The 285,897-nt window shown below is 33.4% G+C and overlaps 6 protein-coding genes across 6 annotated transcripts; 3 read left to right on the top strand and 3 right to left on the bottom strand.

Annotated features, from left to right (window-relative positions):
* Positions 1-60,002: 60,002 nt before the first annotated feature.
* Positions 60,003-74,818, bottom strand: LOC133205383 (uncharacterized). Its single transcript, XM_061341186.1, has 3 exons — positions 73,987-74,818; positions 72,740-73,013; positions 60,003-60,300 (listed from the first exon to the last, which is right to left on the bottom strand). The coding sequence occupies exons 1-3, from the start codon at positions 73,987-73,989 to the stop codon at positions 60,290-60,292; spliced, it is 288 nt and encodes a 95-aa protein (XP_061197170.1). The 5' UTR covers positions 73,990-74,818; the 3' UTR covers positions 60,003-60,289.
* Positions 74,819-105,467: 30,649 nt separating this feature from the next.
* Positions 105,468-106,016, top strand: LOC133172419 (uncharacterized). The gene has a single exon (XM_061307299.1). The coding sequence runs from the start codon at positions 105,468-105,470 to the stop codon at positions 106,014-106,016; it is 549 nt and encodes a 182-aa protein (XP_061163283.1).
* A 112-nt stretch (positions 106,017-106,128) lies between these two features.
* On the top strand, positions 106,129-106,587 carry LOC133172418 (uncharacterized). The gene has a single exon (XM_061307298.1). It carries the CDS (start codon positions 106,129-106,131, stop codon positions 106,585-106,587), a length of 459 nt encoding a protein of 152 aa, XP_061163282.1.
* Positions 106,588-129,154: 22,567 nt separating this feature from the next.
* LOC133171957 (probable ATP-dependent RNA helicase DHX35) lies at positions 129,155-263,840 on the top strand. Its single transcript, XM_061306753.1, has 25 exons — positions 129,155-129,252; positions 131,722-131,855; positions 132,032-132,124; positions 133,594-133,671; positions 133,784-133,888; positions 137,678-137,739; positions 139,599-139,668; positions 139,903-139,962; positions 141,442-141,485; positions 141,843-141,911; positions 143,093-143,189; positions 150,600-150,631; positions 151,541-151,628; positions 152,272-152,368; positions 154,619-154,672; positions 155,414-155,512; positions 156,441-156,565; positions 157,789-157,843; positions 158,350-158,445; positions 166,269-166,363; positions 179,804-179,881; positions 180,361-180,490; positions 256,487-256,640; positions 261,323-261,434; positions 263,157-263,840. Exons 1-25 carry the CDS (start codon positions 129,219-129,221, stop codon positions 263,199-263,201), a joined length of 2,106 nt encoding a protein of 701 aa, XP_061162737.1. The 5' UTR covers positions 129,155-129,218; the 3' UTR covers positions 263,202-263,840.
* Positions 148,076-149,918, bottom strand: LOC133171956 (probable thiopurine S-methyltransferase). The gene has a single exon (XM_061306752.1). The coding sequence runs from the start codon at positions 149,890-149,892 to the stop codon at positions 149,212-149,214; it is 681 nt and encodes a 226-aa protein (XP_061162736.1). The 5' UTR covers positions 149,893-149,918; the 3' UTR covers positions 148,076-149,211.
* LOC133171953 (FMRFamide receptor-like) lies at positions 208,933-217,727 on the bottom strand. The gene is made up of 2 exons (XM_061306750.1): positions 217,583-217,727; positions 208,933-211,511 (listed from the first exon to the last, which is right to left on the bottom strand). Exon 2 carries the CDS (start codon positions 211,401-211,403, stop codon positions 210,126-210,128), a length of 1,278 nt encoding a protein of 425 aa, XP_061162734.1. The 5' UTR covers positions 211,404-211,511; positions 217,583-217,727; the 3' UTR covers positions 208,933-210,125.
* Positions 263,841-285,897: the final 22,057 nt, after the last annotated feature.

Raw genomic sequence — 285,897 nt, 5'->3', positions numbered from 1 at the left:
CTGGGACAGATAGAAGATGTACAGAATTTATTTATATATAATTAATTAAAATAATAAAGAAGGAGAAATTAAAATTCCCATATCTATAAATGTTTACGAAGTTAAACTTTTGTAATTCGTTCTATTTAGTCGCAGTCCCGAGTTGTCAACCGGTCCAACTAAGTAGAGAACCCTAGAGAACTCTAGAGAACCCTAGAGAACTCGAGGTTTATTTGATGAATTCAAATAAATTTTATATATATTTGACATGATTTTCAATTTATATGCCATATTTTATCAATAAAATCAAAAACAAGATTATTTTATGTATGTTTTCCCTCGAAAATAGTTGAAAAAACGTAACAAAATTTACGGTGAAATATTTTATACAATCCCGATCCCGATTGAATTTCAGAAGACGTTATTTATTGAAATAATTTTTTCACATAATTCTACAATTCTTTTACACACTATATTTTATTTATTAAGTCATGCAGAACTCCTAACCAATTCACTCTGTTGTAAAACATAAGATAAAATTATTTTCTTACTACTATCACAAAAAAGTATGAAAAGTCTTCAGAGATTAGTATTCTGTTACCTCTCCAATTGTCGGCATATTTTCTGATTATTTCTCTCTGCTAGACGTTCATACATAAAAGACCGTCCATAACCAAAGGGATATAGTCGATGTCAAAATTTCAACCGGCCATATTGTGTATTCTATTTATTTAGCATAAAAATCTATTCAATATGTTTTTTTCTTACCATAAGCTTTACGAGTTCTATTGACCATTGACACCTATGACGTTTTACGTGACCCTTATCTAATGAGTGGATATTTTTACTTCGAGGACCTTATATTACGGGCGTTTTATCGTCTAATTACGGCCGTTTTCAGCATTATTTCAGAATTAAACGATAATTATATGTTTCAAGAATAAAATAGTGTTTCATTTTTAAGAAATTTAGATACGTGATAAAATCCCTTTAAATGGCGAACAAATTCACTTCCTGCCTTCACTTATGTTTCATATTCTGATTCATTTTCAGTAAAATGAGGAAATAATTAGTTTATTAACAAATATTGTACATATAAAAAATGAAAAGATAAGTACGGAAAAACCGTATTGATATTTGCTTGCAGGTTCTCGTGATAGACATTTATCAGTTCTAGTATTTCTTATTTATCTGAGAAACATCTAACTCTGACAAATAACCCCTCACTTAGAAACACTGACGAAATGTTTCTAAGCAGCGATTATCTTTTAAATAATATTCAATTCTGCAAGAGTTCTTTAGCACTAACGTTTCATTAGATTGTATACAGAATGACTCACTCCCCTTTTCTTGCGTTCTGTTCTATTTGAGTGCAAACAATACTGTCTCGCTTCCCTTTGTACCTTTACTGTACGTTCTATTTGAGTGTATACATAACTGTCTCGCTTCCCTGTGTACTTTTACTGCACGTTCTTTTTAACAATGTAAATAAAACTGGCCCGCTTTCTTTATACTTACGTAATATTAGATCAAATACCTTTTCACAAAATATCTAACGACTAAGACAACAATTTTACAATTTCTCCTAAAAATATCTAAGCAATGGACTTTTGCGAGAATCACTGACTTTTACAGTTGATGGCTTACTTTGACATTTAAACCTGCCTAATGTACGGAGTTATGAAAATTATAATAGACAAGAAAACCTTAATAATGGTTATACATGTATATAGGCATGGTGTTAGGGACACTAACATGACTTACCGGTATGCAATCAACGCAAGAGATGATGGGAGGCAGAGTTACAAAATTAATTATTCGTGAAGGGTAGTATCTCCTTTCAATATCAAATGGCCCATAATTTTCGTTAAATTAACTGTTTAGCTTAATATTTCTATCGCAAAAGAGCTTCCATATATTGTCCTAGTGTAAAAGTAAGCCGTCGAAAGTAAAAGTTAGCGCTTCTCTCAAAAGCCCAATAGCACACCCTATTACCGGTAACTGGGACTGCCGATGCAACTGGGACGACAGACGGCAAAGTTGTTTTTCGCTATGACAGAGACCTGATTTTTATCGCATTTTTGACAATTTATAACATAATTCATTTACTAACGTGTGATGGTTTCCCGTCTTGACCATACCGTAAACTATTTTCCTGTAGAATATAAAACTATGGTTTCTTATTTAAACAAAATAAGAATAGAATAAATTTAAATTTCAAGCGTTGTTCGATTGTGACTATGGAATAGCAGTTTTAATTATATAAGCTCAGTTTGACCAAATTTTCTCGAACAACGCTTGAAATTTGACTATTCTGTTCTTATTTTGTCGCCTGTCGTCCCAGTTGCATCGGCAGTCCCAGTTGCCGGTAGTAGGGTGTGAATAGTAGCTTACAGAAATCTTATATATCTACTACATTAGAATACATGTATATTGTGAATAATTCATTAGAAAAAAAATTGTTAAAGGAAGCAATAAGTTATCAAATACTAAACTTAGTCGTAAAATTCATTTTGAAAAAGGTTACTTTCTCTAAATAAATTCTACCGCAGTACCAATTCTTGTGCAGGTAAACGATAATATGCCTCTTTAAGAAAGATTTTTATAGATTTTTTCCCCAAGTACATGGTACAAAACTAAACTAGTATTAATTGTAACGGGGACCGTTACAGATGTTCCCCAAACGCTCCCCAACTTCCTTTTGATGTCTTATTCCCTGTAAGCTTCATTAAATAAGGCAATCAAGTATATTGGGTTTTTTTTACGCATTACACTCGCGCGCACGGGCATGCATGTACAAAATGACCATGTCAACTTGTCTACACTTTTAATACATCTTTATATTCAAATTTCATTGAAAGATAAAAAAAATTCGGCTATATTAAGTATATCTATCATTTTACGCATTGCACGCGCGCGCACGTGCATGCATGTCCATGATGATCGTGTCATCTTGTCAACACTATTAATATATCTACATATTTTGGGTATCAAATCATTTCATCAAAAAGTATAAAAGTTACAGCTATATCAAGTATATTGGTCATTTTAGCATTGCATGCGCGCGCACGTGCATGCATATGCATGTTGACAATGTCGTCTTGTCTACATTTATAATATGTCTATATATTCTGAGTATCAAAGCATTACATCAAAAAATGTAAAAGTTCTGGCTATATCAAGTATATTGGTCATTTTACTCATTGCACGCGCACGCACGTGCATGCAAATGCATGCATGTGCGCACTGATCATGTCATCTTGTCTATACTTCTAATATATATTTATATTCTGAGTTTCAAAGCAATTCATCAAAAAATATACAAGTTAAGTCTATATCATTTGTATAGGTTATTGTAATCATTGCGCATGCGCACACGTGCATGAATGTGCATTCTGACCATGTCATCTTGTCTACACTATTAATATATCCTGATATCCTGAGTATCAAAGCATTTCATCAAAAGATATGAAAGTTATGGCTATATCAAGTATATTTGTCATTTTACTCATTGCACGCGCACGCACGTGCATGCACGTGCATGCATGTGTGCGCTGATCAAGTCTTCTTGTCTACACTTCTAATATATATTTATATTCTGAGTTTCAAAGCAATTCATCAAAAAATGTACAAGTAAAGTCTATATCAATTGTATTGGTTATTTCAATCAATGCGCATGCGCGCACGTGCATGCATGTACATTCTGACCATGTCATCTTGTCTACACTATTAATATATCCTTATATTCTGAGTATCAAAGTATTTCATCAAAAGATATGAAAGTTATGGCTATATCAAGTATATTGGTCATTTTACTCATTGCACGCGCACGCACGTGCATGCACGTGCGCGCAAAATGACCTTCGTTCCGCAAATCTACATAACATTCCTACTAACCCTAAAAAGGTTTCAACTCAATCGGATGTATAGTTTCGGAGATCACTCACGGACAAAAAAGTACCCAGGAAGAAAAATAATAATAATAATAATAATAATAATAAGAAACAGAGTAAAAACAATATGTTCCCAAACTTCGTTTGGGGAACATAATGAACAAGAGGCACATGGGCCACATCGCTCACCGGAGCACACTGGCTAGGAAGAAGCAGAAATCAGTTCAGTTTTGCAAAGTTTTAAGGAGGGAGGCAAACTAAAATTTACACTACCTCAGGATGCTTCTATATCAATATTACTAATCATGGCTTTGCTTTTTTTAAACAGAAGATTTAGATTTTTTTCCCCTATGTATTCCTATGTAAAGCTCAGATTGCTCATTGTGACCCCACCCTACCCACCGTAAATTTGAACAAATTTTAATCTACACTACCTGAAGATGCTTCTATAATATGACTATTCATGGCTTTGCTGTTCTTGAGCAAAAGATTTTTTTCAAGATGATTCCTATATATTTTTATGCAAAACGTTGACTCTCTTTTGTGTCCGAACCCCTGGGTGTCATAATTTGAACAAACTTGATTCTACAATACCTAAGGTTGCTTCTGTATAAATATGACTAATAATGGCTTATTTGTTCTTGAGAAGAAGATTTTGAAGATATTTCCTACGTAATGGTATGATCTGGTTCTTACATGCACTAAAACACATTAAAAATAGAATGAAAATTGAAAACATTTTTTTTTTTTACCAGATAAGTTTCTTAAAATTGATTTTTTTTTTATTAATTAAAAACAGAGAAAGATACATGTAACTCTTACCAAAATTCAAGGTCATAAATTAGGACACACACTTACATGCTAATAGTAATAAATGGGAATCTTATCTAAATATACTGAGTATTCAACACCTACCATCTGTTATGTATTATTTCATTGAATATTTTGCTATTAGGATGGAATATCTTAATTCCTTATTGCTGATTCTTCGTCCAACTTCTACAGCTACCCTCTGAATGCCTGACTTTCCCAAAGCTTTGCCTTATATACCCTAGGCTAGTCTATTCCAAAGGTTGTCAGGTCATTCCACTATTTGAAGTCTTCAATGCGTTTTACTCAAATGCCCCTTAACCATCACTCCTATATATTCCTATGTAAACCTTGACCCACTGTTGTGGCCCCGCCCTACCCCAAGTTGTCCTGATTTGAACAAACTTGAATCTACACTACCTGAGGATATTTCTGTATTAATATGTCTAATAATGGCTTAGCTGTTCTTGAGAAGAAGATTTTTAAAGACAATACTTATATATTCCTATGTAATACTTTGACCCCCTCTTGTGGCCCCGCCCTACCTCTGGGGGTTATGATATGAACAACTTTGAATCTAGAATATGTAATGAAGCTTTCCCATAAGTTTCATCTTTTCTTGCCCAGTGGTTCTTGAGAAGAAGATTTTTAAAAGATGCCACCAAATTTTCACGAATTCTTAATTATCTCCCCTTGAAAGAGGGCGCGGTACTTTCTGTGAACAAACTTTAATCCCCTTCATCCAAGGATGCTTTGTGACAAGTATGATTGAAATTGGAACAGTTGTTCTTGAGAAGAAGTCGAAAATGTGAAAAGTTTACAGACGACGGGCGACAGACGCCGGACACTGTTTGATAGAAAGGCTCACTTGAACCTTCGGCTCAGATGAGCTAAAAATGATTGTACACTGACCAATTGCTTAATAAGTTACATGTATAACAATTTTTACTGTAAGAATTGAGTCAAATAATAGGTACTCCGTCATTTTATGATTACCATGGTAATGATCACCATTGAACTGGTTTACGTACTGAACAGGTATGAACATTTTCTAAGCATTTTTGTGAAAACATGTCAATATGGTTGCCAGCCAGTAATAATCAGGTAGATAGCAAAGCCCCTCCCACTTCAACAATGTTTATAAATAGTATCAGAATTTGCAACTTTTACTCTTTCATGAATATATAAATACAAAATGAACACCCATCTTGAACACTTCTTAAGATTGTTGAGAAGTGCAATGTCCTGAAACGAAGAATATACTATTATATTAATAATTTTTTAATGATGTTCTACATTTAAGTGAAACCTCAAATAATGTTGTCTTCAGGAGTATTTTCAGTTTCTAGAAAGAATGAAAGTAAAGTTACCTATTTCTCCAAGGGGGATTTCAACGATACCATCACCATGACAATGTAATCCTGTACTGCATGGGCAATCGTAAACAATGTCATCTGGTTTTGTGGTTAAGTGGGCGTACCTCATAAGACAGACTTAACAAAATGACTCTTAATAACTTTTATGAAGACTATATATGTATATTTCATTAATATCTTATTAATGAGAACTTGCCCTAGATCTTTATTATATACTTGAGAACGAATAAAACGTACCCGATCGATCAGTACCCATTGGAGCGCAATGTCCTAGATGACTCTGTGTATGTATATCCAAAAACCTTTTTCCACGTGGAGGGTTGTTGTTCATACAACATTCGTCATCATTACAATCTGACCCTCTATTGCACATTCTTGTTGCAAATGCAAGTATCTGAAAGAAAAAACAACAACAAAAGATGCTGAAGGGATAATACTGCCATCTATTACACTCGGACTTTGTGCAATCATTTATATATCTTTAGATATAGATTTGGAAGTGAGTATTTTTTTTTACACTTATATAAAAAAGAAGACAAGCATATCATTTTTCTTAAAACCTGGGATGTTATTTCAATATTTTGAAATTGGCCTACTTGCATAATTACAAGATATTTGCTTTATTGAAACCATTTTTATATATTTTAATTTCATCTTCAACTTGGCAGTTTATCAAATAGAGCTTTTTATTATTCCCCAATACAACATATGTGGGTATGGACTTTAATATTGTTGTCTATGGTATCATTGGAAGAAATAAAAATTTCCACAAATATATATCTTGTATAAAAATGAGAGTATCTACTTACACTGGGAAAAGCTAGCATCACAACAATTAGTATAGCAGTCAATTTCTTCATTTTCCCCATTGTAATTATGTCAAAGTTCTCTATATCGGGCCTCTTATCAGTAAAATATCATATCTGTGTTACACTCTATCTCTGTACGGTTATAAGAGCACGGATATATCATGAGATGTTCCCTCATTAGCCCCGCTCTGAGGATTCCTTATAGTGATCAGTCTGTTTTTCCAGAACCACCCGTATGGAATAGATTTTCTTTTCTTCCCTTGTTCTGATGATCTGACCTAAACTTTACTCAAAGAGTGCCCATGGGATAAGGGTTTGCATTGATTTTAAATTTTTTGACTAGCTCAAAGATTACGGTTTTTAAAAATCTGTTTTAATATCCTTGTCATGAGCATTTTTTTCAGGGGTCAAGGTCAAAGCAGGTCCTTAAAGTGAAACTATTTCTATACCTTGACCTCATCTGGCTCATAACTGACCCAAAAGTAAAGGTAAAATTGTAAGTCAAAGATACATCTTAAAGCAATTCTTTTATGTAAAATCCTTATGATCATATTTTCTCTCCCTTAAATTTTGTCCATTTAGGATCATACTTCAAGCAAATGAAGATCAAGCAAATTACCTGTGAGTAAAATTTGTGCAGTGACTTTGAACTGAATAAGTTAAAGAAATAGATGAAGAAAACAAATAGTAAGCATTACATGTAACAAATAATCTACAAAATACAATACAAAATCGAGAGCAATGCAAAACCACGGATCCTTAGAAATACCAGAGATTAGATCTGGTGCCTTGAAGGAGTAAGCATCCCCTGTCGACTGATCACTTGTCATAAGTCTCTGTATGGATCAGGTTAACGGAGATATCTGTGTGAAAAATAACTATGAAAACAATTTTCTTTCAATTGGTACATGTTTGAAACAGGTCAGCCATTTGACAGATGAAATGAATATTGTTTATTGATTAAAAAGTCAGCGACATTAATAAATGTCGAAATGAAGATTACATCGAGTTTTTTCCCCCTTTTACATCTTAATAGATGTTATAATAAATTCTTTCATGAAAGTGAGAAATATTTTTCTTTTTCTAGGTCAATTCTTTGAAATTTTGAACACATCCTTTCTAAATCGATCTAAGGTACGGGTAATAAACTACCCCCGTTTTTCAACCGATCATATGATATCTTTGTTAAATTCGAAATGTTTTCGAATGTTTTTGTTTTTACAGTAGGTAAACATTTCCTTGTAATCCTCTCGAGAAATTTTTATCTGATATGTTTTACGTTTTTGATTTCACATGTCAATGGACACCTTAGAAGGTAAGTGCATTTCTTTACACCCTATTATGCTTGATATACATGTTGTTAAATGTGGAAAGAAAACAACTTACAAAAAGTACAATTATAACAGGTACTTTTTGTCAAAATTGGTTAAACTTATATTTTATTTACATGCCAGTCTTATATCATGTAGAAATCAATAATGTGCCTAATTTTATTTGCGTTTTTGTCTAAAAAAGAATTAAATACTTCCTGAAGTTTGCTTTTAAAGGCAAACTAGAAATATCACAAATGAAATCTTCATGCTCTATAGAGTTTGTTATAAATATCTTGTCTTATATATCTTCATAGTTTTATTTTTATAGGATAAGGAATGAACAGAAGACAGAGACACCACTGATGTGAAAACTATTCACCCGGAAGTACAAAACAAGTTAATAATGAAAATAGAAACTTAACGGGTGTTAATGCTATTGTATGTAGTTTATTGTAGATGTATCATAATACTAGAGATGTATCATGAATATCAATTTCATTGACAAGTGTAATTGCATACTTCGTTATTTTAGACTTTATTGCTCGAATGAATTTGTTTAAAAAATTATTGATTTTTTTAAATTTATATATTTCGAGATGTGCTATTTTTTGATTTTCTATTTCTGTGATTCGTATTTTCTGCTTGTTTCATATCAGCACGGTATATCTTATTTCTTTGCACAAAGTACTTAGAAATTATCAAATTCTTCAATATCGATTGATACATGTAAGCAATCCCTGTGTACTCTGTACAAACATGTAGAAAATCTTTAATATGTCTTCGCTACATAACGATTTTTTTTTTGCTGATTTTTCAGAATTCTTTATAAATATACGTTTAAGATAAAATGATATCTATTGTCCTGTCAATTCAAAATGCATTTGACTTAAATTATTCTAGTATCGCTCATCTCAAAATACTTCTTAACTTGTTTTTAAGGTTATGCGTCATTATATCTTCAATATGGCAAGAATTTCAACCGATAGTGCAACAAGTTATATTGATGTAGGATTTGCCTTGGCTGCATCTACTGTTGGGGGAATAATTTTTGTTACCATTTTAACATATGGGGAATCACCCGACACTTTTATCCTCAGTTTCAACATAACTCTTGGAATAAATATTTCGGCAAGATTTTTAGGACTAATAGCAATGATATATATGGTTACATATTTAGTTTGTGGAAGGAGAGAATTGATGACACTGGCCATGGCTACAAACAAGTCTTTGGTGCGAAAAATTCGATTAGGTTTTTTGTGGTTATTTTGTATCTTAAAATGCTCAACATCCCTGACCTACAACCTTTTACACATTTATTGTTTGAAAGATGAGAACATGCCTGCAGGAGTACTTACCATTCGGAAGGTTGAAACTTTCACCTTAGTTCCTTATGTTCTTTTCCAAGCGGGGTTTATAACATACACTGGTCGTAACATTGTTCATGGTTTGAAAACTGTAAACTGTGTGACCTTCATGGTTGTTCTTTCCAACATAATCGAAGGAGCTACTTCAATGTTGCATCAAATTTCTGATGACAATATCGTTAACAAAAGCGTGAATACTTACAACTGTTCATTTGTGTCTGACCCAACAAGGAGACGGTTTGCTCACGTGGTAAGCTTCTTTCGAACACCCGCATCGCTTGAATTTTCTATTCTTGCATCCACATTGATTCTTGCTTTGCGGTCAGGAGAAAGTGAACGGACAAAAAATAAGGATCATGGAATATTGAGGACAGCTTCCAGATTTTCATGGAGAAATTTTTTTATGATGTCGACTGTAGTTTTTGTGGTGCTTAATAACCTGACAATTTTAATTCTATCAAGTATTTGGGTGGAATTTCCCCATAAAAAATTCATAGCACCGATTCACAATTATGCAATGTTAACACAGAAATCATTTGCTCTCATACACATATTCATTATACATCACTGCCTCTTCAAAGGGATAAGGTTGCAAACACAGAGAAGAATGCTGAATTTCAGTGATGTAGCTTTATTGCTAAGTGCTGCTGCAATCGTTGGTTTTATCACTCTAAGGAAAGTCATAATTTCCCCGGAGGATAATAGTTTTTTCATAAACTTTCTCTACATTTTTTACCAGACAAATTTTCTTCTTTATAGAAGGCGAATAATCGATGTAAGAGTTAATGAAACTTCCTCGTACATTTTAAAAGTAAGTTTTATAAACCTGATTGGAATCAACTTAACGTCATGGTTCACCAATTCATTTTACGGATTACTGGATATATCTCGATTCAAGCCAATAGAAATAATCAACGAAAACATGTACTACCTTTACATTATCTATCCGTTTTTGCCGTATTTCCGATTTCAGTCATCAATGGAGCTTATAGAATTCTACAGAAATGTTTGACATCAAATTAAATACTTTTCTTACAACAAATAAATTGTACACATGCATAATACTGTATGTTTTTCCAGAAATCTAAAGAAATTGTTCTTTGTTTTGATGAAATTTCCTTTAAGACGGGAATTAATACTCTTTGATGTAATTTGCATTTATACTTTTTTATTTAAATAAAGTATAAGTTTTTCTTTTTTGTTTAAAGCAACAGCTTTAATAAACATGTATAGACTTGGATATATTAGTATTCTTATTTAGATATATTTATTGTAATCCTGTATTATAACTAGAAATAGAAACTTTTAATTTGGCAAGCTATAGAGAATGTAAACCCTTTCAGTTTCAATTGTATCGGTGATCATTTATTGTACACAACTAAACCTGGTGATTACAATCACTGTAAAATTCGATTATAGAATGTCAAAGCCATCTAGATCTGCTAGAATTTCCTGCAGTAAAAATTAACTGGAAACCCCCACCTCAGCCCTCCCCCGGTTCTATTTGGGATGACATAATAGACAAATACGTTTTGGATTTTTCACATCCCTGCACCCAACAAAAAAATACTTCTAACGTGAGCTCTGTTTATCAAGAGCTTCCATATCCACGTGTACATCATCAAAATTTTATTCTGTTAAATGCAAAATTAGATATGGGTTGGTTCTGGGGAATTTCCTCCTAAATTATTATAATGACCGATCGCGGTAGTCAAATAATAGGCGCTTGCTTCGTGGTTGGGAGATACATGTACCGGGTTCGATTCTCGTTTCCCGGTGCCGCATCAAACATAAGAAGCTGAACATACTGTTCCTTCGTCAAGCGCCCCACATTGGAAGTGAAAGTCATGAATCTTTCGGATTATACCTTAATAAGAAAGATCCCGTGTCACGGTAGGCATTGGCACAATAAAAATCCCTTACTGCCCTTATTGCCGAGTAAGGGTATAAATTTTATTATTTTATTTATTAATTGGCTGGGATATAAAGACAAGCAAAACATGTTAAATCTGACTAGATTCCATGAGAGACATAATGACTAGTCATATATTAGATATCACAGCCAATACAACTTCATAAAACTAACTACATCAACATAAAATAAATCCTACAAATCATACTTATAAAAAAAAAATTCTAGCAAAAGGGTGGTGCTCAAAAGAGTACCAATACAGTAAAATGTGGTGTACAGAAGTTCACAAGTCTAAAAAAACTAAATGAAATGGGTTGTGGAGGGGTAGAGGTGGTTTTTGCAAAAATTAAATCTCTCAATCAAAATGGCGATTACAAAACAATGAAGAAATAGAGATCAATTCTGATTGGTCAGTTAGAAAAGTTGGGGTTCTAAACAGGATAACTTACAAAACAATAAGTACTTAAAAGGATAATGGAATAAGAATAAAAAGAAGGATAGTGGTTTTTGTGTTAGCTCCATTGATGAACATTTTCTGATTATCCATTTGTTCTTTCTATAAAATAGCTAATACTTCATAAAGAATTGTGACTGATCCCACAAGTGACTATATCAACACTACAGTGTATTTCTCTCTAGCTGAAATGAAATTATAGGCATGACAACCCCGCCCAACAATCCGAAAAGAAGACATCCAAAACTTGATTATTTTGGTATTTATTCTTTGAATTCATCTCTTTAAATCAAAAGAACAGTAAAAAAAAAGGGGAAACAAAATTTCCATATTTAATAGGATCAGAAATAAAGACCTTTGGAATTTTTCTTCACATAGTCCAAATATTCTATACATGTAAATAAGCGGGAGGTAATGCTTCAGCTACCTTTCCTCCTCTATATACACTGTAGGTGACTGACTGGAAAAAATTAAATATGATAAATTGATTGAATTAAATTTTAAATTTGAATTAAATGGAAAGAAACATTTAAGATTATGCAATCGATTTATTTGCTAAAAGAATGCTACATTGTACCATTCAAATAGTAAAAAATTATTTGGCATAATAAATTGTTTTACATAGAAAACTTTGTATTTCTAGGATTTCGTTATGTTGTTCTCGACGGATAGACAACAACATATATCAAAGATTACTCTGTTTAGCTATCATAAAAAATAAGTAAAAATTTGCATAGTATATTGTTATAACAAATGGTTTTTCTTTCATTGTATAGTCGCCATGAATTTTATGAGAGTAAAAAAAATCAGTATTTCATCTTATTGATTGCGTTTGTTAATATCTTACTTAATGGCTGGAAACAAGTGACTGCAGTGTTTAATGATACACATTTTGGCATTTTAAAAGCCTTTTCCTGTATGAGAAAGAAGAATTAAGGTACAGTTTGGGCTCAAGGATATGTTACTACTGGACTTTTGCGAGAAGCACTGACTTTTATAGTCGACGACTTACTTTGACATTTAAACCTGCCTTATGTACGAAGGTACGGAATTGATAATAAATAAGAAAACCTTAATAGTTGATTATAGGTATTCTGTTTGGGGCACTTACATGATTAATTGGTGTGCAATCGATGGGAGGCAGAATTACATAGCTTTATTTATTAGTTAGTATCTCCTTTCAATCTCATTTTCTGAAGGAATCAAATAAGGAAGAAAAAACATTCCGGAAGGAAAACTATAAGCAAAAGTTGGTCAATGTGGGAAAGGAGGGGGTTGAGGGTAGGGTGGTTGCCGTTCCCTTCCTAGATAACGTAATATGTGTTTTGAAATGGCCAATTATTATCGCTTAATTAACTGTTAAGCTTACTATTTATATCGCAAAAGAGCTTCCATATACTGTCCTATTGTAAAAGTCAGCACTTCTTGCAAAAGTCCATTATCGGGTACCTATCGCCATGGAATTCAGTATTCTAGCAATAATGAAATACGGTGATAACGTACAGTAATCAAGCTGAAAGTCCATTGAAACAATACAAATCGGGAGCAGAGAAAACGCAGACCTCCAAAAAACATCAGAAGTCGGATCAGGAGCATCCCCTGTCCTGCTCCTTGTTATAATCGGGCAAACGGAAAAATCCGTAGACAATTCAGTGTGTAAATAATGGTCTAACAATTGGTATGGAAAATGTCGGACAGCATTCGACTTTATGATAGATTGTGTTTGCTGACAAGGTCGACGTCATTGTATCGACCAGAAAAACTTGCGAAATGATGACTTTAAACGAGATTGTTGTTTCATCAACTTGTTTGTCAAAAGCTTGCCTCATTTTACAAACTGGTAGATATAAACCTCATATGCAGGTGATAAAGGTATATTGCTACATAAGTAAGGGAGGTTGACGATTGAAAAGTTGAAGTTTTTACGTTTATCATAATGTTTTGTTGTTAGGTCACCATTAACGTCTTTTTTCTAGTAAAATACCCAAATTTGAAACAAATGTGTCAGACTTTGTGGTATCTTTTATTTCAAGGTCACTGGGATCGAGTCGACATATGGATGGAAGTACATGTAACTATTGTTAATTGATTCATTTTAAAATTGTTGATTCGGTCCTCATCTGTGTTATTGAATACTGAGTGTTTAAAGTTTCCTAGTAAATAAATTATTGATGATAGAAGGAAAATACATGTACACATCAAATGTAAATATTTATTTCCATAGGCCTGTTGCCATAAATTGAAGCTGTTAACTTTTCTAGATATAATTGATTAGAAGACAACCAATGATCTATATTAGGCATTAAAAGATGCATAATCTGTAAGCGATATCCATGCCAGACTGGTATTGCGTCGAGTTTTGAAATACATAGTAGCTTACATCATAGAAGCTTTCCAGAACTACAAATTAGACAGGCCAGTACCACGCAAAAGAGGGGAGGGTAGCCCCCCTTTTCTGAGACTAATCGTTTGTTATAGTTTTAATATGTAAATTTTTATTTAAATGCCCCCCTTTTTTTACTAAACGGTCGGACACTTGGAAATCCCAGCATTTGAAGAAGAATGGACAGAAAAGTTTGAGAAAGGTCACACCCACCCCTCTTAGAAATAGGATTTTAGAGGAATTATTTTATTATTATTTATTTATCTATTTATTAATTTTATTATTATTATTATTTGTTTTGGTTTTGTTTCGTTTTGTTTTGTACTTTATTGTTTTGCTTGTCCAATATTTTTTTAGCACCCCCTGTTTCGTGTAAATCTATTGATATATAATTTTGTTTAAAATGAAGATTCCTGGTTGATCAGTAGAAATAAACTATAAAAGTACATCAATTATACGGAGATGAAACGCCCTAGCAGCTATACAATATCATACATGTACATGTACTTTTGAGTTTGCGCAGGATATAAATGTTGATAATAGTTCTGATAAGAGTTAAAAGCACTATTGTTAATGTAAGTTAAACGTAGAACGGACAAAATGAAGAAAATTCCAGTGGTTATGGTTATGATATTTGCCTTACTAAGTGTAGGTAACTGGTTTTACATTCATACAATTTTTCTTATACATTTTAATTCCTTGATTTAATAAACACATCCATATCCTTCCTTATCCTCCTTTTTATATTTATTGTCATTTTACTGAAAGACACGTGTAAAAAGACATGAGCAACATATGGTAGGCCTCTTCGTACATCTGATAAGTTAAATCCGTGTAAAAATACTGATGTATCTTTTAGAATTCCTTGCTTTATGATATTTTATTATCTGTATTTTTCTTTAAGATACATGCGTTTGCACAGAAAATGTGTAACACGGGATCAGAATGCAGCGATAATGAATGTTGTGTGTCCAACAACCCTCCTCGAGGCAAAAGATTCCTGGACACACACAGTCATCTTGGACACTGCGTTTCTATGGGAACACTCGGATCTAGTAAGATTTCCTTTCTAGTGTTCTTGTGTTTATGGTGGCATATTTCTGCCCCCTATATGCAAGATAAATTATGTTAACATGCGAGAAAAGTATGTCAACATGCAAGATAATTATGTCTACATGCATAATAATTATGTTGACATGCAAGTTACCAATCTTTTTAGAGAATCTAATTTTAATATTGGTAAACATACTTACTAAGGGCGGTATACAACATTGTACAAGCAAAATGCAACAGAATTATGTTGACATGCAACTTATTTATGTCAACATGCAAGATAATTATGTTAACATGCAAGATATTTATGCCAACATGCAACTTGTTTATGTCAACATGCATGATAATATAATTATATTAACATGCAAGATATTTATGCCACATGCGACTTATTTATGTCAACATGCGAGTTATATTTTAACATGCAAGATGATTATGTTTACATGTTACTAATTTATGTCAGCATGAGACTTATTTATGTCAACATGCAAGATAATAAGTTGCATGTCAACATAAATATCTTGAATGTTGACATAATAAACTCGCATGTTAACATAATTATCTTGCATGTTGATATATATATTGCATGTCTACATACCGGTAATTATCTTGCATGTTGACATAAATAAGTCGCGTGTCTACATGATTATCTCGCAAAATAGCATAAATTAGTCGCATGTCAACATACTTTTGTTGCATCTTGCTTGTATGATGTCATATAATGGCGTTAGTAAGTAGGTTTACAAACATTAAAATTAGATCGATTCTCTAAAGAGATTGGTAACTTGCATGTCAAAATAATTATTTTGCATGTAGACATAAATAAGTTAATTGCATGTCTACATAATTATGTTGTATGTTAACATAATTTATATTGAATTGGGGGGGGGGGGGCAGAAATATGCCACCGTATGTGTCACAGGGATACATCTATTCAGGGGCTATATTGTACATAATTTGTAAAATCTTTTGAAGCAACAATATTTAAAAAATGTAATGATATCATCGGTTCATTGTTGTAGTTATAGGAAATAGTAGTGTGTTTGCCTCTTAGAAAGAACGTTAACTTGCTTGAATGCCCATTCAAAGAAAATATATATACAAAAGGCTCATTTACTCGACTCAAAGGATAAGTTAGTCCAGTGCACATCTCCCAAAAAAACAGAGAGAATAAAAAGCATTAGAATTTGTACTAAATCAAAAGTCAGGCCATGAATATTGATCTCTTAAAGAATTGTACTCCTTTTTTGAGACATGTATATATACTGATATAATATGACGGTTTTTACTGTTCAATTTTTATATGCATGTCTTAGACAAAAAAAAAATTATTACATAATACTCATGTAATAATTGATAAGGTTGCCTTGTGAGGTATAACTCCCTGATGACAAAACCAACTGATGTCGTGTACGCGTGCCCATGCAGTGCAGGGTTACACTGCCAAGGTTCAGGTCTGATCGAAGTTCCTCTTGGAGAAAGAGGAAAATAAAACTATTTTTTACATGCATATCTTAAAAAGGCATGTTTTTTCCCTAAAAATCAAAGTTACATTTTAATGCTTTTCTTAATTCAGGTAAATATTCATGTACTAATGTATTAAATCTTTCTTCATATTACCAGTAGGTCAATGCACTTGAGTGTGTGGATACATGTACTATCTTGTGAGATTAAATTCATATTAATAAATAAATAATTATGGCATGTGATGTTATTTTCTTTTGTTGGATTTCAGCATAATAAAACCTCTACTAATCCTCTATAGGTCACTCGTTACTAAAATTTTATCAAAATTTTTTCACAAATATTTTATCATTAAAGCTTCATATATGACCTATTCAAAAATATGAAAAGAAAATTGTCTGTATTCTTGTTGTTAGGTATTGGAGTGGTGAATTTTCCCCACATTTTTAAAGATATATAGGTTAAAAATACATACTGTATAGACCAAAATGTCTTAAAAGTTTACTGTCAATAGTGTTAGATTGTATTGCGGAAATGCGATATATTCGAGTGTGAGGACAAAACGTGGCGCTACAATAATGTTAAGTAATATTTGAAGTATCTGCCATTCTTAATTTAAAAAAAAATCAATATTTAAATCTAATTTTCTATGTGAAATCCACCAAATGACCCTAATGCAGTGCTCGAAAGAAGTAACATCTTTACCATACCTCAAGACAATTGCATGTTAATGTGCATCGTACAATTTTTATTCGTCTTAATTTATACCTCATCTTTATTATGAACAATTTCCTGACATTTTTAGAAATATTTACGTAAAGTTTATTGTTTAGGGCTTTCAACATTCTCGTTTAAAGTTTGCACTGCAAATTCTATGGTTGCTATAAAGACCTTGACTTGCAAACATGTCGTTGGATGGTATTTCTTACCAAATGTTAGGTAATTGTCATAATCTAATTTTGACGACATGATCAATACAGGGGTCTCGTGTAGGATGTAGGTACCTGATCCATTGGAATTTCTAGATGTCAGTGATTTTGCCGAGTTCTCGATTCGTATTGTATACAGGATTTATGATATCGATCACTGTTTTTTATCGTCAAGTCTTTCAATGAATTGTAAAATATATATATATATATATATATATATATATATATATATATATATATATATATATATATATATATATATATATATATATATATATATATATATATATATATATATATATATATTCTTTAATTCTGTGTTCCATTTATCACTAAAATAAGAAATACGGAAAACGGAAACATAATATAAATCTTTTTTACTATGTCTAATCGAGATATATCCCAAGTCTATAAAAGGAATTGTTGCTGAATCATGCTTTGAAAGTGATGCAATTCAGATTTGTAAAACATCCTATTGAATATATGAGGAAATTTTATCACCTCTTGTGTAGGTTCCTTTAATGAAGTTCGTGTCGTAAAAAAATTATGGGAAAAAACTATTATCAACCGGGAATAGTGTTGTGTGTAGTTTTCGTCCGGGTAGTAAAACGAACGACGGCAGCCACACTTACCAATAATTAATTTTATAGCTATGTTACTAAAATTTAGCGCTAGCAAACTTCTTTTTATGTCCTTTTTACTAGGATAATAATAAGTATGCAAAACACAAATAATTACTGTGTTAAGCATAACTACAGTAGACATAATTAACTATTTGTTATAGTTGAGAAAAAATATTTTTTTTAGTTTAGTATCACATGAAAAGGAATAAAGGATTTATCATGCAAACCCAATTTCGGATTTAAATAGCCTAGGATATTTAGCACTCCTAAATTCATGTACAACCGAACCACTCCCTTTCATAGAATTAGATAAGATAGTGTTTGCATTAAAATGTGTGAGTGTGTGTCTGTGTGTGAAACCATACTCAACCCCCACCCAACTTACACACACACAGTAATTTTTTTTCAGTAGAAACATTACTTGATCCGTCTTTATATATTTATATATGTATGGTCTATTCTTTCTTTCGGATTGACTCACTTTCTATTTAAAAATGTATTAATTGTTATTATATTGTTACTATTTCAGTAATGAAAATTTGTCAAAGTTTCTTTTGGAGGATACAACTTAATATTAGTCTTGCCTGCTAAGTCGCTTTTTGAACCTATAATTTTTTCCCCGATATTGAAGGATTTATGAAATTTTAAATATTTGATATCTATTAAAATATCAGTGATTTCATTGTTTTATTTTTAGTTATATTTTTTTTCCTCTCTAAATTTTGTAGTGCTCTTTTTGTGATACAATTTGTACCAACTTAATTATTTCAGTAAAATTTATATATCCTGTTTGCATGTATATGTATACTCTTTTGCATAAACAAAGTGATACTTGATAATATCAAAAGTAGACATAAGGAAATTTGATTAACTTTATCATTTTTTGTATTCATGGAAAAGGAAATCACATTTAATGAAAATGAAAACCGACTAGTGTTTGACAATATAAAAAGGTCGTCAAAAAAATTAAATGAAGGCCTTCCGCTAAAAACTTTCACTCTTAACATTCGCAACTGACCTATGACGAATGATATCATGAGATGCCATAGTGTAGACTGTGATTTAAATTTTCACAAGAGTTAAAATATAAATTTTCTTTCTTTTGTTTGAATATGCATGTATGCTTGGCAATGAAAATTATTTACCTGTACTAGATATGTTTATGACTAGGAAATATGAATGCTGAAAAATAATTATAAATTCTTTACTAAAAATTGAAATAATACAGATAGATAAGATACCACAAAAATAGTTGGAAAAGGATCATTTTCATTTAAAATGGGGCGCAGACCTATAGGAACGGGATTGGTTTTAGTCTTTCCAAAAACTCAACGATTTCGTTCCGGTTAATGACTTTAGGTTAAATGCATGTATGGTCTGTCCCACTACCGGAACGTAACTACTTTTTGCAAGATATCTCAAAATATACAAATACCTTGGCCTTTAACCTAGGTTCAATTGGTAGATTGATTTTTCCCCAAACTTCCTGCATTTATACGAAGGTACACGAAGTCAACCAGTGTATTGTCACGGCGGCAAATTCAAAGGGGATTTAACATGGTAAACTCATCCATTAGCGTCTAAATTACGGTCGGGGAACCAGTTTATGAAGGAATTAGTCGTTCTTTTCCAAAGTAAAATTCCGAAAAATCTTTGAAAATCAAAGGAAGTAATTTAAAGTGTTTTTATAAATAATGTAAGTATTTCTTTGAATTAAAATATATTTCAACAGTGTATAACGAGTTTTGTCATGAACGCTAAGAAAATAGCCCGAATCTAATGCAGTACAGGTTGTCGATAACGGATGTTGACATGGTCATGATGATGCTAAAATGTGTTTTTACATTTTTATAATTTTACTGTCGTTGTTTTACTACCTACTGTACACACAAGATAGAAGTGTTTCCAAATGGTAAAAACATGCCAAAACGCGCGATATTGTATATTTGGCATTTTAACAGTGCCCCATATACGGATGAAAATCTATGTGAAAAAACGTAAAGAGGACTTTTATGGTTATAATGAAACAAACAGCTGATTAAACGATTAAGAAAAACATTTAAATAACATCAAGATTACATAAAGAAAACAACAGCTGGTAAATTTTTTAAACACTCCCTTCAATATATGTTAGTCTCTACTTTCTCTATCAACATTTCATGCAGGGATTCACAATCTACTGATCTAAAATGGATTTTTTAACATTTATGTGCAGTGTCAACACCCTGGGGAATCAATAAAGAGTTTTCTATATCATGTATATATAGCATATATTTTTTATTTTATTGAAAAATGTGTATTTTTAACAAGTTCTACTCCTAAAATATCTCTTTAGCCCAAAACTTTGTCAATTTTACAGGACCGAGTTCTAAGAGTCATTTATGTACATGTACCTAGCACAACCGGCTAGGTAGATGAATATAAAGAGTGTTTCAGCAAACATGTCCTGACTGTGCAGTTTAAATAAAAAAAACTAAGCAATACAGGAAAAAAGGCAAAAATAAAGAACATGTCATGTCTATATAATTTCATCTTTATAAAAGTTAAGATAAAACTGAATCATTTAATATATTCTTAATACAGACATTTACAAAAATTGACATCAGAGGCAGTTTTCCATTTACTGCCATGCACATTCAGTGTTCCAAATTGCTGTTGTGTTTCTCAGGCAAGTCTTTTAAATACTGAACAATCAGAGTGAAACTTTCAAGCTTAGCACACTTCATGTCCATATTCTACAAGAAATACAATTGTTTGAAATGAAAAAAAAAAAAAAACATTTGAGTAATTTTTTATATATATTAAAATACTGAGGTACAAAAAACAAGACCATCAGTACATATGACTTTTCAACGCGTTTTACAACTATTCCTCACGATTAATCAAAAGGAGGCTTTCTGACATCATAGAAAACTGCTTCCTCAATCAAAATGGAACTCGTAAATTTCCTTATATTGTATCTCGTCATCTAACAAATTATTCTGTAATAAATCATTCTAATTTCACACAAAAATACATGTACTCTGAAGTTGATATTAAAAAGATGTTGGAGGTCCTTTGACAATATGTATTCTTCGGAGGTCTTCCAACAATCTGTTGGAATTCCGTTGATAATAATCGCACTCCTTTATTAACCAAACTGTTTTATGATCTTTAATGTAATCTTATGAAGCAGAATTCACTCAAAAACGCCTACATGTACATAAGAAGAAAGTAAGCTCTTGCTGTGGTTTTCAATATTTCGATATATCGAGGACGTTTTGTCAATTAAGAAAAGATATTTTTCATTCATATATCAACTCAATATATCTCAGTGACCTAGAAATAAAGAGCACCACAGAGTCTTCCACATCTGCTTCATTCTTGGACATTTTAATAACAATGAGCGTTCATGGCCAACTAACAATTATAGTTACTAAACTATATGACAAACGGGATGACTTAAACGTTTCAATCGTCAACTTTCCCTTTTTATGTCATAATATTCCTCAAGCACCTACATATGGTGCTTATGTCTCCCAAAAGATTTGATGCTCAAGAGCATGTTCTGAGAACGATCAATTTTTAATCAGAATTGATATATATCATTCTTTGAAATAAAAAAATGATCAGAAGCAGACTTCTAACTTATAAGTTGATGTAATAGGCCTTTCAACAACTTTATTTTAAGTCAGCATTTCGAAACGTCCATGGTCGGTATAATGACCTTGTTTGTAAATACATAGAGGATATTCAATGTTTTGTAGTTGGATATGAAATTTATTTCACGAGTGGGACAGGATTTTTTTATATTTTCACGAGTGCGAAGCACGAGTGAAAATATTAAAAAATCCTGTCTCACGAGTGAAATAAATTTCATATCCAACTACAAAACATTGAATTTTCTATTTATTACATTTTCTTTGATTTTCCCTTTGCTTCTGTCTTTTCTTAACACAATGGTAATAGGCTGTGACGTCATAGTTGAGCAGTTGAGACGTCATGGCTTAGGAGTTGTGAGCAACATATTTGGGTAGAAATTGGCAGTTTTAATCTCTATCAAGATGGTTTAGTTAATCTCAATCTTATTACAGGCCAGAAATTATAATTTACTTACTTTGATATCCTTTCACACTGTGAGAGAATATCACTTTCATTGGTATCCTTTCACACTGTGAGAGAATATCACTTTTATTCAATGAATAAATCACAGTATTTCACTGTTGAAAATGTAATAAAATTGTAAATACAACCTATCATTAGGTTACTTTTTTGACTAACATTTTTAAGCTATTGTTTCTTATGCTATTTACTACGGGTTACCTGATCAAAACAGAAGGCTCACGGTACCGTGGAATGATCGGTTGACAGGGGATACTTACTTCTCCTAGACACTTGATCCTACCTCTGGTGTTTCTTGAGGTCCGTGTTTTTGCCCTATCCCGATTCAAATTCCTACTAGATTTTTTTTTTAAAATTGACCACTGTTCGTTATCATCGCCTTTTACAAACATAGAAGTGCAAATCAAAATAACGTCGCCCTAGGGAAAATGCACAGTTTCTAGAATGAATGAAAGTAATGTTAGTAGACTCAATTTGCATAGTTTGATGAAGTATCTTATTTATATGCTAACATTTTATTGAAGATACTAAAATGAAAACAGTGTGAAATCAGTTGTGTCTATTAAAATGCGAGTGACAATATTTTTGATATACAATGTACTTTATACAGGCTTAGTGACCGGGAGATGTAACATTCTTTAGCTTAAGACTGGGTGATGATCATTGATACTCTGGATTTTAATGCATTACACTGAATTCGTTACATTTTGTTTATGTTACATTATCAATAAAATTGTACTGGAAAAAATATACCTTAGAGGGTATGTTGAATGATGTTACATGTCTGCATGGCCAACAACAGCTTAAGCGTACCTACGCAACAATATTTTAATATTAGGAAGGAAGGATGGGTAAATATTCCCCGTCGATATTGAAAACGTGGCATTTAGTTAGTTACATCGTATATTCTCTGGTTTAAAATCGATGTTTTTCTTACTGTAGTTTAAATACAAACTCTCATAGACAGAATGTCAATGTAGCGGAGTCGTTAGAGCACTCGCTCTGGATCGCAAGATTGTGGATTCAGGCCCAGGCAAGTCGCAATAAAACATAAGCAGCAGCTGTTCCTTCGTCACACCCTTGACACTTCGAAGTGAAAGTTGCCGGTCTTTCAGATGAGACCTTAAAAACCGAGCCCCCGTGTCATGATAACGATCCCTCACTGCTCAATGGCCAGGAGTGCTAGTAAAGATCTAAAATTGAAACCCTTCACTGGTATATGGTGACTTCTCTAAATGAGTGAAAAATTCTCGAATGAGACAATCAATGATAAACAATGATAAACAGAAGTCTCGAAAATTTTGACTATATTTGAAATACTAGGCATGTCCGTGCTGATATAAATCATTGATAAGATTTGTGGATACAAAAAACTTGCGCATAGTTACAACATAAGTAAAGAAAATGATAATATTTGCAGTTGTATTGCAGGTTATTGTCCTAATGCTTACTTTTCTCACTGTAAACAAACAAAAACACATTCATATTTCCTGGGAAGGTTTTTTAAACTCTCAATGACAACAGAGATGCAAGTATTTCAAATGTCTCCAGTGATACATACTTAATTAGGGAAAATTAAAACAAGTGCTGCTAATATTCGCTTCATGCTTTGATGATAACAACCCTCCACGTTGCAAGAGGTTTTTGGTCATCAAAGATATTTGGTACTGATAAACTGGTACGTTTCGATTAAACTCAAGTACAAAATATAGGCGAGTCCCATTGGATTTATCGCTTACAAGATCTAAATAAGATATTAATTATGAAGTTTTCTGCATCAGGATCAAAAATATCCATAGCCTTAATGAAAGTTATACAAATCCATTTTGATAAGTCTATTTTGTGAGATACCCTTGCCTAACCACAAAACGTCGACTACCAAGTTTTGAATTTACCGGGTGGGAGTAAATACAAAATTTAGTTGTCATGTTCTAAATTTTGTATTTACTCCCACCCGATAAATTCAAAATTTAGAACATGACACAGTACTGGATATCACTGTCATGGTGATGGTTTCCTTGAAGTTCTACACTTCAAGCATTTGTTTAAAGAAGGCATATAGAAGCTTATATATAAGAAGTTAATTTCTTTCAGTCATCTTTTTGTACCTTTTTGTTACATCTTTTATGTCCAAATTTCTGTAAGCTGTTTTTAAACCAACTTTAAGCATTCTTTAGGCAACTTTTAAAGAGTTTTTGATTCATTTTCAACTATCCTTAAGTAGCCTTTACGCTGGTTAAATCTTGTTCATTTATTAGAATAATCTTGCATTAAATGACAGATTTACATATTTATGAACACATATATAATGTATAAGAGAGGGCACTTTTGCTATTACAATTTTCCTAAACGTTTTCCTACGTTAAAAAAATACAGTGCTGCTTAAAAATTATGTTTTCAAAGTTTTTTTACCTATCCTCATACATAAAATATATGAATTTATTTTATACATATTCAATTTATTTCACGTTGATTTTTGTCTTTTTTATGTAAAAATCCAGTTTTGTTACTGAAAGCATTAGTTATCGCGAAAGAGAGTCCCTTTCTTGACGAATTTATACCAACAGCATTGATCTTTTTATTACGTCTGACATCAATGCATAATGTTGTGTATAAATTGTTGTAGAGAACACAAATGGTGTAATTCTTTTTGAAAATTGAAAATTAGTAATCTTTAACCAAGAATTAAAGAAAGGTCGACGATCATAAAATGTATGGAGATAACGAACAGTTTTCAAGTTCAAAAGTCCATTAAACATTACGAATTTTGGAGCAGAGCAAACACGGACTTCTAAAACAACAGAGGTGGGATCAGGTGCCATGAATGAGTGAGCATCCCCTGCATTTAATTCTTGTTCAATCGAAAACAATTTTGGTAAATTTATGATTCCATAAAGATTCATAATTTATTTTAAAACAGATGATAATTGCTGGTTATTCTTTTATTCTACAATATTTTACTTGTATGGAGGGCTTTTAAGCGTAATTACGATTGCAGTAGATATTTTAAAATTCTCAGAGCTATTCCCCTCAAGTTATGGTAAAAACTTTAATTTCAGTGTGATTCACTTGGTGTACAACTTTCAGTGGAGGTTGGGGAATCAATCTTTAAGTCATAGAATTCAATAAAATAAGAATTATTTCTACAAAATTACAAGAAACACTCGTATATCCTAAACAACTCTTCTAAAGGTACGCGCTTTGATGAGCTTAGTGGTATTATCTTACTAAATAAACTAATCATATGTTAAGTGCTTGTTTTGTGGGGTTTTTTTTTATTTTCATAGGAAAAAACTACTTATCAAGTTTTAATATATTAATCCTCATTGTCTATAACATATTTTTATACATACTATTAAGTATGAAATAAACAGCATTCAATTTAATCTTTTCTAAACAGATTAGTATGTTTGTTTGTTTGTTTGTTGTTTAACGTCCCTCTCGAGAATTTTTCACTCATACGGAGACGCCACCACTTGCCGGTGGAGAGCTGCAAATTTTGTCCTATACTCGGCACTTAGGGCCATTGAGCAGTGAGGGATCTTTTTCGTGCCAGCACCTACTGCGACACGGGACCTCGCTTTATACGGTCTCATCCGAAGGACCAGTCTCCACGTCACACAGTGGTATTCGAACCCGCGACGTAAGGATCAACTCCTTACTTAGCGACTCTAGAGCAGACGTTCTAACCACTGCGCCACGCGGGCGACCAGATCAGTATGAGGGAATATCAATAAGTTCCTACGTACATTAATTTAATATTACTAGTTTTATCTCAATTGATATAGAAAAACTATTGTCAATAGTTACTTCCATTCATATGCCCACTTCGTATCTCAGAATTCGAAATGAAAGGCACTACAGGGTCAACAAAATCTGTTTCATCTTTGGGTGTTTTATGAACTAAAGACAATAAGGGCCAACTAATAACTAAATCCATGACAAACGAGATGAAGCCAGCTTTTATTTTATTTATATACATGTGTATAGGTATATTCCGCACCTTCATATATATATATATATATATATATATATATATATATATATATATATATATATATATATATATATATATATATATATATATATATATATATATATATATATATATATATATATATATATATATATATATATATATTACTTAACATAGTTTAGGAATACTTAATCATAACTTTAAGATGATCTTTAATCATATTTAAGCACCAGAGTAGATGATAATAAATGTATCATCTCTTTTAAAGGATGTTAGCCATCAAAATAGGTACAAAGCCTTACCTAAAGATATGAATCAATTTTAATTTCTGAAATCCACTAGTAAACGCAAAAACAGGTAGACATGTTCGGTTTTTATGATAGATTGAAACCCGAATCGAGGTGTACCATCAACAAATTTGCCTGACTGCATATCTATCAAAAATGATGTAATTTTCTAGCCAGTCAATGCACTATGAACTGAGGAATTGCGTCATTTTTCCCATATTCTGAAAATTTAAACAAAAACGGCTTATCTTTTGAGTTATTTTTCAAAATGTCGTATATAGCTCAACCTCTGATCTTAAATATATAATTGATAAATGATAGAGCTTTTTCTGAAGATTACGAAATATGTTTTATTTTATGGATGAAGGAGTGCCCTCATATTATTTTTCTTTGCTGAAAGTCAGTTAACCTGTATTCTTTAAAATTTAAGATCAATACAATTTCAGAAAGCCTGTTTTCCAATACCTGGACCTTCAGAGGAAACTTTTTGTGACTATAAAAAGAAAAATTCACACATTCTACTTAAACAAGAACACAGTTTCAATAGTTCCCTTCGTTTTTTTTTTTCGACCTTGAAAATTTTAAACTTATAGAAAGACTTTTGAAGACGTTTTATAAACTATCCATATGAAACATTTAATTGTATAGAATTTCCGGGTCGGCAAACAAACATGTGATACATGTAAGTTGTCTGTTTGGCCGTTTTTGAAATAAATTGTTTTTCCTAGAAACTTTATTTGCGTAAAGAAACTATAAAGTATCTAATGTATCAAATTATTAAAAAGTAACAACTCCTAGTCAAAACAAATGTCGATACAGTTCCATGAGCTCAATCGCAGACTGAAATCTGTAGTAAGCTAGTAAAGGGTACAACATCTTAGCAATGTATTTGAAAATACTTTCTTTTAAGTCGTAGTCAATGGACGTATCATACAATCCATAAAGAAAGTCATTGAACCAGGTAGACATATTATTACAGGCCAGAATTACTACTAATTGTTTTATGATATTAATTGTTGATAGTTCATTTCCAAAAAGCTCCATTCTCCTGCCGAATAGAATTATGGTTACTTGATACAGAACGGATAACGTGCTGAGGATTAAATTTGTTGTAAAAAGGACATCAACCTCCAGTTGATGAAACATTTGAATTGCTGCCAAAGACAATACACCCACTCCACTGAATAAAAGTACGGATTCATTAGCATTAAGTGTTATATTTTTAACATACAGTTTAAGTTTTTTGAATATCAGGTAATTCATTGCTAAAATGCACAAAAAGGCTGTTGTCTTTTGAACTATCAATAACGCGTGCCATATCCGGTTTTGAGTTCTGCTTTTTGAGTACACCATATTTAGTGGAGCACAAGCCAAAAGAGGAACGTTCATCAAAACAACTACTGTAACTAATGGTATTTTGCTCGGCTGTTGTGGAGTGTTCCATGAGGACTGTATGCCTATAAAGTTCCTCCTGTTTAAGACTCGTCCAGTATCTCGTTTCAGGCTGAAGGCAAGGGTGATTGCTAAAGCAGAAAACTGCAAAGCGATAGGAGGTCTAAATGACTTAGATGCAACTTTAAGATTATTTACCTCAATCTGACTGTAACCGGTACAGTTAAGTACTGCTGAGTCGTTTCTGTCCAATATAAGATCCTTGTTTTCGTTTACACTAAGCGTCATTAAAACTAACAAATCGGTGAAGTTCGCAAGCGCAATAAGAGATGCAACGTATTTAACTGCTGGTCTGTTTAAGAATCTGTATCTTCCCACGTATAAAAAGAAAATAAGTTGCAAAATTATAGATGTAATGCTTGAAAACAACTCTGCTGCCACAATATTTGTTAATTCCGGGGAAATTAAATTTTGGCATTTAAGATAGAATGTGACATGAATAGCAGTGAAAATAATTTTAGCAAATCCAAAAACTAATAAAAATCCAAGTTTGATTTTCATAACTGATGAGAAAAATTTTCCACTGATCCACTCTCTTTTATTACGATGAATTGACACAAAGGTAAAGACAAGAGCCATTGCTCCTAGAAATCTAACTATTAAATTAATAACGACGACAATGTTAACAGCTTCGATGTCCGATTCGTCTCTCTGTCCATACACAACAATAGGAACCACCAATATCCCCAACACAAACGACATCAGTAAGTAAGATCCCATCTCACCGTCTTTCTCTCCGCCGCCGGTGGAATCTAGATGGCAGTTGACGCCATCATTTCCCTCCGCCATTTTTTTTTCTTATGTCTCACAGAATTATATAGCTTGTTTTTCTTACTTTGTCATGAATTGTGCAAGCTTCATTACAGTCATAGGTAAAATAAAAATTTATTAAACCCTTAAAAAAAATTAGGTTTAAATGTTTTAAAAGGGATTTATTGATAAGTAATAATCATGGGGAAATTGTTTATATGACAAACATGAGGAAATTTACACGTAGAGGTTCCTGATTACATTCATCTAACAAATGAGGAACATGAATTATTTGACCTGATATGAAAAATGTATATAAGGGTGATTTAATATATAGTTTTTTAAGTCTTGAAAAATGCATGGATTTAGTACTGAAAATTTCTTCACAGAACCAAATGGAAGATGGTATACATCCACAAGTTATTGACAAACAAGTTGGTGAAAATAAGAATATTAACAGTCTCGTTTAAAATCACCATTTCGCAAGTTCTATAGTCAATACTATGCGCTTAGAAGAGTATAACTATGTGGTCAAACTAAGTGGGCTAACGAAAGAATATATTTTTCTCAATCTTAGAAATGGTCAGTCGTGAATTTATGTGTAATGTGTGAAACAATCATAGACTTAGAAAAAAAAATAAAGATATTAGGGGGAAAAAAAACAAAATATGAAAATATAGAGATGTGTTTATATGTAAATATGTTATGTTATTTTCAGTTGTTACTTTGTGTCATGCTTGGACGAAGAAAATTAGGTAAACAATATTAAATGGCCAATATCAATCTGCTAATAGATTGATTGATTGACTGTATGTTGTTTAACGTCCCTCTCGAGAATTTTTCACTCATACGGAGACGCCACCACTTGCCGGTGGAGAGCTGCAAATTTTGTCCTATACTCGGCACTTAGGGCCATTGAGCAGTGAGGGATCTTTTTCGTGCCAGCACCTACTGCGACACGGGACCTCGCTTTATACGGTCTCATCCGAAGGACCAGTCTCCACGTCCCACAGTGGGATTCGAACCCGCGACGTAAGGATCAACTCCTTACTTCGCGACTCTAGAGCAGACGCTCTAGCCACGCGGGCGACATCTGCTAATAGAAGGCGCCCCGCTTTGGAGAGGAGATATGTTACAGAGCAATAACCCTATATAATTTATTATGCATCTCAGAGAGGTATTTCTTTTTGCATTTCGTCATATTCTGAGCTATTCTGAGCTATCCTTCGCTCTATTTTATCATTTCCCCCTGGCAGCTGATAAGTTGAAACCAAACAACATTTACATAACAATAGGTAACTAGATATTACGCGGGGGGTTTGACAAACCGCTGTCTAATCACAGAGCATTAGACGGAACTAGTAACTGCACTCATGCTGTCTTAATCTGCACATCGTTTATTTATAGCCAATCACAAGGAAATCTAAATAAAGGTCTCCAACATTCTATAGTGCAAATTAAATTATAGACAAGATTTAATTGACACTACTTGCTTCCATTCAGAAGAGGTACATTAAGTCGTTGATGTAAACCTGTAATGCCAAGGTACTGTAGAAGATTAAACAAAACAAGTTAAAATCTACTAATAACAACACGTACTTTGTGTTTCCGTGTTTGATTTGACTAATCAGCTTTGAAAAGGTTGACCAATAAGCGAGGACGTTGCTTAACGCCAATGGGAATGCTCAATCCAAAGCAGAGCGAAAAGAAAAAGGTTATGAAAATGAGTTGTACATAAAGGTCTAATAAGGTTACAGGTGCGCGTTGCAGGCATTGTAACCCTGTTATTCTGAGTGTTATTCTAGCTAGTTAGCGAGAAAAAGAGTGAGCAAGCATAGATTTATAATTTGTAAGTTTATCATTTCGGTTGTCTGTTGTTCATTGTGCATAATACAGTTCTGAGAGATGAAAGTGAGTATTTAGTTTATTTATGTGAGAAAATGGGGAGTAAGAGATTCCAAATGACCATATTATGAGAACGTTTGAGAAAGAGAGGAGAATGAGTTGGTTGTCGATGATATTGTTTTAAGTTTGTTCAGTAGTTTCAACAAACTATTATAAACAATTACATTTAGCTCATTTTCATTGGTTAAACAAAACGTTCTCTTTTTATATGTAGGAATATGATACGTACATGTAGTCTCCGAAAGGACATTAAGACTCTGGAAAAAATACTTTTGATCTCATTTTAAAGTTCCTTGGTATTTTGATGTACCTAGAACAGTCTGGTAGAGATTATAAACCTAAGTAGTGTATAAGTACTGCATACTAATCAAACAAGCTACAGTATAGCATGATTACAGCAAACACGCTTATCAGGAATTCACGCTTTCAGCGAAGTGATTTTATTTCCCTGTAGTTTTAAATCGTGAAAAAAAGTCAGATGTAGAAAATTCTTCAAAATGAATCATATCATCCCTGGCAGCGTGTTTTGCCATAATATGTAACTTGACTGATAGAGTTTTAAAAAGGGGAACAGAGTTAAAGATTTTGGAGTAGGAACATGCCACTTTTAAGCTCAGTATTTATTATGTATATTAGGATACATACTAGGTTACTGTCGTCTTATCTATTTTATCTTGATGAGTGAACAGTTTAAAGGTGCTTGGACACAGATTTAAAGTTAATATTTTCTCAAATTTTCTGTATAATTTCATGACTTATATGTTGCTATAGCATTTCATGCTAAAATATAATAAAATCTAATTTCACCTCGAAGTTATTAAGACTTCGAATTTCTGGACGCATTAGATTGATACATCCTTATGCTTTCATATACTTTAATTTTATTCTTAATACTTAAGAAAAGTGGCAATTTTGTTGTGTATTAATGAAAAATATTAAAACTTTAAACCAGAAAATTCAGAGTAGAAATGTTCGAAAGCAAAACCCACTCACAGTATTGTAAGTCCATGCTCAGTGGTGTGTGCAGAGTTTAAAAATTGAACACACCCGGTGAATCGTAAACATTAACAATAACAGAGCTCGTGTCCTGTTTACAAAAACAGTTTACGTTTCACGGGTGTGTTCAATTTATTAAACTCTGTACACATCACAGAGCACGGACTGACAATACTGGTGAGTTGGTTTTGCTTTCGAACATTTCTACTCTGAATTTTCTGGATTATATATGTAATATTTTTCATTAATACGAGGGTTGTTCGGAAAGTTCGTGGACTACCGTCATAACTTTTTCACTTAACGTCATATTATATCCAAATTTGGAAGAAATATTTCAATAGTATATTTAAATGATGTGTATTAAAAATGTTTAAAATATCGCGGTTTATTTCAAAGTTATTTAGACTTAAAAAATGGGAAAATCGGATCACGGAGCAGGTCCAAATTTCGTAATTTACAATGAAGACACTAAATAATGTCTGAGGTCATATCTTCTGTAAAATGAAACAAAATCGGAAAAATTCTACACGTTCAAATTAAAAATTGTTTCGTCTCTTCTAATTCCAAATTATGACTTAATATTTTGCTTCGTTGAAAAGAAATCAGTTTCAGAAGATAGGTAGTCCTCATTGAAAAAGCCAAAAAAGATGACGTCGTAGAACGTCACGGAGCAGCAGTTATCCATACAATTTTGTGTTGTACTCTGGAAAACTCCATAAAACAAACTCTGAAAATACCGGAGGAAGGAAATATGTCAAAAACGAGCCATGTATGTGTGTGTACATGGTACAAGCGGTATTTGAATGATAGACTACTCTGCTTAGACAATGGTGATCTCGAAGAAAACGGTTTATCTGTAAAAAATCTTCTCAAAAACATTGAAAAGTTTGTAACGTCATGCTAAGAGTTTGGCGCTCCATAGATGCTGATCTTGTGAAAGCACACTTATGCAATGAAAAAAATATATCATTGACAAACAAAATAATGCTACTGGGACAATTGTTAGCAAAACAGATTTCAAGTGATAGAGAAACGTTTTAATGAGTGCACTGGTATTGGGCAATACTGTGTGAAATGTATAGGGATAGTATTTTAGAGAACCTAAAGTCGGTATGTTTTTGACGTTACAGTGTTGTTGAGTTTGCTCCGTGGTTACAAAACGTGTTAATTTTAAAATTAAATAACATGAATTCTATTAAATCACATGGAATGAAACTTCACAATTAAACAAAATAAATATTTTTACATAAGATAATGTGCTGATTTTAAATTTCTTGATGATAGTATAACGAAAATTGGCATAGTCCACGAACTTTCCGAACATTTTCCGAACATAATTATATTTTCGTGTCAAATGCTATTGCAATATATAAGTCGTGATATTATACAGAAAATATGAGAAAATATTAAGTTCAAATCTGTGTCTAAGCACCTTTAAAAGGTTTGGAGAAGTCATTTTAAAAATAAAATAGAAAAACCAACCTGGACAAGACTTCATATATATATATATATATATATATATATATATATATATATATATATATATATATATATATATATTCTTTGCCATAGGACATAGTAGGAGACTCAACTCTTACATATTTAAAATCCCCTCTGACGTTTTGTGATCGGCTGCGGCCAATCATATTTGTTTCCTTTCGAGTCAAATATTACTATCTGCAAACAAATGACGTAACAGACTATCCAATACAATTTTTTAGTGATATGAAATATAACATGGTGTACAAAACGTTTTTTTTTTTTGTATACAATATATTTCTGCGTAAGAATTTTTTGTCCCTACTATAGTGAAAGCATCCTCACATCAGGGTTCCCGAGTCCATTCGTGGCCGTATGACGCCTGGCAAACTTCATTCGGTATTTTACGAACTTTATAACTGCAGCGAGGTATATAAGGGAAATTTCAAGTCATGATAGCTTTTTCTAATCTCTCCAAACGCCTCCAGTTTTTTTTTTTATTTATTTTTTTAATTTTGGTGTCAAACAACCCGTAACATGTGCATCGAGTGTCAACTTCTTACTTTCTGGACTTTTTATTTCAACTTATGAAAACCCCAATTTGTTGGTGCTTCGATTCTCAATGAGAGAAACTGGTCCGAAAAAATCGAATGAAGTTTGTCAGGGGTCCCACAGCCCCGGATTGTCTCAGAACTCCCGATCTTGTAAGGATAGAGGGAAAGTAGCTCTTTTTTCATCTTGATTTGGTTAATTCTTTAACAGAGTAGAAATAGACATTGCCTTGAAAGGCACATAAAAAATCTTTTCTTTAATAGGACACATTCTAGTGCCCCTGTTTGCAAAAATATAGGGAAAACAATAAGTCACATTTGTACAAGTAGAGATGTTTTAACCTTTGTGCAGTCTCTTCCTGTCATACCTCATTCAACTCAAATATACATTTATGTTTCCTTATAAGTTTAATTTTGACCAAAAAAGACAAAACTATAGCAACAATTGCTATATTCCGAAATAGGCAATCAATTCAATTTCTATATTTACATAAAATGTTTTGGTGACAAAACAATAATTTATTTCTGTGTTCAATTACAATATCACGAGTTATCCCTCTTTCCACATAAACAACAGTTAATTAAAGTCCAAAATATACATGGTTGCTTTTTATACCCACACTTTCTAAAGAAATTTCGGTGTTATTGTTGTTATACCGATCTGTTTGCCCGTCCCTCCGGTTGTCTATCTTCTTCCTCAAACTAGCAGTAACCAAATCATCTTTTGGAATATGATTGGTGTGTCTTGTAGATGTGCAATAAGATTTCTTTTTCCACAAAAAAAAAACATTTTCCCCAGATTTTAAGAAGTAAGGGTATTTTACATTACCTTGCGGTATCTCATAATATAAAGAATATTTGGAATTTAAAATTAAGAAAAATTCTCACAGTCTCTATCTACTGCTTATGTCGAAGGGTGGAAAAAGTTCATGATTTATTTCCTCTCGAAACTGACATTCGAGTTTTTTAATGAGTTAAATTACAAGAATAAATGACAAAATTGCTTATTGTTATGAGAAATGAAAATCATCACATACACCTATGTATATTATACAGTTGTTTACTAAGGTTGCGGGCAACAGTTGATCTGTCGGACCGCGATGTGCAAATTGTTGCTCGAGGCCGAATTGTGGTGGTCTTGGAGGTACTGGGCACGAATTGCCCTGCTACCTCCAACCACGTGGTACACGACACGCACCTGCCGTGACGTGTACCTATCATCGCTCTCTTTTTCTGTTATCTGCTGCAGAGTGCAGACGTGTCTCTGTCAGCTCCGTTATTATTGTATTTGTAGTTATTATATAGTATATAGCGGGCACTAATAAATCGCGTATTTTATCATAGTGTTGTCTCTATTCCGCCATCACCGTACTTAGGTAATAAGTAGCATATAGTAGAGAAACGCTATAGAATCAAACAAATAGCAAATAAATAATATAATGCAAGTTGTCCCTTTATATTAATGCCGAATAAATAAGATGATAAATTTTCAACCCATTTTGTACAAAGTGGGTTGAAAAATGTGTCAAGAACCTGAACGACCTAGTGTCGGAAAATGGGAAAATAAAATGTTTCAATGAAATAAAAGATTTACTTGGTACAAATAATTTTTATGCCCCTGGATCGAAAGATCCCGGGGATATATTGTTTTTGTCCTGTCTGTCTGTCTGTTTGTCTGTCTGTTGCCAACTTTAACCTAGCCCATAACTATTGCGCTGTCAAGGGTAAGGTTTTAATATTTGACATGAGTGTTCATTATGACAAGACCTTTCCATTGGTACAGAAATTTTTCATCATGTGACCTCAACTGTGACCTTTGAAGTACATTTGAAAAACTTTAACATTGGCCATAACTATTGCACTGTAGTCTGCGTCCCACTCCAGAATTGTGTTACCATCGGGGGCATAGTGTTTCACAAACATATCTTTTTTTTTAAATTGCATGATTAACTGTCATATGTCTACATTTGTGTACATTATTTTATTTTAGAAAGTGCACTGTGCGAGTGTGTGTTTGTGTGGTGGTGAGTAGGTGTAAATTGTTCGGTATGTGTTTGTATGTATGGATATGAAAAAAGGCTTCACAATAAAGCATTAAAAAATGACAAATTTTAAATCGCTTTAAATGGTATTATCACACCCTTTTTGATACTTGTGCTTTTTGCAAGACAGAGGTGGACTATTCGTAATGAGATAAACCGCATTATGATTTGCAGATCTTTATTTCTCGATGGGTCGGACAGTATCGGTGTCCCGATTCCAAGTCTCTAAATGTTTGTTTGTTTATTGTTTAACGTGCCTCTCAAGAATTTTTCACTCATATGAAGACGCCACCACTTGCCGGTGGAGAGCTGCAAATTTTGACCTATATTCGGCACTCAGGGCCAGTGAGGGATCTTTTGCGTCCCGGCACCTTCTGCGACACGGGACCTCGGTTTATACGGTCTAATGCGAAGGACCGGTCTCCACGTCCCTCAGTGGGATTCGAACCCCCGACGTAAGGATCAACTCCTTACTTCGCGACTCTAGAGCGAACGCTCTAACCACTTCGCCACGCGGGCGACAAATGTAAACAAAATTTTGTATTTATAGACATAACTGGTAATTGACAATATTAAGCAACAGATGTCATGAGTTATTTGTTTCACATGTAGAGCTAAAAATAATAATAATTAAGTCACTCAAAGTACAGCCCATCTGGTCATATCACTATTGGCTAATTAACATAATTAAATATTTTGTAATTAAAAAATCTGAAAGATTGAAGCAATTATGACTCTCATTAATAAATAACCGATAAGTGGAGTTTGATAGTGAAAATATTCAAAGTAATTGTAAAAATGTGCAATGGTGATTTTTTTATCTGTGACAATACCCCCTTGCCCAAGTAAAACACAGTCTAAGTTTTGATACGGTACACTTGATGTCTGCCATTCCGAACCGATTTAATTTCCGTAACTTGTTGTAGATTCGGATTTTGTCTGTAATTTTGGATCTCTCTTGAAAGATATAAACTTCATTTTCAAGTTCATGAATTCGTTGCACATAAGTCTTGGATTTTGTAAAGCTGCATATTTTTTCTTTTTTAAGGACAGAATGGTATTGTCCCTTTTCTGAAGTTTTACACTGTTTTCTCTCCATTCTTCTTGGACACTAGCACTAACCGTGGCTAATTGTTTGTGAGAAGAGTTTTCAATCCGTAGAGTTTGTACTTGTTGTTGCAGCGTTGAAATAATTACCTTATCTTCAGGGGTATTGTAATTCGATGATCCAGATAAAAGCAGGTGTCTCATTGAAAGTTGATCTGACTTTTCTTGTTGGTTAATAATCACATGAACTGCGTCAGAATAGGTTATTTCCATCTCTTTTAACTTAGCACGTACTTGCTGAGGTTCCGTTTTAAGTCTCCGATGTATATTTAGGCTCTTATGGAACACTGTATTATGCAAATAATAAAACGGTAATTCGCGGAGATCAGATTTGGTTTCTAAGTATTTTCAAAATGGATTCTGTCTCTGGACCTTCGTCTACCGGAACGTATTTCTTGGTTGGTTTACTAATACATATTTGTAATCATTGTCATCTTCCGAGGGGTGTTGAGGATAATCTTGCACATTCTAGCGTAGTGATAACGATCCGATGCTTTCAATACTGTACATCTGCAACAATTCTCCATTTGAGCACGGCAACCTGGTGCATGCAAAATTCCACATCGGCCACAAACTGGGTGATACGCTGAAAGAAAAATTCCGCAGGTCTCCGTTGTGATCCAAGGCTGCGATTCATGGCGGCGTGTACGAAATAATGGTTGCTTTTCAGAAGTGGCGTTCTCGTTGACGTTACTCAAATGGTAGAGTCGCTTGGCTGTGATAGGGGGTCGTACTAGGATTCTCCACCACTTGTCACATCTCCTTAGATGCCTTTGCTCTTTGCAAGACACAGAGGTGGACTATTGGTGATGAGATAACCCGCCTTATGGTTTGCAGACTTTTATTACTCGATGGGTCGGACCAGTATCAGGGCCGATTCCAACTCTCCGGACGCTAGCAAACTTCTGTATTTATAGACATAACTGATGATTGACAAAATTAAGTAGCAGATGTCATGAGTTACTTGTTTTACAAGTAGAGCTAAAGATTACATATTTAAATAAAGAATAATCAATTCACTCAGAGCACAGTCCATCTGGTCGTATCACTCATGGCTTATTAACATAATAAAATATTTTGTGATTATAAAATCAGAGAGATTGAAGCAATTATAACAACAGATGGTTTGACATCACTTTGACACTGACGTTTTTCATACTAATTGTTAGGCCATTATTACACACTGAATTGTCGTCGGATTTTTCCGATTATTTCCGGATCATGACAAGGATCACACGGCGGGTATGACGGATCGGCAGGGGATGCTCACTCCTCCATGGCACCTGATCCCACCTCTGATGTTTTAGAGGTCCCAACGCTTGTTTGCTCTGCTCTAAATTTTGTATTGTTTAATGGACTTTCGAGCTTGATTACTGTTTGTTATTTCTATATATTTCATCGTTTTCAATATAATCACCTGCCTCCACATCGTCAGATACCAAAGCTAGCTAAGGTGATCTCGTCTTTTATTCATCCTGTGGGTATCTCCAACGATGTTAAATCACCCTTAGGTATTCAACGATGCTTCATTAACCGGGGGTATCTGGAGATGTTTCTTGTACTTCAATGTTGAATCAGTCACGATTCTATATTTGCTACTACAATTTTTATGAACATTACAATCCCCTTGATTTAATAAAGATTTACACAATGGTATTCAAAATTATACCTTTCTGCAACCATTCTTATTAATCTATACAACTTTAGTCACTTTAAATCCAATTATTGTTAAACATTGAATGAAAAATTTAAAAAAAAAAAAATTACAGTTAAATTTATTTATTTTACATATATAAACATGACTTAAGTTGTTAATTTTCAAGATTTATGATAAAGTTTGTTTGAATCTGAATGTACTACTGTCCTTAAAATAAATGATTGCTATATTAACCAGGTCTCAAAAATATATATTGAAAACAGACATATCTTAATTTCAAATTAGTATTACTTTGGAAATAAATTTGTAAAGAAGACAATGAAAATAATTAATGTGTCCATCGTTCAATTTTCATAAAATCAAAAATATTAATCGACATTATATGGGGTTTTTGTCCTATGCAACAAATATGTGGGGGGAAGAACCCACATGTAATTCTTATTCACATATGGGTTAAAAAAAACATAAAAGTTTATATGGGTTTATTTTTCCCATTGGGAGAATTTTAATTTTGTGGGGTTTTTCATGGGGGAATTCTAAGTACGTTTCCTCATGGGATTTTTATCTTTGCCTCAAATTATCTCAAAATCTGGCAGAAAATGTATTTTTTATTTCATAGAGAATTTAGAAACAAAACCCCCACCATTTAAAAAACCCAAGATGATAGCTTTAAAGGAAGAGGGTTCGCAAGTTAGGAAAAAATATCCATTTCAAAGTTGTCCGTCCCACTGTTACATACATTGTGTATCAAGTATAACATATATGTTAAACTTATAGAGAAGTTTTCGTGCATGTTAATCTACATAGAGAAGTTTTAATGTATGTTAATGTACTCAAGAGATGTTTTAACCTCGTTTTAATGTGAAAATCAAAACAATTTTGAAAATTTCTAATTACATGTATGCATATGTACAGTTTATTTGTTGTAAGTAAAATATTCAATCTGATACCAAACATTTTTTGTAGAACTATGAGAGCTCCATCTATGACTTAACTTTATCTAGAAGAAGACCAGATGTAATTTCTGCTGATGTATTCCAAAAATTATGTGAAAAATACGTAGATGCTATAGTTTAAAACAACGAAGAGAAACTATTGACAAATACTAGCATAATACTAGCAAAATCACAAACAGCGTCAATTAAAAATTATACCAGTAAACATTTAGTCAGATGAAAATACGCGCAAGGGAAGTAAATATTCAACTAAAAATAGCCAAATATGCTCTCTATGAAGAGACGCTGCCAGGATCAAACACAATTTTTTTTTTAAAATAACAACACAAACTTAAAAATTTTCTATCACATGAACCAACCTACCTATGTATTCATCTGCTAGATTAGAAAGGAGGAAATTAAGTTTCTAATAGAAAAGGAATCTGGTATGCGCAACCCGGATTATTCCAAGAGGCACATACGCAATATAAAAAATGGCCATGTAGATGTATCAATGAGATAAAATCACATATTCTTAGACGTTACTTGAATATGGGTTAATATAATAAAATGTAAATGCATTTTCCATGTCAGACAGGTAATTATGATAAATCTAAAACATTTATACCATAACAAACATGCCTTGGTACATACATGTAGACTTCGAAATTCACACGTTTACAACTTTATAATTACAAATTACTTCATAATTATGCTATTTCCAGGTTAATGGATTAGGCCTTGGTAGTTCCATTTCCATCTCGATTCTTATGCCATGCTTGCCAACAAAATGCAAAATCATTTTAAAAAATATTTAGAAGAAGTATGCACTGCGTGTATGAAGAGTTAATTTCATTTGAGCACGTATAATACGAATTCAGAATATCAAATTCAGAATTTTGAGAAACTTTTCAGTTCGAATTCAATTGAAAGTTACCAATGGGATAACTAAAGGGGAATGTTTTATTTGTTGAAATTTTCATATTAACCACTTCTCGCCATATCGTTAGGATGCAGCTATAACTATTGGTGAAGACCTTAGGTTTATAACTACCGATTTTTTTCTTTTGCAGGGATTGATTAAAATCTAATCAGTACAATTGTTCTGACCGCAGATTCTTGATCGATATGTATATATAGATTTTAACTTGTCTTTTTGATTTACTGAGATTTAATACTTTTTAATGTCCTTGTTAGCAAATACTGATTTATATCAAAGCTGTTTAATCATGTCTAATAATGGACTTTTAATGGTTGATTTTTTAATATCCCAATTTCCTTCAATTATAATTAAAAGAGGTTAATATACATAATGTTGTGATTTTAATATACTGGTTCATATCTAAAGGTTTTTTTTATAACGAATTTCCTTGTTGCAAATTACAGATTAATGTTCATTGGTTTCTAATCAATGTTTTTGAAGCTCATTTCTCAATTTAAAAAAATGAAGAAAAAGGGGAATATCTGCATTCAGATTTGACAGAAGAGACCCAAAACAAGGAAAATATAAACCATTTGAGCAATTACAATAAATCTCTCATAAAACCTTGTAGATGTTTATATTTTATCTACATGATATTCAAACAAAACTTCTACTTATATATACTTATGTTCATACCATCAAATCATTAAACATTTCATTTATCATACACTCAGTACTGCTATTTATCACAGTTTTAACACAATTTGGTTCAAGTTTGATGTCAAAAACCAAATGGCATAACTTGCATAAATTAACATAAAACTAGTACATTTGTATCGCAATATAATTTTTTTGAAACGAGATTTTTTTCTGAAAAAAAGAAAGAATTTTTTTTTATAGACGATGGAAAGATTATTTTCGAAAGGTTTATATGATTGACTTGATTTTTGTTTCCAAGAGAAAAACAGGTAAAGATAGCCTAGTGGCATTGCGTTTGATTCGTGATCGGGAGGACCGAGTTCGATTCTCGTTCGCCACGCTGCGTCAAACCATTACGTACATGTAATTATATGTAGTTACTGTTCCTTCGCCAAGCGCCCAGTAGGAGAAGGGAAAGTCACGGTCTTTCGAATGAAAACTTAAAAACCGAGATCCCTGTCACGGTAGGAGTTGGCACGAAAAAGAACATTCACTGCTCAATGGCCCTGAGTGCCAAACATAGGTCTATATTTAAAGCCTTTCACTGGCATACGTTGACGTCTCTATTTGAGTGTAAAATTCTCGAATGGGACGTCAAAAAATATTCAATCAATCCAAGAGAAAAATAGAGTACTCTATGCCCGTTTCATTTATAAGCAAGTTTATTTGTTTTATTTAATAAATAACATGAAAAAAAGGCATTTCTCAATTTCGGCTTGCCTTTCAAATCCTCAACTTCAGCGAACAAGTTAAACTTAGGTAAACGTTTTCTATAAATAAAGTAAGAAAATTAGCATGGTCAATTTCGATTTTTCGCGAAATGTGCACTTTGGTACAGTTTTGGTCTTCTCAAAATGGGCTCAATAGTGGTACATATTCTGTCAGTAACAATGTCCGTATCAGCGTAAATTTGGTGAAAATAGGTATGAATTTTACCTTCAAGTACACAAAATCACAGCCCGTCCGCAAATGCAATATCTATCTATCTATCTATCTATCTATCTATCTATCTATCTATCTATCTATCTATCTATCTATCTATCTATCTATCTATCTATCTATCTATCTATCTATCTATCTATCTATCTATCTATCTATCTATCTATCTATCTATCTATCTATCTATCTATCTATCTATCTATCTATCTATCTATCTATCTATCTATCTATCTATCTATCTATCTATCTATCTATCTATCTATCTATCTATCTATCTATCTATCTATCTATCTATCTATCTATCTATCTATCTATCTATCTATCTATCTATCTATCTATCTATCTATCTATCTATCTATCTATCTATCTATCTATCTATCTATCTATCTATCTATCTATCTATCTATCTATCTATCTATCTATCTATCTATCTATCTATCTATCTATCTATCTATCTATCTATCTATCTATCTATCTATCTATCTATCTATCTATCTATCTATCTATCTATCTATCTATCTATCTATCTATCTAACCCCCACCCCACCCCACACGCCTGTTGCAATGTTTGAATAATAATTTGACCCTGGTTGGATGTCTCAGATACTGAATAACTTTATAAATGAACAAAATTGAAGTTTTGTTATTCGATTTATAATTTTTAATAAAATTTCATGATAGCGTTGACAGTATCGTCCCTGTTCTGTGAGTACCATTTGAAGGAGTAATTTGGAATCATAATTGTTGTAATGGAGTCAAAAATTGGACAGGAAGGAATTTATACGTTAGAAAAGCTTTCGAATAGTTTATATGCCAAAATAGAATTTTGGTTCTGAAATCTGTTTGTTCTATATTTAAGGAATGAATTTAATAGGTACCAAAGTTATACGGTATAACCTGGGTTGGGGCAGTTTACGCGAAGCGGTTTATAAAAAAGTAAACTGTTCCAACCCAGGTTATACCAGTATAACTTTGGTACCTAATAAATTCATTTCTTATAATTTAATTTTCCATCATTAAGTATAGAAAATAAGACAATTTCTCCTCCAAAAAAGCCTTCACATTGTACATAGTTTAAATGTAACGGCAAACGGATTGATACGTTTGTGTCGTAGGCAACACAGGTTTTACGATATAAACCAATTTTTTATCCAATCAAATGACGCGTTACATCCAAAACTGAATTATTTCTGATTAATTTTGAATGCATGTTTTAGTTACTTATTCATTCCCAGTTACAATGGTTTGTCAAATGATCTCAACATAGATATGCAGTAATTACAAATGCAGCTTTCAGATAAATATAATCATTTCTGGGTAAATTATTCTTCAAAAGAAGATGTTTAAGTGTCTTTGCTATATCCTTATTCTTCTATATCCTTTCCCATGATGATTGATTGATTGTTTGTAGTTCTACGTCTCTTGCAAAATTATTTTAGTCATATGAGGCGCCACGGTAAGCCGTTGAAAGGCTTTACTAAACACTAAGGGTCATTGAGCACTGAGGGATCTATATTGTGCCGACGCCTGCCGTAATAGGGGGCCATGGTTTTCAATTTATCATCTGAAAGGCCCACAAATTTCACTTCAAAGTGTTGAGCGATTGGCGAGGACTCAGTTGCTACTTATTTTTTATCGACTTAGACATGTCGCAGCCGGTACTGAAACACAGAGCGAGTGCTTTACCGACTTAGCTACCATGATGTTATCCTATGGAAAGAACTTTACCCAAAAAGGAAAATGAATGTTTTGTTGCCAAAGGTAATTTGTGTTATTCACAGAAGGAGCAAATTTTTAAACAGTTAAACGACGAAAATTGAAAATTTTGGATGTCTTGCCTGAGTCTCTGACCCATGGGTCTGATGCATAGACAAGTATACTTTTAGTAATGCTTACGTTTCTGTCTTAATTGCAGAAAAAAACTTTTTTTTTAAAAAAATATTTTTTCTCTTCCCTTTCTCTTTGCTGCATAAAGTGTACTTAGTTCAAGCTTTTTTTCAATGGGAAAACCATATTGATATGGTAAAAGGAAGTGCTTATATGAGGTACAATGTACTGAATACCTTTACATCGATCGACGATTAAATTGGTGTCTTTCCCGTTTGCTATTTATTGAGATGTGCGTAATTTTATGTGCAAATTTCAAAGTCCTTGCTTCCTTAATCATATATTCTATTTTTATAATATTACTGAGCTACTATCGTTTATGATTTTATGTTGTTACAATAGTTTCTACATTATACTAATGTCTTTTAGCTTAATTACGAGTATATCCTTTATTAATTTTTTCTTCATCTTTTTGAGCATTGATAAAATAATTTTTTAATCAACATAAAGAAATAAGCACAATAACCTTTTGTGACCATCAATTATTTAGTAAAAAATAAAACCCTTACTCGTGTTGTAGTCCTTATGAACTAATACGTAGCTTTTATAATTTAAGTCTGGAAAAATATCATTCATTATTGTTTTAACACTAGATAATACCCTCGCATATTAGCAGCAAACTGAAACGGGCTGATAAATGTCAGCTGCCTGATTATTTTCTATAATTTTTTTGTTTGTTAAACTTCGAAAAAATTTTCACTCATATTGAGAGGCCACCACTTGCCGGTGGAGGGTTGCAAATTTAGACCTGTACTCGGCACTTGAGCAGTGAGGGATCTTTTCTCGTGCCAGCACCTACTGCGACACGGGACCTCGGTTTATACGTCTCTTCCGAAGGATCGGTCTCGGTGTCACACAGTGGATTGGAACGCATGAATCAACTACTTATTTCGCAAACGCTCTAATTAAACACTGCACGACGCAGGCAACCATTTTCTATAATTTAAACACATAAATTACAACACGATTTTCCAACAACGAAATATTTTATTATATTTGCTAAATTAACATTTTCTTGACTGAAAAAAAACCATATAAGTATCAAATTATGTGCTATCTTCATTTGCACGTGAATGATAGATACGTAATTTATAATAAAATGGAATCATTCCCATGGCCGATTGAAATCTATAAAATGACTGAAACGGATACAATACAAAAAACAACATCCTTGCAAAATTACTTCGTATATCAGCTTGTATGTAAGAAAGATAAAAAAGAGAATCCTTTACCCAATATAACAAGTTGAAAATAATTAGAATTATGACAATAATTCTAATTTTGTTCAACACCTGAGAACTCCCGCTGCGAATGTCAACGAATCTGAAAAATGATATAAATATTGTCTGATAAAGTATATATATTAAATTAAACCAAGTATGGAAAGTTTTTAGGAAAGAAAATTCATCCATCTGAAGGAGAAAATTCACCACTCCGGAGGCATTTACAGCAGCGGAGCACAGAAACAATGAGAGATCATTGAAATTTAAATAAATTATTCGAATATCGAAGTCGATGCTCTTGTATAAAGAGTAAAATGCAATACTTATAAAAATAAGTATTATGACTTTTGCACAAACAACACTTATAACCCATGGATAAAATATCCTCATCAGAAAGTTCCTGTAGAATGGGAAAGTAATAATATAAAAGATAAATGGTGCATTAACAGTGAAAACGAGAATTGTAGTGTACAATTTTTGTTTTCCAGAAAACGAAAATTGTCTCCGCATTTCTGTTGCTTCCTCGGAAGATAGTGGCATAGTCAAATAACTGTTGTTACCCATTTTATGAACACGAAGTATGCTGATCACTATTGTAGTCGCAAGAATGCTGAATTCCATGACGGAAGGTAAAAGTAGCATATCCGTGAGTTGAAATATCGTTTCATAATTTTTCTCCTTTATAACCGTGCAATTCCAAAGTTCACTTATATATGTTATGTTCGAATCTGTCAGAAGAGAAATACTGAGCACACTTGCTTCCAGCCAGTTTATCATGTTAGTCACAACAAGCAGGGCCATTATATATTTTAACTTTCGAGTTTCCAAGAAAATATACCGATTACACCAAGATATGAAGAGTATTTGCATGACAATGAAAAGCAAAGAAACATTTTTACTCAGTTTTGATGAAAATTGCACAACTTGATTTCCACAATGTTGATAAACATTATTGTCTATCAGGCGAAGACTGCACAATATAACACCTAGAACCCAAAGGGCAAACACTTTAGCGTTAGCAGCGGTGGATTTATATTTTTTGTTAATCCATTTGCTTTTATTTGTACAAATAGCAAGCGTTGTGTAAAGAATCGTGACCGATCCTCCCAGCTGAGTGGAAGAACTGATTGTACTGACAATGGCGTCAACACTACCCCTTTCTAGTTGAGATGAAATGATGGGCATACAGAGTCCACCTAGAAGTCCTGATGCCAAAAGGATATGTCCATAAGTCCCAGTATTACGGCCAGAATTCTGCATTATTGGATGACTGTTTTAAAACTTTATGCGATATAAAAAAAACAAACAAAATACTCTCTTAAATGTTTTGGATTTTAAACCGTTTATGATCGTCGAGAGATATTTCAAACTGTGTCGGTATTATTATTTTTGCGCTTAATATACCATTCCCTCAGCATGTTGAAAGGATATAAATACTCAATACTGACTATACTTAGCCTATGTATGCTTTCCAAATATTATCAAATAGAGATATCGCAAAGGGAACCATGAGAAAAATTTGTATTTTGTTCCGTATTACTCAGAAAAAGTTCCCTCTTAAATAAGAAATGACGAGTATGAATTCTTTTCTACTTGAAAGTTTAGGGAAGTAATTAGGATTATAGAATAGGTCTTCAATTTGCTAAAAGACAGTGGTGCATTTTATTCACTTGTCTCGAGTAGACAACTGTGGATAAAATTAATGTATTTTTTTTTTTATTTTACCTACCCCTGACATAGTAATGCAAAGAAATGTTTTATTCTATTGTTTGTTAAAATGAGCATTAATTGCAAAGTTAAAAACGAACTTTGAAATGTGTGATGTATAGTACTTGAAGTCATAATTTTCTATAGAATTCTAAAAGTTCCATTGTCGACTGAAATCGAAAGTAAGCGAAAAACGGGAAAAGCAAATATAGAATAAAATCATTATCTGTAATTAATTTTAGTTGTTTCCAGCGAGATATAACCAACAGTCCGTAAAAGGAGTCAGTGAACCATGAAGTGAAGTTTATTCCCATCAGAACCACAAAACATCCTCTAAGAGTATATGATGAAATATCGTCAATATTTGCAAATGTTATTCGTTTTCCATAAAGAAGGAAATTTGTTTGGTAAAAAATGGCCAGGCAAGTTATGACAGCCGTAAAACTTCTCACATTATCTGGAACGATAGCATGCGATACAGTAAGAACTCCAAGGTAAGCAGCAGTAGAGATTAATAGAGCTACATCATTTACGGTTATCATTCTGGTTTCAAATTGAATTTTTAATTCTAGTTTTTTAAAGATATGGAAGTTAATTGTTAACATACATAGCAATGCCAACACTGTCTGCGCACATGTGGTATTGTGTTGGATTTTTTTAATGTCCAAATTATTTTTGCATGCTACCCAATAACTTGAAACTATCAAAAGTATCAAGTTAATGAAAATGCTTAAAATCACAGTTGATACGACCAGTAACTTTCTCCAGTAACGATTAATATTCACAATTGATTCCTCACGAATTGTTTTCATGGTCCAATCATTGCCTGGTTGCAAGGCAATTATAAAAGTGGTAGCCAGAATGGAAAATTCGACAGATATGGGTAATCGAAAGAAATTGATCACGTAGGCAAATCGCTTCCCAGAAGCTTCAGATACGAAAGTGCAGTTGTAAAGTTTAACTATATCGTAAATCGCCTTGTCCTCAGAAATTTGACGCGCCAATGAAATCGTTCCCTCAATAATATTTGACAGCACAATAATAAAGATAATACATTTTACAGATTTTAAATTACGAAAAATATATCTCCCGGCATATGTCAAAAATCCCATTTGGAAAACAGCAAATGGGACCAACGTAGAACTTTCAATCACAAGAATAGTGACAATCTCTGCGGGCAGATACAGGCCTTCCAAACAGTTTATATGTAAAAGACAGTGTATTACAGATGTTGCACATTTAAGAATACAGAACAGCCACAAAAAAGCTATCCGAATGTTCAAAACGGGAGATCGATTTATACTGAGTATACAAACTCTCTTACTAAATACAAAACACACAATTGCACACACCATTGTCATGAGGCCCAAAAATCTTGCAAAAATATTTATTCCAAGAGTGACGTAGGTACTAAATATGGAGGTCTGGGGTAATTCTCCATAATAGAAAATAGGAACAAAGATTGTTCCTCCTACGATGGATGCAGCCAATAAAAATCCAACGTTTTCATATCCAGAGGTAGTACTGCTTTGGATGTTTGTCATATTTTCTTTATGATTGACCTATAAAATAAATTTTAAAATTATATTTCCTGAAATATACCGTTCAGAATGGCAAAATAGATAAATTTTTTTTTTGCAATTCTAACGGATGAGAATGAGGGTATGTTGCTCGGTTATTGTGAGCATTATAGACTTAACTACTTCAGCTCTTGAGAAGGATATTTTAAATTTGACCAAGTGGAAACAGGAGGTTAAAACACCAGAAATGCTAAGTGCGAAGGACCAAGTTTAAAAAGATCTTTTTACACTTAAAAATCGTTTATAGATCTTCGGGCGATTTAAAAATTGTCCGATCTCTCAGTGATTTCTGAAAGTCTCGGAAAGTCCGTTTCTGTGTAAATCTTAAGGGAGATAATACCACGCTTATTGTGGGCAGAAATATTAAACATATTGCTGCAGCGGCAGACGTTGATCTCTCATAGATTTAAGATGCAGTCTTCAGTAAGCTCAGCTAGTCTTTCCGCGATTTCCCTTTGATCTCGCAAACATTTCTACCTTATAGCCAGTTTACACTTATGGAGATCGATCTTTTGGCGATGGAAAAGATGTCCAGTCTGAGCACTTACGATCAGTGGTTTCTGACAGTCTCAATAGGTCTGTATGTGTGTAAATAATATAAAAAATCACAAACCACATGATTTGCGATGAAAATTTCATGGCAAGATCTGTCGAGATCACTGAGATTTTTAGGCGTTTAAAGAGCGCATACGTAAAGATTCCTCAGAGATTAATGGTTACATTGTATTCTATAATGACCTGTGAGAGTTTGCTGAGTGATTGTTTTCGACTAATCGAGATTATTGAGAGATGCATAGAGATTGTTGCAAAATCGAGGGCAGACAAGAGAGATCACAACAAAACCTAAAAAGACAACTGAAAGATCCTAAAGCGTCAAAATATTAGCTTTTCTGAACGATCTCTGAAAGATCATTTGGGTGATCTTTCTGCGCTCTTTGGGAGTTCGTTGAGAGACTGATTACTTTCGCGACAAATAAAAAACTTGTTTTTTGTGAATTTTAATTTCATAGACCGCATGGAGACGGTGTAGATCTTTGAGAGATTTTGAGGTCATGGCAATAGTTGGACAATCCCTTAAAAAGACCTAGCATAATCTAAAACGCTCAGTGATCTTGCAACGCTCGCTACACCTGTATAGAGGACTTTCAAGGTGTAAAATCATTTTTCTTTCTTAAAAAACCTCTGATAGAGCATTGTGATAACCAAGACGATCTTTCTACTCTCTTTTAGGCAATCTTCAAGCATTCTTATATTTTTTGCTTACCATTGCGAATGTTGAGAGACTGTTTTGGGTAGAATTAAATTCAGAGCGTATGAAGGCTGTGGAGGCTATTAGGAAATTACTTAGAGATCATGATGACAGGGAGACCGTTGGAAGATTGTTAAGAGATCAGGCCATTTCAAAACTTATCATCTTTCAACGATAGTCACATGTTTTTAAAGGGATTTTAAATAAACATTTAAAATTCAAGCTGTGTTGTTTTTTACCAGTACCTGTAGTATTTTTGTTCGAATCATTACAAGTACTAGAAGTGAGAAAATATATAAAAATCTTTGCTCCAATGATGGGGAAAAAATGGGTGAATCTGCATCGGCTAGTATGGTTTTATTAAAATAAATAAAACAACGTAGAATAAAGAAAGCTTTCAAAATAGTTTCCGAGATCAATTTGCATTTTCGCAAAAGAGGAAGAAAAGATACATGCACAGAATTTCGATCTGCTTTGAGCTGACTTTGGAGATTGCATATCATGATTTCATTTTGGAAATGGAAGGGTAATGATTAGTATAAGCAGCAATGTTAAGGCCTACTATAAAGAACTCAATGGAATAAAGAAGTGTGCAAATAGACACTTTTTTAAACTGAATTATTTTTGTAAAACTACCATATTATCACATGACTTTAATATTAATTGAATTAATATAGTATATCCCAGTCTGTATTGAATTTAGTTCGGTCACCTGCTTTGACTTTTACGTGATATTATGTGTAATGAATGGATGTCATAAACAAATCTCAACATCGCAAGGGCATACCCTATTTCAAACGAAATGCGATAAATTGTTTCTATGTATCTTGTACTTTTCGAAAAGTGCTGCTGCTTTAAATAAAATTGGTATTTTATTGGTTTAAGTTTCAAGTAATGGGGCTCAAGTTGAAATATGTGTGACCTTTACCGTGTATTTTATGTAGTCAATTAAGTAATTTTCTCGATATCACGAACGCAGGAGCATTTTTAAACTTATTCAAAAAATGGTAAAGATCTATTAGGTGTAAGCCCTTGGGAAAAGGCAATTTATCAAGGCACCTTGATGTGAAACATACCAACCCTGTACACAAAAACACGGTAGAATTAATCCAATACCTTCTCTTAATAATAATTATTAATCAAAGTAAAAAAAAAACCAGGAATAACAGATTTATGAATAAGAGGTGTTTCCTTCGAGATGTCAATTCCCATCTGAATCATAATAACATTTCAAATTGTATTTCATTCTTTTAAAGTGTATGATTTATTGGTTGATGTTTTACGTCCCATTCGAGAATTTTTCACTCATATAGAGACGTTACCATATACCGGTGAAGGGCTACAAATTTAGACCTTTACTCGGCACTCGGGGCCATTGAACAGTGAGGGTTCTTTATCGTTCCAACGCCTACCGTGACACGGGACCTCGATTTTTAAGGTTTCATCCTCGTGCCAACGCCTACCGTGACACGGGACCTCGGTTTTTAAGGTTTCATCCGAAGGACCCGCAACTTTCACTTCAAAGTGCCGAGCGCCTGGTGAAGGAACATTTGCTACCGATTTATTTATCGACTTAGGTCAGTCGCGGCCGAGATTCGAACACACGACCTTCCGATCACGGAGCGAGCGCTCTACCGACTGAGCTACGGCTACGGTTTTTTTTAAGTGTATGAATCAACTGTTTATCAACACTTAAACTAATATAGGTACCTTTTTTAGAATCCATTTTAAAAGAGAATTCCAAAACAATCTTCCATAAGCTGATTGTTTGACTTTTATTCTACCAAAGGTGAAATTAACAATCAATCTTTTAAATTTGTTAAAATATAAACTTTTTCAAAGTACAAACATTTTATTTCTTTGTAAATAAACAAAAAGGGTTTCTAACCTTCTAAGGTGTATGTTGATCTCAAAGAAAGAACTTGATCTGATCATCAATAACCAAATAACAGGAATAAATTCACGTCATTCAACAATACAATTATATTCACTGAATTCAAAAGGCACCAGTACAAACGTATTGACTTGACATATTCAATACCCATACTCCTTCTGCGTAATTTGAGTTGTTTGGGTGTGTTAGCAATGTTTTCTTGATTTCCATTGAAGGTAAACTAACCGGGGCAAGTATATTAAACAATTACATTTATCTCTATAATCGTCTTGTTAAATAGAATTTAATGGTGATGTTATCGTTGATTACGGCGAAAATTTGGTTAAGCTTCCTTGAATCGCTGAAAAATTGCTAACATTGCAAAATGTATTTTTCTTCTAACAAAAATAAATGTTTTTACAAACAAAACATTACCTTCATCAGAATATTAACATAATGTAAACTATTTTCTCTGTTGAGAGGTAAAGTACATTGAATGTAACATTTGTCTTATCTCCATGTTTTATTTCTTCACAGCATCTAGGACCATCAAAAGTCATTGATGTACACACTTTATAATTATTGCTTAAAGCGACAGTACGGCTCCAAAATGTGTGCTTTTTCATCCAAATTTACCCAATATGTCATTAAGAAATAAGGTATAAAGTTGATGTAAGCAGTTTGAGAAACAGAAATATTCTCTACTCAAACAAAATTAACGTAATTAGAATCTGCCGGAAAATCAAGGGGCGTACGAACTGGAGCAATCTTAGATCTGTTTATTTGTACCACGTGAATTCTAAAACGGCACGTGCCTACACTGTAGAGTTTACAGTTATAATGAATATTAGGTGAAAGCAATTTTCAAAAACACAAATTATCATAACTTTCTGATAAAATAATCTAAAATAATAATCGTAAAGATTTTAGTCTGCATTCAGGCGAATTTAACAGAATTAAAAGTACAAATGTTTACGTTTTGTGTATTGGGGTCCGAGAAAGGAAAAACCAACTAATCATACGTTATCGCGGCAAATGTCAAACAAAATATTTTTCTGCACAGTTAAAAAAAATTAGCATTTTAAATGGCAACAATGTTTATAAATCAAAAATGTATTTTTTATGTTGAGTTTACACTATTTTTTTTCTTTGAAAGCGATGGAAAAATGAGAAATGATAACTAATATCAACAAACCTGTCGAATAGAACCTTCGAGAGCCCTGCGTGAGTGTCGCCCAGTTCCCGTTTCTTCCTTATCCAGCGATTTTATTAATCCCCAAACTAAATTTTAGTCAGGAAAGTTGCTTTTTCAAGTTCTATTTTCAGTTTCTTTTTCTTTTTGGTCGACTTTGTCAATGTAGCAGGCCTACCGGGATTCCCTCTCTAACCATGCTGTTTTGTTTATGAAAACTACGCATGCGTGCATAGCATGGAATGTGGAACCCCGAACACGTTGCGATGTATATATTTACGTCCCATAAATAACTATTAATTTTAATGAAATAATCCAAATTATTTAATTGTAAAAGTTGTAATTTTCTGAAAGTTTATACATTTATGAGTAGTAAAAAAATTCCAAATCTTGTCGGAAAATTTTATCTAGTCAGTTTTTGGATGAGATGCGCCGTACTGTCACTTTAAATATCAATGTTACTGCGTTTTTAATCATGAAAAATCTTAAAAAGTTTTTGGTGATATCTTAAAATAAATGCACATTGTCACAGTAAAAATTATCTCGATAAATACCTCACTATAATGACTAAATTTGGCATTTCACAGGGGCGGATGATGTAAAGTCTTGCAAGATAGGTCCTTGTCAATGAGTCATATTTACGAATCATGCTACATAGACAGCCTGCATTTCATACAACAATAAAATTAATGATTATCTGCTTATAGGGATTCAAGTAGAACAAAACAGACTGGTGTTAAAATGATTCTATTTCTTACCAAATAGTTTTAAAAGGACAATTTGAAATAGGAAAAAACCTCCTCGAGAGAGCGCTCAATATACGAGAGATTTGTGAATTTTAATTCCATTCAAGTAAAACTCGAGGTTTACGAAAACTGAGGTTTTCCAAAATCTCAGTACTGGATGCCAAAAAAGTAATGAGTCATTGAGATGATACCTTCAAACCAACAGGCTCATGATGGGGGATAACATGAAAATGTATCTTCAAAGCATCTGAACAGGTCGTTTGCAAAGAACACGATACGGTATAGGCATTAATTGTCAGCAAAATTTACGATATATTCATCTTCTATGTTTGTTTCTTAATGTGCTTTGCAGTAAGATGCTTACTTAATTTCACAGGCATTAAAACATTATGGCGTCACTACTATGCTCTTATCATGGAATTTTCGTTGAAAATCGTTATAGATAATCTTAACTTAATTAGAACGTTTCGAATGCAACAACCACTTTTATATTACGCATGCAAATTCATTGCTTCACAATATTATTATGGTATTGTTCTCACATGTGAACATTATATGAGTTTTGACAAGAAGGATTAACGCACACTAATATTTTATCGACTTGGTATGCATACAAGTTTATTCAATGATTGTTTAACCTTTAGTAGTGAAAAAAACCTAAGTAGTATTTTAAACCTCGTCCGTTCGGTACTTATAAAGTCTTTTCATATAAATTAAGACCGTTCACAGTAGCTCAGTCTGTAGAGCGCTCGCTCCGTGATCGGAAGGTCGTGAGTTCGAATCTCGGCCGCGACTGACTTAAGCCTATAAAAAAATGAGTAGCAACTGTTCCTTCGCCAGGCGCTCGGCACTTTGAAGTGAAAGTTTGCGGGTGCTTCGGATGAGACCTTAAAAACCGAGGTCCCGTGTCACGGTAGGCGTTGGCACGATAAAGATCCCTCACTGCCCAATGGCCCTGAGTGTCGAGTAAAGGTCAAAATTTGAAGCCTTTCACCGGTATATAACGTCTCTATATGAGTGAAAAATTCTCGAATGGGACGTAAAACAACATACAATCAATCAATCATATCAATTAAGAATATTTTAACTCACTAATCACAGATTGGCGGATGTTAAATTTTAAGCAATATATAAAATATATTTCAGCTTCACCATTTAAATTTTAAGATGCCTCTTTTCTGCTAAAAATATTCAAATGTTAACAGACAGGTTTTTGTACGTCATCTCCAAACATCATAGGCGCCCCAAGCCATTGGGGGTATACAAATTTTACTCATCAATTACAACATCACAAAAACATTGCTTTGTCTCTTCCATAATGGCAATAATATCAAAAATGTACTTGCCTTCTATAGTTTATATAAAACAGTAACTTCAATGATAATTAGATCCTCATACTTTTGAGCTAAGAATGTGACAAGGAAATATTCCTTTTACTACACATTTGAAAAAGGTATCTTGGCATCGAATCCATTGCGCCTAAGCAATGGGAGTTTCTGAAAATGAATTCCGAATTCTCATGAAAATTTATTATGATTTCTTTTGTGATAATTTAAGTATTACGAAATTGTTTAGCAATGTAACAGGTTTTTTAAGGAATAGGTTATTATTGCAACTACAAATAATTTTGTGAGAAGACTTGCAATTCAACGAACTTGTTCATGTAATTCAGAAATATCTTATATAATTCACTTCTTCCTCTTATTTTTTTTTTCAAATCTATCAATACTCTCGTGACACCGAGAGGAAAGAAAAAGGGGGAATTTACGCTTAATATTTGATCGTTTGTAGGATATTGATCCAAACTTATTTTATCCTTTATACATTTTGTAAAATGAAAGTGTCACACCTTTGTGGTGGGCTTGCAACTCTCTCTCTCTCTCTTGGAGACAGGATACTTCGGGCAGTTGAGCATTTGTCTTAAACTAAGGGGATTTCATATTGAATCATAGTCTAATCTTTTTCTTTTACACATGTATAGTGCTTTGTCCAGGACTTGACAGATGATAAATGATAGAAATAACCTAGCTTAGGTGGATATTATGAAAGACTTTTAGGGAGGGTATGTAGCTGTCAGGTTAGATCATCATTGGTCAGATAACTCAATGTCAGTGGTAGGGCACCTAGTTCAGGTGTTTGGAATAGAATCCAAGTTTACACAGTCATAGTTCCTCCATTCCTGTAACCCCAAGATGTCGTACAAGATTAATACGAAACTTATTGATCCTATATATATTATTATGGAATGCTTTATGCACTGTTATTTCCTTCTGAAGTAGTCGAATCTCCCTTATAACATTCATGTAGTAACAGGAAATTTAATTCGATTTTGTAAAGAATGAAGCGCAAGGTCAGTTTCCTCCTATCAAACGTATTCAAACTTTGTACACCCTTATACATCATATGTCTGTATCATTTTTTTATGTAGGAAATAAATACTTGGAATTGTGCTGAAATTTTACACCTGTAATTATCTTAATTAAGACATATGTATGCAAAGGAATTGTGTACTTTTCAGAAAAGTTTCTTCCCCAAAAGAAAGAAATATTTCAATTAATACTGAATAACTTGTGTTAATTATTCAAGGCGATTTCTGTTGAAGTCTGCTCTCCACATTCCAATGTAATTTTTTTTTGTTTGAAAATGAAAATACACATACATGTACGAGAATTAATCATTAAGATTTCAACACGTGTTTACAGATATGCTGTCATGCCTTGTGAATGATTTCATACTTCAAGAAAGCTTTGAAATAGGCATACAATTTAAATCCCAAATTCTGTTATTGATTATGAAAACTATGGATCAAATAAGTATTAAGCCGATCGAAATGGGATTCAAACCTGCCGATTATCTTCATACTCTACGGCTCTATCCAATGCATCATTCAACTACGACTGGTACATGATCAAAAAAGTTAGTGGACTGGCGCGATAAAATTCTCATTCTGTTTCTATAATTTTTGCTTTGATATATATTGATATATCTTGATATATATATGACATAAATACGTACGCATAAATTGAAAAGCATAAAAAATGTCATCGTCATACACATGTACCTAAATATAGATATGACCTAGTCCAAATTAAATGCGTCATGACCCGGTGCAGTCCGCCGGTCAATTTTCGACGTCAGTAACGTCATCGTCGGTTTTAACATTTTTTCACAACATTTCCATTTTTTTCTTGGATACATTTCTGGTGTCGCTTCATCCACATACTAATAAAGATTTAGAACATCCCAGGTCTTAAAAGGAAAAGGTGTATTTCACTGTTAATCTTAGATCGATAAAAACTTCATTGAGATTTCCTTTTAATTTGGGGAAAATGGTAAAATCGCAAGGTAAGAGGTATCTTCTCCTTCACAAGAGAATACACATTGCTCTCCGTTGTCACTTTTCCACCAACAAATTCCAAACAAGATAAAAATTAGAATATACCGTATAACCTGGGTTGCCTACGTCACAATGACTTAGGTCAAAAACGTATCAATCCACTTGACGTTATATTTAATATACGTACAATTTGAAATCATTTAAAAGGAGAAATTGTCTTATTTTTTACACTTTATAACACATTAATGGAAAATTAAATTATAAGGAAGGAATTTAATAGCTGCCTAAGTTATACTGGTATAACCTGGGTTGGAACAGTTTACGCATTTTTATAAACCGCTTCGCGGTTTGTAAAGCGTAAACTGCCCTAACCAGATTATACCAGTATAATAATAGCAATTAAATTAATTCCTTAACTAATTCAGAATTTGAAAAAGAATAAGTCTTCGTTTGCACAAAGGCAGGGAAACATTCTATTTAGTGAGCAAGATGCCTTCACTTTAAAGTATGTCACTCGTGATATGAGTTATATCAAGGATTTTTTAGAAGTATATTTTAGATAACTACTCATATAGTATGACTCAAAATCGTAAAGAAAATTGATGGTCAGTGTGCATCTTGGTGAGCAACGTTATCATTACTTGACCTTTTTGCACTTAAATTGTGATTTTAGGATAATCACTTCTTCCTTTATCATATTTTACCAAATGTAATCATGGTCATAAATATAATCTTATTTTATGTAAAATAGTATGAATAATATCTATTATTGAAAAAAAATCTTGCAAATTAATGTGCGTAAAGTATTGTGTAACTTTTTTTTTTTTACTAAAAAATGTCATATTTGGGTTATTAAAAATCTAGATAAGCAATTTAAAAATTTCCTTGTATCAGGCTGTTTATGACTTTAGTCCTGGTCGGTTAAATGTATCGTGTAATTTAAAATAATAAAAGTAAAAGCTTGGGTCTAAGATGAAAATTTTGAGATACTGCTCAAAAAAAAAAGGCGAAAAAACAATGAAATTTTTTTCTTGATTTCTTACATATATCTTCATTTTTTGGAAAAGTCTCTCGAGTGCATGTTTAAAATTTGTTTTTAAAATATTTATTGAAACCTATATTTAATATTCTCAGCATATCATAGCGAAAAAAATTCTCCGAGTAATTATATTTAGGGCCAAAGTTCCAAGATATTAAATCAAACAAAAGTGAGATTTGAAAAATTTTCTTCTAAATATCCTTCCACCTCAAGAAACAGTCCCCCATAAATCTTGTTTCATAACAATTTTGTGAGCAGTTTTAAATTGAATGTTGTATAATTTGCATTGTTTAATTCAAATATGTCATAAAAATTTAATTGTAATATTTGGAAGTTAGAAGTTCTAATCAAACTTTTATCATAAGCCGACGAATACATACCTAAAGCTGTGAATGAAATGAAACAAGATGTGTTTGTGAAACGCTGATGCCCCCGTATGGCAGCTTATGGCGAATGTTAAAGTTTCTCAAATGCAAGTCAAACTCCAGGGTCAAGGTCAAAAGAACAGAAATGCTGTTACCCAAAGAAAAGACTTGTGTCAATTGATAGACACAAGAAATCGGAAACAGTGATATTGTCACAAGGAATACATATGTGAAAGCCATAGCTCCAACCAATCAAGGTTAAAGTTTTTGCGGACAACCAGACAAACAGACAGACGAACAGGGCAAAAATTATATACTCCCTAATCTTCGTTACGGGGGCTTAAAAATTGAAGATAACGAACATTGAAACATTTATGATACATCAATGCCAAACCTGTACATATGAGATTCTATTTGTAAGAAAGTATTCTAATTCCATCCATTATAAAGAGCATCAACTAAATAACAAAACATCAATCCAAATGAGATATTTTACTTTTGATAATTTGTATGTTCGTTAGTATACTATGTGATGTCATAATTTTCTGTAGAATTCTAAAAGTTCCATTGTTGATTGAAATCGGAAGAAAGCGAAAAACGGGAAAAGCAAATAAAGAATAAAACCATTATCTGTAGTTAATTTTAGTTGCTTCCAGGGATATATAACCAAAGGAGTCCGTGAACCATAGAGTGAAGTTGATTCCCATCAGAATTATAAGACATCCTGTAAGAGTAAATGATGACACGTTATCAATTTTTGCAAAAGGTTATTCGTTTTCCGTAAAGAAGGAAAGTGGTTTGGTAAAAGATGGCGAGACAGTAAGATTTCTCACCTTGTTTGGAACGATAAGATGCGATAAAATTGTAACTCCAAGGTAAGCAGCAGTAGAAATTAACAGAGCTACGTCATTTAAATTTACGGTTATCATTCTTGTTTGAATTGTTAACTCTAGCCTTTTAAAGATATAGAAGTTTATAGTTAATAAACAAAAATGTTAATAGTGTCTGCGCGCATGTGGTATTGTAATGAATATTTTTATGACTAAATTATTCCTGCTTGCTACCCAATAACTTGAAACTATCAAGAGTGTCAAGTTAATTAAAATGCTTAGAAGCACAGTTGATACAACCAATACATTTCTCCAGTAGTGTTCAGTATTCACAATTGATATTTCACGAATTGTTTTAATCGTCCGATCAATTCCTGGTTGTAAGGAAATTATAAAAGTGGTAGTCAGAATGGAAAATTCGAGAGCTATGGGTAATCGAAATAGATTCGCCACGTAGGCAAATTGTCTCACAGATGGTTCACATACAAAAGTGCAGTTGTAAAGTTCAAGTTTTTTTGTAAACTGTCTTGTCTTCAGAAATCTGACGCGCCATTGAAATTGCTCCGTCAATAATCTTGGAAAGCAAAACAGTGAAGGTCACACATTTTACAGATTTAAACCTGTTAAAAATATATCTCCCGGCATATGTCAAAAATCCCGTTAGGAAAACATCAAATGGGACTGAAGTAGAACATTCTATCAGAAGAATGGCAACAATCTTTGCAGGCAAATGTATGCCTTTCAAACAGTACATATGTAAAAGAGTGTGTATCATAGATGTTGCACATTTGAGAAAACAAAAAAGCCACAAAAAAGTCAACGTAATGTTCCTAACGGAGGATCGATTTACACTGAATATACAATCTCTCTTAGCAAATACAATACACACAACTGCACATATCATTGTCACGAGGCCCAGGAATCTTGCCATAATATTTATTCCAAGAATGATGTAGGAACTGAATACGGAGTTTTCAGGTAATTCTCCATAAGAGAAAATAGGAACAAAGAGTATTTCTTCAGTGATGGATGCAGCCAATGAAAATCCAATATTTTCACAGTTACAGGTTCTCCTACCTTGAATTCTTGCCATATTTTGTTTTAAGGGTAACCTGCAAATTAAATTTTAAAGAATAATCTTAGATCTTTCACTTGAAATTTAAAACAAAGTTACCAATTCAAATACTTGAGATTGTGGCTATGCTTGCCATTTTCTGGTAGTTGTTTGCCTGATACATATACTGTAAACGTGGATATTTTCACGGGATAAAATTATGCGATTTTCATGGAACAAAGTATTTGCGTAGTTTTGTTTTTGTTTTTTGTTTGTTTGTTTGTGGAAATTAAAGAATTTACAAAATGTGTTGGTTTGTTGCTTAGTATGATACCTATGTGTAACCCTTTGCACGGTGATTAAATTTTTGGGAGCTTTACTAATCGCAAAATTTGCCAGACTTTCCCCTAGGAAATTATTGACACTTCCACATTTACAGTAAACCAGTTCTTGAGAAGAAACCTATTTTAGCAAGCATTCAGATTATCATAATCAGAACAATGCAGCAACAGTGTATGCTGATGAAAATGCAGCACCTCAGATAGTTAAAAACCCATACATTCATATTTTAATCATTGTTTTCTCTATGAAAGAGACCGTTCACGGTAGCTTAGTCGGTAGAGCGCTCGCTCCGTGATCGGGAGGTCGTGAGTTCGAATCTCGGCCGCGACTGACCTAAGTCGATAAAAATGGTAAGCAACTGTTCCTTCGCCATGCGCACGGCACTTTGAAGTGAAAGTTGCGGGTCCTTCGGATGAGACCTTAAAAACCGAGGTCCTGTGTCACGGCAGGCGTTGGCACGATAAAGATCCTTCACTGCTCAATGGCCCTGAGTGCCGAGTAAAGGTCAAAATTTGAAGCCCTTCACCGGTATATGGTGACGTCTCTATATGAGTGAAAAATTCTCGAATGGGACGTAAAACAACATACAATCAATCAATCAATCTCTATGAAAGATTGTTACAAATATGTCATGGGTTAAGAAATTGATTGATTGATTGTTCTTTTACGCCGAGTCAGCAATATTTCAGCCATATTTCGGTGGGATTAGGAAATTGAAAACCCGATTAGGAAATTGAAAACGCGTCTTAATTTGTCTGAAAGGCCATTTTAAAAACAGCCAAATCATATATTAAAAGATTCTTACTAAATTTTTAGTGTTGTAGCAAAACAGTTTTGCATTTGATATGGTGCGTAGTGTAGATGTCTAATATGTAAGGTCCATTCCCAAGTATTTTTCGTTTTAATATGTATACAAAGTGTTATGCTCAAAATACTACTGCATTGTATGTGGCTTATATTGCTTAGATAGAAAATTTTATTGGGAATTCTCCGAATCAAAAGTACTTGCAATTCCGATATTGTGCAAATTTGCCACTGTTAATATTGTTTACCTTGCTTTGAAAAATCAAAAAGACTACTTACCACTTATTCGTATCTTAAGTGAGGAATTTTTAAACCAGGAAAATCTCCAGATCTATCACACTTTATGGTAGTATCTTCCTTCTTTGGAAGAAATTTCAAAAGGAAATATTGAAGATAAACTCAAAAACATACAATTTTCACTAAGGAAAAAATTGATAAAGATCAAATTATCATATCATTAATTTATACTTTGTTGTTTTATGATGAATTTGTACGTGCTTATTTTGAACTTCTTACCTTTTCAAGTGGTGATTTGAAAAAAAAAAAACATAATATAAAATCTTGAAAGAAGTAGAGGGATATGGTTTAAAAATTATTCTATTACATCGTATGAATGACAACCATCGAAGAATTGTTTTGCCTAGCATAGTTTCTTTGAATGTCAATAAATCACCTTAAATTGAATTATACAGACTGTAACAGTACCCAAGGCCAATTTGCAGTCCTGCGAAAAGGTGTAGAAAAGATGCACGGAATTTCGATCTAGTGTTTGTTGATTTTAGCCATTGCATATCATATTTATTCATAATACGCAAATTCTTTTGAAAAGAGGGGTGGTGTTATTTATAGCCTCCAAAATACTAAATTCCATGCGAAGAGGGGATAGTTACATATCCACCAGGCGAGAGAAGTTATATTGTCCATTATGTATAAGCAATTCCACTGTTTTCCGACCTATCCCTAACACTTTTTTTGCAATGATTAAGTTTGATTTTTCAATGTACAGTATTTAGCTTAATTTCATTCCCATACTTCTAAGTCGAATAAGTAAGTATAAAAGACAGATAACGGTGTTTTGACATTGAAGGTATCTGTTTTTGAAGAGTTTGAAGTATCAGATATATTTGAATTACGCTATCTCGAACACTAATATCTCGAATACTATGAATATGTTGAAGGGGTTTTGAAGTCCCGACCATTTATTCTTTAATTAACCCTCGATATCTCGATTAATCTTGGATATCTACAAATTTTATCCCATCGATTTCGAGATAACGAGGTTTGAGTACCCTGAGATGCAGCGTTAGAAAGTAAGAAACTCCACAGAGTCAATTAGGAAAGTTTCTAAATCACAAGGTGTTTTCAGTAGTCTTATTATGACAACACATCCATATAGAATGTACCCATTTTCTCTTTTCCTTCTTTTTACTTTTACATTGAATCATTTCAAAATCCTACTTATCAATACTTAATTTATAAGCTTTTCATTACACTTTTCATTATACAATTAATTACCCCTTATGAGTTCAACATGTGAAATAAGGACCCGAGACCTGGTCCACGAGGTGACCTGACCTGATCGAGGCCGCGTAGCGGCCGAGGTCAGGTCAGCGAGTGGGCCAGGCCGTGGGTCCTTATTTCACCAGGTTGAACTCATAAAGGGTAATCAATTGTTTTATTATACCGATATAAGTTAAGACAATTTTTGCAGGCTTAATTACGAAAATAATCAATTGTGTATTAGACCTACGAACTGTTATTATCAGTGTTCCATCGGGATCGGGATTCGCTAGTGAAGTTGTTTATTTTTCGCCTGCAAGTCTTGTAAGTTTTTGCACCGCCGATTTATTAAAACACTCTGTGATTGTCAGTAACATGTATTTTTATAAATTCACAAATACCATTCCCGAGTACAATGACAATCTGGTGCAGACTTTTACTGTAAAAAAGAGCCGAGTCTACATTCGTTGAATTTGACTTTGGAACGAAAGTGATAAATTTTATGACGCATCTAAAGGCCAATCGTATTCCGTATCATAAAAAAAGACTATGCATATTTTTAAAACGGCGTTTTTTTAATGGACAATCATTACTGTATGCATAGATTTTTAACTTGAATGGAATTTAGATTAACAGGTCATTTTAGCGGTCATTATTTATGATGACCGGGTCATTATACCCCACATGCAATGGTTCCTAGGTCATTATTGCTTTAAACAATACTTTTAGGAGTCATTATTGAGTAACAAGTTAATCAAATTTGAGTATTCTTAATAGAGGTATAATAATACACTTTATCATCATTAGCATTTAAAATGTAGAGTCACTTAATCTGCATCTATCTGGCCTGAAGATCTTCCCAGCAATACTAAAAATCTGTCCCACTGGTGCAGAAGTAACAGGTACATTGAGGTATATTTTTGCAAGTTTTGCAAGAATAGAAAATCTGTCTGCATTTTCCTTCCAGTATTGCAATGGATTTGTTCATCACATGGCCCAAGAAAGTACTGTGATACTTCCACACCATCACCAGAAATATGTCTCTTCCATAGATTTACTGACATATTTGACTATGTTCACAGTCTTTGTAATGACTGTTTTTAAATGTGGGCTAACTTCCTTCATTCCATCTTTGGCACCCAATTGTAGAATGTGTACAAAACATCTACCATGCTTGGGAATATCATCAATAGTATAGTCGAATTCCAAGGCTCCAAACTAGAATCTACATCCTTATCTTCACTATCTGACTCGCAGGTGTCTTCTTTCAAAGTTTTAACTTTGTCACTTGTAAATCTGCAGAGTAATCTGAAAGGCCTAAACCATATTTGTAGCATTGTCCGTTACAATGTTAGCTATCTTTTCTGCTATATTGTAGCAGGCTACTGCTTCTTCATATTCATGCCGTATGTCTTCGGAACAGTGTTGGTCTTTAAATAGCGTACGTGACATCATAATCGATTCCATGCACCAATCCAATATATAGTGACCTGTAATACCAATAAAACCCTTCATTTGTCTGTTTGACCAGAGGTTAATAGTCAAACAGGCATTCTCCACAGACTGTAACTTGTCCTTTATTTTAGTTTGGATCTTGGCTGATCATTCAAGGAAAAGTTTTGTGAAATGTTTGCGAGAAGGTAACTTGTATCTGGAATTCAATGATTTAACTAACACTTGGAATTCTGGATTTTCAGCAATTGAAAGTGGTGTCAAACTTCCTGCTGTGAATGAAATCAAAGCTTCGGTAATCTGCTACTGGTTTGGATCATTTTGAAGAAGTTTGGGTGTATGTTTCCATAGGCATTTAAGATTTTTCATCTGATAATCTTTTTGTCTCATGTAAATATCTTTGTGTTTCCTCTGAAAAGAAGATGCAATGAATTATTCATCAAATATGACATAAGTCACAGAAATTTGAAACTAACTTGATAAAGACATACTTGTATATCTAGCAAATTATTTCAGAAAGTTAAACTTACCTTCATATTACATAAATTTTACTATAGGACCAAATTTTGAGAAGGAAACTAGAATACAAAAATTCATTTTTTTTTTTTTTTTTTTTTTTTTTTTTTTTTTTTTGCAACTCGTGAAGAAGAGATTTCCCCATATATTACAAATTAATTTAAAATACAAGTTGTGTGTGTGTGTGTGTGTTTTGTTTGTTTTTTTTTGTTAGGTCATCTGAGTCACTCAGGTGACCTATTGCTATCCGTTTTTGTCTGTCGTCGTGCGCCGTGCGATGTGCGTTAACATTTGAATATTTTTAGCTTCTTCTCTGAAACTACTCAACCAATTTCAACCAAATTTGGTATATAGCATCTATAGGTGAAGGGAAACAAAAATTGTGAATTTCATGGTCCCTGCCCCCCTGGGGCCTGAGGGGTGGGGCTAAAAGCACCAAAATAAATGCAATTTTTAAAAATGCATTAATTCTTTGAAAATCTTCTTCTCTGCTCTTGGATTTTAAATAAACTAACTTAGTGCATAGTTATGACAAGCATGGTTGCCTCTTCCAAAATTGTGAATTTCATGGTCCCTGGGTCAGAGGTTCTAGTGTTAGGGCGGGGCTCTATTGATTATATAGGGAAAATGCATAAATTCTTTCAAAATTTTCTTCTCTGCTCCTGCATATTTTTCAAACAAAGGAAGTGCACGGTTATGATAAGGAAGAAAGCCTCTTCCAAAATTGTGAAATTCATGGCCCCAGGGTCAGGGTCCTGGTGAAAGGGGGGGGGGGGGGCTCTATTGATTATATAGTGAAAATGCATAATTTCTTTCAAAATATTTTTTTTACTACCGGTTATGAAGCAAAGAAACATGTGTGTAGTTATGATGAACAAGGGTGCTTATTCCAGAATTGTGAGCTTATGGCCAATGGGTCAGATGTTCTTGTGTAAGGATGGGGCTTTATTTATTTAATAATATAGTGAAAATGCATTTCTTTGAAAATCTTCTATGCTTCTTGGCATTTTCGAGGCAAACGGAGAAAAGTTTTAATATGCAAGGGTATTTTTACCAGAATTTTGAACACCTGGACCATTTAATCAAGTGTTCTGGTCCTGGCCAGTGCTCTATTAACTTGTATTCTGCTGAGCAAAGTTATTCCCCTTTGCCATTCACCTTTGATAATAAATCACTGTAAATAATGTATTTGAATGCTTAATAGAATAAGAGAATTTTGCAAGAATATTTATTGTATAATACAAAACGTACTTTTATAGTTTTAATGATCAGGTAGACTTGGAAATAATAGATGAATAAAATTGAGACAAAAATAACTTATCCTTTTTAATTGTTCTTCAAAGGCCAAGAGAGGCCAATGTGAGAAGGAATAATATGGGGTTAAAAATAGACAGTTTGTTAATAGTCTGCATGGTAATAGTAATAAATGGGGGACAGATAGATACAAGACCAATTATTTTGATGATGCAAATCATACTATTTTTCTTGCTTTTGGGCAACAAAGCTTCATTAATCAGTTTATGGATCCTCTAAATTGTTGTATTGTACTCAGGTGACCGTTAAGCCCTTGGTTTTTTTTTTTTTTTTTTTTTGCCCCGGGTACAACGACTTGTACAACTCTTGTACAAACTTAGCTCTCTGTATTCTGTACATGTAGACTTAAAATAGTTTTACTATTTCTGAATTAAGTTCTACAAAAGAAGATAATAAAGTATCTTCACGATATCTTCTTTGTATGCTGGGAAAAAGATCATAATTTTTTTTTTATTCAAGGGTAAATTGTCTTAATTACAGAATAAAATTAAAGCAAAAATGAATTTTTATTTTGAAAGTTTACAAACAGTTAAAATACGAAAGGTTATTTCAGGAGTTTTGCTTAAGCATTCATTTCGGGGGAAATGTGCTAAACCCTATCTAGATATGGAATTGATAATTAACATGATTCGATTAAGGAAATATTCGTATTATTATAAAGTGCATACCTTTTACATCGACAATTAAGTCTGTATTTCCGTAGCTACATGTATTTATGGAGGTATACACATTGCTAATATAAAGTCCCTGCTTCCCTCCTCTCATGTATTTATGTTAAAGAAAGGGGCGTATAAGGCAAGGACAATCCTCCGCTCTGAGACAATATATTTGTTAATTTTCAAAATTCACGGGAAAAAATATAGATTTTTCTAAAATTTTGTTGTCAATAATGAATGGCTTATTGATTGATAATTGTTTTTTTTTTTTTTTTTTAGAATTGAGAGTTAAGCGTATTAGTGGAAAATGGGTTTATTGGAGCCATAAAAAATGACTTTTGAATACCGGGTATAAATAGTCCAAGTTTGAATTCTACATTAATCTTTAAATGACGAAAAAGTAAATGTAATATCTCTTTTGTGTTTCCAAAATATGGAGTCTGAGCCCATTCTATATGAAAATTGAACATTTCTGATTTAAAAAAAAAAACATGTTTCAACAAATCCGCTTATTTAAAGCACACTGACAAACAGAGAAGACTTCAAAGCGGTAAAACACGTTCAGTCTGACGCATAACAGTGAGCTTTGGAGAGAGTTCGAATCATGTGTAAACCTCTTTCTTTTCACATACCTTTAAAGCAGAAGTGAAAAGTGAATTGTTTATCAATAAGTTTTTCAAAAAAGTAAAATAAAAACATAAAGGAGGTAAATATTGCCTTGAAATTATAAAAATATCTTTCCTTCAACCAAAAGGACATTTAATAGTGAATTTGTTTTATTATATGAATTTGACACTTTCTCGTTTAAACTATTTTTTGTAAACAAATGAGATGAAGGAATTGTCTTTTACGATTGTTTTTAGAACTGGTATATTTATAACAGATAATAAAAGAGGTGGGATCAGACGTCTGATAGGAGTAAGTTTTTCCCTGTCCTCAGGTCACTCCCTCCGAGAGCCCTCTGTATTAACCAGGTAAATGGAGTAATTCGAAGGCAAAATTAGCATAAAAAACCATAGTTTATCAGTTGGTATGACAAATGTCAAAGTAGAACAAATCGATAGGTTATTATTATTATTTTTTTGCAAACAAAGTCGTTTCAAGAGCTTGCAAAATGCAGAGATTTAACGAGGTTGTAAAATATTCTGTGACATCAACTTATTTGGCAGAATCCTGCCTCGGTTTAAAAATAATTGATTCACAGAGCATGTTCTTGCATATCGAATTAGTGGGAGACATGAACATCATATGAAGTGCTTGTGTGGTAAGTCATAAACAAGGTAGATAAAAAAAATTGAAGTCATTCGATTTGCCATTCCATATAGTTGCTAGTTTCTCATTTTATAGTCAGGAAAACATTTCAATGGGAAGCCTATGTGGCAGTTTCTGTGATGCAACAAAATGAAAGTCTGATTAATGTCAGATTAATGTTTATATTTATTTACTGTGTGAATATTCATGCTCAAAATTTAAGTACATAATATTTCAGGCTGTCAAATGTTTCATTATATTTATTCAATTGACATTCATTTAAGGACAGCTGACACAAACAATTTTTTTCTTTGGAGGGGATTTAATATCATGTCACAGGTGAATTTTGTGAGGAAAAGCAAAATGGTAAAAATCACCTGATTTTATTGAAGTATCAACTAATATTTTCCAAGTGTCATTTCTTTTATGCAAATACAACAAGTTCACTCTGTGCTCCTTTAAAAACTTTTTTTTTTGAAGGAAAAAAGAGGGTAAATGAATGAAGATTAAACAATTTTACCATGAGGACTCTAGTTGTGTACTTTTTGGGGGAAATATGGAAGGTATTTCATTCTCCAAGTCTAAGGAGAAAAAAATCAAAGAATTATGCACTTTTCTAAAACTATGACATGATATTAAGTCTGCTCCAAAGAAAAAAATTGTTTGTTTCATCTGTTCTTAAGTAAAAAACAAATAAGATTACGCTCTTTTGATACACTTTCTGGTTCTAATTATACGCTATTTTTATTGGCGGGTAAATGAAAATTGCGTAATTTATAATAAAATTGAATCATTCCCATGGCTGATTGAAATCTATAAAATGATTGAAACGGATACAATACAAAAAACAACATTCTTGCAAAATTACTTGGTATGTCAGCTTCTATAAAAGAAAGATAAAAGAAAGAATCCTTTACCCAATATAATAAATTGTAGACAACAAGAATTATGACGATAATTCTGATCTTATTCAATATTTTAGGACTTGCACTGCGAATTTCAACGAATCTTAAAAATGATATAAATATTGTCTGATAAAGTATATATATATTATTAAACCAAGTGTGGAAAGTTTTAAGGAAAGGATCTTCGTCATTTTGAAGAAGAAAATTAACTACTCCAGAGGCAATTACAGCAGCGGAGCACAAAATCAACGAAAGATCATTGAAATTTAAATAAATTAATCGGATGTCAATCTCAATACTCTTGTATAAAATGTAGAATGCAATAGTTATTAAAATAAATATTATAACCTTTGCACAAACAACACTTGTGACCCATGAATAAACTACTGAGATCAGAAATTCCCTATGAAATGGAAAGATCACAATATAAAAAATAAACGGAGCATTTACGCTGAAAACCAGAGCAATAGTGTAAAGTTTTTGTTTCGCAGAGAACGATAACTTTTTCTGCATTTCTGTTGCTTTTTCATATGTTTGACATAGCGACATACTCAAACAACTAACGTCCCTCACTTTATGAACAAAAGGTATGCCGATCATTATAGTTGTAGCAAGAATGCTGAATTCCATGGCGGAAGGTAAAAGTAACATATCCGTGTGTTGAAAAATGGATTCATAATTCTTGTCCTTCATAATCGTGCAATTCCAAAGTTCACTTATATATGTTATGTTCGAATCTGTCAAAAGAGAAATGCTGAGCACACTTGCTTCCAGCCAGTTTATCATATTAGTCACAACAAGCAGTGTCATAACATATTTCAGCTTTCGGGTTTCCAAGAAAATATACCGATTACACCAAGATATGAAAAGTAATTGCATAACAGTAAAAAGCAAAGAAACAGTTTTATTCAGGTTTGTTGATAACTGTGCGACTTCACTGGCACAGTGCTGGTAAACATTATTGTCTATCAGGCGAAGAATGCATAATATTACACCAAGAACCCAAAAAACAAACACTCTGGTGTTAGCAACCACGGATTTGTATTCTTTGGTAATCCATTCTCTCTTACTTCTACAAATAGCAAGCATTGCGTAAAGAATTGTGAGTGATCCTACCAACTGTATTGAAGAGGAAATTGTATTCACAATGGAGTCAACACTGCCTCTTTCTAGTTGAGATGAAATGATGGGCATAAAAAGTCCGCCTAAAAGTCCTGATCCCAAAAGAGTATGTTCATAATTCCATGCACTACGTCTAGAATTCTGCATCATCGGATATCTGTTATAAACCGAATAACTTAGGTTGTTGATTATGACGAAAAACTTGCACACTGTCTCATTTAATCAGGAATACGATGGTATCAGTTCTTTAACCGTTTATTTAATAATGTCGATGTTAAAAACTTTTTTGATATTTTTCCCCTGGATACAATGAAAGGAAATAGATACTGTTAACCATCTCGATGTTCGTTCTATAAATATTATCAAATTATAAGAGATATCCCCATAAATTTTTAAACAATTTGAGATTAGTTCCGTATAATTTTCCTTTTGAATAATTAATGACAAATATGATTTTTTTTTCCTTAAGAGTTTTAGGAAATAAAATAATGAAAGCTATTTTTTGCACAGAAGCAGTTGGGAAGTTCATTAACTTGACTCAAGTAGACAATAAGCTTTCACTTTTAAAAAAAACATGAATAAAGTGAAAACATTTTACCTTCCTTGGAAATATCACGTAATGCCAGTTCTGCAAAAAGGGGTAGAAAAGATATATGCACGGAATTTAGATCTAGTTTTCGTTGATTTTAGAGATTTCATATCATAATATATTCATAATATACACATTCTTTTGGAATGGAAAAGTGATGTTAAATATAGCAATCAAATACTTAATGCCATAAAAACAGGGGATGGCTACATATATACACTAGGTGAGACAAGTTACTTTCCATGATGTATAAGCAATTCCACTGTTTTTCTGCCCTACCACTAAAATTTTTTTTACAGTAATAAAGATGGATTTTTCAATGTACAGTATTTAGCTTCATTTCATTCCCATACTTCTGAGGCGTATAAAAGTACACTACTTACATGACTTACATAAGTATCAAAGACAGATAACTGTGTTTTGACATTGAAAATATCTGATTTTGAAGAGTTTGAAGTGTCAGATACAGTTGAACTGCTCTATCTCAAACACTTATATCTCGAATACCATGAATATGTGTAAAAGGAATTTTGGCAGTCCCACTTCTTCTTCTTTTAAGTATTTAACCCTCGATATCTCGATTTCTCGAATATCTCGAAGATTTATCTCGGTCCCATCGAATTTGATATATCGAGTTTTGAGTACCTTGAGATTGGGCGTCAGAAAGTAAGAAAGGCCACACAGTCAATTAGGAAAGTTTCTGAATCTCAAAGTAACTTCAGTAGTCTTATCTGACAACACATACATATACAATGTACCTATCTTCTCATTTTCTTCGTTTTACTTTCCAAAATCCTAACGTCGCGCTATGTTTTGTTTTTGCTAACAAACAGCTTTTTCCCAGTGTCTTTATTTGTTTAATGGCATCATCTACTGTTGCATAGGAAACAGAACACAAGTCATCAGGGATGAAATCATTTATAGAGGCTCCATCTGGATAGGACAAGTGATGAATTAGCCGAAATTCGTTTATTTCTTTTTTAGGGACAATTCCAATAGGGGAACACTGAAGATTTGTGAAAGGGGGTGAACTGAAGGGTCCAGCAATCCTACCAAGGGCACTTTCTTTCTCTAATTTACTTGAAACTATATTTTCATGTTGCTGAACCGAAAGTAAATTCTTACAAAAACGTTGTTGCCTTGGATCCTCATATTGTATCTTGAAGCCTTCCTGAAACCCCTTGCTTAGATATATTTTCAAATTGTCATCATACCCTTCAAGAAATTGTCTTAACATGGATACCTTAACTGGTGTTACTACATTTTTATTTGTTTGTGCTTGGGGGGATTGATGGCTGTTTAGCTTGGGGTGCAGTACTGGTGCCTTTTGCAGTTGATTTGTCTCCCCATGTGCAGTATAAGACTGAGTGTGTTTTTCTACACTGAAAGCAGATGTGTTTATATTGACATTGTTGGTTAGAGCATCTTCCACTTTTGTGGTATGCATAGCAGAATCCTGGGGGGTTTTACTTTTGTATGAAACCCTTTGCTGGCCATGTTTCCCACGAAAATTGAATTTGGTTTGGGGTTGACGAAAAGTGGTGGCCATTACCCAATACTCATAATGAAGTTGCCCCCAAGGAATTGACCTCACTTCAATGTCCTTCCTCACCTGCTTATCATATGTAAGCCATGTCGAACCCGAACTTCTACTAGCCAACTCTCGAACAATCTCCCCATGTTTGATAACAGCTGGAATTTGCTTTGGGTATTTTTCAGAATATACTGCCAAAAATTTTAGAAATGCTGTTGTCCACTGCTCAATTGTTTTGATAGACTTTTTTGGTTTTGATGCAACAAATTTATATTCAGAGTTTCCAGCGCTTTGTAGTCGCAATGATTTATCCGAAGTGAGATCATCCCTTGGAAGCAACTTGACAAAATCAACATATTTATTCTGCCAAATTTTGTTTTTCAATTTTAAATCTATTTGTGAAGTTGTAGGATCTGATAATAATTCACAGTCATCTGACTCGCTCTCGGATGAAGAAGAACTATCTGAATCGGAATCATCTGACGATTCATCACTATCATCAAAATCATTACCTGAAGAGCTTGGCGTTCTCGGTTTTTTATGTTTGGAACTTTTTTGACCTTTGCTCCTTTTAGTACCCCTTTTCTCCTCTTTGGAAAGGGCCTGTAGCACCTGCTCGGTCACTGCTGCTACCAATTGCGGCTGTATAGGTGGGACCTGAAGCTGCACTGCATTCTGGGAGCTACCATCTACTTCCTCATTCATCACTACCCTTTGTGTAGCTGATCCAGCTGCGGCAGGAGGAACAGTCCTATTTCTTCGCCGACCTCTCCCACCCTGATTCATCTAAAATTATTTAATAAAATGAGAGTTCAAGAACATTAATATAGTTCATAAATGGGATTTCCTTTAAGAAAACCCAAACTAAGTAGTATCATGTGCAGAATTACACAGATATATAATAACCTTGACCATAGGTATAAAAAGAGTTAACAAACTCCTAAACCAAGTGGTCATTAAAAGTATCTGCATAAACCTTTGATAGCTATACAAATTGACCACTATCATATAGGAGTATAAATGAAGAACAAATACCTAAAACCAAATGGGTCATTCCAACAGAATTTGCACATGTAAACATCAATGTAAAATAACCCCAACCATATAGGGGTATTCATGGAAAACCCAAAGGGACCAAATAAATAGGTGTTTGCACAGAATATAAAATATCCCCAACCATATAGGGGTATTAATCCAAAAAAACAAACACCTTACCCAGTGAGTTATTCCATATTATAAGTATGTGCATAACAATGAAAAACACTGATGCAAATTAACCCCAACCATATAGGGGTATAGATGGAAGACCCAATGGAAAATAAACAAATAGGTATTTGCATACACAATAAAATAAACCCCAACCATATAGGGGTATAAAGACCTGAACCTAAAAGTTCAAAGGTCAAATAATAATAATAATGTGTATTAATAAAATAAACCCCAACCATATAGGGGTATAAAGACCTGAACCTAAAAGTTCAAAGGTCAAATAATGTGTATGAATAAAATAAACCCCAACCATATAGGGGTACATAGACCTGAACCTAAAAGTTCAAAGGTCAAATAATAATGTGTATTATTGGCAACTAGTGTTACCCCGTCCTATATAGAGGTAATACACTAACAAGTATCTGCCATACACACTAAATTATTCATCATATTTATAAACAATTCAGTTTATTATATAAAGTATGCATTATTAATAAACCCCACTTTATAGGGGGTATAGCATACAATCTGAAAAATTAACTTTACCCACCATTGTGCAGAGATTTTAGAGCAGAAACAACAACAGCTTTAATGTTATTGTAATATTTGATGTTTCCTTGCTTATTTAAATGGACACCATCATCAAGGTATACACCGGACTTAGTAGAGGGGTTCCAAAATCCTGAGAGACGGAAGAATTCAGCACCATCAACTTGCTTTGTGTAATCTGATATCCTCCTATTCAGTTCATCCACCCTGCTGTTGAACCAAGGCAAATTGACCTCGTAGCGTGTGCGCCTTAGGGGAGCAATTCTGTGCAATGTTTGTAAAATTACCACGGATTTTACTGATTCTCCATACCGTAGGTCCACAATAAATTCAACTAAATGTCTAAAAATAATGTCAACAGTTTTCTCAGGTTTGCACAAGTCATTAGAAGCGGCATGAATAATGACAACATCCGGGCTGTATTCCCTTACGTAAGCGAGTCCAAGAGCGCGAATCCTCTCTAGAGAAGCGCCACCATGTCCACTGTAACAAATCTGAACCTCATCCCTATTCAAATTCAAGTTTTCGTTCACCCGGCTGTCCAAATTGTTTAAAACAAAATGTTCAAATCTCCGCACAAAGGAATGACCAATAATAAGAACTTGTTTGGTCATAACAAATTTGTTGATGTTAGAAGGGAGGTAACGAGAACAGCCATTGGTCAGTCAGTTTATAATCTTTGTCTAAAATGGTAATATTCACATCTTACTCACTATACTCGATCTTATCAATACATCCACACTGAATATACGTTGAAATAACCAAATCAATCGTTATAACACAACGAAAATACGTTAAGTCCAAACAAATATCCTCAAAATCTTCTCCCTTCTAAAATTACAGTAAGCAAAGATCACGTGATCAGAAGTAATGGATTCTGTAAGATGAGAATCTAAACTGCAGGAATGACAAAATCCGGAAAATACAAAATTAATATTTTATGATAGAGATGGTATAAATTACTTTATGCTTCACATAAATACAATTATGAAAATAAAGCACATGATTGTGAATATTTTCAAAATCCATGGATACTACGAGGGTTGTCCGTTAAAATATTGTGCACAAGTTGTCTAGAGTGAAAATAAACATCACTGCGTTCTAAAAATTTTACTACTCTTTATTACCTTTTTGTATCAATATACATAGCAAATTTCAAATAGATATATGCATAAATAAACAAATTATGAGATTTTATGTTATGTATGGTATCGCCTCACGGCGCGCGGATGATAATGTCAAAGTGTTTAAAGCAGCGTCAAGTTTCCTCTTTGCTAAAAAAAAAAAACGTTGCCCTAGGTAAATTCGGGAATTTCATTGATGCACATACTTGAATTTCCCTGACATTTTAATATTTTTTTGATCACTGTAGTCATTTAAATTTTCTTAGGGCGTCATTGCAATATCTAAATCAAACTGAATTGCTCCCCGGTGCGCCGTAACGTCATCAAACGAAGCCATTTTTCATGTGTTGTTTACCACTTTCCCATTTCAAATGCTCGGGAAACTGCCAAAAATTAAGCAAATGCCTTGAAATTTTCCAACAGACGACATAATTGATAGTATATTAAAAATAGGATAATTTTACCCCAATCTTTTTAATACTTTTATTTCGAAATAATACTTGTGTATTCTCTAATGAAACCCTGGGTTTTGATCGTGCGCCTTCGGACCGTACCCTGTGCACATTCAAACATAATAAAATCTTTAATTTTGTCTATAATTTATGAAAAAAAAAATTAACGAGGTTCGCTCCTGAGCTTTTCAGCAGATTCTTATCTTAGCCTATATTTAAAAAATCTGCATAATGTTTTAGTTCTTACAATAAATTTGGATTCTACATTGCCAATTTAACTATATTCAGTTAAAACTCCATGATTAAATTCCATACCAAAAGCATTAAGTGAGGAACTATATTTTGTGGCGGAAGGTTTTTTTTTTTAAAGAAAATGATCATTTTTTTCTCTTTCGAAGTATTTAAAGTATGTTAAGTTTGGATTCCTATTTTTACATGCAGTCTGCACACATAGTTATTTTGTGCTGTGAACTTTTTTATACTGGTCCTAAATTATCTATTAAATAAACTGTCATGAATTCTATCACCATATTAGATAAATATAGCAAATATATTGTGGAAATTAAGAAAATAATAGCCCTAATTTAGGCTTAAAATTAGCATTATTTTAGTAATATCTAAAAATTAACACCACAGACCCCCACTTTTAGTTTTCTTTTCTGAATATATACGATACTTTTAACCATTCTTCTTAAATTCAGTAAAATGTCAATACTTTCAAATGATTTTTTTGCTTGTTAAATTTTAATGCCAGAAAAATGAAAATGTATGAATGCAAAAAAGGTCAAATAATTGAACATGCGGAGTAATTCGAAAATTTCTTCGTTGTTACAAGTTTTAATGTGTCTATTTAAGATGAAATAAGACTGTGTTTGTTCACCATAATTTATTTGAACAAAAAATATTGAAGGAAAAACTTTAAAAATTGATTTATGTGTAAGAGGTATTTACAGTGCAGAAAGGTCAAACTAAATGCTCTGTAGCGCCAAAAGAAGCGCATTGACCCCCATTTTTTGTTTTGATTTTTAATAAAGCTATGTGTATAAATTCTAAAAATATACTTGATAAAAAATTCTCATTACTTTTGATGGCAGGATCCAACCTCCTTAAGATGCACTTAAATATGATGAATAAAGATTTGCGGAAAATTTCAGCTTAGTGCGCCTATTATTTTTCGATAAAAACGCTTTGTCCATGATTTTACCGGACAACCCTCGTATATTCAAAAACACAACTACAAAGATTGATTGATTGATTGTATGTTGTTTTACGTCTCGATCATTCGAGAATTTTTCACTCATATAGAGACGTCACCTTATACCGGTGAAGGGCTTCAAATTTTGACCTTTACTCGGCACTCAGGGCCATTGAGCAGTGAGGGATCTTTATCGTGCCAACGCCTGCCGTGACACGGGGCCTCGGTTTTTAAGGTCTCATCCGAAGGACCCGCAACATTCACTTCAAAGTGCCGAGCGCATGGCGAAGGAACAGTTGCTACTCATTTTTTATCGACTTAGGTCAGTCGCGGCCGAGATTCGAACTCACGACCTCCCGATCACGGAGCGAGCGCTCTACCGACTGAGCTATCGTGAACGGTCAACTACAAAGAATATGTTAGACAGTCATATTTTAAAAAGAAATGGAAATGAAATTGCGAAATTTTTAGAATTTTTTTTTAAATTTTATCCAATCCTGATCGAAATTAAACTGATCCCAACCAGAATTTTATAATAATTGGAAGTAGATAATATTTTCACAATAATACAACTTTGTTTAGGTGTAATACGGATTAAAAGTAATTGAACTTGACATTCAAATAGATTACTGAGTGGTATATACATAAAAAAGGCAATAAATCATTATTTTATTCATTTAGTTTTAATTTTTTTTCGGGGTCAGTTTAATTTTGAACGGGATTAGTCTAAATATCAAAATAATTATTTTCCCTAAGAATTTCGCAATTTCATTTCAATTTTCTTTTTAAAATATGATTGGCTAACATGTTTTCCCTAGTTGTGACTAGTTTTATGAATATTTTATCCATAGGTTTAAAAAAAAAATATTGTGTTTTATTTTCATAAATAAATTTTTATATCAAACATTAAAAATATCTATCCAAAATTCCTTTTTCCGTTAATTTCTATGGTGAAAAATTTTCTCAAATTAAAGACTTATATCTCTTTGTTTTCCCAAATAGGTTGTGTTTTATGAAAATTTACATCAATTTCAATATCAATATGAAAATTTATTCAGATATGTGTGGCAGTTGGCATTAAGCAGTGAGCAGTTGGCAGTAAGCAGTGAGCAGTTGGCAGTAAGCAGTTGGCTGTTGTTATGGAATTCCATACCATCCAGCCTTTCTCTCCATATTTTATTAGACATTAATATCATGCATTTATTAACAACAAATCTTAAACCATTAAGCATCTTCTTTGCAAATAAAACATTTTTTTTATTTTCTTTGAAAAAATGCAAAAACAAATCGTATATGATAAAAGCTTATATCTGTCTTTCAATGCTGAAACCATAGTTTAAAGGGGATGTATTTAAGATCTATTAAATAAAATTCTGGTGTAGGATTCCACCTTAACTAAAGTAAATTCATAAATTGTTTTTTACCTGTTATAAAATTATAATTTAAACAATGAGTGAGTAGAAGAATAGCTATATATGCTACATGTACGTTATAACTTTTTTTTTCTATCTCGTAAATGTGCTCTGGAATTTGAAAAAAATGTCCGTAAATAGAAATGTTCATGTGAAATGAATACATTTTATAGAGTATGAATTTTAAAATAAGTTTCATAAAAAACATTACAAATGTTTATCACAAGCACATTGTAACTTTTGAACACTGAAAGAAAATGTGTTACCATGTTGTTGCCGTAATTTTCTAGACGACTTACATGTGATCCCATTATCAGCAACATTTATAGCCCCTCATTTATCTGCATGGTTTGTAATAAATGACTTGGTTATATGTCTTACTAATTGACTAATTCATTTGATCAGCTTTGATGACATTTTTGGTATTTATGCTTATTATTATTTAATTAGTATAATGGTGTAGACAATATCATATCTGTTTCTCGTGTTACTACTTCTATAAGTAATAAAGAGTCATAATTTTTACAATGGGACCAAATTGTGAGAAGGAAGAATTCAAAAATGTGGAAGATTGTTTGGTGAATATGTTTTGTTTCCTTATTTGTTGTTTAACGTCCCTCTAGAGATTTTTTCACTCATATGGAGACGCCACCACTTGCCGGTGGAGGGCTGCAAATTTATACCTTTACTCGCTACTCAGGGCCATTAAGCAGTGACGGATCTTTTTGCGTGCCAGCACCTACTGCGACAAGGGACCTCGGTTTATACGGTCTCATCCGAAGGACCGGTCACCACGTCCCATAGTGGATTCGAACCAGCGACGTAAGGATCAGCTCCTTACTCCATGACTCTAGAGCAGACGCTCTAACCACTGCGCCAAGCAGGCGACTATGGTAAGAAGAGATTTGGTAGTAAAGCTTTTCCCCATATATTCCAAATTAACTTAAAATACAAGTTGTGGTTTCTTCTTTGGCCCCGGGCACAACGCTCTGTACAAACATACATGTAACTTTCAGTGAACTCTACATGTAGCCTGCAAATAATTTTTCTGTTTCTGGATTAACCCCTACAAAAGAAGAAAATAAAGTATCTTCATGATATATTTATTTTTTTAAATTTTAAAAAGATACGGTAATTTTATGTTCAAGGGTAAATTGTCTTAATTACAGAATAAAATAAAAACAGTAATGAATTTTGATTTTGAAAGTTTAGAAACTGTTAAAAGGCGTAAGGTTATTTAGGGAGGTTTGATTGAGCATTCATATCGGGGAGATGAGCAAAGCCCTATGTAGATATGAATTCGATAATTGGTATGATAGAATTAAGGAAATATTCATACGATATTAGGTACTTTTACATCGACAATTAAGTCTGTGTATTTCCCGTAACTCTTTATGGAAGAACACACATTGCTAATTTAAAGTTCCTGCTTCCCTCGTCTAATATATTAATGTCAAATAACTGAGATATTTTCAATAAAAATTAGCTATCCAATTCAAATTTGACTCTCCCTTGATAAAATGTGTTTAAAAACAAATATGGGGTAACGAAATAATCCTTAACGATTGTTTTAAAACTGATTTATTTGTAAGTGGTTAATTAAAAAGATGAGGATATCGAACAATTTCATTAATCAAGGTAAAAATACTAAACAATGACAGGACAGAATCATGAACCCTTGGAAAACAAGAGGTTGGAACAGGTGTCTAATAGGAATACGTTTTCCCTGTCCACAGGTCACTCCCACCGAGAGCCTCTGTATTGACCAGGTATAGAAGTAATTCGAAGGCAAAATTAGCATAAAAACAAATAATTTTATATTTGGTATGTCACATGTCAAAGTAGAACTAAACGATATATTATTTTTTGCAAACAAAGTCGTTTCAAGAGCCGTAGTGTTTCCAAAATGCTGAAATTAAAAGAAAATGTAAAAAGTTCTTTACATCAACTTATTTGGCAGAAGCCTGTCTCGGTTTAAAAATTGATTATCCAGTGCATGCTCTTGCGTATCGAATTAGTGGGAGACATGAACATCATTATGCAGTGCTAGTGTGAAATGATGTCATAAATAAGGAAAGTTTAAGATGAAAAAAATAGTCTTCCAATTTTTCATTCCGTTTAGTTGTTAGTTAATCATTTTTTAGAGAGGAAAACATCAATATGAATCCAATATGACTGAAATAGAATAAAAGTGTGATTCATGTCAGTAGTGGTTTTGGGTTTATTTAATGTGTGAATATACACGCTATTCAATTGAAACAACAAGACATAATGTTTCAAGTTCTCGAATGTTTTATTATATTTGTTCAATTAACATTTATATAAGAAAAATAATAAGATCATCCTCTTTTGATACACCTTCTATTTCAAATTATACGATATTTTTATTGGCGGGATAATAAATGTTGCGTAATTTATAATAAAATGGAATCATTCCCATGGCCGATTGAAATCTATAAAATGATTGAAACGGATACAATACAAAAAAACAACATTCTTGCAAAATTACTTGGTATGTCAGCTTCTATAAAAGAAAGGTAAAATAGAGAGTCCTTTACCCAATACAATGAATTATAAATAATAAGAACTATGATGATAATTCTGATCTTATTCAATATTTTGGGACTTGCACTGCGAATGTCAACGAATCTTAAAAATGATATAAATATTGTCTGATAAAGTATATATATATTATTAAACCAAGTGTGGAAAGTTTTAAGGAAAGGATCTTCGTCATTTTGAAGAAGAAAATTAACTGCTCCAGAGGCAATTACAGCAGCGGAGCACAAAATCAACGAAAGATCATTGAAATTTAAATAAATTAATCGGATGTCAATCTCAATACTCTTGTATAAAATGTAGAAAGCAATAGTTATGAAAATAAATATTATAACCTTTGCACAAACAACACTTGTGACCCATGAATAAAATACTGAGATCAGAAATTCCCTATGAAATGGAAAGATCACAATATAAAAAATAAACGGAGCATTTACGCTGAAAACCAGAGCAATAGTGTAAAGTTTTTGTTTCGCAGAGAACGATAATTTTTTCTGCATCTCTGTTGCTTTTTCACATGTTTGACATAGCGACATACTCAAACAACTAACGTCCCTCACTTTATGGACAAAAGGTATGCCGATCATTATAGTTGTAGCAAGAATGCTGAATTCCATGGCGGAAGGTAAAAGTAACATATCCGTGAGTTGAAATATGGTTTCATTATTATTCTCCTTATTAACCGAACAATTCCAAAGTTCATTTATATATGTTATGTTCGAATCTGTCAAAAGAGAAGTGCTGAGCACACTTGCTTCCAGCCAGTTTATCATGTTAATCACAACAAGCAATGCCATAACATATTTCAACTTCAGAGTTTCACAGAAAATATACCGATTACACCAAGATATGAAAAGTAATTGCGTGACGGTAAAAAGCAAAGAAACAGTTTTATTCAGGTTTGATGATAACTGTGCGACTAGATTGGCACAGTGCTGGTAAACATTATTGTCTATCAGGCGAAGAATGCATAATATTACACCAAGAACCCAAAGAACAAACACTCTGGTGTTAGCAAACACGGATTTGTATTCTCTGTTAATCCAGTTCCTCCTATTTCTACAAATAGCAAGCATTGCGTACAGAACTGTGAGTGATCCTACTAACTGTGTTGAAGAAGAAATTGTATTCACAATGGAGTCAACACTGCCCCTTTCTAGTTGAGATGAAATGATGGGCATAAAGACTCCACCTAAAAGTCCTGATCCCAAAAGAATATGTCCGTAATTCCAAGTGCTACGTCTAGAATTCTGCATCACTGGATTCCTGTTACATGCATATTCCATATAAATTAGTCGTTGATTATAACGAAAAACTTGCACACTGTTTCATTTAATCAGGAATACGATGGTATTAGTTCTTAAACCGTTTTTAATATCGATGTTAAAAACTTGAAAACTTTTTGATACATATCTCTAAAGTGCTAAATTACCCCAAACCCTGGATATAATGAAAGGAAATAGATCCTTTTTCCCAAGCTGATGTTTGCTTAATAGATACTATCAGATTGAGAGATTTCGTCACGTTTACCGTGAGAACAATTTGTAATTAGTTCCGTATAACTCAGAAAAAAGTTTCCTTTTAAATAATAATTGCTAATTGCAGAATTCTTACCTCCTTAAGAGTTTGGGGAAATAATATACATGTAGTCAAAGTTATTTTTCTGCACAGAGGCAGTTGTGCAATTCCTTAATTTGAATCAAGTAGGTAATAAGCTTTCACTTCAAAATATTAATAAAGTGACAATATTATGTTACATCGCCTGTAAATAATTGCTAATTGATCTGTACGGTTTTTTTTCATTCCATCATTTGCTGAGAAAACATGTATTAAACAATATTTTTAAAGAAAACGTTAACATTATTTTTTATTACGGGTTACTGCATGTGAGATAATAGATTAAAATTTTCTAGTAAATTACAATAGTTCTAGTCGACCATATATCAAGATTCTACAAAAAAAAAATTCCTAACTTATTTGTCGAATTAAATCGAAAATAAGCGAAAATCAGAAAACAGGAAAAGCAAATATAGGAAATAATCATTATCGTTGATTGTTTCCAGTCGCTTCCAGAGAGATTTTACCAATATTCTTTAATTGGAGTCCGTGAACTCTGATACGAATTCTTATCAGAATAACCAAACGTCCTTGTTAGAGTTGATAATTAAATGGCGTTTTTATCTTCCATAAGGAAGAAGGAAAGAAATTTATTTTGTAAGGACGGTGACACTAGTTATGAGAGGAGAACATTTTTTCTTATTATTTAATAACATGCCATACACAGAGACCTCAAAGGTTAGCAGCTGCACATCTTACAACTTCTACATCAGATACAGTTGATAATCTAATCTGAATTTAAACTGCAGTCTCTACAGATATAAAAGTTATAGTCAAAATACACATATTTTTATAACAGTAACTTAAGGACATATGCAACGTACCTTACTCAATGATAATTGTTCAAGATATTCTTAATGTAAAATTATAGCATTATTATATGTTCAGACAAAAAGTCAGCATGCATCGCCAGGGGTTTTGAATGGATATTAAATGATAAAAAGTCTTGTCTTATTTAAAGAAAAATATACAAATATTACTAAACATATACACTAGATGTTATTTTTCATCCAAATTTGCCTTAGAGGAGGTTCACAGCACCATATATACACATTAAATGATTACCACACAGGTCCTTCAAATATTGGAACTCTTCAACTCTAGGAAAAAAAGACAATTAAGTTCAAACTATGTTGCGTACCGGTATGTCCTTAATCCGAAGAGGCCGTCATGGTAGCTCAGTCGGTAGAGCGCTCGCTCTGTGATCGGAAGGTCGTGTGTTCCAATCACGGCCGCGACTGACCTAGGTCGATGAAAAATAGTTAGTAACTGTTCCTTCGCCAAGCGCTCGGCACTTTGAAGTGAGAGTTTCGGGTCCTTCGGATGAGACCTTAAAAACCAAGTCCCCGTGTCACGGTAGGCGTTGGCACGATAAAGAACCCTCACTGCTCAATGCTCCTGAGTGCCAAGTAAAGGTGTTAATTTGAAGCCCTTCACTGGTATATGGTGACATCTCTATATGAGAGAAAACTTCTCAAACGGAACGTAAAACAACATGCAATCAATCAACCAATAATCTGAAAAGCAGTAGCACGTCAAGTTGACAAGTGCAGGTCATCAGATCAAACGAGACGCGGAGCGTCGAGTTTGATCTGATGATCCGCGTCTGTAAACGATCACATCGTCATGTAATTGCGTTAAATCAACAGTAAAATTAAGTGATATACAGTTGGGTATATAAAGCATTTTATTTAATTTGATATCAAATACAAATACGTGTTTGTAATGTCAGAAAGATTTTAAAAAAGTAATTTTGAAGTTGACCAATCATAAGACAGAGGAATAAATAAGAGAAGTTGACGAAGAAAAATTGAAGTCATCACGTTTATCACAAAACTTAGTTATCAATTCGCCATCAATATCTTTCTCTCCTAAATCTGCAGGTCTGAAGCTATTTGTCAGACTCTGTGATGTCTTTCATTTCGAGTTCAAAGACATAAATCGAAACAGTGTTAAATATGTCAATGAATATTGTTAACTGAAAAGATTTGTCGATATATCTAAATTGAATGCCAACGCAAATGTAATACGTATAAGCAAATAGTATAGAATGAGAGTATTAAAACGTGTCATTAGTTGTCAGTCAGGCCTTCAATAAAATAGTCAAATCAGAAAAGGATTTCTACCCCTAATTTCAATGCAATTCAATTCCATAGGATAGTATACAATAGATAGACGCCCAATAAAGAAGGCTAGCATTAGATTGTTCAAGTTACAGATATGCTGCATGGCAAGACGGGTCTTTGTCTTACACCTACATATCGATATTAATATAAATGTACATTATTGATATTTGCGGAATAATTCATAGTCAGGAAACTCATCAAGAATCAAGAAAACATATAAATCTAATTTATGATTTTTCAAGGTTCATCTTTTTTCTCATACGATTCTTTATTTATAAAAAAAAAATGCAAGCAAACATGGAAAACGTGGTGGCAGACCATCCAATGAAACTACATGTATAATTTTCAGAAGAAAAACTTTTGAGGCTGCTTTAAGACTTAATCATCTCCCTTTCGGAGGACTCAAAAAGGGGCAGGCGAAAGTCATGGGAACTGCTGAATCTTAATTATTTTACACCATACATTTTCAATCACATGTGCAATGTGTAGTATAAATACCACTAAAATTCAAGTAATATATTTCATATTTAATTGTCAATAATTAGATTTTTTGTTCATTTGGATATAACAAGCATAAACTATTTAAATTCTTTTTAATGGTATGTTATTATAACACAAATATTACGTTTGTGTTTTTGCAACTGCACTTCGGCGTTATCAGCTTACTGTAATACATGAGATAGTAATCAGGCTATTTCTTAGTTTCTTTGATATATACAATTAAATAAGAATATGTTTTTACGTATGGACCTGTGCTTAAATGATCAGAGAGATTTTCAGAACAAATCTTTCCCAAAATAAGTATAAATGTTCATGTTTTTACTTGACTTGTATATAAAAAATCAAGCAACTAATACATTGCATTGGCTCATACCATCTGGACGTTATTTTGGAAAACTTTCTAAATTTCAAAGTATTCACAAGGCTAATTTGGAATAATACTTACATTAACAAATTTTCATTTTATTTCTTCATTTTTACGTTTTCATTATTTTTTCCCAAAATCCTAACTTCTCTCAAAATTTCTTTGATGGTTTAAACACAGTAACGACTACCTTTCTCATTTTTATACCCTCTCCCATATCGTTTGAAATAAATGTCCTTAGTTACATGTCTCGAAATCGGGTAACTTGTTTGAACATAATTGTTAACACTTTTGATATTCAAGTTTAGTATTATATAATAATCTAAGGATACTGTTGAGAGTATCATAGCTGTTCAGCAGGTTTTTAAACATTTCATTGTATAACAAAGAGTCATTATTTTAATTGTGGAAACATTTGAACAGGAAGGAATCAGTACATTAGAAGTGTGCTTGAAGAGATTTTGGTTCGAATGCCCCCTCCCCATATTCTTAGTTAACTGAACCTACTTATTTGGTCTCCCAGTGCAACGGCACGCTTTGAACAAGCTCAGTTCTGCATCACATTATGCACAAGTACGCGCATCTTTCAAATAAGTTTTCTTGTTTCTTGGATTAATGATTCTCTCTCTCTCTCTCTCTCTCTCTATATATATATATATATATATAACGAAAAATAAAGTGCCTTTGCAATAACTTCATTGTTTTAATTTCCTTTGCATGCAGGGGACATTTCAAAACAAAAGATTGTAGTCAATCTGTAGTCAAGGGTAATTTGTAACATTTATGAAGTAAAATAAAGCAAAACTGAAATTTAGAAAGTGTACAAACAGTTGAAACACGATTAGTGAATTTTTAGGTGTCTTGATGGATAGTTCATGCGGGCGGAAGGTGGAGCTAAACCTTATGGATATGAATATCGATATATTAGAGAGAAAAATATACGTATGATTTCAGGAACTGCATACTTTTACATCGATAATTACGTTTGTGTATTTCCGGTTTGTTATTTATCGATATGTACATATTATTTTGTGCAATCTAAAATTCTTGCTTTCCTTCACCTACAACTGTTTTATGTCAGAGTAAAGAGCCATTTTCAATGAAGAATTACATGTAGCTATTAAAGTTAAATACTAGTTATTACTGTAACTGCATTATGTAAATAAAATTTATTCCTACCCACTCAACTTTGATAGACTCATTCAATCAAATAATGACCTTCAGCAATGATGCCTCGAAATAACAATCTTTCAATCAATCAAACGAATAGCATTTGGTGTCCATTTTTTAAATGTGAATTCGATCCAATTCGTTAACTGTTTTTTTTTTTTTTAAGTGTAACTCGTTTTAAAAGCAGTGAAGAAAATTTCTTTAGACATTACTTTTATAATATCTATATATATCTCTGTATTCTGAAATTACTAATTTTCGAAAGGGTTTATAATTTTCGTTGTTTTCGTGGTATGACGGGACCCACGAATTTCTATCCCCACGAAAATGCTAAAACTTCATAGTAATAGTATCGTGTTTGTTCTTTAATCACGGAATCCTCTCGAATCATTATTTTTTCTTAATCCACGAAAATTTGACCCCTCGGAAATAAGTGATTGTACTGTATGTAAGAGAAAAATAAGGCTTATTAATGTCATCTTATCCTTCATCGAATATGTAGTGAATTAATTTTGGATTAATTAATGTCTGAATTAAGAATTTACATGTTCTATAATTTATACACATAACATACAACAAAGTGATTGCAGTCGTCAGATGTTTTATTTTATTTGCTAAATTCAACATTTGACTGAAGCAATCATAAAAAAGCATACTCTTATAATAAACTTTCGGTTTCAAATCATGTGCTATCTTCATTTTCGCTTGAATGACAGGTGCGTAATTTAGAATAAAGAGGAATCATTCCCATTGCCGATTGAAATCTATAAAAAGACTGAAATGGATACAACACAAAAAATAACAATCTTGCAAAGTTACTTTGTATGCCAGCTTCTATATAAGAGAGAAAAAAGAGGGAGTCTTTCACCCAATAGAACAGGTTGTAAATAATAAGAATTATGACAATGATTCTAATTTTGTTCAACACCTGAGGGCTTCCGCTGCGAATATCAACAAATCCTAAAAATGATATAAATATTGTCTGATAAAGTACATATATAATATTAAACCAAGTGTGGAAAGTTTCTAAGAAAGGATGTTCATCCATCTGAAGGAGAAAATTAACCACTCCGGAGGCATTCACAGCCGCGGAGCACAGAAACAATGAGAGATCATTAAAATTCAAATAAATTAATCGAATATCGAAGTCGATGCCCTTATATAAAATAAAGAATGCAATAGTTATGAGTAAAAATATGATGACTTTTGCACAAACAACACTAATAACCCAGGGATAAATTCTGGTTATCAGAAACTTTCTATGAAATGGGAAGATAATGATATAAAATATAAATGGAGTATTTATAGTGAAAACCAGAGCAGTGGTGCATAGCTTTTGTTTTCCAGAGAGCGAAAACTTTTTCTGTATCTCTGCTGCTTCCTGACGTGTTTCTGATGGCGGTATAAGGAAACAAGGCGAGTTCCCTATTTTATGGGGAAAAGGTATGCTGATCACAATTGTAGTCGCAAGAATACTGAATTCCATGACGGAGGGTAAAAGTAGCATACTGGTGAGCTGAAATATTGTTTTATCTTTCCTTTCCTCAATAACCGAACAATTCCAAAGTTCTTTTACGTATGTTATGTTCGAATCTGTCAAAAGAGAAATACTGAGCACACTTGCTTCCAGCCAGTTTATCATATTAATCACGACAAGCAGAGCCATTATATATTTCAACTTTCGGGTTTCCAAGAAAATAAACCGATTACACCAAGATATGAAAAGTATTTGCATGACAATAAACAGCAAAGAAATATTTTTACTCAGTTTCGATGATAATTGTACGAAGAAATTTCCACAGTGCTGGTAAACATTATTGTCTATCAGGCGAAGAGTACACAATATAACACCAAGAATCCAAAGGACAACCACTCTGGCGTTAGCAGCCATTGATGTGTATTTTCTGTAAATCCACGTACTCTTATTTCTCCAAATATCAATCGCTGCGTAAAGAATTGTTAAAAATCCTACCAGCTGAGTGGAAGAGGTAATTGTATTGACAATGGGGTCAACATTCTCCTTTTCTAGTTGAGATGAAATGATGGGCATAAAGAGTCCACCTAAAAGTCCTGATGCCAAAAGAATATGTCCGTAACTCCCAGTACTAGGACCAGAATTTTGCATTTTTTGAACTTATTTTGTTAATTAAAACGAGAAACTTGCATCACTCTCTTACGGGTTCATCAGGAATATGATTGTATTAGTTTTCCATTTCGTTGTGATTATCATAAGTATCTTTCACACGCTAAACATTCGATTCCCTCGGCATTATGGAAGGAAATAGATCATCAAGATTGACTTTTACCCAGGTCAATGTAGGATTTAGAAATATAATCAAGGAAAGAGATATCGTAGCTTGTAACTTAAGAACCGTAACTTAAGTTCCGCATCATTCAGAAAGTTTCCTTTTGAATAATTGATGTCATATGTGAAATCTTTTCTTTGAGGAAAAAAATCGTTTAATATTGAGGTCATCTTATTTGACCAAAGGCGTTTGTGCAGTTCATTAATTTACTCAAGCAGACAAAAAGCATTCATTTTAAAGTGTGAATAAAAGCGAGGATATTTTTTTTTACTACATTTCCCAAAAAATGTATCAGGAAGTTGGTTATTATATAAGAAAATTGCTTTAATTCCATTATTTTTCATGAAGATTGTCTACTGAAAACCAAAAAGCTAAAACATCTTTAAAATATAATATTTAAAATTACTGCATGCCAGTTATTAGAATAGTTTATGATAATCATAACTTCTTTATATTCTAAAAGTTTTATCGCGACTGAAATCTGAAATAAGCAATGAAATGTAAAAATAAAGGACATTAATCATGCTCAAAGTCCAGTGTGATAATGGCCCAAGACGTTAGTCAACATTTGATTTAACCATAGATTGAATTTGAAAACAAGGTCATTGTATCAAGCTTAGAATGTGCAAAATGTTGGGTTTCAACGAGATTGTTGATATCCTCGTATCATCAACTTATTTGTTAGTAGCCTGCCTCTTTTTCGAAATCGATCGAACGTAGAACATGCTCTTGCATATCAAATTAACTGGGAGACATGAAACTCATATGCAAGTATTGTTGAAGCAATGTATGGTATATTGCTAGATAGAGTTGGCAATAGAAAAGTTGAGGTCATCACGTTTATCATAAAATTTAGTAATTAGTGTCCTTTTCTAGTAAAACATCCAAATATGAGACGGATGAGTTAGACTCTGTAGCGTCTTTTATTTCGAGTCCAGAGGGATATATCGAATCAACGTAGGAATGAAAATTAATTCATGTATTGTTAATTGGTAAAACTTCATCGATCCATCTAAATGTTGAATTTAAGGCCACAGCAAGAGACTTCTTCTGTTTATGTAGAAGGTTTTGAATAAATTCTGCGTCATATGAATACAAAACAGATCTGCTAACTATGGGACACAATTAGTAACCATGGGAAATTTAACAGATTGTTGGAAGGCCTGGTTTCCAAAAATTGCAAAGATATTGTCAGAGGGAAACTTAACCATCTTTTTAATATAAACTTCGTTGTTTTTATTTGTAGAATTCAGAATGTTCTTTTAACAAAATAAGTTTAAAGATGACCGATGACAAGATAAGTAAATTTACGTGTTCCATTCTTATTGAAGAAACAGTTTCTATGATATCAAAAATTCTTGTTTTTAATTTATCCTGAGGAATGGTTGTATAAAGTGTTGAAAAGTCGTATGTTTTAATCATTGATTTTGGTAAAATATTAATTTTGTGATCAAAAATTTTCAAAATGTTCCTTTAAGTTCTGAAGTATCCAAATCTGCCTAACACCACTTCTCAAATATGTTGTTGTAAGGTGCTCCTTAAGTTTTTCTTTCAAAACTGTTAATATTTCCATGCGGAGTAAAGAAAGAGGCTTGGTAGAAAATTTACTAGAACCAACTATGTATTTTTGTTTGTAAGGATTTTTGTGAACTTTTAAATCCAATAGAATAACTTGAATGCAATTTTGGTTCGTGGGAATAATAAAAATCTTTAAAACTGATCACATACGGATTTAATTAATTTCATCCGAAGAAAGGGAATTCTGAGTGTAAGTTGGATTACACCTGGTAGAATTAAGTTCCTCTAAAGGCAAATGAAATATATGGAGATAACGAACAGTATTCAAGCTCAAAAGTCCATTAAACATTACTAATAGGAGCAGAGCAAACACGGACCTCCAAAACATCAGAGGTGGGATCAATTTAAGAAGGAGCTATCAATCAAAGATAATGTTGTTACTGCTTTGTCAGCGAGGACCAGTACAGATCATAAATATTAGTTACTTCTGAATTACTGAAAGCAGAAGGTGTTCATATTTTCCCATTGTCGTTTAGCACGAGACTTTAACATCCACCTTATACTTGTAGTCCATTCTGACAATGTGTCAAGGTCTTCTTTCTCCTATTTGGCTCATCGCCTTGCGTAATCTTCGACAGAATTCGTAATGTTAATGAAATTTTTGTCGCCAACTGAATTATCTGGATTCCCTAATATTAGGTCCTTAAAAACAAGTGATTTTAGGTCCTCAATGTTAAATATATTAACATCACTAGTAATAAAGTATGCAGCGGGACTATAGTTGTAAGGAGAAGAACATGAACATGAATTTGTTTAATATGTTCGATATCTAGGCACTGTAGAGTTTAATTTCCTCAATTAAAAACTTTGGCAGCAATATATATTTGATTATGCCACGTATTTGATTATGCCATTCCCAAGTACCTACAAGTCATATGATGAACAAATTTGCTTGAACCTTGCCACTTTGCTTTGAGTATAATATTTATTATCTATACATATTCTGGATAATTTTAAGCTGCAAAGATAAAGCACTGAGAAGTGAAAATTTGCATTGTAAATCAAGCTCATTGCATATGTCCTATATTTTTTAATGGTCGCCCGCGTGGCGCACTGGTTAGAGCGTCTGCTCTAGAGTCGCGAAGTAAGGAGTTGATCCTAACGTCGCGGGTTCGAATCCCAAAGTGGGACGTGGAGACCGGTCCTTCGAATGAGACCGTATAAACCGAGGTCCCGTGTCGCAGTAGGTGCTGGCACGAAAAAGATCCCTCACTGCTCAATGGCCGTAAGTGCCGATTATAGGACAAAAATTGCAGCTCTCCATCGGGACGTGGTGGCGTCTCCATATGAGTGAAAAATTCTCGAGAGGGACGTTAAACAACATACAAACAGAAAACATTTTTGAATGATCAGATTAAAATTTTTATGTCGCCTGCAGAGGAGAGCGACACTTAGGGATCATTTCACCCGACTTATGTCTGTCTAGCTATCCGTCTGTCACACCTTATTTCTCGACAATTGTAAGAGGTAAGGACTTGATATTTTGATCATGTATTGCTTGGTCCTATGATTTTTTTTAAAAGCACATGGTTACCGACCTCGTGACCTTTCAAATTGAATAATTCTTGAAGCCGATATACGGCATTTTTTTTTTACTTTTGAGAGGTAGATCTGTGCTATTTATCATGTGCACTGTTTGTCATAAGGTATAAAAAATATCAGTGTTTCAATCCACTTGACTTTGACCTACTTTTAAAAAACACTCCAAACAGTTAATTTATCTTTTGTCTTCCGAATTTTGAGACGCATAGCATCGATAACTACCACATGTATTACATGTTTACGAACTCATTTATACTGTATATCATACAGAGTGTTAACGGTATGATATACAGGTACCACACAATGTTAATACTTTGAAAATACATCGGGATCGGTACACCGAAATGGATCGTTCTTATGGTAGAGATACGTCTGACAAAGTCGCAGTTTCCAGATGGTGGTCTGGAGGTCATCCATCTCTGCCATAAGAAGTTGTGTATCAACCCGATGTACCTTTGAAAACAAAGTTGCAGTAAAGACAGATCGACTGAAATATCTTTCTAACTATGAAACTGACGGATTTTTGAATATCACGTGTAAATAAAAGATAAACATTAATATTTCTGATGATTTCAATTTAATTATGCATTATTGCTTTCAGGGTTGAAAAAAAAAACATATTTCTATTTGAACGTTACACTTTAAAAGCTATTTTTCTATTGAAGTCTTAATGAAAATTTTGCTTTTAGCTTTAATCATATCTTTAATGATGATATAGCAGGCGACACATACTTTCCTTGGAGCACTAGAGTAGTTTCAAAAGAAAGCCAATCATAACTGAATTCAGTTGTTACAATAATATACTGTATATATATTTGTGATGATTTCTTCACTTAGAATGACGAAAATTCTATAGATGCTAAAGTTTTCTTGTGCATGCCATTAGCTGAGCTTCTGTATTTCACTCATAATCAAACTTGCAAAATGCTGGTTTCAAAAAATTCATTTTACTTGTGATACTTCAGATGTTGCATGTGAATTTTTCTGACAAATTATCCGATTGAAATGTTTGAGGCAGGTTCGTTTTCAAGTGACTATCAACATGTCATAGACAAGGTTCGCATGAATGTAAAATATGAATGTAAAATACATCCATTAATCTTTTAGATACTGCATGTGATCTACATTTTACACACAAGTAACTGCTACAGTTTTTAAGGGGTGGGAGACTATATTCTTTAGTGACCATGACAACCCCGTTCATCGAAATCAAAAACAGACTAGATAAAATCCAAAGCAAGCGCGGGGAATTGAATTTCAACCACTACCGACAGAAAATATATTGTAGTTTCTACTGACTCCTACAGGATTACAGCAGGAAGAAATACTTTGTCCAAAATCCCGCATGAAGTAGATGTACGTCTCCATCCCCCCCCCCCTTTCGTAAAAACCTGAAAAATAACAATTTCATTAATTGAAGTTTATTTTATTGTGAAACCTGTTATACTATGTTATGGATATTGTTCTTCAGATGCTCTTATTTCTTTTCCGTCAAGGGTGAAAGCAATGGATATGCACATTTTACTGATAAATTGATTTTTTTTTTTTGGGGGGGGGGGGGGGGTTAGAAATTCACAGGTACTTGGATCTTGGTTTATAAATATGTATGTACCTCATTGATATGTAAAAATGTACTTTACTTTTTTACATGTATATATCAAATCAATAAGACTCATACTTATTTATAAACCAAGACCCAAGTACCTTTGTTAAAATTAGCATTTAACGCCCTATGAATAGGCCGAGTATTTGATACAAGAGACTGTATTCAGAAAAAAAAATTGAAATGTATTGATTAAAGCACAAAATTTTACAGCTTTGATTGTATTTGAATAATACTTTATTCATTAATTTTCTCTTTTCGTGTAAGAAAGTTTATTACTTAGTACAAATTGTACTTCGGGTTCGTTGCCACTATGCTCTCAGTGAGGAATTAATATATACAAATTTTACCGATAAAATTAGGAAAACCTACTACATATATGTAAAAATCTTTCGATATATAAGTATATTCACAACTTATAGTGTTATCAATGATTTACCATTATTTCAATGACCATTCACACAAAAGCTTTTTTTATGTTCATCGCCTCGGTTTTTTAACATCGGGCTCGATGCTATATGATGTTCTAGAAGCTTCCGTCAATATTAAGATCGGTGAATGAAGAAAATAACTTCCACATTTCCCTTTTTAATCGGTTATCGCACCTTATTTCTTTTATATCATTTAAATCAAGTTTTGATTGAATAATTCAGTGATGACGTTTTATGAAATAAATAAACGATAGCTTGTTGCCAGTTTCATTAAAAATTGCCAGTAACTTAGATCCGCCACCCGGAAACGCCACCGTACTCACGTTTCTGCTATTTCATGGCTGTTTATAGAAAATGAAAGTAGACTTTTAACTTACTAAAGTTAAAATCTAAATATAGTTTACGGACAACATCTTGTATCTAGTGTATTCTTAGAGGAGTTAGTAAGAACTCGGGCGCACCCAATTCGGAGTTTATTTGCAAAGTTCATTAATTTATAAGTATAGATGCTCGAAATTATGCACCTCAGTGTAGTCTACTTGTGTACCAAGTTATATTGAATTTAGACCAAAATTGTAGGAGGATCTGTTTGAAAAATTGTGTACAGACAAAAAGACAGACAGACAAATAACAAATGGACAGACGACGGATACCTTACTATCGCTTAATTTCTTCCGGTTTCTGACCAGTAGATATACAAAATAAATGGACAACAATTCTAGAAAATAAATACAAATGGTTTAATATACGATACAAATAAAAAAACTCGAATATTTAACACTTGACATTCCATACGAAATAAATAAAATAAATTTTGCTGTGATGATAAGCGAAAGATGTTATGATATTTCGGGGTTTTTTAAGCAGAATAATACATATTTCGCATTATAAAGTTTTGTTGGAATTTTCTGTCTAAAGTAACAAAACTAAGGAAGCGCTTTAGCACGGAAATGTATTATTGCCACATAATATTTTTTTTAAAGTTGCATGATAACTCCAATAATAAAGTTGACTTTTAAAACTTTAAATTTGGTAATTCAAAGTTTATTCTTGGCTTTTCCAACTTTAAAGATGGTAATTCAAACTTGAAAGTTGGTAATTCAAACTTTGATATTGGCTTTTCCAACTTTAAAGGTGGTAATTTTAACTTTAAGCGCAGCTTTTACAAATTTGAAGTTGGTAATTCCAACTTTAAAGTTGGATTCTCTAACATTAAAATATTGGTTATTCTAACTTAATCTTGACTTTTTCAAACTTTAAGTTGTTAACTTTCTACGGCTTCGTGCATTTTAGTCGTATTCTATGTAGCTGGACTCGTTTTGCTTTTTTATAATTACTATGGAAAGGAACGACTAAATAATGAAGGTATCATGATCAAGGAAGGAATGGTTTTCATTGTGCTTTCATTTGCAGATTTGATATATTTAATACAGTTGTATTTGTAGCATGAAAAAAGTGTTATTCATCCAATATATCAAACACCTTATATGGTTTCAATGATTTAAGCTCATTTCTCACACATATTAAATAATTTACACATGTATATGTCTGATCTTTTAAATATAGGTAAGGTTAAAATATTCTAAGATATTTACTGACGGAGTCCTATGAACTAATCCTTCATAAAATTATATAAAACCGAGATAAATATCAAGGCTTTTAAAGTTGGAGGTTTTATGTAAGGTCATAGAGAAGGTACAGGTGTAAATTAAGGACACAGTTAAATCACTCACTATTTGTGGCAGTGATTTTGTGGCAGTAATAAAGTTGAAAATTGTAATATTTAATAAAGCAAAAAGGCTAAGGAAAAAGATAGAAAAGCTCGAATTAAAGTTGACAAAACCAGGATAAAAATTGGAAAAAAGTCAAAATAAAAGTTGGAACAACCAACTTTAAAGTTAAAACAGAATTTTAAAGTTGGAAAAGCCAAGATTAAATTTGGAATAGAGAAGTATAAAGTTAGAAATACCCTACTTTAAAATTGGAAAAGTCAACTTTAAAGTTGGAAAGGCAAAATTAAAAATGAAATTACCAATTTTAAAGTGGCCCGAGTGGGACATTGGTTAGAGCGTCTACTCTAGAGTCTCGAAGTAAGAAGCTGATCCTTACGTCGCGGGTTCGAATCCATTGTGGAGACCGGTCCTAAAGATGAGACCCTATGAGCCGAGGTCCCGTGTCGCAGTAGGTGTTGGCAAGAATAGGATCCCTCACTGCTTAATGTCCCTGAGTGCCGAGTATATTTATAACTTTGCAGCCCTCCACCGGCAAGTGGTGGCGTCACCATATGAGTGAAAAATTCTCGAGAGGGACGTTAAACAACAAACAAACAAAACATTTTAAAGTTGGAAATGCCTACTTTAAAAAAAATGCCAACTTTAAAGTTGGAATTGCCAACTTTAAAGTTGGAATTGCCAACTTTAAAGTTGAAAAAGCCAACTTTTAAGTTGGAAAAGCTAAGAATAAAGTTGAAAAAGCCAACTTTAAAGTTAGAGAAGCCAATTTTCAAGGTGGAAAAACTAACTTTAAAGTTTGAATACCAATTTTTATTTGGAAGAGCCAACTTTAATTTGGAATTATCAACTTTTTAGTTGGAAAGGACGAGATAAAAGTTAGAATTACCAACTATAAAGGTGAATTTACCTACTTTAAAAAATATTACGTGGCACTTATACGCTTCTGTACAAACCAGAGGAGAAACAAAAAATAATTTAAAAAATACATTGGCATCTAGTATTTAAATTGCATGAATATTTAAAGTTCATTTACATTTCTTTTTACATGTTTCTTGTTTCAGAGGGGACATTCTATGATAATAATTTCGCTGCTAGCTTTTTAGAAATAGAAATATAGTTTTGCGAAAGCAGAATATGTCAAGCATTAATTTTTACAGTATTATTATATTCTTTTAGGGGGGGGGGGGTATTTTTGGGAGAAGGTTGTTTGTTTGTTTGTTTTGTTTTTGTTTTGTTTTTGTTTTGTTTGTTTTTATTTTGTTTTGCAAACATTCGGAACTCTAGTCTTTAAAAAGTGATAGACAAATGCCAATTTTAACATAGTGAGAATTCATTGTTAAAAAATATAAAGCTCCCGGAAAATTTAACCCTTTCATCTCAGCTGAAAAATATTAGGAAGATAAAAAGTATTTTAGACTAGAAAAAACATTTGAAAGGACATACTCAGATTTCTGATCATTTACAATTCTACTTCATGAACAAAATCTTAATTTATTTTTAAAATATTGTTATTAAACAAAGAATTTTATTGGAGTGAGAAAAAATATTGGCGAGAAACTTTACGCTATTTGTTGAAAATAGTTCAGATCTATTCCCATTTGCCTTCAAACTAGCTTGAAAATGTCATTTCTTAAACTTCGAGGAAAATTATTATGTATTTTTACATTTAGTCAAAATCCGCGAATTTGGTGTGAGATTTTTCTATTATCCTTCTGTTGCAAATGGAAGTGAACAATGCCCGGTCGACTGTCTCAGTTTTCACCTCAAAAATAACAACACAATATTCCATATATACAATTCAATTTTAATGAGGACGCAGAAGAAAAGATCAAGATGAGGAATTGCATAATTTAGAATATAGTGGCATAATTTCCATGGCAGATTGAAATCTATAAAATGACTGAAAAGGGTATAAAATAAAAAACACAGTTCTTATAAAATTATTTCTTGTATCATTTTCAACAGATCTTTGAAGAAAAAGTGAGTCTTTCATCCAATATAGGATATTATAGCTAATTAAAATAATTAAAATCACTTTTAGTGCAGCTAGATCGTTATGGTTGCCTCTACGAACTTCCAACGATGTTCCATATAGAATGAAAATTGTTTGATAAACAATGTATGCCACGTTGAACCAAGTGTGAAATGTTATCACGGAAAACTTAATTTGTCCAAGTGGAAATAGAAAATTAACAACACCTGATAGGCTAACAGCTGATGAGCAAATTATTAAAGCTACACCATTAAAATTCAAGTGATGTTTTTCCACTCGTATATGCAATTTTCTGTTCAAAACATAAAAAGCACTAAGAATAAGAAAAAATACAAAGATTTTTGCTCCGATAATTGAAAGTAACCATGGATGAATTGATTCAGTAAGTAAAGTTTCGTTGAAAGTAAACAAAACACCGTAAAATATAAACGGAGCATTCAAAACGACTGCAACAGTTCCGGAAATCAATTTGCATTTCCATGAAAGGGGATCAATAGATACATGTATGGAATTTTGATCTGCTCTTTGCTGATTGTGGAGATTTCCGAAAATCTTCTCATGATTTTCAGAGTCTTTCGAAAGGGAGAGGGTGATGATAAGTATAGCCGCCAAAATACTGAATTCCATAAGAACAGGAGGCAGTAACATATCCGTCACACGAAATAAGGATTCTAAGTTGTTTTCCTTTATGTATGAACAATTTGACATCAAAGCATAATATTCTGAAATATCTGAATTTGTTTTGGCAAAAATGCTAAATATATTGGCTTCTAACCACTTGGAAAGATTTGAAATCGTCAGTATCGAAATGATATACTTCATTTTCCATGAGTCGAAAAATGTGTACTGACTGCAGTAAGAAATAAAAAGCATTTGTACAAATGTAAACAAAATATTACTGTATCCTCCTACACTTGGAGGCAATAAACTATATAAATGGCCACAATTTTGATGTAGTTTATCATAAACAACATGAAGAAAACATTTGGCAAATCCGAGAATCCACAAAACAACAAGCTTTGTCTTAACCGTCGTGGATTGTCGTTTTTCTTTGATCCATTTATTTCGTCTTTTATAGATGGCGAAGAAAGTAAAAAGAATCACAGTAAACGCCAGTAACTGACAGGACAGACAAATATATCCGACAATGAGCTCGGCAGCCTTTTGTTTCCATTCACTGAAGACTATAATGGCGGCAAAGAAGCCACCAAGCAAACTTGATGCCAATAGAGGAGGTCCGATGTTCCCATTACTCTCTAGGAAGAACATTCTCAAACTGTCGCATAAGTGACATCTGCATATGAACAACTCTTTTGTGTGTCGGTTACATCGACTAAGATCTCTGTTCCTGGTAAGGTGTTATGAAATACCGGACATATTCTTCTGAAAATTGGAAAATTCATGCCAATTAATTATCGAGTAAGCGTATGATTTCAGCTGAGAGGAAGCAAATCTAAATAAAACTGTTATCTTTACCGGGATTGTTATGGGTTTTTCTTTTTCCTTTAACGAATTTTCCTTTATTATTCTTTTAAAGAATATTTGAATAATTCAGTTTAAGGTTATTAATACTCTTAAAAGAGAGATAACTCTAACTGGGATAAATATGTATTATTTCTTGATAAAATTCTCAGATAACAGAATTTCTGTCAAATTTTGCCTCGCAAGGTATGCTAAAATTGTGCTTTTTAATTTTGAATTAGATTTTTTTTCGAAATTCAAAAGCGATTAGGGGTGAGCAGAAGGATGATATAACCCTTAAAGAAACCATTAAAGAGATTTGCATCGAACACAATCAAACCCAAGCAACTGTTGTGTTAGGTTAAGTCAAAGGCAATTAAAAAATTGATATTTGACTACTTATAAATTAGTAACTATGTTCTTCACTTAGGGGTAATTGTGAGGAAGGAGAGATGGGCAATTGGTATAGTGCATTAATATTTTCTTTAAATTGTGCATTTGGAGGAAAAAATTAATTAATAAAAAATAAAAATCTGTAGTTAATGTAATTTTAAGTATCAAGAGCTTGACCCATTTTCTTTATTTGAGTAAATTTGAACCACGAGATACCTTGTTTCTGTCAGGTAGAAAACTGTGACGTCATTAATTGATCAACTGTGTAAACCGGGATCGTTACAAGGTTTCATTTCAAAAATACATTGTATTCATTAATATTGTACATCTCTAGAACTAGTTATCCTCTGATAAGTTTGTGGCGTATTTTTAAGGGTTGCTTCCTTCTTTTTCCCGTTTTTATTCATTTCTGTTTTTCTGTGTTTTTTTAATTTCAGTATAGACATTCGTATTCCTAAAATATGGTGGATGGACAGATGCAATAATTCTATTGATTTGATAATACTATTAAAAATTCTACTGAGTGTCTTTAAGCTAGAGCTTATGTGGGAAAAAATCTGATCAAAGTAGGCTCTTAAGTGAATAAGATTAAATATACTCTGAAATTTAGAGGTATTTGAAGTAGAAATTGACTCATCCTATACTCATCCCAGAAAAAATGTTAGCATATGTTGATGATCAAAAGCTTTCGCTAAAACTTTAATACAGATAAAATGAAAGACAAGTTTCAATAATGAAAAATGGAGATAACAAACAGCATTCAAGCTCAAAGTCCATTAAACAATACAAATCGGGAGCAGAGCAAATACGGACCTCCAAAAACATCAAAGGTGGGATTAGGTGCCATGGAGGTGTGAACATCCCCTGCCGATCGGTCATACCCGCCGTGTGCTCTTTGTCTTGTTCGGTAAATAACCGGGAAATCCGTCGACATTTCAGTTTGTAAATAATGGCCTAACAATTAGTATGAAAAAGTCAGTCAGCATATGACTTAATGATAGATTGTATTTGCTGACAAGGACATTGTATCGACCATAGAACTTACGAAATGATGACTTTAAACGAGACTGTTGATATTTTCGTTTCATCAACTTGTTTCTCAATAAATAACCTCCTTTCACAAATTGTTCACACGTAGGGCATGCTCTTGCGTATCGAATCAACTGAGAGATATACACTCTAAATGCGGGTGTTAAGGGTATATTGTTGCATAAGTGAGGGAAGTTAACGATTGAAAAGTTAAAATTCATCACGTTTATCATAAAGTTTTGTTGTTGGATTACCATTAACTTCTTTTTCTAGTAAAATATCCAAATACGAAACAGATGTGTAAGACTCTGTGGTATCTTTTATTTCAAGCTCACTGGGATATATCCTGTCGATATATGAATGGAAATAACTATTGTTAATTGAAAAAACGTCGTTGATATATATAAATCTCGAGTTGGTGACCATAGAAAGAGATTTCTTTTTCTCATGTATAAGAATTTAAATAAATTTTGCTTCAAATGAATACAAAAATAGGTCTGCTAACAACGGGGCGCAATTGGTACCCATGGGTTTGTTTGTTTGTTTATTGTTTAACGTCCCTCTCGAGAATTCCTCACTCATATGGAGACGCCACCACTTTCCGGTGGAGAGATACTAATTTTGACCTCTACTCGGCACTCAGGGCCATTGAACACTGAGGGATCTTTTTCTTGCCAGCACATACTGCTACACGGGACCTCGGTTTATACGGTCTCAACCGAATGACCAGTCTCCACGTTCCACAGTGGGATTCGAACCCGCGACGTAAGGATCAACTCCTTACTCCGCGACTCTAGAGCGAACGCTCTAACCAGTGCGCCACGCTGGCGACTGGTACCCATGGGAATTCCAATAGATTGTGTGAAGACCTGGTCCTCAAAAGCTACATAGATATTGCCAATCAGAAACTCAAGCATTTTTTTAATATCAACTACAGAGTAATGTGTGTGTAATCAGGATGTTTTAACAAAATAATTTTGTAAATGACCATTGACAAGATAAGTAAATTTAGTTACGAGTTCCATTTTTATTGAAAAAGCAGCTGTCAATGATGTCAAAAAGCCTGGACTTTAATTTATCATGGGGAATGGTTGTATACAGAGTTGAAAAGTCGTAAGTTTTTATGGTATTGATTTTGGTAAAATTTTGTGATTTCAAATTTTCCAAAAGTTCCTTGGAATTTTTAAGTATCCACATCTGATTTACACCACTTCTCGAATACATGTATATTGTTTTACAGTACTCCTGAAGTTTCTCCTTCACTTCTGTTAATATTTTAGTGAGGAGTAAGGAGAGAGGCTTGGTAGAACATTTACTGGAACCCGCTATGTATCTTTGTTTGCAAGGATTATTATGAAGTTTCAGAATCCAATATAAATATGGTAATTCAAATTCATTTTGGTTGTTGGGAATATTAAAATTATTCAAAACTGACATATGATTTTGAAGAATATCCTCCTTAAAAGGGGGCTATGGGTATAAGTTGGATTGCCACTTGTAGAATTAAATCCCAGTTCTTCTGAAATATTATTCAAATAATGAGCCTTACAAAGACAATGTTGTTACCTGCTTTTTCAGCTGGGACCAGTACATACTGATCGTGTAGTCTATCTAATTTTCACTTCTGAATTATTGAACACAGAAGGATAGAAGATTTTGATATTGCCCCTAAATCGCTTAATGCGAGATTTTAACATACATCTGATACATTTAATCCATTCTGACAACCTGTCAAGGTCTTCTAAATGAAACATGGTTCTTTCATGGTAAAAAAGGAAATGGGTTAACAAGACGCGCAGAATGACTACAGCTTCAGATATATAAAAATCATATTCAATTTCAGAATTTGATAATTGGAGTAAAGTTCTCATTATTGAAATTTGTCTGTAAAAATTACCCTGCTATTAAAAAATAATATGGTAATCATGGGGTTCGAACCCTAGCAATAAAAATCCTGAGAGTCATTTTTATTTGAGACTAACTCGCTGACCATTATGCTACGCAAATCCTGATGAATAGTTGTATTTAAATCATATTTGTGATATGACCCTTGACTAAATGGACCAAGTATTTCTCGGAAAGATGCGAATGCTGTGTCATAAAAGTGTATTTTTAAGGTACATGTGTATAGTGGGTCCTTGCTCCATGTTTTTGTTAACCAAAAATGTATATTTTTACGCAAATTCTGAGGATAAACTTTCAAAAATGGAGAGAAGACTCACTCATATTGAACAATCGTGTTATAGTATATGAGAAAATGATCCTTTTCTCTCTCTTGAGTGTATATATGCTATATCATAGGCAAATAATTTCAATCTTTGTGAGATTTTTACAAATTTTGGAGATTAAACATAAAGTATACTTTAATGTTAGATGAAATATCAAAAAAAAAATTGTTGTGACTGAGATTTAATTTTTCACATTCATGTTTATCGCACTATAGGCATCGCACTATTGTTCGCTCTTCTTTTCAAAATCAACTATTATTTGTAATCTTTGTCTAGATTATTTTTAAACAGTAAACAAAAGGATTTTTTTTTTAAATTTATCAATCCTGGACTCTTTGACTTTCATTCGGCCAAGGGTGAAATCACCAAAAAACTATTTTATTTTTTTAATTAATATATCCAATTTACTACAAAAAAGATAAGTAAATGTTATATTTGATAAAAAGAAAAAAGAATTCTTACCTTCAGAAGTATGTGCTAATCTCTCAGACAACTTCTTCTGATCATGAATAACCTCATGACAAGGAAATATCAAGTTTTTAATGTAAAGGAATTATCCCCACTCAATACGATCAAACAAGGCAACATAACAAAAGCATTTGTAATTTGTTATGTTTAATCTCGATGTTTCCTCTGGTGTAAGATTAGAGTTTAAGCAATATTTTGAAAAAATTTGTGAAGAATTCCATCAAAGATTGAAACATGGACTAGAATTTTCAAGAATTAATATATGGATCGAGATAATGAACAGTATTCAAGCTCAAAGTCCACTCAAACAATACAAATTGGGAGAAGAGCAAACACGGACCTCCAAAAACATCAAAGATGGGATCAGGTGCCATGGAGGAGTGAGCATCCCCTGCTGACCAGTCACACCCGTCGTGTGCTCCTTGTCATGATCGGAAAAAACGGAAAATATATAGAAAATTCAGTGTCTAAATAATGGCCTCAATTAGTATGAAAAACGTCAATGAGCATATGATTTAATGATAGGTTGTATTTGCTGACAAGGTAATTTTATCGAACATAAAACTTACTAAATAATGCCTTAAAGCGAGACTGTTGATATTCTTGTTTCACCTACTTATTTGTCAATAGCTTGCTTAGTTTTTGAAATTGTTTATACGTAGAGCATGCTCCTGCGTATCGAATCAACTGAGAGACAAAAACCCCATATGCAGGTGATAAGTGTTTATTGCTACATAATTTAGGGAAGTTGACGATTGAAAAATTGAAGTCATCACGTTTATCATAAAGCTTTTTTGTTAGGTTATCATTAAAGTCTTTTCTGTAAAATATCCAAATACGAAACAGATGTGTCAGACCCCTGTGGTATTTTTTATGGGATATATCGAGTCAACATATGAATGGAAGTAACTACTGTCAATTGATAATACATCGCCGATATATCTAAATGTCGAGTTCAAGGCCATAGGAAGTGGGGGTTTTTTTTCTTCTCGTGTAGAAGTTTTTAAATGAATCTTTTTAGCTAACTTGAATATGATGGATCAATAGAAAATGGCCATCTTGACAAAACTTTGCTTGTTTTAAAAACTGCCTGCTGCTGACAAGTTTTGTAGACTTTTACATACATATTTCTTCAGGAAAAATAATTCAATATTATTATCACCAGAATATGAATTGTTTCTTCTCTTTTGAAAGCTTAACAAGTAGCATGTTTATTTAACGTTGTGTCCTTCCTTCGTGTTTTATTTCCTTAGACCATATACATATGGGAAGTTGCTTTATGAAGCTATTTAATTGATTTACTACATATACTCGTTGAATTATCATCTGCTCGGTTTGCAAACAAAAATTCGGCCTCTTTGCGCCTGTCTGTGATTGTGAATCAGAAATTATTGAGCTGTTTTGATTTTTTCGTTTGTGGTGATCTTTTCATTGTATAATTTTTAAGTACATGTAAATCAGGGTGAGTCATAAGAAGATATGGAAATTGGAACTATTAGAGCGATATTGCCATTGAACTTTGACCTTGATATGCAATAATTTATGACTCTAAATTCTACCTTTGATTTAATAATTTATTTCCATTCTTCTATCCTATTTATCATTATTTGAGCTAGACGTTAAATGACTGACGACAAAAAAATTTTAATTTGTTAAGGTGCGTAGCTCGGTCTATTTTCAGATGTAAATACACTGCCCAAAATGGCCACCAATAAAGATCAGACAGATGATCATCCTATATCATCTCTGTGATAGGAGACCCGCCCTCCTTTACTGTAATCCATGCAAGGTGAACTTATATGAAGAATGTGTTGAAAAACACTCAGTGATGTCATTGTCATCTTCTCATGAGATTATCAAATACGGAGAGAGAGAATTTTACCTATCGTTTCCAAATTGAAAATTCTATACTGGCGAGTTGAGTTCTGTGAAATGTCAGAACTGTAATGTTGAAGTTTGCATTAAAAATCTCAGCAGAGACCATAATGGGCATATAATTATTAAAATTAACAACATTGTTGAAGAAAAGAAACGTATTGTTAAGAAGGGCACAGTTTATCTTACACAAACTATCATTCCCAAATTCGAAAACGCAGATACTGAAATAGAGTCAAAATTAAATTTAAATGTAAGATGTGACAAATTAGAAAGGTTGGTCAAGGAGCATGGAGAAGAATGGCGCAGACTGATTGAAGTAATGGTTGACAAGAACAAAAAAGATATGATAGAAATGATAGAAATTGGCATCGGAAGATTAAAAGAATATCAAAAGGAAATCAAAGAAGTACTTACAAGTCTGAAAGAAATTACTCAGCAAAATAGAAAGATCGTTCAGTCTATTAACGTCAGTGATATTACAAAATATGATAGTAATATTCAAAACTACCAGAAGATTCCTTTAAATATAGAACTTGAACTAAAGACATTTGTTTCCAATGATATAGATAAAAGTAGACTTAACCAAAAGTTTGGCGAACTAAGGAATCCCAAGATCCATACAGAACGGATCCACAGGTCAGCATTTAATACGCTCCTAGATAGAACCTTTGAAAATGAAAGCTTTCCCACTGGAATAGCACCATTACATAAGCTTGAATGTATGAATACAGAGGAGGTGTGGATAATAGGGGAGAATAAAACCATCACTCTTAACAACAAACAAGGTTTTGCACGGGTGACTGTTGCCTCTACCTGTTCGGATTATCCTAGTGATATTTTAATATCAAAAGATGGACATCTGCGATAATCATGTAGTTAATGACTTTCATTAGACTTCAGCTGGGATCAAAGCACCACATGTACAGGGATGGTCTCCATCTGGATGTGTTCCACAAAATCAGGACTGGTGACTTGTCAGTATGTGTACACTTGATGAAGAACATTATAAATTTGTCCGCTATGAAGGTAAAAGAATAAAGCAGGAGATAGGGAAAGATCAGCAAGGTAATCCAATATTTAAAGGAGGACTTAAGATGCTATTTGTGGCGGAGAACAACAACGGTGATATATGTGCTCCTGATTGCAATATAGATACTGTCACAGTGGTGAACAAAACAGGAAGACTCCGATACCGGTACAAAGGACAAGAAACAATGAAGGAAACATTTAGACCAGCCAACATAGTAACAGACTCAGCGAGTCGTATTCTGGTGAAAGATACCGGAAATAAATGCCTCCATATCCTTGATCAGGACGATTGGTTTCTGCGTATTCTAGACTTTTATGGAGCACCGAGTGTGGACTCACTTAGTAGACTGTGGGTGGGGGAGTTTAAGACTGGCACTGTAAAGATCATCAGATTTGCAGAAAACTTGTAAAAAAAAATATAATATTTGGTCAAATTTTGATAATTAAAATAACTTCATCAATTACTTTATCCCAAAAACTAATTCATATAAGAAGACTAGAGTCCCATGGGCCACAATGCTTATCTGCGTAACTTTAGTCATGCTATTATTCAGATTTTATAAAGATTTTTATATTCCCATAAAAATTGTGATAGCATATTATGGTCTAACCCTCATTCTTGGGGATCTCTGAATCCTCGCAAAATCGGAATGCTTCAATAGCAAAATGGCTAACTTGGGTTTCCAGTTCTGTAGAAGTAAATTTTTTTACCTATATTTATGCATTACGTAAAATTTGATCCCGATTTTATCCAAAACTAATCTGGGGTGCATAACTTTGAGATAAAAATGAATCCACACAGCTTGGGAACGTCTGCAAATTACTGTGATTCTTGAGATTTTTTCCCCCTTGTTTTCTTATATAATAGTGTCACGTAAAACTTCCATTCCCTATTATGATGCACCATTTGATATGAACAGTCTACACTATGTCAGGAATCACCCCCATGACATTGACCATAAAATTTGACCTAATTTTCAATTTTTTTTAACATTGCTGATAACTTTGGAATGAGAGATGAAAGTGCATTTATATTTAATATGTTGTATTGCCTGTTTTAAGATCTTTCCGAAATTAATCTGATTTTTGACCTCGTGACCTTGACCTCAAAGTTTAAATTACAGTCTTTTTTCACATTGGTAAAAACTTTTGAATGAGAGAAAATAAGGCTTTCTTATTTTGTATGTACATTACCTGTAACAAAACCTTTCAGAAAGGTATATTATCCTTGACTTCATGACCTTTACCTAGAAGTTTGAAGGACACACAAACAAGACGGTTACAATATGTCATAAATAAATGCATCCCAACCACTAAGACACCGAAAAAGGGGGACCACAATTCTTTGAATTTGCTTGTTGTATTAAAATATGATACAGATGTCAAATCAAGGATTAGGTCAGATATAGGTTACGGGTTTCCAGTTTGAAAATTTTATTCAACGTATTGTGTGTTTGATCGGAAATATTAAAAGTATTGGCTTTCCTAAAAACTTTTTGATGCAAACTTAGACCTAGCATCATCAGCATACATGTAAATTTAAGACTTGGAAATGATTTTCCACCATATGGATATATTCGATGCTTTAAAAATATAAAATGTAACAACAATGACGATCTTGAATATAAATGGATGAAGTCCGGCCCATGAGCTAACTTCTGCTAAATAAGCTAGCATCTGCTATGATTTTACTTCTCATATAAGAATCCGAGTAACGCATAGGCACAGAAATTCTGCAACTTTGCATGCCCCAAGTTTGAAAAATAGCACTTGTGAACATGTTCCATTACTAATGTTTGTAACTAGTAGAGGAGAAACAGTGGCTGTTTCCATAATCGTAGACCTGATGCCTTATTTGGATGATATAAAGTAATACTTGAGAAAGAAAGAATTACATATACGTTCCTACGGAAACAAAATAATAAATAACTTTATTCATTCTTTTTATTTCACATACATTCAAAAACTAATAGCAATTATGAGTTAATATGCAACCAAAGGATACAGAAATATCCTAGATAAATGTTTATATTGTGTGGGAATATATCATTAATTGGTTGCAATGGCAATGAAACATTAAATATTTTTAAATTCTCTTTTATTTTAATCCAAAAAAGAGCGTATGGATATTTTATAATTTTTATTTTTACTTCCCTGTATTCTTAAAATTTAAAACTTTTAAATCTATATTTAAATAAACAGCTAACCTGAATTTAAATACTGGGTAAGATATCTGATTTGATGCCAAATCTTACAGTAAAATGTTTAACATTGCTTCAAAATAATAAAATTTAACATTTCCCATTCTTAATAACCATAGCAATAATATTCTTTTCTTCATCAAACATTGATCAACATATAATATTCATCCATTTTTACAAAATGTTTTTTTAAAAAGAGAGTTTGCCATATTAAAGACATCTTTCCTCTGATGTAGCTGAATAAACTGAGCGCTCAGTTCATGAGCAGAAGATCGTGAATTTGAATGAATTCTAAATATCAAAGTCTATATATTCTTTTCCGAATTCTCGGTATAATACACAGATGTGGTTACTTAAAAATTCCAAGGAACTTTTGGAAAATTTGAAATCGCAAGATTTTATCAAAATCAACAGCTTAAAAACTTACGACTTTTCAACTTTATACACAACCATTCCCCACTATAAATTAAAGTCCAGGCTTTTTGATATCACTTTGATATCAATAAAAATGGAACTCGTAAATTTACTTACCTTGTCATTGGTCATTTGCAAAATTATTTTGTTAAAAAACATTCTGATTGTACACACAAGTACTCTGAAGTTGACATTAAAAAGATGCTTGGGTTTCTGATTGACAATATCTATGTGGTTTTTGGAGACCAGGTCTTCCAACAATCTATTGGAATTCCCATGGGTACCAATTGCGCCCCGTTATTAGCAGACCTTTTTTTGCATTCATATGAAGCAGAATTTGTCCAAAATCTTGTATGTGAAAAGAAGAAAACACTTGCTGTGGCCTTCAACTCGACATTTAGATATATCGACGACGTATTGTCAATTAACAATGGCTATTTCCATTCTTATGTCGATACGATATATCCTTGTGAGCTTGACATAAAAGATACCACAGAGTCTGACACATCTGTTTCATATTTGGATATTTTACTTGAAAAAGACGTTAATGGTAATCTAACAACCAAGCTTTATGATAAACGTGATGACTTTAACTTTTCAATCGTCAACTTCCCTTACTTATGCAGCAATATACCTTCATCACCTGCATACGGGGTATATATCTCTCAGTTGATTCGATACGCAAGAGCATGCTCTACGTATGTACAATTTCTAAAACGAGGTAAATTATTGACAAACAAGTTGATGAAACAAGAATATCAGCAGTCTCGTTTAAAGTCATAATTTCGTAAGTTCTATGGTCTATACAATGACCTTGTCAGCAAATACAATTTATCACTGAGTCAAATGCTGACTGACCTTTTTCATACAAATTGTTAGGCCATTATTTACACACTGAATTGTCAACGGATTTTTCCGTTATTTCCCGATCATGACAAGGAGCACACGGCGGGTGTGACCGGTCGGCAGGGGATGCTCACTCCTCCATGGCACCTGATCCCACCTCTGATGTTAAGAGGTCCGTGTTTGCTCTGTTCCTATTTTGTATTGTTTGATGGACTTTTGAGCCTGAATACTGTTCGTTATCTTCAGATATTTCATACAAAAAATTATACGGCTTTAAGATGAAACCTTGAAATCATCAACCTTTGTCATGATGGGCATTGACAGAATAAAGAACCTTAATGACAACTGTAGAGGTTGCTTGAAAATTTAGGGCAAAAAATGAAATATATTTCTATTTGTAAACTTTGTGGCGCTATTTATGCCTGTCATGACACAATTAATATTATTTACAATGTTACATAACACGGAGTAAATATCATTTTCAGCTAAACACTACTCAGACGAAAAGAACAAGACATAACAAGAGCCTCTTGAGCCACAACACTCACTCGAGTCATCTTGGTCCTGCTGATCTTCAAAATAAGATTTCGAGGATTTTTTTCCTCGATAATCCAATGAAATTTTGTTTACCCCATATTGTTCACCCATCATATCCAAAGAGGTCAAACTTCACCAATACGTAAGGGTGCTGATCAATATGACTTTCTCTTGTTGTTCTGGAGAAAACTTTTTAAAGACTACTTCTATAAACATGCATTATGTGAAATTTAATCCCTTATTTTAGGCCCGTCCTTACCCCAAGATTAGAAAATGATTTTACTTGACTTGGGAATGTTTCCATAAATTTATGATAAAGTATTGTCCTCAAACTCTTTGCAAAGATTTTTTTTTTAATTTGCTATAGTGCTATTTTAATTTTGAATCTATGGTTATTCCTACCCTAGCACAAGGACCATGGGTTAAATAAACATGAATCAATCTGTACTACCACTTGAATGTTTGCATATTAATATGAGTAATGTGTACCGGGTGTTTTTAAGACGGATTTTTTTTAATTTCTTTAAGTAAATATTGCATGTATTTAATCCCTTTATCTCCTACTGTGGCCCCAACCTTTCCCCAAAGGACTTGCTTTGATAAATTTGCAAATATGCATGTACTCTACATATGCTCAGTCTGTCATAATAAAATGATTTATATAACCCCATCCTATGTTCATGCATATGATTTAAAAGAATTCCTGAAAATCCTTGCATACTACTATCACTAATCAAACCCCAGTGGTTCTTGCATTGGAAAAGGTATTTTAAAAAAGTTTTTCTCAAATATTCCCATGTAAAATTTTCATCCTTTATTGTCCAGGGCGCCTAATTAAAAAAAAGACTCTTATCTGCATATGCATGCTTGCATATTAATATAACTACTACTGGTATTAATCAGAAGGATTTCAAATAAAGTAAAATTTTCTGCTGCACTTGTTCTCGTTAAAAATATTTTAAATTAAATTTTTCGCCCCAAAAAACACTAAGTTTTAATAAAATCAACCCCTTGGACCTGAAGTAGAGAAGTGAAAATTTTAAACTGTTGCCGAGGATAATCAGAAAGTTAGACAAGCAATCTTCGATCAGAAAAACTTAAATTTTTATCAAGTGAGCTAAAAATATATTTCACTCAATGGTTTTATATTTATGAAGATTATACAGTTCGTCAGATGTTTCTGTAAAATTCTATGAGTTCCATTGACGATTGAAATCTGAAATATGGCAAGAATGGATAAACCAGGTACAGAAGAATTCCACCGTGTGCAAGCGAGTTATCAGTCGATGCTTCTGCTATATCCAACAGTCCGAAAAATGAATCGGTAAACCATGATGTGATGTTGGCGAAAATTAGAACCAAGAAACTGCCCTTAAGTAGGGAAGACGAAAACTCATTAGTGCTGATTGTGGATATTCGTCTTCCGTACAAAAGAAAATTCGTCTGGTAAAAGATATCTAAAATGTTCACAACAGTAACAAGTGTCATAATGCCGAAAGGAAGGAAAAAATAAACCACAGTAACAAATGCTAGAACGGCTCCAGCACTTAGCATAAGAGCTAAATCACTGAAGTTCATCGATGTGTACTGTACACAGTTTTTTAAAGAGGTATTGATGAATGATTAAAATGTGCACAAAAACTAGAATTTTCTGAGAAAAAATTGTGTATTTATGAATTTCGTCTCCATATATTTTCTCCGGGCAAACCACCAAATAACTAGTAAGTATCAAAATGGTAAGGCTTAGGAATACACTTAATACTACTGAAGATTTCACAAAGACGTCTTTAAACCTGCAATAGTATAACCTGGAAGAAGAAGAAAAAGATGAGTTTCCATATGAGATCATATCCCAATTCCAACTGTTTCCGTCTCGTAAGGCAAGAATCAATGTAGTTGCCAAAATGGAAAATTCCAAGTATACAGGTGTTTTAAATACTGTTACGACATAGGAAAATTGTCTCCCAGATGTGTGTGATACAAAAGAGCAGTTGTAAGCTCTAACTATGTTTACAGATGGTGGAACAGATATGTGACGCGCCATGGATGCTGTTCCTTCTATAATGTTTGACAAAGCAATAACAAATGTTACACATTTTACGGCTCTTACATTGTGAAAGGTGTATCTGCTGGAATACGTGATAAATCCCACTTGAAAGAAAATGTACGGTACAACTGTGAGCGTTTGGACAATGAGAATTGTGTCCTTTTCTTTAGGCATTCCTTCCAAACAAAACCTGAGCAGAAGATATTGTGTTATAGAAGTGATACACTTAAGAATACAGAATACCCACAGAAAGCCTAACCTAATCTTTCGAACAAGTGAATGGTTTGTACTTTGTATCCAGTCTCTTCTTCCAAGTCTAAGATATATAACCATGTACGCCATTGCTGTCAATCCCAGAATTCTTGCTGAAACGTTTATTCCGGTGATTATCTGGGAGCCTAAGATCATCGTCTTGGGCAATGCTTCATACAAGAACATGGGCACAACGATCATGCCTCCTATAACAGACGCAGCCAAAGAAAATCCTATTTCTTCATAACCTGTGCTGCTCTCGGTTGGATTTCTTGCCATGAATTCGATGCAATAGCGTCACCTATAATATGTAATTAGAGCTTAAAATTTTAATTACTGAAGAAAAGAAATCTTTGTATTTATTAAAAATGCAAAATTCCCAATTATAGTGTGATCAGTTCAAATGAAAGTCTGCTGTATAGTATAAAAAACATTTACTGTTTGTTTTCCAGAGTAATAAAGTTTAATAGGCTTTGTTTCCAGAATAGGAAGTACATTTATTTTGGATAAAACTTACGTCTTAATCCTACGGTAAAGTGGGTAATGTAAGGTTGCAGTTTGAAATTATGAATGAATATCTGAAGGAATGATTTTTTTAAACGAAAAGAACTAGATTGTTTTTTTTTTAAGAATAAAAAAATTGACTGCACTTTCACTGACTTTTTTAGTTTGCATTTGCTTCTCCTATAAATAATGTACCTAAAAAGTATTGCTGACCACGAAGTTTACATGCCATTTATGATACAGCACAAATATTTCTTTGTCACTATGATAGTAGAAATGATATAAACTCAAAAAATCTACTTACCTTTTAAATGCTGGTTTGGAGCAGGAAACGTCAATGACAATTGCTCGAGGTAAGAATGTGACAAGGAAATATTGCAATTCCTAAACATTAAAAAAAGATCAGAAATGAATGCATTCGCGCCTGAGCCGTGAAAATTCTGAACAGTATAATCTCCAAGATTTCAACATGCTATTATAAGTTCATGATTTAATTTGTTACATTATTAGGGAAGTGTTCATGCGCACAGACTTGCACTACCTGTAGCTTGTACTGCAATGAAAGATATTATTTTTAGCTAACCTGAGCAAAGGACTCAATTGTGCATTTCTGATCAAAACGTGTCCATCGTCCGTCTGTCAGCCGGTTCGTCTGATGGTGTGTGTCGTTTTTCGTATGCCACTGTAATTTAAACTTTTCACATTTTCAACTTCTCCAGAATTACAGGGCCAGTTTCAACCAAACTTGCTAAAACATTCATTAGTAAAGGAAATTCAAGTTTGTTCAAATGAAGAACCATGTCGATTTACAAGGGAAGATAATTAAGAAATAGTGAAAATTTGGCGGCATCGTTTAAAAAACTTCTAGGCAATGGATATTTATATAAATGGTCAAGCTTTCCTAGGTAGTGCAATTCAAGGTTACTAGTATTGAAATCATTGTCCCTGGGTGTGGGGTGGGTCGACAAGGTCGGATCAAAATTAAACATTGGTACAAATAGAGAAAAATCTTGAAGATAATGAACAGTAATCAAAGTCAAAAGTCCAAAGGAATAATACAAATTTCGAACAGAGCAAACAAAGGTCTCTAAAAACATCAAAGGTGGGATCAGGTGCCATGGAGGAGTAAGCATCCCCTTGTGCTCCTTGTCATGATCGGGTAAACGGAAAATCCGTAGACAATTCAGTGAAAAAAAATCATCTCAAGAACAACAAATCTATGAATAGTGATATTTATATGCAATATTCTCCGGTAGTGCAGATTTAAATTTTGTTCAAATGAAGCTTCCTGGCGGAAGATTGGAGCCTCAGTAGGGGTTTCAAAGTATACATGGAAAAATGTGAAGAAAAAAAAAATTTCATGCATAGCAGTGTCATGATTCATCATATTTATACGCTATAATCCTTAGACAGGGCACATTTAAGTTTGTTCAACTCGTGTCCTCCGGAGATAGGGTGGGCGATAATAAGGAATCAGAGTTCTACAAGCAATATTGTAGAAAATACATATACTTTAAAAATTCTTTTGCAAAGTAGCATGCAAACATTCCAAAGCTGCATGGATTTATATATTTTTTTCCTTCAAATTACAGACCTTGGTTTAGGGTGGGGATGAAATAGGTATCAAATTTTGCATAATGCAAAGGTAGAAAAATCCTTGAGATAAAAATCATCTTAGGTACAGCAAGGCCTTATTGGTCATACTGAAATCGAAGCATCCTTTTGTGGGTATTTAAGTTATAGGTTATGTCATTGACCTTTTGGGCTAAGGTGGGTCCACAACATAACGGTCAAACTTTTCCGTTTTTATGAAAAAGAAAAAAAAATTAACACATTTTTCTAATGAACAGCTGGACCAATGTGACTCAAGTGGGTATTTTGGCCTTCAGGTCTCTTGTTAATAAAAACATATTTCTGTAAAATTCAGTTTTCTTAATTTAAAGAAATTTATCAACATAATAGTGTCTTTGGGAGAAAATAAAAAGGAAGGAGGAAATTATGCTTAATCTCTAAGATAAAATATGATCTTTTGCATATTACACATCAAACATGTTATCACATGAAATTAAATTTTTCATACCTACAGTTATGTAATTTCTTTCCTGGTACCGTTCACGGTAGCTCAGTAGGTAGAGCGCTCGCTCCGTGATCGGGTGGTCGTGAGTTCGAATCTCGGCCGCGACTGATCTAAGTCGATAAAAAATGGGTAGCAACTGTTCCTTCGCCATGCGCACGGCACGCTGAAGTGAAAGTTGCGGGTCCTTCGGATGAGACCTTAATAACCGAGACACCGTGTCACGACAGGCGATGGCACGATAAAGATCCCTCACTGCTCAATAGCCCTGAGTGCTGAGTAAAGGTCAAAATTTAAAGCCCTTCACCGGTATATGGTGACGTCTCTATATGAGTAAAAAATTCTCCAATGGGGCGTAAAACAATATACAATCAATCAATCAATCTTTCCTGGTAGCAAAATAGTTCCGGTGTAAAGACAAATAATGACATCGAAAAGTGACCTCCTAGCCGTAGAAAAATGTGATTTTTTATATAAAAAAAGAACTCTAGGGGTAAGTTTTCTACATGCCAAGGTACGAGTCAACGTTTAATTCCTTTGCATTTTTCTAACGAGCAATGGACGAACAGGTAATTAAGATATATAACAGCATTACATGTGTTTCTATCTATTAGGCCTATTGCGTTCTCAGCAAACGATAAAGTCTCACAATAAATACTTCGCAGTGGCTATTGGTTACAACTTTTACTCAACCCTCGTTTATCATCTGTTTCATATTTGGATATTTAGCTGATTATTACGGAAGCCGGTAGTTGCCAGGTGGAAAACATTTTATCTGGCGGTCGCCAGATAATTATCTAGCGGTCGCCAGAAAATTAAATGGCGGCCGCCGGATATTTTTTTTTTTACCTGGCACCTACCGGCTTCCGTAGAATATAGACGTTTATGGCCAACTAACAACTAAAGTATGACAAAAGGGATAGCTTCGGAATCGGATTTTCCATCGCCAGGTTTTTATATGTATATATGCAGTAATATCCCACTTCCCTTTGCATATACATGTATGGTATTTTTGCCTCCCAAATTATTCGATAAGGTAGAGCACGCTCTGAGTACGATCAACTTTTAACAGAGGCAGGATACTGAAACATGAGTTGATTTAACAGGGCTTTCAACAGTTTCAGTCAAAATCAGCATTTCGAATATTCTTGATTCATTGTTATGACCTTGTTACAAATACATTATTTCATTTTTCCAATTTTTACGTTATAAAGTTATACATTTTGTATTTTTAGAATCTTGATAACTTTAACAAATATATATCAAAAATCCATGAAGGCCATAACTTTTATAAATACGGAATATAATGAATAGTACGATACCTTTGAAACCCAGAAAAAAATATTTGTTCTTTCAGATAAAATAATTGTTCTAACAAGTTTGTTCTTTCGGATGAACAAGATACATGTAGGCATATTTGTGTGGGAAAATAAGTTCTTCATTCAGGCGAATTAAATAAATTATATATGTTCGTAGGTTAGAAGAAACTGGATTAGATTGATTTTGTTCGGAATTGTTCCGACAAACTGGGTATTTGCTTGGACAACTTAGCGAATTACATTTTTTTAAACAGATTTGATGCTTCTTCTTCTTTTAATTGACAAGATTTATCATTCCTCAATTAAGTTTATTAAAAGAGAGCATCCAGAAAATCAAAGATGGTTTATGTATTAACAGGAATCAGGAGCATGTTGGGGAGGAAAATTAGATATGGATATCTGATCGAATGTTTTTTTTAAATGATTCCATTCCTTTGTGGTTCCCGGGTTATCATGGAAATTTTACTTGCAGTATAGATTAAAACCATATTTGTTTGCCATATATACACTGGATAGTTAAAGCAATATGAGCTGCAACTTTGATGTCAGAAATTTTTGTAATTAATAATTTCATTGACAGAAAAAAAAAGAACATTTATTAACTTATGTTGTTCATATTTACGATGGAAGAACCATTTTAGAAGCTTTGATTGAAACAAAATTACATTATTGTCGTCCTGTACAATATTGATTTCTTATATAATACTATACATTCCATTGTGCAGAAACCTTTCTTCTGAAAAAAAAAAAATACTTTATTTTAATTTAATTAATCATAAAGGTTTAAATTACATACAGATTTATCATAACAACACATTTTAACAGTAAAATAAAATTTCAAAAATGCAGCTCATATTGCTTTAATAAATGCTTGTTCTGTCAGTTTTAATGAAAATTTGCAAAACGATGATATATTTAGGTTTGTCAAATAAATATTAATGCATTTACACAAAGCGTAGATTAAAGTCGATTAATGTTGTCACTTTATCATAAAAGACTTACCCTTTTAATATTCGAAAGATTTAATGAGACCAACTTATCGCTGTATCCTCATTTTACCTCAGGTGAAAATATTGGCCCACTGGCCTCTTGATTTTTAATTTATAATTTTTTATCCCCCCTCCGAAAAAAATCCTCAAAAAATCTACAAGGAGTCATTATTCTGCCGGGGGGGGGGGGGGCATTTTTCTTCACATTGGATATGCAGATTTTAAGGGTTAAGCAACTTTTCTACAGGCAAATGGTTCATTTTTCGACGCCGAATAATGTTCATCACGTTCATTATTCTACGGGGATCATTAATCTCTTTACACCGGCAGCTGAGCACCTGTCTAGTTCTGGCTGTTGAGCACTTAAATAGGTCTAGCAGTTGAGCACCTGTCTATTTCTTTTAGTTGAGCACATGTCTTGCCTTCAGAGGATCCGGTATTGGATCCTAGTTTGGTCCATCACATTTTCTTTCTCCCTGTTACATTAGACGCCTTGACGGCGATGTGACGGGTAAAAACGAAAAGAATGCCCGCGTGTAGCAGTGGTTAGAGTGTTTGCTCTGGAGTCGCGGAGTAAGGATTTGATCCTTACGTCGCGGGTTCGAATCCCACTGTGGGACGTGGAGACCGGTCCTAGCTTCGGATGAGACCGTTTAAGCCGAGGTCCCGTGTCGCAGTAGGTGCTGGCACGAAAAAGATCCCTCACTGCTCAATGGCCCTAAGTGCCGAGTATAGGTCAAAATTTGCAGCTCTCCATCGGCAAGTGGTGGCGTCTCCATATAAGTGAAAAATTCTCGAGAGGAATGTTAAATAACAATCAAACAAACTTTTTAGGAAGAAAAAATAGCTCTCAGTTTTGATCGCTCGTAGCCAGATGGCTCATTTTTAGTCAGGGCACCTGTCTAAATTTCAGGGACCTGGGTTGGGATCCTAGTCTACACAGTCAGATTTCCTCTCGCCCTGTTCTTCTCAGTTACGATATTCCTATGGGATACTTTCCCTCCTGAAATGCTGAACCAAAATATTGTTATCGCCCTCTATATCAGTCTCCTTAAATAGGAATCACCTTTAGAATATTATTAAAATGGCAATCGGACATTTTATTCAGTTTTGACCGAAATGAGACACATTTTAATGAAGATCAATTTTTATAGCACATATTACCACCTTTTTCTGGATAATTCTTTGACGGAAAACAGAATTATATTTCCTTTTTGTAATGAAGAATTAAAACGGAATTGAATTTTATTAATATTACCTATATTAATTAACAAAGGAATATTTATTACTTGTTAATTGACACCTAAACGTGAGCCACAAAACAATTTGTACATAATAATGCAGATATTAAAAAAATTGTGTTTCGAAAACCCACCATTTATTTTTCTCCAACTCTCTTTTGTATTGCTAGCTTTCTTTCGAATCGCCCCCATTTTTATAACACATAAACGTTTTTTTATTTTATTATTATTTTTTTTTTGTACATCCTATGCCTTCATCTATATATTTTTTAATGTTGGAATAGAATGATTTGAAATAATTATTTTAAAATTAAAAACACATTGCTTAACCCTAGTATAAAGATTTGTCATTATTTACACCTGATATTATTTTAATTAAGATAATTGAGGAAATGTTGTGCTTTTGCTTTTCACAAACAGGAAAGAAATATTTTATTTAATATCAAAGTACACTATATAAATAACTAGTGCTAATTGTAACGGGAACCGTTACAGATGTTCCCCAAACGGCTCCCCAATCCCTTATGATGCCCCATTCCCTACAAGCTTCAATAAATTAGACAATACTTTTGTAATATAGATGGACACTTTATTTTTAAGGGTATTTCATTGGAAAACTACTCCGATATAGCCATATGGGTATTAGCCAATCAAATTTCAGCGCATGTGCTTGCACATGATTTCTACATTTTTCACATTAATTTTCTTATAGTGTGTCCCAATACATACATTTGTGTTAAATATTAAAGAATCTCATTGAAAAATAAGAGAGATGTAACCCTTTAAGTATTAGCCAATCAGAATTCAGCATACGTGCATGCATGGCCTCGCATTCAATTTTGATAGTATCATAATGTAGGAGCTCTATGTGTCTATCCATGTCATAAATTTCATCCTGTTTTGTTGAAAACCAAGGGAGTTATAGACATTTAAAGTTTCAACCAATCAGATTGCATCACACCTGCATGCGCGTGTTTTCAAGAAATTTCTTATATAACATGTTGTAGCACCTTATAATATATACTTATATTCTAAACTTCAAAGTATTTTGTCAAAAAACAAGGAAATTATTGAGATTTTTGTATCAGCCAATCAGAGAAGAGCGCACGTGCATGCGCGTGAGTTCACGCTAATTTGACCATGTTATCTTGTCTAGACTACTAATATATCTTTATATTTTGAGTTTCAAAGCAATTCATCAAGAAATATAAAAGTTACAGCTTCATCAAGTATATCAGTCGTTTCACTCATTGCACGCGCGCGCACGTGCATGCATGTGCGCGCAAAAAGACCTTCGTTCCGAACACCTACACAACATGCCTATTAACCCTAAAAAGGTTTCATGTCAATCGGATGAGTGGTTCTATGAGAACACTCCCGGACAAAAAAGTACCGGAGAAGAAAGTAGAAAAAAAGAATAATAATAATAATAACTAGTTATAATTGTAACGGGAACCGTTACAGATGTTCCCCAAACGCTCCCCAACACCCTTTTGGTGTCTTATTTCCTGTAAGCTTCATTAAATAAGCCAATGAAGTATATTGATCGTTTTTTGCATTTCACGCGCGCACACGTGCATGCATGTGCAGGATGACCATGTCATCTCATCTATACTATTAATGCATCTTTATATTCTCAGTATCAAAACATTTCATCAAAAAATAAATAAGTTCCGGCTATATCAAGTATATTGGTCATCTTAGCATTGCATGCATGCGCACCTGCATGCATGTTCCTAATGACCATGCCATTTTGTCTACACTTATAATTTGTCTGTTTATTCTTAGTATCAAAGCTTTTCATAAAAAATATAAAAGTTATGACTATATTAAGTATATTGTCATTTAACACACTGCACGCGCGCGCATGTGCATTCATGAGCACGATGTCCATATTGTCTACACTTTTAATATATCTGTATATTCTTAATATCAAAACTTTTCATAAAAAATATAAAAATTACGGCTATATTAAGTATATTGGTCATTTAACACATTGCACGCGCACACGTGCATGCATATGCATGCACGAATGCATGCATGTGCATGATGACCATGTCATCTTGTCTACACTTTTAATATATATAAATAATTTGAGTATCAAAGCATTTCATCAAAAAGTATAAAAGTTACGAATATATCAAGTATATTTGTCATTTTACGCTCTGCGCGTGCGCACACGTGCATGCATGTGCATGTTGACCATGTCATCTTGTTTACACTTTTAATATATCCTTATATTTTGAGTATCAAAGCATTTCATCAAAAAATATAAAAGTTACAGCTATATCAAGTATATTGGTCATTTGACGCATTGCACGCGCACGCACGTGCATGCACGTGCGCGCAAAATGACCTTGATTCCGCAAATCTACATAACATGCCTATTAACCCTAAAAAGGTTTCACCTCAATCGGATGAGTAGTTGACGAGATCACTCGTGGACAAAAAAGTACCCAGGAAGAAGAAGAAGAAGAAAAATAATAATAATAATAAGAAACAGAGTAAAAACAATATGTTCCCCAACTTCGTTTGGGGAACATAATAAGAAACAGAGTAAAAACAATACGTTCCCAAACTTCGTTTGGGGAACATAACTAGTGTTAACTGTAATGGAGAACGTTGCCGGTTATTTTCAAACGGTTCCTATATACCCAAATTGTACCCAGTTTCTTACAGGCTCCATTGAACTACTCAAGATATTCCTACTAAAACTAAACTTTCCAAATAATTTCTTCAAGAGGAAACACAGTTATAGCAATGCTCCAATATGAGTATAATGGCAAAGTCCATGTTTTGCAATGGGAAACCCCAAATATCTGTCCGAACAAAACATAAAAAAAGAGGAGAACAATGACACTATGTAATAAAGATTCTGTGAAAGTCTCATTAAATTTTATTCAATGGCATTAGGGGAAGTTGCTGATAGTAGATGGGTACCCCCAATATTATAGAAAAAAAACGGCAGTATGCATCTTTTGCTATGAGAAACCCCAAATTTCTCTCCGATCAAACGTAAAACAGGAAGAGCAAGGCGATGTAGAATGGCACTATATAATAAATATTCTGTGAGAGTCTCATTAAATTTTATTCAGTGGTATAGGAGGAGTAACGGATAAGAGAGGGTATTCCACAATATTATAGAAAGAATGGCAGGGTCCATTGATTGCTATGGATAACCCTTATTATGTATCCGACCGAAACGTAAAAGAGAAGATGCTCAATGCCATGCACTATGCCATTAAGATTTCTTGAAAGTTTCATTAAATTGCATTCATTGGTGAAATATAAGAGATGGCTACGAACGAACCTGGTAAATTCAATTTTTTTTTCTAGCTGACATGTTTTATATCAGCTTTCCCATTAGTCACAATAAATATTATTTCTGTTTTCCTAACGTAGTTTGAAAAATTTTTGCACTGTTTTCCCCTTTCTTCTCTGGTGCTGTTTTGTCTGCGAGCATTCTCAGAAACTACTCATCCGACTGAGATGAAAATGATAGTCATGTTGGGTAAATGTGCGAAACAGATTTGATTTTGATCGTATGTGCAGTATTTGGTATGAATACGGTATATTACATGATTATTCCATGAGAAAACAGTTTGTTTAAGGAATCACTGTCTACTTAGTAGAATATGCCAGGGCATCAACGATAGTTGGAAACGTGGGATAATTTGCATAACGGGCGAAGCATAAATTACCCCACGTTTCCAACTATCGTTGATGTCTCTGGCATATTCTCCTAACTAGACAGTGATTCCTTATATTTCCATTTCATTGTGAAATAAAATTGTAAATTTAGATTTTAAAAATGTAGACTAATAGATTAAAATTACACGAGACCCCCCATGTCAATTTCAATACTCCCCGCCCACTGACGACACCCGCACGAGATTTACATGCATATTAGGCCACCTTAGCTCCTGACCTATTGCTTGGCGAAATTAATTTACATTCCGGTAGAATGATCAAGAAATCACCTTAGCTAACTTTCAAAGAGTTATCACAGAGAAAAAAATAGAAATGGAAATATATTATTATTATTAAAATACATGTACCCTCCGCATGAAAAGTGTGGGGGTGTATATAGTGGTTGGAGTGTCCAACCATCCGTACAAAATTTACAATATATAACTAGTTGTCTTATTGTATATTTTATTTACTGCCACCCGTTAATTTAAAAATTACAATATGACAACAGACTGACAGGTATAGTCCGCAAATTTGATGTATTGAAAATGAATCGCGCATTGTTTAATTCATTATGGCAACCATCCATTCATTGTTTAAAGTGTTGATGGTTTTCCTTTAACAAGCCCTGTTTTTGGACGACTCGCCAGTTTTTATATCTAATAGACGAAAGCTGTGGTTTTATTAAATTTTTTTAATTATTATTTTTTATTATATTTATTTATTTTTTACTAATAATTCGATCAAATGTTTTTGCAAATGGAAAATGTATTAATAAGGTAAAAGAAACAAGGTTAAAGCCTATTGGAGGATTGAATTTCAAAAATACATGTAATTTAATAATTCGATTAACCTTTCTTATGGGAATTTAGTGTAGAATGGCATTTTAGAAGTACACCTACATTTTAAAATGAACTAAGAAATAATTACTCAATATTACTAACGAGATCTAAAGTTTTGAAGCAAACAAACCACTCGACTAAGGGCATAAAAAATTATTAGAAAATTGATACTAAGTGCTGTTTTTAAGTGATAATGGTCGTGTGTGTTCCCTCCTTAAGATAATTAATTAACAAGGACTTTTGAAAATTGAACATCTCATTTCAAAAAAATGCAGGAAATATATGATAAGATAAATCTCGTAAGTCATTGTTTCTTGAGAGAAACATGTACATGTATAGTGCAATTCAAGAGGTTTTAGTGTGACCATGATTTAAAGGACTTACAATGTTTTGAAGGTCAGGCTGTGTATTTCTAGACAATACAAAACAGGAATTTAGAGAAGGAAAGTCATATCAGGAATTGTGTTTGTTTTTTTTTTAAATAAAATACAGAACAGAAAAGTCAGGAAATCACGCTTTTTGACACTGAAATTGAGTAAGCTGATTTAAACCATATATATTGACTTAGTATGAGGATTATGAATAAGATTATAAAATAGATTTTAAATGATATGATACAGGAATGAATTATCTAAACACATAATTAACATTTAAATTTGAATAACCATTATTAATAACTTCAACATTTTGCTTTAAATTTCAAGTACTATTGCAAAGTAGTCTAAAACTTTTCTTTTGAGGTTTAATAAAACTAGCTATGTGGAAAAGATCCACGCTTTCCTATAGTTACTCGAGTTTGGACAGCATTAAGTATGAAATAATTGTGAAAAGCTATGTAGGAGTATGAAAAAGGCATATATCAAAGGTCTAGCATAGTTATAAACGTGATTTCGAGGTCACCATATTTTTAGGGTAAATGACTAAATGTATTAAAAGGCTAGACTTTTTAAAAAAGCTAGTGAATGTACCTTCGCCGTCAGGATAAACTTTTTAAGATAAACACTGGTACGAAAAAATTTTTTTTTAGTGTATTGACTTGAGTTCAGTTCATAGTATGAGTCTAAATTACAGATTTGGTTATTTTCTTTATGAGTGATTAATTCTCGAAAGACGGTCTTTCATCATTATGCCCCCGTATTGATTGGTTGGAGCTATGGCTTTCATATTTCACATGTGTATTCCTTGTGACAAGACCTTTCTTTGGGTACCACCAAATTTGACCTTTTTGACCTTGACCTTGGAGTTTGACTCAGTTTTGCAAAATTTAACCAAACTTTAACCTTGGCCATAACTTTTGAACAATTAGTGCTAGGGCTTTCATACTTCACATGTGTAATCCTTGTAACAAGACCTTTCTTTGGATACCAACAATTTTGACCCTTTCACCTTGACCTTGGAGTTTGACCTACTTTTGGAAAACTTTAACCTTGGCCAAAACTTTTGAACGGTTGGTGCTAGGGCTTTCATATTTCACATATGTAATTCTTGTGACAAGACCTTTCTTTGGATACCAGCAACTTTGACCCTTTGACCTTGAGTTGGAGTTTGACCTACTTTTGGAAAACTTTAACCTTGGCCATAACTTTTGAACGATTGGTGCTTCAGCTTTCATAGTTCACTTGTGTAATTCTTAGGAGAAGGCCTTTCCTTGGGCTCCATTAATTTTGACCTTGACCTTGATGTTTGACATACTTTTGAAAAAACTTTAACCTTTTTCATATTTATTCAATGGCTGCTGCGAGGACTTTCATAGTTCACAGGTTTATTCCTCGAGACAAGACCTCACTTTTGGTACCAACATATTTGATTTGCATCTGAGAAAGTTTAACCTTTGCTATAAGTTGCCATACGGGGGCATCAGTGTTTCACAAACACATCTTGTTTCAAATGTAATGGGATTGATGCTTTTTTTTTAAATTATTATTATAGTGACTGAGATGCCTGATAAAAGATTAAAACACTATGAAGAGATTTTAAATGAGTATTCTACGTATTTCACAAACTACGTATTTCACAAACTTATTGCAAATATTTACAAAATATGATACCTGAAACAAAAATGTGAAAAATAAGATTTTCATATACATGTATATTACAGTTACTTTCTTACCAAACAAGCAAAATAAAACTATAATTTGAAGAATATGTCACATTCTCAATGGGAAACAATTTATGAGCGCAGAAAATGTCCTCGACATACATGATTAAAATTCGTTTTCTATGTCACGTAGGGTATTGTAGCGAGCATTACACAGTTTGGAATATAATGGAATCAGGTCCATAGCAGATTGAAATCTATAAAACGAATTAAATGGATACAGCACAAAAAATGCAGTTCTAATGAAGCTATTCCTCTGGTCATTTTCAATGGATCTTTGAAAAAAGAGTGAGTCTTTCATCCAGTATAAAATATTGTAGCTTATTAAAATAATTAAAATCATTCTAACTGCGGTCAGAACTTTATGGTTCCCTTCACGAATTTTCACCGATGTTCCAAATAAAATGAAGATTGTTTGATACGTAATGTAGATGACATTGAACCAACTGTGGAACGTTGTCACAAAAGGGTTTTTTTCATGAGAAAACATTAATGTTACAATACCAGATAAACTTACAAATGATGAACAGAGTATCAGAGTCATGTCATTGAAGCTTATGCGGCGGTTTTCTATTTGAATATCCAGTTTTCTGTTTAAAACATAAAAGGCATTCAGGATTAGAAAAAATATAATGATCTTCGCTCCTATAATAGAAAGTACCCATGGATGAATTGTCTTTGCTAAAATGCGTTCGTTAATTGTGAACAAAATACCGTAGTAGAGAAAGGGCGCATTCAAAATGGCTGCAACTGCACCTGTGATAAATCTATGTTTCTTGGAAAGGGACACAGATGATTCTTGTACGGGATCTCGATCAATTTCCCGATGGTCGTAGATTCCACCGAAGTAATGTTCATAAAATTCAGTTTCCTTTGACAGTGAAAGGGTGAGAATAAGAGTAGCTGCCAGAATGCTGTATTCCATTAAGAAAGGAGTTAGTAGCATGTCTGTCAACCGAAATACGGTTTCTAAGTCGTATTCTTTTATGTAAGAGCAATTCCGCATCACTGCATAGTACTCTGAAATATCCGCTGTCGTTTTGACAAAAATGCTGAATACGTTGGCTTCCAACCATTTGACAAGATTTGAAATCGTCAACATTGAAATTATATACTTTATTTTCCAAGAGTCGAAAAAGGTATATTGACTGCAAAAGGAAATAAAAAGCATCTGCAAAAATGTGAACACAATAAAGCTGTATTTTCCTAAGCTTTTGGACGTTAAGATGTCGATATGGCCACATTTTTGATTGAGGTCATCGTAAATAATTTGAAGAATACATTGGACAACTCCCAGGATCCATAAAACAACTACCTTTGTCGTGACCACTGGCGATTGACGCCTTTCTTTGATCCACGCTCTCCGACTTCTGTTGATGGAAACGCATGCGCACAGAATCATAGCAGAAGACAGCAAATGGACAAACAAACAGATATACCCAACAATAGACTCGGCTTCACGCTCCGAATCACCAAAGAAGATAATTGGGGCAAAGAAGCCACCAAGTAAACCAGATGCCATGAGAAAAGGCCCAATGTTTCCATCACTCTGTAAGGTGCGTACCATTCCGACCTTTTGCTTGATTCTCGAGCTCTTGTGCAAATATAGACCTATGTTCGACGACTCTAAAGACCTTTACCTCACGGTTTTTTTTTAAATGCCGGAAATAATCATCCAAAAAGCAGAATCACAAAATCAAAAGTATAAACATATTTTTCACATTCATCAGTTTCACACACATTAGAGAGGAAGTAATGGTTGTCTTTATCTATAAACATCATGAAAGTGCCTGGAAACGGATAATTCTATTAACTCATGAACGTCTGAAAATGACTAACCATTATTATGAGTTAAAGCTTTTTATATTTTTTTTTCTTATATGTTCCTCCAGTTTAAAACTTTGAATATAAGTATGCTTACAAACTGAAGTGCTATTTTTTTTTATAAGTGCAATTTCTTTTTTTTTTTTCAGCATTACCGAAGAAATGCTTGTTATATTGAATAAGGAAGTAAAATGTTAAGATAAAAGACGTATGGTTTTTACATAAATTCATTACTTATTTAAATTGAAAATTTAAAAAAAAAAAACCAACAACAACAACAAAAAAGGAAAATTAATATATTTCTTTCAGATGGAAATTCTATAACTACGATAGCGTCTTGATTTGTAAAGTATATGTAAAGGGATAAAAATAAAAGGCCAAATAAATAGAATGTGAGAAGCAAAAATATCAAATTAGGACTTGTTAAAGTATGATTTTTGACCTGATACCCAATGATGTTTAATAGAGGAGTATTTGCCACGTATCCGCTTGAATTATTGTTGATTTTGAATTGCATGCTTGAAATTTTCCCACAATTAGGACTAGGAGTAAAGTTTGAAAGTTTCATTTTAATTATCAAAGAGGAAGAAAACTTCACCGATTTATTTTAAGTGGTTATCTAGAATATTAGTGCATTCTCCTCGCATCATGGAAAATATACCAAGTTTTACCCAATGTAAAGTTTTAAGGCTGTGCGCAATGAATATATATATATATATATATATATATATATATATATATATATATATATATATATATATATATATATATATATATATATATATATATATATATATATATATATATATATATAATGAAAATTTTAAATTATAAGGAATGGATTTAATAGCTACTTAATTTATACGGTATAAACTGGGATGGAACAGTTTACGATTTTTTTATAAACCGCGAAGCGTATTTCTGTCCCAACCCAGTTTATACCGTATAAATTGGGTAGCCATTAAATTCATTCCTTAATTGAATTCAGAATAAAGTGCCCATGTTACATTGTGAATAAAAAGACTGCTCTGAAAATATATGTCCAATTACATCTGTAACTCATTTGTAGATGTATATATATATCATATATATTTACATTTAAAAAGTTCATCAGACGTTTTTATTGAGGGGGCACAAACATATAGTATCCATGTTTACTATAGTAATCTATATATCGGCAAAATTATTGGGGGGGGGGCACGGCCCCCCGTCCCCCCCCCCCGGTTCCTACGGCCATGTAAACATGTAAACACTGATTCCTTATATGTATAACAATCTTTGTAATTATATTTTTCAAATATCTAGTGTCGTTTGTTATTTTTAAATCTAAAGTTTAAAAAAATGACTACGTGACGGACATCATAAGTTAAATTATCATGTTCAACTTCACTTGAAATCAATTAAACGAAGAAAATGAACGTGTGCATCACAGTGCTGTGTGTTATCTCAAGGTAAAATATTAAACTCTGAAAGAGAAAAACCGAAAAAAAAAGGAAATTACACTGTATGACTTTGTTCTGGTATTTATATTTGTCAATTACAACTTTTAAAAGCATTATAGTAAAACCAGCGTTCAGTTTAATATATACGTTCTTCCTATTAAAATCTCCTAATTCATTTAACTGTTAATCAGCTGGGTTTTTTTCTTTTTAATATTTTTTTAAACATGGTGTTTACAACATATTCTATTTTATCAAAATATGTCCCATGGAACCAACGTCTTCATATTTTGCATTATTGCTGTACATGATCAATAGGTATTTTTCCCCAAACTAAGAAGATCAATTGACCACAAAATATAAGTTTACCTTTCTTTTATTTGTTTGGGATTTTAATCACCGATTTCTGTAATCAGTTCAGTGTTCTTTTTATCAATAAAAGGTCTTTCTAATTTTTTTTTTATTTATTTATTTTTAAAAATTGTATTTTTCTATTTCATATACCCTTAGTGGCGCCCCACGAATGATCGACAAACTTCGGAGTAAAGCGGAATCAACCGACCGCGCCATTTTCGCGGGTTTTGAAAACTTTGCAACGCGCATGAGCTAGTAATCGGAAGTAAACAAAAATCAGCAGTCTGACGAACGAATTGCACGTGGAAAAGTACGGTCTGAAAACTGTCAAAACCGACTGAAAATGTGGTGAAGCTACGAACAGATATTAATGTCATCGTTTGCACCAAAATTTTGGAAGCCTGGTAAATTTAAAAGTGCACTTGTCTACTTGTATTTGCCTTGGTCAAGAGCTTCTTTATTTTTTTAGGATTCACACAGGTCCGACACAATCACTACATTTAGCTACGTAGTTTGAATACCTACATAGCTTTATTTACCTACTTGAAGTAGTTTTATTTAGCTTCTTCGTCATACTTATGTCTTAAAGGAGAATTTTTGAAGAATGTACATAAAAATCACACTTTGATGCAGTGATCACCTAATGATGTTTTCAACTGTTCAACGTTGAACTGATCTGAAAACAATGCATGAAAAAAGTCACTCTTGAAGATGTCTCATTAGCGTAATTGCATTTAAAGTTCTGAAAGTTTTGGGGCTATATATATTCAACAGTTAAATTTGTGACCGAACAGTTACTTCTTGAATGAAATAAATTTGAAGAAGACCAGTTCTGGTTAACATGATAATTGATTGGTAATAATTAATTCAGCACAATGTGATGTAATCATACTTATCCATGCTTCAACGCACACAGGGTGCTGTACAGTTACTCAGTGGAAATGCATTTCAAAAGCAGTAATGTTTAACTATATCTGTGCTCTGGGTTGCTTTTTTAAAACTCCATAGTAGAAATAGTAGTAGTGCACATACTTGTGATTTTTTTGTCTAATTTAAATGAAAAGCAAACTTGTGAAAACTTGTTTTAAATAGGAAAATAAAGCTACTTCAAGTAGCTAAATAAAACTACGTAGGTAATTCAAACTACGTAGTTAAATGTAGTGATTGTACGAACTGGACCTGCTACAGACACTGATATCTGGAGATTGGTTCTGTGGTTGAGCTAGCTGGCAGCAGGCCACATTTATTATCTGTCCATGCTCTCCTTCACAAAAGCTCCACTCAAAGTTCACAACTTACACAATGGCATAATACCTAGGGTTAGCCTGTCTGCCCTGTCAGTTTAATAAAAATTAACATACTGTATACAGGGAAATTTTTGCCCCTTTCGCCTTATTCACAGGTGGGCGAATTTAAAACGGGGCAAATTCAAAGAACACAGTATAATTTCTTAAACAGAACTGTGATTGGGCGAATTTAAAATGAGGCAAAATTGCTTGCAAGTGTGAAAGCCTGGCATAAATAACACGGGGCTAAAATAACCCTGTATACAGTAGTCCACAATAAAATTCCTTTTGATTGAGAGATGGTAAAACTCTTTTAATATGAACAAGGATATATAGCCAATTCATGAAGTTTTTTTTTTGACCTCCAAAATTCTTAATAATTCTTTGTAAAATTTTATGGTTATAACAAACTCTGATATGACAAATTTACAGATATAGCGAAGTGATTTTGTGTCCATAGAGGTTAAAAATAATGAAATTTACATCTTTTATGATCTCAAAATTTAAAATATTAAACTTTCTTTTTTGTTAAGTATTAATATATGAAATTCTTCAGAAAGCATTAGATATCTAAAGTATGTTTTGTAGTTAATGCTTTTATTAACAAATTTGTTATATGGACATAAGGAATTAGGGATAAAGCCAAGTGATTTCACATTTCCCAGGACTTCACTATAACCAAGTTTTATTGTAATTAAGTGAGTGTGTCAAAATTTTATCCCCAGAGCCAGGATTTGAATTGATGATGCTCAACTAACTTCTGTCTTGCCATTGTGAGCGAATCTCCCTGACCACTACAATTCCAAGATAGTGATTTGAGTAATTTAATTCATGTCCACCTTTGCCTTTGTAAGGGTTGGACATGGTTACTCGGTTTCTGTACCGGACTGAGTAGTTGTTTCAAAATTACTGGTAAAATACCATTTTATTTACCGGGAATACTGGGAGCCAAATCAGTATATAATCCTTTTTCTATGTATATTTAATGCATTCAAGTACATTTTTTATTGTTTATACCGGTATGGTATTGTACCATTTCATCCTTAACAGTGTCCAACCCTTGTCTTTGTGTTCAGTTTAACTGAATATGTGTTCAATTAAGTATAGCCCTTTCATGCTTCTATTCTTGACAAAAAGCATAAGCAGCAAGTTAAGCTTCCAAGTAATTGTCAAGTTTTAAGGATAAACAGAAATGTTGTTACAGAATTATTACTCATAGAAACATATAATGGTAGTCAGACTCGCTTGTTTACCAGATACATGTAACTCTGATGGTGGAATAGCTTTCCAGTATTTTCTTGACCTGGCTATGTATTTTATTCTGGTCCATCACATTATCCCAGTTTTCTTTTTGCTTGAAAATATACCTCTTATGCTGTTCCTTGTAAAGTTGGGCAGATTTAACTTGCATCGATCATCTTTGCTAGCCAAGGGTTTCCGATCCGAAATCTACTCTACTAGAGTAGATTTCGGATCAGAAACCCTTGGCTAGCGAAGATGAACTTGCATAAGTATTCATTAAATCACAAGTCAATTAATTACTCCAGCATTATATTTTTAAAATATTTTTTTCCCTATAATTATCAGGTACTGAGGCCCCCGACCAGGCTATAAAGGAGGAGAGGAAAATTGTGGGTGAGGAAGGGGGGACAACTGTGGTGTACAACCAGAATGTATCTCTGTCCATAGAGCAACAGCGGCAAAAACTTCCAGTGTTTAAGGCATGAGAATTTGAAATACTGACATATCTGCAAACTTCTGAGTTCCAATTCTCTTGTTCATTAGCTCTCAATGAATAAAAAATTTCAAACTTGTTCTGGAAGAAGAACAATTAGATAAAGGTTGCTAATCTTGTAGTATGTATTTTCTAGGAATAATTATTTTGTGTGTTCAATAGTTGAGGAATCATATCCTGTATTTGGTGGAGAATTACCAGACTGTGGTGATTGTTGGAGAGACAGGGTGTGGAAAATCAACACAGATACCCCAGGTAGAGATTTATTTAAATTTCAATCCAGCAATGTACTGCATCACATTCAATGCTGAAGTCATAGACAGAGATCTTAAATTGCTTCAAAATATTTTTTCTGTGAAAAGAATAAAAAATCTGTATACAGATAAACTTCTGTAACTCAATATTGGCAGGACTGTTGGAAAATGTCGAGATATCCAGAGTGTTGAGATATCACAGTGAGACTCAACATCCAAGATTTCATTGCATACCAAAACATTGACAAGTTTATTATCTACATGAATTCAGAAATCAGTTATTCATCTTATTTTGAGCAATTTCTCTTTTATTAATATGTTTATTACAAAATCTAAGAAGTAATAAAAGTAAATTATCGACAAAATGTGTTCTTTCTCCACATAAAAAGTTTTCTAAATTAACTGAATATTTTCCATTCAGCATTCCAAATGTATCGTTTGCTTTTTGTCAGAACAGGATATGAAATGAGCTGTTGAAGCTTTAAGCCATCCAAAGTTGTTACCCTGGAGATGAAAAAGAAAACAAATACATATATTTTCTTATTTTATTTTAGAAAGAAAACTAATTTTAAAAACAAAGAAAAATTTAAAACATTTGTGTACTTGAACTAATGCAGTTATGTTACATATATGTTTGAATCACAGGTGTTGCAATCAATCACCATTTGAATGTGTCATTAATTGATTGGATTGTTCCCTACGGAATGTTTTTTCAACACAAAATATCATAAATTAAGCCTTTTAATTTCTGATATAATATATATCTGAATTGAATTCAACATGTTTTTATTCATTGTAATTCAGTTGCCTTTCTCAAATTAAAGTTATGATAGGTTTCAGTATAAATGAATGTCTGTATATATTCATTTATGCAGAATCATGAATTTATCATTGAGCAATCAACATCTGATTGAGAACCTAGGGTGCTTGGGATTCATTTACAAACTAAGTCTATAAAATTATGAGCAGTGTGCAATCAAAACATGGGTTGGAAAGGTGTGAATTTCTTACAATGTCAAGATGAACAGTTGTCCTTGCATGACGAATGACAATCTTACAAACTGTCAGGTTTTGCAAAGTAGAAAATTGCCCCGATACATCTACCGGTACCTGGGAAATTTTGCTTTTGAGACTGTAAATATACATCGAGGTAAGCGGGGTAGTCAACATTACCGAGGTGGACATATTCCAGGTATTGCAAATCATTTATATAGTAGATACTGCCAGGACAGTGGACGAACATTGATATATGCCAGGTTGTCGCCATCTCATGTCAAAATACTGAAGTTCACCTGTAATATGACATGATTGTCAATTTGATGAAGTCATGGCGGGTTCATAATCATATCAGTTTGAATGAAAATCACTGGAGAATTTTAGGATCATAGGTGCTTCCTGGGATAAAAATGTTAGTTTTTTAATGCTGTAATATGTACATGTGGTACATGTTTTGTAATTGCGCTGTTTCAGTACTTGTTAGAGGCTGGATGGGGAACAGAGGGACATACAATTGGAGTCACTCAGCCACGACGGGTTGCTGCTGTCATGGTCAGTGATTATGAATATGATTTATTTTGATCATGAATATTGAAGGAAAAAGGAGAAACTTGATGAACTTCTTTTGGAATTTGTCCTGATATTTATTTGCCTATTCTTATAGGTGGCAACACGAGTAGCAGAGGAGAGAGGTGCGCTGTTAGGGGATGAAGTAGGATACACAATTAGATTTGATGACACATCAGATCCTACCCGCACTAGAATCAAAGTAAACTAGTTTAAAATGCTCAACTACAAGATTTAGTTCAAGATCATAACTGCTAGCCTAGCTTCTAGGTTCTAGGTATCTAGCTCAATTGATGGACCACTCACCTAGCCACTAATTGTCAATTTCGAAAACAAATTTTTTTAGAAATTTATAATTTTGGAACAAAGTGTATTGAAATCAAGCAAAAATGTCTGTGTAAATAAACATTAAATTCCATAGCATGGAGAAAATAACTCCATTTTATGTAAGTATGTCGTGAGATGTGAAACTAACTAAGGTGGCCATCTTTGATTTGCTACCCAGTGATTTTTCCACATTTTTAGCTCACCTGAGCTGAAAGCTCAAGTGAGCTTTTCTGATCACCCGTTGTCCGTCCGTCCGTCTGTAAACTTTTCACATTTTCAACTTCTTTTCAAGAACCACTGGGCCAATTTTAACCAAATTTGAAACTAAGCATCCTTGAGTGAAGGGGAGTTTAAATTGTTAAAATAAAGGGCCAAACTCCCTTACAAGGGGAGATAAACAAGAAAAGACAAAAATAGGGTGGGGTCATTAAAAAACCTTCTTCTCAAGAACCACTGGGCCAGAAAAGCTGAAACTTAGGTGGAAGCATTCTGGGGTAGTGTAAATTCTAAATTGTTAAAATCATGACCCCCGGGGGAAGGGTGGGGCCACAATAGGGAATCCAAGTTTTACATTGAAATATATAGAAAAAATCTTTAAAAGTCTTCTTCTCAAGAACCACTGGGCCAGAAAAGCTGAAACTTATGTGGAAGCATTCTGGGGTAGTGTAGATTCTAAATTGTTAAAATCATGACCCCCAGGGGAAGGGTGGGGCCACAATAGGGAATCCAAGTTTTACATTGAAATATATAGAAAAAATCTTCTTCTCAAGAACCACTGGGCCAGAAAAGCTGAAACTTATGTGGAAGCATTCTGGGGTAGTGTAAATTCTAAATTGTTAAAATCATGACCCCCGGGGGAAGGGTGGGGCCACAATAGGGAATCCAAGTTTTACATTGAAATATATAGAAAAAATCTTTAAAAATCTTCTTCTCAAGAACCACTGGGCCAGAAAAGCTGAAACTTAGGTGGAAGCATTCTGGGGTAGTGTAAATTCTAAATTGTTAAAATCATGACCCCCGGGGGAAGGGCGGGGCCACAATAGGGAATCCAAGTTTTACATTGAAATATATAGAAAAAATCTTTAAAAATCTTCTTCTCAAGAACCACTGGGCCAGAAAAGCTGAAACTTATGTGGAAGCATTCTGGGGTAGTGTAGATTCTAAATTATTAAAATCATGACCCCCAGGGGAAGGGTGGGGCCACAATAGGAATCCAAGTTTTACATTGAAATATATAGAAAAAATCTTTAAAAATCTTCTTCTCAAGAACCACTGGGCCAGAAAAGCTGAAACTTATGTGGAAGCATCCTTGGGTAGTGTAAATTTTCAAAATTATGACCCCCGTGGGCAGGGCGCGGCCACAATAGGGAATACAATTTTTATATTGAAAGATATAGAACCACTTGGTCAGAAAAGCTGAAACTTATGTGGAAGCATTTTGGGGCAGTGTAAATTCTAAATTATTCAAATCTTGACCCCTGGGGGTAGGGCAGGGCCACAATAGGGAATCCAATTTTTACATTGAAATATGTAGGAAAAATCTTTTAAAATTTTCTCCTCAAGAACCGCTTGGCCAGTAAAGCTGAAACTTATATGGAAACATCCTGGGGTAGTGTAGATTTTAAATTTTAATTAGCAATATCATTGTAATTTCAATTAGCAATATCATTGTAAGTACCTAGTAAGTTAATGAATTATATCAAAGAAGTAATGCATACAAATTTCATCTTTTGTATTACATCTCTTTAACACTTTAAAATGATCAAATATTATCTTTAAGTCACACTGACCTTTCTTTTTTCAAAGAAGAGTACAAGTTCAATTCAGACCTGTCGAAAACCATTGGTCCTGTTGGCAAGGCTGGTAAAAATTCGTCTGGACTGGTCTGGACTGTTAATTTTCAAATTTTAAATTACCGTATATACTCGCCTATAAGTCGGTCCGCCTATAAGTCGGTTGTGATTTTTGAGGTTATTTTGGAGGTTTTTGCCATTGACCCGCCTATAAGTCGGTACAACTTTTTGCCAGGATCGGTGGACAATTTCAAATCAATGCTCTACTGTTCTTACATGTGTTTCAAATAATATTTTGAGAAACTACGCCGATATTTTATCTCTCTTTTGTCTTCTCTTATAAATTTCATATCAATAATCTAATGTATTTACCTGTGTTCAAATAATATGTTAGGATATGACATCGGTAATTGATATTTTTATTTTTCAACAAACAAAACCACTACCATTTTCGTTTTCTTTTTAATACTGTTTTGTTTAAGCGTTAAATTCCTTGTCTTGTATATTTTATACACCGATCTCGATCATAGGCGGATCTCGGTCTCTTTGGCATGGTGAAGAACTATGTAACGAGGCTAGTAACATTTTGATGATATTTAATTAGGAGGTGCTCAATATCCAAGCCATATCTATTGTTTTTAATAACGCTATGTTTGATCTTTTATCAGCAATTATTGTCTCTTAATCAGTGTTAATTACCTGTATCCCTTAACTGAAAACGTGTTTATTTAGTGGCATGCGCCCCGAGAAAATCGTGTACTACACATCGGAAGCATTATCATAAACAATCGAGTTTTAATAGCCCCAGAATAATATTCTGAATTATTTTTTAAGAATATTATTTCTGTTGTCTAAAACATTGCAGACGGTACATATAATTATACATTAATGCTGAACGTATTACTGGTATATCGGGTTCGCAATTCAATTTTACCGAAAAACGATAGATTTACAGTAAGTCACAAGTTAATTAGAGAAATATTTTTGTTTATAATTAATCAAATAAATAATATACACTTAAGATCAAAATAAAATCATTAAAACATGTAAATACTTGTACTTTATATATAATCTTAGAATACATAAATAATATAATATGTTCAGACATTTCTCAACGATAATCGTCGAAGTTATGTTAAAAATACTACATTTCGTCGTCTAGAAAAATACCAAGCTTTTGATGACTCGCCTATAAGTCGGACATAGAGTTTTGGACCAAAAGTTAAATCCCAAAAAACCGACTTATAGGCGAGTATATACGGTAGTCCAAATCTGTTTGAAAAAATCTAGTGTGATGCAATTTTTAAAAAGATCAGGATAGGGATGCACAGGTAAAGGTCACAAAAACGGCAGAGGTGGCTGCATACTGATGATGGTCCATTAAAACTTGTTACAGCAAAGACAGAAAACGTGACATTTATGTCTTTGATTTAAGACTATCTATCCCAAGAAAAGAAACATATGAGATGGAAGGCTGTTGAAAATAATAAAGGGCATTTTGGTGCAGTTATTTATTTTCCTTTCTCTGCATCAAAATAAGGTACATGTTAAGTTTTTGGAGCAGGTCCATTACCAAGAAACTATGATGGCTATCTGAACCAAACTTGCATGGATGATGCTTCACAGGATGAACACTCTCAAACTTGCTCAGATGCTGGACTTGACTTAACATTTTCTGGATGAGGGACTAGTTTAAAGTTTTTAAGTAAGTTCATTCCCAAGTAACTGCAAGCCCTATCAGACCAAAGTTACGTCTAGGAATGCACACTACTAGATTATTAGTTTGGGACTTTGCCTTACTTAAAAACAACATTTGTTGAGGTGAGCTCTGTAATCTCCGATTACCTATGTTTAATATTTTTTTTTTACAGTTTTTGACAGATGGTATGATGATTAGGGAAATAATGGAAGACCCACTGCTGAAGAAATACAGGTATGGAATGGTACCTTAGCTAATTAGCTCTCCCTACATTTGATTTTAGCTAGAGGTTTGACAAAGCACAAATATGTATTTTTATACCCCCTGCAAACGAAGTTTAGGGGGGGTATATTGGAATCAGCATGTCCGTCTGTCTGTCCGTCTGAGTCTGTCTGTAGACGAGATTTTGTCCTGACCATTTCTTGGAAACTGTTGGAAGGATTTGTCTGAAAATTTGTACACTTATTATTCGCCATATGAAGGTGTGCACCTGGTATTTTCATTATGATTGGATAATTTTTCTGCATTTTACAGGTGTTTTTTCATTTTTATTATTTGGTTTTGTCTGGATCTGTTCCCAGAAACTATTGCATAGATTTGTATGAAAATTTGTACACTTATTATTTACCATATGAAGATGTGCACCTGGTATTTTCAACATTATTTGATAATTTTTCTGCATTTTAGAGGTGTTTTTTTTTAAATTTTTATTGACTTAGTCATTTCGGGTTCATGTCTAAGGTTTGAGACATAGAATCTAGAACACCTGTACAAAAATGTGAACTACAGCTTAAAACTACTCATTAGAACTAAAAAAAAACCCCACAAAGTATTAAAAACAGTTTTTACATTACACAGCAGATAGTGTAAATCCATTTGTCCCTTGGGAGTAATGAGTGGACATGCATCCAGTTAAAGATTAATTAATGAGTTCAGTGTGGGAAGCTGTTAGGGCATCTCTGATCAGGCAGGTCTTATCTATATCTCCGGGGAATTGGGCAGAAAGAAAGAAAGATCTCTGTTGTCTAAGTCTCTTAATTGTTATTTATGTCTGTCAAAATACATAGTTACTAAAACCAGCCTTTTATTTTTAAAATGAGTTTGATATAAAGGTATTAAAATCAATTTGATTTTGTATAATTAATTATGATATTTTTTTTTTTTCAACAATCAATTTGCAGAGTGTCATGTCTCACAAAGATGACAGATAGTTGCAAACTATTTTTTCAATGTAATAAAAAACACTGTAATTATTAGTGTTGATATTTTATTAGGCTGCACCTTAGTTTCATTCATTAAAATAAAGTGCCCCACCACAGCATTATACGCCCATCAAATATTGTTAAATTATCATAAACAGTTTAGATTCAATTGGTCGAATGACATCTTAGTGAGACAAGGCAGTCTGCAATTTGTTGTAAAGATATAAAAATTCAAATAAAAAATGTACAATAAATAATTAGTTTAAATTATATTATACAATATCATATAAGTTTTAATTATTTTAAACAATATCAAATTAGTTTTAATTACATCAAATTTATCTTGAAAGTAAGACTAGCCAACAAGAACAATTCAATACAACACAAGCAATTAATTAAGAGACTGATTCCTTTTGCCCATTTCCCAAGAGATGTAGATAACACCTGCTTGATCAGAGATGCTCTACCAGTTATCACCTCACACTAAACTCATTAATTTATCTCTAATTTGACATGCAATTTTCTGCTATCAAAATTTTCCTTGACCAGTGCCTGATCATTACACCCATGGGAGAGGTGTAATTTTTCTTGTTACAGATTGCTGTAAAGAACATAATGAAAAAAATAAGACTAAATAATAAGCCGGACATGAAAAAGCTAACAGAGGGACATGAACGCTATAACATAATACGTCCCGTCTTAAGACGGACATATAAAAAATATAATGAGTAATTAAATTTTCACTGGAAATGTTTAAGGAAATTGTGAACACATCTCACATCTAGAAAACATTAGTGATTTGGTACTTTCTCTGAAAAACCCAGCGGGGGGTATTTGTCCCTATTGGACAGTTCTAGTTGAATTTATAATTTTTTTCTTTCCATTTTTCAGTGTGGTTATGTTGGATGAAGCACATGAAAGGACTCTAAATACAGACTTGATTATGGGACTTTTACGAAAGGTTTGATTTTATGAACGATTCTGATCTGACATAAGCCCAATAACTTAAGCTGTCAGCTTATTAAAGAATAGAATTAATTTCTGATGGGATTTAAAGATGTTTCTTGCTAATTGTTTATTGTTATAATGTAAAAAAAAAAAAAAAAAATACACATTTTTTTCTTATGTTTTGAATTAATTATTATGATTTTTTTAAAATTATTATTATTATTATTTTTTTTTTTTTTTGATGCAGATTCAGAAAAAGAGAGAAGATCTCAGGATAATCGTTGCTTCAGCCACACTTGATGCAGAGGTACAGTCTTACATTTATAATGAAAAGTTTTCATCCATTTTATTTTGATTGGTCACAAGAGTTGTGCCCCATTATTCTTTAAATGTGCCTTGCATTATGTAGAGACTCCAGGGTTGTTCCTTAGAATTGAAATAGAAGAGGACATTTAAAAAGTATAAGGGGATTTTTGGTTCCACCCATGGTGGGGAGTTTAGGAGGAATATCAAAATAACCTGCGGGATAACATCATTATAGGGAGGGAAAACTTTTTAAAACTCTACAAGTTAAAGTTAGATTGAAATTTTATTCATGAGCATCATATGTTGTTTGATATTAACCAGGATCCAGTTGCACAAACGTTAGTTAAATTAACTTCCAGTTAGTGTAGTAACTAGCTGTTAAATTTTTAACGACAAGTTACGTCACTGTCAGTTAAAAATTTGTTGTTCGAAAGTCTATTAAAAATAAATTAGCTAACTCACATTAAATTGATGTCTTTTAGTTAACTTTCTGTTAAAATCGTTCTACACACGCATTTCCCTTAAATATGATGAAATATTTCTGATGTCATAATCAAAATGATGTCAATTCATAAATGCTAAGGTTATTTACTTTAAATATTAATTTCTTATATTGGTAAAATATATTAAATATGTATTATTAAAGATAATTACTTCAAATATGAATTCTTACGTTGAAAGATAGTCATTTTACATGCATATAAACAATGCAATTACAAAGTATGTATTCAGTATTAAGTTCTAACATGAGGCATTGATTTTTGGGAGGGAAATTGAAAATAATAAAAAAAAAAAACTCTTAAAAAGTGGGAGGGGAACACCACCACCCCTCCCCGTTTTATATGCCTTAAGTTTGAATTGAACGATTAACCTTCATTTCAGTAACTTGTCTGAGGTTAAGATTTTTTTAAAATGATGATCATTTTGATAAAATATAATGACATTTATTGTATGCATAATCGGATAAAAAAAGTACCTACATCTCCACTCATATGGAATGATTTCATCTTGTTGTTCTTTGCAGATAATATCTCAACATATATCTGCAATGTATAATACAATCTTGCCTAAATTGAAATTGGGATTAAATTTGCATGTTGCTCAAGTCAGACATTTCTATTATCTCTATAAGTTCTTCCTTCCACGCAAACAAGTTCTGAAATGATAACAATTCCGTGATTTTGATTTTAATGCTTAATAAAATATTTAATGTACGTAGGTAACCTCAGTTAAATCTGTTAGTTAAATCAAAAACTTAATTAGGCTTTAACTGTTAGTTAACTTTCGTGCAACCGGTTTAACTCACCGTTAAATTTAACGTCGGGTTAACGCAAAGTTAATGGCCAGTTAAATTTAACTAACGTTCGTGCAACCGGATCCAGAAAAGGTGATTCATGTTAAAATCTAATGCAAGTTTTGGCTATGAATAGGATTTTTTTTTTCTTGTTTGCTGTTAATAGGATTTATTTCTTTTTCTAAGGAGATGAAAGACTTTTTCAATAATAACAACTCAGGAAATTCTAAGTAAGTTCTGTTGTATTACTGCATATTGAAAAGTGAAACATTTAGCAAAGAACACCCTTAAAAAAAAACAAAAAAAAACACACATTAAAGAAACATTAAAGAGCTAGATACAAGATGTGGGTAGATTGGCACTGGAAATTTGTAGTGAATACAAAATATTTTAAAAATGAATAATGCCACAAATGTATTTTCTTACAGAAAATGTAAAATCAATAACTATTTTTTCAGAAATGTGTATATATATGTACATGATGCAATTATTGTAATGATTGTAGACTGCTGTGTTGAAGATATATTTTGTGTTTGCAATATATGGGATTTGGAATTAATACCTTTTGAATTGATTTTTTTACTCAGCAAAGACACTGCTGCTATACTGAGTGTGGAAGGCAGAAATTTTCCAGTGGATATCCATTACACTATGGAGTAAATATTTCATACATTATACACTGTATAGTTATTTAGAGAGAAATGTCACCAAAATCATAAACAGTCTTGAAGAGCATAACTTTTTGGAAAATGAAAAGATCAGTAGGGGGTGTGATGAAAAAGGAAGTAAATATGTAATACATGTATCAAAATTTAGAAACATTTTATAAAGCTTTTCAGAGGCACCTGCTATGATTTTAAAATTTGGAATAACTTCCGAGTCTCTCTGGTCATCCCACTAATATTTTACGAAATGTAAAAGTTAGGAACCTGAAATCTAGTATGTGTATGTCACAAGATAGTTGAAAAAAATATTAGTTTCTATGTGAGGTTCTATGTGAAGTAGGCCTTCTTCTCAAGAATTTATACATTGTTGAAATACAGCTTGAGAGATATTAAGACATTGAGATATTAAGCTTGTTTGTTGGTTCTCACAGTACCTGTTATAACATACAAGGCTGAATTACCTTGTGACCTGGAATTATCCATGACCTACTTTTCAACAGTACATGTATTTTGACTGTGTCAGTATTCTGTAGTATAATTATTTTAGCAGTTATCATATTTTAGCAGCTTCTGTTCATTTACAGAACTATGGATTTTGAGAAGTAGTGATTTGATATGTAGTGTCAATAGTGCTTGTTACGAAAACATACCCCAAAAAATATTATTTTGACCTTAATATTTTGATTTTCTCAAAATGTTTCCTGAGATGCAAAGATTACTCATAACCTTGACCTTAGTTTCTGTATATCATTTTTTTTTAAAATGTGGACAGTATTTATTGAATAATGAAAATGTTATTTTGATAAAAAGCATGTGTATTGCTTGTTACAGTATCTATTTAAAAGAGTGTCAGGGATTGCTATCTGGCCTTGACTTTTACTTTTAGCTACTTCAAAAAAATCTCCCTTTTAGTTGTTGAACCATTTGAGATCAGTGTTTTATAGATAGAAAATATATAAGATTGGTAAAATATCAGAATCACTGATTTCATGACCTTGACCTTTGATATACTTTAAAAATCAAACTGTCCAGTAATCTTGGACCTGGGAGAGGAAGGGTTTTTGTATCATGGAAGATTAACAATGATTAAATAACTTCAGTTCATCCTTCTCTCATACTCCATGCTACTTAGGTGGCACATTCCCTCTAACCTTTTTTTCTTTCTTTCATAGCCCAGTTCCAGATTATCTGAAGGCCACAGTGGAGACTATCACTAAGATTCACCACCAGGAGAAGGAAGGGGATATACTGGCTTTCCTTACTGGACAAGTGAGTCTGATTACCTCCCTTCTTATTTTAAAACCTTCGTTGTGTTCCGTGATTTTTTTAAATTAAATGTCCTTTCTCCATTTTAAGAAGTTGGTTACAGTATCTTAGAATGCAGCTCTGTTTTCTGTAGAAGTAGGGAATCTATCCATTTTCTCTTAAATTTGAGTTTGACTGTGTGAGAAATTGGATACACTTAGAGTTTGAAGTACCGGTATTAATTAATACTCTGTATCCAACGATTTTTTCTACCCATTGGGAATGGGTCCAGTACCGATTCAATTGGGAAAAATAGCTTCGAAATAGAACAAACGGAAATTTTCTGTCATGTCAACATATGAAATTTATTTTGCATTTATTCTAACCTTATTATCTATTAATTCATGCTTTAAAGAATAACCAACAAGTATTCATTGTTTTACATAATTCAAGTTGTCAAAAATGTAAGACACTACCATGACTGTGCTGTCAACAACATGTCCCACCATATTACCACTGATCTCTACTTTCAATTTAAGAAGAAGTTAAACATTTAGTTAACTCATACAACATTTCATATGAAAAGAATTACGATGTCATCGTAGTCTGTTCCTCAGGAGTTGCATTGGGAACTTTTAGTCTCAAAATTGGGAATGCTTTTTGGCATTGGGAATGGTATTGTTTACTGGTATCAGTTGTATACGGGAAAAAAACGCTGGTATCTTCTGCACTAGTCTTTGAGGGTGTTGAGAAAAAATCTATGTAATTATTTTCTCAATAAGTTGCTAGATAAAATATATAGCAAGTAACTACAAATGTATATGTACATTGCATCTTGACCAAACTTGCATGGATAATGCTTTTAGACATATTTAAGATGCTGCAAGCGATATGTACATGTATTTTAGGTATTTTTAGTTGTACATGGAGAAGCCTGTAATGATGAATTTACGTATAACTAAAAAATGGATTTTACTAAACATTCATTCAGTGCGAGTCATTGCCTTTCTTGTAGATATTAAGCAGTCCTGCCCTATAAGTGCTCTTGAGCTATTTTCTCATTATTAGAGATTAAGGGCTCCTTTTTATTCTTTCTACTTCAAAACTGATATAAAATCAAAATATGAAGTTGATTATAGCTTCAGTGTTTGTGACAGTGCAAGTCAGATACAATCTGAAATAATATTTTTTATAAATTCAGGAATCTTTGAATAGTGGAAATATAAAATCTGATACTGATAAATTATATAGTAAAGAGTTGGTGTTGAATGCATGGAATGAAATTTATTAGCTTGTGATTACCTGATATATATGGTGCTTAAATTTGACACCTGAGTAACTTTATGACCAGAATTTTAACCTTGTGTGATTTTTTTTACCTGTTGAGCTAAGCATATGAGCATGCAAGTCAAATAAAGTTTTTAAGGGGACGAAGTCCACTTAATTATGTTGATATTACTTTTTATTGATAATAATCAAATATAACTCTGTATTTTAGTCAAATGTATATGAACTTTTTAGTACACTGTGTAATTGATAATATAAGTTTTCCTTGATAAATTAAGATTTATGGATGCACATCTCATTTATTACCTGTGAAAGTTAAAATATATGGACTTCTCAAGGTCCATAAAATTTTATCGATGCATACTTTTGACCTAATCCTTGTTGTTGAAATTCTGTATGCTCTTTTTCCTGTACGAAATTGTGGTACATATGTCAAAATTGATATTGATAAAGCATATATAAGCACAAAATGCACATATTTATAATATTTCAATCATCCCTGATTGGTTTGCAAAAAAATTTTAATGAGGCATACGACACAATAGATTAGAAAACTGGTAAACAGAATATTGTTGTACATTTAAATTGTATACGTGGTAAGATGGACTTGATACAAGGATTGTCAAAATTCTCTGAAGACTGTTAGGCTGTTGACTGACAGAGTTCAAGGTCTTGTTAGTCTGTATAAGTATCTCTCAGACCACATGTTTATTTTTGATGGCTCAATTAATATTGAAGTATATTGTGAAGTAATTACAACTTTAATTAACTAGAAAGAGAGTTCTTGAATGGGATCAAGCCTTGATTTTAACAAGAAATCTGTTTCACTGCTTGTTAAAATGAAGTACCGTAAATCTGGAAATTTTTACATCGATTTATCATTGCGAATCTGGGTCAAAAAGGTGTTGATTAATTTTTACGTTTTAAAATTTTGCGAATTGTCATTGGCGCTAAAAACAAGAGGCCCATGGGCCTTGAATCGCTCTTCTGATAAACTGTACAACCTATCACTTCTATTTGAAGCCTCAAAGTATCCTGTATATTTACATAAACCCTTGAAATTCCAATTCACACTCTGAGAACCCAAGATGATTCTAAGCCAATTAGTGCCTGAGAGTTGGTCATGGTGACCTACTTATCACTTGTCATTCTCTGAGGACCCATCAACTAAGTTTGATGATTCTAAGCCAATTAATACCTAAAATATTTTTTAAAATTATAATCATAAAATTTTATAAGTAGGTCAAAGTGACCTACTTTTCAGTTGTTTTACTCCAAGGACCCAAGATGCATCAACTGACAAAGTTTGATGATTCTAAGCCAATTAGTACCTGTAATATTTAATTAAAGCCATAAATTTTCAAAAGTAGGTCACCGTGACCTACTTTTCAGTTGCTGTACTCCGAGGACCAAAGATACATCGACTCACAAAGTTTGATGATTCTAGCCAATAAGTACCCAAAATATTTAATTACAGCCATAAATTTTCAAAAGTAGGTCACAGTGACCTACTTTTCAGTCAACCTACTCCGAGGACCAAAGATGCATCAACTGACAAAGTTTGATGATTCTAAGCCAATTAGTACCCGAAATATTTAATTAAAGCCATAAATTTTCAAAAGTAGGTCACGGTGACCTACTTTTTAGTCGATCTACTCTGAAGACCCAAGATCCTTTAAATGACAAAGTTTGATGATTCTTAGCCAATTAGTACCCGAAATATTTAATTATCGCCATAAATTTTCAAAAGTAGGTCACTGTGACCTACTTTTTAGTCGACCTACTCTGAAGACCCAAGATGCATCAACTGACAAAGTTTGATGATTCTAAGACAATTAGTACCCGAAATATTTAATTAACGCCATAAATTTTCAAAAGTAGGTCACTGTGACCTACTTTTTAGTCGACCTACTCCGAAGACCCAAGATGCATCAACTGACAAAGTTTGATGATTCTAAGCCAATTAGTACCTGAAATATTTAATTATAGTCATATAAATTGAAAAGTAGGTCACGGTGACCTACTTTTCAGTTGACCTTTTTTGAGGACCCAAGATGCATCAACTTACAAAGTTTTATGATCATAGGACTTAAAATGTCCAAATTATGCCTCTAAAATGCTTTGAAATCGAATGCCTGCAAAGTTCAAAAAGTAGGTCACTGTGACCTACTTTTTAATAAATATGTTTTATGGCCCCAAGATGCATCATCTTACAAGATTTAATGATTCTAAGCCTCCCCGTATTCGAATTAATGACCTTAATTGTTTTAAAAAAGATTAGCCATAAAATTCAAAAAGTAGGTCAAGGTGACCTACTTTTTAGTTGACGTACTTTGAGGACCCAAGATGCATCAACTGACAAAGTTTGATGATCATAGGCCTTAAATTGTTCAAAATATGCCTCTAAATCATTTTGAAAAAGAATGGCCGCAAAATTTAAAAAGTAGGTCACCATGACCTACTTTTGAGTCAACATGATATGAGGTCCTTAGATGCACCAACTGACAAGATTTGATGATCCTAGTCCTTATAGTAAGCAAAATATCAACATTTTAATAAAATGTAATTTTTGGTCAACTTTGAAGTGACCTTGAGACCACGCCCTTTGCCCCAGGGTAAATCCCCGTGCAAATTTTAATCTACAATATATCCTCATCCTTTTGTGTAAGTTTGGTGATAATCTGCCCAGTGGTTCTTGAGAAGAAGATTTTTTAGCAACCAGTACTTTTGTTTCTATTTTCCTAATTATCTCCCCTTGTTAAAGGGTCACAACCCCAGTTTTAGTATAAAAGGGAGCCCTTGGGCCAAGGATACCCTGTGACAAATTTGACAATAATTGGCCAAGGGGTTCTTGAGTTATGGCCCATATTCTAAAAAGTTTACGCACACCGCACAAATGGCCATAGCATTAGCTCTTTGAGCCTTTGGCTCAGAAGAGCTAATAAAAAGCTCTTAAAATTTTTATAACGTACATTTTATAAGTTACAGATGTGCATACAATGAATTATGCATGTACATACAATCACATTCCTTTCGTCGGGGTTTCATTATACACGAGAGTAAGTTCTTCGTTAACTATCTGTCGTGCTAAGAATTCGTTGTTAGATAAAATAACTGGTCTTTCTTTGTTAGAGAAATGATTTAAAAGAGACATACTGCCCAGTCAAACAATCGGACGATATTGAATGTAGTTAATGCATGGATTATCACGGATAATTAGCCTGTAGTATGAACAGATATTCACGGGGTTAAAAAAAGACACCGGTTGTCAGAAAAATTTTTGTTTACATTTTTTGTTGTTTATTTATTTTTAAGAAAAATATTTTTGCGAATGCAATGCACTCGCAAATTTGCTAAAAATTTATCTATAGTAAAATTTTCCAGATTTACGGTATTTCCATCTCTGAGGAAGTAAGGAGATGTCACATTCAAATCAACCAGAGTAAAATATTTGTCTTTCCATGTGTACCGTGTAAGAAGACAAATTAAACAGGGAGAAAGTATCTAATTACATGTAATACATTGTTTTTAGATCACCTGAGTCACTCAGGTGACCTATTACTATCTGTTTTTATATAAGATGAAAACTAAGAGTACAGTTTAATTGCTTTGCTGAAAGTATTTATTTGAATATTTGCAATATCACATTCAACATTTGACATTTTTATACTGTATCTATATCACCTTATTTTTGCGATACCTTATTTTTGTGAGACATTTAATTATTTGATATTTATAAGTGACAAAAAATTTCAGGAATGTTAGTTATTGTTACATATAATCATTAATAAACAAGAATTATTTAATCAAATATAGGCAAGAATGAAATTTTTATGATCAGACAGTCTCACTTAATTACACAAAAATAAAGTTCTCGCAAATAAAAAGTGATTTAATCTGTTTCACAATACAAGCAAATAGGAATTGTGATACATGTATATTGTACAGTATTAAAAAATATATGTATAACTATATATGGCACTAATCTTTAGCACAAAAAATAAATGCAAACAACATTCAACATTACTAATTAATTTGTCCATGCATGTTCTTCATGCTTGTTCATTAAAAAAATTTGCAAAATATAATAAACTGTGGCTCTTTAGCCCAAAGGAAAAAATACAGTTGGATTTTATGAATGAAATAAATTTTTAATACAAAGGTAATACAAAGATAAACATTGCACTGAATACATAAACACCAGAGAGTAATCAAAAAAATAAAACCTGAGTAAAATGATTGGGTAAATACTGTTGATGAAAATAAAGGTCACACAATTTTACTGTAAGTAATTTCACAAACACAACCGACATTAAATCATCATGTTGCTTCCCAAATTTTGATTTTTGTAAAAAGAAGCAAGCCAACATATTTTGATTATATGGTACGTAATTTCATATGAATATGAACTTGTATAAAATTTGAATTTCATAAGATGCTATTGAATATGAATTTTCTAATAGCCACTGAGATGCTTATATAACACAGCTATAGATGCTTGCCACTAGTCTTCTTATTGATCCTCTTGTAATCCTGGTTATAAATCTGTCTCTCTTAATCTCTCTGCTGTAATCACCTGATGAGTGCTGCCAGATAAATCAGAAAATCTTAGAAGAATTAAAAGTATGGCACTGATGTAATAATTCAAATATCTTTATCAAGTCGTTCCCATGGTAAACAAAAAAAAAATCCTTGAGCAAAATAACATTAAAGAAAAAACAACATTTAAACTGGTTTCTGGTTTCAACTCTTCCAAGTTTTAGATCCTGGTGATCATGAACAACTCCACTGAGGAACAGCCTTGGTCTTGGTATCTCTTAGAGGCTGTCTCTTTTGTTAACTCCTCAACCTTGAATCCTTTCCCAAAGCCTTTTTTCAAGTCCTCGGTTGTCATGCTCCATGGAACATCGCTAATAGACTTGTCAAAGTTGACAAATTCAGTCAGGTTCACGCACCCCTTCCCCATCACCGTTCGGATTCTGTGAATGTAGGCCTCCCTGTCTTCAACATCCATAGAATTAAGGCCACCGCTATCCCATATCCCATCAAATTCTCCACATATGTCCACAGTAAGATGGAAAAAATCACAGGAGTAAATTACAATTTTGTGATCTAAGCTTTCATACTTCTCCCCTCTGATGGCCCCAATGTCTGAGACTTGATAAGGAATGTGATTCTCATCGAAGAATGCCTTGCAAGGAACAGGTGCTACCTCCAATCCCACCACTTTATATCCATGATCCACCAACCATTTCATCTCCACTGCTTTTCCACACAGAGGCACAAATATTCTCATACCAGGCCTTGTTAGCATTCTTTTGTGATATTTTAGGAACAGTTCATTAAGATCTGGGTTGTGGAAGTCGACATCAGAGGTATTCCAACACTCCTTCCACATCCCCACTGTCATCTTCTGTTGAGGGTATTCATGGTGCGCCATGTTGAGTCTTCTCTATGCTTTTGTATGTGTGTTGATATATGAGGGCACTTCAGGTCATTCATGCATGCCTTGTATAAGGGGGCCACAGAGAGGGTATTTTTTCATTTTCTTTTAAATGGCTTTTAGTATTTTGTAAATACTGCTGATGAACTTGTACAAGAAAAGGAAAAGGAGGAGAAATATTCTTTTGTGCATTTTTTAAAAGTTAAAAGTAAAAAATTAAAGATATGTAGAAAACACTAAAGCGAGAACTGTGCTTAATTCCAAAAAAAGGTTCTGTACAGTGAAAACTTAGTTTTTAACATGCCTGTAATAGCATTAAGGCTGTTATTTGTTCAAAAGGGGAGCAACTAAGTACTTCAAAGTAAATTGTTAGTATATTTATAAAGACTTGAATAAAATTGCAAAACTTTTTATATTTTTTGCTTGCATCTTTGTCAAGTAGCAATATCTTTATTTCCAAAATGTGCATTTTATTAGTTAATTCACAAAAGCATTTAAGGTTAGAAATTCAAGTTTTTTGAGCTGTATATTATGCCTTCTAGATATAGTATACACTTTCAGTTTCTAAAATGCTATGTAAATTTAGAGATATGTAGAGACAATTAGGCTAAAACACGTAAGTGTCTTTATGTACATACTGATTGCTGTAAAGTATTCACAGTTGATATTGCATGCAATTGTACTAAATTTATCAATTCTTGTAGGATGAAGTTGAAACTGTGACAAGACAATTGATGTAAGATCCTTTTTAATAAGATCAAATTTTAGATAACAAAATTTTTGACAATAAATATACAAGAAAACCTTATGGGCAAATAGAAATTCTAGAATGATTCACAGATAATGCCTCACTATCAAAGCAAAATACCAGTAATCCAACCAGTTCAACATCTGACATAGTGGATTAAAGGAAATTATGAAGTTGTCAATCATTTTTATTATACTTTCATGTTAAATACTAAAATCTGATTGGTTTAGACACATTTAACAATCCGTAATATTACCCTCAGCGTTAGCAACACACTTGACAACGGGTAACATTACGAAAATATCACATGCGTTCAAATCATGCGCGTACGGTTCACCGTAGAATTCTCAAAACGTCGGTTGTGTGTTTGAAAGAAGCCGAATAAACGACGTCAATAAAAGCTTGCGTCCGATGAAGCTTACTTGAAAAAGACAAACGACAGACGAAACATCCTTGCGAGTGAAAACTTTAGGTGATAAAGGACTTTTTGAGTAGCAAACAAATAATAAAGAGGTTGGTAAATCTTTTACGAAGCTTTCCTATTGAGAAAATAGAAGCGGGGAGTTTGAAAGCTTTCTTAGCTTGAAGTTAACGACGATCTCCGAATTTTTTTATGACATCCGAAATCAATAAGACATTCAGTATAATAAAATAAAAAGTGCACGTTTTTGAGGGTAACAGTTGAAATTGACACCCCTCGAAAACCATTGTCAACCTTCGCTGACGTGTCGGTTGACAATGGTTTTCCTTGGGGTGTCAATTTCAACTGTTACCCTCAAAAACGTGCACTATTTATATAATATACTATGAATTTTAGCTTGAAATAGTTCCACTTAGAAAAAAAGGATATTTTTTTTTCTTTTATATATATGAGAGACATTAATATTTCTTATATAGAGATGTAGCTAAGGAGTGTATTAGGACCCAGGCAGCCATGAAGATGAAGGTTTTACCCATGTATGGTAGCCTACCGGCCTCAGAACAGGTACAGTCTGTATGTAATACATATGATATTTGTTTGAGTCTTGAAAAAGGGTATGCATGAACAAATGTATAATTGAATTTATACCTCTCTTTATATCCTCAGTCCCCTACAAATTAAGTTCGGGGGAGTACAGTTTCTATGCCCCGCTATAGAGTGGCTGGAAGCATATTGTGTTACCCTGTACCATCACTCCGTTATACCATCATTCTGTCATTCAGTCATCATTGACTTTCCATTCATTATCTCGGCAACAGTTGCACACATTCAACTTAAATTTGACATATGGATATGTCATAGGAATACGCAAGTCAATCAAATTTGGTCATGGTCCGATGATTTTTGACAGAGTTAACCCTCTTGAACTTTGGAAAAAAATAAGAAATTTTCAGTTTCCGCTCTATTGCTTATGTAGGGATGTATGTATAAGATTGAAAGTGCATATGCAGGTATTTTTAAATTATTAGAAAATACAGGTCAAGTTCAAATTTGGTCATGGTCCACTGATTTTTGACAGAGTTATCCCTCTTGAACTTAGAAAAGTTTTTAAAATTCACAATTTCTTATCATTATCTCGGCTACAAATGTTTTAGATCCAAAAAAAAGAAAAACGAAAGAATTTTTATGAAATCTGTGTTTGCTACAGATGAAGGTGTTTGACAGATGTGGAAGAACAACAAGAAAGATAGTAGTGGCTACAAACATAGCTGAGACATCGATCACCATCCCAGGCATTGTGTACAGTAAGTCAGTCTACTGTCTGCCTCCATCTAAGGCATTATGTACAGTAAGTTGGTATTCTGTCTGCCTCCATCTAAGGCATAATGTACAGTAATCAGTCTACTGTCTGCCTTCATCTCAGGCATTATGTACAGTAAGTCAGTATTCTGTCTGCTTCCATCTAAGGCATAATGTACAGTAAGTCAGTCTACTGTCTGCCTTCATCTCAGGCATTATGTACAGTAAGTCAGTATTCTGTCTGCCTCCAGTGCAGACATTATGTATATAGTAAGTCGGTATTCTGTCTGCCTCCATCTAAGGCATTGTGTACAGAAAATCAATAATCTGTCTGCCTCCATCACAGGCATGGTGTATATAGTAAGTCAGTATTCTGTCTGCCTCCATCCCAGACATCTTTACAGTAAGTCAATATACTTTCTGTCTCCATCCTAGGCATTGTGTATAATTAGTAGGTAATCTGTCTGTCTCCATTCCAGGCAGTTTGTACAGAAACTCAGTATCCTCTCTATCTACATCTCAGGCATTGTGTACAATAAGTCAGTATCCTGTCTGCCTCTATCCTAGGCATTGTGTAAAGCAAGTCAGTACCCTGTCTATCTGCATCCAAGACATTGTGTACCGTATGTCAATATCCTGTCTAGCTCCATCCTAGATATTATGTACATTAAGTACCCTGTCTGTTTCCATCCAAGACATTGTGTACAGTAAGTCAGTACCCTGTCTGTCCACATCTCAGACATTGTATACAGTAAGTTAATATCCCGTCTGTTTCCATCCTAGGCATTGTGTACAGTAAGTCAGTACCCTGTCTGTCTACATCTCAGACATTGTATACAGTAAGTCAGTACCCTGTCTGTCCACATCTCAGACATTGTATACAGTAAGTTAATATCCCGTCTGTTTCCATCCCAGGCATTGTGCACAGTAAGTCAGTACCCTGTCTGTCCACATCTCAGACATTGTATACAGTAAGTTAATATCCCATCTGTTTCCATCCCAGGCATTGTGCACAGTAAGTCAGTACCCTGTCTGTCCACATCTCAGACATTGTATACAGTAAGTTAATATCCAGTCTGTTTCCATCCCAGGCATTGTGTACAGTAAGTCAGTACCCTGTCTAGTTCCATACAAGCAGTGTGTACTGTAATGCAGTAAATTAAATGTATATTTTAAAAATATTTTTCTCAAGAACTACTGTGCCAAAAGAGATGAAACTTTTGTGAAAGCTTCCTGACATAGTGTAGATTTTAGTCTGTTCATATTATGAACCCTTGGGGGAGGGTAGAACCATTATGGGTGATCAAAATTTTACGTAGGATTGATTGATTGTATGTTGTTTTACGTCCCATTTGAGAATTTTTACACTCGTATAGAGACGCCACCATAAACCGATGAAGGGCTTCAAATTTAGACCTTTACTAGGCACGGAGGGCCATTGAGCAGTGAGGGTTCTTTATCGTGCCAACGCCTACCGTAACATGGTTTTTAAGGTCTCATCCAAAGGACCAGCAACTTTCACTTCAAAGGAACAGTCGCTACCTACTGTGAAATCACTAATTTTTGTGAGGGTTTAATTTTCATTGTTTTCATGGTTTGAAAAGACCCACGAAGCATTTTCAGGTAGTTTAGATTCAAGTTTGTTCAAATCCTGACCCCCTGGGGTAGGCTGGGGCTACAATGGGTGATCAAAGTTTGACATAGGATATATAGGAAAAAGAATCTATTGATGAAAAACAAGAAGGGCCAAAGTTACTCAGATGAGAGTTGTGGGCCTCTTGTGAATCTTCCAGTAGCCTTGACTCGTATTTAAAACAAAAAATTAATTTTGTCAAAACTTATTTACTGTCTTTTGAATTCCTGGGTTTGTGAACACCATGAATAAAGTGAATACACGTACTTACAATGCGAGTTATCTTCCCCCTATGCATTATTATGTCACCTTAAATTTGTCTTAGCAATAGAATAAAGGAGTAATTGAACATGAATTGGTGGAGGTTGGCCCTCTCTGTGTATTAAAATGCACTCTAAAGCTTGTACATTTAAAAATCCAATTTATTCCAGTATCAATGGATGCAGGTTCATACACTCAATAATGCTGTTCCATCCCATGTATTATGTCCAGTAAACTTTGACAAAGTTTTAAAATGCAGATTTTTAAATGAATGTCCTAGTTTCTACTGAAAAAATAGTAAAGTTTTCTTTCTATTCTATATGTTACAGTTGAACCATTTTCATTGTTGACATCTTTACAGTTGTAGATTGTGGATTTGTGAAGCTGAAGGCTTACAATCCAAAATCAGGAGTTGGTATGTCAAAATTATTTAATATGTTGACGGTGTGACCGTTAGGGCGAGCGCAGATACCTTTCAGTCTTAATTTAGATCGGGCTCGTCAAACCGCACGTGACATTTGCTACGTCTAGACTCTGACGTCATATGACGTCGTATGTATGTTGCATTACCAAAACGAAGTCTGAACAGTGCTATTTTTAATCAAAAACGTTTAATCTACTATCTATCTGCTATTTATCCATTAAATCAAGGTGATTTTATATTTTGTTGAATTTTTGTTGCTACCGCGAGAACGTGGTTTGCGGCGAGATGCAATTCGCTAAGCATTATGGGACCACAGGTAACTGCGGAAAAAAATTTACTTGGATCAATGGGCAAAATCCGAATTTTCTCTTCGCCCAGGCGTTGCTTTAAGAGCTCGCAGTGATGCTCGCTATCATAAAAATAATATTTTATTGAAGGTAATGCTAGCGTTTGAGCTAATTATCAATTTTAATCTTACCTTTTAATTCAAGTTTGTTGTATATAAGTGTTTATACTCAGTAAGAGATCTATAATTAAATGAGAAAATATTTTGAATTTTATATACAGTCAAATTTTCTCATTTCAAACACCATTATTTTTAAAACCAGGGATAAAATTGAAATCTTAACTTGAAAATTGTAAATCTTTGGAAATCTTGAAGTTTTGTGTAAATCCCATTGAAGTTAAAATATGAAGATGATTATGTATGAGATTTCCTGTAAATGATTGCAGAGTCACTGGTAACGGTTCCTATTTCAAAGGCTTCAGCAGAGCAAAGGGCTGGGAGAGCAGGCAGAGTGAGGGCTGGAAAGGCTTACAGACTGTACACAGGTTAGTCTGAGGGCAGAAAAGGCATACAATAAAGACGTACAGACTGTACTTAGGTTAGTCTGAGGGCAGGAAAGGCATACAGTAAAGGCGTACAGACTGCACACGGGTTAGTCTGAGAGCAGCAAAGGCTTACAGACTGTACACAAATTAATCTAAGGGCAGAAAAGGCATACATACTGTTCTTAGGTTAGTCTGAGGTAAGAAAAGGCATACAGACTGTACACAGGTTAGTCTAAGGGCAGGAAAGGCATACAGACTGTACACAGGTTAGTCTGTACAGGTTAGTCTGAGGGCAGGAAAGGCATACAGACTGTACAAAGGTTTTTCAGATAATAATAATAATAATAAAAGATGAAATATAAATGTTACACCCCAAAATATACTTTGTACAGGTAAATACATAGACTTTCAATCAGAAATTGGCTACAAAAAATGCACCAACTTATAAGAAAGTCAGTGGCAAATTCCTCCAAAATAATTTCAAAAAATACAAACATTACTATTTCAATGCAAAATTAAATGGATTACCTTTCAGTGGAATTTTTTTTTTAAATCTTGTAGTAAATCAGTCCAAATTGATACAGTGGTTTCTATTATCTGACTCTTAATTGGTGAAGTAAAATTGGGGATGCTGTACATTGGATGCAATAATTTTTTTTCTTTTTTTTTGGATTGAAAAAGTATTTGTTGACTAGTAAATGATTTCAAAGACTGTTGTACTTTTTAACTAGCTGGTTGAAAAAACTCGAGACCTAAATCTATTTTCTGATGATTTAAAATTAGGGAACAATAAAGACTGGTCTGTCAGCTATTTATTTTTTATAGAGTTAAATCACTTTTAATTATTTCTATATAAATTGTGAAAGCATACTTTGTGTTTTCGTAAAGTTCACTATTAGTGGTATAACTTTTAATCTCTCTTCTCTAGAGGATGGTTTTGAGGGGCTTGAAGCCTCCACTGTCCCTGAGATTCAGCGGTCAGACCTGGCCCCTGTGATACTGCAGATGAAAGCCCTGGGAGTGTCCAACATTGTCAGGTTCAACTTCCTATCGGTACGTTTAAGACCAATCAAAATTAGTCAATCTTCTGTTATTCTTCCAAAACAAGTTAAGGGCTGATCTGATATTTAAAATATTCACTACCGGTAATTTATTGATTAACATTTGAATATAATAAACTTTTTAGTGATATATATGGTACTTATAAAGATATAATGTAACTTATGGTATATCCAAGGTCTTTATTTTCGTATTGGTGTTCCACCCTTGCATTTTATGTGTTTGTTACTTACACAAAGTTTAAATCCTGAGCCAGCATACTGCAATCTATTACTTTTTTCAAAAACATTTTACACAACACTTCATCAAACCTGATACCTGTAATTATAATGGTACCCTAATATCCAGTTTTGTGTCATACAAAGAATGTCATGAGAAAGAGGTACCACTGTATTTAAGGTCTTCCGTTTCCAACGGAAGACCTTCAACTGATTCTGTTGTTTCTTTTCCACTATTATTATTTTTTTTTTTTTTTCTTACCGATTTTGTGCAGACGATTTCTCGAGAATGCCTCGATAGATTTTCACGAAACTTTCAGCAGTGATGGCAAATCATCTGAACTTTATGCGTTTTTTTTCATTTTGTTGTCGTCACTTCCGGTCGCGAGATATGGCCAATTTCTCATTTTTAAAATGGCATTTTGTTCGTGAGTGTTCTCAAAAACGGTTAGAGATTGAGTCTTGAAACTTTCAGGGATGATAGATTGTGACTCGTAGATGTGAGAAACCTGTATCGTTTTTGTTGCCGATACGTCCGTTGTCCACCGGAAGTAGTTTAAAAATATGCAAATTTTTATTTTTTTCTTATTGAAATGTTTTTAATAGAGGCGAATAGACTGTTTCGAGTCATTTCCACCAGAAGTTATTTCTTCCGAACCGGAAGTAGTCGAAAAAATGCTCATTTTTCCTCGAAACTTTGAGGGATGATTCCTCCACACTCAGTGAGGAGTTAAAAGTCATTTTGACTACTTCCGGTCATACCGGAAGTGAATAAAAAAGACCGGAAGTTGTTTGAAATTGATAGATTTCACTCTTTTATGAGTTGCTAAACAATTCTGAAGAATTGATATGAATATTTTTTACATTTAAAGTTGTTTTACTTTCTTTTATCAATCAAAATTTCCCAATCAACATTTTATCAGAAATCTAATGGAAGACCTACTCGTTGCGAGCAACGAGATCTCATCTAGTTATAATTCTTATCTGTATAACTTTCAGCCACCTCCTGCACAGAATATGATCAGAGGTCTAGAGTTGCTGTATGCACTTAAAGGTCTGTAGCTGTCTTTCATGTGACATATTGCACATAAAATATGTTATAGTGAATCCATTTACAGTATAAGGGATTAATTCTACGGGTTGTAATTTTCACGTTTTTTTTTTTTTTTCTCTTCTTACACTATCACAATTTGATAAATTCTCGGAATTTGTATAAAATGAAATTCACCTCCCTTTGCATTTTCTAGCAAGAACAACAAATGTGTATAATGTTTTATGCACAATAACACAGTGTCTGCTGATTTGAATTTAATAAATTGTGGCAATTAAAATAATTAGATGACAAGTACTACTTGTAATTACTGATCATAAAAGATTTTGATATGCAGATCTGCTGGTAGTCTGGACTCATGCCATATTTGAAAAAAAATATAAATAATATTTCAGAAGAGGAAAAAAAAATTCCTTCAAAAACTTAACATTTTTAAAAAAAAAAAACTCTTATGACTGTCATTTGCAGGTCTTTGAAGAATAAAATGATGCTTAATTTTTCTATTTCAGCTCTGGATGATAATGGTAACTTAACGTCACCTTTAGGGTTACAAATGGCCGAATTCCCCCTGTCACCAATGTTCTCCAAAGCACTGCTTTCCTCCGGTAAATATGTTTTTAGTAGAGTTGTCTTTCTTGCTCTATAAATATTTTTTCATGCCATGAAATGTTTGGTAGATTAATATTATTATAATTATACCTCCTTGCTTGACAAGTGGGGAGTACTTAGTGTCTGGGGTCTCCTCATTTTCCTCTAAATAAAATTGTATGAGACTTTCACAGAATCTTTATTACATATGAAGTGCCTTTATGCACCTATTTTACTTTTTGATCGGACAAATATTTGGGATTTTTCATAGCAAAACATGGACTTGCCATTATACTCGATAAAGAGGGTACCCATTTTGTTAACACAACTCCTCCCAAACTCCTGAATGAAATTCATTTGAACTTTTACAGATTTTCATTTACATACTGCCAAGAAATACACTTTATATTCATGGGAGTGGGGAATATCTTTAGGCACTCAAAAATGGTCAGCCAAAGTGGTTCTGTCGCTATGTACTCCTCGTAAAGATGACGAATTACACAGTGCAAATAGTGCTCTGATCAATGCCCTTATAAAGAAAAAATACAAAGATGACTCATTTGTGTATATTAGTGATAACATAAACATGTCTACTAGGCATGCCAAAGTCCTAGAAAAAGACAATGTCCATCTTACACAAGATGGTGTTGCCATGTTAGCCTCCAACATAAAAAGATCAACCCTTCTAGCATTAGGAATTGAGCAGTCTCCAATTCAGATGGAAAAAGACCAAGACTCTCGCCGTGCTTCACCAAAGAAGATGTACACGTACCATCGGAGATCGTGAAACTACCAGTACGCACCATCTGGACCATGGGAAAGGAGATCTTACCAACCTGCCAGCTATGGCTTTAACTATAATTACTAACTTTTTTTTTCATCTTTTTAGGTTTTACCTATCAGTTACACAGATGATATATATAAACAATGCTGTGTGTTCTACTCCAGCATATGAATTATAGTAATACACTTGAATACTGCACCACCTCCACTTATCAGTGCACCTGTACTAATGACCATCATGTTTATTTGCAACGCCCTTTTTTTTTTCTCACATAATGTTGCTAGAATATATATTGTTAGCTCACCTGAGCCGAAGGCTCAAGTGAGCTTTTCTGATCACATTTTGTCTGTAGTCCGTCTGTCTGTCTGTCTGTCCGTCTGTCCGTCTGTAAACTTTTCACATTTTCAACTTCTTCTCCAGAACCACTGGGCCAATTTCAACCAAACTTGTCACAAAGTATCCTTGGGTAAAGGGGATTCAAGTTTGTTCAAATGAAGGGCCACGCCTTCTTCCAAGGGGAGATAATTAAGAATTCGTGAAAAATTAATAGCATCATTAAAAAATCTTCTTCTCAAGAACCACTGTGCTTGAAAATGTGAAACTTATGTAGAAGCATCCTCAGGTAGTGTAGATTCAAGTTTGTTCAAATCATGACCCCGGGGGTCGGGTGGGGCCACAATGGGCGATCAAAGTTTTACATAGGAATATATAGGAAAAATCTTTAAAAATCTTCTTCTCAAGAACAGCAAAGCCATGATTGTTCATATTTACGTGGAAGCATCCTCAGGTAGTGTAGATTCAAGTTTGTTCAAATCATGACCCCCGGGGGTCGGGTGGAGCCACAATGGGCGATCAAAGTTTTACATTGGAATATACAGGAAAAATCTTTAAAAATCTTCTTCTCAAGAACAGCAAAGCCATGATTGTTCATATTTCCCTGGAAGCATCCTCCGGTAGTGTAGATTCAAGTTTGTTCAAATCATGACCCCCGGGGGTCGGATGGGGCCACAATGGGCGATCAAAGTTTTACATAGGAATATATAGGAAAATGTTTTAAAAATCTTCTTCTCAAGAACAGCAAAGCCATGATTGGTTATATTTATATGGTAGCATCCTCGAGTAGTGTACATTCAAATTTGTTCAAATCATGACCCCCGGGGGTCGGGTGGGGCAACAATGGGCGATCAAAGTTTTACATAGGAATATACAGGAAAAATCTTTAAAAATCTTCTTCTCAAGAACAGCAAAGCCATGATTGTTCATATTTACATGGAAGCATCCTCAGATAATGTACATTCAAATTTGTTTAAATCATGACCCCCGGGGGTAGGGTGGGGCCACAGTGGGCAATCAAAGTTTTACATAGGAACACATAGTAAAAATCTTTAAAAAAACCTATTTCTTAAGAACAGCAAAGCCATGATTGGTCATATTTATATGGAGCATTCTTAGATAGTGTATGTTCAAGTTTGTTCAAACATGACCCCTGGGGGTCGGATGGGGCCACAATGGGTGATCAAAGTTTTACATAGGAATATATAGGTTAAATCTTTAAAAATCTTCTTCTCAAGAACAGCAAAGCCATGATTGGTCATATTTACATGGAAGCATCCTCAGATAATGTACATTCAAATTTGTTTAAATCATGACCCCCAGGGGTAGGGTGGGGCCACAGTGGGCGATCAAAGTTTTACATAGGAACACATAGTAAAAATCTTTAAAAAAACTATTTCTTAAGAACAGCAAAGCCATGATTGGTCATATTTATATGGAGCATTCTTAGATAGTGTATGTTCAAGTTTGTTCAAACATGACCCCTGGGGGTCGGATGGGGCCACAATGGGTGATCAAAGTTTTACATAGGAATATATAGGTTAAATCTTTAAAAATCTTCTACTCAAGAACAGCAAAGCCATGATTGGTCATATTTAAATGGAAGCATCCTCAGATAATGTACATTCAAATTTATTCAATTCATGACCCCCCCCCCCCCCCCCCCCCCCGAACCACTTTTATATTTAAACTTTTCAACCTTTCAAGACTGAACTGATTTCTGCTTTTTCCTAGCCATAGTGCTCAGGTGAGCGATGTGGCCCCTGGGCCTCTTGTTTTATATGTATTGAAGGATGTTGTACCTTTTCTCTTGATTTGGGTTTGGAAATTCGATAGTTTTTATTTAGAATGTATCAGATGTACAGCAAGACAATTAAATGTTAAATGTGCTTTTTGGAATATTGGAGGATTGATATCAAAAGGTATGAACAAAATGGATGATGAGCTTTTTCTATCAAGAATTATGGATAAAGATTTAGTATTCCTTGTGGAAACACACATTGGACCAGATACAATTGTTATACATGATGATTTTTACTGTCATACAATTTGTAGAAGTAGATCTATAATGGCAGATACTATGGAGGAATATCAATATTAATTAAGCATGAGATTAAAGATCATGTCTCTATAGTTAAAAATACATGTAGTGAATACCAGTGGATCAAATTAGAGAAAACTTTTTTTCAATTTTGATAGAGATTTGTATATATGTACTGTATACAATCCCCCTGAAGGATCACCTGCAATTACAAAAAATAATATTAATATTTTGGAGCTTGTACAGAAAGATATTTTTCATTTTAAAGATTTAGGAAATATAATGCTTTGTGGAGATTTTAATGCTAGAACAGGAAGCGCAGTTGACTATATATTTGATGATAACATTCAATATTTACCTTTATTTGAAACATATAAAATTGATAATGATATTTCCAACAGAGTTAATAGGGACACTTGCATGGATAAAAGAGGAAAAGAGCTAGTAGATTTCTGTATTGCAAACCAACTCCGTATTATGAATGGAAGATGTTTTGGTGACATCTTTGGAAATTTCACTTGCCATAATTATCATGGTAGTAGTGTTGTTGATTATCTTTTAACTGATGAAGAAACTGTACAACATATTTTGTTTTTTGAAGTATCAGATTTTATTTCCACATTATCTGACTGCCACTGTATGTTGTCATGGAATATTTTTTCTCAATATGGTTCTACTATTAGAGAAAATAGTATAGATAATAATCAATGCAAGACCCATTCATCCTTTAAATGGGGAGAAGACTCTGCTATGAAATTTATAGAAGCATTACAGTCCCAAAAAATAAAAGACAATTTTGATAACTCCATGAGCATCAATGACATAGAGTCTATAGAATCAAGGGTAAAAAGTTTAAAAGATTCCCTGGAAGCTGCCGCCATTATGTCATTAAAACCAAATTTACCTAAAAATAAAACATGTAAAAGTAATAAAAGCCCTGCTAAACATAAAAATAAATGGTTTGATAATGAGTTGATACATATGCGTTCAAAACTAGTAAGGAAGGGAACTTTATTTGGCCACAATCCTAGAAATATTTATGTTAAGAATCAGTATTATAGAGCGTATAGAATTTATAACAAACTAGGAAAACAAAAATTTAGAACAAAAATTTAGAACATACCATTGTAATATTATTAACAAGCTAAATACTTTAGGTTCAACTGATCCAAAAAAAATATTGGAAACTTATAGGGGAATTAAGAAATGGAAACAAAGGCACAATTGATACATCAATCTCTAATAATGATTGGATAAACCACTTCAAAAAATTGAATAAAACTCATGAGGATTTTTATGATCAAGATCAGTTTCTCAAAGACCAACTAAAACAAACTGAGGAAACATCAACACCCATTTTTAATGAACTTGACTACAAAATATCTTGGAATGAAATAAATAAAGCAATCAGCAAACTAAAAAATGGTAAGGCAGCTGGGCCTGACAGAATTTGTAATGAAATGCTGAAACATGGTCAAATGTTTCTTATACCAGTCTTACTGAAAATCTTTAATGCTTGCTTATCTCTTGGCTATTATCCTTCTTCATGGTGTGAAGGATACATCACTCCAGTATACAAATCTAACAACACTAATGATCCCAACAATTATAGGGGAATCACAATTACCAGCACAATTGGCAAACTTTTTAATTATATTCTTAACTCAAGACTAGATAAATATTTACAATGTAATAAAAAAATCAATCCATGTCAGATAGGATTTACAAAACAAGCTAGAACTTAAAATTCAGATCATGTTTTTGTTTTGAAAACACTTATTGAAAAATATTGCAAATCAAAACAAGGGAAACTATATGCTTGCTTTGTTGACTTCCATAAGGCCTTTGATAGTATAAACCATGCTGGTTTGAAACTTTAATAAACTATTAAAAGCAGGTATCAGCACAAGATTTTACTCAGTTGTTAAGGAAATGTATTCTAAAAGCTATTCGTCTATTAAACTGGGTAACAAATTAATTGGTCACTTTCACACATACAATGGGGTTAGACAAGGCGATAACTTGAGTCCAAACTTATTCAAGATTTACCTTAATGATCTACCTAATTATCTATCAAATTCTGAAAGTTTTGTAAAATTAAACAATGATTCATCTACATCTATTCATTGTCTCATGTATGCTGATGACATGGTGCTTCTCTCCCCCACTGCTGAAGGTCTACAAGAAAAACTCAATATACTAAATACATACTGCAAGGACTGGTGTCTCAAAGTTAATACACAGAAAACAAAATTTATAGTCTTCAATTCATCTGGCAAGCACATCAAAATCCCCTTCCATCTGAATAACAACAATATCGAATGTGTTAAACAGTACAAGTATTTGGGTCTGACAGTTAATGCATCTGGAACACTAACTAGCGCTAAAAATGATTGTTGTAATAAAGCAAAAAAAGCCTATTTCAAACTTCAAAAAGACTTTCTCACATTTAATCCATCAGTTAAAACTGCTTTAAATGTGTTTGACCACACTATTAAACCCATTAATCTGTACGGTTCAGAGTTATGGGTTTTTTTTGACCCATCAACTTCCAAATTTAAGAGAAATCCAAATATAACATTAGATAAAATATACCAAAGTTTAGAAGGCGAAAGTTTGCATCTTAAATTTTACAAACATTTATTAGTGGTTCATAATAAAAGCAGCAATTTTGCTGTAAGATCTGAGCTAGGACTATTGAATGTACACTTTGATGTCATCAAAAATATGTTGTTATATTGGCATAGATTAGAGAATCTAGATGGGGAATTTCCCTTACTTAGTGAGGCTTATAAATGTTCCAAAACACTAAACCAAAATGGAGTTACTTCATGGTATTCTTGTATTAACTTCTTACTTAACCATATTGATACATGTATTAAACTTAGTGATGTTTTAGGTATGTCACTCCCACGGTTTAAAATAAACTTGAAAAGAATATTACTTAACTTCTATAAAATTACATGGGAAAAAGACAGGAATTTGCATAAAGATGGTAAATTATCTACCTTCACATGCCTAAAGACTAAATTTTGTTTTGAACCCTATCTAGATATTTTAACAAACAATCAACATAGATCAGTCATAACTAGGTTACGAATATCGATCAGCTCACAGGCTTAAAATTGAAATTGGACGATATCAAAAAATACCTAAAGATGAACGATTTTGTTCCCTTTGTGATCACAAGGAGATTCAGGATGAAATTCATTTTCTCCTTGTATGTCCTCATTTTAGTGTACAAAGACTTGAACTCATAAATATTTGTAATAATAAATGTAAAAATTTTCAGTCCCTATCATATGATAATCAATTTCTTTGGCTCATGACTAATGAAGACCCTGAAATCCTAAGATCTCTTGCTAGATTCCTTGATAATCTACCTTAACTGAAAAATTTAAATATATTTGGGGATGTATATACATGTAGGAATGGCAATATATCATCTCTTCTGTTCTTTGATATGCATATATGTATCTTTCCAGCTACTTGACTATATATTATTATTATATTACAATATGTATACTCGTATATATCTCTTGTAGATGCATTTATCAATGATTATACAATTAAGCACTGCTCATTATATTTAAGATCATGTTTGTTCTATCATTTGGATCTTCCTCCTTCTTTGTTTCATGTCTGTAAATCTTTTTTGCTCCTCCGGGGGCCCAAATTGGACTAATAAATCTTGTATCTTGTGAGCTCTGCAGTGCTCACAGTACCTCTTAGCTTTAACTGAAATAGTCTATTTTATTTACTTTTCAAAATGAACATCTTTATTATTTTATTTGAACAGTGGCTTTAATTCTTTATAAAGTGATTTAGACTATTATTTCTTTATTGATCACACCTCTCTTTGTCCACCTATGGTATATTCCTATAGACATACTTCTCTGCTTGAGAATAATTTATGCTGTGTAGGCCTTCACAGAGTCTCTGCAGAAATTTGTCACAGCATGCTTAAAATGTGTTTAAGGCATAAAATGGCTAGCTGCGGATCTGTAGCTGGCTCGCCTGAAAAGAATTGGGATGGACGACCAGAGAGCTACAGTGCCACCCATTGAAAAAAGTGTATATTTATTGCGCACAAAAAAGTGCACTGTTTCTCGCTTTATTTCTCCATATATTTAAGCTGCCATCTCAAAATATTAAAAACCGTGTGTTTTTAACATATTTTTTCACTGCTTCCACAATAAAACATTTCCCAAAACTGTTGTTAATAGCCGTCCTGGGCCTGAAATTGAGACCATTGAAAATTTCGCCTACCTATACAGCCATCTTGAATGGCAAGACAATTCAGTCCAGCGCACTTCGTACATGACTTTTACATACAGTTTTGGAAAAGGGCAATCCAAGAAAACCCATAATTTTCTGATGCAGATGAAATAAAAATACAGTAAAACAGGCTAATAGTGAACACACTTATAATGAACTGACACTTACAGTGAAATGATTTTCATTCCCACACTTAACAGATTTAACGAATTATGTTTATAATGAAGCAAAATCATCTATCCCTGGCACTTTGTTATAAGCGTGTTTTATTGTAGTGATTTCATGGGATTGTGACCCTATGGGGAAAAAAAATTATGTTTACAGTACTTACTCATATAGTGATAGATTTCATGGAAAAAGGTGTAGTTTAGACAAGTTATTCAACTCATCTCATCTTTATTTAGGAGACTTTGGGTGTTCTGAGGAGGCAGTGATCATAGCAGCCATGACACAGATACAGAATGTGTTTATAACTCCAATAGGAGAGAAATCTGCAGCTGTAAGTTGTTATTTATGAAAACACCCTTTGAAAAAAGTTTGGATGCATAATAGCTACCTGTGTCATCTGTCCACTACAACTTTAGGATGTCAAATATTTTTGCTCAAATTGTCCTGTTATTTAGATGTATAGGGTGGTATGGAGATTTTATTATTGCCCAAAAGGTTGAAACAAAGAGTCCTAACTGATAATGTGGAATCCTTTTAATTCATGGGAGTCAATGTTCATGGGCAAGCAAAATTTTACTTGTTTGTGGGGATGTAATTTTGTGGGTTACTCATTACGAACATTGGTTCCCATGAACAATGATGATTCCACAGTATTTCAAATCTTGAGGGAGAGCCCATGCATAAAGTTCAGTGGTAAGAAGTTTAGAAGCTTGTGATATCCTGGTGACTCTCATGGCCCAATGATCCTTTTGTTAAATGACCTTACCATACAGACTGCCAACTGGGGTATTGCTGTCATTAGTGATAGTACTATGGAAGTTGTTTTACAAATTCTTGTTCCAGGGTGTTTGGTGTAGTAAGAAAATTCTTCTTCAAGGCTTCCTTACAAGATTTTCAGATTGTCAGACAATCTGTAATTTGTGTATCAGTTTCTACTTATTTCTCTGTATGTTTATGTTTTCTGAGTTATGTGGTTGTTACTAAGTTGGATAAGTTAACACTTTGAACTTTATTCCTTTGCTTTTCAGTTTCAAATGCAGAGATTGTCTAAAGAGATATGCCCCTCTGTTTATAGGAAGTTTAGAACACACTTTCTTCCATTACAGCTATATGTTTCATCACTCCCACACATTGATTTTTTAGGTCACCTGAGTCACTCAGGTGACCTATTGCTATCTGTTTTCGTCCATCGTCGTGCGTTAACTTTTGAACATTTTTAACTTCTTCTCTAGAACCGCTCAACCAATTTCAACCAAATTTGGTATATAGCATCTATAGGTGAAGGGGAACAAAAATTGTGAATTTCATGGTCCCTGCCCCCCAGGGGCCTGAGGGGTGGGGCTAAAACCACCAAAAATAATGCAATCTTTAAAAATCTTCTTCTTTACTCCTGGACATCAAGCAGTCAAACTGTTGGCATCATTGTAATAAGCATTGAGCCCTCTACCAAAATTGTGAAATTCATGGCCCCTGGGTCAGGGGTTCTAGCCCCAGGGTGGGGCTATATAGATCATATAGTGAAAGTGCATTATTTCTTTGAAAATCTTCTTCTCTGCTCCTGGGTATTAAATAAAGTTACTAAGTACATAGTTATGATGAGCAAGAGTGCCTCTTCCAAAATTGTGAAATTCATGGCCCCAGGGTCAGGGGTTCTGGTGTTAGGGTGGGGGTCTATTGATTATATAGTGAAAATCCATTAATTCTTTGAAAATCTTCTTCTCTGCTCCTGGGTATTAAATAAAGGAACTAAGTACATAGTTATGATGAGCAAGAGTGCCTCTTACAAAATTATGAAATTCATGGCCCCAGGGTCAGGGGTTCTGGTGTTAGGGCGTGGCTCTATAGATTATATAGTGAAAATGCATTAATTCTTTGAAAATCTTCTTTTCTGCTCCTGGGTATTAAATAAAGTTACTAAGTACATATTTATGATGAGAAAGAGTGCCTCTACCAAAATTGTGAAATTCATGGCCCCAGGGTCAGGGATTCTGGTGTTAGGGTGGGGCTCTATAGATTATATAGTGAAAATGCATTAATTCTTTGAAAATCTTCTTCTCTGCTCCTGGGTATTAAATAAAAGAACTAAGTACGTAGTTATGATGAGCAAGAGTGCCTCTTCCAAAATTGTGAAATTCATGGCCCCAGGGTCAGGGGTTCTGGTGTTAGGGCGTGGCTCTATAGATTATATAGTGAAAATGCATTAATTCTTTGAAAATCTTCTTCTCTGCTCCTGGGTATTAAATAACGGAACTAAGTACATAGGTATGATGAGCAAAAGTGCCTTTTCAAAACTGTGAAATTCATGGCCCCAGGGTCAGGGGTTCTGGTGTTAGGGCGGGGCTCTATTGATTATATAGTGAAAATGCATTAATTCATTGAAAATCTTCTTCTCTGCTTCTGGATATTTAATAAAGTAACTAAGTACATAGTTATAATGAGCAAGAGTACCTTTTCCAAAATTGTGAAATTCATGGCCCCAGGGTCAGGGGTTCTGGTGTTAGGGCGGGGCTCTATCAACTATATAGTGAAAATGCATTATTTCTTTGAAAATCTTCTCCTCTGCTCCTGGGCATTAAGGTGATAAACTAAGTACAAAGTTATGATGAGGTGGGCCTCTTCCAGAATTGTGAAAGCCATGGCCCCTGGGTCAGGGGTTCTGGTGTTAGGGTGGGGCTCTATTGATTATATAGTGAAAATGCTTTAATTCTTTGAAAATCTTCTTCTCTGCTCCTGGGTATTAAATAAAGTTACTAAGTACATAGTTATGATGAGAAAGAGTGCCTCTTCCAAAATTGTGAAATTCATGGCCCCAGGGTCAGGGGCTCTGGTGTTAGAGCGGGGCTCTATTGATTATATAGTAAAAATGCATTGATTCTTTGAAAATCTTCTTCTCTGCTGCTGGAGACTATTTAAACAAACTAAGTGCATGGTTATGATGCATAAGGATGCCTTTTCAAAAATTGTGAATTTCATGGCCCCAGGGTCAGGGGCTCTGGTGTTAGGGTGGGGCTCTATTGATCATATAGTGAAAATGCATTGATTCTTTGAAAATCTTATTCTCTGCTACTGGAGATTATTTAAACAAACTAAGTGCATGATTACATGATTATGATAGACAAGGATGCCTCTTCCAAAATTTTTAAAAATATGGCCTCAATTTTTGGGGTTCTTGAGGGGGGGGGGGGGCTCTATTGATTATATAGTGAAAAAGCATTAATTCTATTAATTGATCATTAATTAATCCTGTCTGCTCCTTAGTGTTGAGCTGATAAATAAATTGCTTAGCTATGATGAAAATGGGAGCTTTGAACAGAATTTTTAAATCTTGTGGTCCTAGGGTCAGGGGTTCTGGCATAACGAAGGGGGGGGGGGGGGGGTTGATAATATAGTGGAGAAGTGTTAATTCTTTGAAGTCCATAGTTATGATGATGAGGGTAACTCTTCCAAATTTGTAAATTTCTTGACCCTTGGTCTTGGGTTCTGATGTTAGGGTAAGGCTTTGTTGAATCTGTAGTGAAAATGCATTGTACCTGTGAAATTCTTCTCTGCTTCTGGGTATATCAGAAGCAAACTGAGGAAAAGTTTAAATGATATGAGTAAGTGTATTTCTACCAGATTTTTAAACATCTGGACCATTCGTCTAAGCATTCTGGTCCTGGGCAGGGCTCTATTAATTTGTATTCTACTGAGAGAATTTATTCCCCTTTTCCATTCACCTTTGATAATTAACCACTGTAAATAATGTATTTGAAAGGTTAATAGAATGAGATAGTTATGCAAGAATGTTTATCGTATAATTAAAAAAGTACTTTCTTAGTTTGAATAATCAGGTAGACCTGTAAGTAATAGATAAATAAAAATGAGACAAAAATAACTTATCTTATTAAAAGTTCTTCAAAGACCATAAGAGAGGTCAATGCTAGAGGTCTTAATATGGGTTTAAAAATAGTACAGAAGCACTAATAGTTTGTCAATAGTCTGCATGGTGATGGTGTTAAGTGGGGGACAGATTAGAACTTAATTCATGAGTTGATACTGAATACTAGACTAATTATTTTGTTGATCCTGATCTTCCTACTTCTCTTGCTTTAGGGCTTAACTTCGAAATTGTTGCATTATACTCAGGTGACCGTTAAGGCCCTTGGGCCTCTTGTTTTTTTTTATGCCCCCTAATTGGAAGATTCCATCTGTCTAGCTGTCTGTCTGCAAAAACTTTAACCTTACACATAACTTTTGATTGGTTGGAATTATGGCTTTCATATTTCACTTGTGTATTCCTTATGACAATACCTTTCTTTGAGTACCATCATATTTGACCTGACCTTGGAGTTCGACCCGGTTTTGCAAAATTTTACCCAACTTTAACCTTTACCATAACTTTTGAACAGTTGGTGCTAGGGCTCTCTTACTTCACATGTGTAATCCTTGTGACAAGACCTTCCTTTGGATACAACAACTTTGACCCTTTGACCTTGACCTTAGAGTTTGACCTACTTTTGAAAAACTTTAACCATGGCCATAACTTTTGAATGGTTGGTGCTAGGACTTTCATATTCACGTGTATTTCTTGTGAGAAGGCCTTTCTTTGAGCACTATTAATTTTGACCATGACCTTGATGTTTGACTTACTTTTGAAAAACTTTAAACTTTTCTATATCTTTTCAATAGCTGCTGCTAGCTAGGGCTGTCATATTTCACAGGTATATTCCTTGAGAGTTGAGACAAGACCTTACTTTGGATACCAACCTATTTGATTTGCATTTAAGGAAGTTTAGTCTATGCTATTAGATGCCATCAGTGTTACACCTTTTTTTGTTTCTCTAACATGTTAGAGAACACCTATAATGATGTCACATTTTGCTACGTAATATTGTTTAAAAAAATTTTTGAGTATTTTATGCAGTAATAATGTACAGATATTTCTGAACAATTCTAGTAGGAAAACAGGGAAGGTTCCATGATGTGTGCTCATTATTTTCTGATTTTCTCGAAACTGAGCCAGTGCTCCAAGTCACACTATCAAGTCGCTAAATGGCGACCCTAAATTTTTTTGGGTCGCCATTTCAGAATTTCTGGTCGCTATCAACAGATACAGTCCCTGAAACATTCTACTTTCCCACTTGAACGGTGAGTGAACGCTGAACGAACGGTGAACGAACGCTGAACGAACGCAGAGCGAACGGTGAGTGAACGATGTGTGAACGCTGAACGCAACTTGGTGAACGATGTGTGAACGGTGAGCGAACGCAGAACGCGAACGGAGCGCAAACGCAAACGCAAAGTGAACGGTGAACGAACGGTGAACGCAAGATGAACGATATATTCGGAATGCCTCTGATATTTTCCCTGCATTGAAACTATTTTATTGTATTAAAATGTTAGGTGCCAAAAAATAAATAAATAAATAAATAAATAAGTAAACCAATAAATGAATGAATAAATAAGTCAAAAAATAAATTCTCCAAAATTGTCCTAAGAAAGACGATGCATGCACATTAAGTTTTTAATCACATGATTCTTATCGCATTAAAACATTGCAATTGTTGCCGAACGCTGAAGTATAAACAAATCAGAGAAAACTTCTGACTTACAGAATGAATTAAAGCGGTTGTAACATCCATTCATATATCTCCGTGTCAAGGCGATTTCGTGTAAAGTAATGAAAAAAAAAATTACAAAGGTCAGTGGATGTTTTGCATTTATACGCTCGTATTTTAAATTTTTAATACAATAATATATTATGGGTCATTTCTATTTTTCATGATGATTTATTGAGCAGACGTCTACATGTATACATGTATGTAGATGGCCGTGGTTATACTCGGACAAGATAATACAAAGATACATATTCATATTATTTGTTATAATTTTCCGAACTTGATATTTATGTAATATGCTGTTATAGTTTTTATTAAACAGACAAATGAGAGAGAGAGAGAGAGAGAGAGAGAGATATTCCATTTTAGCCCCCCCCCCCCTCCTTTCAGGCTTCACTAAATGTTTGTACCCATATTAAACAAAAACTCTGAAATTTTTTTCTAAATATATCAGACAGTGAAAGTAACTTTTTTTTTTTTATCAACAAATCATATGCATTTGTTTGACAGTCATACTCGTTTTTATTTTCCTGCTTCAAGTTCACACGAAGTCCACGTGCTTGTCCTGTCAATCAAAATCATTCGACACTGTGCAGGTGTGAAAGTTTCGTCACATCGAAGACGAAGTGCGAGTATTTCCAACAAGTTATAACATTTATTTTTATCATTTCTAGATTTGATCCCAACATTTGAATAATAAATGAATAAAATACATTGGGCATTAAAACTTGAATTTGAAACATACTCTCTGCCAATTTCAAATACCACCGCCGACACGTGTACATTTTAAACTACTATTGTTTTGTGACTTTTTTAGATGCATGCTTGTTTTGAGACTGAAATTTTTGTTCTAAAAAAGACCTTAATTTATTTTTAAAAAAATGTTGATTAAAATATTCTGGAAATAAAGTACTGACTAAGTAACCAATCTAGGGGAAAAAGGGGGGGGGGGGGATTAATCATATCGAATGGCAAACATCTAAAGTTACGATGAAGAAAGATTTTTTTCTCTATAACTATAGACTTTACATATTATATTAGAGAAAATTCTATAGTGCAGTACATTTCAAATAAATATTTCCTTTAACCACACTATCAATTTAATTCGCTCCAAAGATAATAAATTAATAGGATATCCGCAGTACTATGTATAACTCTCAGAACTAGTTCGATCATATTTTCTGTAGTAATTGAAAAAAAAAACCGTGTTAGAAATAAATATTTTCGTAATTTTGCTGCGTAATTATTTGACTTACATACATATGTAATTATGTCACCATTAACGATTTGTCGCCTTTAACAAAATAACAAAATGTTGCAGTGCTTGAAGTATTTGCACATTGCCCTTAGTTATATTTAATATTTCAGCATCGTTCTACATAGGTACAGAATGTGCTTATAACAACATTTATTTTCCAGAGTAATTTAATAAATAACCTAACAGCTAAGTTAGAATAATAAAAATATACATCGTAGATATTTTTCAACATGAAGTAATGATTCTTCAAACACGATATGTTAGTTATTAAATTAAAAAACATGTAACTCATTCCCTACAAAAAGATAAGTCCTTTCACTTCGGAGTTCCGAATGACAATGAAAACTGAACGATAGGTGAACGCTGAACGCAAGGTGAACGCAAAGTGAACGGAACGAAGAGCGAACGCTGAACGCTTTGTGAACGGTGAACGCGAGCGCACGGTGAACGGTGAACGCAAAACTGTGAACGGAGAGCGAACGGTGAACGCACGGTGAACGAACGGTGAACGCACGCTGAACGAAAGGTGAACGAACGGTGAGCGAACGGAAAAATGGGAAAGTAGAACGTTTCAGGGACTGTATTTCACTCTCAATGGTGAAAACATTTTGTGAATGACACATTTTGTATAATATAAAAACAAGGAACAAACACTCATATATGTTCATGTACGAGGGTTGTTCGGAAAGTTCGTGGACTTCTGTCATATCTTTTTTCTTTAACGTCATATGTTATCCAAATTTGGTAGAAATATTTTAACAATGAATTTAAATGATTTGTATTAAATTTTTCAAAAATATCATGATTTATTTAAAACTTATCCATAATTAAAAACTGCAAAAATCGGATCGCGGCGCAGGTCAAACTTTAGTAATTTACAAACAATACACTAAATAATGTCTGTAGTCATCTTTTCTGTAAAATGGAGCAAAAACGAAAAAATCCTAGACGGTTAAATTAAGAACTGTTACATCGATTCGTATTCCAAATTATGGCTTAATATTTTGCTTCGGTAAAAAGAAATCAATTTGAGAAGATAGGTAGTCCTCATTGAAAACGACAAAAACGATGACGTTGTAGAACGTCACGGGGCAGCAGATAATGATGCAGTTTTGTGTTATACTCGGAGAAAATCCTGAATAAACGCTAAAAATGTTGGAGGAATCGGAAATTACGCCACAAGCGAGTAGTGCATGTGTGTGTAAATGGTAGAGGCGGTATTTGAGTGACAGAGACTCTGTACCGGACGAGGACAATCTGTGAAGAAACGGTTTAACTGTAAAAATTTGAACGAAAACTTTTAAAAGTTGGGACGTCATGGAAAGACATAGGCGCTTCAGAGTTGCTGATCTTGTGAAAGCACAGTTAAGTGGTATTAAAAGAAATTAAACATTAACAAAGGAAATTATAAAATGAGAACAATTGTTAGAAAAATAAATGTCAAGTGATTGAAAAAGGTTTTTAATACGTGGGTATTGGACTATACTGTGTAAATGTATAGGGATAGAATTTTTAAGAAACTCTTGACGCTATGTTTTTGACGTTACTTTGCTTTAAAGTGTGCGCCGTGGTTACAAAACATGTTGATTTTAAAATGAAGTAAATTAATTTTTATCAAATCGAATGGAATGAAATTTCACAGATCAACAAAACAAATATTTTTACACATGATATTGTGCTTATTTTAAATTTCTTTGAAGTAGTATAACAAAGATTGACATCGTCCACGAACTTTTCGAACAACCCTCGTATAATGTCTATTTTAAATGAAAGATTACTTATTAATTTGACTAAACAATTTGCTACGCTAGAGAAACCATGCACTTATGAAATATTGTTATTACATAGAACCACCCATATGGTTGTACACAGAAGAACACAAGTGATTTTATCCTAGAATTATAAAAGTTAAATTTGTAAATTTGTAGTGAATAAAATTGCTAAAAGTTTGACTTATATGTGCATCATGTGGAAACTTTGAGATAGGACTGTCAGCTGTTTGTCATGTTTATTAACGTAGCAAACCTATTATACAGTTGCTGTTAATATCGCCAAAACTTGATGATATTCAAGCAATATTGACCAAATCTCCATTAACAAGGTCAGTTTTTAAAAAGACTACAATATTTGGCAGCCGTTCTATACAGCATCCTGTCATAACATTACTTAATCTCAGTATTTTTGCGATGTTTTAAATGTACAGTCAAGCCTTGTTATCTCGAATTCTATGAGAATGAGAAAAAACCTTGAGTTATCCGAGGATTCAAGATATCCGGGGTAAAATACTAAAGGAATAAGGATTAGGACTTCAAATCACTTCCGCATATCCATGGTATTCGACATATCCGTGTTCGAGATACCGAAGTTCAACTGTATTTAGGGAATGTCTTCAAACATTTTCTTGATAGAGAATCTTGGGAAAAAAGTAATCTCATACCTGATCATATAAAGGGATAATCGCCGGCCCATATTTTCTTGGTCATGAAATGCGAGTTGGTTTTAATTTGTAGTCGTAAAATCAATTGTTTGGTCACAAATGCGACCATTTTAGTCACAACTTGGAGCTGAACTCTCATTTCTCAATAAGCCTTGTGTCTATTGACAATTAAAAAGTTAAGGAACTTGAGAAAAAATCGTTAACTAACTCGTACAAGTTTTGGAACCTATATTTCTTTGATTTAAAAACCTCATGTCATGAAGTGTCTTTTCCCTTCATGTCAACATAAAGGAGTTTGATTTTATTTATGTCAATTTTACAAAATGTTTGAATAGAAAGAGGATGGTAGGCTGGTAGACTATGGCAACTATAGGAGTTTTTATGATTGTAGCACATGAAAAGATAGGCTATAGATGTTTGTAATTCAGAATGTATTGAATATGAATTCTAATATTTTGAGAGATTAGAGGAAAATCATATTTACTTAATGTCAGTGATTAAGTTTCAATATTTGATTATTTTATAATAAAAAATATACATAAATACATGCACCTGCAGTGACATTTTGATTTTAGAAATTTGAATATCACATAATCAGGGAAGGGATGGAATGTCAAATCTCTATAGCAAATTAAAACAGTTTGTTTTTTTTTTTTTTGTACAGGCAGGTTTCAATCATTCAATCATTTTTCATTTAATTTTTTAACTGTAGTTAACAGTACACAATCTATTTTGTGATATATGACACATTTTTGATATACTTTACAAATTTTGCAACGACCTTAACTGAAGAAAGTGAAGATAAAAAAGTTGGCTTGATACATCAATAACAGCACAAAATATGATAAATGCTGAGTGTAACATTAAGTAAATCAGGCTAGTTACTAGTTAATGAGAACACTAGGAATATCTTATCAAAAATATGATATAGAAAAGCAAACTAAAGTACAGAAGCCCTACAACTTAAATGTTTATTAAGATACTGAAGTGTGAGCTATTTGATGGTTATTTTGAGAAGTACTAAAATTTCATATTCTTCTCTAAGAAAGTCTGAACACTTCCAACTGTATCAGAACATTTTGTATATTATTTTGATTTAGTGTGTGTTAATTAACTTGCCATAAGTGATTTCATACTGCTGCTATATCAAATTTACAGGTCCTATTTCAGTGGAAAGAATTTATAAGTATTTGGTTAACACTACATAGTAGGCTTAAATAAAGACGTGGTTCACCATTATTATAAAAGAGAAATATTCACTTGTCCATCAGATAGTCTGCTAAAATTTCATTCACTCAATTGATATACTGTAAAAAAATAAATTAATCAGGAACGTATTAACTCATTTAATTTTGATATACAGTGGTACTTAATTCATCTTGAACTTCTATATCTTGAATACCATGGAAATGTTGAAGCGAGGTGGAAGTTCCTCTGTATCTATTTTAACCTGATTATCTCAAATCCTCAGACATCTCGAAGATTTTTTTTTTTTGGTTCCCACCCAGTTCAAGATAACAAGGTTTGTTTGTACTTATAATTAGACAGGGTGGTGAAAAAGAGGGGGTTTGTGGATTATTAGACTAGTTCTCAGAGATGCTAAATAGGAGAGACATAAATAGAATCTTATAAAATATTTACCAAAGTTTTTGAGCTATTTCATAATTGTAACATTATTATAGAAACTTGATTTAAAGTATAAAATATGACAAATGCAATATTCCACATCCCTGCTGACAATTTGATGTAATAGCTGTCCAGTGTAGCAGTATTGGACATTTATAAATATCAGGTGGAAATATCTGTGAAGAAATTAAAGGAATTATGAATGAGGAGCTTAGATCCCTTGTTGATTTATAACATGCAAGAGTACCTATTAAAACTACAAAAGAAATACAATTATAGGAAATCTCACTGCAACATAAGGAGATTTATTTTAGTTCATTTATGCAGGCCTTGGATGGAGAACCAATTCATATGGATTATTTCTGAGTGGAATGTTTTCATAACCTACATAATTCTCACCATTCATGCCAACAGACAATACAACATCATTGGCTTTCTTCATTAACTAATCAAAAAATTAATATGACAGGTTTTCTGCATGTTGGCTCTGGAAGTGTCAAGCTATTATCAATTTAGCCTGAAATGGATGAAAAAAAAATAATAAAGAGACTTTCAAATTGGACTCTTTGAATTCTGTTTCCTAAAATAACCTAGCATAGCCTTGTCATGCAATTATGATGTCACAAGAATTGCATCCGAATTATTCTTGATACTTATAAAAGTATTGACGGAGTAGTTTACACACATTTGGGAATTTCTGATAAAACCCCCACCTACATATTCCAGCTTTTATTTCAGGTAACTTGTTCCCTTTTTGACAAAACTCTTCTGCACTTTCTCAGAACAAATAAAATGATTTGTTGATGTGGAAAACAGAAAAGTTCATATTTCTTTGACAATTTCCGCAAGTGTTCTCGGGCTGCTCAGGTCTTCTTTTAGTATGTCAGAAATAGCCAATTTGGGATTGATTTCTCTGCAAGCAAGCAATGTGCTGTAACAATTCTATATTGGAAATGGACTGGAAAGCTGAGAAAAAATCTTTTTCTTGTAAATTATTGAGAATTGCAAAGAATATAACTTTATATGAAAGAAAAATTTGATGTTTGTAATATTTTATCACTCAATCAGCAGAGAAGTTGGCTTTGTTTGAAAGGTACAATGTTTTACACATAAAGTATATGAGCTTTCATGCAGCTGGATAGTTAAGTGTGAGAAAAAAATCAGATCTCTTAAAGTTTCTGTCAGAAATTATTATGTTGTCATTGATATTCCCAGCATTCTCTATAGTATATAGCATGCATAGCACAGGCAACAAAAACACCCAACACATTTTACTTTCATGATTTTAACATCATGAATATGAATTTGCTCCTAAAAGAGTTAACATGACCAGTAATCTATTGAAACTTAAAGCTTTCCCCAGCACAGCACAGCTTTGTGTTGTGAAAAAAAGAATGTGTAATTGCAAAGAATGAACCACTGTCCAAAAACTGGTAATATCCAATATTTGGAAATTAGACATATAAAGTACTTGTAGAAAGCTTAAAACGGGGAAGTAATACAAAGGATTTTTTTAGGGGGGGTGTTAGAAAAATTTCGAAATTTTATAATATGTGGGTTTGATCAAAAAAAAAAAAATGTCACCGTTTTAATAACTGGTACATTACCAATGTTAAAATTGGTGTGCTAATGGAATTGTAAAAAAAGAAATGAGGTCAGGAGTTTACATGTAATAGGTTTTGGATTTTTAGGTAAGATTGTAACACAGCTATGTTGATTGGAAAATTTGCTGTTCATTTGTAATGAATATTAAACTACTGAAAATTAAGAATTCAATAACACACAATCTTTTGTGATTATCATACCAAACCCATGCAGTTATGTTTGTAATCAGTGAGCAGTTTATGTGCTCCCCACAGTTAACTTTCCTTGAATCCTAATTAGATAAAAGGCTTTTTAATACTTCTCATGTTATTTCAAATCGATGTTCTAATGATGTCATGGCAAGGGTGTGGTAAGTGACCTTGAACAGGATTGTATACTAGTTTATCAATCAGAAGCATTTGCAGATGGATGCTATTTCTCTCTCTCTCTCTCTCTCTCTCTCTCTCTCTCTCTGACAAAAATGTTAATTATTTTACTTGTAAAAAAAAAAAAGAGAGAGAGAGTTTTATGATTAATTCAATGCCACAAACAGTTTATAAAACAATTGATACCATAAATGTCAATAATTCTTTCATGTGACTTCTCAATTACTTTTTTTTCAATTGTCCCCAAAACAGTTTTTTTCTGAAAATATATTTAACCAATTTCCATAGTGTAAATTACCTCATATAATATCTTACTTTTCATGCCAAGCTTCAATGTTTTTAAAACTTTGATGATTCCTTTTTTGGCAGAGGAGTACTAGTACTTTATATATAGACAGTGGTATATCTATACGTGTCTTTGGATCTGTCTGTGGTTCAGAGTTGAACACAGAAAGATCTGATTAACACTGAGTCACCACAGATATTGGGCAAAAGACTTCAAAATTGATACTCTGAGAAAGAACGTCATGAAATTCTACGTGTATTCTCAATTTGCTAAATGCACTTGTATCCTATATTTTTGTCCATTATATGCACTTGTATCCTATCTTTTTGCCCATTATATCAGTACAATCCTAATTTTAAGTTATGTATGTTCAGTTCTGACAGGAATTTATTTCCTGAAATTATTGTAATGATTTATATTGTAATGATTTATATCCATGCTGTTAACAAAGCTGTGGGCAGAACATTATACAAATCATAATAATACATTAATCTTAGGGTGCTGAGCTGATTTCTTTTTTTCGTATATATATTTTTGGCATGTTTTGTTACATAAAACATCAGAAACTTATCTTGTTAATTCTCTCTTTTCTTGTAGAATCGTGCCAAGAGAAATTTTTCTGTAGAGGAAGGTGACCATGTGAGTTTGCTCAATGTGTTCCGTGCATTTATCAAGGTAGGTATGCAAAATCCAGGAACGTTACTGCAGAATTTCAACAAGTGTGCTTCTGTATGGGGTCAAAACACATATGCCAAGCATTTGTTTTGCATCTGTCTGTTTGTCTGTTGTCTATCATAACTTTTTCCAATTTTTATTGTGATACCAGTAATGCACAACTGATAATTAAACATTAAAATGTAAATATTGTTATGCAATTCCGTTAATTATACTTACTGAAGAGTTTCCTCTTCAGACTTAGATATACAATTTGTGATTAGTAAGGTACTCAGCTGAAGTTTGCTAGACAGTTAAATTTGAGAATATCAGTGTAGGGGTTTGATTTTTTTAATTGGCTTGACTACACTAAATTTAACTGTGAGATGAATGTGATATTTTATGATGAAGATATGTTCAAAAAGAACAGAAGAAAAGTAAATTTTAAAATCTGTCATTAAAAACAGATTGCTGTGGATTCATCTGTTTCCTTTAAATAGTACAAAAAGAATTCTAAGTGGTGCAAAGAAAATTTCCTGAACTACAAAGGTCTGTGTAGAGCAGTAGAAATACAACATCAACTTCAACGTCTTCTGAAAAAGTTCAAGGTGCCCTTGGTGTCATGTCAAGGTAAGTCTGCCATGGAGCTTGCTGTTGCTATGAATGTGGTGTCTTGCAATACTGGGTACATAGGGATACTTGATATCACACTTACTTAACTTAACAGAACTCTTTCGCAGTGGAGGTAGGAAATATCAGTTAGCTGGGGGCAATATGCTGTGAATATGCTACAAGATCAATCCCTTTAGATTTTTTAAAGGACATACATGTATAAGAAAGAAGTCCTGGAGAAATATCTTGCTAAATGTTTGTGCACCATGCTTATAAAATGTAGGAGATGCTAGTTCTCTTGAATTACATTTTTGTAGATATTTTCCAGTAAGCAGACTTTTCTAATAAATAAATTCAACAATTTCTTTCTGATTAATGTTATTTTTGGAATTCTGTGTAAGATGACTTACATTTTGATATGCAACCACTGGCAGTACATTGTACTTTCAGAAAATTAATGTTTAAATCGGTCAATTGTCACTAACATACACAAGTTATGCCCTGGAAAATGATGTGAGATTTAGAACTTTCTTGACTTTATCGCAAAAGAGTGGCAGTAAGTTAGATAACCACAAGGTAATGGTGATACAGTCCCTGAAATGTTCTACTTTCCCACTTGAACGGTGAGCGAACGCTGAACGAAAGCAGAGCGAACTGTGTGTGAACGATGTGTGAACGCTGAACGCAACTTGGTGAACGGTAGGTGAACGCTGAACGGTGAGCGAACGCAGAACGCGAACGGAGCGCGAGCGCAAAGTGAACGGTGAATGCAAGATGAATGATTTATTCGGAATGCCTCTGATCTTTTCCATGCATTGTATTTATTCTATTGTATTCTAATGTCAGGTGGAAAATAAATAAATATTCAAAAATTGCCCTAAGAAAGATGAAACATGCACATTTAGTAAAACTATTAAGTTTCTTACAATATTTTCTGCACATATGTATGATGTTTAAATTCAGCGGTTTAATCACACGATTTTTATCGCTGTAAAACATCGTCATTGTTAGCGAACGCTGTAGTATAAAAGATAAAATTATTCTAGTTGTAAAATAGATATGTTTATTCTTATTTGATATATAAAACCATTACAAATAATGATTTTCGAAAAGTAAAATACTGACTTATAAAATGAATTACAACGGTTGTAACAACCATACATGTATTTCCGTGTCAAGGCAATTCCGTGTAAAATAATGAGAAAAGAAATTTAAAATATTTTGCTAGTCTGTGGACGTATTGCATGTATACACTCGTATTTGAAAAATGTAATGCAATAATATATTTATGTGTCTTTTTTCATTTTTTTAATGATGATTTATTCAGCAGACTTCTACATGTATCTATAAACAATTCCCCGTGATTATACTCGCACAAGGTGATACAAAGAAGCATTCATATTATTTGTTATAGATTAAAATTTCAAAACTTGGTATTTAAGTAATACGTGTCATAGTCTTGATTAAACGGGCAAATGAGAGAGAGAGATAGAGAGAGAGAGAGATATTCCGTTTTAGCCCCCCTTTCCACAAATGCATGTACATGTAATTGTACCTGTATAACCAAAAAATCTTAATTTTTATCTAAATATATCAGGCAGTGAATGTAACCTTTTTTTATTTATCAACAAATTCACTTTGTTTGACAGTCGTAATCGGATTTTATTTTCCTGCTTCAAGTTCACACGAAGTCCATGTGCTTGTCCTGTCAATCAAAATCATTCGACACTGTGCAGGTGTGAAAGTTTCGTCACACCAAAGGCGAAGTGCTACACTGTAGTATTTCCAAGAAGTTTTACATGTTTTATCATTTCTAGATCTGATTCCGATTTCTCCAATTAAATAAATAAATAAAATACATTGGGCATAAACACATCGAATGAATTTGAAACATACTCCCTGGCCAATTATAATACCACCGTCGGCGCGTGTATATTTTGAACTACTATTGTTTAATGGCTTTTTTAGATGCATGTTCGTTTTGAGACTGAAATATTTTGTGCTACAAAACTCGTTAACTTCTATTTAAATATTAATTTTAAACATACTGGAAATATTGACTACGTGACCGATCTACGTGGAAAAGGGGGGGGGGGGTAATCATATTGAATGGCAAACATATAAAGTTATTGTGAAGAAAGGAATTTTTTCTCTCTAACAGAAGAATTTATTTAAGAATTGCAGTATATTACATTTAAATAAATATTTTTAACCACACTATCAATTTAATTCGCTCCAAAGATATTTAATTAACTGGATATCTGCACTACTATTTATAATTCTCAGAACAAGTTCTAATATTGTATTTCTATAATAATTGAAAAAAAAGTTGTTAGTAATAAATATTTTCTAATTTTCCTGCAGTTGTTAAATTAATTGACATGGATTATTATCTCTACGTTAACGACTTGTCGTCTTTAACATAACAGCAAAATGTTGTAGTGCTTTACGTGTAAGTACCCCTATATTGCCCGTATTTAAATATTTTTTCAGCATCGTTCTACATAGGTACAACATTTATTTTCCAGAGTAATTTAAATAATAACCTAACAGCTAAGATAGAATAATAATAAAACATATTGTATATAATTTATTCCAATAAAATAATGATCCTTTGAACACGATATGTGAATTATTAAATTTCAAATCCCATAAATTCTTACTTACAAAAAAGATAAGTCCTTTCACTTCAGAGTTCCGAATGACAGTGAAGACTGAATAATAAGTGAACGCTGAACGCAAGGTGAACACAAAGTGAACGAACGGAGAGCGAACGGTGAACGCTTTGTGAACGGTGAACGCAAGCGCACAGTGAACACAGAACGCAAAACTGTGAACAGTGAACGCACGCTGAATGAACGGTGAGTGAACGGAAAAATGGGAAAGTAGAACGTTTCAGGGACTGTAAGAGATATTTGGTCTGTTGCTGACATTGCAAATGATAATATCAATAATATAGAAATAAACCACCATATGTGTGTTTTAATTCTGGAAAAATAAATGAATGTCTTAATACTGTAATGGGAACCCCATTTCAAACCATAGAGAGATTTTATTTTCTAGTATATGTACATGTATACTTCCATTATGATATTCTTTGTGAATAAATTGTATTCTGTGTATTCTGGTGCATGAGAACTTAATCTGCAACCAATGAATTCATTAACTGATTAAAGAAAGAAGGGGAATTTGCTTGGTAATTCCACATTTTATAGAGTTTCAAAATGGGTCAGAATGAACACATTTTAATATAATGATGAACAAACAGATTGTAAATGCTAGACTTTTTATAGCTTCTAGCATGCAGAGATTTTGCCTGGGAGATGTTAGTTCCAATTAAAAAAGAAATTCTTTAAGGACTTTAAAAAATTCATTAATTAATTTGCAAGGATAGGTGTGCATGATATCATTGAAATACTATTGGATACTTGTAAAATTTTATTTTGATAAACAGTTATTTTGTTTACATTTCCAGGGCAGCACGGTTATTAAGCCCTTTAACCAAAAAAACTTGAAATAAAACAAGAACCTTAAATAATGGATTTTTCATTAATGTTTGCAGATAATATCTTTTATTATCTGTTTTCATTCTTTTGTTATGTAAATTTACACAGGAATAAATTTCTTCCTATTCATAATTTGTTTTATCATTGTCATCTGTTGCAATGTAACTTTGACATGCCATACTGACTTTTAAAATTTACCACAGATTATTACTGAACCCAGGGTTAGAAACTCCCTAAAATTACAACTTGCAAATAATTGCGAGTACCAAGAAAGTGAACTCGCAATTTTATAAGACTACTCGCAATTTTCATATAAAGTTAAATTTATATAAATTAAATACATGTAACTTAAGGAAAAAGTAACTACTGTACAATACACAAAATACAACTACAGTGTGAAAATGAAAAAAAATTCACAGGAACAACAAATGTACATTTCGTAGTACTGTATAATACATTTGTTTCTTTCTTCTTAAGGTCAAGATCTAGTAAATGAAGAGTGCCTACAGATTTCTCAAATTTGAGAAACAAATTCCTTTAATAATATATTACAATTGTAGCTAAATAAATTGAGGTGTATCGGGGCATAATATTTAGAAAAACGGAACGAAAAAACATATTTTAAACTGCCCTTTTCAATGAAAAATGAAGAAAATCAGGAATAAAAATGGGAGTTTTCTCCATCTCAGACAAACAAAATGTATCAATATTGCCTACAGTCTCTCAGTAAACGGTTTTTCACATCTTCTTGACCTCTTCTTTAAAATGATATTAAATTGAATATAGGTATCGGGGTTCCTTTTGAAATGATTTCAAAATGAATTCCATGAAAATGTGTCATTTTCTACTTAATTCTGTTATAGCCGTAAAATATGGGAAAAAATAAAATTAAATCAATTATGACGTCATAATGGATCTAGCACCAAAAGACAGACTAAACTCATTTACTAGATCTTTACCTTAACATAATTAAGGCTAGACAAGAAAATGTGTGATACATAACCACTACAGCAGTTTTAAGGGCATTGTGTTTGATACACCTTAGATAAACTGCATGTAAGGTAACTAGCTCTTTTTTAGCTCACCTGAGCTGAAAGCTCAAGTGAGCTTTTCTGATCAAAGAATGAGTGCACTTTAGAGTGTCGTTTGGAACCTTTTCGGCCACCCATTTTAAGCCTTGAATTAGACTATATTGCTAAATTAATCTATGATTATTGTGCATACATATGCTTTTGATATTTATACTTCGATTTTTTTGTTAAACATATTTCTATAATTCCACAAAACGTCATTGAAAAGAACATGTATAAGCCTTAAATTCTGGAAATTTGAACTGGACCTGCAGTTTCGAATTTAAGATACCCGCCAACACTTGAAGTTATTCCGGCTGTTTGCACTTTTATAAAACAATCATTAGAATTAAGAAATAAAAGGTCCACATTGGTGAAACATACATTGAGTAAATTACTTAAATTGCGCTTATTGTTTATTTATAAACATTCAGTGTTTTTTTTTTTTATTTTGTATTGTATTGCTTGATCGACCCATAACAGTGTATCGAGCATCCGATTTGCACTGGCAATACCAGAATTTCCTTCAAAATTAACGAAAAACACAATTTAGTGAAAGAAGACAAGGTAAACTTTAAGACCCTAATAAAATTTTTGCAAAATTATTCAATATTTTGAAGTCGGTACACATGGCAAGAATTGTAATATAATGCAAGTATTATATTTGTATTATACTTTCTTGTTCACACGCTTATACATGTCTTATTAGATTGTTAATAGACTTTAGGTATTCCTCTCTCTCTCTCTCTCTCTCTCAATAATGGAAAACGAGGTTCTGTCAGCAGCTAGTATCTGTTATAGTATTATGCACTGCATTACAACTGAAAAGACCATCATAATGGAAACAGTGGCGGAACACTTATACATGTACTTGGTGCACATAATGCATCGCTAGATGAGGTGCAAAGAGAAGCTAGACCCCAGAAGTTATAAAAACTTCTTTAGAATAGATAATGCAGCATTTGAGCAACCTTTACAATCACAAGTAGTTACTCCTTTTGATTTCCTTCCCATAAAACATATTTTTACTGCTAAAGTCGACCATTATTTGCCATATGCTTTTTTTGTTATGATAAAAATAGGATGACCCCAATGCGAGTACTTCTGATTGGTTTAAAAATGAAAGGTAAGCTAAGACTTGTATAAGAAATAGAGCATTGTCCTATTCTTAATACAGTTTTATAAAATTCAAAAAATCTTATGATTCACTGTATTAAAAGTCTATATATACATGTAGTAAGATTTTGTACTTAAATACATATCCGTATGTACAGCCCTCGATTGACAGACACAATGAAAACATATCGAACAGTGGAATGTCATGTGAGTAAAGTGATGATAATATCAAATGGGTCAAAAGATGTTGACATTTGGTGACCTGTTAATTTAGTAGCTAACTCGACCAAAGTTTGGAGAATTTTTCAAAAAATTACATATGAGCTGCAACTTGTCCAACATTGCCCTTTGGATATGTATAAGTTTAGATCAAAATACACATTCTGTGCAAATGAGACAAATGGACAAGTTGATATAACAATGTCGTTGAAAACTGGTATGCACATGAATAACAATAGATATGTGACAAAACTGCTAGACCTCCGTCGCAAAAACCAGTGTCGCTCGGCATTATTTAATATTTCCAGAAAAGTTGAAACTTATGTGAAACCTTCATTACATAGTGTAGATATCAAATTTGTTCAAATCATGAGCCCCAGGAGAAGGGTGGGACCACAATGGGGGATAAAAGTTTTACATAGGAATATATAGGGAAAAAATTTAAAAAATCTTCTTCTCAAGAACAACAAATCCATGATTAGTCATATTGATATCGAATCTTTTTAGGTAGTGTAGATAGTGTAGATTCAAATTTGTTCAAATCATGACCCCCGGAGGTAGGGTGGGGTCAAAGTTTTACATAGGAATATATAGCAAAAATCTTTCAAAATCTTCTTTTCAGAAACAACAGATATTGATATGGAAGCATTCTCAGGTAGTGAAGATTCAAGTTTGTTCAAATCATGACCCCTTTGGGTAGGGTGGGGCCACAATGGGGGATCAAAGTTTTACATGAAATATATATGAAAAATTTTCTCAAGAACAACAAAACCATAGTTAGTCATGTTGATATGGAATCATCTATATGTAGTGTGGATTCAAATTTGTTCAAATCATGACTCCAGGAGGAAGGGTGGGGCCACAATGGGGGATCAAAATTTTACATAGGAATATATAGGGAAATCTTTAAAAATCTTCTCAAGAACAACAAAGCCACAATTAGTCATTCAAATTTGTTCAAATCATGACTCCCATACGTAGGGTGGGGCCACAATGGGGGATCAAAATTTTACATAGGAATATATAGGAAAAATCTTTCAAAATCTTCTTTTCAAAAACAACAGATATTGATATGGAAGCATCCCCAGGTAGTGTAGATTCAAGTTTGTTCAAATCATGACCCCTGGGGGTAGGGTTGGGCCACAATGGGGGATCAAAGTTTTACATAGGAATATATAGGAAAATCTTTAAAAATCTTTTCAAGCACAACAAAGCCATGATTAATCATATTTATATGGAAGCATCTGTGTCAATTTAATTTTAAAAGATGTGGCTTCCTAGCTCATGAGCCTAGATTGTCGATGTATTAAGATTCATTCAGAATATAAAAGGTCAATAATAACACACACACCTTAACCACTACCACTTAAAGGAGAAATAATTGGTGTGCTATCCCACTCAGATAATATTCACTGGAATAGCCCTCATGATAAGGCATATTACTTTTTGTCTATATTAATAACTATTTTGTTCATATGCATAAAACTTTCTATTTTTGTTCTAGAATCTAGATAATTCCTTTTTTTTTGTACTCTTATGAATGTTATGTATTGTTGTATAGATGTATGAATCATTGTTATGAACTGTTTTCTGTTCATTATGTTAGGATTGTGAATAATTCTTCGTAATCAGAGTTGTAATCAATAATAGAGATGATGGGGTGCTCTAATTAATCAGTTCAATCAAAATTGCACTTTATCATGAAAATATACATTGATGTTAATTTTTCAAACAGAGGGTAATTGATTGTCAAAAATATGTGTACTTGTTAGTGTCAGAAATAAGAAACAACTAGGGATATTCATTCATTATTTTAATAGTACAAAGTTTGCAAGAAATCTTTGGCAAATATTCAATATGTAATTGTATAAAAAGATTATACTCAAAATTTGTTATCCTTTATAATAAAGGAATTAGAGAATTCCCATGATGTTGGACATCTGTTCTAAATGCACCTTCTGTTTCGACTCAATTAAATCTCTTTTTTCACTCACCTTACACTTAATATTTGTAAAAAAAAAAAATGATGGTCTTGTTTTTGGGGATGTAGGCTATATAGATATTTGGAGCTGACTGTAATTTGCACAACCAAAAAAGTCTTAATTGTATATTACCTTTTTTCCTACATAAATGATCCACAGCACCATTTTCCATTATCAAAAAATTCTTTTTTATACTTACGTACCAAACCTTTCCATTTCTATGACTGATTTAATGGTAAAGTGACCTGATCATGCTGGGCTACTTTGAAATTGCGAAGTACTGTGTTCATTAAATTTGAAAACCATGTTTAAAATCATAAATAGATGTTCATGAACATAAAATATATAAGGGACTTGTTATTAGGGGGGTGGGTATCACCAGAAAAATTATATTGCGATATATTGCAATATTTGATGGTATATTGCGATAAATATTGTGATATATTGCATTGCTGTCCATTTTTCTTAAAGTTTGGAGTAAACTGGATAGACATATTTTTTTCGTTCTTTTTTTTTTTTTTTTTTTAAGTTTTGAATTCAGATACAGATTTTGGATTTCCAACATTTTGGCATGAGCATCACTGAAGAGACTTAATATGTCGAAATGTGCATCAGGTGCATCAAAATTGATACAGCATATGATTTACATACACCATATTAATTTCCTAACACTGATTGCTGCTGAACTGCAGCTATAAACTAAGACAACACAGTGTAAGTTTGGGCAAGAAATAACCATGATTTATTTGTTATACAATGAAATCTAATAAGACATGTATGTGATAAGCATACAGTTAAATGAAATCATGGTTAACCTCTGACTAACTACAAACACACACACTCTGCTCTCATACAAAAAAAAAAAAAAAAAAAAAAAAAAAAAAAAAAAAAAAAAAAAAAAAAAAATTCGTGGCCTTTCCCCTTTGCCCTTTTTCAAAAAAGTGACGCTTTCTTGCAAAGTCAGGGATAGTAAGCCTGTGATTGTGCTATCTGATTGGTCAGTTAAATTGTTTTTATTTAAAATTTCCTAAATCTGACCCCTGATTGGCTTAAAAGGGCCCAGCCACCGGGGGCGCCTGGTACTGGGCCATTGACCTAATTCCCTAGAGGGTCCCCCCCTATTGTCTAATTATGTAAACGATCTGATTTACCCCCTAGAGGGTACCCCTCAATTGTTATCAAGCATTGGGGCAATTGACCCATATTTCATAATAAACAAAAATGGCGTATAATAAAACTAATAAAGATAGACACAATAAACATGTAAGTTATCGCATAAGTATATAGCCCATACACTGCACATACGTATTACATAATAATCAACAGAAATAAACATAATCTGAGACATGCAAACATGTAAGTTATTGTATAAATATATAAACACACTGCACATACATATTACATAATAAGCAATAGTACCATAAGAATACGAAGCTAATGGTGACATAGACATAAAAAACATGAGAAGTACGTTACATAAATTAATAACAATTAAACACTGTTTAATAATATATTAATTTCCTAACACTGATTGCTGCTGAACTGCAGCTATAAACTAAGACAACACAGTGTTAGTTTGGGCAAGAAATAACCATGATTTATTTGTTATACAATGAAATCTAATAAGACATGTATGTGATAAGCATACAGTTAAATGAAATCATGGTTAACCTCCAAAAGCCCAAACTGGGTAGAATGTAGGGAAAAAAAAAAACAAAAAAAAAACAAAAAAACAAAAAAACAAAAAAAAACCTCCCACACAACTTGCACACTTTCCAAACAATTCTACGATAATAATACAAAAGCTAGGCAAAACAAAGTATAGGTAGTGTCAATGATCTACAATCAATGAAAAGCACACAAAGTTTTTAATAAAAACTGCCAAGCGAGGTAGTCGAAGAGCCATCACATCATGGCAAGCACCGGCTGATGGTCAGTAAACAGAGAACTCCACGCAAGGTCTCTCACCGGAATATGTACGGGAAAAGAATTGTTAATGGTACAAATGTTCATACGAGAGTCACACAATAACATAAGCACTGTTCGTACCGAGTATCACCAAAAGGTTCATATGAGAGTCACACAATAACATAAGCACTGTTCGTACCGAGTATCACCAAAAGGTTCATATGAGAGTCACACCATAACCTAAGCACTGTTCGTACGGAGTGTCACCGATTAGGTTAATATCTCTCAGGATAATGAACACAAATGTAGCATATTACGGTGGAAGGATAGCAGCACATGGCCAAGGTGATGGAGGAATCCATATTCCTATGCCTGGCCAACCCACAAGAACACAGCACAATAACATACATATAAGCAAAACAAATATAGACCTAAATATATACAGAATATTATTGCATCACAAAGTATGCTTTCGTGGCAGGTTATATCGGGAATTTTCGTTGAAATTCTGAGCCTAATCTGGCAGCTACCTGGCAACGAAAGGAAAGAGATGGGTCTACATATGAACGATAGGCATCTGATCGCCAGTCTCCTTGGGACTGTATTAAATCTGAAGGTAAACCACACTCTAATGCAAAGGATGCCCCACCCCTACGGAAACTGTGCTCTGAAAATTTGTCTGGATTAATACCTAATTGTGATAAAATGTGTTTAAGCTTCCTCAGGAAGATTGGATAAGTCAAGATATGCCATTTGGACCCTACTAAGTATGTAAAGGCTGGCTGGGGGGCCTGAGAGGATGGAAAAAGTCTGAAAATAAGCTTTAACATGCAACTCGGGCAAAAAGGGGATCTTGGGATATGGGGCAAGGGCACTTGCAACGACCTTTGAGAGTATTGGATGGTTTTAGACCACAGAACTGAAATCACTGCACCAGTAGAAGTGAAGGTAATATTAGACCTTGAAAGGTGTTTGTTGGGGTCAAATTTGTCCCATGCCGGAGCTAGTAGGTTAGATTTCCTAAAAAAGGAGAAAAAAGCCACTAAACAGGCTGACCAGAAGGTGAGATCCTCTGGGTTATGCAAATTTATAAAAGGAAATTTTCTATTTAAAATGTCCGGGGTAATGGGCAACTTTGGACTAGATTTTGCACCTAGGAGGCGTTTAACCCCTTTAAGAATGTTGGTAATTTGCAAAGAGTCCAAAGGATTTGGATGACCCGCATCGAGGTGTAGTAGGCGGACTACTGATAAGTAATTACGGATAGAAAAATATGATAACCGAAATGACAGGAAGGCTATAAACCTGCACAGATTATCTGGAGAAATTGGTACCAAGGCAATGCCTAGAGAGTTACAAAACAACAAATATGACTGAAGATATGACCAGTATGTTCTTTTGGTGGAATCAGCCAGAATGCTGCATCGAAGCAACCGCACTCTTGCATCTAGGGAAGCGGTTGAAAGCGAGTGTGTACCTGTCAAAAAGACAAGAAAAGGTGGGCTTAGAGATATGTGAGTACCAGTCACTCACGTCAACATATCCTGTGATAGGATGTGCAAAGGTAGCTAAAAAGGCAGTAAAATTATGCTTCTCATGGAGGCGGGAAATAAAATCTGCTTTGCAATTAAGCTTACCAGGTACATGTTTGGCAGTGAATCTGAAGTTGTAAATGGCTGACAGCCAAAACAAACTGCGTAAACATTGCATAAGAATGGAATTTTTGGACATGCATTTATTTATACTGGCCACTGTGGCCGAGTTGTCAGAAAACATTGTAACCCTATGATTGGCCCAGAGCGGGGCCCAGCGGTGAGCTGCAATAACAACAGCCAAAATTTCTTTTTCATTGATGTGCATATTGGCTGCGGATGGGAAATCCAATTCCCAGTTACAATAGAACCAGTCGTGGTTCCAAGAGCCCCCTGCACCCAGTGTACAGGCATCAGTGTAAACTGATGATATGGGCTTACCATGAAGAAGTAAGGATTTCCCATTGAAGGTTTCAAGGAATTGGCACCACCAGGAAATATCCTGGAGTACCTCACCAGACAGGCGTATCTTGTGCGATTTGTGCTTGAGGCCAACAAAGGCGTTGATAATGCGGCGCAGGAGCACTCTTCCACCGTATACCACTGATGCGGCCCAATTAAGCTTCCCACCTGTAATTGATGCTTAGAGGCGCGTTTGCGCTCTTTAAAAAGATTAAGCTCATTGCGAAGCTCAGCTAATTTGCACGCGGGCAGCCTTAGTTCCATCTGAACACTACTAATTTGTATGCCTAGAAAAATTAAAATTTGGGAAGGATCAACTACTTTTTTCCAGTTTATATAAAAACCTAGTCTCCTTAGGAGATGTATCAATGTTGACAAAGCTTGTGAACAGTCTTGTTTAGACCTTTCGCAAATGAAGAAATCGTCTAAATAAGCTACAATAATATAGCCCCTACGGGCCATCATTCTGCGAACTGCTTGGGAGAGTCGGTGAAAAATACCTGGAGATTCTTTAGATCCGAAAGGTAGTTTAGTGTCAAAGAAGTAGGAAAATTTCCCATCAAAAGGCCATTTAAAACCTGTAACCCTTTGACTTTCCGGGCTAATAGGAACTGATCTGTAAGCGGATTTTAAGTCTACTTTGGCCATGTAACATCCCTGTTTAACCAGTCTAGTTGCATCATCTAAAGATTGGTATTTAAACTTATAATCATTTGACACATAATCATTGACCGCAGCACCTTTCGGGCGGCTACAGTCATGTATTATGCGAATCCCCCCATCTGATTTTGGAATAATGCCCATAGGACTTACTAAAAGAGGAGGACTAGGGGCATGGACATAATTGCCTTCACTAATTTCATCTAAAATTTGAGCTGTAGCTTTAGCAAACAAATCTGATTGAGGTGAGGCTGAAGGATGATTGTTCATTTCAACTGAATGGGGGGACAGTGAAGGGTCTATAATGTGAAAACCGTTTTTGATACCTTGAAGAATAAAAGATTTATCTGGGTCATTTGCAAGTTCTTCTTCCCAAGCAGACAGAATGAGACCTGAGGGTTTTAACCGTTTTTTGTCGAAGTATGATCAGTGGAGGAGTGTTTCTCTGCGCAGCCTGGGACTGCACAAACATGGGAGAATCTACATTGTTTAGAGAAACAACCTTTTCTAGTGTTGAAACGTTTGCAGATTTCCATGCCCTGGGGTGTATGAGAAGCTCTAGGGGGGAACTGTCCACCTGATGTAGGTCTTACAGACTTAAGGGGATGTGTATGGGGTAATTGTACCCTTGGTTTTAAGTAAACCGTTTGGATATGTCTGTGCCCCACCTAAATTTGTGTAGATTTTGGAGCTTTCTGTATTCTCTATCATAGAAGAACACAGATTTAATTTCGTATGAAGCTAAGAGTTGGTAAACCCTGGTGGTGTACGATAGATAATCCAGGATACTGCCAGGTAACAAGGCATTTTCTTGTAATAATTTTTGAAGGATCGCTAGATTAGCTACCGACCACTGGGACAGGGAAATATTTTCGAGTTTAGGTTTGGAGGGCCCCAATTTGAAGACTAACTGCCCATCTTCATTGTTAGACAATACTCTTTCACTTTGTGAGGCAGCTGCCTGATTAATAAAATCTACAATATCATGATATTGACTATTTGCTGAAGATGTAGACAGGGACTTAAGATAAATTTGAGGGTCCTGCCACGAAAACATACCTGGTTGGTCCAGTGTTGGAGCAGTGTTGATTGTGGGCTGGCTGGATCCCTGGGCTGATCTAAGTTGGCCCAACATGTCCGTTAAGAAAGGGTCCGATCTGTCCCCCAGTTGTCCCTGCGAGAGCGTCGGATCCGTCCCGTTTAGGGGTGTCCCGAGCGAGGGGCCAGGCATATCCTCTGCTGGAGCGTCAGCTGTTGTAGTATTGGTTTGCGTAGCTGCCAGGCCTCGCGGAAAAGTTTGGCGTATCGAATGCATAAGCAAGCGCTTTTGTCCCACAGGAATAGTGGAAGGCAAGTCATCTTCCGACAACAGCGATAAAGCCTCCATACTGTCGTATCCCAGTTCTATAAGGACAGTTGCGGTACGGGTTGACAATTTTTTACGATCCGCCCACTTTGATACCGCTTCCTCGCCGACAGTCATTTCAATCTCACCGTCCGACATTATGATTGCAATAAAGGCGATTTCAATACAATGAAAAGTCACATGTGTACAAACAAAGACAAATAGAATTTACTGCGATCGCTGATCGCGCAGACGGCACACAGGAATTCCGACAAAGTCCTCAGGGGTACAAAAAATGCAGCCATTGCAAAAGGCAGAACAGTCCATAGAAATGAAGAATAGCGCATCGACGAGCACGTAATTGGCCTCCTGGATAATTGCAAACAGTCTGTCAGATTCCTCATCGGACATAACATACCAGGCTGGAATGTTGAAAAACAAACGAACCGAAGAGAGTCTCTGCGCCATGGTGTAAGTGTTCACAGTCCAACAGAAAAAACATGCATTTCGTCACGTGTATAATTAGCACAGAATGGAATGTCAGCAAAAAAAATTTCGTGGCCTTTCCCCTTTGCCCTTTTTCAAAAAAGTGACGCTTTCTTGCAAAGTCAGGGATAGTAAGCCTGTGATTGTGCTATCTGATTGGTCAGTTAAATTGTTTTTATTTAAAATTTCCTAAATCTGACCCCTGATTGGCTTAAAAGGGCCCAGCCACCAGGGGGCGCCTGGTACTGGGCCATTGACCTAATTCCCTAGAGGGTCCCCCCTATTGTCTAATTATGTAAACGATCTGATTTACCCCCTAGAGGGTACCCCTCAATTGTTATTAAGCATTGGGGCAATTGACCCATATTTCATAATAAACAAAAATGGCGTATAATAAAACTAATAAAGATAGACACAATAAACATGTAAGTTATCGCATAAGTATATAGCCCATACACTGCACATACGTATTACATAATAATCAACAGAAATAAACATAATCTGAGACATGCAAACATGTAAGTTATTGTATAAATATATAAACACACTGCACATACATATTACATAATAAGCAATAGTACCATAAGAATACGAAGCTAATGGTGACATAGACATAAAAAACATGAGAAGTACGTTACATAAATTAATAACAATTAAACACTGTTTAATAATATATTTATAATAATTCCGGTTAGCATATTGTCAATACTGGTATTGAAAAAATATATTTGTTAGACAAATCAGAATAGCTCTGTGTTTCCTTAACACACCTGCATACTTATAATTCTTTTGAAAACATCTTTGACATGAAAAATTTTAAAGCCAGAATAGCTGTTAAGTGATGAATGTTGTTTTTTGTTATTCTCCATTCCTGAAAAATAAGTGTTTAATAATATTGAGTGGACAGTAGAAAGACGTCACTGGTGGATTTTAAGTAAATGTCATGCCATTTCATCTTACAACATATTAAGGCAGAATGTCCATTACACTGAAAGACTTGCAACTTTAAACAGCATTTGTATTTTAATGGCTTTAAAATATGTATATAGTAAAACACAGTTAAAGCGAACACTCTTACAATGAATTCATGCTTATACTGAAGTGATTTTTATACCCCATATACATGCAGGTTTTAAAATTTGTTGAGAACTAAATGGATATAATGATTGTTGGTCCCAGCTAGCACTTGGCTACATGTATAAGCATATTAAAAGTAATTTCAGGTGAGCTTTATCACCAGTGAACTTGTTAATGAACATAAGTAAGACTTTAATCTCTTGGTAATTGAACAAACAGCATTATAAGTATAGAGTCCAAAAATATATCTTTTTTTTTTTCATTTTTTAAGGAAATGTACCTTCAAATTCTTTCTCTTTAACTGGAAATAAAAATGTTTGATTTGGAGTTGGAAAAAAAAATCAATACTTGCATGTTTTTTTAATAGCAATTTCTTGGCAAAATAAGGAAAAGATTGTTGAAATTGTATGAGAATTGTATGAACTTAGAATTAAGATGTCAATGTTTATTTTAGTTTTTTGATTTTGTAAATTTTTTGTTTGTCAATGAAGCAGTTAGGATGGGTATAGGGCAATTGAATGTTTTCCTCAGAAGTTTTTGTATATAGGATTACATCATTTATCTATACTTGAGAGTATATGTTAACAATTCCAGTGTATACTTGTAACACAAAAAAATGTTGTATGGGAAAGTTTTGTTTTATTCTGATAAACAAGCAGTTTATTTTGGAACCAAAGATTCAGCAATCTTGAGAAAATCAAGACGGAAGTTTTGAAGATGACTGCTTTTTTCTTGTTTTAGCCTGACTGGTGCACATAATTCTCTCTCTCTTAGTTCTTTTCAGTTATCATCATTTGCTCAGTTATTTTTCTAAAGGTGGTCTACTTAGTTGGAAAATTAAATTTTCATTGTACTAGCTATTTTAAAGTAAATCATCTGTGTAAAAATTCTGACAATGATTGCAACTCTACTTGATGTTACCACATGCTGTGACACAAATGCTGCTTAGTAAGCTTAGCTTTAACATCATAATTACTTGGCATTACATGCTCAGCAGTCATTTCGACATTGTCTTCTTTACTGTAAAAATAATTTAATTAAACATAAGCAGTAGATAAAACATAAGAAGCTTGGCTGATCAGTGAGGAGTATCTCCTTTGCCTCTTTAATTCCGTCTCTAAGATTTGTTTCCCGTTTTGATACCCTGATGACTAGCTTCTTCAACTAAAGTAAAACTTGGTAATTAGAAACATTAGACTACAGATATGCTTGGCCCCTTTTTGATTCTAAATTTTCTGACATCATATTGCGTGGTTGTTTCGTCTCTGGCCTAAATAGTTTCTGTAATGGGTTCTAACAAACTACATCTTGCAGAAATGAAAAAGAAACAATTAGCAGAATATATTTAGAAGTTTTTTCCTCCCCCTTTAAGCACCAAATCTGTGAGCTCAAAGAGCACCAGTGCTTCATGGGGGAAAATTATAGAAAAATATGTTGTATAGTTGTACATCTTTATCTAAAGCCTTATTTAAAGGGAGACAACCAAGATATTGCAATGCCATCTGAAGTGGAAAGCAAATTTGCCAGCAAGTATGATTGAAGAAGTGATGTAACTTTAATGTTTTACGGAAAACTAATTTGTTGATGAAGATTAGCAGAATGATTGAGTATTATAAACAGTTATGTAGCAGATATTTCATTTTCTGTTGATTAAATGGCTTGTGGGGATAAGCACAAATAATGCATGCAAACCATTCCTTAGAACTGTAGGCAAAAGAGATGAGTAGGATGGATTGATAAAAAACCAAGATGAAGCAAAATTTCCTAAACTTGCACTTGGATAGACAACTAGCTGTCAAATTTTGTTGGTGGATGAATACTAAAACTAAAGAAGAGGAAGTCGGTGTCATTTTTTGGAGAGCAGAGTCATGTTCCAGTTGTGGGTTTCCTTTCCTTATTTTTACTGCTGAATCAGAGTCTGTGAATTTCTCTCTAGAATTACTATTGATATTTATGCCCCCAAAATTGATATTCAGGGAATATTATACACTTATCCACTGGCTATGAGTAGGATAGCTCTTATCAAACCTGTGACAGGAACTATTCTCTGAGGACTTGCCCGAGGGGAACAGTTCCTGTCGCAGATTTGATGAAAGACCTATCCCACTTATAGCAAGTGGATAAGCATTTTATCATATTATTATACTTCTACTGATTTTTTCCCTATATAACATTAGATCGTTAGATGTGACTAATTCCCTAAAAAATGTTATGAATGCACTAATCCCTGTGCATTAGTCAAGTGAGCTAATCCCTGTTTTGAGAGCTAATTCCGTTATCTGTAATCCTCTAGATTTTACTTTTACATTGGAATATGTGAATGGACTAATCCCCATGTGTTAGTTCAGTGAGCTAATCCCTGCTTTGAAATCACAATATCTGAATCCTCTAAATTTTATGTTTGTATCAGTATAATAAAAAAGTTAAAAGTATATCATTGCAGGAGTTAGCAAGATTCCAGTTCCCCTCGACCAGAACTATTTTCCTTAGCTTCACCTCGGGAAATAGTCCTGGCCTTGGGGAAATGGAATCTTGCTAACTCCCTCAATGGTATGCATTAACTGTATACTGATGTACATTATAAATTCTGAGGATTGGATAGCACATTTTATACTCCTGGGTATAGCTTAGTGGTATAGCTTAGTGGAACTCTTAGTGTTGGAGAACTCACCAACCAATCATATTGCAAGAAATCAAAAGTTGAATGAAATTTTCTGAGGGGTGGATAGCACATATACCCTGGGGTACACATGTATAAAAACTAGTTATTTTACTTTCTTATCTTAACAGAAGTATAATAAAAAAAATTTATGAATTTTTTGGCAAACATGAAGCTCACAGTAAAAGTTTCATGCAAGATCAAGGTCTTGCAACATGAAGGTCACAGTCAAAGTTTCATGTAAGGTCAAGGTCTTGCTTGAAGGTCACTGGTCAAATAAGACTTTTTTTAGAGCTTTGCATTTCTTAATTTTGTCTTCTTTACTGTACATAGTTGTAATAGTGTTTGAATGAGATTGGGGTAATATGTACTCCTATCACTTTTGTTAAAGGGAGAGAAATCCAAATGTAAGGCCCTAGATTGTTTAAAAATCTCCATAAAGTAAGATATTTATTCTTTAGGGGAAAAAGTTTAAACTGAAACAGTTCAGACATACTGAGTGATGAACCCTAAATGATAATGACATTCATAAGACATCAAAAGTGTTCTACAAAATATAGAATTATCAAAAGTGATCTGATTGTAGGAATGGTGATTTGTGGAAAATGATCCCCCGAAATGTATGATGGTTTAGATAATGAGGAACCTTCACTCAGTCGTTAATCAAGACCTGTCTAAGTGAATGTAAAGTGAAATGATTGGGTAACAGTTACTGCTCATTTAAGTCTCAAATGCATATCATTTATCATTCCATTGTCAAATTACTCTTAATCAAGGCAAAGTGATGTCATGATATTTTTAATGAAATTGATAGAAGTCGGTCACTTACATAACAAAGTCGTTAGACAGGGGTATAGCTCTACAGAGTTTATGTTGGCCATTTCACGTTAGCTCCTTAATTATTTTTACTCTCATTTGATAGTATAACAGTCTAAAATTGGTGAATTAATAAAGAAAATGAGACTTCTAATAAGGGTACTACATTTATGTTGTACTAGATGCAGGGAAATTTAGTGGTAGGAATGTCTGAGGTGTGTATTTTTGGTAAGTATGGAAACAAAAATAGATGCAAGTACACTAAATATATGACAGATGGGTTATTGTGGGAAGGTAGGGATCATAAAATTTACATAAATGAGGTATATTTGTACCTTTACAGTGGGGAGTAGTATGAAGCGTGCTGATAGGTGTAGGTACGATGTATAGGTATTAGTAATACAGATCATCCCCCAGCATCTGTTGCCATTATTTCTTTATTATATATTGCTACATGATTATGTCAGGGGTGTGCAGTGCATCAGCAGTGCATGAAAGTGATGAGGATTTTTTGGGCACTACAGTTTTGTTTTCACAAGTCACAAATACATAACCAAAAGGTTTATTTTTTTGAACTAGTAAAAAAGTTGGGGTTTTTTTAGAGGGAAATAAAAAATTAAAAAAATTACAGAGGGATTATCAGTAGAAAGTTCACAGCTTATCTATCAGTTCTCTTCAAGAATGACAATTGGAATGATTTTTAAGGAGGAGTACATGTGTGTATGGTTCTTACTTTTTTCTTTTTTTTTTTCCTTTTTTTTTTTTTTTTTTTTTTTGGACATAAAGAATCTGGATAGTTTTTGCAGTGCAGATTGCTGATGGGAATGTTATGTAATCTCTGAATCAGATACACATGTTTTTTACAAGAAACAGTATACATACTTTTGTTTTTCCCTCTTTAATGTAGCATTTGATCAGGGTGATTTTGAAGCTGTAGACACAGCAATATTTCTTAAGTGGCAAAATATAATCTTTTCCAAAAAATTGTCAATTAACTAAGAGAAAAAGAAGATCGATTCAAAAATGAATCTGAGCTGGATCTAGTACTTTATCTATGAGTTGCAGAATTTAAAAACTTAAGGTAATACAGTTGTAATGATCAAGTTTTCTTTTATAATACATGTATTTTTTTTTTAATAACAACATTGGTCTAACTAGGGGATGCAATATCGGAAGCATTTTAGTTTTTTGTTTGTTTGTTTGTTTTTTTTTTTTTGGATTTTTTTAAATGTGTTTTGATTTGCATAATATTTTAAGTGAAAAAAAAAAATAAAAACTGATATGATAAAGAGAATAAATATCTAGCATAATAAGCTGACAGATATTGAGGTGCATGCATGATATTTTAGATCTGTAAACAGATTTATCATTACAGTTTTTTGAAACTTTTTTAATGAAGCCTAATGATGTTTAAATTTTTTCGTTTGACTATGACGTAGGTATACCTGTATTGGAATTTATCTATACACGTATCTGGCTTATCGTTTCTTCTCATTTACTATCTGTGAACATATGTTAGCCTGATTTTGTTTCATAGGAGGGCTAAGATGATCCCTTGAGTATGAAGAATTCAACTTCATTTCTCATTTCCCCTAAATATACTCGCTAATCGAGCAAGATAATGGGGCATGATATTCCATAGGTACACTTCAAATCAAAAGCATTTTTATTTTCCTTCTAGATTTTTTTTATGATGAATTTTTCTGATTTAACATCTGGATGGGTTACGCTCTTTTCCTTGTGTGATGGATGGGGATAAGGCATTGATTTTTCAGGTCAATGAAGCAAGGAAAGGAGTTTTGTTTTATGTGTAGAAGATTGTTTCTGGAGAGCTATAGTTAAGCAATCATTTTCTGTTTAATTTTGTCATTAGAACAATATGGTACCTTAAATTTGATGTTTTATGCCAACTACAGGATTAATGAAGTAGAAAATCCCTAACTTTATCTTCATTTTAGATTTGAAGAGTCGGTAAATTGAGAGGAAAAGAGGATAATGCACTTTATGGGAAAAAGTATTCTGTACTCTCAGAATTTTTAAAATAAAAAACATGAGAATTTCAGATAGTATATGTAGCAATTTATTTTACACATAATTGTTAGTGAAATGGAAGATTGATGAAATGAATTCCTTTATTAGAAACTGAAAACAGTGAGAGAAAGATTCACATATATTTAAACTCTTCTTCAATTGCAGATATTAAAACTGCTATCCCTTCTGCACCTTGCATACTCACTAAGGATACAGCAAAACAAATATCTATGATTATAGACTGAGACCAAAATGAAGTTTGTGTTTCTCAGGATTGTTGGTTACATGAAGAAATCTTTATTTCTATCATTGTAGGCCATTCATACATTTAGTTTTTTCAGTTAGATATTCTAACAGTTTTTTAAAGCATTTTCATGTCTGATTTTAATGGATTTCAAGAGATTGTTCGATTTCTTATTTCTAGTCTGAGCAGGAAAACTTGAGTAGTTTATTAAAACTGTGGACGTTTATATTCTGTGTATGATGTCATTCATTTGATTGTGATTCGCAGTTGTATATGGATTTTTTTTAATAAAATCAGGATTTTTTGTTTTAATTTTGAATACATCAGACAAGTTATTGCAAGGGTTTAGAATTTCCTTATCTGGCCTGGTTTAGTTCATGTAATAATGATTATCAATGAATAAAGGATATTGTTTGGTTATTTTTAGGTAGCACTTGTTTTCCCTTTTGATAAGCAAGTACATGAACAGTGCTACGAAACCGATATATTCAAATAAAGATGATCAGGTACAGACAAAGATAAAATCTACCAAACTTAGGCACAAAATCATATATTAACTTGTGATGTTTATGTGCTTTAATGAGTGGAATCGGTAAGTCATCACATACAACTGTCAATGTTCGCAATGCTGAAGTGACGACAGTCCTTTCAAGGTGTGTAAAGATAAAACCGTCAATTTCTACCCTGATAATCAAAGCTATGGATGGTGTTGATGTCCCAAGTGGCATAATTTTGTCAAAGTAGAGGAAAAAAATCAATTGTTATCTCTGATACTATTCAAATTGATGGGAAAAAATTTTGTGTAATTTCGTTGAATCCCAAATTTATCAGAACCTTTCAATGATTTAATTATATCATATATGGTGTAATGCAGCTATTTTAGTGATATTCGAGGGTGATGCACGCACTGTTTATACAGTAGACTGAGAACACTAAAAATCCTTAATGAATTAGAACTTGTGCCATCTCAGTTTTGTCGACAATAAATATTGACTTAATCTCCGTAATTAAATAAAAACACATAAATTGAATATAATATTGGTTCAGTAGCCAAATCTTAAATGGTTGGAAAATAAAATAAGTTCTAATGATGAATTATTTGAAAAATAATTTTGACAGAAGATAATACTTTGCACCTCAAGAGTACATTGAATGAATCTGATTTCTTTCCTGATGTGGGTTTAAGCTGTTTGTAATTCATAATGTAATATGAAAATATTGAATAAATGTCATAAGATACTAGTAAAATGTACAAGAATAAAGTCCCTACTGAATAGCAGATGTTTAAAAGTTTTGTATTAAGCTGCATCTTTTCAGTGGTATAATTCTTCATTGAAACCTCTAATAAATTTAAGTAATGTCACATGCAGCCTCAGCTTTAGCTATGCTTTCAAGAATCAGGCAAACTAAACTGTAAATGTGACATTCTTTTCATAAACATTGTGTTGCCGTTATTCGTGAGATAAAATTATGTGTATTTTCTGTAGGAGTTAGACAAATACTTCCATTACAAGTTCCAAGAACTGTATTCCTGCCTCAGGAAAATCTTGACAATTCATGCAAGCCATAAATAAAATTCTTGCAAATAAAAATTGATTTACAGTATATATCTGAATGTTGCTGATCTCTTTATTCTACATAATGTGCTTCTGTTGATAAAAGATAAAAGTAACTGTAAATTTATTTAGATAATATGCTATTTTTTTTCTCTTATTTGAATAAAGAAGTGTCATTACTTGACAAAATAAATTTAGAAAAATCAAAGTTAATGTTGGGGGGTGGGGGGGGGGGGGGGCATCAGACAATATTTCTTTCAAGATCAATAGTACATGTACATTCTATAGTTTTGTCAGGGAGTTTGAATGATAGCCATGATAGTTGCCTTTACAGAATATGTTCTGTGCAGCCGAATTTTATGTCCATTAGTAGAGCTATGTACATTCTCGTTGGAGACTTTATTTAAGATTATTACAAGATATGAAGTGGCTTTATTTTCAATATAATTCATTTTTTGTAATTATCAGTAATTGTCCACTTTATGTGCATATTTGAAAATATATATAATGTAAAATGTAATTACCCCCAAAATAGCATGCTGTAGCTGAACACATGATTATAGGGTCAGTGTTACTCTTTCTTATTGTAAAGCATTGATTTTAAGTTCTTGTATTCAGTACTGTAATGTTGAAGCTTTGAGGTGTCTAAGTGCTAGCCTGTGGAATTAATTAGAGATGTGGATGCAAAGGGATATTACAGGCTTCTAATTATGTGTGAGTAAGAGAGTTTTTTCATCATGTAATATAGACTTCCTGATTAAAGCAGATCAAGGGGAAAAAAAGATTTCTTAGACCATCCAGAATTGTCAAAAAAGTTCATGAAAATTTACTACCACTACCACTCCCCCCCCCCCCCTCCCCACCCCCCAGTAAAAGAAGCAACTGCATGTGAAACTGGGTTTCATGTGAATTACCATTAATTTAAGGATAGATATATTACACAGATACCAAAAAGTATTTGCTAAATTGTAAAATGTTACTTAATTTATGTGGTTACTAAGTGAAAATATACCAAAGATGAGTCTTGATGTATTTCAGTAGATTTACCATGCATGATATTTTTATAACCCCCTTCCCCTTCTGTATATGACTGGGATAATAGAGTTTGTCATGTCTCTCTGTCTGCCTATTTTGATTTGAGTTGACTTCTGTTACAAAGACAGATATTTTGTTCAGAATAAACAGATTTATATACAGGTGACCAAAAGTGAGGGCAGCTTATGACCTTTCCAAGGACCTTGACCTCACTTTTCGTAATTTTGTCTTTAGCATAATTTCAGAGGTATTTTCATGAAATTTTTCATTGGTTACAGCAGCCTAGTGGTTGGGAACTCACTTTATGATCATGTCTCAGGTCCGGGTTTCATTCTCAGTGCAGCATCAAACCTAAGACATTTAATATAGGTATTAACTGTTCCTTTGACAAGTGCCTTGCATTAGAAATGGCAGTCATTGGTCTTGCAGATGAGAACTTAAAAACCAATTGTCTAATTGCATAAGTCAAAATTTCTGGCACTTCAGCTCAGGCTGGTTACAGTCTACATATGATTTAAATATTCTTGTTTTTTTGGTTTTTTTTAAGATCACTTGGTTGGAGGTCAAGGTAACATTTTCCCTACAAAGTAAATTGTTGAATGGGAAGAGGGAGACACATATATTAGATGTTTTGGTCATTCATTGGAAGGTCAAAATGGTTTATCATTCCCTGACCACACTTCTGTATGGTTCAATTTTTCAACATGCAGAATTATGTAACATAGCAGAGATTTCTATAGATTCTGATGCCTGTCTTAAAAGCAAGGTCAGAAGTCAAGAGTAATGTAAAAGATGAAGATAACAAACAATGGTCGATCTTATAAATCAGGTGAAGAATACGAATCCTGATCAGGACAAAACACGGACCTTTGATATCACTAGAGGTGGGATCAGGTGCCTAGAAAGAGTAAGCTTCCCCTGTTGACCAGTCACACCTGCCATGAACCCACTGTATAGATGAGATAAATGAAGTTATCTGTAGCAAAAAAGTACAAAAACAGTGGCCGAACAATTGCTGGGAAAATATATTTTTAGGAAAAGATGCATTAAAACCTCTGATTAATTTTCTTAGCAGTTGTAAATAATATAGACAACTTTACTCAGGAATCTACCTACAAATGACTGACATATAATTATCAGCAAAATTAGTTTCTGTGATTAGACCTGAGTCAAGCTCAAAAGATAATTTGATCAGAATTCAGTAATTCCAACAAGTGCACTTTATTTGGTCACTCTCCTCTACCAGAGGAATGACATTAAGCTATATCTAATCTACCTATTGGTATAATTTAGATGTTCCCATGGAACAGACATATATATGTATGCTTATCTCTATGCACTCTCCATTATACATGACATATTTTAAATGAATTTTAATTTTATCATGTGATATCACTTCTTAAATTGACATATATGACAGTCTTTGCAAAATGCATTGGAACTGTTGGATTTGACTGATGTACAGTGCCTGAGGTCCAGTGTGTCAATCGTGACACTATCTGGAATGTCCTATTTTTGGTTTTAGAATTTTATTATTTTGATGCATCATATAAATTTTTCGGTTTTTGAATTTTATTTTTTTTTGATGCAATATTATATAAATGCTTATTCTTTTAAGATAAATGCTACTTCAATGTTCAGTTTGTAAATGAATGTGATCTAAAAACCACTTGTTACGAGGTGGCAATCCCCTGTTGTGTTGAATCAAAAAGAATGTTACAGAAGGTCAAAAATTAATACACAATCCCAATTTTCCTCTGTTAAAGTCTTTTTTTTTTCTTTTTTGATTTTATGTGGGTTTTTGATTGGGTGCTCGTGTACATTGATTACATTAAGGACCAAATTGTCCATGTGACCAAAAAAAACTTTCACAAAAAATTGACATGAAGAACAGCCAGAGAAAATTGTATTATTTTGGGGGAATTTAGAAGCTTCTCTCTGCCAGTCAATTCTTAGACAGGATGGGTCTTTGAACCTCCATAGAAAAGAATGTCTTTTATTTTCCAGTATATAAATGTACAGGTATCTGCATGTGAATAGAACATCTGTAAATTGATTATGTTATAATCATTAAAATTCTTACAATATCAATTATCAAAGAGTTGGTCATTTCCCTTCCTGATTTTGAAGATTTAGATAACGATCGTTATATGAATTAATAATATAACATTTGAAAGGTAGAGTGATTTTGTTCTTGCCATTTATGGATTATGCTTGTATATTAAGAACATGATCTGCTACAGGAGGAATATTCCTTACAGAAATTTTTACTATTTTTGTAACATCTTAAACAATTGGTCTCAAATCTAAGCTTTATTATGACATAATCTTTCTGTCAGGAACAGATAATGGAATTAATGTGAAAGACTTAAGTCACTAGATGTCACTAGCAGATTTCTATTTAGATTTGCACTACAATGTCGTGTACTATTGTATACATAAACTTGCTTCTTGTTATGCCAGAAACAAAGAAGAGAAAATTATGTCTGATCTTTCTTCGTTTGCAGCCAGAAATGGGATTTACTGAGATAAGGGATTGGAAGCCCTGTATAAATGTAGCGTTTATATTTAACAAGCTCTCAATCCAGGACTGAATCTGTTGACTGGGGCATTATCAGTCACTGCACTTCAATGTCCCTTCCTTTTATTGACTATTTTTGTCCTTTTGCTGCTTTTGGCATTTTTTATTTGATGATTTTACTGTGTGCTCTGGAAAAAAATTTTGCTTTTATATACATAACTGACATATGGGGATTTTTTTTTTTTTTTAAATTGAGCTAAAGGCTCAAGTAAGCTTTACCGATCAAAGTGTGCCTGGGGTCCATCTGTCTTGTGTCTTCTGCCATCCTGTGACTGTCATGTGTCATCTGTAAACTTTTCACATTTTCAACTTCTTCTCAAGAACCACTGGATTAATTTCAACCACATTTGCCACAAATCATCTTTGGGTGAAGGGGATTTAAGCTTATTAAAATGAAGGGCCACATCTTTTAAGGGGAGATAATTAAAAAATTGTGAAAATTTCATGGCATCTTTTAAAAATCTTTTCTCAATTAGCACTGGACCAGAAAAGATGACACTTATGTGAAAGCTTCATTACATAATGAAAATTCAAGTTTGTTTATATTATTACCCCTGGGCTAGGCTGGGTTTAAATCAACAACAGCAACGCCATGACTAGTCATTTTTATAATTGAATCTATACTATCTGAGGATGCTTCCATATATTATATGGAAGGATCCTCAGATAATATAGATTCAAATTTGTTGAAATCATGACCTCAGGTAGTGTCATGCCACAATGGGTGATCAAAGATTTACATAGAAATTTTTATAGGAAAAATCTTTAATAATCTTCTTCTCAAAAACAACAAATTCATGATAATTAGGGCCCCGCTCTGCGGGCGCCCTATAGTGATCAGTCTGTCCATCCGTCCGAGATCTCTTGTCCGGAGCATATCTTCTCTCTCCTTGGCCCAATCTGCTTCATACTTCACCCACAGAATGTCTTCAGGAAACGGGTGTGCAGTGACCTTGAACCATGTTTCTAGGTCTAAGGTCAAGGTCATAGCAGAATTATATGAAAAATCCTTGTCCGGAGCATATCTTCTCTCCTCTTGGTCCAATTTGGCTCATACTTCACTCACAGAGTGCCACTGGTCAACAGATGTGCAGTGACCTTGAACAAAGTTTCTAGGTCAAGGGTCAAGGTCAAATATAGCCTCTCTGTTTAAAATCTTTGTTCGGTGCATAATTTCTTTCTCTTAAGTCCAGTCAGCCTCAAACTTTACCAATTGACTTAAGGTACGGAACATTTGTGATTTTCCTTCCATATTTTGATAGAGAATATGCAACAATTTTCATAGAGGATATGCAACATTTGGGATTTTTGAGCCGTTTTTTGATAGAGGGTATGGAGCACTCGTGATTTTCGTGCCATTTTTATTATAACAAGGATGACATAGAAGCCCTTTAGACTCAAACAACACATCCAGTAATAGTAAACAAATGTTCCTCTTCAAAATAAACCCTTTCAGCTACCTTACATTTTCATGTTTGTTGCTGAAAGCGGGGCCCTTTGAGATGGCCACCATCTCAATGATATCTAGTTCAAATTTATATGGAAGCATCCTCAGGTAGTGTAGATTCAAGTTTGATCAAATCTCGACCTCTCAGGGATAGGGTGACTCCACAACGGGCAATCAAAGTTTCACATCGGATTAGGAAAAGATGGATGAATTTTTAAAAATCTTCTCAAGAACAGCAAAGCCATGAGTATTAGTCAATAATTATTAATATGGAAACATCCTCTGGTAGTGTAGATTCAAGTTTATTTAAATCATGACCCCGAAGGGTAGGGTGAGGTCACATTAATAGAAGATCAAACTTTAACATAGAAACATAAAGGAGAAAATCTGTAAACATCTTTTAAGGCCATGAGTCATATAACATGGAAGCATTCTCAGTGTAGATTGAATTTTGTTCAAATCATGCCCCTCCCAGGTGTGTGTGTGTGTGTGGGGGGGGGGGGGGGGCAACATATATTTAAACTTTTCAATACTGAAATCACATCTGCTTTTCCAGATAACTGGCAAGTGGCTTAGAACAGATTTTCTTGACTTTGAATATCATTCCCTCTTTTTGAAGATTGGCAAAATGTTCTCTTATTAAAATTGGCAATAGTAAGAATATTAATAAGTCTAGAGAAGACTGGTGTTGACAATAATAATAAACACGGTAAAAATTGACACATTAATTGATAACAAGGATATCTTTTTTATTCATTTTGACATACCGGGATATACATATGAATTTTCACAACAAAGTAACAAGAAGAGCACATATTAATCACAAAACTGATTATTTATATAGAGGTAAATGTTGATGACAGCAATGCTAGAATTACACTGATCTAGTAATAAGAATTCTTGATACCAAATATAGGAGTCTTTTATAAATAGTATTTAGAATTATATATGACAACAGTTTGAAACACCTCAGTATTTTGACAAGAAATTCAGTATATGTAAAGACTGTTAAATTTCTTACAAATATAGCTTTTCAAATAATGGATCGACATGCTTAAATTTTAATGGACATTGAAAGTTGGCAATTGATTTGTTACAAGGCTGGAATTGTCATTATATAATGCATAACAAACATGTGCAGTTTTGTTTTTGAAAAAAAATATGTGTAATGAGTGGTAAAAAGAACTGTTGAATTCAAAACAGCTAGAGTATAAATGACTGCTTATGTGTACTTATTTAAGAATTTTCAAAATTTACCCTGTTTAAACTTTGGATGGATATTATTTAGCACAATCATGAAAATGCATTACCACTTTTTCTATCAAATATTTCCGAGTCAACTGATAATTTAGCAGTATTTTAAATGCAAAAGGGATTATTCCAGTGGTTTCTGAACATAACTAAAAAAAAACACCTATAAAGCATAGTTTGAAAAGTATTTCAAAAATCAAATAAGCCAAATTAAATCTGCAAACAATAGATTCTCTGCAGTATTGTGTGCATTTGGTACAGAAATAAAATTTAATAAAATATCACATGAATGAGAGGACAAAAAAACATGTATTTAATATATACATATCAACTGTACAATGAGTAGTACATTGATCTACATAGTAAATGGGGGTAAATGAAATGCCCTATTTACTGAAACTTAGTCTCTTTTGATTGTAATTTGTAAACCTTGTAATGTTAAATAAATAGATATATGTATAATTTATTTATTATAATATATTCTTAAATTTTGAGAAGCAGTCAAATTCCCTGAATGAAGTGAAAAAAGATCATAAGCATTATAAGATCTGATTTTTCAAAGAAAGAGTCAATGCAAAGGCTTAAGCAGTGACATTTAGCATTGTTTGATTTTGAGTCTTGTACGTATGCCAACGAGAGACTTCCTCAGTTTTTGTGTTCACTGTCAAGTTTAGTTATCAGCTTCACTTTTGTCAAACAGTGCTGTGGTCTGACTAGCTGAGTAATCAGCCTTTTCTAGTTTGAGAATTTCATGTGGCCCCATGCTCATGGAACATTTGGTTTGTTGTGTTAAGCTATTTGTCTGGCTGCTGTTATGTCTGGTAATGCCGTTGATGTTAAAGCTGACTTTGAAGGGTCTGTAAGATTGCTTGATGCAGCTTAACTCCAGCCATCTCTTGACCATGTGACGCATCACTCTGCGGAACTTTTCATTAAAGGAGCAGTACAGAACAAAATTCAGAGATAGGTTGCACCACACCAAGAGGTTAGCAACATATTGGAGAATGAGGTAAAAATCGGATGTGCGAAACTGCTGTTCTGTTTTTTCTCCTCCAAAGAAAAAGTATGCAATAGGAAAGTCTGAGAATGCGGAGGGTAAAATACAGATTATGAATAGACATACAATGCTGATCAATGTGATGGTAAGACGAACCTGATCCCGATACCATGTCGCTTCCTTGTTGTTGCGAATTTGAAGCTCCTCTCTCTGCTTCCTAGCTCTCATAACAGCATACACAAGATATGTATTAGCAAACAGGAGAATGGTAAGAGGGATAATCTGAACAGTGATACTGTAGACCCAATTAATTCCAAAAAAGTTCTTACTCTTGCGAAAAGGTGTATGCTCCAACTTCCAGTATCCAGGTTTACTCTCAACGACTTCGAAAACCAAGAATCGAGGGATGTTGAACACCAGAGCCATTCCAACTATGGCAAGGTTCTTGACTTTAGCACTTGCTCGGTCACATTTAGCTTTGGCCCAGAGTGGGTGTCTGACAAAGAGGAACCTTTCTATTGTCAACAGGACAATTATCCAAACACTAGAAGATGTACATACATTAACAAATGGGAGGAAAATATAAGCATCAAAATATCTCCAGAATTTCACCCCAGGTGTTTTGTGGGAGATGACCATGTAGATGAAGGAAAGAGTCAGTGCAGAAAAATCAACCATAGCTAGTCCTGTGAGATACGTGTATGGGGACTCCTTCAGTTGGTGCTGCATTAGAACAGCAAAGTTTATAATGTTGAACAGCATTCCTATTGCACATATTATAGGTCCCAAGTAAGTGTAAATAACTAGTGCCACTATGATGTGAGCCTGGTCACCAGATGGAGTGGCTACTGTAGTGGTCAAATTGGTCAGTGTGTCATTTCCAGCAATGACGTACCCTGGAACTGTTTCATTCGTCATACCAATGATGGATGACATTGTACTGTTGGCCATTTTTTAAATTTTCTCTTCTTTTTTTTTTTTTTTTTTTTTTTTTTTTGGTCAGGGAATACCCAATATAGATGACAGATTGGGTTACATTTCTTCAGTGAATTTGTGATCCTGCAAAAGAAAAAAAAATAGTAAATTAAATTCAATACTTATAAGACCTCTGTTAGCATTTGATCCCTCAGATGCAGACAGTACAAGACCATAAGTAAGTTATATATGAAATGATGGCAAGATTTTCTAATTTTGTAAATGTTAAGGATAAAAAATACAAATTTTTTGTTTCAAAATCCAAATATCTGTGCTCCTAGGTACTTCTGTTACTAAAGAAGTGATATCTGTTTGGTTAAACAACTTTATATTTGGCCAAGCCACATAATTTGGTGAAAATGGAAAAATGTAACTTTATATTTCAATACAATTTTCGAAAAGTATGTTTTAGAAATATTTTGAAGTTTTGTCACTGTTCCATTTTTGGGAACATTTTCAAGAGTCTATTTTTACATTTTACACTATTAAAAATTCCTAATTAGATTTTCAGTAAAAGAAATATTGAAAAAATAGCATTGTAACTCTTCTGTGTGGGGGATAAAAAATAAACTGTTTGTGGTATATGTGTCTTTAAGGCCTGAAGTTTTTTTTTAAATCAGTGCATATATACTAATATGTAAAACCCTCATTTTTGTTTGTGATGACTAGACTAAAGGATCTCAATTTATACTTGTTTGGCAAAAAGGGAGGGAGAGCCATTAGGATTCAGGTGAGCATTATGGTCTGTGAGACTTTAGTTACATATTTTTTAATGAGCTAGAATTTTTTTTTTTTCCAAAATAGTCTCTGACAGTAGTTATGTGACATTATAATGTAAGTACATTGTACTTTTGAATGTAATGACCATACTGACATCAGCAGAGGAAACACCATTTGACCTTAGAATTACATTCCATGGTCATGGTGATGTGAACATATTGCTTTTTGATTTTGACAGTTGTCAAAGTTTTTCTTTCTTTTTTTTCTCTCTGTCTTTTTTTTTTTTTTTTGCTAATTTTTGGCATATGTGATTTTAGATGCCCACATGGGCTTTGAAATTGTGAAATGGGGAAAAAATCTCTGAGAATAGTTATATAATTCTAAACAACTTGTATCTTTGGCAAGCACCTGCCATCATGGGTAATATGTCTTGTTTCACTTTGTATAAATATTTCAGTCTTTAGTATGCCAAAGTAAGACATCTAATTACCTTTAATTGTTGCAGAGTTTGAAATGGGTCAGAGATTTTCAACACGAATTGTTTTGAGAGGGTCAAAAAACTATCCAAGCAATTAGATTAGAAATGGAGAAGGAAAGAATTGATAATTAATCTTGACGTGGTGTGCTGTCAATAGCTATCCAGGTAACATAACTTAAGTCCTCTGGTGATAGCATGTGTATGTCTTTAAGTTATAGCTACAATAATGTACATTAAAGATGGCTTATCAATGCATTGATTTGAGGTTGTATGTGTAAGTCTATTTGATCCTAAATAGCAGCTGAAGATGATTCTTGATATGGATCATGAATAACAGTATTTGAAATCTTAGTGTTAAGTAGCTCATTTCTATAGAATAATGTCCTTGCTTCTCCCAGATTGTAACTATTTGCTACTATTGTTGGAAACTCCTTTGGTTAGCATGTTAGAAGGTTAAACATCTTAAAAATTGTTACAAAGTGGAGATCTTTTTTCTTTAACATTTGTATGAAATATGTTTATGAAGCCAAACACATTTAATTTTGATAATTATATATTTTTCACAAAGTTTCATGAAAACAGGGTTTGAATGTAGTAGATTCAAGGGCCTGCAAAGGATTTCATTGTGATCTGATAATAAAGGAAAATAAATATTTATAAATCACATAACTTAACAAAGTTTTGCTGTGGTCAGTTTGTCTTTGCCGATCGTCAACCAGCATTATAGTTTGAAGCTGCATGCTTTATGTTTCCCTACATGAGATTTTTATAGAGTCATTGTAGGTTGATAAACTTGAAGTACGTTTAGTTCTAGCTGATATATTTCATGTTCATTGAATGAAATTGTGCTTCCAAACAGCTAAATACTATTTGGAGAAAATTTTGTTTCATTTACCTTCCCACAAAAATGAACATCCATGCACGTGTTTAATATTTGAACAAATCACGTACCAAATAAGGTAACACAGCAAAAGTTTGATTGCTTTGAGCAAAAAAATTAGAATTGACATCGTAAGCAGAATTGCACTTGCAGTGCTATTGGAATATGTAGGTGTGATTTCCAAATATAGGTACTGGTGGTTTATTCTAGTAAAAAAAACATATCCTTCTTAAGCATGATAGGGACTTCGACAATGGATCAGTATAGAATGTCGAAAGGAGCTTATGTACATGTTTTTGAAACTTATTGATAATAATAGGACATGCACAGAAAATGAACACAGAAAGCTTATAAGCAGATTAGACATATTTTTAGTAAGTATTATTTTTTAATGCATGATAAGAGCTCAAAATCTTGTGTGGTACGTGGATTCATTGTAGTAATAATTTTCTTGTTAATGTATTTAGGGTCACGTTTTTCATATATAAATCAAAAGTCGGATGCATATATAGACTATACATTTAATCAGTGAGAACGTTTTTTAAAAGATTTTCAAAGATCTAGAGCAACTTTATTTCATGTCACCTAGACTTTTTTTTCTGAATGGAGAGTAGGAAAAGAGGGTTTAAAATAGAACATATTATTTTACGTTTTTTTATGAGCTATTAAGTTCTTGTACCAGCAAAACGGTATTGTATGACATATTACCAGCCTGAGGAAAAGCTTGTCAATTGTGAGCAGCCATTGGATTTTTGAGGACTTTCTAAAGGAGAGGAAGTCATTATGATACTGTCAATAATTTCAGGAAATCAATTGCTCTTGACAACTTCTAGAGAAAAATAAGCCAAATTAATACAAAACCTAACTCCAGTATTAGATTCCCATTTAAAATTTTAATATGAGGAGGGATTTTTTTTTGAAGGGAAAAAAATCAAACATTCTGCAATTAAGTATTGAACCAAGGTAATTTATTGTACCCTTTGACAAATATATCCATTAGAAAAATTATTGGAAAATTAGAGAAGGAAAGAGGAGTACAAAAAAAGAAGGTGGCTAGAAAACTTCAATCATCAGTCAAGTATTTGTTTTAAACCAACCAACATTGATTTTACCTTGAAGGTATTTGACTCTGTTGTACCAAAGAGCTTGTTAAGTCTGAAATACCTATCGGTACTTTACATGTCTTAAAAGGAAAAAAAAACAGTTACAGAAGAGTAAATGTTTGCAAGCAGAAAATACAAGTGCAGTATGTATATTTACCTGAATTTTGAACAGTAACCCAAACTGCATTTAATGTTTGAATGAGGGTCTAAACCATTGCTCCTGGATTATTAAATGTATTTGTGTAAATGTTTTGTTTATGATTTTAACTGAGATTTAAGGTAACATGACTAGGAACCATGGTCTCTTTCAATGTCAAAGAAAAAAGTGCTACATGTTTTTCACCTAAAATTGGATAAAAATTATATGGCTGTCTCAAATTTCACGTGTGCCACAAAGACAGGGGCAAATCTAGTACAAATGGTATATCAGATAAACACATGCAAGTTACAAAATAGAAAGGAATGTATCATTGAAGTATGTATTGCCTAGATCATGCAATCTTGTATAATAAGGTTGTAATTAATGGAATCTAAACCTTTAAATTTATGATGGATATTCATTTAATCCCTTAAAGTCATGCTTTAGAAATGTATCATTGAGTTATATTTATAAACAATGATTAACTTACATTATTTACTGTTCATGCTCCATCCTATGTGTCATTTTTTTTTTCTTTTGTTCTTTTTTGAGAGAGACAGAGGGGGGGGGGGGGGCGCAGAAGAAAAATGTTTTGCTATTTTTTTTCTTTTCCTTTCCTTTTTCCTTTTGCAGAAGTGTTAAAGTGTTAGGGACAGAACATTGGGCAATAGTTCTTGTATTCTTTGACATTTTGATACATAGACTTATAACCCAATTTCATAGAAATATATGAAAGAGAGTTGAAAGAATACTTCTGCAGATATAATATATGCAACATTTTCTGATAAAGTCAATTTCCTGCTCTTTAAAGGTCAATTACCATTTTCAATAAACCGATTTTCTTTTCTTAAACTTTAGTTTCAGTAATTAAGACAAGGGTCTATAAGATTAAAAACAAAACATATGTTTATCAAGAAATAGATAAAGAATTGCATAGAACATCATGTCCTTAAATGACCCAAGCTATAAAGATAAACATTATAAGTAAAGATGCCACTCACTGGAGGTGTATAATTGGCAGCTAGGGGTTGGCCCCTACAACAGGCCCGCAACCTATATATTCATGAAGCATTCTATTAGATACACACATTCATTAAATGCTGGCCAGTGTTCAACATATGTGAACTATAAAGCACAGCTCTCTTTTAATTAAGGCTTTTGTTTTTCTGGAAGTTGATGAACATAGACTGACCGTAGAAATTGTTTAGTATGAGCCTTTCAGAAAAAAGATTTTTTGTAAAGCAGGAGAAATAGTCAATATTGTATAATAACCCAAAACTATCGGGTTGTTTATTGATGTGAAGAAATATGTGCTGTCTGGTGCTATTAGCGTCAGCAAATCCTATCTTCTATTTTCTCATGTTTCAAATTATTGTTCTAGAACTGAGTCTTATAAATGCCAAATCATAAAAAAGCTTTTCTTATACTTCAGATTTTATTGTTTCTACCTGTTGACTCTAAATGTTTGCAACCTCATAAAACCATTATCTTTTTCCGTGGAAGTTTGTCTGACATTTGTTTTTTGTTTCTTTTTTTTTTTTTTTTTAAATATCTTGTACAGATGTCTTGTGCAGGGGAAAGTTGACTCAAAATATACTTTTTAATCTGTGGCCTTCTTTACTGAAAACATTGTGTGATAATCTCTTTAAAAAAGATTTCATAATTGTAACCTTGACATAATACTGATCTATAAATGGGTTCAAGGTTGCAGCTGAATAAGGTAGATGCCGCTCAGCATTTAATTCAGTTCTACACAGCACTCAACTGAAGAATTTTTTTTAATGATAATCTGTAAAGAACTATGTAATGTGAAAATTTATCCTCCAAAAACTTCTTAAGATTGATGCAAGTACACTCTTTTAATTGGTTTTTCCCAGTGCATCATTTTAATTTTGCAATAAATGTATATTAAAGGATGACAAATATTTGGTCATAGCCAATGAAAGCAATTAAGTTAATCATTAATTTAATGTCTTCCTGTAGAGAAGCTGATTTGTAAAGTTGTGTTTACACATCAAAATATGAATTAATGGAAGCATGGTGATTATTATTTTGCACATCACTCATGATACTGCATGGATATTGGAAAATAAATACCAGATACCTGATTGCTTGGTCAATTGATTAAACAAGGCAAGTAATTAGTTTACGTGGCCATGCCTAGTTACTGATTGTAGTTCCGATAAATAAACCCTTAACTGTCTGTAGAGACCCTAAATTTGGATATTCATTCAAATTTCATCAAATTTCAAAGCTTGGAAGAAAGGATTTTTATTCAACATTTCAACCAAGCTCTCATGTGAAATAATCTTTTGATCCCTCTCTCTCTCCAATAATTTTACTCAAATTATCTAATATGCATACTGTGAAACTAATATTTTTGTAGCAGGATGTTGATGTATAATTTCTCTTTAGCATCTATCACTTCAACAAGATGCTGAGGCTTTTAATAGTTAAGTACAATTACTGTAGTAATTCCATAGTTTTTTGTCATGTGCTTCTTCTAAGGAGTCATGCACCACTTCCTTTGATTTTGTTTAGATTATGACAGACTGTTAAGCAATTATTGCCAGATTGCATGCTATTCAACTCCATCACCTATACATTTAAAGTTCCTTTAGTGCAAATGTAATTTAAACATTTCATGTTTTCCCTTTGGTTGTTTAAAAGCAGGTATGGTTTTTTTAAATAAAAATTCTGTAATTTATTACTTTTTTCTGTCCTAATCAAAATCATAGATATATTCATTTTTTTTAAATCATGAAAGAAATTTATAAAATTGTCATTCTTGCAGATTTGGATACATTTGAAGTTTTATGTTTAAAATCTTCTTACCTTTTGAGAGGTAAAAATTTTCTGCTATAAGTAGTCAATTCCTGTAAAATTTGTAGCTGTAATCAAAATCACAATGTATTCACTTTATTCTGCAACATACTTCTATTGTAATGAATTTGGAAGCAAGTTCACAGGTTGATATATAAGTTAGTATAGAGATGATCTACAGATCAATTAGCCATCTTAAAAGTCTGTATCAGATGTGGGTGGAGCTTTGCAGCCTCTTTGTTGCTTCTGTTGATTTGATTGGCTAGTTAGGATATTTCTCTGATGTTTGGTTGGCTTGCTTGATTATGAATAGGAAAAGCATTTATAGTACTAATAATTGAGTGTTGTTTTCAAGAGAAATCTTCAAGGTGCCCTGTTAATCTTTATTAATTGTCCTAGCATTTTAGAAATAGTTAAGAAAGAGAGATTATACATAATTTGGAAGCATGCCCAAACTTATATGTAATGAATTAGGAGGGATTATATTTTAAGTCATTCAATGGAAGTAAAAAAAAAATCTGGTCCATGAACCACCAGGGGATACAATAATTTCAAACTCAACTTTGTATTACTTTCTGTGGAAAATACCGGTAATGCCTCAAATGATTCACATAGTTGTACTTTCTATGTTATGATTTGGGCATATCAGTTTCAGTGAACATTATGAGGAAGGGTCATACAAGGTTACACTTGCAAACCTCTGTATTTACAATTCAGATATACAATATATGGCTCAAAGAAACTTCATATCATATTTTTTTCCCATTTTTTATAAAAATCTTTTTAATTTTTTCAAATGAAAAAAAAAATCAAGTGAAGTTTTTCTTCTTTTTTTTCTTTCTTTTTTTTTTTTTTTTTTTTTTTAAAAAAAATTGGTAGTAGATCTATTATTCGTGAATTTGTAGGATTAATGACTCATACAAAATTGAATTAAGAAACAATTTTATTAATGTCTGCATGGTCAATATATTATTAACCTTTTGGTATAAAGCTAAATATTGTTTTAAATTGATACAAATAGAACATTTTTGGTTCAATTTACAGTTTAACAAAGTAGTAAAAACAAAATCATTTAGCACATTTATACCCCCCCCCCCCCTTACACACACACACAAACACATTTCTACCATAGATTTAAGATTTGTCATTTATTCTTGCAAATAAATTGTTATCTGTTTGATATTAATGTCTCCAAACTGCTTTTATAATCATATGCAGTAAAGAATAGAGTGACCATTTTTATGCCCCTGTAATGGAAGATTCAGGGGCATACAGATTTTGGTCTGTCTGTTTGTTTGTTTGTCTGTTGTCCACACAAACTTTGACCTTGCCCATTACTTTTGAATGGTTGCTGCTAGGGCTTTCATATTTCATATGTGTATTCCTTGTGACAAGACCTTTCTTTGGGTGACCTCTTGACTTTGGAGTTTGACCTTCTTCCTTTGCAAAAATTTACCTAACTTTAACCCTGGCCATAATTTTGAAACGGTTGAAGCTAGGGTATTTATATTTGTATTCCATGTGTCCAGACCTTTCTTTGGGTATGAAAATTTTTGAACTTTTAACCTTGGAGTTTAATACATATGAAAAACTTCAGGCTTTGCCTTGAGCTGCCATACAGGGGCATCAGTGTTTCACAAACACATCTTGTTTTTTAATTGACATGAGCGTATGAGAAGATTAAAAACCATTACTTAAAGCATCTATGTCATCAGAAATATAGTTATTTTCAGGTGATCATAATGAAATTGTAAGTAAAGGTACCTGATGACTGTGGAGCATGTATGGCATGTGTTTTGATTAACTGTCATCAAGATGTTATTATGTTGAAATAAACAAAAAAAAAAGGTGACAAAAATCTTTGATGTGCAGATGCTTAGCTGAATTAAAGCTATCATACATATTGCAAGGCTTTATCTGTTCAAGAAAAAAAATAAAGAGTTCATGTAAATTATGTACATGTTCCTAAAAGTCAGTGACTGATAGAGACTGTATAATGAATATCTCCATTGTTACATCATACTACCTTACTTGACATCAAAACTATAGTGCAAACTGTTTTGCTTTAAAAATGACAGTTGAAAAGTGTTATTTGTGCCAAATCATCAAAAAAATAATGAAAATATAAGAAATTTATTTAATTTTTGAAAATTCATGAGGTACATGAACTACAATGCTTCATGCGGGCATATTTATCATGAAGCTCTAACGTGCTTCATGAAATATGCCAGCGTGAAGCGTCATAGTTCATGTCATCATGAATCTTCAAAAATTAAATTCATTTCTTAAATAAAGGATGACTGCACTTAACGCCTGTTTTTGGGTCCTTTTCGATTGCTTCTGTTGCTTTTATATCTAAATCTTATTTCACTTTTGTATGTTTATGAAAGAATCCTGTCAATTTGGAACCAAATTTAAGTCTTAAAATGATTTTAGACTGTGATACAATAAAATGATTCAATGTTTTTTGTCCTTACTGCTTTTCAAATATAGTGAATTTACACTTACCTGCCCTTGATTGAACATTAGATATGCAAGAGAGGTGGGGCTAACATTGTAAGAATGGGTCTAAAATTAGACTTGATAAATAACAATGACATGTTTGGAAAAAAGAACGTGATCACTCTTTCCAATCTCCCTCTCCATTCTGTGTGGCACAAATACACTTCTGACAAGGTTTCAAAACGAAATTAACAATATGAGCACGTTAATGTGATTAAAGCAGATTTTATATCAATGCCAGATGACTTAACGTGTTCGAACACAATGTCCTAGTTAGCATATAACATGCTACCTTACAAGTCACGTGACGGAATCTAGTATTCACAAAGTTACCTGAGGTATGAAATCACGTGGTGAATTATAATATTCAACAAGTCACAATCCTTGGTTACAACACAGAGAACGAATGTAAGAAGAAGCAGTTTTTTCTCATTTTAACCATGAGCGCATATTTGTCTATTAATCTCCTTTTGGCACATTGTTATTTATGCAAATATACAACTACTGTTAAACGTAGAACAATAGACAAACATGCGCTGACTATGTATAAAGTCAGTAAAAAAGTGGGCGTCCTCATTATCGAACGGAGATTCAAGAAATTGTGATGACCCCTGCCTTTGAAAACAGATTCAAACTTCGTAAATACACACTTTTATTAAACTTAATTACATAAAGTTGTAGATTGGATTTTGACCATTCTTGTCAATGAAAAGAAAAATGCTTGTTTTGAAAGTTTATTTTGTCGCAAATTTCGCATGTCCTTAAGTGCAGTCATCCTTTCAAACCTGTCTTTGACAAGGTCAAGAGGACAAAACGCTTTTTATTTAATAACAAGTCTAGGGAGCAATACATGTATAAGAAAGAGGCAAAAGTCAGAGACCAGAAGGGCTTATGCGATAGTAAGGTGTATGCCATTTGTCTAGCTGTCTGTTTGTCTGTAAACAATTTTTCAAAATGCTACTGCTCCCATGCTTTGGTCCAATTTCAGTATAACTTGGTACACAAGTACACTACATACACTAGGGTACATGATTCTGTTTATCTGTTTTTGTTTCCAATGAAGAGTGTTGCCATGGTTGGTTACTCAAAATAGAAAATTCTGTGAATGTCATTCAAAATGCTACTCATCCTACAGTTTGTCTGACTTCAGTATAACACAGTATAGTACACAAGTAGACTACACTAAGATACATAATTCATAATACATAGTTCTCTGTCTTGGTTTTTGATTTCAATGAACGGTGTTGCCATGATTTCTAAAAATATAAATTTCTGTGAATTTCTTTCAAAACACTACTCCTAGCTCCTACAGTTTAAGTCTGAATTCAGTATAATTTAGTACACAAGCAGACTACCTTAAGGTAAGTAATTCTATTTATCAGTTTTTGATTTCAATGAACAAAATTGCCATGGTTACCTAATACAGAAATTTCTGTGAATTTCTTTCAAAACGCTACTCCCTCTACAGTTGAAGTCCATTTTCAATATAACTTGGTACACAAGTAGACTACACTAAGATACGTAATTCCGTTTATTGTTTTTTTTTTATTTCGATGAACGGTATTGGTATAGTTTTCTACAAAAAGAAATCTTTGTGAAATTCTTTCAGAACACAACTCCTACTACAGTTTTTGTGCAATTGTAATTAAACTTGACTCAGAAAGAGATTAAACCAAGGATCATTATTTTATTTATTGCTGTTGTAAAAGTTACAAGTCTAAATGCTTAACCTTTCTCTACTTTATTTAACTAAGTAAAAACCAGTAGAGCTACAGTCTTGTCAGAGACTTCTTGTATCATTTAAAATGATCTTTTTCAAAATATTAATCCTTGCAATTCATAGAAATAGCTAAATTGAATAGTGTACAATTTTTCTAGATTTCTGTATTTAAAACATCAAAAATTCAGGAGCTTCTAGAAGCTTTGCCCCATGGACCCACAGACAACAACAAGTGGATGTCATTATTCACACTTCCACAACTTCAATTTCAGCATTGATGCTGGTAGTGCAGTGTAATTTGAAGAAAAAAATATTGAGACAATATGAAATAAAATAATAATCTCCAGAAACTACTTCTTCAAATTATTTCCTTCTATCAATTTTTTTTACAGAGATCTTATTTAGGATTTCTGGTGAGAAATGGATTTTCTTTCTGATTTATGAATGCAATAAAAGATTATTCAATTCTTGTAATTTTAAAGCATATAACTCTTTGGAAGCATAAACTACAGACATACTTGCATGCTCATTACCGGTACATAGGAGTGGTGCATTAAATTCTGGTACATATACCAAGATTTTTTTTAAAAAATGAAATAGATTGTTTGTTAGGATTAGAATCTATTATTTTCTAGAATCTAGACCACTATCCTCAGTTGTTAATTTCATGGTTCATAGAGGGCAGTCTGCATCCCCAGAAATGTTTATTAATTTGCTGATCTGACGTCAGCTTCGTGGACCCCCCATTGGGGTACTTATTACAGTACAAAGCTTGGACGATTAACCTCAAAAACAGAGACTTGTCACTTTTTTTTGTTATGGATTTTCTGATTGGACAGTAATTAACACAAGTCTGCAGAAAATTGACCAATTAGAGTTGAAGCTGTTGGATATTTGATGAAGCTTTACCATTGGCCTGCGTAATGGCCTCTAATTTCTTTTCAGAATCATTTCTGTTTTTTTTTTTTAGATGTTATTTCATTTTCAAAGACACAGGAGTTTTATGTTACATGAACATTGTAGAGGCAGAAGTCATATTGGTTTTGAAGTCTGTTGACATATAGAACAGCACAAGATTCATTTGTTGTTTCAAGATGCTGTGTAATATTATACTCAGCAGATGCAGTTCAACATGAAGGTGTGGTACTGCAAGAAATATAAACAATGGATGCACATATTTATGAAAAATTGATGGAAAATGAAGGCAGAAAAATATTAAGCATCTGTCTTTAGGAAAAGGATGGTCACACAAAAATTGATGGAATCTTTACTGAACACTTCAACTCTAAGTGGTAGTTACTTAAAAGTATGTTAGATCACTTGTATTTGTTTTTTTTTTCCTGGTCTAATTTTCTGTTTAGAAGTGTAGCAATTGAGATGTAAGATGCAATATTGCTCCCTGAGTTTCAAGAATGGTTGGAATAATTCTTGTAATCCAAACTGCAGGATTGGAGAGGTCATAAGGTGTAATGATTAGTCATTAATCAAACTTCATTATAAGGACAGAAAAACAACATTAAGTACATGTATTGTACAGCAGGAATATAATTTTCATTTGTGATTAAAAGATATACTCAGTGACGAGTAATTTTTGAAGTTGGAAACTTTTGCGATTTTTCCCCTGAAAGTTGGCAAATTAATTCCTAAGTTTTAAATTTCTTCTGTTGCGTTGTATCACAAAATAAAATTCTATTTACTGGAATTGACTACCAATGTTAACGATTTGACAGAACACTACCAATTTTTACGTATTTTTAGATTCTGTGACATGTACACCTTGTGTACAGTTCACTAGAACTGAATCTTTAATTAAAGTGTTCATGAAATATTTTCAAATCACTTTTATTTCATCCCTCAGTAAGCATATTTTTTAACAATATACAATAGCAGTTAAGAAATGAAACTAAATCAGGCAGAATGTTATATAAACCACTTATCATATTTAGGAATAAAAGATGATGCAGTTGAAGAATATCTTAATTGATACTGTGAAAATATTTTGCAATAGTTAATTTTTGTGGATTTATAAATGTCCTTTCTGTATAATTCTGCAAAAATTGACAACCACAGAAAATACCCATTATATGATACATGTAGTATTTTAGGATTATCCCGAGTATGGTCAATGTGATCATTATATCCCCTGCTTGAAAAGCAGGCGGTGTATAGTGATAGGGTGTCTGTCTGTCTGTACATCCGTCCATTACGCTTTGGGGTACTTATCTCTTATCCACAACTCCTCCTATACCACTGGATAAAATGTAATAATACTTCCACAGAATCTTTATTACATAGTGCCATTGTGACCTCTTATTTTACTTTTTGTTTGGCACTTATTTCTTTGGGTCTCCCATAGCAAAACATGGACTATGCCATTAAAATCATATGGGAGGTGGGGGGTATCATATTGTGAGCTCAGTGCTCACAGTACCTCTAGTTTCAGAATACATTGACTCTGTAATAAAACTGATTCACAATTATTTCAGTGTTGAATAATATACTTTTTCCTTCAAACCACTATGTCCATTGGTGGTCAAGGTTACCTATACAAGTATTTTGGTTTTTTTAACATCATTTGGTCACTTGAATTTACACAAGTTAAACCTTTATATGCAAGCACAAGAAAATTAGGTTGATATCAGGGTTAAAATAAACGTATTTATAGTATATAATTACAGCAGTAATAAAAAACATAACAGAATGATTTTTCTGCCTACAAAAATATCCTTTGGGCATTGAAGATGCAATCATGAGATGATGATAACACACATATAGTGCCATATCACATGAAGAGTTCAACACTCTATTGCCGAATACATTAAACCATAAAAGAAATACAAACAAAACTTGGAAAATGTATCAGGCAGAGAGTCATCAAGAATTCAAGAGGTATTTGGTCATTATCAATAATATGATATTTTATGGCAGATACCGTTATCATTCTAGAACAAATGATCCAGATTACCATTAACTGCAATTAGAGGGAACAGGATCTAAGATTGTCACATAAAATCATCAATTTACATAGAGTAAAATGTCAGATAAAAGCAGGCTAGCCCTGAGTAGCTGAGATATCCCCATATTTACCTGTGACTTGATGGTTCGTAGTTCCTTAGTTCATTCTACGATGAGTTTAGTTACCCCAGTCTATGTGAACTTAGACCAAAGACTCGCTACTGAATGAGTTAGATGTCCCTTCCCGTTCTAAATTCATTTTCCTCTACTTTAGTTTATGTGGTTTCTGTGGTTTTTAAACATTTTTTGGTGATTAATTCATGTTTGGTAAATACGGCTGACCTGCTTGTCAAATTTCAATATCTTGCATTTTACCTAAGCATAAATTTGTACAAGTGGCCATGTATTGATAAACTGTTAATTGCTCTTTTAGACTTTGATTGCATTTGATGCTAATTTGATGTTAAACTTCAAAGGTATCCTGAAATGATTAATTAGAAAAAAGTATAAAATCCTGAAATAATTAATTAGAAAAAGTATATTACTGTCTCTAAGTGATAGTTTAACAACTTGAAATTGTTTGAAGGTACATGAATTTGTTTGTTTGTTGTGACCTGCGTGCATAAAGGAAGAGGTACACTGCTGACTTTATGTCATAACTCAAGTGTCTTTAAATTTTCTTTAAATTAGCCAGTTGGTTTGTATGTACTTCAGAGTATATGAGAAATCACTATAAGGTTTATTGAAAGATAACAATCTAATTTAAGTATTGTTATGTTACCAAAATTATTAACAACTTTTAATTTACTTCTGTACTCAACAGGTATGCTAATTATGGACATTTGATAATTTAATTCATTCTTGCATATTGACCTATCACAGGTTTTAATTATATCATAAAATGATTTTTTTTTCCAAGGTTGAGTTATACACAGTATTTTAATGAAAAAAAATAAACTATTTTCAATGAGTGGAGTCTTTCCTATATATACAATGGTGTGGGAAAAATAATGTAATCTTTTGTGCACTTCCTTTGCCATAAACCGTGACAACCACAACACAACACTCAACACTTGGAAGAAAATTTCTCATGTACATAAATTTTCTAAAGTTTCTTTTGGACAAAAAATATTTTCCCTTAATTGTTAAACCTCAATCATAATTTGTTTGTCTGTATGTATTTTGGTGATAAACTTTAATAATCTCTGTTTTAGTAGGGTTGGATGTTAAGTCACAGAGATGAAACTGCTAGTTGTCTGTTATAATAAGCAGCAATCAATGGTCATTGCACCTTAATGGAGAAATTTAAATACAGTGAATATATTTGGCTCCCTAATTGGATTATGTTTTCTAGAAATTATGGCATCTAGACAATAAATGCTCTTAAGAATAGTAAGATGTCAACTTAAAATTTTGCAACAACAAAAACCATAATGGTAAACAGAACAAAGGATTTTTAGCTCTGCTGAGCCAAAGGCTCAAAGAGCTAATGCTATGGCCATTTGTGCGGTGTGCGTAAACTTTTTAGAATATGGGCCATAACTCAAGAACCCCTTGGCCAATTATTGTCAAATTTGTCACAGGGTATCCTTGGCCCAAGGGCTCCCTTTTATACTAAAACTGGGGTTGTGACCCTTTAACAAGGGGAGATAATTAGGAAAATAGAAACAAAAGTACTGGTTGCTAAAAAATCTTCTTCTCAAGAACCACTGGGCAGATTATCACCAAACTTACACAAAAGGATGAGGATATGTTGTAGATTAAAATTTGCACGGGGATTTACCCTGGGGCAAAGGGCGTGGTCTCAAGGTCACTTCAAAGTTGACCAAAAATTACATTTTATTAAAATGTTGATATTTTGCTTACTATAAGGACTAGGATCATCAAATCTTGTCAGTTGGTGCATCTAAGGACCTCATATCATGTTGACTCAAAAGTAGGTCACAGTGACCTACTTTTTAAATTTTGCGGCCATTCTTTTTCAAAATGATTTAGAGGCATATTTTGAACAATTTAAGGCCTATGATCATCAAACTTTGTCAGTTGATGCATCTTGGGTCCTCAAAGTACGTCAACTAAAAAGTAGGTCACCTTGACCTACTTATTGAATTTTATGGCTAATCTTTTTTAAAACAATTAAGGTCACTAATTCGAATACGGGGAGGCTTAGAATCATTAAATCTTGTAAGATGATGCATCTTGGGGCCATAAAACATAGTTATTAAAAAGTAGGTCACAGTGACCTACTTTTTGAACTTTGCAGGCATTCGATTTCAAAGCGTTTTAGAGGCATAATTTGGACATTTTAAGTCCTATGATCATAAAACTTTGTAAGTTGATGCATCTTGGGTCCTCAAAAAAGGTCAACTGAAAAGTAGGTCACCGTGACCTACTTTTCAATTTATATGACTATAATTAAATATTTCAGGTACTAATTGGCTTAGAATCATCAAACTTTGTCAGTTGATGCATCTTGGGTCTTCGGAGTAGGTCGACTAAAAAGTAGGTCACAGTGACCTACTTTTGAAAATTTATGGCGTTAATTAAATATTTCGGGTACTAATTGGCTTAGAATCATCAAACTTTGTCAGTTGATGCATCTTGGGTCTTCGGAGTAGGTCGACTAAAAAGTAGGTCACAGTGACCTACTTTTGAAAATTTATGGCGATAATTGAATATTTCGGGTACTAATTGGCTTAGAATCATCAAACTTTGTCAGTTGATGCATCTTGGGTCTTCAGAGTAGATCGACTAAAAAGTAGGTCACCGTGACCTACTTTTGAAAATTTATGGCTTTAATTAAATATTTCGGGTACTAATTGGCTTAGAATCATCAAACTTTGTCAGTTGATGCGTCATGGGTCTTCGGAGTAGGTCGACTAAAAAGTAGGTCACCGTGACCTACTTTTGGAAAATTTATGGCTTTAATAAAATATTTCGGGTACTAATTGGCTTAGAATCATAAAACTTTGTCAGTTTAGGCGTCATGGGTCCTCGGAGTACAACAACTGAAAAGTAGGTCACGGTGACCTACTTTTGAAAATTTATGGCTTTAATCAAATATTTCGGGTACTAATTGGCTTAGAATCATTAAACTTTGTCAGTTGATGCGTCTTGGGTCCTCGGAGTACAACAACTGAAAAGTAGGTCACAGTGACCTACTTTTGAAATTTTATGGCTGTATTTAATATTTTCAGGAATTATTTGGCTTAGAATCGTCAAAATTTGTCAGTTGATGCATCTTTGGTCCTCGGAGTAGGTTGACTGAAAAGTAGGTCACTGTGACCTACTTTTGAAAATTTATGGCTGTAATTAAATATTTTGGGTACTTATTGGCTAGAATCATCAAACTTTGTCAGTCGATGTATCTTTGGTCCTCGGAGTACAGCAACTGAAAAGTAGGTCACGGCGACCTACTTTTGAAAATTTATGGCTTTAATTAGATATTACAGGTACTAATTGGCTTAGAATCATCAAACTTTGTCAGTTGATGCATCTTGGGTCCTTGGAGTAAAACAATTGAAAAGTAGGTCACTTTGACCTACTTATAAAATTTTATGATTATAATTTTAAAAATATTTTAGGTATTAATTGGCTTAGAATCATCAAACTTAGTTGATGGGTCCTTAGAGAATGACAAGTGATAAGTAGGTCACCATGACCAACACTCAGGTACTAATTGGCTTAGAATCATTTTGGGTTCTCAGAGTGTGAATTGGAATTTCAAGGGTTTATGTAAATATACAGGATACTTCGAGGCTTCAAATAGAAGTGATAGGTTGTACAGTTTATCAGAAGAGCGATTCAAGGCCCATGGGCCTCTTGTTTTTTTATTCCCCCCCCCCCCCCATGAATATGGCTGGGGCATATAGTGTTTGTCATGTCCGTCTTCTGTCCCACCTTCCTTCCATCCTTGTCCTTCTAATCCTTCTACTACATTTTGCGTTTAGCTCAGTTTCAAAGAAACTATTCAAGATATTTTTTTTATCAAACTTCATACGCTGATATAAATTGATGAGAGCTATTCATTTGCATCAACATGTTCTGACCTTGATCTCTCCTTTGACCTTGACCTTTTCTTAAATTTTTGTTTAGCTAAATTTCAAAGAAACTGTTTAAGATAGTTTTATCAAACCTTATCTACTGATACATACTGATATGAACTATTCAACTTCATTACTATTTTTTACCTTGACCTTTCCTTTGACCTTGACTTCACTTCTTAAATTTGTGTTGAGCTTGAAGTTTCAAGGAAACTATTCATGGTATTATTATCAAACTTATTATGCTGATACATATTGATGAGAGCTTAGTATAACTGCATCAACTTTTTTTTACCTTGACCTTTCCTTTGACCTTGACCTCACTTTCTTAAATTAGTGATTATCTCAATTTCAATTAAACTTTTAAAAGATATTTTTTATCAAATCTTATATTCTTTTATATCATTTTTTTTTAACCTTTGCCTTTCCTCTGACTTGACCTTCCTTATCTTAAAATGGTATTAAGCTTCATTTCAAAGAAACAATTTAAGATATTTTAATCAAACCTAATATGCTGATACATATTGGTGAGAGCTATTCAACTGCATCAACATGTTTGACTTTGACTTTTAATTTGTGTTTAGCTTAATTTCAAAGAAAGTATTTAAGATATTTTTATCAAACTTTATATGCTTATACATACTGATGAGAGCTATTCAATGGCATCAATATTTTTACCTTGACTTTTTTTTTTTACCTTGACTTCAAATTTGTGCTTAGCATAGTTTCAAAGAAACAAATTAAGATATTTTTATCAACTTTAAATGCTTATACATATTGAGGAGAGCTATTCAGTTGCATCAACATTTACCTTTTACAGTGGAGCCTCATTTATCCGGATGCTTTGGTTTCCAGTCAATTTGTCCGGATATGTGAAGGGTCCGGATACCTGAATTGCCTTCATTTTAGTTGCATGGCCTTTCATAACATTTGCAATAGTAAATTTGTTTTATTGTTTAAATACTTTAATATACATTTATTTAGTACTCAGTACTTGTTTAAATAAAATAAAAAAGTACATTGTCATTGGATGAAACATTGTTTATGTGAAAACATTAATTAATTCTACTTCCCAGTGTCTAATGAATCAACTTCTCCTAGCTAAGTGTCTGTAGAGCTAGTAGAGAAAATACTGTCGGTAGAGTCTTATTTAATATGAACGCCCATCAATGCTATATCATTAAATATGAAATTAACTGCAAATGTATACGTACGCTAATCATAATCATCCCAAGCAAGATCGTATTAATAAACGATTGTGTAATAATGAAAGTGATTTTATAAATGTCATCAAATAACATAATCCGTTTTTGCGCACAAAATACTGTGCATAAATCTTCGATGTCCTATAAGTAGCAATACAAAAAACCATGTTACGACCGTATTCTAACAGTAAAAGAAATATATTTTCCGACTACGTAAAATAATAGACTTATAAAATTATTTTCCTTAATTAATACGTATCAAATAGGCCTACATGTTTGAGAAGCGAGAGTCTCGTGCGTACCTTTCAACCTATAATTATCCTTGCCGCAAGCCATTGATAACAGGTCACAGGTGATCATCTTTTAAAACAAACAGCCAGGCCAGTGTTTTTACAACAATTAATACCCTGATCAAGAAATTTTAGCAGAGTTGACAGACCAATTAAAAAAATACCGTCCGGATAAATGAACCATTGAACTATAACGTAAAAATTCATTTTGTTGTGAAATAAGACCGTCCGGATACGGAACGCGGAATTCCGGATTAACAAGACAATATAATGTTAAAAATTTCCGTTCCCATGAAAAATCGTCCGGAAACTGAAGCATCCAGATATCTGGCGTCCGGATATCTGAAGGTTCACTGTATTTGACCTTGACTTAAATTTTGTTTTTAGTATAGTTTTAAAGGAAAAAAAAATCAAGGTATTTTTATCAAACTTCATATGCTGATACATATTGAGGTTAGCCATTCAATTTCATCAAAATTCTTTACCTTGACCTTTCCTTTGAACTTGACTTCACCTTTTTTTTTTGCTCAAAGAAACTATTCCAGATATTTTTTATGTAATCTTCAGCACTAATACCAGGGTACATAAATTTGGTGAGAATTTATCAACTGTGTCATTTTTTTTTACCTTGTACTTCTCAATGACCTTTGACTTTACTATTTAATGTGTATTAAACTCAGTTTTAAAGAAATTAAGGTATTTTCATTGAACTTCCTACACAATACAAATTTTTGTGTTGCATTCATGTTCTATGATCATATTTCTAGTTCAAGTTTTTGAGGCCGAAGGGTTAAGGTTAAAGGAAAATTAATTTTAAGATCAAGGTCAGTGCATAAACAACTGCAATAATATTTTTTAAAAAATCATAAATGTAATTTATGTTGGCCTTATAAACAAAGGGATCAGAAACAGATTGCTGATTTTTAACAGGTACTCTGGGTTTAAGGTGGTACAGACCAAGACCTCATTTTGTAGAATTACAGAAAATTTAACATTTCAGTGCTTTTTTGTGTTTTTTTTATTTGGGGGGGGGGGTTAAAGTCATTTGAAAGAACTTATTTTTATTTTGAAAAGTGACTTATATGAAGCTTGATCCAAGTAGTATAGTAGTTCCTAGCTGACAAATTTTGTTCCAATAGCAGTAATTAAAAAAAAAGATATACTTAATTATGATTATGAATATGAAGTTGATGAAATAAAACAAAAATTGAAAGTGTACTTCAAATACATGTGTAATGGGAAAAAGAGATATCTGAAGTTTGGTGGAAATATCATATGGTGATCATTTAATTGATGATAAAAGAATATTATGGTCATAAATCATGGAAAAGGGATTAGAGTGTGCACAAGACAATTATATTAACAGGACAGTCATTTCATCAGAGAGGCATTATATCAGAATGCAGTGCCATCATGAAGCCTGACAGAAAATTAGATACAGAGTTCTATTTTTTTCCCATCCTGCCTATGTAGCACCACAGGATTGTGGGATATGGCATTTAGCGATCTAGCTGTCATCGCAGAAGATGGCATCAGTAAACTTCAAACAGTGATTGTTCGTATGATAGGATATATGACCCCAGTAACCACCAATTTATCTCATTTTAATGTACTCTTTTACAAGATTTATTTGCATAAAGTATATGGTAAATCTTATCTAAGAATATAAACCAATATTTTGTCCTAGTTATGTATAACTAATAAAGTTAAAACTGTATTTGATTTCAGCTGAAAGCATTAAAGAGCCTTAGGGACTGGAGGCTTACAATATTTGTGTCTCCATTTTAAGATCTTGACTCCAAAAAATGAGAATGGTATCATGAAATATAAATTTGTAATAAGAGTTTTTAATCAATTTTTACAGTCCATTGATATCTTTAAAAGAATTATTGAATGATGGAATGAATATACAACAATATAGGGGAAAATATAATGCTGCATTTGATTTTGATGGTACTTTTAGTGGCATTTAAGACATATTTCCTAGTTCGTGAGGCTTTCTAATTAAAGCTTGTTGAATGTCTTAATTTTTGACGTACAGTATTAGTAAAATATTAGTTATCCAGAAGAGGGTAAATTTCAACCAAACTTGGCATAATAGCAATCATATGTAAAAGGAACTGAAGTTTGTTCAAATCATGGCCCTCATCCAGCAAGAATTTAGTCCGTAAGGTTCCTAGCTTTACATAGGAATTCAAAGGAGAACACTTCTGAATTAATATTTTTCTAAAATCTGTAAAATTGGTATGTAAGTTGCTATGTTTCCTTATGCATGCAGTACTGTTGTGTGAAAGAAATGGCAACTTCGCCAATATGTTACATTTTATGTACCCAGTAATAGAATGTTCTTGAGAGCAAGTCTAATGAAATACATGTAAAACATTACATATATGTGTAAATAAATGTGCATCATGTAGTTCCAAATGGGTATATCATGTACCCTAAAAGTGTAATTCATTTGGGTTTATGAGGGTATATACAATAGAGCTTATGTGACGTCATATGTAGAATGTGTGGACTAGTACACGTTTTCATATCTTAAGAGTTTATCACTGCATCTTAACATCTGTAAATGTTAATGTATATGCAGATGTACATTTGTGGTATTTTTTTATATATATATAAATACAACAAAAGAAAAGATCTTCATTTTTATGTGAAGTTTTCCAAAAATAAAGTTTTCGAAAATAATAGGTCTTGTCTTGGCCTACATTGATAAACGACATCAACCCGATAAACGACATCAACCCAGAATGATGACGACACAATTGTCATTTTCAGGAAATTTTGCTTCTCTACGGCACAATTATCGTCATCCCTGGCATTTAGATTTAAAACCTTAGCTCCAAATCAATTATTTTGTCATAATGTAAGTGGGCAGTTAATGTGATTGTCCATCTAAATGTATATAAAAGAAATGCATATCAAAATTAAAGATTTCTCTGGGTGTCATAAATTAAATGAGTTGGTAAGTTATGATCAAATTTTTCTGAAAATTAGTTCTTTAGACTTTCACATAATTTAATCTTGTGACCAACTTGCTTCATTTCCTAGTTATTTTGTGTGCTGTTATTTATTTCTTTATGAATATTTTGATAAAGGCTTTCATACCATCATAAAAAGGGAATGCTTATTTCAGTTGCCTGGGAGCTACTAGATTGCAATATCTGTGAAGATTTCAAATGAATCATCATCAGATATATTTTCATATGATAGAAAAATTATTGAAAAATATTATATAACTTGTATTTGCACTTTTAAAATGTGTGCCACGACTTAATTAGAATACAATTTCTTCATTAGTGTTATGATAGAGGGTCATTCCATATTTTCCTTTATCATTCCCACTAGTAATTGAAGCAGACTTTAATGAAGGAATGAGGTTAGAATGTAATGAAGCATATACCACAACAGGAAATGCTGTAATATTCTCAGTTAGAAAAGTGAGTATTGTAATGTACAAGCAATAGGGCCAATGCATATAGCCTGTTTTTCGTAACATTTGACTTTAAATTGAAGCAGTTATTGGCTCTTTTATCAAAACTTGTCATTAAATGTAGTTATATAATGAGGTAATGACATGCCACATTAAACTTTTCATAAATGCAAGAGATAATAGGTTTTTGCTCCACAAATTTCAATTACTTGATTTACAGTCACAATCAGATTAAGTACTCTGTACTGTTGGGAAAAATAAACTTTTTAAAACAGAATTTTATTATAATAAGATGATTTTTTAATACCCCCTGCAAACAAAGTTTGAGGGGGTACAATAAGGAATCACCTTGTCAATCTGTCTATATCCTTGCAATCATGTCCAGACCATAACTTTCTAATGGAGAAACATTGGAAGTTAGCTCATACTTTCTTATGACCTAAGGTTATGCCAGGACTTTGATCAAAGGCAATATGGGCAAGTTCAAAGTCAAGTGGCAGAAAAAGTATGTAATTTGTGGAAAAACATTTGAAGTTTATACTTTTCACAAGGATTTCTTATGACCTGAAGGTATCTTATGACCTTGACCCAAGGGCATTTTGGCGAGTTCTTGGGCACTAGCAGAAAAAAATGTATAACTTATGTCCAGCCCGTAACTTTCTTATGGAGCAAAATTGGAAGTTCATACTTCAGACAAAGGTTTACTTATGACCAAAAGGATGCGTCATGGCCTTGACATAAGGTCATTTGGACAGGTCAGGGCAACTGGCAGAAAAAGTGTATAATTCATGTCTTGTTCATAACTTTCTTATGGAGAATGATTGGAACTTCAAACTTAAGGACATACGCAATGTAGTTCGAACTTTATTGTCTTTTTCCCTGGAGTTGAAGAGTTCCAATACTTAAAGGAACCGTGTGATACATTTTAATGTCTACATATGCTATTGTAACTTCTTCTAAAACAAATTTGGATAAACAACACATCTAGAATATATGTTTAGTAATTTTTGTATATATTTCTTTGAATTATACAAGAAATTTCATCAATTGATATCTTTTCAAAACCCCTGGTAATGCATGCTGATTTTTTGTCTACGAACATCTGATGGTACTTTAATCTATTTTCAAGAAAATCTTGAAAAATTATCAGCAGGTAAGGTACGTTGCGTATGTCCTTAACTAAATATTATGTATTACTAAAGAGTGTTACCCTGATCTTGACCCAAGGTCATTTGTACATATTGGAGGTAACTTCCAGAAATATATAATTCCTGACCTGGCCATATCTTTGTGATGGAGAATCATTGAAACTTCATACTTGACACAAAAATTGTCATGACCTTGATCCAAGGTCATTAGGGCAAGTTCAAGGTCACTGGTCCATAACTGTATAGAGGAGAAACATTGGATGCAGAAAAAAAAATGCAAAAAAGTGGGGGATCATTTGTGAGCTGACTCAGTACTTTCTTTTTAGGTCACCTGAGTCACTCAGGTGACCTATTGCTATCTGTTTTCATCCGTCGTCGTCCGTCATGCGTCGGTTGTAAACTTTTGAACATTTTTAGCTTCTTCTCTTGAACCACTGAACCAATTTCAAACAATTTTGGCATATAGCATCAACGGGTGAAGGGGTACAAAAATTTTGAATTTCATGGTCCCTGCCCCCCTGGGGCCTGAGGGGTGGGGCTAAAACCATCAAAATTAGTGCTATCTTTAAAAATCTTCTTCTTTACTCCTGGACATCAAGCAGTCAAACTGTTGGCATGATTGTAATAAGCATTGAGCCCTCTACCAAAATTGTGAAATTCATGGCCCCAGGGTCCGGGGTTCTGGTGCTAGGGTGGGGCTATATAGATCATATAGTGAAAGTGCATTATTTCTTTGAAAATCTTCTCTCTTCTCCTGGGTAATATTTAAACAAACTAAGTGCATGGTTATGACAAGCAATGATGCCTTTTCCAAAATTGTGAAATTCATGGCCCCTGGGTCAGGGGTTCTGGTGCTAGGGTGGGGCTATATAGATCATATAGTGAAAGTGCATTAATTCTTTGAAAATCTTCTTCTCTGCTCCTGGGTATTATTTAAACAAATCAAGTGTATGATAATAATGCACAAGGATGATTTTTCCAAAATTGTGAAATTCATGGCCCCAGGGTCAGGGGTTCTGGTGTTAGGGTGGGGCTCTATTGATTATATAGTGAAAATGCATTAATTCTTTGAAAATCTTCTTCTCTGCTTCTGGATATTATATAAACAAACTAAGTGCATGGTTATGATAAGCATTGATGCGTTTTCCAAAATTGTGAATTTCATGGCCCCAGAGTCAGGGGTTCTGCCCCTGCGAGAGTATCAAGAATAATTCTTGAACTTTTAAGAAAAGTTCATGAATTATATTCTTGAATCTGCTCATGAAATATTCATGAAGATCCTATGAAGTTAAAATTGGACACTCATGATTTCATGAATTTTATTCATGAAAACCAAGTTCAATAATATTCAAGAATAGTGGGTTGTTCGTGAATTACTTACTACTCTTGAAAATTCATGAACTTCCTTATAGAATTCATGAAATCATAGTGTCCTGTGAATTTTAGCTTCATTAGATCTTTCATGAACATATCAGGAACTTTTTAAGAATATTATTCTTGAATTACGTAATTTGACAGAAGGCCAAATTGGCAAAACCACTGTGAGTACCCTCAAAATACATGTACATAAACATTCTATTTAAAAATTTGATAATATATAAATAATGACTACAATATTCTAAACTAAATGCTATGTATTAAATTAAGTCATTGAATTTATAAATGTATACAGCTTTTAGCCAACACACTCTTAAACAATTACATGTACAGCCTGGATCAGTTTCAGAATCTTAAACAACGCTTGTGTTCTTCTTATGGCACGTTCAAGTAAGTCAGATGCCTGTGCTGCATTTGTTATCCCTGTCAACTTTGCTTCTTGACATTCCAAAAATGAATTTTTCTCTATGGGTGTCTGCTGGATCACTAATTCATCCAAAATTGAAATCCATCCTTTAAATCATGACGTGTTTTTTTTTCTAGCTCTTTTACAATAGGCCTTGTTTTTTCATTTCACTCTCCCTGAAATTACATATACATGTATATAAATGATATGCCAAATAGAAATAAATATTACAGGGAACAGGATACTTTTAAATAATATGGGAAATGTGGTGATGCTGCAACTGCAGGCCAGAAAAAAATATAGGAATTACCTGTCTTTTATACAGAATACTTGGTCTTTAATTTATAGAGTCAGGAATCCTCAGAGACGAGTCAAAGTCAATTTGTTCTAATCAGTAAAGAAAATTTAAAAATGATTTTAGTTTCAATTCAGAATCAAGTTTCCTTTTTTTCTCCAATTTGAGCTAGTCCATGGGCATACGGGGGGGGGGGGGGGGGGGGGGGGGGGGGGGGGGGTATGCCCCCCCCTTCCATTTTTTATTATAAAATATAAAAAAATATATATATTCTGAGACCAAAACACACAAGTTTTTTTAAAATAAACTTTTAAAATATATTTCATTAAAATTCATTTCATTTAACAATAACTGAAATTATATTTCTCTCCGAGTTATTTTTTTTTTAAATCACGTTTATTTGGCATGCGTGCAACAAGTGCGCTAATCAACAAATTTGGAACCAAAATAATTAAAGAATTATGTTCTTACCACATGCTCTCTGTATTGCAGTCCTTCCTTTCGATGAATATAATAGTTAACACTCCATTAAAAAAATGTTGACAGAATCTAGATCTATCGAAAATCTTCTGACAATGCAATGCACAACTTCCTTCCTTTCAATCTATTGAAAATTTGGCGCTCGCGTAACTGCTTAACTAATCAGTGATGATGTTATAAATCAGCTACCAGAAGCGTCCAATCAAACGACGTTTTCTAAAAACGATTGAGGTTGCGATTCAAATCATACCTGTAATATTAATTGGCCGCCAATGTATTCTTGTTTGGGGTACCTTGATAAAAAATGATAAATAAATAGGCCTAGTTAATCGTGGACTGGTACTATTAAATAAAGTTTTACTTTTTTTCATTATATTTATGCCAACGTTTCTACAAACTTTAAAAAAATCTTTGAATAAAAAGGGTGTGAAAAATTATTGATACGAATTGCCTCGCCACCCGCTAAAAAGATGGCGGCCTTTATGTTTTTCGGTGGGCGATAGAAGTTTGTAAACTTGAGAATTTACAATATATAGTGCATTGGAGGTTATATTTTAAATGCACACCATCCAAAGAACATCCACAGAAAGACCAGCACTGTTCCGCCTGCATTCATCAGCTCACAACATGAGTAAGTTTTCATCTGTTTTATACGTTACAATCGGGGGGATGGATATCGTGTGCACAATAGTGGCGGATCCAGAAGTTCATGTGGGGGGGGGGGTTTTGAGGCCCGTTGGACCGAAGGGGGAGGGCATGGGAGGGGGTGCCCCCCTCCCATAGGTGGGGGTTTGGGGGCCTCCCCCGATAAATTTTCTTAAAAAATGGCTCCAAATGGTGCATTTTCCAGCATTTTAGATTGAATTAATTCGTTTTTGGCCACTTTTTTTCTAGGTGATTTTCAAGACTGACCTACCCTAATTTTCAAGAATTAGAACAAAAAAAAAATAATAAATTTTGGGATTATTTTTAACTTCCATGTAAACTTGAAAAATGAGACTTTTCTTAAAAAAAAAAAAATTAAATGTAAAATCTGATAAAATTAGAAATATCGCCATTTGAAATATAATATCCAATTCTTCATTTTAAAATGCACATCCAATGTGTCACATGTGAAGCTCTGACTACCAAAATACAACTGATGTGCAATTTCCCAACACTTAGAAAATTTGGATTCTGTGTAGAAACCCTTATTACTCTTTTCAACTACTTGACTCTACTGTAAATATATTTTGAAATATAAGCAAATAATGATATATCATATTGAAGAATAAATATAAATTTATTATTTTGGGAAATTGTTGGAATTATTGCTTTTTCATGGGGGGGGGGGGGGGGTTGATTTATAATTTCTAACATAAATGCACCATACTTCTATTTTTATCTTGTCCATGCACTTACCAGCCCAATGTTTTGAAAAAAAAGTCTTGAAAAACAATAAAAAAGTGGCCAATTCTTGTTTTGACAGGATCCCTATTATATACATATAAGTTTTACCACAATTCATTATACAAAGTTGTAACCGTTAGTTGGGTTTTATTAATCATCATTCAACTGTAATTTAAAAAAAAAAAATGCAGACCATTTGCTTTTTAAAATTGCATTGTAACTTCTATCTACAAGTGTGCTTTTTTTCTGAATAATAATAATAATCACAGTTTATTCACATAGTTCAATAAAGTAAGATTCAATTTTCGAAGAATATTACTTTGGCAATACCAAAACAATACCTGTAATAACTATGTGCAGTTTTGGTTTGTTAGCTAAGTGTATGACGTTGCGTCATCACTACCTGACTACATGTAGCTGCACGGACTATCAAGATCTCTGTATTCATCGTACTGTTGTTATATACCTGTGTATTGTGTGCGCTCAAGCGGAAAGGGATTTCGCATGGGTCTGTATATTTCACCTCTTTGTGTAAAACAATGGGCTTGGATAGAGTCTCATTTTATGCAATATACTGTTAAAATGACACTTGTAAAAAAAATTTTTTGATTGGGCGGGGGGGGGGGGGTTTCCCGAACCCCCCCAAACCCCCCTGAATCCGCCACTGCACAACCTGCAAGCTGCAAGGTTGTTGTTTCATATGTTCTTAAATTAATTATATTTTTATGGCCCTATTTATTGTTTGGTTTGTTCGAATTTCAAAATGAGATTGGCAAGGCATTTGCTTTTTTCTCAAGAATGAAATGAGGGAGATAAAATACGATTTAAAATTATGTATACAGTGTTGTTAGTTGACAGAGTTTGACATAATCTGTGTCCTCACAGATTACTTAGTAGGCAAAAAGTACCGATATTATGTGGAAAAATTTTTATAAAGTATTTAAACTTAATATTTTTTTTAATTATCTAGCTTATTGAATTCAGGGAAAACGATTGTGTTTCTATTTATACATCAAAATTATTCACATAAATTGAAACTTAAGTCATCACAGGCATACTAGACGTATAGATTACCTACTTTGAAACTATGCAGATAGTTGCTGAATGTTTTTGTTTTTTGTCAATGTCTATTCATTTAAAATATAACTTTCATTAAGAGCATACAAATTTTACAGGTCTAACAAAGAAACTAGAACTGAAATATCCCAAAAGACAGAAGAATCAGCAGCAAGAATCAGCTATGTATATCAGTGAAGAATTGACAGGAGTATGATTCTTATGGAACCAAGTTGTTTTGGATCTTCTCATGCAAGCACACAATTTGAAACTGACATCATAGACAAGACTAATATGATATCTTTTTAGATGATCAGCAACATGTTTATTAACCTCACAATTTTTATTTTCTACTTTAAGATGTTACCTTATAAAAAAAATAAAAAAATATATATATGTTGTAAATTTTAGAACCATTTCTGCCCATAAACAAAAATGTTGCAATAGGCATGAAGGCTTTTTTTAAATAATAAATTTTAAGTTTTAGGGATCAAATAGTATTTTTTTTTTTAACATACTGGACGGTGAGTGATGGTTATCATTACTTGAAAATATTGATGATTCATGTATTTCTTAAATGGAAAAGAGAAAATACAATTCATGTTAATGTGTATGTACTACAATTGTATACATCTTTTGCATTTTAAGACGTAAATTTACGTAAATTCCCTGATTTGCAACTTATTACTGATAGTCTATAATGATGTTAAAAAAAATCCAGCAAGCTTTTCCTTCTATTTAGTCTTTCCATTTCAACATTGAACAGTATTGTAATACATGTTTTTTAAGCAATTACCAATGGAGAACACTCAGTTAATTAAGATTGTACTTAAAATTCAATATCAATAAATTTGAATCATTATAGAATTTAAATTGTATTGAGTCATGAATAATCATGAATAATCATGAAACTTGTGTTGCTGTGTAATGTTGAAGATTTTCGAATTTCATAAAGGTTCATCATTGTTCATGAAGTATAAATTTTTTTCAGTATGAATGTGTTCATGAATTAAATTCATGAACTACTTTTATGAAACTATTATGAATCTTTTATGAGCATTCATGAACAATGATGAACAACTCATAAAAGTTCTTTAAGTCATGAATATCATCATTAATTATATAGTGAAAATGCATTAAGTCTTTGAAAATCTTCTTCTCTGCTCCTGGATATTATTTAAACAAACTAAGTGCATAGTAATGGTGCACAAGGATGCTTTTTCCAAAATTTTGAAATTCATGGCCCCAGGGTCAGGGGTTCTGGTGCTAGGACGGGGCTATATAGATCATATAGTGAAAGTGCATTATTTCTTTGAAAAATCTTCTTCTCTACTCCTGGGTATTATTGAAACAAATTGAATACATAGTTATAATAAGCAAGGGTGACTCTACCAAAATTGTGAAATTCATGGCCCCAGGGTCAGGGATTCTGGTGGTAGGACAGGGCTATATAGATCATATAGTGAAAGTGCATTATTTCTTTGAAAATCTTCTTCTCTACTCCTGGGTATTATTGAAACAAATTGAATACATAGTTATAATAAGCAAGGGTGACTCTACCAAAATTGTGAAATTCATGGCCCCAAGGTCAGGGGTTCTGTTGCTGGGGGGGTCTATTGATAATATAGAGAATCTGTAGTAAAAATGCATTATTTCTTTGAAAATCTTCTCTGCACCTGGACTTATCAGAGGCAAAAAAAGTAAAAGTTTTAATACAAAAAAGATTTTAGAACATCTGGACCATTTGGTCAAGTGTTCTGGTCCTGGCCAGAGCTCTATTAATTTGTATTCAACTAAGAGGAGTTATTCCCCTTTGCTATTTACTTTTGATAATTAATCACTGTAAATAATGTACTTGAAAAGTTAATAGAAGAGGAGAATTATGCAAGATTTTTTATTGTATAATACAAAAAGTACTTTTATACATGTAGTTTAAATAATCAGGTAGACTTGTAAGTAATAGATAAATAAAAATGAGACAAAAACAACTTGTCTTATTCAATGTTCATCAAAGACCAAGAGAGTCCAATGTAAGGGATTTCATCAAGGAATTGAAATAGTACAGAATCACTGATAATTTGTTCATATACTGTATGGTGATAGTGATAAATGGGGAACAGATTAGAACCTAATTTATGAACTGTCAATGAACAGTAGACTAATTATTTTGTTGATCCTGATCACCCTATTTTTCTTGCTTTTGGGCAACAAAGCTTCACCTTTCAGTTCATTTTATACTCTATGGATCCTCTAAATTGTTGTATTATACTCAGGTGACCGTTAAGGCCCTTGGGCCTCTTGTTTCTCTTTTTTTATTTGATTGTGATGAATAGACTTATTACTCAGAACTAATAATTGATCATGTCAGATTATGCACACATAAGTATCTTACTGATATTTCTTGTAAATATTTAATACTCAGAGGGAAAAAAAGTTCTCTTGGTATATAATTGGGGAAAGCTTGTTTGATGATTATTTTGATGAGGGAAAAAGACAGAGTTTATTTGTGAAATGTATCTTGAAGAATTCCAATGAGATAACAGTTTTTCATACATCTGTTCATTGTATACTTTTGTGTGTGGCACCTGCATTGTTGTGATTTTTGAAAAAGCAAGTTGTGTGTGGCAATTTCAGGTGATCCTAATGTTGGCATTGTTGGTAAAAAATTAAATTTTGTTATCAGGGTAGTTACAGCAGCACAAAATGAATCTGTGCCAACTTTCTTGGAATTAAAGCATTCTTATTGTGTTTACTCTGATGCAGTAGGTGACCTGTGTACAAGGGAGTTGTCCAAACACTGGTGATAATAGTAGGTTAATGATGGTGTATGATTTCGTTAGGTTATCATGAGGAAGCAGAACACTGAAATGTGGGAGAGATGAAGATGTAACAGTAAATATTTAAGGTTAATCTGTTAAAGTCAGTTGCAATATTCCTGCTGTGAGATTCAGCCATTTTTTAGGTTTAGTCTAATTGAAAACTTGTGCCTGTTGATTTGCCCCTCAGCATGTGTTGAATATCTCTCTATGTTAGCTTTTGTTCTCTGTTAACATATTTGTCTTTTGGGAATCTATTTGTCAAATTCATATGACACTGCAGACTGATGTACTTTGTAGTCAGAAGTTGATCAGGTGCTGTATGTGTGGTACCTTAAGGAAGAGGAGATAACTCATTGCTCTAATACTAGCAATGTGCTCCTGTAGAAAAATGGCAATAAATTTTTGGCAGCGTCAAATGTTTTTATTTTCTGTAACAAGTTACTGTGTAATCATGTTTATGATAAAATGTTATTGTTTATGAAATCAGGTTTGTCAACAATCGAGAATTCCCTCTAGTTGGTATACTGAGTGCCGCTCTCTGCGTGGGTTACAGACATATACTTAGAAGCATTAATGTTTAACAAAGCTAATCACTTCCTCAATACCAGAACTCCTGATTATCCGGGGCACCTCTCTCCCACATAGGTAAATACACAATACAATAATTAGTTTTGTTATGGCTAGGATTTTTATCACTCAGGAAGACAAGTACAGAGCAACCAATTCAGAACCAGTAATGATCAATGGGTGCAGGGAAGCAAAACATTTTTATTTACTTCCTATATATATGTTAATACTTTTAGTCATGAATCAAATGACAGAAGCAACTTGCATCAATTATTGATTTTAAAAAATTCAAATAAGGCAATTTTTCCATGAGCTTGATAATATTGAATTATTATTTTAAATTTATGTAATCTTTCTTATGCATAATAATAATTAAAGTAAGTTTTCCTCAGTATAAGAAGTTAATGCTGAACATGTTTTATTGTAATTGTAGGGAGCAATTTGTAAAATTAAAAAGAACAATTCAACAAAATTTTCTATTTAGTGGGTTCAGTACATGCAGCTAAAAATATGAAACTTATTTCAAGTTTTTTTTTGTTTTTGTTTTTTTTTTTTTTTTAAAAAATTAGAATTGATCATTAAAATATATCACAGTCAAAACTTACCTTTCTTGTAGATATTCAATACAATCAGTTTTGAATTGATGAAATATTGAATGCCAATTGGTAATTGTAGAGTGATGAATTTCCTGTGTAGTTGGTACCAACCACCTTTTGTAGTGTATGTAAATTAGAAAAGGGGCCAGTGTCACATAGAAGGGGAATTCTGTAAAATGATGGGATAAATTTCTTATTGGCATTTGAACATTTAAAATAGGTTAAAATTATTTATGCATTGGCCTATCATGCAGGCAATTAAAGTATGAAGTGTACTTTTAAATTAATATTGGTATGCAAGAATTTTTAATCTCCTATTTGTGTCACAATAAATTTTTGATATTTATTCTTGGAGCCAATCTCTGAAAGTGTCCTTCAAAAATGCATAAATTTCTCTCCAAAATTTCCTTTCTTAAATTTTGTTTTATCTTCATAATCTGAAAGAAAAAAAACTTGAAGCATTTCATAAGCCTAATTTTTAGTGCTGAAGAGGTTCTTATTCTTTCTGGTTTATCTAAAAATGAATTAAAAGTTAAAAATTTATGAATTTTGTAACTTCTTAATCTGTTTTTTAAATGTTTCATTTTCAAGAAAAGATGCATTTGTGATTTTAAATGAGTTTATAGATGAAATCATTTTATAAGAAATGTTCGTAAGTGTCAATTCCGACAATGAATTTCGTAAGTTGGTTTTGGGTGGTCAGTTTTGTGACCCTCGGTATTCCTGATGAATGTTTTCTTAATCAGTCATACATTTTGTATTGACAGCTTTGGGTAATATGTTTGGTTGATTTAGTATCTGGGTGGTCTTCAATACATTTAACACAGATTATTCAGCTCGGTGGTACTTTGCCTAAGAAGCCCTCCATGGTACCTACTTCATTGCCATAGACTTTTTTTCCATATCTGACCAATAATTAAGGTCAGAAATTATCTACATGCATGATGTTCAAATTCAGAGTATGAAATTGACCATGTTTTACAATTTTGTACCCATGATAATAGGTGTAATTTGGTTATACCTGATAGGTCAATAGTGTGGCCTGGACTTGACGTGAACATTTCTCCCAGGAGTCAATAAATGATGTAGTTGACAGCTCTGATGTCTAGCTGGGTTATGATATTGACAGCTTTTAATGTAAAGGACAGTTTATGTCTCACTTGGGTTATTTCATTGTTTGTTATAATGTGTTATTGCTCCTTGTAGCCTTTGCTGAAGTTGGTCTTCTCTAGGTCTGTCCATCACAATTTGTTTTTCTCCACATCTCACAGTTCAATTCCACTTTTAACACTTGCTCATCAGTGAAATCTGTTTTCAAGAGCTGCCAACCCTTACGTTTTTTGTGTAAGGCTTATGGTTTGAGCGTCAAAAATACGCCTTATGATTTATCTTATGATCTCTGTTTCTCTCCGTCAAATGTTTGAAATAACAATATTTTCATAGCTGTCATAATCCTTACAGCACTTGCTTGTATTTTCATTGTCATTGTCCATTTCTATGCTAACTTGCGATCTAAATCATTTTAACGTAATCAAAATGAAAATATCTAGCAGCCTCTGGACTTCCTTCTTACAGTTTTTCATTTTGATGATGTTGGCAGCTCTGGTTTTCTGCAAAGTGTTTGAACAAAAGATTGCACTTAGATATTTTCTGTTTTATCAATACTTAATTAAACAGCTTTTGAGTTATTCTATGTAACCTTTACCAAGTACCATCATGGTACATGTAGCTCACAAACAAATAGAGAAATTAGTATTAACACTATTCTACTGAGGGATGAACACATAAATAAAGATATAATGGCCTATGGTACATGTAGATCACAAACAAGTAAAGACAGGTATTAACAGTATACTTGAACTAAAAACCAATAATTTGTTTTTAGATGGATCCAGTAGGTAAAATGTTAAATCAGACTTCCTTTGATATCTTTAGTCCTTGGTGTAACTGGTATTTTTAGGTCTATAGTCAGACTGTTCAGAATCTGAATGATCTTTTATGTAGAATTATCTTTGAAGGGTTTTTTTTTTTTTTAATGTGGAAGATATTATAATAACGAAAGCTTTGTATGATACAAGATGATTGAATTATACAGAGTTAAGCTGTTAAGTTAATACTAAGAAGATTTCATGTGAGTAATCAACTTTGAAGCAGGCATATTTGCTCATTGCTACTAGAGGTTAATTACCTTTAACGTATTTTCCCAGCAGGCCCAACAGGCAAATAATACTGTATGTGTACTTAAAAAAACGGGCTTCCTATTTTAGCGGCTTTGGTGCAGACAACGATGCGCTAATTCATGAATACCACTAAGAAATCATTTATAAATACAATATATGGCATGGACATGTATAGCGCTAATTCATGATTTCGCCAACAACTCCAGACCCAGTAATTGCGCTAAATTTTGAATACACCAATTTATGTACACGTACAGTATATCCTTTCCATAGCCTTAGCGTATGTAATGGCCAAAAGAGAGATTCTGACCCCCTGCACTAGGCCCCATGGAGGATATCATATTTGGAATCAGTTGTTTAAATTACAAAGCTCTTCATTTATTCTGTTTAATTTTGTAGATCCTCCGATACTGAACAGGCATAGAGATATAATTTTTTTCCAGATTTCCATACCTTCAAACTTTGGCAGGAATACTGGCTCTCCTTCATGTACACAATCTAGGCATCATAAGAAAGAGAAAACTCAATAAAAGGTGACTAAAGAAAGGTAAAAAAAAATCACACCCTTAAACATGCTAAAAGCAAGAAAAAGGAAGGCTTTCATGCACATTTCTTAGTGGGTTGATCCCTGTGTCAAGACCTTTAGACACTGTAGGAACAATCCCAATGCTCATTATGTACCACATTAAGCACCCTTTTTCTTGATGCAAAGTATTAAGTTTTATATTAAATACAGTGGTTTACATTTTTTAAATGATTTTTTTTTCTTTCTGTATCACCCCTTTTCAGATGAACATTCAAATTTCCGGCTGCTGAAAAGATATGACTTAATAAGCATTTTTAGGGAATATTTCAGGTAATATACAAAATATGATTACACTTTCAATACCTGTTGACTTGTTAACTATGATTCCACTGAGAATTAGTGTGTAAACTTTTTTTCATATACAGGTTTGTTGGCCAATGCTTTTCATGAGCATTTTCTTCTCTAATATTTTACAAATGGATCTAGTTTATTTTTGGTAAAGATTTTTTTTTTTTTTGGGGGGGGGGGGGGGTTGACAGGATCATCCATTCCCCCACCTCACAATCCCAAATTCCTGGATCCACCCTTTTAGTTCAGAGACATTATCCAAAAACTGCAATGTTGACACCCAAATTCATACTGAGTTTAACAATGACAAAGTGAAGTGAAATGTGGAGATAACGAACAATATTCAAGCTCAAAGTCCATTTAGACAATACTAATCGGGAGCAGAGCAAACACAGAACTCCAAAAACATCAGAGGTGGGATCAGGTGCCATGAAGGAGTGAGCATCTCCTGCCAACCAGTCACACCCACCATGTGCTCCTTGTCATGATTGGGAAAAATGGAAAAATCCATAGACAATTCAGTGTGTAAGTAATGGCCAAACAATAAGTACTGTAAAAGTGGTTATTTACGCGTGGGGGAAATTTACACTACTTACGCGGTAAGCTTAGAACCGCGTAAAATACCTCCTCGCGTATGGTCACAAAATTTCAAACTTCTGGAATCATTCTAGACCACAACTTATACTGTTAGACCGGTCAAACCAGTCATATATTAATCGTGGTATTGAACGCACATGAGTAGATAAATACACCATAAACAGTGATGAAAACGTAACTGTTCTTTTTTTTAATTGTGCAATGAAAAATGCATCTTCATATTAAATATTTTAAAGCAACGTCATGCAATTAAAGCTTAAAAACATCGATACTCAGTTTCATTTCCTTTGTATGTACTTGTATGTCCCTCTTAATTTCAAATAATTAGTCCAAAATGTTACACAAACTCACAGTCACTAAAAACATACCTGTTGAATTAATTGCCAACACTCACCATGCAGATACAGGTGAGTAAATCCTACTTTGAAGTTTGAGCTTGCGTAAATAATTACAATAAAGCGTACACCAGTTGTTCACACTTCACCGCTTTTGACTGTGCAGATCGCCGTTATATTTAGTAATCCAACAGTATAAATTCTTTTTGTTTAGTTTGTTTGTAATTATTTCTAATTATTTTTTTCTTATTCATGCGTGTTAAATACTGGACCTTTTCAAAGGGGAACAACTCGATGTTAGTAAACGATGGCCGCGTAAATTTTTCTCGGTAACTTGTGCGACCGCGTATGTTACACCCGCACGAAATGTTTGATGGTCACAAACGCGTACTTAACAACCAGTGTAAATAACCACTTTTACAGTATGAAAAACGTCAGTCAGCATTTGACTTAATGATACATGTTGGTTGTATTTGCTGACAAGGTCATTGTATCAACCGTAAAACTTGCGAAATGATGACGTCAAATGAGACTGTTGATATCCTTGTTTCCTCAACTTGTTTGTCAATAGCTTGCCTCATTTTAGAAATTGTTCATATGTAGGGCATGTTCTTGCCTATCAAATCAACTGGGAGACAAAAACCCCATATGCAGGTGATAATGGTATATTGCTACATGAAATATATGGAGATAATGAACAGTATTCAAGCTCAGAAGTCAGAAGTACATAAGTAAGGAAAGTTGAGGATTGAAAAATTGAAGTCATCAAATTTATCATAAAGCTTGGTTGTAAGATTACCATTAAAGTCATTTTCTAAGAAAATATCCAAATATGAATCAGATGTGTCAGACCCTGTGGTATCTTTTATTTCAAGCTCACTGGGATATATCGAGTGGACATACGAATGGAAGTAACTATTGTTAATTGATAATACGTCATTGATATACCTAAATGTTGAATTGAAGGCCATAGCAAATGTTTTCTCCTCATGTTGAAGTTTTTTTTAATAAATTCTGCTTCTTATGAATACAAATATTGGTCTGCTATCAAGGGGGCACAATTGGTACCCATGGGAATGCCAATAGATTGTTGAAAGACCTGATCTCCAAAAACTACATAGATATCGTCAATCAGAAACTCAAGCATCTTTTTTAATATCAACTTAGAGTATTTGTGTGTAAGATCAGAATGGTTTTTAACAAAATAATTTTGAATAATGAAGCATATTTCATTCAAAGAATGAGTAGATATTATCTTCACATCAGTATCTATTACTGACCTTGAACTGGTAGACATCTGACTTAAAATGTTTTGCCATGTTCCATGTCTTATAAATCTGTGAGACTGAGTAGTCACTTAACAATCATTAAATTGTATCCAAATCATCATTAAATCCTATTAATGACCTTGACTTGAAAGTATTTAAGACCAATATCAATGACTTTTAGCAACCCTGAATTTTTGCAGCAGAAAATGAAAATTTGATGTTCAATTAATTAGAGCTGGGTATCGTGACTGAAAAATGGTATCGCGATATATTGCAATATTAAATTTTGTATTGTAATATATCACAGTATTAAATTCATATTCTTTTTAGCTCACCTGAGCCGAAGGCTCAAGTGAGCTTTTCTGATCACATTTTGTCCGTCGTCCGTCCGTCCGTCTGTCTGTCCGTCTGTCTGTCTGTCCGTCTGTCTGTAAACTTTTCACATTTTTGACTTCTTCTCAAGAACCACTGGGCCAATTTTGACCAAACTTGGTACAAAGCATTCTTGGGTGGAGGGGAATTTAAATTGTTAAAATGAAGGGCCAAGTCCCCTCACAAGGGGAGATAATCAAGAGAAGACAAAAATAGGGTGGGGTCATTAAAAAATCTTCTTCTCAAGAACCACAGGGCCAGTAAAGCTGAAACTTATATGGAAGCATCCTCAAGTAGTGTACACTCTAAATTGTTCAAATCATGACCCCCGGGGATAGGGTGGGGCCACAGTAGGGAATAGAAGTTTTACATTGAAATATATAGGAAAAATCTCAAGAACCACTGAGCCAGATAAGCTGAAACTTATGTGGAAGCATCCTGGGGTAGTGTAGATTCTAAATTGTTCAAATCATCACCCCCGGGGATAGGGCGGGGCCACAATAGGAAATACAAGTTTTACATTGAAAGGTGTAGATTCTAAATTGTTCAAATCATGGCCCCTGGGGGTAGGGCGGGGCCACAATAGGTATTACAAGGGGGGAAGTCTGGTAATGAACAGCATGGCCAAAGTTACTCAGGTGAGCGATGTGGCCCATGGGCCTCTTGTTTTTTTTCTTATATGAAAATGCAATCACAAATATAATGTGTTCTCAAGTTGATATTAACATGCCTGGCTGCATGATGGCAGCACATGTTGCTAGCAGATGTTTGTTGTGCCACAAGAATTTTTGATAATCTCGTTGCAATAGTCAGATACAGCTTTAACTTGAAGTGGTTTAATGTTAAAGCTGTTCTCTTTTCGTTTCTAATCAATTCTGTGTCATTTGCCACCATAGCTTACTTGAAAAAGGGCAAGTAACTCTTTTTGTAACATTTAATAGAATATCGAACCTGAACCAGTACTCACAAAAAAATACTGCAATACGTATTGTGAACAACGAAATTGGGATTCACCGGTTAAGGAAGCTCTAAACACTGCACACTAAAGAGTTCTATTTGTAGGGTAGTTTTATTGAGTTAGAGTGATCTACCCTTAGAAGAAAAATAGTATAAATGGGAACCTACAGTTAATGACACAATTTCTTATGAATTAAAGTATTCTTAATGTTATATTAGACCAAGATTAAATAATTGAATACATTATTTCCATTAATTTTCCCGATGCAAGTAAACAAGTGATTTCTGTTCATAAATAGTTCATTGTCTTTGAACATTTTTTCTGCAGAAATAAAGCAGGCACCCTATGTTGAAAATGAACTAGATACACTGAATATGTGCATCTTTATATGACATATTTTTCTCAAAGCCCAAAAATCATTTTTCATTGGTGTTTAGAGCTTCCTTAACCGGTAATATCGCACAGCACTACAATGTAATAATGCTGTGTACATATTGTCCTTGTTGTTCTTAGGGATTCATGTACATATACCTAAAATATGCACAAACAGGCCAATTACATCACTTAGCAATTTGTTTTGAGGGGATGAAATTAAAGCAAAGTTTGACTTGTCTCAATCAACATAAAACAGTTCATCTACATTAATCTAGATAATAATTGATGAACACTGAGAGAACTTTTGTTTGTTTAAATGAGAAAAACTCATTCAAATAAGGTATTCGATCACTTCTTCTTGGTCTAATATAATGTTCAGGATTCTTGAATTGATTAAGCACTGCATGTGTGTTAGATTTCCATTTATTCAGTTTTAAATCAAAGGGCAGATCACTCTAACTGTATAAAAGTACCATGAAATTGGAACTCTCCAGTGTGCAATTTTATAGTGTCTTTAAGAGATCTTAATGTAGTATTTTTTCCATGGTATTTTTTACCTTACTTTGTATGCTGACTGCAGGCTTTGCCACAGGATACCTGTATGTAAATGTCTTAAAATGCATTACTCTTAAATGGTTACTCTAGTGTAATGGACACCTTGCTAATGGCCTTGAGTGTGAAGACAACTTTATCTCTGTCACAAGAAACTAATGGACAGATTTTGAGTGATGGAGCTTCTGTTGCATGTCTTTGGGACAGTATACATTTATTGACTGGGTTTGAGGGGAGTAAGTTTTTTTGTTTGACCTCAGAACAAAACTGTTTGCCTGAGGTCAATAGGCTGAGGGCAAAAGTTTGATTCAGATGTTCTGAAAAACACATTTTGCTTTAAAAAAAAAAAAAAAAAAGGAATAATTGTGTTATTTTTAAAAATCATTTCTGATACAAATCATGTTTGCAATTCAGAATTTTGAACTTTAACCAACAGTGCAGATTTAACTGTCAATTCCATAACTCTTTCAGCTTGTTGAACACCAATGAATGCAAATTAGATATAATTTGTTGAATTATGTTGGATGATCAGGCCATGAGCTGAGGATAAATGTCATTTCATTGTGACATAAAAAATGTCATGGTGATCCAGTATTTCATTGACAGGTTCAAAATCTCACCAACTGGTCCAACATCATACTGTTTTTGGACAGCCCAGTATTAAAAAACATTGGAAATGCTAGACTTTAAGTTCAGCTGAGCCAAAACCTCAAGAACTTTTCAACCAATTTTAACCCAACTAGGCACAGAGCATCCTTGGGTGAAAGGAATTCAAGTTTGATCAAACAAAGGGCCACTGTGTCTTTCAAGGGGAGATAATTGATAATTGGTAGCATCTTTAAAAAATCTTCTCAAGAACCACTGGGCCAGAAAAGATGAAACTTACATGAAAACTTCATTATATAATGTAAATTGAAGTTTGTTCAAATGTTGACCCCCAGGGGTAGGGTGGGGCATAAAAATCTTTTTTAAAAAAAAATCTTTTCCACAAGAACAGCAAATTGTGTTCCTGGGGGAGGAGGAGGGGGGGATGAGGCCACAATAGATCAAACATATAGGAAAAAATCTTCTAAAGCCATGATTAGTCAAAGAAATATGGAAGCATCCTCAGTTAGTTTAGATACAGTGCCCACTTGCCCCCAAGGGGGGTATTTGTAATCACTGATTTATTTAATTTAATTTCAATCTTAACTGATTTCTGTTTTTTTCTGGCCAATGTGCTCAGGAGAGCAATGTGGCCCATGGGCCTCTTGCTTGACCTTTCCTTTGACCTTACTTTTAAAAAAAATGTGTTTAGCTCAGTTTCAAAGAAACTACTGAAGGTGTTTTTATCAAACTTTATGTGCTGATAGATATTTGTGAGAGCTATTCCATTTCATCAACATTTTGAAATTGGCATTTCCTTAATTTTCAAGTAGTATGTTTTCCTTTAAGAACTTCATGAATCAGTAGGCTAATGATCCAATTTAATGATAAATGTTGATTATTTCATGATGTTATAGTATTTGTTATGATATAAGGTCGCAAAGTAATGTACTATCGGTCCGTTTTAGCATTAGGGCAATGGGAAAACTCGAAAGGATGGGTGTATTTGGCAACTCCTACACAATATATGTGTCATAACCACCTTTAACCAACACAAAAATTTACATTTAAACTTCTAATAAACATAAAAAGTTACTACCAGATTATGAACTTGGTACAAGGTGGTTATGACATGTAAATAAAAAGATTTTGCTTCACTTTTAAGATATTTGCAGAACAATTTAATAAATGAAGACTATCAGGGCATGTAGATTATTTCATATTTTAAACTTTCAGTTAGAGCACACAATTCTGTTGATAACCAAAAATAAAATAAGCCATGCATTTTTACTCAAAAAATGTCAACTTTTTACCAAAAAATCTAAAATCAAAGGACTGGAAAGACTGGATGTTATGAAATTACACGTGAGGACGATTCTCATTGAATGTCAGCTACGCAGCTAGGTTAAGGACTCCCATATATACGTCAGCCTATGCAGAGGTTCGGGAAAGCTATTATGACGTCACGTTAAAACAATACAAATGAATCTCGATGAATAAATACTATTTGTTCTTTTTAAAACATACTAAATACTTTCGTTCCTCATAAATAGTATAAAGATAAATGGATATACAACTTATCTTGCCATAATAGCACTCAGCGTATGTAAAATGAAAGTCAGCTTGATCTCGCTGTACTTACTGAGATGACGTCATTTGTTAGTTTGACACGCAGTTTCTCTGTACTTGAGGCGTGGATCAAGCTTTTATCGTAGCTTGTAAAAATAAAAATAAATACAAAACACACGTAGTCGGACCAAATAAGAGACATATTGTGAAATATATTAATCCACATTTTATTGTCAAACTATATTGATAATGTGTAGACTTTGTATAAAGCCGTAGGGAGCAGGTTTGTACAGTAACGTGCTAGAATGACAGGTCAAGCCCCTCGGAAATATCAAAAAGTCAACGATATCCGCTTCACTATAAATTCTGAATTTTTAAATACGTGTAGCTATTATTCCTACTGTTCTGAAAAGTGCTGGGAGCTGGTTGTGTATTGTTTATTTATTTCGTTATGTAACATTATAACAATGCGTATTACATTTTAGTCAGGAGTTTATAGAAAGAGGACTAAATTTTACACAATTCCCGAGCATGAGGAAGTTGCTCCCAGCACTTTTCGTGTTAAGGAATTTGTCTCAAAGAGAACAGAATAAATTTTACAGCGGAAAAATGCCCGTATATCATTGAACTTTTACGATCTTTGTAGTTGTAAATATATATTCTAATTTTAAACCTGTCACGTGACAAACAGCTGATGTAAGCGATGTCGCTCTGGCCGAACTCAGGAGAGACCCGATATATACAAGTGCAAAACACCACAATTCACATTTATCAAAACTAATGCTGTTAAAAAAAATATTAAAATTGTATTCATTTTCCCTAAATATATCAAGGCGTATATTTCATGGGCGTCCTTAACCTAGCTGCGTAGAGATAATACTTCTTTTTTTACATACTAAGGTGTGAATATCAGTTATTTATTATAATTATTTTTTTAATTATATATAGTTAAGTTTATTTATGCAACATTTTTGTATTTATTGCTTAGAAGTACTGTATATCTGTTTGAACTAGAAATGGTAAAAGCTATCTTTGTTGTAGTGGGAAGATACATTTGCTATTTGTATTATTAACTTATTTTTCTATAGGTACAAATGTAACTTTTATAGATAGGGAATTGCTGATGGGATGATTTCATAACAGGAATTCTTGCCTCAATCAACCTGTCAGAAGGACCCTCATACTATTTCAGTATGAGTGACTTAGGATCCAAGTATTTGTGTTACCTGGGTGTTGAGGGGACTCGATTAGGATTTCGGGAAGCAGCACACATCTTTGGTAGCATTACTAGCCCCATACTAGTCCCTGTATGTCCGACATAAATAAACAAATTTTGATCATTTACATATAGAAACATGCATAGAAACCTGATGTTAATAGACCTACCCTCAATTTTTCTTTATTTTTCCTCCATTTGTTATCTCTAAATCACGTGACTTAGGTGATTGATGTTGAAAAACAAACATCAGAATCATAAAATAGAATGATTATAAAGTTACACAAAATCTCATTTTTAAGTGATTTTATTGTAGGCCGGAAAATGACCTTAATATAGAGAATCATATCCTTCGTGTTTAGCTCAGTTTAAAAAACTAAATGAAGGTATTTTTATCAAACTTCATATGCTGATTCTTTTGGTGAGTGCTATTGAACTGCATCAAAATCTTTTTACGTTGACCCCCAATCCCTTTGACTTTGACCTCTTCTTTTCATAACTTTGCATGTAGCCTAGTTTCAACTATTCAAGATATTTTTATGCAGCTAGCTTATGCACTGTTTTACTTTACTATTTATTGTGTATAAAACTCACTTTTAAGGGAGCTATTCAATGTATTTGCATCAAACTTCATACACTTATACAAATTTTCATGTTGCATTACTAATGAACCACTAGGGCGGGGAATGTATGTTTTATGGACATATTTCTAGTTAATATATTAAGATATTTTTTACACAATTTTTCATAGACATGTATAATGAAGTCAAATGTTGTGAATAATGACCATTGAATTATCAGTAAGTCCATTTTTTCATAATATATAATATTCACAAATCAAAGTATTTTTTACAGTTACTAGTCAGATCACCATGCTATTCTCATCATCTGGAAACTTGGGGGGAAAAAATTAAAATTTGTATCATTAAGAGAAGTTATCAGAGTACAAGGCAATCATTGAACTTGAAAAAATGTATATTAACATGAGCTTGGGCTGTATTTAAATTTTATTTAATAAACGTACTATCTCATCACACTGTGCAAAACTTTTTATTTGATTACTTTGTTGCAATCTTAAATACTCAATGACCCCCTTTATGTCAATTTTCTAAAAATTACATTGTTTTAAACAATCTTTGGAACATTATGTATAAAGTAGGACACTGCACCTGACAACTTGGCTATCAGGGAAGGGATTCTTTATGGAATTAATTCTACTTAATCCAGATCAAACTCTGGAAGATTTCCAGAATTTGGCAAATGATAAATTGCTAGTAATTACGAATCTGTAAAAATCTTAATAATTAATTTCCTGAATACCCCAACTTTAGCCTGAGATGACTGATAGTACAAGAATGTGATGCAAATTCCTTACTGGGAAGACTTAGATGTTCAAGTGGCTTCTGTAGAGCTCAAATAAAGAAGAGTCGATTTTCATGGCAGACTGTTCATCCTTAAATCTTGATTAGATATTCACTTCATTTCATTCAAAAATGTTTTAAATTTGGTACCTTTCATGTTTCAGTGTCATGTGGTAGAGTACTCCTCTTTAGTGATAAGGTCATAGGTTCAATACCATTAAAGTCAATGGTGATTGTTCACAGTAAAAAGAATGAGAGTCAGGTCTTAAAATGACACATATACATAGACTTTGACCTCTCTATGACCTTGACCTTTGAATTGATGTGAAAGGGAGAATATGTTTGAGTATACTAAAACTACATTCCTGGTTTATTCTTATACTGTTGTAGATGATGTGAACCTGATAAGACGCTGTATAACCTCAGGGTTCTTTGCCAATGCTGCCTACCTTCACTACACAGGGGTATACAGAACAGTCAGAGATGACCATGAACTTCATATCCATCCAACATCAGTACTCAATTTTACGGACCCACCAAAATGGTAGGCTCATCAAACATTAATTATTGCTTATATTCTTAATTTCAAGTTGTTTTGCCAGCAAATCAGGGCAGTATCTGCTGCATGCAGTGTAGGGCTATGATATTTGTTACTTAATTTGTAACCAAGCCTCTGTGTAGGAAAATTGAGCTAGCATGAAAAGTGAAAAAGTGAAAATTAATACAAAAAGATTTTGGTATAGTCACTACTTATTTGAAATCTTTACATGAAGAGTTCTTTTCTGCATCTGTGGAATTTTGAAAAGTATATTACTACTAAATTTCAACTTGAATTAAAGTCAGACAGTTTGAAGTTTGATCTGTTGTTGTGACTTTACTTGATAAGTGCTTAAGGTTATGAGGATGATCCCTATAGATTATCAAGACCATATCTTAAATTTTGTTATCCCTCTCCTCACTCATATAAATTTTTCCTTAATGCTTATGATTTTCCACAAGAAATCTAATTTATTATTAAAATGCACACAATTTCAGCATACCTTGCAGAGAAAAATTTGACAGGAATGACAGTTTTACTTGGTCATTTCATAAAGTATCCTATTTAAGAGTTGTCTCTCTAAAAATATCAGGGAAACGATAAACTTTAAAAGGTGAAGGACACTATTGCAGATTGAAAATAAAATGTGAAAAATTGAATGAAGACAACATACCGGTAAATAATTTGCATGTAGTAGAATCTGTAATGAATACCTACAATACCCATGTCAATGTAAAAAAAAAAAAAAGGTCAAAAGTTGCATGTCAAGGTCGTCAAATTTTTTATTTCCAAGTCATTAACAGAGAAGCTTCTATTTAAATAAACTTGAGACTATTTTTACCCTATTAATGTAAACTTTTCTTTTTTTGTCAAGAAAATGATAGGAATTTTGCTCACATTGACTGTTTTGAGCATTTGCAAAGGGAAAATTTAAATTGCTACAAATAAGGAGAGCAAAAAATGGCATTTGAGATTCTTGTGCAAGGCAATTCACTTTAAAGTAATCTGCGATAGATCTATAATTTTAAATTAACAAATTAAGTATTAAAAATTATTAAATTAAAAAAAAGAAAGAAACTCATATTTAGAAGAAATTGTAAATTTCAAAGAAGTAAATATATATATATATATATATATATATATACCACGGTATATCTTTCCTTAGGATAAAAATATCTAGCTTTCTGCAGTAAGAGTCAGATCCTAACTTGTCTCTAATGTGCTGTCTGTCAAATTAAAGGTCAATTTATAGATGTCTGCAAGATAGCTTTTATCATCACTCATTTTTTTCTTCGTAGTTGTATAATGTACAAACTAATTAGATTTAAGATAATGTGTACTGCCAAAATAATATTTACTGCTCAAATATTTTTCTTCAGTCAAGGAGCTAAATAATTTCTATTCAAACTACTTGCTGTATTATTTAAATGGATGACATTATTGTATATTAACTCTATAACAATCTGATGTAGTTGCTACTAATCTACATCATATTTTATTAACATTCAGTTAGAATATATGGTAATTGAATTCGAGAAGCAATTTCAATTTTAGTGGATTAATAATAACATCAACCAAAGAAATAGATCACAGTATTTTGTTGTATTTAAAGGATTACTGTGAAATTACAAATTTTTGTGTGAGTTAAATTTTTGTTGTTTTCATGTATTGAAGAGACCCACAAAGTCATGTCATTGACAAAATGTAAAAAATTCATACTGCTGTATAATTATATATATATATATATATATATATATATATATATATATATATATATATATATATATATATATCCTTTAACCACCAAACCAAATCCCCTGTAACCAGTAATTTTTGCCCAAACCAAGAAAATTTGACCCCACGGAAATAAGTAATTTTTTACCCACCTGAGCCATAGGCTCAAGTGAGCTTATCTGAAAAGAGGATGTCCGGCGTCTGTCTATCTTGTGTCATCTGTCTTTTGTCATCTGTAAACTTTTAACATTTTTTACTTCTCCAGAACCACTGGGCAATTTCAACCAAACTTGCAACAAAGCATCCTTTGGTGAAGGGGATTTAAGTTTGTTCATATGAAGGGCCACACCCTCTTTCAATGGGAAATAATTAAGAATTATTGAAAATTTAATGGCATTTTTATGATCAGATTTAATGGTCAGAAAAGCTCACTTGAGCCTTTGGCTCAGGTGAGCTTTTCTGATCAAAATATATCCATTGTCTGTGGTTGTTGGGGTAAACTTTTCCCAATTTCATATTTTTCTCCAGAACCACTGTGCCATTCGTAACGAAATTTACCACAAAGCTTCCTTGGGTGAAGGGGATTCAAATTTGTTTACATGAAGGACCACACCCTCTTTCAAGGGAAAATCTCAAAAACCACTGGGCCAGAAAAAATGAAACTTATGTGAAAGCTTCATTACAAAATGTAGATTAAAGTTTAATTGTTCAAAACATAACCCACAGGGGTAGGATGGGGACAAGACAGGGGATCAAATTTTTGCACAGAAACATATAAGAAATATCTCTAAAAATCTTCTTAAGAACAGCAAAGTTGTGATTACTAATATTACCTAATACAGAAACATCCTCAGGTTGTGTAGATTCAAGTTTGTTCAAATCATGACCCCCGAGGGTTGGGTGGGGCCACTACAGGGAATCAAAAATATACATAGGAATATATAGGAAAATATCTTTAAAAAATCTTGTGATAACCAGCAAAACCACAATTACTAATATTTATATAGAAGCTTCCTCCTGTAATGTAGATTCAAGTTTGTTCAAATCCTGACTCCTGGGGTAGGATGGGGCCACAAAAGGGGATCAAAGTTATGCACAAGAATATATAGGAAATATCTTAGAAAGTCTTCTTCTCAAGAAAAGCAGTCATGATCAGTAAATGTGAATAAAAAAGCATCCTCAGGTAGTGTAGATTCAAATTTGTTCAAATCATGACCCCTGGGGTTAGGATGGGGCCACATTAGGCAATCAAAGTCATATATGGGAATATGTAGGGAAAAAATCTTTATAGAAATCTTCTCAAAAACAGCAAAGTCATGATTAGTCATATTAATATGGAATCAAGTTTGTTCAAATTATCCCCATCAATAAATAACATTCCTACAGAGAGTAATGTTTGGTTTTAATTTAGCTCACTTCTGTAAACTTGGGTAAAGCAAATTATAACCAAACCTCTAAGCTGTCATTGCATAAGCTTCCAATGTGACTATAGAGCAGTCTTATCCAGAGTGGTACATGTAGTAACTACTGGACCAGACTTGCAAGATCGAATAAGCATCGCACTTGCGATATATATATTATATATATAAATATAATGACTTACTTCTGTTATTTTGCTGTAATTGTATATTTCTCGTGTATTGAAAGTAACAAGGAAATACATGATATATGAATCTAAAAATCATGACATTGTCTCGATAATGATAGATGTAATTATTTTTTAATCTACTTTCGTATTGGAATTTGAAAGCCAAGGTCAGGAAAAAATTAATGGCAGGTTCCTGTACTTAAGAGGTACAAATAATGAACTCTATCAGATCTGCAGTTTTTTTTTTTTTTAAATGAAGATATTAAGATATTTTTTTCCTATGCCACTAAAAGTATTTGATGTTGTGTTCCTATTTTGCCTTAATAGCTGAGAAGTCATGTTTGAATAGGTACTAAGGTTATGGGAATTTCATTAATTATAAGGAACAATTTTTGTTATTTATTTGTAATTTTGATTATTGAAACAATTAAAATAGCTGTAATTATAGATTTATAAAAAAAATATTTCATATGTACATATAATTATCTGGAGTAGGTAATTTAAGATGTTTTGACCTGAAATTCTTTCTTTAGTTAACAGATTTCACAACAGTGTATGAAACATCTTTTTTGGTAAAATAAAATAAATAGATTTTACTCATGGAAATATTGTATAAGCATTCTCTTTATTCGGTGCATGAAATATGACACTTCGCAATGTTTAAAAACATAGACACTCCTGTGCCTTTGGAAATATTCTTTATAAGGTGTAGATAATTAGATTTCCAATCCTGGATGATCATTGTAAATAATGGAATTGACCAATCTCCTTATGGAACAGTCCTCAGGTTTCTGAAAACTTAAGTTTTTTTATAGTGTTTTATTACTGTTTGATTTTTCAATAAATTAATGAATTATTAAAAAAAAAAATAACAGTCATTGAATTCCAGACTATGACAAATTATCTTCAAAATAAGTTTTTGTGAAAAGTAATGATCAACAAAAAGCCCTTTTTATAGATCTAAAACATTACTTGAACCATACCTGTTTAAAACAATCTGTTGTATGTTTCTTGTTTGGTTGCATATTTTAATTTTATTTTTAAAAAAAGAACAATCAATGGTGCTATTTGGGAACACTGCAATACATGTGTTAATTACCATGAATATTATCCATTACACTGCAGTTTATCAAGATATCTGAAGAAGTGGAGAAAACATTTTACCTTTTCATTGGAATCAAAAGGTTTTTTATTCTAAATGTGAATAAGAACCCAACCAAGGCATGAAAAAATTCCCAATTGTGGATAAACAGCCCTATCACAGTATTATCCCCTGTTTGGAATATATTCCAGACCTGTTGATACTTAGACTAGTCCCCATCATATCTTGACAAAAAACTATTAACATTAAATTTTCTTGTTTCAGGGTAGTTTTTAATGATGTTGTCCAAACAAATAAAGATTATATGAGAGACATTACAGTTATAGAACCGGATTGGTTGTGTGAAATGGCTCCCCACTTCTACCAGTTTGGTACAGTAAGTAGAGTACAAACAACTACATGTTGCTCACTGATTTGAAGCATATTGACCAGATCTGAATGTGAAAAAGAATTATGTACATCACAGATTAGCTGTAGATCTGTAGCTCACTGACCTAAAAAAAAATTGGATGGACGACCAGAGAGCTACAGTTCCTACCCATGGAAAAAGTGTATATTTATTGCACAAAAAAAGTGCACTATTTCTATATTTATTTCTCCTCTCTTGTTTGAGTGAATCCACTTGTACATCTGTGTTGCAGACACAACAAATCTGACATTATTTCTTAAAAGGGCTCCTCTCTAAACATTAAAAAAACATTTTGGAAAGTGGGTTCTATAATAAATGATTTCTATTTGCAATGCATTGGCCATATTGTAATTCTCACTTGCCCAACAAAGACATATAGCCAGCAGTAATGTCTCATTTAAACCAATGAAAACACATTTCAATCCATAGGACAATAAACAAATTATGAGGACTTATTACGGCACAAATATACTATTTGTGACACTGAAATACACAAATAAACCCTTAAATTACAGCTGAGGGCTCACAGTAAGTTTGACTTGTTGACAGGGGATGCTTTCTCCTCCTAGCCATCTGTTCCCACCTCTGGTGTTTCCAGGAGTCCATGTTTTTTGCCCTTTTTAGCTCACCTGGGCTGAAAGCTCAAGTGAGCTTTTCTGATCACCCATTGTCTGTCCGTCCGTCTGTAAACTTTTCACATTTTCAACTTCTTCTCAAGAACCACTGGGCCAATTTTAACCAAACTTGGTACAAAGTATCCTTGGGTGAAGGGAAGTGAAAATTGTTAAAATAAAGGGCCAAGTCCCTTTACAAGGGGAGATAATCAAGAAAAGACAAAACTAGGGTGGGGTCATTAAAAAATCTTCTTCTAAAGAAGCACTGGGCCAGAAAAGCTGAAACTTATGTGGAAGCATCCTGGGATAGTGCAGATTCTAAATTGGTCAAATCATGACCCCCGGGGGAAGGGCGGGGCCACAATAGGGAATCCAAGTTTTACATTGAAATATATAAGAAAAACCTTTAAAAATCTTCTTCTCAAGAACCACTGGGCTAGAAAAGCTGAAATTTATGTGGAAGCATCCTGGGGTAGTGTAGATTCTAAATTGTTCAAATCATGATCTCCTGGGGGTAGGGCGGAGCCACAATAGGGAATCCAAGTTTTACATTAAAATATAGAGGAAAAATCTTTTAAAATCTTCTTCTCAAGAACAACTGGACCAGAAAAGCTGAAACCTGTGTGGAAGCATCCTGGGGTAGTGTAGATTCTAAATTGTTCAAATCATGAACCCTGGGGGTAGGGCAGGGCCACAATAGGTATTACAAGGGGGGAAATCTGGTAAAGAACAGCATGGCCAAAGTTACTCAGGTGAGCAATGTGTCCCATGGGCCTCTTGTTGCAATTCCTAATCTTTAGTGGATTTGATAGTTTGATCACTGTTCATTTTGTTCACCTTTTTCATTAATGATCAGAATGTTGCAAGGTCAACTAAAGAGTCAAAATTAATAGGTAGACAGACTTTTATGTGAAAGCTAAAATCTCAATAAATCTCTTTTAATCAATCATTAATCCACTGATAGTATTGGCACAGACATATTAAGTGTCTGATGATAATGTAAAAACTGCTTAACCATTAAAAAAGATGATCATAAAAGAGGTATTTGAAGTTTAAGAAAACATTTTTTTTTCAGGAGAGGGAAATAGCTGCCAAACGAGCTAGGAACGAGCAGGACTGAAGGAAAGGAATGATACAAAAAAAATGTCTCTTTAGAAAAAGGGTTCACACATACATGTACTGCAGTTTTATTACTTCTTAATTGTGAGGTTCAAATTTTGTGAATTTCATGAAAGATATGTAAAATCATGGACAGCTACCTTATCTTAATATACGATTAGTAAAATTTTGTAGTTCAGCATTTACATCTATTTTTGTGGTCTTCTTCAACCAACGAAACAACAAAAAGTTGTGTTCAATAGAAAATGTTATAGCCATTAGCCACAGTATTTTGGTACAACAGAGACACATCAGCTTGTATGATGGTGGACATTGGCTCTAGAGAAACTGTAGTTGATCACATCTTAGTGTAATATGTGATAAACTAGTCCTGGTTTATACAAAATGTTCATGCTTATGCATTTTTTAAGACTGGTTTATTAATTGCATTACATTTTTTATGAAAAATTGCTCATATATTAAGAGGATTTATTAAAATCAAAGTACTAAGAGTACTGAAAGATGGGTCATTTAAATCATGATTTTATTAGCTCTTCTGAGCCAAAGGCTCAAAGAGCTAATGCTATGGCCATTTGTGCGGTGTGCGTAAACTTTTTAGAATATGGGCCATAACTCAAGAACCCCTTGGCCAATTATTGTCAAATTTGTCACAGGGTATCCTTGGCCCAAGGGCTCCCTTTTATACTAAAACTGGGGTTGTGACCCTTTAACAAGGGGAGATAATTAGGAAAATAGAAACAAAAGTACTGGTTGCTAAAAAATCTTCTTCTCAAGAACCACTGGGCAGATTATCACCAAACTTACATAAAAGGATGAGGATATGTTGTAGATTAAAATTTGCGTGGGGATTTACCCTGGGGCAAAGGGCGTGGTCTCAAGGTCACTTCAAAGTTGACCAAAAATTACATTTTATTAAAATGTTGATATTTTGCTTACTATAAGGACTAGGATCATCAAATCTTGTCAGTTGATGCATCTAAGGACCTCATATCATGTTGACTCAAAAGTAGGTCACAGTGACCTACTTTTTAAATTTTGCGGCCATTCTTTTTCAAAATGATTTAGAGGCATATTTTGAACAATTTAAGGCCTATGATCATCAAACTTTGTCAGTTGATGCATCTTGGGTCCTCAAAGTACGTCAACTAAAAAGTAGGTCACCTTGACCTACTTTTTGAATTTTATGGCTAATCTTTTTTAAAACAATTAAGGTCATTAATTCGAATACGGGGGGGGGGGGGGGGGGGGGGGGGGGGGGGGGGGGGGGGCTTAGAATCATTAAATCTTGTAAGATGATGCATCTTGGGGCCATAAAACATATTTATTAAAAAGTAGGTCACAGTGACCTACTTTTTGAACTTTGCAGGCATTCGATTTCAAAGCGTTTTAGAGGCATAATTTGGACATTTTAAGTCCTATGATCATAAAACTTTGTAAGTTGATGCATCTTGGGTCCTCAAAAAAGGTCAACTGAAAAGTAGGTCACCGCGACCTACTTTTGAAAATTTATGGCTTTAATTAAATATTTCGGGTACTAATTGGCTTAGAATCATAAAACTTTGTCAGTTTAGGCGTCATGGGTCCTCGGAGTACAACAACTGAAAAGTAGGTCACGGTGACCTACTTTTGAAAATTTATGGCTTTAATCAAATATTTCGGGTACTAATTGGCTTAGAATCATTAAACTTTGTCAGTTGATGCGTCTTGGGTCCTCGGAGTACAACAACTGAAAAGTAGGTCACGGTGACCTACTTTTGAAATTTTATGGCTGTATTTAATATTTTCAGGAATTATTTGGCTTAGAATCGTCAAAATTTGTCAGTTGATGCATCTTTGGTCCTCGGAGTAGGTTGACTGGAAAGTAGGTCACTGTGACCTACTTTTGAAAATTTATGGCTATAATTAAATATTTTGGGTACTTATTGGCTAGAATCATCAAACTTTGTCAGTCGATGTATCTTTGGTCCTCGGAGTACAGCAACTGAAAAGTAGGTCACGGTGACCTGACCTACTTTTGAAAATTTATGGCTTTAATTAAATATTACAGGTACTAATTGGCTTAGAATCATCAAACTTTGTCAGTTGATGCATCTTGGGTCCTTGGAGTAAAACAATTGAAAAGTAGGTCACTTTGACCTACTTATAAAATTTTATGATTATAATTTTAAAAAATATTTTAGGTATTAATTGGCTTAGAATCATCAAACTTAGTTGATGGGTCCTCAGAGAATGACAAGTGATAAGTAGGTCACCATGACCAACTCTCAGGTACTAATTGGCTTAGAATCATCTTGGGTTCTCAGAGTGTGAATTGGAATTTCAAGGGTTTATGTAAATATACAGGATACTTCGAGGCTTCAGATAGAAGTGATAGGTTGTACAGTTTATCAGAAGAGCGATTCAAGGCCCATGGGCCTCTTGTTATAAACTTCATAACTGTTATAGACTTCAAAAATTTGAAATAAAAATGAATTTTGAAAGAGCCATAAAGCATTTGATAGACATTTTTGCCTACTGTAGTAGTGATTTCTTGAACACGTTTTGTCATACAATCCTATTTTATGCATGTGTAAACACAATAATGATATGTAAATGTTAAGGGTTTGCAATATGAAAATCATCAAGTTTGTGTGGAGTATATAGTGAATATTGATATATCTACCTATGATGGCATTTTCCATTTATGCCTTTTAAATTTTTTTTTCTTTGTGTCCTTTCTATGTTTTCTATGTTATTTTTTATAATAAACATAGTTTCAAAAAGTTCTAATATACATATTATACTTTGAAATATCTTGGGGAAAGACAGTTCTAAATGATTTCATTAAATTTTGTAAATTCATACTTGTTTTATTTTTACTGATTTTCCTAACCTTTTGTCACAAAATTAGAGTAAAGAAAATGTAATATGATAGTTATATGACATAGATGCACCTATGGAAATATAACACTTTTCCACAAATAATATTACACAGGTTGATCTTGAATTTAAATGGTATATTTATAATCATAAACGGGGGATTTTATTTATTAATTTTTTTTTTTGAGTCAGCCGTGTCATTGGCAAGGCAGCTGTGGCTCTTAAACATTGAAACCAAAATATCAAATAAAGTTTTGGGACTTCATTCAATGAGGTCCAGTTTAACTTGACACCTCCAGACAGACAGATCAAAACCTATATGCCCCCTTTCAATTACAGGGGCATAACAAGTGCATTCCTGTATTAAAATTTAAATCACCTAATGTGAGTATGTGACCCCACCCTACCCCCAGAGATCATGATTTGAATAAACTTGAATCTACACTACATTAGGATGTTTCCATATTCAATATGACTATTATAGTATATATTTATGCCTTTGCTGTTCTTGTAAAGGAGATTTGTAAAGCTTTTTTATGGCCTTGAGCTCGAATGTCATTTAGCGGGCGACCAAACTTTACGCAACCGAATGTGTCAGTCCATGTATCTGCAAAAGAAAATAGCAAGAACAATGCATCGATTTCTTTAAAAATGTTCACAGTGAATAATAGCTTGAAAATAAAATTGCATCAATTATACCTACAAATAATTCTGTCACATAACAAAGATACCCTGATTTATTTTCAAACAAGAAAAAGGTGACAGTTCTTGCTGATGAATTTCTAAAGAAAGGCTGTGTTGAATGACATGAATAACATATACGAAGGAGAACCATGTAAACACAAACAACTTAATAGGCTGTAAAATAACCACAATTTTAAATTAACACGAATGCTAGAAGACTAAAAGGATTGGATTTCCAAATCCAAACCTTACTTTTACAATCTTATAACCAATTTTATCATAAAAACTGAAGTTATTACTGTATTTCACCATTTCTTCCACATCTCATTTTACCGTATTGGCCTACCACGCGAGTACGACAACTGAAAGGTAGGTCACCCTGACCTACTTTTGAAATTTTATGGCTGTATTTAATATTTTCGGGTACTATTTGGCTTACAAATCATCAAAATTTGTCAGTTGATATATCTTATGTCCTCGGAGTAGGTCGACTGAAAAGTAGGTCACTGTGATGTACTTTTCCATTTATATGACTATAATGAAATATTTGGGGTACTTTGTCAGTTGATGTTGATGGGTCTTCGGAGTAGGTGGACTGAAAAGTAGGTCACTATGACCTACTTTTGAAAATTTATGGCTTTAATTAAATATTTCAGGTACTAATTGGCTTAGAATCATCAAATTTTGTCAGTTGATGCGTCTTGGGTCCACAGAGTTAGTTGACTGAAAAGGAGGTCACTGTGACCTACTTTTGAAATTTTATGGTTACAATTTCAAAAATATTTTAGGTATTAATTGGCTTAGAATCATCAATGCATTTTGGGTCCTCAGAGAATGACAAGTGTTATGTAGGTCCATGACCTACTCTCAGGTACTAATTGGCTTAGAATCATATTGGGTTCTCAGTGTTTCATCTGAAATGTAGGTCATGATGACCTACCTTTGGAATTTCAAGGCTTTATCTAAATATACAGAATACTTAGAGGCTTCAAATAGAAGTGATAGGTTGTACAGTTTATCAGAAGAGCAATTCAAGGCCCTTTGACCTCTTGTTATGTATTCAACTGAGAGAAAAAAGAGAGCTATTGATATAAGTCTAATTTGAGAAATTATATGATTACACTTGTTGTAAATTTTAAAACAAATGCAATCTATTATCATTATTGATGAATACTTTCAAATTAACGTGTGCAAGCAGAGGTGCTTGCATATTAATTTTTGACAAAATTTACAAGATACACGTGAAATGGCGGAAATACATTTAAATTTTAACTGAACGGTCCAAAATCGAACAGCTTATGTAACGGTTAAAATTGCGCTTGAAAATAACGCGAAACGCACGCCGTACTTTTTAACCTGCTTGATATTTCTGCTATTTATAGAGTTTCTGTCCTTGCGCCAGATATTTAATTTTACTAAGGTATTATGCTATTAAAATTTTTATAAAAATTCGATATGACAATTCATTTAGTTGTTTTCTATTTTTATATAATTCTCAGCGCAGTGATTTCAATTTATAAAATTATTATTTGTGGAGTAAATCTTTAGGACTGAAACTGGTTTAACAAGTATATTTATGGACATCCACATGCCTCTCATAACTAGGAAAGCCTATTAGGATTAATCTATGGAGAAAAAAATTTTAAAAGGCGTTATAAATCCTTTTGAAAAGGCATTAACAGGGACCTATATACTAAGTATATAGGTATCTGGCTTTAATAAGCTTTCTAAAAGGCGTTATTACGCCTTTCCAAAAGGAGTTATTACGCCTTTCCAAAGTCGTCTGTATGCCTTTTCAAAAGACATTATTACGCCTTTCCAAAAGGCGTTATTATGCCTTTTGAAAAGCCATTATTATCATGGCAAGAAAACTCGTCCAGTAAAGCTTTGGATTGAACTCAATAAAAGTGCAGTTAATGCTGATCATTGAAATACCCCTGAGAGCGATTCGAGACAACTGATGGCAACAGCTTTGTGAGGTGGATCTAAAGTTCTTCAGCTTCCCTTGTTGAAGTCAAAACTTCTAAATGTTATTAAGTATCATTTCAAGTTTTCATTGTCAGGTTTTTCTTTTTAAAATGCATATTTTGAATTTAATTTATGCTAGTTGTATTCAATTCAACCCACAGAAATACGTATTTGAATTTTATGCCTATTATTTCAAGCAGTCCTGAACCCGACCTTCTCTAAGTTTTTCCCCATATTTATAAACAGTCTCACCTTTGTAGGTCTTACCTGTTTCACAGGCTCTAAACTGATTATCTTAATTCATTTAAAATATGAAACAACCCAAGTAAGAAGTTTATCAGAAAATGGGCATTTTTAGCTCTACTGGTCAGAGACCAGAAGAGCTTATGTGATAATAAGGTGTCCGTCGTCCGTCCGTTTGTCTGTCTGTCTATCCATCTGTAAACAATTTTTCAAAACACTACTTCTACAGTTTTGGTCTGATTTCAGTATAACTTGGCACATAAGTAGACTACACTAAGATACATAATTCTGTTTATCGGATTTTGATTTCAATGAACAGTGTTACCATGGTTACTAAAAATATAGATTTCTTGGAAATACATTCAAATGCTAATCCTCCTACAGCTTTGGTCTGATTTCAGTATAACTTGGCACACAAGTAGACTACACTTAGATACATAATTCTCTATACATGAACCAGTTTTGGATTTCAATGAACAGTGTTGCCATGGTTACTAAAAATAAAAATTTCTGTGAAATACTTTCAAAATGCTACTCCTCCTACACTTTTTGTCTGATTTCAGTATAAGTTGGCATACAAGTACACTACACTGAGATACATGTCTTTATTGTTTTTTGATTTTGTTGAATGATGTCGCCATGGTTACTTAAATTCAAATTTCTGTAAAATTGTTTGTAAAGGCTACTCCTCCTACAGTTTTAGTCTGATTGCAATAAATCTTGCCACAAAAAGAGACTAAACCAAGGATCATTATTCTATTTATTGCTGTTGCAAAGTTTCAAGTCCAAGTGTTACTTTTATCTTCCTTTATAAGTACAACCAGTAGAGCTACAGTCTCGTCAGAGACTTCTGGTTATTTTACACCAATTAAATTACACAAGCTCTTTTCTACTCGGCACTTCTTTCCATAACAAACAAACCAAAATGTCCATCCTACCCGATGTTTATTTAAAGAGAATTTTTGTTTTGTTTTGATTTATGCCCCCGTATTGAAGATTCGGGGGTATATAGTTTTTGCCCTGTCCGTCTGTCTGTCTGTCCGCAAAAACTTTAACATTGCCCATAACTTTTGATTGGTTGGAGCTATGGCTTTCATATTTCACCTGTGTATTCCTTGTGACAAGACCTTTCTTTGGGTACCACCATATTTGACCTTGACCTTGGAGTTTGACCCAGTTTTGTAAAATTTTATCCAACTTTAACCTTGGCCATAACTTTTGAACAATTGGTGCTAAGGCTTTCATACTTCACATGTGTAATCCTTGTGACGAGACCTTCCTTTGGATACCAACAACTGTGACCCTAACCTAACTTTTGAACCGTTGGTGCTAGCTAGGCCTTTCATACTTCACATATGTAATCCTTTTGACAAGGCCTTCCTCTGGATACCAACGACTTTGACCCTTTGACCTAGACCTTGGAGTTTGACCTCCTTTTGAAAAACTTTAACCTTGGCCATAACTTTTGAACCGTTGATGCTAGGCCTTTCATACTTCACATATGTAATCGTTTTGACAAGGTCTTCCTTTGGATGCCAACAACTTTTACCCTTTGACCTTGACCTTGGAGTTTGACCTACTTTTGAAAAACTTTAACCTTGGCCATAACTTTTGAACCGTTGGTGCTAGGCCTTTCATACTTCACATATGTAATCCTTTTGACAAGATCTTCCTTTGGATACCAACAACTTTGACCCTTTGACCTTGACCTTGGAGTTTGACCTACTTTTGAAAAACTTTATCCTTGGCCATAACTTTTGAACCGTTGGTGCTTCAGTTTTCATATTTCACCTGTATATATCTTGTGAGAAGGCCTATCCTAAGGCACCATAAATTTTGACAATTTGACCTTGACCTTGATGTTTGACTTACTTTTGAAAAACTTTAAACTTTTCTATATCTATTCAATGGTTGCTGCTAGGGCTTTCATATTTCACAGGTATATTCCTTGAGACCAGACCTTACTTTGGGTACCAACATATTTGATTTGCATTTGAGAAAGTTTAACCTTTGCTATAAGTTGCCATATGGGGGCATCAGTGTTTCACAAACACATCTTATTTTAAATAAATTTTCTTGCAGCTTCTTCTTTTTATGCCCCCGTATCGAAGATTCGGGGGTATATAGTTTTTGCCCTGTCCGTTCGTCTGTCTGTTTGTCTGCAAAAACTTTAACATTGCCCATAACTTTTGATTGGTTGGAGCTATGGCTTTCATATTTCGTATGTGTATTTCTTGTAACAAGACCTTTCTTTAGGTACAACCATTTTTGACCTTGACCTTAGAGTTTGACCCAGTTTTGCAAAATTTTATCCAACTTTAACCTTGGCCATAACTTTTGAACAATTGGTGCTAAGGCTTTCATACTTCACATGTGTATTCCTTGTAACAAGACCTTTCTTTGGGTACCACCATATTTGACCTTGACCTTGGAGTTTGACCTACTTTTGAAAAACTTTAACATTGGCCATAACTTTGGAACGGTTAGTGCTAAGGCTTTCATACTAAGCATATGTAATCCTTGTGACAAGTCCTTCCTTTGGATACCAACAACTGTGACCTTGACCTTGGAGTTTGACCTACTTTTGTAAAACGTTAACATTGGCCATAACTTTTGAACGGCTGGTGCTAGGGCTTTCACACTTCACATATGTAATCCTTGTGACAAGACCTTTCTTTGGATACCAACAACTTTGACCCTTTGACCTTGACCTTGGAGTTTGACTTACTTTTGGAAAACTTTTACCTTGGCCATAACTTCTGAACCGTTGGTGCTAGGACTTTCATACTTCACATATATAATCCTTGTGACAAGACCTTCCTTTGGATACCAACAATTGTAATTCATTGACCTTGACCTTGGAGTTTGACGTACTTTTGGAAAACTTAAACCTTGGTCATAACTTTTGAACGATTGGTGCTTCAGCTTTCATATTTCACCAGTATATTTCTTGTGAGAAGGCCTTTCCTTGGGCACCATTATTTTTTTACCATTTGACCTTGACCTTGATGTTTGACTTACTTTTGAAAAACTTTAACCATTTCCATATCTATTCAATGGTTTCACATGTGATCATTATTCATGCTTAAATGATTTTAAAATTCGGACAATTGACAAAATTAGACCCAATCCAAAGCAAGGTAGAAATCGTGAGATGCTCAGACCGTAACAAGATTGAAAAAGACAACCCAACCCCCACCCCCACCCCCAAACACACACATTTCAGTTTGCTTTGAATTAATAAAGCCTGCCCAAAGTTTTGCATGTACAAAACAAAAAAAAACCTACATAACAATATTTTAAAGTACGTGTATCTTTAAATCGCTTAAATCTTTTACTTTCTAATTGTTTGATTTTAATGGCGTTTAGAAAATTAATGCAGATTTCCCCTAAAAATAAGATATCTTGACCACAAAACGACCTATTTTCAATGTATCGGACTGAGTGAAATCCATGAAAATTGGAAATCGTCTTGACTAAAGATTGAAATTTCACATGTGATCATTATTCATGCGTAAGTAATTTTAAAATTCGGACAATTGACAAAATTAGACCCAATCCAAAGCAAGGCAGAAATCGTGAGATGCTCAGACGCGGCCTTTGAGTGCTTTGACAGGCCCGTGCTTTTGAAGGGGGCAGCATCCTAAAAAATTGACAAGGAAAAAAAAGAAACAAAAAATACACACGCACCCCTAAAAACTTTTTAAATGCAATAATTTGCCGGAGTTATCCATCCTGCAACAAAATGTTCAGCGACCAAGCAGCCAATGAATGAATTGTTATCTAAATTATAGCAAGACTATTCTCCAAAAAAGTGGGGGGGGGGTGCCCCCCACCCCAAAACCCCACCCCACCCCAGCCCCCACTCGCACTCGTACTACCAGCCGGTTGAAAAGGCGTTATATCCAAAAATGGAAATGCGTTAGTTTATATTAATAAATATATGAAAGATTAAATCAAAGCCATCTTTATTTGTGCAATATTTAAAAGTATTTTCTCGCAGACAACTGTTTGCATGCGTATTAATAGCGATTCTCTGTAACCACTTAAACTTCTTTGCCATGCATGGTCACCGATTTTGATGAAACTTTGCCCATTATTACAACTTGACACCAGAAACATATATCAAATAAAATTTCGTTGCTATGTGTCTTGGTTGCCATGGTAACAGCCAGAAAAGTTGAAAAAATTGAGATTTTCAGCTACTTTGAATCTTTATTAAGCCTTAATAAAGAATAAGAATAATAAACAAACCATTCTCCCCAAAACCTGACACCTTGTTGCCACTTATGCTATAAAGAAACTATTTAGAATTTATCTCTAAGTAAGTGGTAACCATGGGTACATTTGGAATACATTTTAGATGCTGAAAAATGCAGAAAAACGCTCAATATTCACTAATGATAGGTGTTAAATGATGAAACTCAATCAACAACCTAAGAAAAAACAATAAAAATATTTGACCTTAAGTAATTAGGTATTGGCAATATTATTCTAAAAATAACTTTCATGGTTGCCATGGTAACACTGTGTTACCATCCAAAATGTGTTGCTAAGATTGGGTTAATGCTACTATCTTCAGGAAAAACAATAAATTTCATGACTGGCACATATATATCCTTAGGACCTCGCAACACCGACAACATAAAAAAATTGGGATTAATTGTTACTTTGCAGTGTAACCATGGAAGCAATGTACCAGTCGTTTAAAGTGATATATTTTTGCTGCCTTAGGAATTTACTTACCTTTTATTCAAGAAACATATTATTTGACTCACCTTGAATAGTACTTATCTGGTAAAACTAAAGTTGAATATCATATATTGATAACGTTTGTTGAAAAATACAACACTGTTGCTATGGTAACCAAGAAGGGAAAATGTTCGATTTTGTTAATTTTATATCAATATTAAACCCTATGTGTCAGCTCTTTGCATCCAGTTAGAGATTGGGTGGCAGTCAAAATTGAAAGTCAGGTTAGTTGTTCATAATTACCAATCATAAAAGTTTTGGGAATCTACATACAAGGGTACGTATCCAAGGAAACAGAATATTTTTCAGATTTTTATGTATATTTTTTCGCTTATTTCCATAGCAACACTCTATTTAAAGAATTGAATTTGCATTTTTTGAAATGTGAAAATTAGGGTCACATGAACATCTTTAAAAATTGATCATTAGTTATATAGAAATATGCTTTTTAAAAAGATAGGATTAGATTTAATCACTAAGAGAGTAAATTTAAAATCCCTTCTTGGTATTAAAACCATGGCAACCATTGCCAACCTATAAGAAATATCATATTTCTTCCATGGTATATGTTACAAGGATCTTTTGTCTATTATTTGCTTGTATTTCAACCTATATTTTTTTTATTCTTAAGTGTATGATGTTATAAAATTAAATGAGCAAAATTATTACTTTTGAATACTTTGTTTCCATAGTAACGTATGTAATAGTTGATTTACCAAACATATTTATCATGCATTTAAAACATCAGGCCTTCAACTTTCAGAAACAATCATTACCACTTGTTTGCTTTGCTGCAAACGTTAACTGTGGGACTCTGAACATGTTGAAAAATGCCATTTTTCAAACTTTAGGACATGTTGCCATGGTGACCATGTCACGTAGCAAGCAATTTCTGCCTGATTTGAGTCTACGGTATCAAAGACTTTTATCATAGAGAGTTTGGAGAAATTCTGTGACTATGCGTGCCACAACTTCTATATAAAAGTTCAAGTCGTTACAGAGAATGGCTCTTTAAAAGATGGGAAAAAAGCAGGCAAACTATTTGCATGGGTATATTGAGCAATTAGCCTTCAACGAAATTTGTGAAATCCATGACCCTTAGTACAATTACAATATGTTTAAATTATTTTTTGAGAAAGCCCAACCTTAAATTGTGAAATTCGTGTCCCGAGGGTAAGATTTCAGCCCCCCCCCCCCTCCCCCGGGGTGGGCTAAGTTAGTCATGTATTGACAATAAAAGGCGTAATAACGCCTTTCCGAAAGGCACCTTTTGAAAAGCGTAATGAAAGGCGTAATAACGCCTTTAAGAACGGCATAATAATGCCTTTTGGAAAGGCGTAATAACGCCTTTTTGCGTTATTATGCCCTTTTCGAAATGCGTTATAACGCTTTTTATTTTTTTTCTCTCCATAGATTGATCCTAATAGGCTTTCATACATAACTGCAACGGTGTGTGCAAACTAATTGAGTAACGTGAGTTAGCGCATTATAAAAATTTGTTTGCACACACCGTTGCAGTTATGAGACTATATATTTCAAAAGATAATGATTCAATGCTTATATTTACATTTTTATCTCTTTGCCTTGACTGCAAATGTTATTTAGATTTCAAAATCCCTGTATTATCTTTCAGGTAAGTTACAATTAATGGAAGAGCCATTTCATCAGCTTCTATTCCATGTGAGCGTGAATTTTGATTTTGCCTTATGACGTTGCACTTCCCGGCGTTCAACGTTTGCGACGTCAAAATAAAACGCACACTTTAACCTTTTGACCCCCTCTCCGTGTTATGGTGTTTTGAATGCCGTAGCTTTCCTCACACTTTATAAGGAAAATACATGTGGAATGTAAATAATTTCCTGAGAATTATATGTTATTCTTATGTTTTATAAAACGAAACATAATGAAGATAACGAACAGTATTCAAGCAAACACGGACCTCTAAAACATCAGAGGTGGGATCAGGTGCCATGGAGGAGTGAGAATCCCCTGCCGACCGGTCACATCCGCCGTGTGCTCCTTGTCATGATCGGGAAATAACGGAAAAATCCGTCGACAATTCAGTGTGTAAATAATGGCCTAACAATTAGTATGAAAAACGTCAGTCAGCATTTGACTCAATGATAAATTGTATTTGCTGACAAGGTTATTGTATCGACAATAGAACTTACGAAATGATGACTTTAAACGAGACTGCTGATATTCTTGTTTCATCAACTTATTTGTCAATAATTTACCTCGTTTTAGAAATCGTTCATACGTAGAGCATGCTCTTGCGTATCGAATCAACTGAGAGATATATACCCCGTATGCAGGTGATGAAGGTATATTGCTGCAATAAGTAAGGGAAGTTGACGTTTGAAAAGTTAAAGTCATCACGTTTATCATAAAGCTTAGTTGTTAGATTGCCACTAACTTCTTTTTCTAGTAAAATATCCAAATATGAAACAGATGTGTCAGACTCTGTGGTATCTTTTATTTCAAGCTCACTGGGATCTTATATTTTATATGTTTGATTTTTGGGTCCAAACTCGTGTTGCTGTCGAACCCAGTCAATAAATGTATGAAATATATGGAGATAACGAACAGTATTCAAGCTCAAAAGTCCATTAATCATTACAAAATAGGAGCAGAGCAAACACCGACCTCCAAACATCAGAGGTGGGATCGGGTGCCATGGAGGAGAGAGCATCCCCTGCCGACCGATCACACCCGCCGTGTGCTCCTTGTCATGATCGGGAAATAACGGAAAAATCCGTCGACAATTTAGTGTGTAAATAATGGCCTAACAATTAGTATGAAAAACGTCAGTCAGCATTTGACTCAATGATAAATTGTATTTGCTGACAAGGTTATTGTATCGACAATAGAACTTACGAAATGATGACTTTAAACGAGACTGCTGATATTCTTGTTTCATCAACTTATTTGTCAATAATTTACCTCGTTTTAGAAATTGTTCATACGTAGAGCATGCTCTTGCGTATCGAATCAACTGAGAGATATATACCCCGTATGCAGGTGATGAAGGTATATTGCTGCAATAAGTAAGGGAAGTTGACGATTGAACAGTTAAAGTCATCACGTTTATCATAAAGCTTGGTTGTTAGATTACCATTAACGTCTTTTTTCTAGTAAAATATCCAAATATGAAACAGATGTGTCAGACTCTGTGGTATCTTTTATCTCAAGTTCACAAGGATATATCGTATCGACATAAGAATGGAAATAGCCATTGTTAATTGACAATACGTCGTCGATATATCTAAATGTCGAGTTGAAGGCCACAGCAAGTGTTTTCTTCTTTTCACGTACAAGATTTTGAACAAATTCTGCTTCATATGAATACAAAAAAAGGTCTGCTAATAACGGGGCGCAATTGGTACCCATGGAAATTCCAATAGATTGTTGGAAGACCTGGTCTCCAAAAACCACATAGATATTGTCAATCAGAAACTCAAGCATCTTTTTAATGTCAACTTCAGAGTACTTGTGTGAACAATCAGAATGTTTTTTAACAAAATAATTTTGCAAATGACCAATGACAAGGTAAGTATATTTACGAGTTCCATTTTTATTGAAAAAGCAGCTGTCAATGATATCAAAAAGCCTGGACTTTAATTTGTCGTGGGGAATGGTTGTGTACAAAGTTGAAAAGTCGTAAGTTTTTAAGCTGTTGATTTTGGTAAAATCTTGTGATTTCAAATTTTCCAAAAGTTCCTTGGAATTTTTAAGTATCCACATCTGATTTACACCACTTCTCGAATATATTGTTGCACAGTACTCTTGAAGTTTCTCCTTCACCACTGTTAATATCTTAGTGAGGAGTAAAGATAGAGGCTTGGTTGAACATTTACTGGAACCCACTATGTATCTTTGTTTGTAAGGATTTTTATGAAGTTTCGGAATCAAATATAAATATGGTAATTCAAATTCATTTTGGTTGTTTGGAATATTAAAAATATTCAAAACTGACATATGATTTTGAAGAATTTCTTCCTTAGAAAGGGAACTATGAGTATAAGTTGGATTACCACTTGTAGAATTAAATCCAAGTTCCTCTAAAATACATTTAATATAATGAGCCTTACAAACAAAGACAATGTTGTTACCTGCTTTGTCAGCAGGGACCAGTACGTACTGATCATGTAATCTATCTAATTCTTTTTTCACTTCTGGATTATTGAATACAGAAGGATAGATGGTTTTCATATTGCCTCTCAATCTTTTAATGCGCGATTTTAACATACATCTGATACATTTAATCCATTCTGACAAAGTGTCATGGTCTTCTTTTTCATGTCTGGTCCATCGCCTGGCGTAGTCCTATACAGAATCCATAATATTTATGAAATTTCGACGCCAGTTGAAGGATCTGGGTTCCCTAAATTTAGGACCTTTTAAAATTAGTGATCTAAGGTCCTCATTATTAACTATTATTACGTCACCAGTAAAAACGTGTCCAGCAGGACTATAGTTATAGGGCGAAGAAGAACATGAACACGATGGAGGATTATGCTTCAGATATTCGATATCCAGGCCCTGTAAAGTTTTCTTGTAATTAAAAAGTTTGGAAGCAATAGTCGATGCATATTTGTAGGAAATACAAGGTGGAGTCTTTAACTTGAAATATGGTGGAATACAAGACTGGACCCTTTTGTGATTAAGAATATTACTTATATTAACCGCGTCAATTCCTTTATTGGCATATTGAAGTTTAAGGAAAAAAGCTGCATTTTCTTCAGTAAAACGCGGGGGTTTAAAAGCCTATGATTGGCAATATCCATAATTACAGATCCGAGCCTATATTCTGGTGTCGAGGAATCAAAAAATGGACTTTCCTTGACCTTTTCAAGAAGACTATTTAAAAGTTTCAAAGGGACAGAGTAAAGTTTGGTGCGAATATGATGTAGACCTAACTGTTGATTTACGTAAGGTAGTAATGAATCAAAAGAGACATCGTGTATTAAAGGTTTATTGTAAGACCGATGCCCATGACTACGCTTACGTCTCTGTGTATGGTTAAAAAGTCCCATCACATTTACATTGTTACACTGTGGACTGGAAAGATTTCCAACACTATCGACATTGTCATTACATCCATAGGGAAAGGCTGTCCCTAGCTTTCTTATCCAAAATTCTTCTCATTGTCTACGGAAAGGTGTACTCAGTGATGGACTGTTTGTGTGGTGGTAAATCTTTTCCAGAATTCTAACTTTCATTGACAAAATAGAATGATCAGGTAAATTAAACTGTTTGTATAAAAGTTGCTGACCCCCATTATTTATCTGAAATCTATGACCTGATGTTCTTTTATTGAGTGATCCCTTGGTTTCACCAACGTAAACAAGTCCACAAAGATTACATTCTATTCCGTAGACAACATTAGAAGATTTGCAGTTCAGATTTTCCCAAGTTTTGGTACAGAAGCTCTGTCCAGTAAGATTACTGGTGAAAGAAGTGTTAGTTATCAAAATGTCTCAGGTTTTACAGTTTTTCGCAGAACATTTTGAAATAGAAGACATGGGGTCGGAAAAGGAGTCTTCGAATATATCTCTAATAGAAACTTTACATTCTTTCAATTTTTAGGTCACCTGAGTCACTCAGGTGACCTATTGCCATCTGTTTTTGTCCGTTGTCGTACGTCGTTTGTCGGTCGTAAACTTTTGAACATTTTTAGCTTCTTCTCTGGAACCACTGAACCAATTACAACCAAATTTAGCATATAGCATCTATGGGTGAAGAGAATTAAAAATTGTGAAATTCATGACCCCTGCCCCCCTGGGGCCTGAGGGGTGGGGCTAAAACCATCAAAATTAATGCAATCTTTAAAAAATCTTCTTTTTTACTCCTGGACATCAAGCAGTCAAACTGCTAGCATGATTGTAATAAGCATTGAGCCCTCTACCAAAATTGTGAAATTTGTGGCCCCAGGGTCAGGGGTTCTGGCACTAGGGTGGGGCTCTAATGTTTATATAGTGAAAATGCATGAATTCTTTAAAAATCTTCTCCTCTGCTCCTGGGTATTTAGACAATGAACTAAGTACATAGTTATGATGAGGAAGAATGCCTCTTCCAAAATTGTGAATTTCATGGCCCCTGGGTCAGGGGTTCTGGTGTTAGGGCGGGGCTCTATTGATTATATAGTGAAAATGCATTAATTCTTTGAAAATCTTCTCCTCTGCTCCTGGGTATTAAATAAATGAACTAAGTATATAGTTTTAATGAGCAAGAGGGCCTCTTTCAAAGTTTTGAATTTCATGGCCCCTGGGTCAGGGGTTCAGGTGTAAGGGGGGGGGGGGCTCTATTGATTATATAGTGAAAATACATTTAATTCTTTGAAAATCTTATTCTCTGCTCCTGGGTATTAAACAAACTAACTGAATACATAGTTATGATGAGCATGTCTGCCTCTTCCAAAATTGTGAAATTCGTGGCCCCAGGGTAAGAGGTTCTGGTGTATTAAACAAACTAACTGAATACATAGTTATGATGAGCATGTCTGCCTCTTCCAAAATTGTGAAATTCATGGCCCCAGGGTAAGAAATTCTGGTGTTAGGATGGGGCTCTATTGATTATATGGTGAAAATGCATTAATTCTTTGAAAATCTTCTCCTCTGCTCCTGGGTAATATATAAACTAACTAAGTATATAGTTTTTATGAGCAAGAGTGTCTCTTCCAAAATTTTGAATTTCATGGCCCCTGGGTGGGGGGTTCTGGTGTTAGGGTGGGGCTCTTTAATTATGTAGTGAAAATGCGTTTATTCTGTTAAATAATCCTGTCTTATCCTTAGTGTTGAGCAGATAATAAAGTGCATAGTGCTTCTTACAAAATTTTTAAAACGTTGTGGTCCCAAGGTGAGGGGCTTTTGTGTTTCTCATTGGAGGGGGGGGGGTCTATTGATAATATAGTGAAAATGTGTTAATTCTTTGAAAATCTTCAACTAAGTGCAGAGTTATGATGATGAGGGTACCTCTTCCAAATTTGTGAAATTCATGACCCTGGGTCATGGGTTTTGGTGTTAGGGTAGGGCTGTGTTGAATCTGTAGTCATGTTACATGTAGTGAAAATGAATTATTTCTTTGAAAATCTTCTCTGCTCCTTGGCATATCAAAGGCAAACAAAGTAAAAGTTTTAATAAAAGGATATTTTTACCAGATTTTTAAACATCTGGACCATTTGGTCAAGTGTTCTGGTCCTGGCCAGGGCTCAATTAATTTGTATTCTACTGAGAGAAGTTATTCCCCTTTGCAATTCACTTTTGATAATTAATCACTGCAAATAATGTATTTGAAAAGTTAATAGAATAAGAGAATTGTGCAATAAATTTTATAGTATAATACAAAAACTACTTTCGTAGTTTTAATGATCAGATAGACTTGTAAGTAATAGAATAATAAAACTGAGACAAAAATAACTTATTAAAATGTTCTTCAAAGACCAAGAGATTACAAGTTGGGGTTAAAATAGTACAGAATTACCAATAGTTTAACAGTGTGCATGGTGATAGTGATAAATTGAGTTGTTACTTAATATTAGACAAATTAATTCATTGATCCTGATCATCCTATTTCTCTTGCTTTTGGGCAACAAAGCTTCATCTACCAGTTTATTTTATATTCTATGGATCCTCTAAGTTGTTGTATTATACTCAGGTGACTGTTAAGGCCCTTGGGCCTCTTGTTTGTATGAACTATTGGTTTTATACCAAAACTGGAAATCTGAAGACTGTACATATGACATATGTTTAATATCCCTGAGGATTATCCGAGGGGCACCGAATGAACTCCTTGAGTCTGTGTCCCTTATAGACTCAAAAGAGTGACGCCTTTTTATACTGGGCGACGCGTCTGCCAGTATCATTTCGTTATTCTGTGTACTCATGAATGAATAGGTACCGAACGACAAGTATCCTCGGGGACAGACTGTCCACCAGCAGAGATACATGTTCGGTGGTTAAAATGAAATATATGGAGATAACGAACAGTATTCAAGCTCAAACGTCCATTAATCAATACAAAATAGGAGCAGAGCAAACACCGACCTCCAAACATCGGAGGTGGGATCAGGTGCCATGGAGGAGTGAGCATCCCCTGCCGACCGGTCACACCCGCCGTGTGCTCCTTGTCATGATCGGGAAATAACGGAAAAATCCGTCGACAATTCAGTGTGTAAATAATGGCCTAACAATTAGTATGAAAAACGTCAGTCAGCATTTGACTCAATGATAAATTGTATTTGCTGACAAGGTCATTGTATCGACAATAGAACTTACGAAATGATGACTTTAAACGAGACAGCTGATATTTTTGTTTCATCAACTTATTTGTCAATAATTTACCTCGTTTTAGAAATTGTACATACGTAGAGCATGCTCTTGCGTATCGAATCAACTGAAAGATATATACCCCGTATAGTATATGCATGTATAAAACAGGTGCACATTCTCTATATTTACATTAAGTTCCATAGCCCGTAATACATAGAAATCGTAGACGGGGGGAGGGGGGGGGGGGTACAACTAAAAATAACTGATATACATGTACTCTTCATGTATCTGTTTGTGGAAAATTGCGCTTCTTGCCTTTGTCCTTCAGTACTGCGCTACTTCGATATATATGTAAAATTGCCAGAATAGTATACATTTATAGAAGTGTACAAATTCACAAAGATACATACTTAAAATTGGCAAGATGAAAGGGGTGTAGAATTCAAGCTTTTGTAGAAAAAGAAAGAACAGTCCTAAAACGTATCTTTTTGTATGTGCGCATGTACATTGCATATCAAGAAATACTAGACTGAAGCTAGCAGCCAATAACAGCAGCCACTAAGCCCGTAGAAGCTAGCAGCCAATAAGGAAATTCATCAAAAGACTGAGAGTACTCTGACGCAATACTGTTTATACTTTATTTTCGACAATTAATAATTAGATAATTAACGCAACACTTAATTACTTAATAAGTCAAACACGCGGAGGCAGTTAAGCTCACCTGCATAAGAAAAATTATGCGGTTTCAAAACAAGAAAACAAACAAAAGAAAATGTCATCATCTTTGACCGCTTAAGAACAAACCGACGTTGGAAATAGGTTAAGTGCTACAGGAAGAATCCCTTTTAAGCCCTTTGACGGATCTCAGAAGCATGACAGGGCCTATAAGTTTACCTGAAATTTGGATACTTCTAATATTATAGATTGATATAGGGTTTGAAGGTAATTCAATCTACTTTAAGCTATTATCATTTAAATGTGCTTCGAAAAAATACTGGTACAAGGTAAGGCTATTATATATGGCCATAAAAATAAGGCTGAAGTGGTACCACCAAGTGGTACCAAGGGCAGGTCAAATATTTCAAGCAGCATTTATACCTCTTATCTTAGAAGTGTGCTTCAAATCATTACTGGGGCAAGGTAGAGGGCCCCTAGGATTATCATTTCCCGCTATCAGAATGAGGCTATAGTTGTACCACCAAGTGGTGCCAAGGGTGGGGGACGTATTTAAAGCATTCATTTTGAAACCCCCTTTGGCTACTGGAAGAAACTAACACTGGTGAGAGGTTAAGGACCTTAGGGAGAATCAATTATAAGCTTTATGAAGATTCCGAGGAAACAAAGGGGCCAGGTAGGTAACCTGAACTTTGTTGTTTTTCACATTGTCTATTGATATACTTGTTAAAGTGTGCTTCAAATCATTACTGGCGCAAGGTAGAGGGCCCCTAGGACTATCATTTCCCGCTATCAGAATAGGGGTGTAGTGGTACCACCAAGTGGTGCCAAGGGTGGGGGGCGTATTTCAAGCATTTATTTTTGAACCAACTTTGGCTCCTAAAACAAACTAACACTTGTAAAAGGTTAAGGACTTTAGGGAGAATCCCTTGCAAGTTTTATGAAGGGTTTCAAGAAAAGGAAGGGACCAGTTAGCTAACCTGAACTTTGTTGTTTTTCACATTGTCTATTGATATACTTGTTAAAGATCAGCTATCATACCCCTTATCTTTGAAGTGTGCTTCAGATCATTACTGGGGCAAGGTAGAGGGCCCCGAGGACTATCATTTCCCGCTTTCAGAATGGGACTCTAGTGGTACCACCAATTGGTGCCACGGGTGGGGGGCGTATTTCAAGCATTCGTTTTGAAACCATCTATGGCAACTAGAACAAAGTAACACTAGTGAAAGGTTAAGGACCTTATGGAGAACCACTTGCCATTTTTATGAAGTGTCCCGGAAGATGGAAGGGGCCAGTTAGCTAACCTGAATTTGTTGTTTTTCACTTTGTGTATTAATAAACGGGTTAAAGGTCAGCTATTCTTAATCTTAGAAGTGTGCTTCAAATCATTACTGGCGCAAGGTAGAGGGCCCCTAGGACTATCATTTCCCGCTTTTAGAATAGGGCTGTATTGGTACCACCAAGTGGTGCCAAGGGTGGGGGACGTATTTCAAGCATTCATTTTGTAACCATCTTTGGCTACTAGAACAAAGTAACACTAGTGAACGGTTATGGACCTTAGGGAGAACCACTTGCCAGTTTTATGAATGGTCCCGGGGAAAGGAAGAGGCCAGTTAGCTAACCTGAACTTTGTTGTTTTTCAGTTTGTGTTCTATTATACGGGTTAAAGGTCAGCTATTATACCCCTTGTCTTTGAAGTGTACTTCAAATCATTACTGGGGCAAGGTAGAGGGCCCCTAGGACCATTAAGGAAAGGTTAAGGACCTTAGGGAGAATCCCTTGCCAGTTTTTTGAAGGGTTCCGGGGAAAGGAAGAGGCCAGTTAGCTAACCTGAACTTTGTTGTTTTTCACTTTGTGTATTAAAAAAACGGGTTAAAGGTCAGCTATTATACCCCTTATCTTTGAAGTGTGCTTCAAATCATTACTTGGTCTAGGTAGAGGGCCCCTAGGACTATCATTTCCCGCTTTCAGAATGGGGCTGTAGTGGTACCACCAAGTGGTGCCATGGATTGGGGACGTATTTTAAGCTTTCATTTTTAAATCATCGTAGAACCCTAGAAGAAACTATTACTGTTGATTGGTTGAGGATCATTGAAAAATTTTATCGGGTTCTCTCGGACTTGATGGGGGCCAGTTGAACTATGTCGTTTATTTACATTGAATATTGAGACAAGGATAAAGAAAAGTTATAAGACTTTTTTTGAAAGTGGATATGCATCATACCGTTAGTAGGGCATAGTAGGTGGCGTATCGGGCTATCATTTGCCGATCTCAGATTAAGACTTTGGGGGAACCACCTAGTTGTGCTTTGATTGCAAGCCCTTTTGAAGTATTTATTTTTCGCAATATTTGAAAACCAGATTAAACCAACACAAAGGAAGGATAAGGGATCATAGGGAGTATTCCTTTTCAGTTTTTGGAGGGTCTTTAAGACTGGACATTGCCAATATTCTGATAGAATCTTTATTTTTTTTCTTGTTCATTTTCAAGAAAATTTAAGATTCGTCTATTACCCCTTTATCTCTGAAGTGTGCGTGAAAGCACTTTTGTGGCAGAATGGGGGGGGGGGGGGTCTTGTCATTTTCGCTTTTAAGTTGGAACTGTAGGGGTTCCACCAAGTGGGTTGTTTCAGCATTTTTTTCTCAACCATCTTTAAATAAAGTAACAAACCAACACTAGACAAGGGTAAGGGATCATAGAAAGTGTCCCTTGTTATGTTTTAAGAGAGTCTTTGAGGCAATTATCTTATCCGAACATCGTCACATTTTAACATTACATTGGGAGATGAGGTTGTTCATTTACTCAGGTGACTTATTGCTATATGTTTTTGTCTGTTGTCATTTGTCGTCCGTCGTGTGTTATATTTTAACATATTCAGCTTTTCTGTGTGACTTATATCAATTTTAATCAATTTTGGTATATAGCATCTGTGAGTAAAATGGGAAAAGAAAGTTGTGAATTTCATGTTCCTGGCTCTTTGGAGCCGAGTTATGTCCAAGACAAGATGTAGTTACGATATCGACAGATTAATTTTTCACAGTTTGCTAAAATATTTCTTTTTTCTTGTTCGTTTGTTACAATACTCACTATTTACAAAGCTTTTCTTACTGTACATATCCACGATATCGCATTGATATCATGATTGTTCAATGGATTTTGGTTTCCTCCCTTAATGTTATGTTTCCTGAATGCTATCATTTTCTGAGGTTTCTCCTGTAGTGTCGATATCATCGATATCATTTCGAT

The sequence above is a fragment of the Saccostrea echinata genome, unplaced genomic scaffold (genome assembly GCF_033153115.1).
Source record: "Saccostrea echinata isolate AGI-Se365-2 ecotype Australia unplaced genomic scaffold, CSIRO_AGI_Sech_v1 ptg000054l, whole genome shotgun sequence".
NCBI lineage: Eukaryota > Metazoa > Mollusca > Bivalvia > Ostreida > Ostreidae > Saccostrea > Saccostrea echinata.
This window is presented reverse-complemented; position numbering and strand designations above follow the sequence as displayed.

What these genes read in the sequence shown, in the direction of transcription:
- LOC133172419 (XM_061307299.1), top strand. Translation starts at nt 105,468, where the DNA reads ATGGTTGACAAGAACAAAAAAGATATGATAGAAATGATAGAAATTGGC.
- LOC133172418 (XM_061307298.1), top strand. Translation starts at nt 106,129, where the DNA reads ATGTGTACACTTGATGAAGAACATTATAAATTTGTCCGCTATGAAGGT.
- LOC133171957 (XM_061306753.1), top strand. Translation starts at nt 129,219, where the DNA reads ATGTCATCGTTTGCACCAAAATTTTGGAAGCCTG. An exon ending in ACTGTGACAAGACAATTGAT is followed by an intron (nt 150,632 to 151,540) that starts GTAAGATCCTTT and finishes TTTCTTATATAG; the next exon opens with AGATGTAGCTAAGGAGTGTA. An exon ending in CATCCCAGGCATTGTGTACA is followed by an intron (nt 152,369 to 154,618) that starts GTAAGTCAGTCT and finishes ACATCTTTACAG; the next exon opens with TTGTAGATTGTGGATTTGTG.
- LOC133171956 (XM_061306752.1), bottom strand. Translation starts at nt 149,892, where the DNA reads ATGGCGCACCATGAATACCCTCAACAGAAGATGACAGTGGGGATGTGG.
- LOC133171953 (XM_061306750.1), bottom strand. Translation starts at nt 211,403, where the DNA reads ATGGCCAACAGTACAATGTCATCCATCATTGGTATGACGAATGAAACA.